Below are 288,358 nucleotides of genomic sequence, written 5' to 3'. Positions count from 1 at the left end.
TCGCTCAGCCTATCCAAGAGCACTTAATATTTTTCCAATTATTTAAATCTTTATTTTTGTGGCAAGTATTTTGTATTTTTGCTCATATAATTCCTTTGGTAGATATATTCCCAAATATTTTATACTATCGACAGTTATTTTGGATGGAATTTCTCTTTGTATCTCTTGCTGTTGGATTGTGTTGGTAATGTATAAAAATGCTGAGGATTTATGTGGATTTATTTTATATCCTGCAACTTTGCTAAAGTTATGAATTATTTCTAATAGCTTTTTACCAGAATCTTTGGGGTTTTCTAAGTATACCATCATATGATCTGCAAAGAGTGATATTTGATTTCCTCATTACCTACTCTAATTCATTTAATCTCTTTCTTGGCTCTTATTGCCAAGGCTAGAGTTTCTAGTACTATATTGAATAGTAATGGTGATGGTGGGAAACTTTGTTTCACTCCTGATCTTACTGGGAAAGGTTCCAGTTTATCGCCATTACATATGATGTTTACTGACGGTTTTAAATATGCTCCTGATTATTTTAGGGAATATTCCATTTATTCCTATACTCTCAAGTGTTTTTAGTAGGAATGGATGTTGGATTTTATCAAATGCTTTTTCTGCATCTATTGAGATGATCATATGGTTTTTGTTAATTTGGTTATTGATATAGTCGATTATGCTAATAGTTTTCCTAATATTGAACCAGCCCTGTATTCCTGGTATAAATCCCACTTGGTCATAGTGTATTATCCTGGGGATGATTTTCTGAAGTCTTTTTGCTAATATTTTATTTAAGATTTTAGCATCAATATTAATTAGGGAGATTGGTCTATAATTTTCTTTCTCTGTTTTCAACCTACCTGGTTTAGGTATCAGTACCATGTCTGTGTCACAAAAAGAATTTGGTAGGACTCCTTCATTCCCTATTTTTTCAAATAGTTTATATAGCATTGGAGTAAATTGTTCTTTAAATGTTTGGTAGAATAGTTTCACTTTAAAAAGAGTCTTGTCTTTTTTTTGACTTTCAAGTTCCAAATTGCCTCTGGGAGCTACCTCTCACCCTCGAGTAAAATTGTGAAGGTCAGAAGCTCCCATGGTAACTGAAGTAAAAAAACTGGAACTATGCTCAAAAAGTAATCAAACTGTACATACCCTTTGACCCAGCAGTGTTGCTACTGGGTTTGTATCCCAAAGAGATCTTAAAGAAGGGAAAGGGACCTGTATGTGCAAGAATGTTTGTGGCAGCCCTCTTTGTGGTGGCCCATCAATTGGAGAATGGCTGAATAAATGATGGTATATGAATATTATGGAATATTATTGTTCTGTAAGAAATGACCAACAGGATGATTTCAGAAAGGCCTGGAGAGACTTACATGAACTGATACTGAGTGAAATGAGCAGGACCAGGAGATCATTGTATACCTCAACAACAATACTATATGATGACTAATTCTGATGGATGTGGCCATTTTCAACAATGAGATGAACCAAATCAGTTCCAATAGAGCAGTAATGAACTGAACCAGCTATACCGCAAAAGAACTCTAGGAGATGATTATGAACCACTACATAGAATTCCCAATCCCTCTAATTTTGTCTGCCTGCATTTTGGATTTCCTTCATAGGCTGATGATACACTATTTCAAAGTCTGATTCTTTTTGTACAGCAAAACAACTGTTTGGACATGTATACATATATTGTATTTAATTTATACTCTAACATATTTAACATGTATTGGTCAGCCTGCCATCTGGGAGGGGGGGAAGGAGGGGAAAAATTAGAACAAAAGGTTTGGCAATTGTCAATGTTGTAAAATTACCCATGCATATATTTGGTAAATAAAAATTATTAAAATTTAAAAAAAAAATTTTTTTAAAAAGAATTTCTTCTCACTTTGAAAAGGCCTTGCAAATGCCTCCCAGAAAACCCATCATTCCTCCCAATCCAGCATCCCAAGAGCTTAAATATAAACTCTTCTAATTTGGGGTTATTTTAAAGCATGTTTTCATTTGAAGAGAAAATTACAGAAGTCTCAAGATGCCTATCTCATTTTGGCAACTTAAAAAAAAAAAGATTAAGTTCACAGCTGTCCTTATTGTAGACATGAGGTCAAGAAAATAAGTCAAATAAAACACATAACTCAAACACCACCATGACATTACCTCTGAGAGTTCACATCTAGATATGTCAAGAATGTCATCTGCACCAGCTTCTTTTGCCTAAGGAAAAAATCACCACACAATTTTTCAATGTTAGCTCATTTCTGACATTCTAACCTTAGAAAACTTGGAAAACTGGTCACAGAATCATAGAATTTTAGATCTAGAAAAGACTTTAGAAATCATCGCCCTAATGTGAAGAAAGCAAAGCAAGAAAGGGAAGATGTCAGTTGTCCAGGATCATACAGTTAAATATACAAGCCATTATAACAAGATAACATTCAAAAAGTGATGAAAAAAAAACCCTTATGAATTACATATTATAAAGTGATAAGAAATCAGGAGTTATATATTATAAATATCATAATATAAAATTATTATTATATTGCAAAATATTATAAAAAATACTTGTGATAAAGTTGACCCTAGCTGAACATAATCTACCTTTGCATCTCTACTACTTCACATCATACATAGTGGAGTCATTGATTAAAATATGAAAGGGACCTCAGAAACCAACAGAGCCTAAAATCCACATTTTAACAAAAGACAAAAATTTAATTCAAATCAACAAATTCTGTCAAGTGTCCACGATGAGTAAAGTCAGGGATAGCTCACGTTTATATGGTATATTACAAACACTTTTCTCACAGTAAACCCTGTGTAGTAAATTTTGCAAGTATTTTTGTTCCCATTTTGTTCCTCCAGATGAGGAAATGGAGGATCTAGGATGTAAAACTGACTTGCCCAATCACACAGCTAGTGTGGGAGCCAGTGGGAGCCAGACCTCCCAACTCCCAATCTAGTACTTTTATAATTATATCAAGCTGCCTTCTTATATCATACCATGATATCTTATATCAGGGGGTGGTTGTGAGGAAAATGCTTTAGAAACTTTCCCTAGCTTCTCTTTCTCCTCTTCAGACACCCAGAACAAAATCAATCCATTCCCAAGGCCTTCAATTTTTTTATCTAATTCTCTCAATACCCTTTGAAAATATTAAGGCTCTAAAAGGGGCACTCGTTCCTTCTTATCCTATTAGAATTTTAGCATTTCATCATCACATAGCTCTTTCCCATTGCTCAAGTAAATTTAGTTTTCTAGATTCTATGGATTCAGGTATTGATAATTCAAAGTTTCTACTCAGAAACAAGTACAGCCAGGAAAACATTGTCCGCAGTAACATCAGGATTGTATGATGATCAACTATGACAGACTTGGTTCTTAGCAATTCAGTGATCCAAGGCAATCCCAATAAACTTTGGATAGAAAATGCCATCCACATTCAAAAAAAGAACTATGGAGATTGAATGTAAATCAACATATGCTATGTTCACAATTTTTTCCTTTTTCTTTTACTTTTTTTTCTTTCATGGTTTTTCCCTTGATTCATGATTCAACATAATTCATAAGCAAATATGTTTTTAAAAATGAATCTACGGGGCAGCTAGGTGGCGCAGTGGATAGAGCACCAGCCCTGAAGTCAGGAGAGTTCAAATGTGGCCTCAGACACTTAACACTTCCTAGCGTGTGTGATCCTGGGCAAGTCACTTAACTCCAATTGTCTCAGCAAAAAAAAAAGAATGTACATATATAACAACATTATGATATTTTTATATGTAACTGGGGAAAATATTTTTTTTTTAAAAAGCTTCTACTCAGCTCTAGTCTTTTCATCAAAAAGTCTTCCACCCCATTAAAAGTCCAATTTTTCTCTAGGATTGTACAGGGTTTCCCCAAGTGATATCATTTCCTTTTGGAATAGTGCTTTGAGTGGAAATGACCAGAACTATAGTTCTTTAGTATTTTTAACTGCTTCTTTCAGGATGTTTGTACTATTTTTTTTGGAGGGGGGGAACATTGGAAGCTCTGAATTTTGGCTATAACATTACTGGGATTTTTTCTGTTCCCTTTCAGGAAGTCTAACAGATCTTTTTAAAAAAAAAATCCTGATTTTCAGGGATTCCAATGATTTCTAAGCCAATTATTTCCTCAAAAAGCTTTCATTTTTGAAAGTTGTTTTCAATATAAGTAATCTTACATTGTCTTCTATTTTTTCTAATTTTCTGCTGTCTCATAGAATCACTGATTTGTATTTGGTCTGCTTTGTATTTGGGACCTACTTCTCTCACCAATGGACTTTTGCTAAAGTCCATTTCTAAAGGTAAGATTTGCTCTTCTAACCTCCTTTTCTTTCCAATTATTTCCTCAAAAAGCTTTCATTTTTCCCCCCCTGAGGCTGGGGTTAAGTGACTTGCCCAGGGTCACACAGCTAGGAATTGCTAAGTGTCTGAGACCACATTTGAACTTGGGCCCTCCTGACCAAGGGCTGGTGCTCTATCCACTGCGCCCCCTAGCTGCCCCACTTCTATTTCATTTTGAAAATTCTTGCTTCATTTCTTCTAGGTGTTCATGCAGTCCTTTTGGAAACTGCTTTTTCCTTTGAGTCTCTGCTTGCAGTTGTTATGGATTTGCAATAATTTTAGTTACTTTCTTTGATTTATTCATCTCCCCAGCTCTAGCTGTTGAACTTAGTGTGCCAGGGTCAAGTTCCATTCCCTGGAGCACTTGTGGGTGGGGTGACCAATCCTGCTTGGTTTTGCTTGGATTCCCTAAGTTCTTGCATTAACCTGTACTCCTTCTGGGATTTAATCTACCTGTCTCTTTATGGTTTAGAGCCCTGAGCATTTAAAGTTCTTGCTCTGGAACCTCAGGATCAGAGCGTTAGGAACCTCATCTGCCACGGGCCTGTGATGGCCTGCTCTGACAAGCATGGCACCACATCAGTTGATACCATATTGGTCACCAGGGATTTTATGATCCCCACACTGAATCTTTCTGACCAATCTGGACCTTTATCAGGGGAATCAACTGCTCTTGCTGAATCCAAATACAGCCCATTGAAGTTTATAGGTATCCCACGTCTGGGTCACACTGGTGGTCGCAGTGCTCATTTTGTTAAAGGGGCTCCCTTTCCCAAAGCCTATAACTTCCCAAAGTTTCTGACGTTTTCTATAGTTCCAGAATGGAACAATTCTTCATCATCATATGGTCTAGTACAAATTTCAGTGTAGGTAAGTGGGAATGAGTTAAGCTATCTTAGGACAGAAGGCCCCATTTCATTTTAAAATAACTCAAATTACACAAAAGATTTTCTTTACATCAAGGTGAAATCTATTTTTCTGCAATTTCTACCCACACACAATTCCTAGTTCTGTCTTTCTGGAGTCATGTTAAATAAATCTAATCCTACTTTCATGTATCAAAGATTTCAAGCCAAAAGAGTTCTTAAAGATCATTTTTTCTAATCTCTTTGGAAGACCTGAGAGGTTAAAAAACTTGCCAAGCAAGGGTTTGATACAGGATCACAACTTAGTTCTTAGACTCTAATTTAATTATGTTTTTCACTTAGCCATATAACAGTCCTTTAAATAAACAGCCATCACACATCCCCCACCCCAACATGACTGCTTTCTACACTGATGCACATGTGGCGTACTTTGCAGATCTCTCACTACCCTCAGGACATAGTCAAAGCTTATCAACGTTCTTTCTAAATTAGATGCCTAGAACTGGACTCAATAACCAGTAGTGCGTTCCGTGGAACAATCACCTTCCTCATTCTGCACACTGTACTTCTAACTAGTGAGGGAGAGAACACACTTTCACACAGTATCTCCTCTGCGCCAGGCGCTGTGCAGAAATCTCCCATTTTGGAACTGCCTCTCCCGGTTTTATGAGGTGAGCACCATTATTATCCTCATTTTATGGTTGACAAAAGGAGGCAAAGAGAGGTTAAATTATTTGTTTAGGGTCAAACTAGCCAGTAAGTGTCTGAGGACAAATTTGAATTCTGGTCTTTCTAACGCCAAACCCAATTCTCCATCTACTGTGCTATCACTAATGCAGGGTTACAGCCACTTCCTTTTTTCTTTCAGGCTAAGCCGAGCAACTGTAATCCCTATTTCACCTACTTGAGACCGCTAACCCACCCTTCAAAGGAAGCATGACCACTTCTTTCTCTCTGGTCAGTCTCTCTAACTCTCTGCAAATGCCAGTCATGGCAAGGAGTAATAGATTTAAGCTCGAACAACAGAAAACGATGAGAGAATTCACACTCACCAGACACATCTGGTACTCGAAGCGTTTCCGAGCTTCCTCATTGGGTTTCCTTTTTCGGAAGAAGAGAGGCATTCTTCTCTTTGCACCAGAAGTAATCACTGGGTCTCTGAAATGATTAGAGGAATCAGTGACACAGAAGAAGCCATTTAGCCATTTCCGGCTCCTGGGAGCCATTCATTTATACCCGTTGTTTCATGGGATAGAACTGCCAAACAATAACTTCAAGGCTCCTGAAACACCACAGCAGGAGAAGATCCCCTTTTTTGTAGGCAGGCCAAGCATTCCACATTAGTCGTTCGGTTAGAAAATGATTCTAAAATCAAATGAACGGAATTTATTTAGTAATTACTATGTATGTGGCCTCTCAAGCTCATGTGCAAAGGGTTCACTGTCCTTTGCCGACGGCCAGTGGGATGCCTTTTACACAGCGTTCTCTGTGACAGTGACCAACACTAGAAAGGGCAAGAAACGTGACCAGACTGGCTGGCCAGGGTAGTTAATTATTAACCCCCCAAAAATAACTCGGGCAGACTTTTGTTCCGATTGTGAGGACTGTCAATAGGGGACCATCTTCACTGCAAAGATGGACCATTGAAGTTGGAGCTATGACAATGATGGGCTGGGCTAAACAGCTGCTCTGCGTGAAGTTCCCTGTGCCCCAGAGATGAAGAGCAGCCGCCCAAGCCCTCTAACAGACTGAATTAGATGATCTCGCGAGGTCCCTTTCGGCTCTGATGTTCATGTGTGATCTCTTAGCAAAGTGATGCCATCCGCCTCCTCCAACTAATTTTACAGATGGGGAAACTGAGGCAAGCAGGACTAAGCGACACAGAAGGACACACTGGCTGGCAGGAGGCTGACGCGGGCCTTCCTGATTCCAGACCAGCTCTATCCACTGCACTAAAATGTAGCCAGTCCCCCCCCCCCCCCCATCCGTGCCCGGACGGACTGAAAGCTCTGCTCTTAGGCACGGTTTAAACCTCCACCCCGCCACATTTCATCAGTCACCCCAGGTTCGTTAACACCTCCTGTGGGCCAGCCCCTGTCCTAAGCACCGGGGGACACAGGAGGGCAGGCAGTGGGCCGCGGGGCTCAGAACGGAGCGGGGAGACAGCAGCGCTGCGCAGGAACACCAGCCCCGCAGAGAGGGCAGGCGCCAGAGCTGGGCTGGAAAAGGCCTCCTGCGGAGGGGGCTGCCTCTGCATGAGCCCCCTGGAGCAGGGAGCGCGCTGCAGGCATGGGGACAGCCGGCGCCGCTGGCAGGGAGAGTGTCCGAGGAGGGACGTGGAAGATGGGGTTCGCTCTCAGCAGCGGGCCGGCCAGGATGCGGCTTCCTTGAGACGCTATGTCACAATGATGGATCCAGAATGTAGGCCCTCAGAGGAGGAACGGGCCGGGCCGTCTTACTATTCCCGGGGACTGGGGGGTGGGGGTGTAAGGGGGGGAGGGGACCTTGAGCCCACGTCTGTTAACCAGGTCAGGGAATAAAGAGAAACACTTCAGAACACCCCTCAGCGGGCTCGCAGCAGGTGGCAGCCGCGCCTAGGAACGGAGAGGGCACCGCTTGGGGAAGGAGGGGAAGGTCCGCCTTCCCGGACAGACACAGCCCCGCCAGGCCGGCCCACGAGAGCACTCTCGCGGGAGAGCCAGACTGACAGGCTGGCCGCGGGAGTAGGGAGGACCCCAGACGGGGAGGGGGAGAAACATTCCCTTAGCACAGGAAGTCGGTGCGGAACCCATTGTGGAGGGACTGGGGGTCCACGGTGGCAGAAGCGGAAGGCACCCGGGCTCGGAAGTGGGCAAGGACCGCCCCGCTAAAGCCCCCCGCCCAGCCAACCAAAAAGGAGGGAGGGGTGTAGCCGGAACCCCAGTCTTAGAATCTCGGGCATACAAGACAACAAGACTCCCAGATCGGAACAGGGACAAGATCTTGGGGAGCTGTGACTCCGGGGAATGGGGGGAAAGATCGGTCCCCGCATCCCCCCAACCCCGCGAGATGCAGCAACTACAGCTCACCGCGATCGCCGGCTTCCCAGCCACCAGCTCCCGCCCACAAGCAACATGGCCGCTGAAGCGTCGGTGGTAAAACTACAGAAGTTCTCGCGAGATTTAGATCTTGCTATATCCGGCGCTCCTCGGCACGCTTCCGGTCTCTTGGCTCCCAGCTCGTGGTGGTGAAGGTGCAACTTCTTTCGGTCGTCCCGAATCCGGGTTCATCCGACACCGGCAGCCACCCCGTAGCGTCCACGCCGAGCCTCCACCTTCGTCGCCGCCATGCCGCCCAAGTTTGATCCTAATGAAATTAAAGTCGGTGCGTCTCTGGGCCCGGGAGGGAAAGGGAGAAACGGGGCCTACTTCTCTCGCCAGGTCTGCCCCAGCCTCCCGCCGCGCGCGCGCCCGGCTCTCCTTGGCTTCCGGTCAGTTTCTACCCTTGAGCCCAGCGGGTTCCAAGCCCCTCAGCCTTCCCCATGTGGTGCTCCAAGTCCGTGGGACCCCTTCCTTCTTCCCCTCCCCCCGACCTGAGCTTCCCCTTGCTTGAGTAGCCAGCGCCAGGTCCGGGCCCCCTTCTATAGCCGCCTGTTGCCTTTTTAAAAATGGGGGTGGAGGAGAATGCTGGGGCGGGGCTCCCTCAAATGTTTGGGATGCTGGCCGACCCTTTTAACGGAAGGGCGTTCGAGTCCCGGCTTGTACGCTGGACTTCTGGCTGAGAGAAAATCCAGCTTAGGATATAAAACGCGGCGCCCGATGGAGCACTCCTTGGCTTTAAAGAGGGTGCTGTCTTAGCAGTCCGTGAGCTCTGTCACGGTTAGCATCCAACTTTAGTTACCCGAACTTTCTAAAGTCCAGACCGTCGGTAAGTAATAGAACTTGTTTGCTCATGGTAACCACAGCTAGTGCCAGACGCGAAGCCGATCGGGTCCTGTGGTCAACACGCTTTTTTACATCTTAATGCTTGTATTTGCCCTGCTAAGGGGCAGATGATAAGAGAGGAATCAGGTATATCATGCGCTTTCACCAGTTGGAAAATGGCTTAAATTTTTCTTTTTTCCCCTAGTATTTTTAAGATGCACTGGTGGTGAAGTTGGTGCCACATCAGCTCTGGCCCCCAAAATTGGTCCCTTGGGTTTGGTAAGTCGCCATAAGGATATTTTATATTATGTTGAGTACAAAAGTTTTTTATTAGCTTGATAGCAGATCACAGACTGCACCAAATTTTAGTGTAAGAATGATGGGGAATCTTTCTTGTTGGAAAATAACTTGAACCCAATAATCATAGAAAAGATAGACATGTTGGTTTCTCATATTAATGATTTTGTGATTTGTGGGATTAAAATTTAGAGGATTTTTTAGAAGTTATTAGGAAAATTTATAACAGCAAATTATTTGGCTTTTAAAGTCTTCAGTGATTGCTTGTGTCTGTTAATAGCTAACTTTACATAGAAAATTAGGGAAGCATTGCACAACCTGAAAAAAAATTTTATCTTAAACCCTGTCTAATAAAATACTATGTAGTTGGTTGTGGTTATAAGGCAGAATGGGTCTTCTCAATCTTCTCCATCCCAACCACCTCCGGAATAATTTATATTTCATAGAGAGAAAGAACCTGAGTGCTGGGACAATCTAATTTTTTCTTTTTTACTTTAGTCTCCCAAAAAGGTTGGTGATGACATTGCCAAGGCAACTGGTGACTGGAAAGGGCTGAGAATCACAGTGAAACTTACCATTCAGAACAGACAGGCCCAGGTAATTATTTTACTAGTAAAAACTTTAATGTATAGCAGGAAAAAGTTAATAAAGCACTTGGTTGTTTACCTCATATATTGGAGGGGCTTCTTCAGGTGAGTTACCAATTTTGGTAACTGAATGAGATGGGACAGTAACATATTGAAAAGAATCTGGGTTTAAGTACATCTAAGGCAAGTTGTTTAACCTCTATTTAATAGACTCCTCATAACCTTAAACCTGATGTTTAAGAGAGGTGTGGATTATAATTCCTTGATAGCAGTTTGATTATACAGGAAGCACTTGGTCTATCCACATTTGTCACACACTAAATTTATCCACACTAAATTCAGGCTTGCACAGAAGTGCTGTAGAGATTAATGACAGAGGGGGGCAGCTAGGTGGCACAGTGGATAGAGTACCAGCCCTGAATTCAGGAGTTCAAATTTGGTCTCTTAACACTTCCTAGCTGGGTGACCCTGGGCAAGTCACTTAATCCCAAGGGGGGGGGAGTCCTGAGATTAATGACAGACTAGTGACTAATGCTGAGAGGCAAAATGGGGGAAAATTGAATTTGTTTGTTTTTAGATTGAGGTTGTGCCTTCTGCCTCAGCCTTGATCATCAAAGCCTTGAAGGAACCTCCTCGAGACAGAAAGAAGCAGAAAAATAGTAAGTTCATTGTTATTGATGTTTCCAGAGTGTGGGATTTGGTTTTGCCTTCAGCCACCCGCCACTGCACCTGATTCCATTTTATGTTGGCTGGTGCAATCCAGTGGTGAGCTGAGAGAAAAACCCAGCTTAGGAAACAGGGTTATTCTATTTGTGGGTCACTCTGTGCCGAAAGCTTGGGAACAGTTGGTTAGTCCAAGGATTTGTGTACCTTTGCCAGGTATGAAGGCAGAATTAACTGACCTTTGTGTTTTGTGTAGTTAAACACAGTGGAAACATCAGTCTTGATGAGATCATCAACATTGCTCGACAGATGAGGCACCGATCCTTGGCAAGAGACCTTTCAGGTAAGAACCATGCAATTATTTGGGGAGGGGGCACTGTTGTATGCAAAGCATCATGGTAGGTAAAGTCCTGCTTTCAATTTCTGAGTAGGTATATGGCTGAGGGAAAAGCTCATGAGTATAGAGAGTCTTGCAGGGGAAGTGCTTGTGACTATTTGCCTTCAGCCACCCGCCACTGCACCTGATTCCATTTTATGTTGGCTGGTGCAATCCAGTGGTGAGCTGAGAGAAAAACCCAGCTTAGGAAACAGGGTTATTCTGCTTTGTGGGTCACTCTGTGCCGAAAGCTTGGGAACATGGAGCAACAAAGGAAACTCTGGGCTTCAGGCCACAGGTCAACTAGGTCAAGTATTGGGTATGCACTTACTGGAGTACATGGTCCAGTGTGGTTTATAAATGTCTAGAAACAAGCAATGATCTCAGTGTGTTTAGGGAGGAGGGTCTTTATTCAAAGTAGATTTGAAAACTAACAGGAATAGAGAAGCCGTTTTTAATTTTTTGTAATACATGATATATTATTGGCAGTTAATATTTTAAAGCAAAATGTGAGTTCAAACCTGTTTTCCATTTTTGTTCTAGGAACCATTAAAGAGATACTTGGAACTGCCCAGTCAGTGGGCTGCAACATTGATGGCAGGCATCCTCATGATGTCATTGATGACATCAATAGTGGTGCTGTAGAATGTCCAGCAGTAAGTATTAATTTAGCTTCTTAAAGATAGTTTAACGTTGCTGGGGAAGATTTTAAATTAAAACATGTTATTTCTCTTTCCACAGAGTTAAAAACTACAGTGGAGACTATTGAAATAAATTAACATTTGACAACAGACAGGCTCTTCGTTTTTTGGTCCAGAAAATTTTTGTGTCAGAAGCTATCACACATTCTTGGACATAACCGTTAATTTCTTTAATCTCTTGCTTTTCCATAACATTCAGCTACTTTGCAATTCATTTAGAGGAGGGAGGGTGCCTTAAGAGCAGATATGTGTGGGGTGTTTTAGGGGTGGGGATCTCCTCAATTTAACTTGGGAGGGGCAGGAGGACCCTTCAATTATTAGTGGTAGTAGCTTGGACTCAAGAATCAAAAAGTTGAAAAGATTCTAAAGGAAACAACCTTTGGTCTGAAATTTTTGCACAAATAGTATGGGTTTACACTAGTATATAACTACACATCAACAGTGCATAAAAGTTTGGTTTTCTGTTCCTTTGTGTTGAGTGAATATTGTTGCATACTGTTTTCGTAAGTGGGACAGCAGGGTATTCTGACTTAAAGCATAAAATTGCTTCCCATTATTTATCTTTTTAGAAAGGCATTTCTGAAGAAAATAGTGGATTTTGCTCTATCACTGTTACTTATATTGTAATATAGGGATTAGTAGTGGAACTTAGCTAATATTGCCATTTCAAAAGTGGCCACAAGGTGGTAGCATTTGTTCATAGATGCCCTTTGACTTTGCCAGGTGTGAAGGTTCCTAGTGTTTGCTGGAGAATTAAATACTCCAGTGGGGGGAGGCACTAATTCAGGATTATTCCATATACCTGACCCATGAAAAACAACATGAATTAGTACAGAAATGGTTGGGAAGTTAGAAACCAGTAGTGGGTTCTCATGTCTTGGGCTATCAAAGGGGGAGAGCTGGCTGATTTGTAATAACAGCAACTGAGTTTCCTATCACTAAAATATCAAGAGGGTGGGAAGCACTAAGGTCTTTTTATCAGGTCATGTGGGACTGCATGAGAAGCCTGAAGTTAGGCTAATAAGATTTGAATTTGATGCATGAACCTTAAGTCATTCAACTGTCATAAAATTGCCTCTAAAAGTTGATCTTGTTATTCTGCAGTATGGGACTAAAAAGGCCATATTGTCCATCCCTTCCTATAACTGAAAACTTAAGTAGATACCCCTTCCCTTGCCATTTTAACTGATGTTCAAACTTTGGGTCCCACTAGACAGGTTAGCTTTTTAAGTTCAAGGTGACAGTTGCAAGAGATAGAAGTATGGAGAAAATATTCTGAAATGACCATTGCAAAAAGCACTGAGGAAATGTACCGCCAAGTGTCAAAGGAAAATAACAGTACAGTTTAGGGCAGAGGGGAGTGGTTGTCTGAAAAACTTGAAGTGTTGAAGGCAGATGGTCAGTAAACTTTTAAGGGGTCTATTGTGTGCCAGGCACAACTAAATATATAAAAAGACCTAGCTTTCCAGAAGCTTACAACCTAAGGAGAGGGGGGTTCATCAAAATTAGATATATACATATCCTTACAAACAAATTATATATTGGAAATAATGGGGAGGCTCTAGAATTTAGGGGTTTGAGAGGGACTAAATGGTGTAGAACTTTAAAAGGTATTTGTATTAAAGCAGGAAAGCCAATTAGAAGGCTCTTACCTAAGATTATATTTAGAGCAGTTGTAATGGGCGGGGAAATAAGAGCCAAGAGTTGTGGGGAAGTCAGCCAATTGTCCATTTTTAACAGCAATAGGAAGGTGAGAAGGAAAAAGAAATGAATTGTGTACATGACAGTGTGGAATTGGAGATTTGACAGAATTGTTGGCAATAAGGATAGCAGTGGATACAGCACTGGCCCTGGGAATCAGAAGGATCTCAGTTACTGTGCCACCCTGGACCAAAAGAGAAGTACAGAAAATGGGGACATGGAAATGCAACGATAAGTAGAGCAGTCCTATAAACATAGTGTTTATTGAAAGTGCAGATGAAACTGTGAGTGGAGAAATGAATAAGAGCCACTAAGTTATATAGGAGAAAAATGGAGGAGTGTTAAACTATCCCAAACTAATGATTTTATCTGGCCTCCTAAATTAGAAATTCTTTTAAGAGGAAAAGATTATTCTAAGCTACATATTCAGAGGGCTAACCCTCCCCAAATGCCAGTTCTATAAACAGCAAATAAATCCATTTGTCCAGGCCCATAATAAATATTGGAGAACTTGTGCAGATTGATTGCTGCAACCACTGTAGCAAAAGATAATCGTCAATGTACCTTTTCGCTGGTGGTCTCTTTACCACCTGGAATGTTCTTCCTCATTTCCTTTCTTGGAATCCCTGGTGTCTTTCAAAATAGCTGAAGCACCACTGTCTACATAATCCTCACCCCCATAACTACCTTATACTTTTGTAAATGTTCTTTAGATCTATGTGTATAGATTATATAAATACCTATTGCTCTATTGTTTCCCCCATTAAAATGTAAGTCCCTTGAAGACTGGGGCTGTTTCACTTTTTATCTTCCTATCTCCTATAATAGATACAATGCCCAATGTTATTTGTTCATTTTCAATCATCTGAGTCTTCATGACCCATTTGAGGTTTTCTTGACAGACCATACTGAAGTGACTTACCATTTCGTTCTCCAGCTGATTGGGCTAAGTGACTTGCCTAGGTTGCACAGCTAGTGTCTGAGACTACATTTGTACCAAGGAAGATGGGTTGATGACTTCCAATAGGAAAATTCAACAATAAAGTGTAAAAGATTTAGCAGGAAAATTATCTATAGGAAAGCAGTGATCCTGACAAATTAGAAGGAATAACTATCAGATTATTTCTTTTGACAGGAGTTATTAAACTGGTTACTGGGGGAATGCTGCAGATATGGTTTGCCAAGATCTGAGCAAATCTTTTGATAATCTCATAATAGAAAAGCTGAGATGTGTGCTAGATGATAATACAATTATATAAGCTTGCAACATAGCATTTTCACTTTTGTTATTGTTTGCATTTTTTTTCTTTTTCATTTGATTTTTCTTCTGCAATATGATTCATGTGGGAATATGTATAGAAGAATTGCACATGTTTAATATTGGATTATTTGCCATCTAGGGGAGTGAGTGGGAGGAAGAAAGGGAGAAAAATTCGGAACACAAGGTTTTGCAAGGGTGAATGCCGAAAATTATCTATGCATATGTTTTGAAAATAAATTTAAATGAGATGATTCAAACCAGATCCAATTGTTCACTGATGAAGAGAGCCATCTACACCCAGAAAGAGGAGTGTGGGAACTGAATGTGGTTCACAATATAGTATTTTCACTCTTTTTGTCGTTTACTTGCATTTTATTTTGCTTCTCTTTTTTTTTACTGGTTTGATTTTATTTTTCTTATGTGGCACAATAATTGTATAAATATGTGTGTGTATATTGGATTTAACATTTCTACTATGTTTAACATATGTTGGACTATTTGCCATCTAGCTGAGGGTGTGGGGGAAAGGGAAAAATCAGGACACAAGCTTTTGCAAGGGCGAATGTTGAATTGTCCATGCATATGTTTTGAAAAATAAAAAGCTTTAATTTAAAAAAAAAAAAAAAAAAGAGGATACAAGAGTTTAAAAAAACAAACAAAACTGACACTGGATTCCAGACAACCCGAGTTCAAATCCAACTTCAGATAATTACTAGACATGGGGCCCTGGGATTGTCTCACCCCAAAATCCAGCTAATGTGATTTGGGGCTACATTAGGAAAGACATCATTTCTAGGAATAAGGAAGTGATAGTCTCACCAAACTGCCCTGGTCAGAAGACTTCCTTTGGTTATTGTACTTTGGTGTCTTTCCCCAAGTTTAGGAAAGCATCCAGGGCAGGGCAACCAGGATGACCTCATATGAGGGTCAGTTGAAGAAATTGGGAATAGTTAACCTGGAAAAGAGAATGGCTTAAGGGATATAATAACTGCATTTTTGACAACTTGATGTATGGAAACATTCCTATAGAAGACAACAAGGAGCAGAGGGCAGAAGCTGCAAAGAGCCAAAAACAGCATCTGCTTCCTTGGGAAGTGTGAGTTTTTAACTCATTTGTGATCTTCTACCAGAGATTAGATTACCAGAGAATACTTTTGTATTCCTTTGGGGGAAAACTGCTGAGATTCCTTCCAATTATATGAAAAATATGATCAAGTAGAAATGTGGGCAAGGAAATGCCAGTACAGAGATAAGGTGACATCCTGGATGACAAAGAATCTCTGAGCTACTGAAGAATGTCATACAAATAGAGATGTAATTGGCACGAATGTTGCTACCTCTGAATTCTTCCAACGTGAGAAATGACGATTTGGACTTCAAGTTTCTTGATGCCCCTAAGATATACATCACCTTGATGACCTTGGGCACCTCGGTAGGACCTTTCTCAAAGATGACCCAATGATGGGTATTGAGATTCCTTTAACCAGTATGGGAGAACTTGGAAAACTTTCATTGCTTCCATAGATAGCCAAGTAGTAGAGGATGTTCTTAAAGTCGTGAATAAAAAATTCTGCCATTGCTGTCCAGAATGAATAAGATTAGCTCTATGGCACTAAGTCTCTGTAGGCATGCAAGCTGGCCTACTCTAATGTATGGGATATAATGGTTTCCCTCATTCTGGGGAAACCAAAGACACTTTCATTGAAGACCTAGTGGCGAAACTTTTCATTGAACAGATCAAGATTGGCACCTCCTGCTTATGTGAATGCCTGGCCACATAGATTCTCAGAAAATGAGTCTTCAAGTTAAATTTACTGGAAGTATCCCAACTATGTGTCTATATGCTAAATCCTTCATGATTTTTACATGCAAAAAAAAAATAAGTATTCAATAATCAACTCAGTGGGGAAAGGAAGAAGGAAAATTAGGGAGAGCTTTTTTGAGCCTTTCCCTTTGAAAAAAAAGTTGTTTTTTTTTTTTAAATTTTCAAAACATGCATGAATAATTTTCAACATTCACCTTTGCAAAAACTTCTAACACAAGTGGAATTGTGTTCCAAATTTTTTTCCTCCCTTTCCCCCTCCCCTAGTAATCCAATATATCTTAAACATATGAAATTCTTTTATACATATTTCCACAATTATCAGGAACCTTACTCTTGATTCAAGTTTTCTCTCTTAGACCCAATGAGAGACAGTGGAGGGATTTCTCTCCACCCCTTTTCCAAGAGCATTGGTAACAAAAAATGCATATAGTAGTGAAAGACATATACTTACACAAATGAGATTAAAAATGTAATCTCTGTATCACCCTTTTCTGAGCTCCTCCTTCCACTTTTCTCTTTTTTGTTCCTGAGCAGAGGCTAACAATTCTGGTTTGTTTCTAAGACTAGTTTAACTTTGAGTTCAAGAGTGTCAATAGCCCAAAGGAAGTAGTCCTTTTAACAGTGTGCTTTCCCCCCCCCCCCTCCCCAGAGAAAAGGAGGATTATCTGTAGGAAAACAAAGCTTCCTATAACTCATAGACAAAGCCTATTTGCTAAATCCAATGACCTCAGCATCCTTCTCCTGATCACTTTTAAAGTTCTGCCCTAGGCCACAGGCTATTTTGGTCACATCAGCTTCCCAACAGTTTTAACCCCTTCTCTGAGCTGATCCAGAAGATCCCCTGAATCTTTGACCTAAGGTTTCTTTTTTACCACATTACAGATCTCAGTCACCATCAATTCCTGGCTCAAAATAGTGAATTCCTGACCCCTCTTGGCTTCCCTATGCCTGGTGATCCACTGTACCCAATCCTAATTACCTTTCTCTGCCATTTCTACCATCAATGGATCTTTTACCTCACACAACTCCAGATGATAGCCTGTATTGTAGAGACCTTATTTCAGTTTTTTGATAAATTTAATGGATTTGTGATCTCATCAGTGGGATCCAATAATAGACTGCAATCCCATCATGTTTTCTCATCCTGTGCAATTCTTGTATCCAGTCCCATAAAACCTCTATAAGATATCAACTCAATGTACTTGGTAGACTTTCCTTTAGATCTGCCATTAAATGGGTCACTATACATTGATTATCCTTCACTCTCAATAGGTGACTAATACAACTCCTCTGTTCAAACATCTCTGATATCTTGTACATCACTTTCTGTATATAAATTATTGTGGGTAGTTTGCTGCAGACAATATACAACTACACCATCTTTCTGTCACTTTTCAGGTCACACTTAGAGATTTGTCATGTTCCATAATTCATAGTCACATGGTATTCGTGAAAAAATTTAAATGTAAAAATATTGAATTTTTGGACAAAAAATGGAAACAACCAGAGAGTTTTAAAATAGGTGAATGGTTAAATATTAATGTAATGTAATAGAATACTAGAGTAAAACTAAGACTAATAAGTATGAGGATTATAGAGAAGTCTAGAAAGACTTTTGCAATATTTTAAAGCAAAGGGGAAAAAACCAGAAGCAGGACAAAAGATTCCACATTAATTATTAGAAGAAAAGTAAGTAAGAATGAATGAACAAATATAGGAACTTAATAGGAATGAGTGAAAAATTATGATGACGTGGGTTGTGCTCTCTTTAAGAAACTAATCCTTTCAGATTGATTTATTCCTTTCTGATTCCCAACCTCTCCTAGCTGATCAATTCAAGAAGCTAAGATCTTTGATTCACAAATCAAAAACACCCTTTTGAATTCCAATAGGAGAACCCCCACCGGATCTGAGCCAACTTGGGACACCACCCACAGGCCCCTTTAGCTAAATCTCTCATTATAAAAGAGCCAAACTGTAGCTCTCTTTGCAGAAGTTCCAAACATGGTGGCCTTATGTCTGGTATGCCAAGGATCTCTGTCCACTGGAACTCTATTTCCAGTGCCCCTTTATCTCTACCTTCACCTTTTACTAATTAGACTTTTTTTTTTTAATTTCCTTGAGGCTGGGGTTAAGTGGCTTGCCCAGGGTCACACAGCTAGGAAGTGTTAAATGTCTGAGACCAGATTTGAACTCAAGTCCTCCTGAATTCAAGGCTGGTGCTCTATCCACTGCGCCACCTAGCTGCCCCTTACTAATTAGACTTTAACTTTACTTCCAAATCCCAAAATAAACCTCCTTTATCAATCTAGGTTTTCAGGTCTGTAAATTTCTTTACAGGGGACTCTGTGCTGCCACTAGACCTCATTTAACTCTGTATCCTTGCGCCGAATCCAAAGGAGTTGTAGGGGAGCTCTGTTTGACTCCCTGTACCCCAAACCTGCCACTAGACCTCAATTAGAACTAATTTCATCTTAGACCTCATCATAGAGACTGAATATGGATTGAAACGGTATTTTTCTTTTCTGTTGTTCTTGATGTTTACTTACTTTTTGTTTTCTTGCTCATTTTTTTCCCTTTTTGATCTGATTTTTCTTATGCAGCATAATTGTGGAGATATGTATAGAAGAATTGCACATGTTTAACATACTGGATTACTTGTCTATGAGAGGGGGTGGGAGGAAGAAAGGGAGAAAAATTTGGAACACAAGGTTTTGCAAGGGTGAATGCTGAAAATTATCTATGCATATGTTTAAAAAATAAATGTAATTAAAAAAAAAAAAAAAGAAAGAAACCCTTTCCAATACTTCTTAATTCTAGCACCTTCTCTCTATTGATTATTTCCAATTCAACCTGTAAATATCTTGTTTTTACATAATTGTTTTCATGCTGTCTCCCTTTTTAGACTGTGAGCTTTAGAGAGATGTCCAGAGAGCAGAGGGAATGTCTTTTGACTTCTTTTGTATTCCCAGTATTTAGCACTGTAACTGGCACATAGGAGACAATTTAAAAATGTTTAGATATCTGAGAGATATCTGAAACATCATTATTTATTAAGTAATTTTTTCTTTTAGTTTCCATGGCAATGCCTACATCTTTTATTTATTGTCTTTATTATTTAGTACTTGTTTTAATGAGTTATGATCCATAAGTGTAGCTAATAGAATATCTGGCTTTTCATAGTTAGCTTTGTCTCTATCATGGCCCAGCAGGTAAACAATTTTTTTTTTCTTTTTCTTTTTTTTTTAATTTTTTTATTAAAGCTTTTTATTTACAAAACATGCATGGGTCATTTTTTAACACTGATCCTTGCAAAACTTTCTGTTTCAAATTTTCCCCTCCCCTAGATGGCAGGTAGTCTAATATCTGTTAAATATGTTAAGATACATGTTAAAAACAATATATAAATATATATTTATATAGTTATCTTTCTTCATAAGAAAAATTGGATCTAGAAAAACCCAGCAGGGAAACAGTTTTCACATAAATTCTATAAATACCAGAATTAAAATATAACAGGTAATAACTCCCCTCCCCCATTTTATTCTTTTGATAAGATAAATTCCTGAAGGGAAAAAAAGGTTTGGTTGATCATGGGCACAGTCGAAAATCTTATGTATTGTAGGTTTTTGTCAAGTTGAATAAAGCCTCTCTTCCATAGTCTGTCAGTTTATTTGCATGGGAACTCAGACCACTTTTCCATTTTATAGAGAACTTCTATTGATCCCTACAGAAACCATAGGGTGAGCATAAAACAAAGAAATATTTGTGTAAGAGGTACCCATGAATAAAATCAGTCTATGTATAAGTCAAAAGATTGGCTCTGAGCGAATATAAAAGTTATACTTTGGGTTTGTTTATTGAGACCACGTCTTATATTATTAGGTCTAGTTTTAGTAGTACTATTTAGCTTTGCAGTTCTTATCCACATGGTCAGACTTGTGCTTTGGGAAGATCCCTGTGACAGCTGAGGGGAGGAGGAACACATAAACACAATATTTCCAAGGACTTCCTCAAACCGGATTTGAATGTACGTTGTAAGTGGGAAATTTATTTAATAAAATAAATGAAGCTACAATAAAACATAGATGAGGTTACTATGATTTTCTAAGCCAATATTCTGCCCATAGGGATCCTCATGTAGTTTAGTGATTTCTATTTCTATCTGAGATTGATGCCAAGGACAAGAGTAAGGAGAGGTTTGTGGCAGGGAGACCAAGCAAGAGGCTATTGCAGTAGTGTGAGATGATAAAGCCTGCACTAGGGTGGTGGAAGCGTCAGAGGAGAAAAGGGGATTGAGAGAAATAATTCATTTTGGAGCCCCTACTCTATTCCAACCAGTATTTATCAATTTGATAGGACCATGTCAAAGTTCTGTATAAAAGGCCCCCAGAGCTGTGAGCTGCAGATTCTAAGCTCACTTGTTTAACTATAGAAAGTTAGCAGAAGGCCCTGTGCCCTTGTTTTGCCTTGTGACAGATGACAACTACATGGAAAGTCCCCCCAAACATTTTTTTTACCTCCAGATCAGTCACTTGTCCATTAGGTCACTGATTGTGGCTTGCACCATTTCCTCCTGCCCAAATTAAGGAGAAGCCTGTCCATCCTATGTGGAAATATTCCTCGCTTCACCAAGTTAAAACCTTGATGACGTTGTTTGCCTATCTGTATTTGATCTAGCTGTTCCAGAATCACTGGACATCCGGCCTTGGAAGGAGGTAGGCGTCTCAGACAGTGAGCAAGATCTGAGGCCGGCTCCATTACAGGGGACACAGCCACTGGCTCAGCCTCTGCTCAGTCTCATAGTGTGGGTGCAATTGTTGAGATGGAAGAATTCACAAACTCCGTTTGTCTCCAAGTTAAGGGGCAAAGGTGGATTATGCTGCTAATGGACGGCTAAATTCCAAAAGCATTTTGGCAAAGAGCCAGGAGCAAGATGATACATTTATAGGAAAAAGAGAGATGTGGTGCTTCATGTTACTGATGTGCTGGCAACCTTCTAATGCCAGAGGCCTCCAGTGGAAATTTCTCTGGTCTACACTAAACTACTCACTTGGGAAACAATGTCTCCAGTCCCTTGTGTAACCTATTTTCACTGGTCATAAGCTAGGAGAAACAATTAGGTCTGCCAGCCCTACCCACTTTGTGCCCAAGTAAATCCTGAAGGGGCTGTTTAACCCCCAAAAAAACTCATCCAGAAGTTGATGATGTGCACCTCATTATTGTCTCAGAAACTATTGTTATCTGACGCCCACATTGTTTGTGGAAGAGGCACTGCCTCGGGGCCTTAGGGTTAAGGTCAGGTGGTCTTAGGGTGATTGCTGCAGCCTCCCTGGGAGCTCTCCCACATTATTACCCCCAAATTCATTCAGGGCAAGGGGACAAAGATCCCATCTTCTGGGGCTGCAGCAGGCTGACAAGGGGTATAGAGCTGGCGCTGCCCAGTGGCAAGGGGAGACTTGAAGATGGAGGCAGCGGCATCCAGGGGGTGCTGAGCCTCAAAATCAGGTAGCCAGTTGAAGGTTCGCGGCCTGGAGTAAGTTCATCTTTCTCTGTCCAGTCCATTTCCAGCGTTTCCAGGAGTCCTGCAGAAGAATAGTTTCACGTCCTCTGTGAGTTCACAAGAATATCCAGGAAGGTCTAAGGAAGAAGAGGAACTTTTAATTCTGGAAACATGAGTCCAGCTGGGAAGCCCTTTGAGTTTAATTGTAGTCATGTAATGCCGGAGAAACTGAGCAAGATAGAGATTAGAGAGTATTCAATACAGAATTTATTAAATGGAGAGATGTACTGGGACCAATGGTTTCAGGGTTGATCCCAGGGCTGTCTTCTCAAAATATCCAGCCCTGAATATAGGGTACAGGATTTTTTTATAGAGTAATAAAAATAATGATATAATAGGAGGTACTGGAGAGGCTCCAGATATTCTAATAATGTCTAAAATGGATAAAGACCTTTATCCTAACATTAAAAGGGAATGGTTATAACCTGAGGCAGAGTAACTGAATAGAACAATTAGGGAAACTGGGTCAGGACATTAAAAGAGAACTGTGGCACTGCAGTCAGGATGACCCTACATGTCTTTTCCATGTTATACCCAGAGTTTCAGTACCTTGGGCCTTCCAAGATTTCAGGTACACTGTGTCCCCTGGATTTACCGGGAGGCTGTCTGAGTATGAGCATCTGTGGTTTTAGGGAAATGCTCATTTGGCTATGCAGAAAGAGCCTTCCCAACTGCACCAAGCTGTGTAGCAAACTCAGTGACCACATGCTGTTCTGGATCTAGGAATGCCAGAGCTTAAGAGGGGCCTCCCATACAGAAGTTTAAAGGAGCTCAACTTAAAGTTCTCCCCAGGTGCAATGAGGACTCTAAGCAGAGGGGAGATTCTTCACTCAATTCTCAAGAATCTCCTTTAGTAAGAAATTGCTTGAGGGTATAATTCATTTTCTCCACTTTTCTAGAAGATTGAAGAGGTCAGGCATCGAGATGATAAGGAATCTTAAACCTCAGCCACAACTTGGGTTATTTGAGAGATGAAGGCTGGGCCATTGTTGCTCTGTAAAGAGCTGGGCAGGCCAAAAGGACATATGGTTTCTTTTAGCAAAGATACCTCCTGAACTTTTTCAGTTTTATAAGGGAAAGTTCCTACCCAATAAATAAAACCAAAGTAGTTTGAAGCCCCTGCAAGGGGGCATATGTGTTAAATCTATCTGCCAGTCCTCTCCTGGGTATGTACCCCTTTTCTGGATGAGTTTTTTGGGGGAGTTTAACTGCCCCTTCAGGATTTACTCGGGCACAAACTGGGCAGGGCTGACAGACCTAATTGTTTCTCTTAGTTTATGACCAGTAAAAACAGATTTCACAACAGATTGGAGGCATTGTTTCCCAAGTAAGTAGTTTAGTCCACAACCAGAGAGAGATCCCAGACTTGCCTCTGGGATTAGAAGGTTGCCTAAGGGTGTTTGAAACCACCCAGAAGGGGAAAGGGCCCTTTTCTTTAGCAGAGGCTTGTTCCTGGGAGCTTTGAGGGAGTGTAGGAGTTGGGGAGTTAAAGGTGCTGTGGCCAGGAGCAAACAGACAGCAGCAGCAGGGGCTGCTGAATCTGCAAGCCTGTTTCCCTTAGCCTGAAGTGAATCCCTCTTCAGGTGTCTTTACAAAATAAAAGACAAACCTTTCTAGGTCCATGGAGAGCTTGTAGTAAGTGTAGAATTTCCCCTGCATATTTAATGGAGGGATGTTTGGCTGCAAAAGTCCTCTTTCTTTCCATAAAGCTCCAAGAGCATGCAAAACCTGTTATCAGTATAGCTGTTCACTCTCATCCCTTTCCCCAATTCTAAAACTCTGTTGGGGCCACGAGTTTGACCTTCTGAGCAGAGGTCCCCGGGTTGTGGCTTAGCCTCCAAGATGCTAGTGAGGCTCACCAAAGGGTAACCTGCCTTCCTTTCCTCATTTTTAAGAAAACTGGACCCATCAATAAACCATTCACCGTATAAGTAGTAGTGGAGAGAAATGTCCCTCAAGTCAGGTCAACTGGAATAGAGAGAATCTAAAGCCCCCTCACAGTTGTGAATACTGCCCAGTGCTGGCAGGGAGCAGGCCAAGGCTTTTAATACTCTAATAGCTAAACTGACCTCTGCCCCAGGCCCTAGGGGTCTTGAGTCAGTCCCTGGGACCCCATCCCAGAGCCCTGGCTTACTTCTCAAAGCAGCTTGACTTGGTGTCTTTGGGGTAGCCCTCCTGCCTTGGAGCCTTCTAATTAAGGAAGCCTTCACACTCAACCTAGGCCAGTCATTGGAGGTTCTAACTCCCCATTAGGTTCAGAGCATTTTGGAAGTCAAAGGTCACCAGCGGCCTGCTGATGGGAGGTTTATCAGGCTCTCCTGTTAGACAGTTTGACTCTCCATGTGTGCCACACTCTCCGCCTCCCACCCTGCTCCCTGCCTGCAGGCTCAGGGAGTGACATGATCTCCTGCTTCCTCTCCCCTGGGAGCAAACAGAAGTTAATTCATGGCCCAAATACTTAACAGACTGAGACAATATGAGCCTTAGACAAAGAAACTTGATAGCCTGGGAGTCCAGAAAGTTAAGGGTTATTATGGCAGCAGCCAGAGAAGCCTCCTGGGTTAGGCTACAGATCAGGGTGACATTAGCATACTGGATGAGGTAACAGTTGAGCAGCTCCTGTTTTACCTGCCACATCCAAAGTTATCCTGGGTTCAGGCATCATGAAGGATCCTGAGGCGACTGGAGGACAGGGCATTGGGAAGAAGTGACTCGACCCCTCTGTGGGCAGTCCCTTTTCCAGTGCCCCTCCTGTTTGCACTTAGGACACAGACCTGGAGTTTTCCTCTAAGGACAGTTGCACGACCAATGGAACGAACTCCCATGGTTCCCAAATACATCAGTGTCTAAAAATTGAACCTGTTCTCTGTTCCTAGCCCTAAGCCTGCGGTTTTGATTCTTTGTGCAGTTCAGTCCTTATTATCAAAAACTCCAAAGACTGTTTCCAACAGTTGTGTTGGGAGAGTCTGAGGACTCATGGCTAATTTCTGCAGCTTCCAAATGTCTGGGACAGACTGACTAATAAAATGTATGCTGAGGTCAGTGGTTCCCTCTGGAGAAGTGGAGTACAGGTTATAGTATTTCTTTAGAACCTCCACAATGTGCCCCTGAAAAAAGACAGTATTTTTCTTAGGTAACTTCCTTAAAATTTTAATAACTAATTCTTAATTCCCTTCTTCTTTCTCTCTTTCCCCCTCCTTCACCCCCCACCCCCAGCCCCAGTAATTCCATCTGGAGTCTGCAACTGGGACAGCAATAACCTCTGACCAGTACCTACCAGAGGGGGAGGACTCTGGGCTAAATCTCAGATTCTCTTTTTCTCTATAGTACAGCAAGAAAAGATAATGATATTAACATCTCAAGTAAGATCAAATTGGAGGGAGATAGCTTTAAAGCCTTCAATATATTTAGTGGGGTCCTCAGAATAATGACCAAGTTTTTCCTTAATTTGGAAAAAGTCTGAAATTGGAAAAGGCGCATACATCCTGAATGTTCCATCCTGATGGTCTGCTACTTCTCTCAATGGGAAGTGTTTAGGAGAGATGGCTGAATCAGGATCCTGAGGGAGAGAAAAAGAGGTCCTGTTCCTTGTATGGGAGGGAGTGAAGAATAGGGGCTGGGAGGTTTCAGAATCTGGCTCAAGAGATAAAGATCCAGGGCATCCATGGGAAAGGGATTGAGTTGAAGAAACATTGCTGGACATAAGATCCAGATCTTGATAAGGGGGTGGTCCTGGAAGAGATTATCACGTTTCTTGATAAGGACTGCATGAGGGGACAGTTGAGGAATCACATGTCTCTGGAGGATTGGAAAGGAGGGGATCATCTTGGAAGTCAATGTCTACTTTCAATTTCTCTCCAGTAAATTTTACCAGCAGCATCCAAGGGCTGTCTAAATTTAGGGGTTTGGGACAAAGCCATAAAGGTTTGGACATCTGGAAGTTCAGCTCACTTGCCTTCTCTGCAGCACAACAAATCAAGCTGCAGGCTAGTGCTATAGTTAAGGGACCCATTAATAGACCATTTTTCTTGGTCCTCTAAGGTATATTGAAGCTAGGCAGTTTCTTTTTTAAAGAAAATAAGTTTCATAACTTTAAATCTTTTGTCTTTATTTTTTAAGAGACAGCTTAAGGGAGAATTCTTAAGAATAGGGATAGAAGTGGACCATCCCATTATTGCCTATAGTATCTCATCTCCTCCAGCATCCCAGTGAGGGTGAAAAGGTGGCAGATGTCTCCTAATCAGAAGGGGACTATTCCAAGAACTGCAAGATTTCCAAGTTCAGGTGAACCCAGTGAAATTATATAAGTATTAGAATAAGAAAAAAGAAGAAAGAACAAGAGAGGAAGGATGTTGACAAACTAGGTGAAAAGGATGAATAATTAGACAAGAAAGGAATGAAATACAATTCTGATGAAATTAAGGAGTGTGGTGCTTCACAGCAGGAGCTATTAGGGCATTCCCCATCCCCTGACCTACTCCCCTCAATTAACCCTTCATGGGTGGAAGAAGGAGGAGGAGAAGGGGCAGTGACAAAATCAGCACTACCTATGAAGCAGCCTATGACAAGATTACAAAAGGCACTAGTTAAAGCAAAAAAAGAAGGACAGGATATATCTGATTTAAGAGAAGCATACCCTGTTATTCAAGAGTTTGACTCTTTGGGTCAACAAAAGAGAAGATACACTCCTTTTGATCCGGAAAAAATCAAGGATTTGAAAAAGGCTTGTACTCTTTATGGGGTTACATCATCTTATGTTAAGATGGTATTAGAGAATTTGGCTTATGAAATCTTAACCCCTAGTGATTGGAAATCTATAGCAAGGACATGTTTAGAACCTGGACAAAACTTGTGGCTTTTGGAGTATAGTGAACTATGTAGGATACAAGCCCAACAAAATAGGCAAACTGAAGTTAATATACAAGTCACCTTTGATCAACTAGCAGGTAAAGGTCAGTATGCAGACTTCACTTCAGTACAGACTAATTATCCTTTGATAACATAAGTAAATTGCTGCTGCTGCTATCAAAGCATGGGGCTCCATCCCAGGAAAAGAAGATAGAGGGGAAGCCTTCACAACTAGAGCAAGGTCCAAATGAACCTTTTGCTGATTTTGTGACTGCAGCAGACAGCTGTCCACAAGAACCATTGGAGAAAATGCAGTTACAGGAATTATGATAAGAGAATTGGCTAAAGAAAATGCCAATGAGGTTTGTAGAATTATATGGGGACTACACAAAGATGCTCCTTTAGAGGAGATCATAAGATGCTATGCTACAATGGGCACAAATGCCTTTTATACCCAGATTATGATGCAAAACATGGGAAGATGGGGTCCTTCTTGGCAAGGGACTTCCAGAGAGACTTGTCAATGCCTTCAATGTGATAAAATAGGGCATCTGAAAGCTCAATGTAGGCATAGAGGTACAATGAGAGGACAGGATGAGAGAACAAGACTCAAAACACCATTCAATAAGGGCTTCCACTGGGCCTCAGATGTAGATTGACCCAGGGAAATAAAAGGCGGGGGGCCCAGCTCCAAGACCTCAAACAAAAAACAGGTGGGGCATGATGGCAGCTGCGTTTACACCCAGAGAGTCTTTAGAAGTTCAGGACTCTGATATGATCAATTAGCAGAAAAGCAATCAGATAGCAGAAAGGATTACACTTGGGGAGAATACAGTCTTTTTAACCCGACAGAAGGGCAACTCCAATAAAATTGCTAGGTGATGTGGAAAGATCTAGAAAGTGGTGAATGGAAGGGACCAGATAGGTTAACTGCTTGGGAGAGAGGGTTTGCTTTTCTCTCTACAGATGAGAAGGAATTAGATGGGTGCCAACGAGCCATATTTGCCTTGCCCATCAGAGGGAGACAGTAAAATAGAAAAGCCTCAAAACAAAGGAGAAGACCTAAGAAACATCTGACACTAAAAGAGCATGGCTGATAATGAGACTGTTGCAGGACTTCAAAACCTGCATGAATCATTGGATTCCCTGACACATGAAGTAATGGATAATAGATTGGTTTTGGACTATTTCTAGGACTTATGGACGTGTATAATTCCTCGTGTTGATTCATGTTGTTTTTTATGTATGTGATACCTCCCATGTTGATGGATTTATGTATACCTGTTTCAAGTGAGACCCTTCAGAAACCCACTAATCTGGTTTGATTCCCCATTTCCCTTTGGTGTTTTCATCTCTCTTCCTGAGATATCAGGGAAGGCATAATCACCTCCTTGTTTGGTGTTTTCATTCCTTTTTCTGAAAAGTCAGGGAAGTGTGATCACCTCCTTTTTGAGATCGTCACCTCCCTGAGAAGTCAGGGAGGTTATGACCACCTATGTTCTAAAATAAAAGAAAGCAGGAGATGTTATGGGCCAGAACTCTGAACTTGAAACAAGGGTTCTTACAAGGTGGTAACTCAGTGGAATTGATAAGACAAATAGTTATCTAGTTTAGCATGGTGATTAATAGTTCTCTAGTTCATTACACGTACTTAGTACTTAATATAGTTCTACAAAATTGACACCTATCCTACAGGATGATGGTATAATTAGAATACTAGAGCATATAAGCTGGGACAGACTTAGCCAGGATCAGACAATGCAACAGCCTCTCAGTCTCTTTTATCATCCCCTCATAAGAGGAGATCCATTCTGGATTGGATCTCCAGCAGCCCTGTCAGGTGGCTCCCTTATATTCTAGCAGCTCTCCCATGGATTCCAACACATAGGAGCTAATGCATCATCAAGTGAAATAGTTTAGAGGGAGAAGAGAAGAGTTCCCAGAGATGCTCATAGTCAGCAGGTGTCATCCAAATGGAGAACCAGCAAAAGAGATGGAGGAATAATCAGATATGTTGGAGGAAAACCAGGAGAAAGTAGTTTCATGAAAACCTAGAGAAAAGAGATTATCCAATGTTAGGATTACTAAGTGAGAACTCGGGTTGTCTGGATGGTGACAAGGTGAGAATTCAGGTTTTCTGGACAATTACAAGGTGAGAACTCAGGTTGACTTGATAGAGGGGGTAAGCTCATTGGCTGGGGTGGTTCTTCCCAGAAGCCCTTGCATTATCCCACGCCCATTCTCTGGGAGGATAAAAAGAGACAGCACTGGGCGCAGAGAGCAGATCGGCCTGGAGAAGGATAAGAGCTGGAGGAGATTCAGAGCCAGGATTCAAGAAGAAAGACTCTGCATTGCATCAGGCTTGACGGGGCTCCCTGCAGGAAGGGAAGTCACTTCTTTGGACAAGAGTTAACAGCAACTGCCTGGAGACAACGGTTCGTTACAGGAAGAAGAATCTGTCAGAGAGATTTGAGTAGAAGACACAGCAGATCTCTTCCCAGAGAGTGATCCGGCAGCTTCTAGAGACGACAGCACGCTACAATTGGCGTCCACACGTGGGGCAAGGACTTTTGCTTATTCTGACAAGAGGAGCTAGACCAGACCTTTGCAATTTGGCGCCCGAACAGGGACAGACACAGTCTTGATTCCAGTGGAAAAGCTTCCGATCTAGATCTCAGTCTCTCTGACCCAGAACCGTGAGTAAGGAGGAAACTTTGTTAAAGATTAAGTGAGCATGCTAATAGATAAATAAGGAACTTAACTTGTTAAGGGCTAAACCAGGAATCTCTTATAGCTGAAATGGGGCAGATGTTAGCTATATTCAATCCCTGGACCTCAGCCGACTCAACCCCAGCCCCAGAAGCAACTTCAGCTCCACCCCCATTCAGGAGTGGTACTATAGAGAGTATAATCAAGATAATTGAGGAGCAGAGTTTACTTGTAACCTGGGTACAGATTGCTAAACTCTTGGCTGCATTAAGATGCACTTCCCCTTGGTTCTTAGAGGAAGAAAAGATAGATGTAGATAAATGGAAGCTAGTGGGATATGAAATGAAAGAATTTCAAGCAAAAAATTGGCCTCGTTCAATTTCTGCAGAAGTATTTTATATCTACAACATAGTTCAATTAGCCTTAAACTATCAAGCAAGTTGTAGGAGAAGGAAAAGTTCTAAAAATGAACAGAGGAGGAAGTGTGAGGAAAAAAGGAAAGATCAAGATCTTTCCCTAGAGCAAGAGGATTTAAATGAGGAATTATGGTATGATTCTCTTGAAGAAGCTTCAACCCTGCCTAGAGAACAGATTATTGACAGGCCCACATCAACCCCACCTTCAGAGAGGGAGGAAGAAAGAGGGGAAGAGGCAGAAACACAAACAGAATTGCCTGTGAAGAAGCCTAAGCCTATGACAAGATTAGAAAAAGCATTGGTTAAAGCTAAGAGAGAAGGACAGGATATAAGTGATTTTATACATGCATATCCTGTGATTGAAAATATTGACTCTGTAGGTAAAAAAAGGAGAAGATATGCACCTTTAGATTTGAATAAAATTAAGGATTTGAAAAAAGGTTGTACCCTTTATGGGGCTACATCAGCTTATGTCAAAATGTTACTAGATGGTTTGTCTTATGAAGTCCTAACCCCGAATGATTGGAAATCCATAGCAAGGACATGTCTGGAACCTGGAGAAAATTTATTATGGCTTGCGGAATTTCATGAATTATGTAAAATTCAAGTCAGATGCAATTTGGAAATAGGAGTTAACACACAATTCACTTTTGAGCACTTAGCTGGTGAAGGTCAGTATGGAGAGAATTCGGAACAGATTAATTATACCATGACAATATATGAACAAATTGCTAAGGCTGCAATAAAAGCTTGGGGTGTCCTCCCTGGACAGAAAGATCACAGAGAGGCTTTCACTAAAATACAGCAAGGTCCCAATGAACCTTTTGCAGATTTTGTGGGACGTTTGCAAACTGCTGTCAAAAGAACTATTGGAGAAAATTCAGCTACAGAAATAATGACCAGACATCTGGCTAAGGAAAATGCCAATGAGATTTGCAAAAGAATTATATGGGGATTAGACAAAGATGCTCCTTTAGAGGAGATCATAAGACGCTGTGCTACAGTGGGAACAAATGCTTTTTACACCCGGACAATGATGAATGTGGAAAGACAGGGTCCCTCCTGGCAAAGGACTTCTAGAGAAACTAGGCGATGTTTTCAATGTGGAAAAATTGGACATCTAAGAACTCAGTGTAGGTATGGAGATACAGTGAGAAGACAGGGTGAGAGAAGACCTAAAACCCCATGTCCAAAATGCAACAGAGGACTCCATTGGGCATCAGAGTGTAAACTAATTCAGGGAAATAGGATGAGGGGCCCAGATCCAGGGCCCCAGGCAAAAAAGACTTGGGGCATGATGGCAGCTGATGTTACACCTAAAGAGCCTTTAGAAGGTCAGGACTCTGATTTGATCAATCAGCAGAAAAGTAATCACATGGTAGAAAGGTATTACCTGATAAGTGAGCCAAAAGGCAATCAGATTGCAAAAATGGATTACACTTGGGGAGAATACAGGCCTTTTAAACCAACAGGGCTGTGTCCAGTGCAAACAATTCCAATGTAATTGCCAAATGATGAGAAGATATTTAGAAAGTGGTAAATAGAAGGTAATTAGATAGGTTAACTGCCTGGGAGAGAGGGTTTGCTTGTATTTCTTCAGCAGGAAAAGGAATCAGATGGGTGCCAACAAGTCATATTCGCCTTGTCCATCAGAGAAAGACAGAAAAAGAGAAAGGCCTCAAAATAAAGGAGAAGATCTAAGACACATCTGACACTGAAAGAGCATGGATAATAAGAAGACTGTTAAAGAACTTTAAAAACCAGCAGGAATCATTGGACTTCCTCACACAAGATGAGACTAATGGACAATGGACTTATGGACATTTATAAATTTTCAATTTATGATTATGTTATATACTTCTAGCATGTGTTACGTTACTATGTTACTATGTGCTTATGTAATTTATGTAATTATCTGTAATACTTCCCATATTGATGGATTTATGTTTCAAGGTCATTTATGTAATTATCTGTAATACTTCCCATATTGATGGATTTATGTTTCAAGGTCATGACTGTCCTATGTTCTAAATCAAAAGAAAGGGGGAGATGTTAGGATTACTAAGTGAGAACTCGGGTTGTCTGGATGGTGACAAGGTGAGAATTCAGGTTTTCTGGACAATTACAAGGTGAGAACTCAGGTTGACTTGATAGAGGGGGTAAGCTCATTGGCTGGGGTGGTTCTTCCCAGAAGCCCTTGCATTATCCCACGCCCATTCTCTGGGAGGATAAAAAGAGACAGCACTGGGCGCAGAGAGCAGATCGGCCTGGAGAAGGATAAGAGCTGGAGGAGATTCAGAGCCAGGATTCAAGAAGAAAGACTCTGCATTGCATCAGGCTTGACGGGGCTCCCTGCAGGAAGGGAAGTCACTTCTTTGGACAAGAGTTAACAGCAACTGCCTGGAGACAACGGTTCGTTACAGGAAGAAGAATCTGTCAGAGAGATTTGAGTAGAAGACACAGCAGATCTCTTCCCAGAGAGTGATCCGGCAGCTTCTAGAAATGACAGCTCGTTACAATCCAAGAAGGGGTTATCAAAAATGTTAAAGTCTACAGGAGGTGAATAAGGCTAAAGATTTAAAAAAGAAGGTCATTTGATAATTAAGATATTGTCAGTAACTTTAGAGAGAGCGGTTTCTATTGAATGATGAGGTCCGAAGCCAGACTGTAGAGAGTTAAGGGAATGAGGGGAAAGGAAATAGAGGCCTCTATTGTAGATAGAGTTCTATTGAAAGCTCAACAAGCTTAGCCACAAAGGCAGAAAAGATAAAGGGCAACAACTAGCAAATAGCAAAAAAAAAAAAAAAAAAAAAAAAGTAACTAGCAAAGATAAATGCATCAGAGGATGACATGAGCTTGTTTGTAAGCAGCAGAAAGGCAGACATAGGGAGGGAAAGAATGAAGACGGAAAAAGTAGGGATGATAGAGGAAGAAATATGTTATAATGAGCAAAAAGGAGTATTGGGCAGACCAATTTCCACAGAGTAGGCACACCACAGGAAGGCTGATCTTTCCCAAGCTCAGATCACTTTTGCTTCAAAGCAGGGGTGTGATGGAGGTGGCTCTATCCCACCTGGTCTGTAAGAGTTCATTATTAAATGTCAATCTACTAATCAGGACTTGATTTATTTTTTTGTTGATTACCTAGTCTTGAGAAAGTATTGCTATTGCAGATCAAATTTAAATTTAAAAGTATGTGTGTATAATTTTCCCCCAGAGAAGAGCCCAGTAATCAGCACACCCTTATATTTGATAAAGATATATATATATATATATATATGTACATATATATATGTGTGTATATATATATATATTTGTTGTTGTTGTTTTAATTTTTTCTTTTAAAAAAAATAGAAAAAAGAAAGACAGAAGAGGAAAACAAAACAGAACAGAACATTGTCATGTGTCCAGCAGAACATAGAATGAGGTGATACAATTCCATGATTGGTTAATTCCAGAAGTGGGAAATCTTGCTTTTTGCTCTGGGAAATGTCCATCAGTCGTAACCACTTTGTCAATCAGGCCTTTCATATGTCATTAGCTACAAGTCATCAGCTACCAACAGTTAACTGCAGGCCATCTCAGCAGGAGCTTTCCAAAGAACCTGTCTCAGGAACTGCCACATGTCACATGACCCAAGTTGGCCAACAGTATTCTAGGGTCCAGGAAATGTGTGGTTTTGAAGCAAAAGTCACTAGTGAGTGAGTCATAGGAGTGGAGATGAGAATGAATCTTATTATGAGCATTGTATTTGTCAGGAAAGTAAGGGTAGAACAGGAATCCCATTCTTCTTACAGTCTTATAATAGACCTAACAGTATGAATCTAGCTGATAAATCAAATACAATTAATATAATCACCAATACACTACAGATCAGCCATAACTCTTAAGTAACAATAGTAATTAATATAACTCAAATTACCCCATTCAGCTTAATTTCCTAATAAAATCACTGATACCCAACAAATCACAATTGGGGTATCAAAATTATCTTTATACAACATCTTTATTTCGATGGTTTATTACTGTTAGGTCTAAGATATACATATAAAATTATGGCCCTCTGTTTATAGACTTTCCTATTTATGGGGAGATTTGCTTTGTTTTGAGTGTGACTTTCTTGTTGGGGTGACATCCAAAGGAAAGTTTAAAATGTATTTGGTAGGCTGTAGAGAATTATTAAAAGATTGTGAGCAGTAGAGTGATGTGCAGATCTACATGTAAAAGAAAGATAATTTTGGCAGAATCTAAAGGGAGTGGAGGGGGAATGATGGGAGTGGAAAGACTTGTTAGGAGACTGTTGTGAAAGTTGAGTGTTTCTTACAGAACAATAATATTCTATAGCATCCATATACCATAATTTATTCAGCCATTCTCCAATTGATGGCATCCACTCAGTTATGAATAGCATGAGTCTCTGGAATTGTTCTGAATCATTTGAGTCAATGAATCCAGATGTAAAAGCTTTTGCTGTTGTTTATCTTTCATTTTTGAAAAGGGACAATAACATCACAAAGATGATATCTTGAATGTTGAATGAATTGGATTTAGATGAGGCAGAGTAGTACAAAGTTGTCAGCCTCAATCTCTTCTCCACAGGCATCAAAATCCAGGGGCAAGACAAAAATCAATGTTACTGGCAATGCCTCAGGATGTAGTAGATCATAGCATCAGTGGATGATGGCTTTTCTAAATTAAGATCTTCCCATGTCTCAGATGTCTGAAGCCACACCCATTCAATGACTCCAGATAAGAACTGGGACAAAAAATGGCCTAACTTGCTATTACAAATATATCTATGTAACTGGGAACTCTCAAAGTTACTAATCAGAAGAGAAAACAATTACTATTTTCACTCATTCTAGGCCAGTAAGACATCTTGACTTGAACTGATTCAACATGGGAAACCTCACCCGGCCCGGACACAGAAAGGATTGACAGATTGATAGCTCTTTCTCGATTCTGTGGCTTGGCAGATTAATTTCATTTCCTTTCTTTACAAAAATACCAAAAGCAACAACTAATATGGAAATATATTTTACATGCTCGCAATATATATATAAAACATATATCAAATTGCTATTGTCTTAAGTGTGTGTGGGGGAAAGAGAAAACTTGGAACTCCAGTTTTTAAGAAAATGAATATTAAAAGTTGTCTTTAAATGTAACTGGGGGAAAATAAAATTTTATTTAAAAAAAAATATCAAAAGCATTTGTAGATAGAAATGGAAAGAGAACAACAAATAAAAATGAAATATACAGATCTGTCAGTATTTCATTGCAGCATATAATATAATCACCATAATTGAACTCCATCATGTAATATGAAAGAGTGTCAACAATATTTAAGGTGAAGTTTAGAAAGGTAAAATACATGCAGAAAAAAATCAGTGCTGGAGGCATTTTTTTGTAAATACTGTTTTATTTTTTCCAATTACATGTAATTTTTTTCCAATTACATGTAAGATTTTGAATTTCAAATTTTGCTTCCTCAAGATAGCAAGCAATCTGATATAGATTATACATGTTTGGTTGTTGTCCTTTGGAGAGGACCCAAATGACATAATTATGTTAGAGTCGAGATACAGTGTGTCAGACTGTGGCTAATCAGACCAATATGATGACCTCGGAATGCTCTTCCAGGGATCAGACACAAATAGTCCCTATGAACATTTGGAATAGCTTCTCTAATCTTGTGTTTCTTTTGGCCTAATTCAATTGTGCTTTGCTCATAGAACACAGTACCTTCTCTGATGAGAGCACACCATGCTGGACAGTCCTGTGCCAGTGCCTCCCACGTCATGCAATTAATTCTAAAATTATTTTTAAAATATTTTTTATTAAACCTTTTTAATCTTCAACAGATATACATGGACAATTTTTCAATATTAATTGAAAAAAATTGAAAAAAATTTTCAATATTAACCTTTGCAAAACCCTGTGTTCCAAGTTCCTCTCCCTTCTCTACATGACTCCCCTAGATAGCAAGTAGTATGATATATGTTAAACATGGTAAAAACATATATTAAATCCAATATATGCATACATATTTATACAATTATCTTGCTGTACAAGAAAAACCAAATCAAAAAGGAAAAAAATAAAATACAAGCAAACAACAACAAAAAGAGTGAGAATGCTACGTTGTGATTCACACTCAGTCCCCACAGTCCTCCCTCTGGGTGTTGATGGCTCTCTTCATCACCAGGTCATTGGAATTGGTCTGTGATTCTAAAGTTCTTAAGCGATACTTTGAGAGTGTCCTTGTATCACTTTTTTCTGATCACCTGTGAGAGCTTGTCCTGTGTAAGTTCTCCATAAAATAATTTTATTGGCAAGTACAATCATATTAAACCTATTTCTGAGGTGAAAAATACTCAAGGATCAGTTTTCAATATATTTCAAAAAAGGGAGAGATTCTAAAATAATGGAGTTTTCTTGGCAGAGAAACTGGAGTGGTTAGCCATTTCCTCCCAGTTCATTTTACAAATAAGGGAACTGAGGCACACAGGGAAAAGTGACTTGCCCACAATCACAGAGCTAGTAAGTGTCTGAGGCTGGATTTGACTCCAGCTCTATCCAGTGGATTTGCTCTATCCATTGTGCACTTAAGTAACCTACTGCATTAATTCCCAGAATATGATTGGATCTTATCAGCAAAATCCTCAGACAGGCAGTGCTCTGCTGTGTCCTACCTGACCCGTTTGGGAAATAATCCCATCAGCTTTGCAGTTGCTCCTAGAAGTGATGTTGATCTAGCAAATATGACCCATTCACATTCTTAGAACTTTCTGGCCCATTAGAATATAGCTCGTGGAGACTAAGGACCATCTTTACTTTTATACTTATGTCAACACTGAGTGTACTTAATGCTTGTGATTTCTTCAGTTCTGGAAGAAGTCATCCAAAAGAGCTCACACAGCCTTTCACAAGGGAGAAACCAGCCAGTGAAGAGTGCTTATGATGACAGGTTGGATCGGAAGCCCACTAAGTTATTTGTCCTTTTTTTGAAGAGGACCAATGACATGACTCTTGACTTGCACATTTATTTGATTTTAGTGAGCAGAACTGTGCAAAGTCATCACCTTCACTTTCTCCTCCAGCTTCATGAGAATCCACTGGCAAGACAAAAGTCAAGAAGAATGGTGAGGCTGGGATGCAGCGGATCATCTTGGTGGCTGTGATCCAGTTCTGAGAGCTCCACAGTACCTGCTGCAGCCACCTTCATGGTGGGTGGAGCAAACTGTTCTCATCCATTCTGTCGAGGGGGGGGATGTCTTTATATGCTTGGGGTGGACTCCCCCTTAACTTACCAGTGCATTTGAGGCCTGCCGGTTACCCTCATCCTGGTTTAGCCAGTCTGCCAAGATGGTTTTAGTGGGGGGTGTGGTCCCTGCACATGCAATAACTTTTTGGAGCCACAGGTGAGAGTTGGATGACAGATAGACACCAAAGGCAGGATAAGTAGCCTTGAAAAAGGCTTATCAAGCTCTGATACCAAAGATGTTGGTCCTTGAATACCTCATAGATCCCATCAGTAAGTTTATGTTGGACTGGGGCCCTGAAGATGAATAATGAGCTTCCTAGAATTGAATGGGAGAAAGTCAAAACTAATAATCCGATGTACTATCATTTTAAAAAGACTAACAAACTTTTTTTTTTTTTTTAATTTTTTGGTTAGGCAATTGGGCTTAAGTGACTTGCTCTGGGTCACACAGCTAGGAAGTGTTAAGTATCTAAGGCCATTTTTTAATTCCTCCTGACTTCAGTGCCAGTATTCTATCCACTGTGCTCCTAAATACCAATAAACTTTTAATGAATCACAATTGTAAAGAGCAAATTGCAAAGCGCAATGGAAAGACACATAGCAAATTCAAATTTGCAACATACTGAAAATCATGCCTTGCACATAAGGAATGATGTAAAATATATCACAGCACATGTATGGCTATAAAAGAAGATGAATGAGTCACAAGGATTATAGATCTTAAGAAATATATATTAATTTTTTTTATTTGTAAACTTAATGACAATTAACCTGCTGTGAAGGAAATTATTATTTTCATATTTATCAATATGATATATGTAATGAATATGCTAATAATCTAGATTTTTCAGAGCTACCATTCTCCCAGCAACTTTGACTTGGGAGTCAGTCTTACAATGCAACTTGAAATGATCAATCAATTCTTGACAAGGCCCTTTCCTGTATATTTTAAGTGAGGTTAATAAAAAACTGCAGAACCTGTTCTGGTCATAAAACCCTAGTCCTGTCCCTGACCAAGTGACAACTCCCATGATTTGAAACAATCATTTAAGAACTGTTCCCACAGAATTGGACTTGTTTGCCTGCACTGGGTTTGTCATGGGCAATCACTTAAGCCCTAAAAATGATTGAATTTATAATTTACTTTTCTCTTTCCTTCTCATTTATGACTTGTGATTCTCACTCTGAAAGTGATTAACTAAATGGCTACCTGATCCCCAAAAACCTGTTTCTAGGCCAGCTTTGTGTGACCCCAGTCAATTCTGTTAACACTACTCTCCTTCTGGAATCAATGAAAAAATAAAAAAGAAAAGTGGACTAGTTGAACTAGACCTAAAGCTATATTAGAAAGCTGGTAGTCATCAAGACCATTTGGTACTAAGAGATACAGTAGTGGATGGGTGGAATAGGTTAGGTACACAAGACACAATAGTCAATGACTATAGTAATCTAGTGTTTGATAAATCCAAAGACTCCAGCTTCTGGGATAAGAACTCAGTATTTGACAAAAATTTTGGGGAAAATAGGAAAATAGTATGGCAGAAACTAGGCATTGACCAATATTTCAGACCCTATACCAAGATAAGTTTGGAATGGATTCATGATTTAAACATAAAAGGTAATACTATAAGCAAATTAGGAGAGCCTGTTAGGTCTGTGGAGAAGGGAGGAATTTATGACCAAGAGGAACTAGAGTACATTATGAAAACAAAATAGATAATTTTGATTAAATTAAATTAAAAACAGCTTGCAACACTTCTTGCTTTCTGATCAGTTCTGGGTCCTATTCACTGCCCATTTGTAGCATCTGTACCAAAATTTGTACAAAAAATTTGTAGCACAGGTACCAAAAGACCAACTCTATGGGTTGTTTGTTCAACTATCCTATCATTATCTAAACAACAGGTACTCATTATCTAATTGGTTTTTCCTGGAGAGATAGTTAGGCCTTTGGGAAATTGAATGGTTCTTTTAAGTATCATGAATTTCTTTCTGAAAATCCATCTTTTTAAGTCCAGTATTCTCACAAAAATGTTGTTATGATATAAACTGTGAAATACAAATAGTCTCTGAAGAATGAAGTTCAAATTTATCCAAAGAGCTATGGGGAGTAGCGCAGCACTTGACACATAATAGATATGTAATAGATCAATAAACCATGCATAATATCAATTTGTGGGTGAACCTGCTTTTGGGTAGGCCTCTTAGAAGGGACTTTTCATTCTGGAACAGGTATTCCCTCACTATTGTAGAGACAGAATTTGCCCTCACTGTATGGTGGCAAAAAAAAAAGGCATTTTAACCAGTTGAACCAGAAGTGAATGTATATACAAAAGGCTCTAATGAAAGAAATTTTCAGCCCCTTATTGCTCATATGACCCTGAGTGTATCTATTTTCCTATGCTGAGACACAGTCTCCTCTTCTGTAAAAATAAAAGGATGAGACTAGATCTCCTTTAAAGTTCTTTTCATCTCTAACCCTATAATTCTGTGATCCTGTGACTGGTATTCCTTGTCCATTTTGATTCTATGAGGCATCCAAATGTTATTCTTGGCATTTAGTGAAAGGGAGCCAAATAAATTAACAAAGAATATGTTAAATCTGTGTTCCTTTCCAACCTGTTAAAGTTGTTCTTTCAGTTTACTTTAGTTTTAATTTTGTTTTTACAATACAGTGATAGTCTGTGAATCACCATCATTATCACCATAGTAGTAGTCATTGTTATTGTTGCTGTCAGTTGTATTTATAAAGTCCTTTATGTACATTGGGGTTCATTGGGTAGCTAAGTGACAATGCTGGACCTGGAGTTCAAATCTGGCCTTAGACCACTTCATCTTGTTCACCTCACTTTCCTTATCAAATGAGCTGTGGAGGAAATAGCATCTTTGACAAGAAAATTCCAAATAGTCTTTTTTTTTTTTTTTTTTTTTTTTTTTTTTTTGCTGAGGTAATTAGGGTTAAGTGACCTGCCCTGCCCAGGGTTACACAGCTAAGTGTCTGAGGCCAGATTTCAACTCAGGTCCTCCTGACTTCAGGGCTGGTGCTCTATCTACTGCACGGCTTGGCTGCCTCACAAATAGAGTCTTGACTGAAAAACAATTAATTATTTACATTATCTCATCTAATTTTGATTCTGCTGACTTCCTGTGGCATCATTCTGAATCTTTGTCTTTCTTTGTATGACATTCACAAAGCATTAAAAGTCCCTGGGAACGGTTTCCTGTGTACTGGGTGTTCTTCTGTGTAAAGATTATGGAAAGGAATGGCCCAGAATCACAGTGGGAGAAGATGGCAGGCAGCAGGTTCAGATTTGCACTGGCGGAGGGAACATCACTCAATCTATCAACAAGTAGTATAAAAGACTGAATTCACTGAGCCATTGTATTAACAAAGTAGTCAAGATTATGAGCCGTCCTTGGAGAGATTTGTTGGAAGCTTTCCAGGAGCAGTGGATGGAGTAAAAAGAGGTGGCAATTAGGAAGGGAGAGTCCTTCCCGACTTTTAGTCCCAGCTCTGTTACTCCTCTCTGGAGCTCACTTAATCCTCCTTTTAACGGAAAGGTCCAGATTGGGTGATTCCCAATGTCCCTATCAGCGTGAATACTATAGGTTGCTTTGTGCAGCCACATATACTCAAGGAATTTTGGAATTTTTTTTTTTAGGATGGAGGAAGTGACAAGTTAGTTCCATGATCCCTTTGTGTTTTTCAACCTCTTTATCTACTCCTAATAATAATACTAATTAGTATCTTACAGCATTTTAAGATTTACATACTGCTTCCCCTATGTTGTTTTAATTTTCACAACAAATGTTTGAAGTATCATCCGACTTTCACAGATTAGGAAACTGAGGCTGAGAGCAGTTAAAGTGACTCGCTCCAGTGATCGTCAATGTCTATTAATGTCAGCGATTAGCCAAGGCAGAATACCTCCCCAAAAAGATTAGGATCCCCTTAGTCAGCGTCCAGTGTTTGGCAAAAGAATTCGCACACTCAGTTAAGTCTCCAAATTAAGGGGCAAAGATTTGTTATAAATGTGACTCCAATTGAAGTGAGCTAAAGTTCCAAGGGAATCTAGCAAAACAGTCAGAAACCAAGATCATTTTGTGGGAAAGAGAAACTAGCCACAGCTTTCGGACAGTCAGTATTAGACTACTGCCATGGGCCCAGCCTTGTTTCTGGCGCTTCCCAGCCACGGTGGCCTTAGGGCTTCTCTCGGGTCTGGCTACGCTCTTGCACCTCATCTACACTACCCACCACCCCAGTAGTTTGACACCGAGGGTCCTAAAAATGCCTTTTGCCGGAGGTTTCTTAATTTTCTGGAGTAACATGTTTTTTTGTTTGTTTTCCACCTTATTCGGATTCAGAATTAGAGGTTGTTTCCATCTCATCCTCCTGAAGGTGAGGAAAAAACAAGCTGCAGACTTGTTCCAGGGTGATTCTTGGCAAAGGAGCACACGGCTGCCCGGGTTAGAGAGGGTCGAGCGCTTTTTGAGAGTTATTTCGCTCCAACGGTTGCCAGCACGTGTTAGAAAGAGCGCAGGAAGCCCTTCATTTTTATCAGGGGGTGGGGACCTTCAGGAAAGGGGCCGAGGAAATTAATCTGAAAGTGACGAGACCCAGAAAACTTGGAGCCCATAGCCCGAGACTCCCGCTCTCTTCCTGTCCCCAGTCTTGCTCTCGTTGGCGTTTTCAGAAAGGGAGCAGACGCTCAGTGTTGCCAGGACAGCGCGGATGGAGAAGCAGGGACCAGCACCAAATGGGAAAAGTCCCGGTTCCAGTTTTCGCAACGAGTCCGGAAAATAGGACTGGGGAAGAGTCCGACGCGGTCTCTCTCCCAGGATTCCAGAGCCAGTGGAACCACAACTCCCAGGATTCCCCTCCCTTCGGACTGCCCTCCTCTAGGCTGGCGTGGAAATCCACTGGACCCGCCTGCCAGCCTTCCGAAGGGGAGGGTGACTCTGTGGAGCCCGCCCCTGAGCCTCGGCGGGTGGCCTGGGCGCTCGGGAGGTGGTTCGCTGCGGTTTCTGCCTAACCGCGGCTGCAGGGCGGGAGTCCGAGCAAAGACCCCGGCAGGATGCCTGTGAGTATGCCAGGGCTGCCTCTGTCCACAGGGCTGGCCCCTCGAAATGGAGAGCGAGCACTTGGCCGCTGGCCGGCGGGTGACGTTCTTGGGAGCTGGAAGGGACCCCAGAGCGTGGAATGGTAGAGCGGAGGATGTGGGAGCCTGAAGGGACCCTAGAATGGAGGGTGCTCCAAATCGGGACCTTCGGGATCACCGCGTGCAGCCCTTCTTAATTTTTCAGTTGGAGGAAAGAAATCCGGAGAGAAAGCGGCCGTCCAAAGTTGTTTTGCCAGCCGTACTCCTCTTACTTTCTGCTTCTCCGCAAAAAAGATCCAAGTGCCCTTGCCTCCAGTGAGCTAGGAGGGATTGCGAAGGACTCACTTTGGGAGGGAGGTCCGGAGGGGGACCCAGAAATAGGAGCAGGGCTCATAAAGATTTATGTCACTGGAACTGAGAGAGGAAGCCGGGCAGTCGGGGGATTTCCAGTCGCCCTGGTGCTCCCCGAGTATCCCAGGATGTCGTGTGTGCCTTGTTATCGGGGCATTTTCCAAGGGAGCTCAGAACAGATTTTGTCTGGGTTGTTTTGTTTTTGTTTGGTTTTTAAGGGGCAGGCAGGTAGAACTTCTGCTCAAAAAATCGGGCGAGATTTTGTTTCAGTTTAAAGGCACCACCCCGCCCCACGGGCCTGGCTGGTACAGTCAGCTGCCAGGCTGACAATTTCAGTTGTCATTCCAGTTATCAGTCTAACTCGAGGATACACTGTAGCTCAGCTTTGGAAAGACTGGGACCAAAGACCCCCCTCATTTCGAAGATAAGGAAGATTAACCGGTGTGTTCATCACCATTAAGACTTGGTTGGCTTCTTTTTTTTTTTTTAAGTTGAAATTACTTCCCCTAATACCCATTTTCACAGACTTTAAGAGCTAGAACGCGGAACTTCGGAACATAAAAGGAGAATGTTAGCTAGAAAAGAGAGAATTAAATGTATAAAGGTAGAATTTTTTTGTTTTTTTTTTCTTTTCTTTTTTAATTAATTTTGTAATTATAATTTTTTTGACAGTACATATGCATGGGTAATTTTTTTTTTAACATTATCGCTTGTAGAATTTTGTTTTTAAAAGATAGCGTGTTAGAGATGAAAAAAGATAGAAACGATTAGAATGTAAAAAACAGAATGCTGGAACAGAATAAGATCTTAGAACGTTGACTAGAGAAAATGCAATTCATCCTCCACCCCCCAAGAGAGAGGAAGGGACCTAAGGCACACAGCTAGGCAGGGGGAGAATCTGGATTGGGACATAGGCCCCCTCCTAAAGCATGTTTTTAAACACATGAGGAAACTTCTCTAAATACAAACTGCTAAAAACCAGACAAGTGTTGGGGGTGGGGAGGGAAGACTGGAAGAGAAATGCAACAGGTAGATCCCCTACCTCATCCCTGCTAGATTCCCTTCTAAATTCTTGAACTGCAGTTTTGCCTATGCTGGGACATTAATCAAGATAGCGTCCCACATTCTGAAATGCAGATAATCTAAATCTATTTAACAAACGCTAAACTCCTTCAAAAAGGAGAAAAACAAAGTCACCTCCTCCCCTTTTGCCTGTTTGCCCACAGAATAGCAAAAACTATACTGTCTTCCTTCCCCCCAGATCCTGGGTGGGTCTTTCTAAACTAGGCTGTGGTGGAGAAAGAAACAAGAGCATTGTAGGAAAGGGATCCCAGCTGTTTAGGTCCCGAGTGAGCAGGCTGGCCCAGTCCCAAGCCTGGCAGGAGGAAGTCTCCCTACCATGGCCATACATTCAGAGGCCTGGGGCAATTAATCACCCACCATTTACAAGGCAGCATTGCATGCCAAAGGCTTTATTAAATTGGGAGAGGGTGTGACAGGCATATCCTTGCCCAGCTGTGCGGAGTCTGCTAAAGGGGGGAAATAAACATCCCATTCCTAAGATCTCAAGGTTTTTCTTTCTAGAAAACAATGGAATGAAACAGCATTTATCAAAAACTTACTATGTGCTAAATGCTGATGATGCACATGCAAAATGAAGAAATTCCTTGCTTTTATGGAGCTCACATTCTAATTGGGGACAGAACACATAAAGAAGGATTGATGTTTGTAATGATCCCATAAGCCCCAATTTATAAATGAGAAAAATGAAGCTCAGAGAGATCACATGAACTTTTCAGGAGCAATATAATTAATAAGCACTGGAGCTGGGAACCAGTGTTCTAGTCCTTCTTTTGAAGGCTTGGCTTCCTGAAGTCTCCTTGAGTCTAAATAAATACCTGCCACCCCTTAACGGTGCAAGAGGGATGTATTTGCTTGAATTTTGATAGGATGGCAGAGCTGGAATAGACATTTAGGAACTATTTAGATCAATGTGCTCATTTTACAGGTGAGGAAGCTGAGGTCCAGAGTAGGGGGAAATTTGTCCAAGGAAACATTACTAAATCATGATGGGAGAAGGACTAGATCCTGGTCTCCTTATCTCTAGTCCAGAATTCTCTCTACCGTACCATACTGACTCTCAATCTTCATTTTTGTTGAAATAGTTTCAATTTGAGAAATTCCAACTCCCTTCCTATTTCATTTGTAAAATACCATGACATAATAATAAATCTCATGGGTCTATCTACTTAAGTATAAAAGGGATGGGTGGGGAGGCTGGCCCAAAACCTGGGGAACCAAATTAGGCTCTTCCACATGCCTAGAAAAACAAAAGCAATTTCCTGGAGAAGTGACCCAGGTGGCTAGGTCCTTTTTTTCTCAATAGCAGTTAAATGGAAGGACAGTAGGATAGAACCCTGGGCCTGCAGTCAGGAAGGCCTGAATTCAAATTCATCCTCAAACTCTGGCTCTGTGATCCTGGGCAAATCAGTTAACTGTATTTGCCTCAGTTTCCTCATCTGTCAGAGGTGCTGGAGAAGGACATGACAAATCCCTATCTTTGCCCAGGATCACACAGTTGGGTGGGATTAAAAGTGAATAGATAAGTGCATAGGTTGTTAGATGTAGAAATGAACAGAGATGCCAAATGTGCTGATGACAGAAGACAAAATATAAGCAGCTGGCCCCAAAAGGCAATATCTTGCAATGCTGTAAGCACCCTGGGCTACATGAGGCCCCAGGCAGAAGTTTTAGTTACTTCTTTCAGTGCAGAGTTTCAGTTCAGTCCTGTAATCTGATTCTGAACTTCTCCCATCTACTTGTCAGAAATCTATGAAATTGTTGAAATTTTTCATGGAATTGTGGAGTTGTAGAGTGGGAAGGATTTTATTTACTTATTTACAGGGCTCACCTTAGAGATAGGCAGAGTAGGTGATTTGATAGGCTTGCCTTGGTGGTGGGATTTCTTTAATTAGCTCTTCTTTCATTCATCTGTGATTCAAGTGAGAGAAATATGACTCCAAGGCCCTAGGTTCAAATCCCAGCTCTACATTTGTATGATTAAGGGCAAGTTGTGGGATTTCTCTGGTCCACATGTGTAAAATGAGGGACTTGAGGTAGATAGCTCTTTGTTTCTAATCTATGACTTTTTTGAGTGTATAAGATAGTCTGTTGTATGCCAGTCACATAGAACAAGGGTGTCCATAGAGGTACTGCCAACCAGGAGAGTTAGATCAGATTGCTAATCCTCTGACTGGTTTAGCAACAGAGGCCCCACACAAGTGGCAAAGACCAAATCCATGATTTAAAGGATGCCACAGATTAGAGAAAACACACAGGGAAACAATAACTGGCCAAAGGCCATTTTCTTCCTGTTCTGTTTTGTTTTTCTGTTCTGGGTGGGACTTGTGGTTCCTAGAGCTCACTGGGCAGTTCAGTTCTAACCTAATTTAACTTAGGAAAAAGGGTATGTCAGAGCCCTAAGAGACAGAATGTACCTGGTCAGCCTTCACACCTCAGGCCAAGGAAAAAATCCTAGAATATTAGAAATAGAGTTGAACTTTCTTGTTTTATAGAAGATGAGAAGACAGGGAAAGAGACTCCCCAAAGGAGACTAAAGGACTAAAATCCAGGCCTCCAGATTGACAACCAATTCCCTTTTCACTATAAGCTTCTCTCCATATGAATATAGATTAGCTGGGAGTAAAACACAGGAGGACTTCAGTTTCTCTATTAATATACAAAAGCTTCTGTGATTCTATGATACTAAAGATTGTGAGGGAAGGCAGGAAATGGAGAAGGCCACAAGGCTTTATTTGTAGAGCACAGATGGTGATTGCCCATGGAACTCCCACAATTCCATGACCCTCAACTGAAGAAATATTTGAAAAACTCAAGGTCTTTGACAAGATTTAAGATAGCAAGTCTGGCAGCTCTTCTTAATAACTGTCACAGCCTACTTGGCTGAACATCAAGGATCTGCCTTATTGTGGTAAATCCCTCCACCATATGCGGGTCACAGTGTACCTTAGTATCGGGGTGGGGAACAGCCTGCCTTATAGGGCCCCTGTATCCAGTGAGAAAAATCATTTGGTCTGGCCCTGCCAAGGCGATTGAAGGCAACGATGAGCTGAAAGCTAGGTCCAACAACCTACTACTTGAGTTCTATGAATTGACAATTTTGTATGGTCTGCAGACGATGTTATAAATATTCAAATTGTCTTTGGCAGAAAAAAAAAGGTTCTGTACCCCTCTCCCTTAGGAAATAACAGTTATTTTCAGTTCTGTTCAGCTCCAACACTCCCTTCACAGTAACATGCGACTTTTCTGATCATTAGAATCACTCTCCCCTTCTCCCCTCCTCCCCTGACTTTTTTCTTTATGAGAACAGGAAGTTTTCTATCCTATTGTCTCTTCTATATCTTGTAATGAACACCAGCTCCTGAGCTAGGGAGGAACAAGGTCTGCCCCAAAGAAATTCCCCAAGAAGATGGGATCATCTTGAAGAGAAAGGAGATCAGATGAGTCCATCCCAGTTTCTCTTGGGAGCACTGAATAAGGCTTGAAGAAACAAGGTTAAGGTTAACATCTCTGAAATTCCTACTCCCAGCTGGCTGGGGAGAAGACTAAGCTGGTGACAGAAGCATGATTATACCATCTTTTCCCATGATGGGAGGGAGTTCATGGCTTCTAGGGCTATTTTGCCAAACTACACAAGGACAGATTAGTGTGATGGATTTAGCTGAGGTCTCAGGGCCAAACATTTCCTAGGGTGGTAACTGGGACTAAGCCCCAAGCCACTGCATTTAGAAGACACAGGCAGCATTTGGGGTCATTAGGGACATAGAAACTATAGAATTTAGGAAGTTACTAAGAATAATTAGCATAAAAAACTTCCTGATGGTGGTTTGTCTCCTTAGCAGTTTCCTGTCCATATTCTAGGTTTTTAGTCCCCTATCTCTCAATTATCTTCTAGGGTATCTTTTCATGTTTGCCTCAGAGGCAGAAGTGCCTTCTTAAGATTCTTTTGTATAGTGAGATAGAGTGCCCAAACTCAAGTCATGAAGACTCCTCTTCCTGAGCTCAAATCCAGGCAAGTCACTTCTGTGAAAAGAGCTGTCGAAGGAAATAGCAACTCACTGCAGTACCTTTGCCAAAAAGCCCAAATGGGGAGAGGAGATCACAAAGAGTCAAATACAACTGAAAAAAATAACATAGAGGATTGATAGCCCAGAATCTCTTTTGGGAGACTGAGAGAGCTTTCTGAGATAATAAAATATATTATATCTTATATTATACAAATAGATATATTTCTGAGATATTATTCTATATATATGTATATAGAGTATATAGAACTCATTTTCTTTTCTCTCATACTCAATCTGCTTCTTCACTTCCACATTATTATTAGGGGTATCATTATCCTCCATATCCAAACAGTAGCCACAAGTCTTGTTGAATCTCCCTTTATCTGCATCTCCATTTCCATGGCTACCATCAGCCACACATCAGCCCATACCTGGACCATCATAATAACCTCTAAATTGATGTTCTTGCCTCCATTCTCCATCCTCTCCATTACCTAAGCAACTGTCAAGGTAGCATTGCTAAAGCACAGGCTGACCATATCGTCCTCAGTGGCTCCTGTTAGCCCTAGGACCAGATACACATTCTTCTGGCTGTTATTAAAAGGCCTTCACCATCTGAGCCCAACTTTCCAGGCTTGTTGCTTAAACCTCCCCTTCATGTGCTGTAGCTTTCAGCCAAACTGGCCCCCTTCCTGCCCCCTGTATCTGCTATCCTGTCTTCTGTCTCTGTACCTTTGCTCAGATTATCCCCCATACCTGCCATGCTCTCCATCTTCATCTCTTGAAATTTTTCCTTCTCTCTTAGAGCCAGGAAGTGGACCTTAGAACAAAGGTTGTTGGAGGTAGAAAGGGCTTTAGAAAAAAAGCATGCTAGCATGTTAAAACTGGAAAGAACCTTAAAATAAAGAATATTTAACTAGAAAAAAACCCTTTGAATTTAGAATAGCAGAGCCAGAAAGAAATTTAGGATTGTAGGTATTGGAGCTGAGAGGAACCTTAACCTAGACTTTACATATAAGCAAATTAAAGCCCAAAGTGGTGAAATGATCCATTCTGGGGTTAATAGCAGAGCTGGGACCAAAACACCCAACTCCTGACTCCAAACCTAGTGATCTTTTCATTGCATTGTGACACTTCCGGCAAGGTAAAGAATTCTTTAGAGGCAGATAATAACTCTCCATGTTTCTCTGCCATGACAAACACCCGTGGGACTTAGCTCTAGATAAGGTCAGCTCTTCTAACCCAGCTCAGAGAGAAAAAAAGTCTCTTTATAATTGTTAATTGTGGACTAACCCATAGGAAAGTCAGGCAGGAAATCCAAACAAAATGTCCTTTAGGGAGAGTGACCCTGGTGATCCTGTGTTCCAGAGAAGCAGATACTGTGGGTTGATCCTGACCCTGTGCCATTATTCCACTGGGTTGGGCAAATGGGTGTCAAGTTCACCCCTCAGACCTGAGTGTCTTTTTTTTTTTTTTTTTTTTTTTCCCTGAGGCTGGGGTTAAGTGACTTGCCCAGGGTCACACAGCTAGGAAGTGTTAAGTGTCTGAGACCAGATTTGAACTCGGGTCCTCCTGAATTCAAGGTTGGTGCTCCATCCACTGCGACACCTAGCTGCCCTGACCTGAGTGTCTTAAGAGTCCTAGTAATTCATGTTAGACGAGACCCCTAGAACAGAGGAGTCATACACACTTAGTGTGGCAGGAACCAGATTAAAATGTTAACTGGGAAATATTTCGTAAAATGAGCAAAAATATACTAACACATAGATAAAGCTAATACGTGGTTTTATAAGGCAATATGCTGGGGCAATAGGAGGTATCATGGATACAGCATACAGCTTTAGAGCTGGGAAGATCTGAGTTTAAATGTGATCTTAGCTGTGTGATTTCACCCCTATTTGCCTCAGTTCAATTTGCCTCTGTAAAATGGGCTACACACTGGAGAAGGAAATGGCAAATCAAATAGAGAGACCCACTGGATGGGGAAGACTGAACAACAAAGTCATTCCAACCTGGACCCTTCTGAGGTCCTGTCCCCCCGCCCCCATCTTTATTTGCCTTTGACTTGGTTGCCCTCCCGAGTCCTACTTTGTCCCGGGGCATTCCTCCAGAGGCTGTGGGAGGCTCTCCAGGAGTGCTGAGCTGGTCTCAGTTTTTTCTTCCATAAAATTAATGAATTGGAATCTTCAAGGACTCCCGGCTCCAGCCTCCTGTGACTCTGTCAGGCTGTGCTTGGTCACTCCAGGAGGAGCCTGGGCCTGAGGAAAGTGGTCCACATTAAGTGGCCTAAGCTCCAGACTTGTTTTGGAGAAGTGTTCCACCTGGGATTGGGTGGGACTTAATCCTTTGCTTGCTTCCTCTAAGCCAGTCTTGGCAGCTCCCTCTTAATCTCCAGAATCCCTGACATCAGCCCTTGATAGAGAAATGAAAGCCTTGGTGAAAAATGAGATCATCTTGCTTTGGACATTGCCATTATGGAAATTTGCTATGCTCGATTACTCATGTTTATAACCGGTGTTTTATTTTTCTTTTTTTTCCTCAACAAGTAGAAAAAGTGGCTTTTTGGCCGATTGCAAAAACAATTAAATCACTTTAAAAAGAGTAATTATTTTCTTGTCTTTCCCTATCAGAATTCAGTTTAGCCTCTATTTTGATTGTTGTGGAGATATTAGGAGTAGATAAAAACACTGGCTCTTTTTTTGCTATCTGGAATTCCCCCCACTCCAAATATTTAGCTAATGCCTTTGAGGAAAAAAAAACCCCACCAAACAACATTTAAACTCCTTAAAGGCATGAAATCCACTTTTCATCTTTGCTGAGTGGCTTGATAAATACTTGTGGGGGTGAAGAGGGGAGAATTCTTGGCATCTGGATCACAAGGCACTTGCCTAAGAAGGCTTGGAATTATCTAGTTTTGGAAATTATCTAGTTTAATCCCCTCCTTTTGTAGATGTGAAAACTGAGACCCAGAACAGAAAGTAAGGTCCCGAGTTGCCTAACTGGTTGAATTCATCAACATGCATTCATAAGAAATGGTATAATTTAGCTGAAGGATGATGGACCGGGACTCCAAGGATCCATCCCTAATAAATCCTACCCCCGATAGTTGAATGAATCGCTTACCTCTCTGAGCTTCAACTTTCTTCTTCATTTTTAAAAAAAAATTTTGAATAGTATTTTATTTTCCAGATATCTGTAAAGATAGTTTTCAGTATTCATTTTTGTAAGATTGTGTTCCAAATTATTTCCCTCTCTCCATCTTGAATTGTCTTGAATCACTGAATTGTTGAGAAGAGCCAGTTGATCTTCACATAATCTTGTTGCTTCGTACAACGTTCTCTTGGTTCTGCTAGCTTCATGTAATCAGCCTGCCTTTCCTTCCTCCCTCCCTCCCTCCCTCTCTCCCTCTGAGGCAATTGGGGTTGAGTGACTTGCCCAGGGTCACACAGCTAGGCAGTGTTAAGTGTCTGAGAGCAGATTTGAACTCGGGTCCTCCTGACTTCAGGGCTGGTGCTCTATCCACTGCGCCACCTAGCTGCCCTGCCTATCATTTCTTATAGAACAATAATATTCCCTTACCTTCATATACCATGACTTATTCAGCCATTCATTCTGCATTTGATCTGTATCCACTCAATTTCCAATTCCTTGTCACTACAAAAAGATGAGCCTCAACTTTCTAACCTGTAAAATGGAGGTGATAATTGTCAAATCTATTTCACCGGAGTAGTGAGGATTGAAAGAGATAATTAGGTTAAGAGTTTTGCAGACCTGAATGATAATAATCATTAGCATTTATACCGAGCTTTAATGTTTGCAAAGTGCTTTATAGCTATTATATAATTTGATCCTGTGAGGGAGGAGCTATTCCCATTTTATAGATGAGGAAATTGAAGCCTCTGTGGCAGTCCTCATCACCTGACACCTGGATTGTGGCAGAAGAGAGTCTGGGAGTTGTTTTTTCTGTCACAAGTCTTCCCACTCCGTCCATCCTTCATCTGCAATCATCAAAGTGATCTTCCTAAAGATCTGACTGTGTCACCTCCCAGACTCAGTAAACTGCAGTGACTCCTCACCATCTCCAGGATCAAAACCCTTTATCACCCGCCTCTGCTCCTTCCCGAACCATTGTTGCAGTCTTCTCACACCTCCCATCACCCTTTCCACTCGGCCCACCCTTCTCCTCTGCCCTCCAGTGATGAAGGCCTCCTCGTTGTGTCTGGAACAAGACCCCCCATCCTTCCACTCTGGGCATTCTCTGTCTAGGGGACCCCCCTGGCTCTTCCTCCTCATCTCCATCTAATGGCTCCCTTTTATCTCAGCTAATCTCCCTCATCCTACAGGTGAGCCACCTGAGGCTCAGGGAGGCTAAGTGTTTTTCTTCAAGTCACAAAGGTAATAAGTAGAAGAGCCTGGATGGGAGCCCAGGTTTCCTGACTCCCAATTCCCCTCTGGCTGCTGCAGAAACAGGAAATCTGCAGCCCTCAGGACCTGGCAGGGTACAGGGGCGGTTACGCCTGATTTATGAACAAGTGTATTTGTCAGAAATTGTTAGCACACTTCCCTTGGATCCAAGCAAGTTGATTTAACTTTTAACTAAATCTCAAGTGTTTCTTTTTTTAGGAGACTGCCCTTGATTCCTTTTTTCCTTTCTTTCAGATGCATTTCGTCTTCTCCAATGAGGTGGAGCTCCTCTTTGATTTCTGGAGGGTCCACAGTCCAGCCGGTAAAAGTGTAAAGCTCTCTCTTTTCTCTCTCTCCCTCCAGTTCTCCCCCCTTCCTCTATTCCTTCTTCCTCCACTTCTTTCTTCCTAGTCCTCCTCCTTGTTTCGTCCTTCTAGTCTTACCCTCTTCTTCCCTCATCTCCAGTCCTCCTTCTCCTCTCCTTCCAGTCCTCACCTCCAATCCTTTCTCCCACTTCTTCCCTTTTTCCTGTCTTCCCCTATTTCCCCCTTTCCAGCCCCTCCTTTAGTCCTTCCCCTTCTTCTCTCCCTCCAATCCTTCCCCTTCTTCCCTCCCTTCAGTTCTCCTCCCTTGTTCCCTCTCCTCTTCTTCTCTCTGTCCCCCTTTCTTCTCTCCTTTTCTCCCTCCAATCCTTCCCCTCCCTCTTTCCCTCTAGCCCTCCCTTCCCTCTGCTTTTCCTCTCTCCAGTTCTCCCCCTTGTTTCCCTCCCTATAGCCCTCTCCCGATGGGCTGAGGCACTTGAGAACCCCTGTGCTCACCCATGATGAACTATTTCAAGGTTATTCAGATGCAAATTGGAATTCGACCTACCCTGCTCCACACATGAGACACCTGATGGGTACCATCAGCATTAGGGCCCTCACCAGGGCCCAGCCCCGTTATCACTCCATTATAGAGTTGGGGAACCTGAGCTCCCAGCCCAGTTTGGACACTTCCTGTCTTTCGGGCTGTGGATAGGTCACTTGGGTTTTGGTTTCCTCCTCAGAAAAATGGGGCTCCAGTGGGGATCTTGAGGAGAGAGAGATCTGCCCACCTATCTAAGAGCTAGCTGTTATTATTCCCATTTTCCAGAACAGAAAACTGAGATTAAATGATTTGCCCAGGGTTGTACAATTAATGAGCGTCTAAGACAGGATTTGAACTTGGGTCTTCCTGACTCTAAGCCCAGTACTCTATCCTCTATCCTCCCTAAAATGTGACAAATTTTAGTTACTGGTCGTTTATGGGGTTTGTTATTGTTTCTGTCATATTCAAGTCTTCATGACCCCATTTGGTGTTTTCTTGGCAAAGGCCAGAGCACTTTGCCATTTCCTTCTTCTGTTCATTTTACAGGTGAGGAAACTGAGGCAAACAGGGTTAAGTGACTTTCCCAGGGTCGCATTGCTAGTGTCTGAGGCTGGATTTGAACTCAGGAAGAAGAGGCCCCCTGACTCCAGGCCCAGCACTCTATCTACTAAATTGCCAGGGCCACATCCAGGTTTTGCTATTTACTAGTTTAGGGAACTTGGCAAAGACGTTAAATTCTGAATCCCAATTTCCTAAAATGTTTTGATTAGATTTTTAGATGACCCCTAAATTCTCCTCCAGCTGGAGAGCTGACTTTCCTGTAGAGAAACCAGAGCTCCTGATCTGTCAGCAGCTGCTCCACTTTCAGGCTGGGCTTTTTTCGCGGTGTGCAAGTCAATCCTAGTTGTGAGAAGGCTTTAATTTTAATCTTAAACTGTTAACTCACTCATCTCTGTAAAATATCAATCATAGGCCCAGCCCTCCATCAGCGTTTTCAATTCTTTCATCAGCAAACCCAGGTGCTATTTTACATTCCCATTTTACAAGATTGAGGCTCACAGTTAGGAATAGACATAGCTAGTATCTGGCTCTCTTAAGGGTGGTTTCCCTTTATTTGAGCCCAGAGGGCTTAAATACTCCAATGAGTATTTGTTATATTCAAATTTTATTGTATATAAAATGGATATAGCAATTACAGGCTTTTAAAAAGTGGTGATGGAGAACTCTTAATTTTTTTTTAATTTTATTTTATTTAGAATTTTTTTTCACAGTATATATGCATGAGTAATTTTTTTTTTATAATATTATCCCTTGTATTCATTTTTCCAAATTATGCCCCCCTCTCTCCATTCCCTCCCCCCGATGACAGGCAATCCCATACATTTTACATGTGTTACAGTATAACCTAGATACAATATAAGTGTGTAAATACCATTTTCTTGTTGCACATTAAGTATTGGATTCCGAAGGTATAAGTAACCTGGGTAGATAGACAGTAGTGCTAACAATTTACATTCACTTCCCAGTGTTCCTTCTCTGGGTGTAGTTGTTTCTGTCCATCATTGATCAACTGGAAGTGAGTTGGCTCTTCTTTATGTTGAAGATTTCCACTTCCTCAGAATACCTCCTCATACAGTATTGAAGTGTACAGCGATCTGGTTCTGCTCATTTCACTCAGCATCGAACTCTTAATTTTTTATGGTCCTATTCCTGTTTGTAGCTTCTGGCGTTCGGCTTCTCTTGCTGTCCTTTTCTGTGCTTGCTGCAAGGTAGATGACCGAGGAGGGCATTCTGGGTGGGTAGAGGGACTGCTGTTCAAGGCTAATAAGAACAGTTCTGGGAAGTCAGGGCATAGTAGACTTGGAGTCAGGAAGAATCCTGCTTTAGTCAATTGCTAGCTGTGAGACAAACAAAAAACTTCTCTCCTTGCTTTCAGTTCCTCATTTATAAAAGGAGGTTGGACTTCAAAGTCATTGAGGACCCTTCCTGTTCAAAAACTCTGATCCTATGAGGGTCCTTGAGGGGAAGTGCAACTGAGGATCACAAGGTGGGCTGCCCTTTGTGCACTGTCCTGAATGTCTTAGAGCAACTAGGGTTTGGGTCTTTGGGCCTAACTAGGACAGGGTCATCAGGATAGACTCTTCCAGTACAGTGCAGAAAGGGGCACAGAACACAGAACAGCCTTCTCACTCAGAGTATCATTTTGGAAATTTTAAATTTATAATTAATTTAATAAAATAATTTTAATTTTCCAATTAATAGAAATGCACTTTTCTTTTCCATTCAATGCCCCCAATGAAAAAAAAAAAAAGGAAAAAAGAAAATCCCTAGAACTAAATATGCAAAGTCAGACAAACAAGGAAAACAGATTTCCACATTGATCTACCATCTGAATCCAGTGTAATCCACAGAGAAAAGGTCCACAGGGAAGAGAAGATGGTGAAAGTAAGAATAACTGCTTATGTGACTGACATCTATAACAACTTCCAGTGCATTTTTATATTCATCAAAGCAAGTGTGTGAGAGAGGCAGGGTGGAATTACTATCCCCATTTTATAGATGGAGAAATTGAAGCTCAGAGTTTAGTCCCACAGCACATCGCTAGTTAGTGGCAGGGCCGGGATTGATCCTAGGTTCCCTACCCCCCTCCTAGTACACTTCCCCCTTAAAAAAACAATCAACCACAACAACTATAGTTCATATAAACACAGAGAGATGCAAAAAATGAGAAGTCGTGGCCCAAGCCCAAGAGAATGAACAATGAAGAAGCAAATAAGATGCTCTTGGCTACCTTTAGTTTTGTTTTCCTCCTTTCTTCCTCTCTCCCCCTCTTTTGTGTAGTTATTATTAGTGTGTTTACAATCTGTCTGGCTATACTGCTTTTAGGTGACTTATTCTAGTTCATCAGGCTACCTTGGAAGGGCAGAGTCTTGTGGAAATCAAGAAATGTCTAGCATGACCGTAAGGGACAAAGGGCAATGAGTTGAAGGATCTAGAGTCATAAGTCTTGCTGTTACTCAATAGTTAACATGTCGGGTAACTATAAAATACATAATATAAATGTAATATAACAGTTACTGTGCAAGGTAACTAAAGCATATAAATGTAATATACACATATATATATGTGTGTGTGTGTATGTAAATAAGCAAGTACATGCAGGTTAAATATAATACATAATATAAATGTAATACACACACATATGTAAAATAGCTACCGTGCAGGAGAGCCAGAGCTGGAGCCAGGAGAACTAAGTTTAGGTTTCATCCCATCTCATGCATTCCCATCATAGGCCAATCTTAGAGGCACTATTTTCTCATCTGTAAAATGGGGGTCATAATACTTGTACCACTTACCTCCCTGGGGTATGTTCATGCAGTTGTCATTAATTGCTACATGACCTGGAGCAAGATCTTTCCCTGAGCCTCAGTTTCTCTCTGTGAAATGAAGGGTTTGCCTTGGATGATCTCCAGTCTAATGCTAGGGTCCTGGGAAGTTTGGACTCCAGGCAGGACGGTGTGTGTGGTGAGCACGGCTCAAGGTCAGAGGCAGTGGAAGAAGCAGAGTTCCTGAGACCAGCCTCTGGTAACAGGCATAGTCTCTGGAACCGTACGGCCCCTTGGGGAGCTCCCTGGGCTGGGCGGGGGTCTCGAGCTGGGTTTCCTTCTGCAGGCATGGCCGTTTCTGTGCTGGTGGTCCTCCTCCTGGCCGTGTTGTACGAAAGCATCAAAGTTGGCAAAGTGAAGTTGTTCCACTGGTCCCTGCTCCACACGCCCCCAAACCACAGCCAGCCCCTGACGGAATATACGGACCAGGAGTCTACAAACTCCGGGTCAGCTCAGAGCAACAGCGACCGAACGAGGTAACGGATAAGGGGGGGCCTGGAAACATGGGCTCAGGCACAGTGCTCTGAGGGAAGCACTTCACTTCAGCTCCAGAGCCGCCCTGGGCCTCGAGGACTGGAGCTCTCTTAGTCTACGCCTGACCTAGGTCCTCCTGTCTGATTGCCCTCCCCAAGCTGAGTCTGTTCCTCTCTCCCCACCCGCCCAAAACCGGCCTGAGCCTCCATGAGGCGATAGAATGCTCTTCTACTTCCCTCTTGCCTTTAGCAGGACTTGCTTTCCCACCGGGCAGCCATTAATGGTGCCCAGTATACCTCTGCCTTGAGCTTTGGAATGTCTCAGCATGCTGCTCGCATTTATGTGGCGCTTTGTTAGGTGCTTTTATATCCATGAATGAATAGTTGATCCATTTATCGTCATCCCCATTTTACAGATGAGGAAATGGAGAGCGACATGACTAGGCTAGAACCACACAGCTTGAACCCAGTCTTCTGCATAGAAATTGGCTGTTCTTCCTGCTAGAGCAGGCTGCCTTTTCCCTCATAGCCTAACTTTCCAGTCCGACCCCCCCTCCCTCACCCTTGGTACTCCTCTAACTCCGTTATTTTGCCTACCTAGGTGGTTCCTGAGTCACCTGGGTCAGTCTCTGATCCACGTTGTCCAGGTGGTCGTTGGCTACTTTGTGATGCTGGCTGTGATGTCCTACAACACCTGGATATTCCTTGGCGTGATCCTGGGCTCAGCCATCGGTTACTACTTGGCCTACCCCCTCCTCAGTGTGGGGTAGGGGGCAGGCTGGCCTCCGGGACCACTCAGCACCTTGGAGAGCACCCTCTCTTCTGTGCTTATTGGAGAACCCCCCCACACACACACACTCAGAAGCAGGCCCTTCTCGACAGCTGCTCCCCCCCTCAGCTCTCTTCCGTGGCCTCTGAGTGGAGGAACAGCGGGCCCGCGGGCTGACCTAACCTCCTCCCCAGGCTGGCCACTGCGGCCACCAGCAGGGCTCCTCGGGAGAAGGAAGACAGCAGATGTCCATCATGTAATCTGCTCTTGGATTTCCTGGCTTGGAAAGGCAGCGATTGGGGGAGGGGTAGTGCTCTACACCTGCTCTCCTTCTCTATATTGTGCCTTAGTTCCAATGGAACGAGCCATGCAGGGCTAATTGCTCTCCTCTTCCCCTTTCTGTGGGAATAGAGGCCATGTCAGCTTTTCAAACTCACCTCTGTGCCTTAGGAATGCTAGGAAATTGAGATTGGTGTGTGTGTGTGTGTGTGTGCGCACACGCATGTGCATGTGTATGTATGTACACGTGTATGTATCTGTGGGGGGGGGGGTATGTGTTTTGATCTGAGATTCATTTCCTCCACTTCTTTTCTTCCCAACCCCTAAGCCCCAGGTCACCTGCACTGGGCCTTATCAGCACAAATAAGGTTTTTTAATGGAATACTCTCCCATTCTGTTCACATTCAAAGCCTGGTGGTGTAGACTGAGTCTTGGTGGTGGAATACTTGAATAGTCGACCCTGATACTTAGGAGCTTGGTCACTTTCCCACTCAAACAGAATGGGTTGGACTAAATCCTTAAAGAGTTTTCTAGCTCCAAATCTCTGGTCCATTTCCTTCACTTTTCTGAGGGGACTCACTGAACCAATTAAGTTAAATAATGCTGAAGGAGACATTTTGAGGGCTGAGGGGCCTGGGGACCTTCCGAAGGACTGGGTCCCAAGTGCAGAAGGGACTGCCCTTCAAGGATGCCGTGAAAGGAATGACTCTGGGGTTCTTGGATTAACTTTAACAAGTGCACGTAGGCTGTCCGTGGCAGATGCAGGAATATTACCCAGTGCTCCTGACCCAGGGAGGGCCCCTTCCACTGGACAGCACTGCCTGCTCCCTGTTGGAAGACAGTGGAGTTGTGTAATTATTAGTCTGGACAGATATTGATGACCTCCCTTTCCATCATCTTATTCCAATCCTTTTCTAATTAAGAAAAATGTCAGTGCCATTTAATAATCTTCAAAATCTCATTTTTCTTGCCTCCTCTATCCCATGAGCTGTCAGAGAAAACACTGGATGTTCATTTAAAATATTCATTACCGTCCTAGTCTGCTGTTGGACAAAGATTAAATCAAACTTAAGCCATTTATTCCTTAAAGAATTTATGATCTAAATAAAAATATAATTTATATTTTGGCATCTTATTAGTACTTTTTTAAAAATGTTACTTTGATTATATCATTTTGGGGAAGAGTATGGCAAACAAAAAAAGACATAGCTATGGAAGAAGAGCAGAACAGGGATTGAAGGGATAGAAATAATGATTAGTGGAATTCATCCCAAGTAATGAAATTTATTTTGTTAAATGAATGGAGTTTTAGATGTTAAGCTAGTCTATCTACTTCAGATTTTGCCTGGGGGTCTCTATTTCCTTAGGGTCAGCAGAACAGAGATGAGTGTCCTTTAGGAGGAGAAATGAGTTCTGAGGAGATATCTCTAGAAGCTGCCATTACATCAGTCTTGTGATCTAGCTTCTTAATGCTACTAATCTATGGATTATAGAACAGAAATGAATCTTTTAACCCCCTGAGTTTCTCATGGTTCCCAAGAGGCAGGAAGCTGTATCAAGTTTACATATAGATAACCTTGTCAGAGTATTAGTACGATGGGATTTCAGGGATATCAATACAATTCATCTTCCCTATTCCCAAAATGCTTTGGTTTTCTGTTAAATCATTAACTAAGAATTTTAATAACAAAATATTTTAAGTCATTAAAATCAATGTTTTTGGCTTAAGGCTCTTATTCCAAAGCACCTGGGAGCAATCTCACTAAGATGTAAAGGAAAAATCCAAGGTCATCAATCAGTATCAACAGATGAGGAAACAAGCCCAAGAACATGGCCTTGCCCAAGTCCTGGGGTCATTGCCAGAATTGGGATTTGAATCCTGGTCTTGCTGCCAGAGCCAGGTTCTTAGCACCACTGCTAGCTATGATACCTCCGGAGGGGCAGTCAGATGGGCCCACGTGGAATAGGGAAGGAGGAGCCTGAGGGGGAGGAACAGGGTCTGTGGGATCCCTTTGATTCATCAATAAACACTCAATGGCTGGGGAAGAAGTGGAAATAGAATAATTTTGGAAGTCAAAAGTCAAGGTCTGAATTCCAGTTTTCCAGCTTAATCATGCAAACTTGGGCTAGAGGCTGTGACTATTGTACTTGGGACCTGCCAGGGTGAATATGCCAGGGAGTAGTGGCTACTGGAGAGGCAGCATCAACTCAGAATCTCTTGGGATTCCTTCATGCTTTTGCTACATATTCCCCACAAATGCTTCACAGCATTATTATGGGAGACTTCTGTTCTTCAGACTCTTTAGAGTGGGAAGATCCACAGATCTTTGAGGCAGCTTAAACAATTCCATGGGAAGAAAACTGAATTCTCACTGGCTACAAAGTAGATTTGAGGTTAACTGTTCTTTAGCCATCTCAAAGGGCTCATTCCAATTCTTATTATTATTCTACAATTGTAGAAATGGTTACGATCTGAAATCTCCAGTATATAAAACAATACACTGAGGTTTGTTTATACTGCAAATATTTTATTTCATTTATAATCATTTTGGTGTTTTTTATAAAGTTTCTCCCTAGCAACGTTGTTGATTTCTCATTTTACACTCTCAAAGGGCAGGGACTGAATCTCATTCATGCTGCAACCAGCACAGCACATAAAAAACCATTACTAAGACAAAGGTGAAGTTTAGAGGCAGAATGGGTGTGGGAAAGGATTCAACTCCTCAGGCTGTTATATGCAATACCATTTTTAATTGGTATAAGAAAAATAACAGCTTTTGGGAGATATGGAAATCAAAGTTTTCATTTTAATATCACTATGGGTCCATGCTAGTTGCATGATCCATGGACAATATCTCCAACAAGAAACTAGTTATCAATTCACTCCAGCTTCTGGCTCTGAACAAACGCCTTTGAGCTAGAGCCCAAGTTGATCCCAAATTAGTCAATGGTCCTGGGATGCAACAACCAAGAAGGGGGCTACTGGGACTCATTCAGTATCCATAGTCAGGGTCACTGGAATGGATCTGCACTGGAGAAGGAAGATCATAGTTGATGGCTTATGGGCAAAAAGTCAAAGTCAACCAAATTCTATTCTGTCATTTCCTTTTTTCCCCCCCACTAGGTAATGAGCTCTGGAAATATTTTTGCATATAACTGTTCGTGAGCTCCAGATGCCAAGATGACTTTGGCTTTATTCATTCAAAAGTCAAACATTTATTAATTTCTTGCTATATGCAAGGCACTATGCACAGTAAGGCCATGGGTTCAAGAGAACATGGAAATCTCTCCCTTTTCTTTGAAGACCTAGAGAGAACCAGCAAACCAGCAACAATCTAGGAGGAGTGAGTTGTCCTAAAAATACAAAATTGAGTAATCCCATGGATTTCTAGAGGAAAAAAGAAACAAAAATAACCAGTTTAAAATTAATTGGTTTGCAAAGAATTTAAGAAATGGCTCCTGACCTGTCCTACCTGCCAGTCCTTAATTCTTTCAGAGAGTCATTCACACTCCTCAGGTAAAACCATTAGAACCACCTCAGTTAAAACTATTACAACCAAAGGCGATTTCATCCCAGAGCATTTAGAGATTGAGTTCCATTGACTTTTATTTTATGTTTGTTAATCTCAAATATTCATTAATATATGATTTCAGACTTAAGGCAGAGAAAAAGACATCTGAGAGCCTAGGACTGAACTCCTAATGTAAGAAGGTGATCAGCTAGACAAAATCCATTACATGGAGGAAGGGAAGGAATCACTAACAAGCAGTTACCTATATTTTATCAATTGGAGGTCTCAAGGTCATTTATTAGTATGGTGAGGCTCACTGAATCAGGTCATCTCAAAGATCCTATTTGGCTCCAACAATTAGCAAGGAAGAGGCTTAAGTAACACAGGAATGAGTTCAGTAGAGCACATTAACAAAGCAGGGATAGGACAAGCTAACTGACAGGGGCTGGTTTTAGGGCTGGGCAAGAGAAGCAATCAAAGGTCCTCCAACAGAAGAAAAGCAGTTCTTCTGAGGTTTCATTTCTTTCTTTTCAATGCTGGCACTCCTGTACACCACCAGGCACTGCTACACACAGTGCCTACCAACGGTGGCTCTGGCCTTAGAGAAAGAACGAACTCACTAAAGCTCTGACAGGAGACCAGAATCCAATGGCTGGCAGTGGCAGCACTTTTGGTGAGACAGATTCCAAGGGTAAAGCCATATTCCTTTTCAACAGCAAATGATCAGTGCAGAGGGCTATGGGACTCTACGACTGAGAAATGCTTTCTTTCTGGTGCAGAACTCCGAATTTGGGTTTCAGGAGATACTCTGTAAGGTCTCAGCCCAAGAAGGAAAAAACCCAAACAAACTAGGAGTTGTCTTTAGCATCTCCTAGTAGAAGATGATGTCACGGGACCATTCCAAAGGAGCTGCTGGAGATCAGAGTTCCATTTGCTTTATTACTTGGAAAAGATGTGTATGGACAGTAAAATGCCAAAGGCTGCTTTCTGCACCAGCAGCACCAGACATCAGGGGGATGCCCCAAATGGAAGGATGCTGTCCCAATGCTTACTGGGATGGGCCAGAAATTTCAGCCCGGGAGAGGGTTAAGAAATTCTGGACCTTACCCTGTTGCCCACCCAGAACCAGGGTCAGCTGTGCAAAACAGTGCTCAGAAAGAAAAAGGCAGAGTAGGGCAGGCTGAAAGACCTCTATACTAGCTCTCAAATCTTCATCCCAGCCAGTCAAGGTCGTCATCATCATCATCATCCTCAAAAAGGGGCGCTGGGGGTGGGTGTCCCTTCATGCTCTGATAAGACAAAAAACAACCATAAATCTTGGATTCTATCTGTGAAATAGATAATTTCCCAAGAATCAAAGATTCAAAACCTTTTTTCCAAGTCAAGCTGGACAGTGAGTTGTTGATTGAGAAAGCCAGCATTTAGCCCCCCTCCCCCCCATCATGGTATGCTTGGCACTAAGGAGGCCAGCTCAAAACAGTAGTTCTTACCCTTACATGTATACATGTTTAATCAAACAGATCCAAATGGGTAAAGAGAAGAGAAACATTTCTTTTAATACAGAAAAAAGATCATTCTTGCTTAGCTACTTGGAATCTTGTTTTATTTATTTTATAGTTTTCCCTCTCATATAGTCAGTCACTTCAGCATTTTAGATACAGGGTAGTAGAGGTAAAAGGATAAGAGAAGGAGGAGAAGGAGGTGTCAAGAAATGAGTATAGACAGAGCAAAATGAAGAGAAACAATAAACAAATAGGAGAGAGTTTTATCTAGTTGGGAAGTAAGAAGCCATGAAAAAGACAGTCAGAAAAAGGCATGCAGAAAGAAATGGACTGTTTTGAAAAGTCATTTTAATTTAATGTGCTGTTACTCATAAGAATACTGCTAGAGTTCTGTCACCACAGTTTTTCTGAAAAATTGGGATAGAAAATACAGTCCCCTAACCACTCTCATCCTTCCAATCCAGCTTTTGCTTTTGGATACCACATAGTCAGGAACAAAGGACTGTATAGGGCATCACTCCTAATTTGGGATGTGTAATGGGCCTGGAACTGATCCCCCTGTGCGGAAGGGAGCCGCCCTAATGTCAGTCATTTCCAGGATGTGGTTCCGGGTCGACTAATAGAGCTACGTGTCAGTAGATGCGTGGAACTATGAGTTGCCTGGCCATATAAGGAGAAAAATGGCTAGACATTGCTAAAAGAGCTGGCCCCACCCACGAAGGGAGAAATGGGGAGGGTCCAAGAAGATTCTGTATAAAAGTAGGGAACAGCAACGGCTCGGGGAGACATTTTGGGAAGCAGACAATAAAGAACAGCTCTGCTACATGTTGGCTCTCTGTTTGCTTATTCCCCGCTCCTGTCTCCGGAGCAGGGCCGGAGACGTCCGAAGGCTGGTGATAGCGTGAGGCGCGCAGTAAGAAACTTTCAGTTTCCAGTGAAGCTGCAGGGAAGCAGACCCACAACAGGGATGCCCTGTATTACCAGCTCCACTCACTCTTACAGCCACTTATTCCTATGGGTGGTTAAGATGGGAGAGGTAGTAACAATGGATATTGGGAAAAACTTATCCCTCCTTTTGATGAGGTTGCTTTTGAATTTCTTACTCTAGATACCTGGGGGCACAGAGTTCTTGAGGTCCACACTGTAGGCTGACTTTTACAATACAATACAATTCAATACAATACAATACAATACAATCCCACTTCTGCCCTTGTAAGATGCTGCTGGTCCAAGTGATCACCACAATTTATCATTTAACTTCAGATGGCACTATGCCACAAGGAAAATTGTCTTGGAACAGGAGTCAGGAGCTGGGCAGACAATGGTCAAAAAAAAAAAAAAAAAAAAAAAAGGCACTGCAGGGCCAGCTCGGGGGCCTCTATATTTGCTTTTGATTGGATACTAACCAATCAAGGTCTTTATTGTCCTCATCCATCAAAAGCAGTTTGACCTTTACCTTGCTTTGTGACCTTGGGCACTTGAGCTAAAGTGGCTTCAATTTCTTTTTCCATGAAGTAGAGGAAATGGTCTACCTGGCACTGAAGGTTTCCTCCATTTCTAAAGTTTTGTGCCCTACAAGAACTAAGATTTTGAGGCATGTTATGTTACCAGGCTGTTGTAGATTCTTTGGTTAGCATTAATTTTTTGATGTGGTAAAAAGGGATGCCCATATGGACCCACACTTAACACCATATACCAAGATAAGATCAAAATGGGTCCATGATTTAGGCATAAAGAATGAGATCATAAATAGATTAGAGCAACAGAGGATAATCTACCTCTCAGACCTGTGGAGGAGGAAGGAATTTATGACCAAAGGAGAACTAGAGATCATTATTGATCACAAAATAGAAGATTTTGATTACATCAAATTAAAAAACTTTTATACAAACAAAACTAATGCAAACAAGATTAGAAGGGAAGTAACAAATTGGGAAAACATTTTTACAGTTAAAGGTTCTGATAAAGGCCTCATTTCCAAAAAATATAGAGAACTGACTCTAATTTATAAGAAATCAAACCATTCTCCAATTGATAAATGCTCAAAGGAACAGACAATTTTCAGAGGATGAAATTGAAACTATATCCACTCACATGAAAGAGTGTTCCAAATCACTATTGATCAGAGAAATGCAAATTAAGACAACTCTGAGATACCACTACACACCTGTCAGATTGGCTAAGATGACAGGAACAAATAACGATAAATGTTGGAGGGGCTGTGGGAAAACTGGGACACTCATGCATTGTTGGTGGAGTTGTGAAAGAATCCAGCCTTTCTGGAGAACAATCTGGAATTATGCCCAAAAAGTTATCAAACTCGGCATACCCTTTGATCCAGCAGTGCTACTACTGGGCTTATATCCCAAGGAAATACTAAAGAAGGTAAAGGGACCTGTATGTGTAAGAATGTTTGTGGCAGCCTTTTTTGTAGTTGCTATAAACTAGAAACTGAGTGGATGGCCATCAATTGGAGAATGGCTGAATAAATTGTGGTATATGAATGTTATGGAATATTATTGTTCTGTAAAAAAACGAACAGCAGGATGATTTCAGAGAGGTCTGGAGAGACCTATATGAACTGATGCTGAGTGAAATGAGCAGAACCAGGAGATCATTATACACTTCAACAACGATACTGTATGAAGATGCATTCTGATGGAAGTGGATATCTTCAACATAAAGAAGATCTAATTCACTTCTAGTTGATCAATGATGTACAGAAACAGCTACACCTAGAAAAGGAACACTGGGAATTGAATGTAAACTGTTTGCACTACTGTCTTTCTACCCAAGTTACTTATACCTTCGGAATCCAATTCTTATCATGCAACAAGAAAATTGGATTTACACACATATATTGTATGTAGGTTAAACTGTAACACATTTAATATGTATGGGATTGCCTGTCATCTAGGGGAGGGAGTAGAGAAAGAGAGGGGAAAATTTGGAAAAAATGAATACAAGGGATAATGTTGTTTAAAAAAATTACTCATGCATATGTATTGTCAAAAAATATATATAATTATAAAATTAAAAAAAAAAAAAAAAAGGATGCCCAAACACCTAACTGTATTTATTCTTTGGCTTTCCCCCTGAAAAAAATCTAATTTTGAGTTGAAAGGCTACCACACTCTATTAAGCAGCTGAAATAACAGATTTTTTACCAAGGCAGGGACTTAAGCACAGGAGTGAAGGATTCTGGAACAAAGATTCAGGACCTTGATGTTGTCATTGACATTGCTTCATGTGCCTGGAAAATTCACTTTGGCCTAAATTTTTCACTGATGCTGCAAGAAATGTGTCCTTGTACACTTATATAGGAGTGGTCTGTGGTTTCTATATATGTTTAGCCTCAATGATCTGTATTAGGGGTACTGGCTGGATGAAGGGTTAGAGTCTAGTTCCAGGTCAGATGTGTGATCTTGGAAAGCTCAAAATATCTCTCTAGAACTCTGTTTTCCCCTCTGTGAAAAAGGAGGCTGGGTTAGATGGTTTCTAAGATCTCTAATAGCTCTGACAACCTATGATTCTATTATTTGCAATCCTGTTCACAGTATACATATATTGTATTTAACATGTACTTTAACATATTTAACATGTATTGGTCAACTTGCCATCTGGGGGAGGGGGTGGGAAGAAGGTGGGAAAAAATTGGAACAAAAGTTTTTACAACTATCAATGCTGAAAAATTACCCATGCATATATCTTATAAATAAAAAGCTATAATAAAATAAATAAATAAATAAAAGTATGCAAGCACCCACCACCATATATGTAGGACTGCCTCATTTCATGCCCAAGATTTGTTTGACAGAGTCCAACTCAAAGAACCCAATAAGCAGGCTACCAAGACTCTGGATTGTTTTGACCTGAGTATTGTTTCTTAAGAATAGGTCATGAGGGTCTCTTGTAATGGTGACAGGATAAGCCCTAAATTTCCTTACCACTTCATCTTCATCTTCATCATCAGGCACTGGAACTGGCTTTGATGCTTTCAGTGTTGCCCCTTTAAATAAGCAATCTTCATCACCGTCTGTGAAACTGAAAGAAAACCAGGTTATCAGCAGCAAAAAGTACTGCTGCTTCTGACATGGCAGGAATTACTTTATTCCTGCTTGGCACCGGAAGTTTCAAGAATTGTTTTTGTTTGTGAGAAGCTAGATTTAGAGTTAAAAGAAGCCATAATCTCTCTCTAGGAATGATGAGCTCCTAAGTAATAAATTTACCGGTGCAGCTAGGTGGCACAGTGGATAGAGCACCAGCCTTGAATTCAGGAGGACCCGAGTTCAAATCTGGTCTCAGACACTTAACACTTCCTAGCTGTGAAGCCTTTCTCAATCTGTTAATTCTCAATCTTCCCTCCGCTGATTATCTCCAGTTTATGTAGCTTGTTTGTGCATATCTGTTTGCAAGTTATCTCTTCTGTTAGAATATAAGTTTTTCCTCCATTAATCCGAGATTAGGGGTAGCATGGTGTAGTGGCTAGAGTGTTGAATTTGGAGGCAGAAATAGACTCTGGATTCAAATCCTATGCAATTTTTTTCCTCTAAATTTGACACTATGCTGTGCTCCCCTTAAATCTTGTGTTGGTGAAGAGGGATGTGGCCTTTTTCTTGTCAGTTCTTTGGATTTATATCTGATGGGAAACTCACTGTGTTTCTTCAGCTATTGGGAACTTGACATAAGATAATTAGGCATGACTAAAAGCACATCAGTTTGAAAAAGAAACTGAATCTAAAATTCACGATGAGTTGAGTTCAAATGCTCTAAATTTCATTTAAGAAAACAAAATACTAAGGCATTTTAAAAAATCACTAGGAATTCAGTTACTTAAATCAAGAAAAAACAAAAGGCTGCCTCTTTCTAGCTAATGTTATGATTGGGATACTGTACCATCACTACCACAATTACTATTACTGGTCAAGTCACTTAATGCCAGCCTCAAAAAATAATAATAAATTTACCAATGCTGACAATCAATTCTACACTTGCCATTAAGGGAAGACAGCAACCAACCTGGCCTTTTGGTGCTCTTGCCTAAGTCTGGGGTTGGCTGTTGGTTCTGCAACATTCACAACTGTGCCCAGCTGCGTCTTGGTGGTTCTGGTTGTGGCAATGGGACAATCTTTCTCTTCTTCCTTGTGGAGGGGCTTGAGTTCTCCCCTTGAATGTTCAGGTTCCACTGACAATGGGTCCTTTTTCTTGTGCCTTACAGCCTGATGGGTGGTTGACTGCAAAGTTTTTTCATTCTCCTGTCTCTGGGTTTCTGGCTCTGCCAATCCAACACAAGCCTCTTCTGACAGGCTGCTTTTGTGACGTTTCATTTTGTTATCAACATGAGTTTCTTTATACTCAGGTTCCCAGACTGCAGTATTTCCCAGAACTGGTGGCATGGGTGGAATTGAAGTTGGGGGCCCTGGAATACCTCGAGATGGAACTCTAGATGAACTTCGGGGGAGAGGGTTCCCAGGCACATCTAGACTTTTCTCTACCTCTGAATTGTGCTTCCTGGGATAGATGTTCTCCATCCCATTCTGTGTCTCAAAGGCTTTAGGCAGTGGAGTCTCTGGCTTGTCTTTCTGATCCACTGGTTTGGCTGTGGGCTTGAGCTCCTCCCGATCCAGGGTTCTAAGACTTGGAGTTGGAATGCTTATGGCTAAGGGCTCCTTAGGTGGTTTCTGGAGCTGTTCTTCTTCCTCCTCACTGCTGCTCTCCTTTTCTGACTCCTGGGGAATCAGCAGAAGCAGTGTCTCCAGCTGTCAGGAAAGCCAAGGGTGTAGGACATTAGTATTGATACAAAAGCATCAGATAATTCATTTCCTAGTTCTTTATAATAGAGAGAAATTCTTGTCTCATCAGCTAGACTGGCCTCAATATGACTAATCAACCATGAGCAAATAAAAATGATGTGGGCTAGGGATAAATGATGCTGCTGCTGCCCCTGCGACTGCCACCACCACTAACACTGCTATTACCATCACTACCACAATTACTACTACTGGCATTTCCAAGTTGTGTCCCAAAGCAGAGATATGAGAAAATATCTTCTTTCCCTCATTTTAGAGGCTGAGGATGGTGGTGTGAATACTACAGATAAAATATCAGGCTTATTTGACTTTCTTCTCTCTCTCTTTTTTTTGATATAAAGGAAAGCTCTCTGATAGTGGAAGGAGTAACATCAGAAATATAAGGGATGTGTAAAAAAAAGGATATAAATAAAAATTTGTTTAAAAGCAATAATTGACATTTATTTAGCACTTTATCATGTGCAAAACATGTTTTGCAGATGATCTTATTTAAGCTTCACAAGAAACTTTGTGAAGTAGATAATAACTCCAAACATTTTCTCCATTTTGGAAATGAGAAAACAGAGGCTAAGGAAGGTTGTGTTTGAACAGTCACACAAGAAATGTCAGAAGCAGATATTCAAGTTTCCAAGTTGAGCACTCTACCCACAATCCCAAAATGCTTCTCAGAAGAGATGACTTGTAACAATTTCATAACTCTTTGGACCTGTTGTCCAAAAACAACAAACAAGATCCCAAATTGATGAACATACCTTGATCGTATTCATGACGATGCTCAGAATGGTCTTGCCATCATAGGATTGTTCCAACTCAAATTCTCCCCTTAGGGACTGGAACACTCGATTCATGATCTTCTTTATCTGAACATAGTATGGAAAGAACATGAAGGAAAATCAATTTGAGTGCTGATATCAGGTATCAGAGAAAATGATACCAAATGTTTTTAATATTTTTCATCCTAAGCCCAAAACATGAAGATTGTGGCTTTAATCAAGATATGGTAAACAGTGAGTATTGCTTGTCTTTCTAGGAGAAGATTCTCTCCTTGGACTAGATGTCTATATTTCTGCTAACAGACCTATCAAAGTTGTGCACCCACAGACTGAGGCTGATAGCACAGAAGCTGATTTTCATTACTACAAAGACTGACAATACCATCGTCCCATTTCTATCAATCTTCTGCAGTTGCTCCTGGTCCTGAGAATTTGCCATCCAATATTCCTTTCCAGGAATCAGACATAAGTACAGAGAATAGTGGAATAGTGTCTTCTGTGCAGCAAGTCACTTCCAAACTCCCAATTCAAGAAGGAAAAAGACTGAAGTCTTTAAAAGGCTGCCATCTGCATATCCTCACACTAAGCTGTCCCTGAGATCTTGGAATAACACTGTACTTAACATTCCAAGAAATAGCAGAAAGACTCAGGAAAATACAAACTCAGTCCAGACATTTCCTCTATAGTTGGGCTCTAACATAAAGTCAGAAGTCAGAAAGTAGTATGGGAGAATGAAAAAACAAAAGGCTGCCTCTTTCTAGCTAATGTTATGATTGGGATACTGTAGAAGGAAACAAAACAACTAAAATATGTAAAGGCAAAAGTAGGTTCAATGGAGAGAATAAGTTAGTTATGCTTCTGTGATAATAATGAAAAATTTTCTTGGAGCTGCTCAACGGCAACATGGACTGCCTCCCCACACCTCAAAAAAAAAAAAAGAAAAAAAGTTCTTCCCAGGAAACCTTTGAGCTGAGAGTTAGGGATACTATGCTGGTACAGCAGCCTATGCTGGGTGGGCAGCTGAGCTCTAATCTTTTTTAAAATTTTAATTAATTAATTTATTTTAATTATTATAGCTTTTTATTTACAAAACATATACATGGGTAACTTTTCAACATTGACCTTTGCAAAACCTTCTGTTCCAACTTTCCCCCTCCTTCCATTCACCCCCTCCCTTAGATGGCAGGTGGTCCAATACATGTCAAATGTGTTAAAGTATATGTTATATATATTTATACAGTTATTTTGCCGCACAAGAAAAATTAGATCTAGAAAGTAAAAAAAAACAAAACAAAACACAAAACCTGAGAAGGAAAACAAAAATGCAAGCCAACAATAACAGAAAGAGTGGAAATGCTATGTTGTGATCCACACTCATTTCCCACAGTTCTCTCTCTCTTTCTTCATTACTGAACAATTGAAACTGGTTTGGATCATCTTATTATTGAAGAGAGCCAGGCCTGTAGAAATCTAACACTACAGCAGGACTGCACAGATGTTGCCAATTCTTGTGCACTGTTTTTCCAGATGAAAATTTATCATATGGCAAAACTTTCTCCATTTCATAAAAAAGGCTAAACTTGAATAGTATTTGCCATAGGCCAAATGAGAACCAAAATTTTCCCTGAGAAGGGGACTAGGAGGATTGATAGTGATCACAGTGCTGGGACAAGTAGTCACAAGATACAGAGACTTCTTTAGGTACTATGTGTGATGCTCTGGGCACTGTTAGAATAGGGTTCTCTTATTATTTCTCCTTTCCTGACTCAGCACTCATAATTATTCAAGGCTGACAAGCACAGTAACACCTCCTTTTCTGATATGAGGGAATGCAGTGGAGATAAGTTTCTTTTAAATTAAAGTTACTCCCAGAAGAACCAACACTTCAAAAAATTATACCTATTTTTGTTAGAAATCCTACTAAAATGTATTACGCAATTTCTTACCTTCTTAAACAATATGCTAGAAATAATTTAATTTCTCCTACATGACTTAGTGCCCATAATTAGTACTTGTTTTATATTATATAATAGTTCTCTCAGAGACTTCTCTTAACAGTATAATGAGCTTATCTCTTCAGTAGATGGACAGAGAAGGAAATGTTTTGCTAATGGTGTCTGATTTTTCTATTGTTCCATCTTCTCTATGTGCTTATTTTGAGGCTCACTGATTTTTGCAGCACAACACTGAGACATGTCCCCACTGTTTTCAGCTTCCTTCTGTGGATGGTTTTGTAAGCTCCCTGAGGACAGGAACTGTCTTTTCATGTGGACCCCTGACACAGCACAGGCATGCATAGTACACAGCAGACTCAATATAAATGCTTATTAACTAGTGACTGTTGTCTTGTGTGCCTGATAACCAAACTTCCTAGAATTGTTGAAGAACCTGTAAATCAAGGCCTTTCCTATGAAGTACATGGGTTTCTAACAGTTACTTTTGCTACTCAGAGATCTGTTATAACTTGAAATATGTGTATATGCTACAAAGTTGTAGTTCCTGGGTATCTGTGGGATATTTTTTTAAAATTAGGTTAAGATCCCAACAGTTCAATGATAGCCTGCACACTGGGATAATCACTTGATGCATGATATTTTATGCTGAGGTCCACCTCCCTGAGCTGGCCGCTTACTTTCTCAGAAGTGTCTCGTGCTTCTGAGCCATGTTCACTTCCGGGTGTGTTCTGTTTCCGTAGCTCCTGAATCTTCTGCTCATAGTGGACCGTTAGACTCTCAATTCTGGATTGGAGAGCTATACACTACAAATAGAACAAGTTATGGAAAGCAGTATTAGAATGAGGACAAAACACACGAAGAATATGTAGCAGGGGCCAGAAGAAGCCTGCTTCTGCTTGGGCCTTTCATCATTCCACTAAAACTGTTCTCTCTAAAGTTACTAAGGATCTCTCAGCTGCCAAATCCAATGTTTTTTTCCTCAGTGTTCCTTCTCCTTGACACTCTGGTGCCCTTGACTCTGTTGATCACTCTCTCCTCTTTGACCCTGTCTTCTTTCTAAGTTTTTGGGATACCACTTTCTCCTCTTTCTCCTACCTATCTGACTGTTTGTTTCTTCTCTGTTTCCTTTGCTGGATCCTCCTCCAGAGCATTCCCCCTCTAACTACAAGTATCTCTCAGAGTTCTGTCCTGGGTTCCCTTCTCTTCTTCCATACTACTTCATTTGGTCATCAGCTTCCACAGATTTAATGGCTATTTCTATGCTGATGAATTCTCAAATTTATCTATCCTGTCCCAACCTGTCTTTATACCTGCCCTTCTTACCTCTTAAAATAGATGTTTAGTAAACACCTTAAACTACACATGTCCAAAACTGAACTCTTTATCTTTCCAACTAAATCCCACCTCCCATCCCCAGCCCCCTTCCTATTATCATAAAGGACAACACCATCCTTCCAATTCTTCATGTTCATAACCTGGGAATAATCCTCGACTGCTCATGATCCCTCACACTCCTCTCTCTCCTTCACCTCAGTATCTAAGCTGTTGTCCTCCACATTCTCTCCTCAGATACTCCCTCACTGATGCAGGCTCTCATCATCTCATACCTGGGGTATTGCAATAACCTACTGGTGGGTCTGTCTCAAGTTTTTCCCCACTCCAATCCATCTTCTTACCAAAGTCACCAAAGTGACCATATCATCCTGCCTCCACTCAAAAAACTTGAGCAGCTCTCTATCACCTCTAGAATCAAGAACAAAATTCTCTATTTAGTGTTCAAAACAATAATGTAGCTGTCTTCTTCCTTTCCAGTCTCCTTAGATTTTACTTCCTGACAGGCACTCCTCACTCACTGGTCTCCCCACTGTTCCACTAACATCTCTTTGGCTGTCCCCCATGTCTAGAACTATATGCCTACCATATGCCTTCCCAGACGTCCTTTAAGTCTCAATAAAAATCTCATCTTCTATAGGAAGCCTTTCTCAATCTGTTAATTCTCAATCTTCCCTCCGCTGATTATTTCCAGTTTATGTAGCTTGTTTGTGCATATCTGTTTGCAAGTTATCTCTTCTGTTAGAATATAAGTTTTTCCTCCACTAATCTGAGATTAGGGGTAGCATGGTGTAGTGGCTAGAGTGTTGAATTTGGAGGCAGAAATAGACTCTGGATTCAAATCCTATGTAATTTCTTGCCTCTAAATTTGACACTATGCTGTGCTTCCCTTAAATCTTGTGTTGGTTGAAGAGGGATGTGGCCTTTTTCCTGTCAGTTCTTTGGATTTATATCTGATGGGAAACTCACTGTGCTTCTTCAGCTATTGGGAACTTGACATAAGATAATTAGGCATGACTAAAAGCACATCAGTTTGAAAAAGAAACTGAATCTACAAATTCACGATGAGTTGAGTTCAAATGCTCTAAGTTTCATTTAAGAAAACAAAATACTAAGGCATTTTAAAAAATCACTAGGAAATCAGTTACTTAAAATTAAGTTTTGATAATTTTTAGTAACCACATTTTGATGGATTTGAATGATCAGTAAGGTTTCACAGAGGAATTTCTGTCCCTTAGGCAAGGGGGTGAATCAGTTCTTTCTCTACAGAAGCATTTTCATCTACAATAACTAATATCATTCCCCTCAGAACTAGGTACTGGAAAGAACACTGGCTGATCCATTTTTTGTCACAAAATGTTCTGAGTTAAGTCACTTACTTTTCTGGGCTTTGATTTTCTCATCTGTAAAATGAAGGGCCTGGGCTGGGCAATCTCTAAGCCTCCTCCTATCTCTAAAGTTCTCTTTTCCTATGTTCTCCCTAAGCTGGATGCTCCAGGCAATAATGGCTTAAAGAATGTGCTATTCTCACTGGTACTTACCTTCTTTTGCATCTGTTCTGCCAGCTCTTGGTATTGAACAAGCTTCTTCTTCTCCTCTCCACCTTGACCTTGCTGCAGCGCAGAGAGCTGAAACAAAACAGCATAGTAAAGATGAGCATGTTGAGGACCTGCCATTGCTCTCCCAAGAGTTCCAGATAACGTGTTCTCAGTCTGAGTTTTCCTGGTCCTCTGGGCACTACCTCACATTTCCCAAAATGTAACTGACAATCTTCCAACTTGATTTCTTCTTTCTTGGGAAAGTTAATGGAAAAAAGAAACCTTAAGATAAGCAGAAATGCCAAGGCTAGGCATCAGTAGCTACTATTCTACCAATAGCATCAATTCTTTCTTCTGTAACTTCAGAGTGCTGCTTAAGATATCATAAATCATAAATGGATGTGTCGAAGGACACAGCACCAGGAAGTGTTGGGGGCTAGATGTGGAGACAATCCTAGCACCTTCTCCATTGTGCCATTCTGCCTCTAATTTAGCCACATCAACCAGATAAAAGGCACTTGGGCAAAAGACCTCAGATATAACATCCCAAAGCACTATCACCATACTTTTTCAGAATACTGATGCTTATTGTCAATATCGCCAATAAGTCTAGAAAAGATAGATTTCTGGTCAGCTGGAGTGCTGGGGCAGTTCTGAGGCTAATGAATTTAAAAACAACCTTCCCTTCCCCCTCTTCTGCTGAATAAATATAAGATCCAAATAATCCAAAGAGGCTATTGGCCAGCCTTGTTGCTTTAGCATGGCTCACCTTTTCTTCCAGGTGAATGAGTTTCTGCTGAGTAGCATTTCTCTGCTCACACACTTCTTGGTATTGTTGCAAATGTTCATGCTTGGCAGAAGCCAGCAAATGCTCACACTTGGCTTCCCACTGGGATTTCAGCTCAGCTTGTATGAGAGACACCTGCCCAGAGAATTTATTTAAGATTCTAAAACTTATAAGAATCCTTAGGACATTGGAGAGGAAGATTTTCTAAGCCTAAATAATTTCTTCTTGTGAAAAAATCCGACCATTCTGGAGAACAATTTGGAACTATGCCCAAAAAGTTATCAAAATGTGCATACCCTTTGACCCAGCAGTACTACTACTGGGCTTATATCCCAAAGAAATACTGAGGAGGGGAAAGGGACCTGTATGTGCCAAAATGTTTGTGGCAGCTCTTTTTGTAGTGGCTAGAAACTGGAAGATGAATGGATGCCCATAAATTGGAGAATGGTTGGGTAAATTATGGTATATGAATGTTATGGAATATTATTGTTCTGTAAGAAATGACCAGTAAGAGGAATACAGAGAGGATTGGAGAGACTTGCATGAACTGATGCTGAGTGAAATGAGCAGAACCAGAAGATTGCTGTACACTTCAATGCTGTATGAAGATGTATTCTGATGGAAGTGGAAATCTTCAACATAAAGAAGATCCAACTCACTTCCAGTTGATCAATGATGGACAGAAACAACTACATCCAGAGAAGGAACACTGGGAAGCGAATGTAAATTGTTAGCACTACTGTCTATCTACCCAGGTTACTTATACCTTCGGAATCTAATACTTAATGTGCAACAAAAAAATGGTATTTACACACATATACTGTATCTAGGTTATAATGTAACACATGTAAAATGTATGGGATTGCCTGTCATCAAGGGGAGGGAGTAGAGGGAGGGAAGGGATAATGTGGAAAAATGAATACAAGGGATAATGTTATAAAAAAAAAAATTTACTCATGCATATATACTGTCAAAAAAAAGTTACAAATAAAATTTAAAAAAAATTTCTTCTTTTATAAGATAATATGTCAATATCTTCTAATATGTTTCTTCTTCCTCGGTGAGGCTGTTTCATCAATCTTTTTAAGTTCTGGGGCCCTTGTGCCTAAAATTAGGGCAGAGTCCATTAGTAATGCTACTTTTGAAAAGTAAGGTAAATCAGGACCGCTAGATGGCGCAGTGGATAGAGCACTAGCCTTGAATTCAGGAAGACCCGAGTTCAAATCTGATCTCAGACACTTAATACTTCCTAGCTGTGTGACCCTGGGCAAGTCACTTAAACCCAGCCAAAAAAAAAAAAAAAAAAAAAAGTAAGATAAAGCAAAAGACAATGATCTGAGCATGATCATTTATTAGTCAAGCTAGAAGTAATCAATAAATTGGGTCAAGGATCTCTCTCAATGATCAAAATTCTCCAAGGTATGACTTAATAAAGTTTATGATTGGTTACAAGACAGACAATATCACGAAAGTAGAGAAAATGTAATTTTAAAGCAAGCAAGCTAATATATGAGACTAGTGACCACTCCTCTCTAATAATTAAGCAATGTTCTTTGTTTTATGGGACCCTTCAGCAATTTGCGGTCTTGATGCCAGACCTGAGTTAGTAGATTTCCTGACACATAGAATAGTCTTCAAGTGAGATAAAACCCTCAAGGAAAAGCAAGGATGGACAATATACTTGTTGGGGATGATAACAAGTTAATTTATAACTTTTTTTTTTTTTTTTTTGCTAAGGCAATTGGGGTTAAGTGACTTGCCCAGGGTCACACAGCTAGGATGTGTTAAATGTCTGAGGACAGATTTGAACTCAGGTCCTCCTGACTTCAGGACTGGTGCTCTATCCACTGCACCACCTCCCTGCCTCTTAATTTATAACTTAGGAAAAGCTGACTCAAAGGATAGAGGACTGAGCAATTATACAAAATGGAACAGCAATAGAGAACATGATAAATTACAGAATAGAATCAATAATTAAATGACACAGAGTAATTTTAATTTCATCATTAGTTAATCCTCTGATATACTCATGGCTACTGAACATTTGAGGTGACGGGGGGGGCACCAACACCCAAGAAAGATGCACAACTGGACAGCAACAAATAGTTTTTTTCCCAGCTCAGAATTTGCTTTGTGCCTCCTCTCTGTTAGGGCCAACTTACCTCTCTGAATGCCTTTTGCCTAGACCTTTTGTAGTACTTGGCTGACCTTGTTTATTCCTCCTAGCCAAACATGTTGCTGCCTGCAGTATCTAATTGGCTGAGCTTGTGTTTTGGTTAAATTCATATTTTGGCTGCCTCCCTTTGTAACTTCCTACAAAATCTTTTCTCATCACCCTGCTCCCCATTCTTTTCCAGCACTGAAATATTCCTGGAAAGATGGATTTTATTCGATAGCTGTCCCCTTTGGCACCAGTAACTGAGGTCTCCAGGTAACACTCTTAAAAGTCTAAAATGGAATGTGGGAAACTCATTCTTATGTCTGAAGTTGTCACTTCTTCACACAGACTTATGGTCTGCTCTTTTGCCACTCCCACATTTCCCCTATACCTGTTCAGCAGCTGTTTGATCTGTAGACACCTGAGCCTGTTTTAGGAGTTGTCGAAGTTTTTCTAATTCTTCCTGGTGTGATTTTCGAATTTCAACTATCTCTTCCTCAGCTTGGCTTCGCTCTTGGGCAGATTTCTTCTTCCTTTCTGAAAGGGTCTTTGGAAGGAAAAAATTAATCCTAATTTTTAACAACTTAGTACAGGTTAAATAAGGGCAAATATATCCCTAGGAATTTGCTTAACTCTGAAAAACTTAAAATATTTTCTTATTTAGTTATCTTTTTCTTTATTTCCCCATTGAAATATACTCTAAGACCAGAGAGCTTTGTTTTCAGGGCAAGCTATCTTTTCCTAGTGTCAAATTGAATTTCCAAATCAAGAAGTGTCCTTCTTCACAGATCAAGAAGACAGCTCCCAAGCTTCTTCTAAAAGCTAGAATTGGTTGACTTGGCTGACTGGTTTATTATAAGAGTCTTAGGGAAGCAAGTCAAAGGATACAGACAGACAATTTTCAGATGAATAAAGTAAAGTCATTTATAGTTATATGAAAAAGTGTTCTAAAGCACTACTGATAAGAAAAATGCAAATTAAGACAACTCTGAAGTACCACTTCACAACCATCAGATTGGCTAAGATAACAAGAAATGATAATGACAAATGTTGGAGAGCATGTGGGAAAACTGGGACACTAACGCATTGTTGGTGGAATTATGATATGATCCAGCCCATTCTAGAGAACAATTTGAACCTTGCCCAAAGAATTATAAAACTGTGCATATCCTTTGATCCAGTAATCTCACTACTGGGTCTGTATCCCAAAGAGATCAATAAAAGAGGGAAAAAAAGACCTACATGTGCAAAAATGTTTTTAGTAGCTCTTTTTGTAGTGGCAAGGAATTGGAAATTAAGTTGTCCATTAATTAGGGAATGGATGAATAGGTTATGGTATATGAATGTAATGGAATATTATTATTCTATAAAAAATAAGTAAACTGATTTCAAAAAAGCCTGGAAGGACTTAGATGAACTAATGCTGACTAAAGTGAGCAAGACTAGGAGAACGTTGTACACAGTAATAGCAACATTGTGAGAAGATCAAAACTACAATAGCTTTCTCAGCAATACAGATTCAAGACAATTCTAATAGACTTGGAATGGAAAATGCCATCTATATCTAGAAAGAGAACTTTGGAGACTGAATGTGGATCAAAGCATAGTATTTTTTTATCTTTTTTGTTTATTTGGTTCCCCCCCCCTTTTTTTTTGCACAACATGACAAACATGGAGATATGCTTAAAAGGATTGTACATTTATAACTTATATCAAATTCCTTGCTGTCTTGGGAAAGGGGGAGGTTAGGGAAAGAGGGAGAAAAAATTTGGAACACAAACTTGCAAAAATGAATGTTGAAAACTATCTTTACATGTAATTGGAAAGAAAATAAAATTCTATTGGCAAAGCTATAGTATATTAAAAAAAAAAAAAAAAAGAATCTTGAGAAGGAACTTATGCAACAAAATTTACCTTTTCCAGAGATTCTTTCTTAGCCTGAAGGTCAATCAGCTCCTCCTCTAAAGTTGCCAACTTCAGTTCTAATTGCTTTCGGCTTTGCTTTTCAATTTTAAATTGGGACTGAGCTTGCTCTGATGTTTCCTGGAGTTCTGAAAAACAGAAGCAGGCAGTTGGTTCAAGTATGGATGAATGAAACTCATTTAATGGCTGGGCTGGGCTGAGCGTGTGGATAATTCTAAGCATCTTTAAGGTTTCAAAGTTTCGCTATACCATTCCGTTTATTTGGGATACAACTTTTTTTTTTCACTCAATAGTCTACAGAATACATAAGTTCTTTAGTTTTTATATAATGAATCAGATCAAGTAGGCCCCTGGTAGTGTTGACATTTTTATTGGTTTTTCATGTCAGTTCCCCTCATGCCCTTCAAAAATAGTAGTGTGGCATATACTTAATTAAAATAAATTAAATTCAAATAACTTCTTTCCCCTTTCAAAATTGTATAGATGATAGGGAATTCTATGAGACAATACAAAGACAGGCACTGAATTAAACCTCAATTCAATAGAATGGACAACAAATAAAATAATAAATTCATAGATGTGTTAATAAATGTTTATGAAATTGGACATAGGATACTTTGTTTCACATAGCAAACTTACATTCTGTTGACCTCTACTCTCCAACCCTCACACCAGTGAGAGTAGAATTGTTTCTTAACACATAACCAATTTATAATCACAGAATGTGTTTGGGGAAGGATTCTGTTGTTCACATGGTGGCAGAGAGTGGTAGCAGAGTAACTCTCTCAGAGAACTCGATACTATATTGCAGTTCTAAACATATCACTGATGAGAAAGAGCGAGCTGTGGAAATTTAATACATTTGCATCCTTGCATGAATAGTCCTTTTAGAGTAATGAATGTTGTCTTTTATGTTAAAAAAAAAAAAAAAAAAAAAAAAAAAAAAAGGTATTGGCCAAAATTTAAAAAAAAAAAAAAAAAGTGTCTCTTTTTCTCTCTCTTCCTTCTCCCTCCCCCTCCCTCCTCCTTTTCTCTCTCTCTCCCTTTCCCTTCCTCTTTTTCTCTCTTCCTCCCCTCCTCCTCCCTCTCTCCTTTTCTCTCTCTCCTTCCTTCCTTCTCCCCTTCCCCCCCCTCTCTTTTTCTCTCTCCTTCTCTTTCCCTTTCTCCTTCTATTCTCTAGGGAGTCTCATGAACAACAGTAGTTTCCGGGTAACTGGGGCTGGGTTTAGAGTGGTCAGAGTCAGTCCAGTCCATTTTACCATCAACAGACCTGTGATCTGTGTTTGCAGTTTGCTGATCTGAGCCTCCCGGAGGTCAGCATCCTTCTGACACTCTGTCAGCTGTATCTGCAGGTCTGTCTCCTTCTTCTGCTGAGAGGTCAGTTTCAGCTGCAGATTGGAGACTTGGGCAGTCACTGATGCCAACTCTTCTGTGACCTTAGCCTTGTTAACCAAGTAGGAGAATTAGGAGGAAGCATAAGCCACAACTAAGTTCTAGGCTAGTCACACTGCTCTCCTTTCCTAACATACAGAAAATGTGCAATGAATAGGTAACAGCTTCTCACTGAAACTGAAGTCAGGAACCCAGGATGATAGTGTTTGGCATCTACTACTTAACCTGACTTATTGAATGGGAAGGACATTAGCATATATGAAAAGTAGTCTGGAGTTCTCGGAATAAAGTTATTACACAGAAAGCTGGTCTATATACCCTATCCACAGACTTGATTTACTTCTGAGCTAGTTTTAAAGCATTATAAATTTAAAGCATTGTGCTTTAAATCAAATTCTAAACTTGTTAAAAGTGGCTGATCATTTCCTTATAAAACTGTCAATATACCTGAGTTATTAAATGAGAGAGATTCATTGGGGAAGAAAGTTTAATTGTATATGCATAATAGTAAAGAAGAAAAAAGATTTAGGAGAATTTTATTTTTGAAGGATTTGAGATTTAGTAAAAGTTACATTAAGCAAAAGGAAGACTTTGAAATCTGCATTAACTAATTCAGAAAAATAAACCTCTTTTCATTTCCTATGATTTACGAGAAATTAAAATTCAAGGGGCAGACAAAAGAAAAACTTTTAAGGCTTAATAGTACTAATGGGTCTTGGTGATTTCCAAAGGCACTTCATTCAAAAAGATATTGATCAATGAACCAGTGGCTAACTGCATACTAGATACTACATTCAATACTGGGGAAACAAAGATAAAAATTAAATAGTCCTGCTTTTACATTCTTTAGGGGGAAAGAAAAGAAAAGAATAGCACAACTGGCAGATGTGACTGTAATATGAGTATTAGATTATGAAGGCAACCACTAGGCATGGAGAACCATGAAGGCAGCCATCATACAAATCCATAGCATCATAGCAGTCATCAATGAGCACTAAAAGGTAAAGTTTGAGGCCTTTCTACAAAATCTGCTTCTTTCTGGAAGTTGACTCAATCTGTTTATTTATGACAAATTTTCTGCAAGTAACTAAGGATGCTCTAAGGTCAAATTATGAAACATAGAAAAAGCAACTTTCATATTGTATCAAGCAGGCTCTCCCAGGTTAACTTCTAAGAGATTCAGATTTGAGACTATTTAAAAACTGCTCAATATAACATATAATGCAATTAAAATTTTTTCTTATATGGCCTATGTCATCATACTAGGATTATCTGATTAAATATTTTGATATTGCTCTGAAAAGAAATATATTTTTGCTACGGTTGTCCTCAAGGCTTTCCTTTACTTCTGTACATCTCATGACCATTAGAAATGCCATGATGAGATTTGGATATTATGATTACAATATTCCAGGCACTGTAGAGCTTTGACCTGAACAGTACCAGGACCTAGAAAATAAAGAAACATCCAAATTCTAAAACATTTTAAACACATAATCTGTGTAGTGGTAGTTCTGAAGGGGAAGTTTTCCACTTTTATGAGACTTTGCAGTCCAGTGGCTAGTTACATCAAAGAGGTGCTGAGGCAACAGATATCTTTAATGGAGAAAAGAAACAATATATAACTGTAGCTCTTTGGTAACAAAACATGCAATTATCAGACTCTCTCGAATACATTCTTAACCTTTTTTCTTCTGTGTGCTTCATTCTCAATTACTTTGGGTTATTATACAATGGGTATCCCAGATATGTATGGCTTGTTAATTTTTCAAAGTATTCAATTCCCAACAGTGTTTATTCCCACAAATATCTTCTTGTACTTTTCAGGAATGAATAATATTAATAAATACAGGAGAATTTGAGGCCCATTTAAGACTGGACTAAAAAAAAAAAAAAACTTTCATGGGCAAAGAAGTAGATTTGGTTTACAGGTATTTGCTCTTGGCTATGAAAAGAAGACATTAATATAATTTCCCTTGAGGTTCTAAATCTTTTGCTCCTCCAAATTATTAGGTTGAAATTTAGCTTTACTCTCTATAAAGTATGCTTTTGGGAGATGGGGTAGCATAACACTAAATATATAAGCTTATGTACCATCATTTTATTATATTGGTGCTTAACTGAAAGCAATAAATATCCCTCCAAGAATTTATTCCTTTGAAATGTTTTATAAGTGCTTCTACAGATTTTTGAACTGTGTATATTGATTCCCAGATATTTTAGTATCCCGATACCTTATGCATTTTATAGTTTCTTTTAAATGGCAGTTACCTTTCAAATATTTCCTTTTAGATTTTACGACCATTATGTAGAAATGCTGATGATTCTGTGGATTTATTTTGTATACTGCTAATTTATTGAAGCTATCAATTATCTCAATTAGTTTCCAAAGAAAATTATGTTATCAGCAAAGTGGAATAGTTTTGTCTCCTCTTTGACTTTGCTTATGCCTTTAATTTCTTTTTCTTGTCTCATTGTTAGTGCTGACATTCCTAGCACCATGTCAAAAAATAACAGGAGAATTGATGCAAAGTCACTTAAGAACCAGGAGATCATTGAGCATAGTAACAGCAATGTTGTAATGATCAATTGTGAAAGACTTAGCTAGTCTGCTCAATCCAATGATTCAAGACAATTCCAAAGGACTCTTGATGAAAAAATGTTATCCAGCTCCAGAGAGAGAACTGATGAATATCGAATAAAAATTAAAGTATAATTTCCCCAATTTTTTTGCCTTTTAAAAAATATGGCTAATGTTTTTTTGTGATTTCACATATATAACTGATAAGAAAAAAAGTACTAGTGATTTTTTTTTTTTTAAATAGTGGAGAAAGAGGACATTCTTCCTTTATCCCTGGGTTGTTTGGGAAAGTGTCTAGTGTTTTTCCATGAAAAATAATGCTAGCTTTTGGTTTAAGGTGTATAGTAGTTACATTTAAAATGGCCCTTCTCTATGTTGCATAATCTGCATCCACCATATACTCATGTATTTTGAAGTATATATGTTTTTATTATGATTATGCTATATTCCTAGTACAGATTCAAAGTAGTGAAAAAATTTGTTTTATAATTTTTGTTATTGCTGTTTATTGTCTTTTTGTTGATATTTTATTCAAACTTTTGAATCAATATTTATTAGTGATTGTAGCTCTCCTTCTTTGCTTTCTCCTTCCTTGGCTTCAGGATTAGTGTTATTTATAGCTCATAAAAAGTGTTTATTAGAGTATTTTATTTCTAGATTTTTGAGAATGACTTATATAATACAAGTAATAATTATTCTTTAAATGTTTGATAGATTCAGCTGGAAATATATATATAAGGTTTCACCTGCTCTCCTGCCTTTGGAAGTTCTTTCACTGATAGTTTAATTTTATTATCTGAAATTGGATTATTAAAGATTTCTATTTTATGGGGGGACATACATATGAAAACAGATAATGCTCAATACAGATATACATACTTGAAAAAATTATGTACATACATACACAATCAATTATAAAATTCAGGAATAGTAATGATGTCTTAGGTTTCCTTATACAAAAATGAGGCAGGTAAGATTGAACCCAAGAAGAGAGAAACAGCATCTCTCTGCTGACATATGTAGTAACAGGTAAACTCTGCAGTTCTGGTTTGGGTTTCGTTCTCTAGGCCTCATAAAAAAAAAAAAAAAGTATTAAAAATGAAACTTCCATCTAAAATATTTCAAAACCAACCCTAAAGCAAAAACCTGGAGTTTAATTAATCAATGGGCTATAAAAGGAATATGTATATATATATATATATATATATATATGTATGTTTAGGTGAATACTTTCATTCAGGTCACAAGAAAAAAGGGTTACTACATAACCAATAGCATATACTAGGAAAATTTTCTAGAATTTGTTTTAGTTTCAAACTCTTTGCTTGTCAGATACCAAAACATCATTATAATAAAAATCAAATATCACCACCAACAATAACTCTGCTTGATTAATGAGTTAATTAATGCTTTAATGTATACTGTATTAGTATAGAAAGAACATTGAGTTGGGAGACAGAATACGTGGATCCTGGCTCTGCTGTTGGGAGTAAAACTGGGGACAAATCACTTAATCTCTCTAGCCCTATTTCCTTTTCTATAAAACAGGGATATTATCAGTTGCCCTTTCTACCTCACAGGATCACCAGAAGAAGCAAATGAGATAGTGATAAGGAAATACAAAGTAGTATGCAAGTATAAAGTATTATTATAATTAGCATTTGGAATATAACTGAAATGATCTATTTGTAATTTATGCTATTTTTGGTATATAATTCAAATTTATGCTAACCAGTACCAGAAGTTTTCTACTGTTTAAATATAGGAGGCAAATGATTATCAATAATGACAATGTAGTAATATTTCATTTACCCAGAATCACTGAGATGAGGTCAACTTATTTTCCAGTTAAGTGAAGTTTATTCTGTGTAGTGCTAAAACACCTTCTCTAGTTTCCAATTTGAATCAAACTGAACAAAAATCTTTCTAAAATGGAGTATATACTTCATTCCTCAATTGAGCAGAGTATACAGAACATAAAATTTAAACTTTTTAAAATGATTAGTTCTACCACGAGGGAAGTAGCAATAAGGGGAATTGGTAGTATAAAGAAAATCACACAACTGAGAAGATGGTATTAGCCCTAGCACAAAGGAATTGACTTGTTTGCTTCAAATGAATATTTGAAATTTGAAATAAAATTTTAACTAACTCTGCATCCACCTATGGTTTGAATACATGATGAAATATGAGCCAGGAGAAAGTCTTGATAAAGTTAACCAAACAACCAGGAAGACAGTATTATGTCCAGTATTATGCTTAGATACAATACACAGCTCAATATCTTGTTCTCTTCAAAGGAAAAGCAGTTGCCATACACAAAAGCTCTGGACCCTTGCTGACTCAAAGTCAGTAAAAAGCCTTATGTCCCAGATGGACAAGCAAACAAGATACCTGTAAGAGCAAGTCTGTGAGCACATGCGCAAGGAATAGAAAGAAAGAAAACACTAAACACCTACACCATGTCCAGATGGCCTCCCTTGGTCCCACCCCTCAACGAATTCTGCTTCTGACATCAGGTGCTGAGAGAAAAAGGAGCAAGAGGAAAAACTAAATGTTCTGAAAAACAAGCAGCAAAAGGATCCACATCATACCAAGAATGACAAGAGTCAGAAAGAAGGGTCAAATCAGGCTCAGGACCTAAGAAGTCACTTAGGAATCTGTAAAAGGAAGAATCTGTAAAATTCCCTAAAAGGTTCTGGCAATTCCAATAGGTTATGGCTATACAGAAATGCAAAATCAATCTTGTCAAAGTGAGTAGTTAGAACTATTTCTGGTTAAAATTAGAAAACTGTTTGAAGCAAAAGAACTTTAGTTTGCTCCTTACACAGGGAAAGTCACAAAGAGAATGAAAGGAAGCAAGTATAAGATAAGAAACCAGGAAGGGGATTGGGAATGAGGAGAAAATATTCAAAATCAGCTCTGTTTAAATGAGACTAGCAGGAATGAAGTGAGATCTAGGTAGCAAGTCTTTCATCATGCAAAGCCACGGCGAACAGACTCTTTAGCTTCATGAGTGAAACATGTTTTGTAGGGCTTGGCAAACCTGGGTCAAAGGGTAAGGAGGGGAAATATGGGTGGGGGAAAACGGGAACAGAATTAAGGACTAGAGAAGGGAGAGGAGAAAAGAGAAGGGAGAAATAGAAATATAACACAAGATATATGTGGGAGACAGATGACTGAGATATCATTCAATGTCATAAGGGGCCTATCCCTAAATCCAGAATGGGGACCTATCACATTTGGTGAGAAGATGGGGCTAGAACATGCCAGAATCCTTTTTATATAAATGCATATGGGGAAAAAGTCATGTTAATGGTAATAATTAAAGAATATAATAAAAACATTAGGAGTAACTTAAGAAAAAATCCTCAAACATGAAAGTATAAAGTAGTAAAATAAACTGCACAAGATTTAACCTTGTGTTTAACTATGCAATTACACATTGTCCTCAGTTAATTTCCCATCAAAATGAAATGATCAGAGACCATTTCTCTTCCTTATAATATAACCTCTACAGACCTAGCAGGTGAAAGGGCCAATAATTCTCAGCTAAAACTTTGCAACCCAAGTAGACTCCAATGTCACTGTTAATGACAGGAAAGCAAACAAGCCTAATTCTTAGAACCAGCGCTTCCCACCAAAACCCCGAAACCCAAACACTGAGAAACAAATGGCATTTTTTGACTCTGAAATGGTATCATTCAAACCTGAAATCAGAATTTCAGTCTAATGCAAAGGCAGCATGGTAGAACAAGAGGAGCACCAGGCTGGACATTGCTAGATTTGCCCTAACCCAATGTGACCAAGTCATTTAAGTAGGTCTCACTGGCAAAACTGGAAAATTAAGGCCTGACCTTTTCCCAGGGCAGTGCTGAGATAACAGCTATGAAGGTTCAAAATATCACACAAAAGGTCTTCAGAAACATCTTTAAAAATGCAAACTCATTAGAATTAAACCTTAAGCCCCAGAAAGATATGCTACCAAAAGTATTTGGGATTATGAGGATTATCAGATGAGGTTTACTATTGTTTTGTTTCTCAATATATAGCAAGAAAATTGTTCCACTAATTTGAGTTTTTAAGTCAATGTGTAAATATGCCAGTAGATGAAAATGTGGGTAATATACCCAGGAATTAGTCTGAATTAGGGACTCGGATCATGATCACTCTACTTGAAAAATTTGGATTCTTTTTTGTTAAAAGGGCTTAGCTGTATCCTGGCCCTTGAGGTTGCTGTTCCCGGTGCTAATGATTTTACCTTCTCCTGCTCAGCATGCAATACTCTTGCCTGCGTGTTTTCAGTGGCTATTTGAAGGGTGCTATTCCTCTTCTCCATCAGCAAGTTATTCTGCTCCACATACCTATGAAATATAGGATTAAGTCCAGCAAACTGCATGTACACAAAAATCAAACAGAGGGCAGAGTAATCCTAAACAAAGCCATATAATAAATAGGAGTTGTGAAGGTTTGAAATCCCCTTGGTATAGAAACTCCTCACTGCCTTAAGTAAGCTTGTTTGATATGGGCATTAAATAAATCATGTTTGTTTTTAGGGTCAGTTCATTGTGCTATTACCTCTGACTGCGTTCAATCAGATCAGTGATCTTGTCATTTTGTTCTTCAATCCGATTTTTCTTCTCAAGGACCTCCTGCTTCAACTTTTCATTTTCCTAAGTTTGAAATATAGACATATACAATTTAATTTTTTCACATATGAACAGCAGCTCTAAAAGAATTAACATATTTAAGTCAGCAGAAGGCAGTCTTATTTTGTCCAATTTTGAGGCAAGAAACAATCAATTCTCAGTCTTGCTATTCAGAACCCTCTGGAGAAAGGGTTTCCAGGATACTAGACCTCAGACTCCATTTCACCTTAAACAGATCATTTAATTTTTTCCAGGACGATTAAGAAAGGAAATCTAAGGAAGACATCCTATGCAATGCAGATGGAAAAAAGTGGGGAAAAAATGCAGTGGTAAGAAAACAAGTTTTAGTTTAAAAGGCAACTGGCAGAAGGTCAGGTGTATAAGACATCATTTCCAGTTAACAGCAACTGTTGGTATAATTCTTAGTTTGAAGCACAAATAGGGCTGACATCGATTCATGAGAACCAGCTCAAAGCAAACTCTCTTTTCCCTCAGCTACTGTGACACTCAATGGCTTGCCTTGCTTTTCACATTCAACTGTACACTATGGTTACTTGTACATTGGTCTTATCTCTTCTATGAGACTATAAGCTTCTTGAGAGTGGGAAACATATACTGTGTTCATCCCATGCACATGAACAGTTATGATTACTGTGTATTTCCATCCTGTTTATTCTACTCTCTCTTTTTCACCCTATCCCTCTTCAAAAGTCTTTTGCTTCAAACCACTGCCTCCCCCCACAATCCCCCAATTCACCATCCCTTTTATAAATACACTTGCCTTCTATTATCCTTCTCCCCTCTTCCTTCCCTGTGGTAAAATACATTTCTATACCCAGATGAACATGTATGTTGTTTTTTTCTTTAAGCCAATTCTGATGAGAGTAACGTTCAAGCATTACCAGTGACTTCCTCCCCTATCTTTCCCTTCAATGTAAAAATGTAAAAATGAAAATATTTCTTAATTTTTTTTATATTCCAACATGTTCATTTTTTAAATATTATACTATTATATTCAACTCACACCCATACCTTCTTATGTACACTCCTTCTAGCTGTCTTAAAAAAAAAAAAAAAAAAATTTAGGAGTTAACAAGTATCATCGTTCCCTTCAGGAATGTAAACAGTTTAACTTTACTGAATCCCTTATGATTTATGATTTCTCTTTTCTGTTTAAATTCTTCTCTAGTCTTGTGTCTGAATTTCAAATTTTCTATTCCAGCTCTAGTCTTTTTATCAGGAATGCTTGAAAGCCTTTTATTTCACTGACTAGTCATTTTTTCTCCTGAAGGCAGAAGGGGATTCTTGGTTGTAATCCTAGCTTGTTTGCCTTCTGGAATGTCATATTCTAAGCCTTCTAATTCTTTAATATAGAAACTGCTAAATCTTGTATTACATTAATTGTGTCTCCATAATATCTTAATTGTTTCTTTTTGTATGAATGCAATATTTTCTCCTTGACCTGAAAGCTCTGAAATCTGGCTTTAATATTCCTCCTTATTATTTTAAGGAATAGTCCATTTATTCCTATATTCTCAAGCGTTTTTAGTAGGAATGGATGTTGGATTTTATCAAATGCCTTTTCTGCATCTATTGAGATGATCATATGGTTTTTATTAATTTGATTATTAATATGGTCAATTATACTAATAGTTTTCCTAATATTAAACCAGCCCTGCATTCCTGGTATAAATCCCACTTGGTCATAGTGTATTATCCTGGGGATGATTTTCTGAAGTCTATTTGCTAATATCTTATTTAAGATTTTAGCATCAATATTCATTAAGGAAATTGGTCTATAGTTTTCTTTCTCAGTTTTCGATCTACCTGGTTTAGGTATCAGTACCATGTCTGTGTTATAGAAGGAATTTGGTAGGACTCCTTCAATCCCTATTTTTTCAAATAGTTTACATAGCATTGGAGTTAGTTGTTCTTTAAATGTTTGGTAGAATTCACCTGTAAATCCATCTGGTCCTGGGGACTTTTTCTTAGGAAGTTGGTTAATAGCTTGGTCTATTTCTTTTTCTGAGATGGGACTATTTAGACTACTTACTTCTTCCTCTGTTAATCTGGGCAAACTATATTTTTGAAGGTATTCTTCCATTTCATTTAAGTTATCGAATTTATCGGCATAAAGTTGAGCAAAGTAGCTCCTAACTATTGTTCTAATTTCCTCTTCATTAGTGGTGAGTTCACCCTTTTCATTTTCAAGACTATCAATTTGCTTTTTCTCTTTCCTTTTTTTAATCAGGTTTACTAAGGGTTTGTCTATTTTGTTGGTTTTTTCATAAAACCAACTCTTAGTTTTATTAATTCAATAGTTTTTTAACTTTCAATTTTATTAATCTCACCTTTTATTTTTTGAATTTCAAGTTTTGTGTTTGTCTGGGGGTTTTTAATTTGTTCCTTTTCTAGCAATTTTAGTTGTAAGCCCAATTCGTTGGCCCTCTCTTTCTCTATTTTATGCAAGTAGGCCTGTAGAGATATAAAACTTCCCCTTATTACTGTTTTGGCTGTATCCCACACATTTTGGTATGATGTCTCATTATTGTCATTTTCTTGGGTGAAGTTATTAATTATGTCTATGATTTGCTGTTTTACCCAATCATTCTTTAGTATAAGATTATTTAGTTTCCAATTATTTTTTGGTCTATTTTCCCCTGGCTTTTTATTAAATGTTATTTTGATTGCATTATGGTCTGAAAAGGATGCATTTACTATTTCTGCCTTACTGCATTTGATTTTGAGGTTTTTATGCCCTAGTATATGATCAATTTTTGTATAGGTTCCATGAACTGCTGAGAAGAAAGTATATTCCTTTCTGTCTCCATTTAGCTTTCGCCAAAGATCTATCATATCAAACTTTTCTAGTATTCTATTTACCTCTTTGACTTCTTTCTTATTTATTTTGTGGTTTGATTTATCTAATTCTGAGAGTGCAAGGTTGAGATCTCCTGCTATTATAGTTTTGCTATCTATTTCCTCTTGCAGCTCTCTTAATTTCTCTTTTAAGAATTTAGATGCTGCACCACTTGGTGCATACATGTTTAATATTGATACTGCTTCATTATTGATGCTTCCCTTTAGCAGGATATAATGCCCTTCCTTATCTCTTTTAATTAGATCAATTTTTGTTTTTGCTTGATCTGAGATGAGGATGGCTACTCCTGCTTTTTTGGTTTTGCCTGAAGCATAATAGATTCTGCTCCACCCTTTTACTTTTAGTTTGAATGTCTCACCCTGTTTCAGGTGTGTTTCCTGTAAACAACATATAGTAGGATTCTGACTTTTAATCCAGTCTGCTAACTGCTTCCTCTTTATGAGGCAGTTTGCCCCATTCACATTTATGGTTAGAAGGACTAATTCTATATTGCTTGCCATCCTATTAATCCCTGCTTATGCTTTTCCCCTTTCCTTCCCTTTTGTCCTCCTATCCAGTATTAAACTGGTGAACACCACTTGCTTTTCACAGCCCTCCCTTTTTAGGATCCCTCCCCCACCTTAAAGATCCTCCCCTTATTTTACCCCTTTTCCTCGAAATTACTGTATTCCCTTCCCCTTAGCTTACTCCTTCCCTTTCACTTTTCAATGAAGTGGAAGAAGTTTCACCATAAATCGAATATGTCTATTGATATACGCTATGTTTATCTCCCTCCTTTCTTTCTCTCAGATATAATAGGTTACCTTTGCCTCTTCATGAGATGTAGTACCACCACTTTACACTTTTTTATAATATAATCTCCTTTCCACCTCTAGTTTCTAAGACAAATTGTACATATGTTCTTTACATATTTTTTTGACAGAAGTATAGTTCTCAAGATTTCTATTTACCTTTTTAGAAATCTCTTGAGTTCTGTATTTGAAGATCAAACCTTTTATGTAGGTCTGGTTTTTTCATCAAAAATAGATGGAATTCATTTATTTCATTAAATGTCCATCTTCTTCCCTGGAAAACGATGCTCATTCTTGCTGGGTAAGTTATTCTTGGCTGCATACCAAGTTCCTTAGCCTTTCGGAATATCATGTTCCAGGCCCTGCGTTCTTTTAATGTGGACGCTGCTAGATCCTGGGTTATCCTTATTGTGGATCCTCCATATCTGAATTTCTTTTTTCTAGCAGCTTCCAATATCTTTTCCTTTGTCTGATGGTTCTTGAACTTGGCCACTATATTTCTTGGCGTTTTGATTTTAGGGTCCCTTTCAGTAGGTGATCGATGAATTTTTCCAATGTCTATTTTACCCTCTGTTTCCAGAATGTCTGGGCAGTTCTCTTTGATAATTTCCTCGAAAATGGTGTCCAAGCTCTTTTTTTCCTCCCATTTTTCAGGGAGTCCGATTATTCTCAAATTGTCTCTCCTGGATCTGTTTTCCAGGTCTGTTGTCTTTCTGGTAAGGTACTTGACAGTCTTTTCAATTGTTTCATTTCTCTGGTTTTGCTTGACTCCCTCTTGGTTTCTCCTTGAGTCATTCATTTCCACTTGTTCCAGTCTAATTTTCAATGATGTATTTTCTTCACTCACTTTTTTTATATCTCTTTGTAATTGTCCAATTGAGTTTTTATCTTCTATGGAATTTTTTTCCATTTTATCCACTTTATTTTTTAGAGAGCTGATTTCTTTTTCCAGCTCACTAATCCTGTTTTCCTTGGAGTTGTTTACCTTTTCCAGCTCACTAATCCTGTTTTCCTTGGAGTTGTTTACCTTTTCCAGCTCACTAATCTTGTTTCTCAATGATTTGATTTCTTTATCCACTCTGTCTTTGAATGCATGGGATGACTTCTCCAGGCTCTCTTGCCAAGCTTCCCTTTCCTTTTCCCATTTCTCTTCCAGCTCTCTTGTGAGAGCCTTTTTGATTTCCTCTATGAGGTTCTTTTGTATTGAGGAGCAGCTTATATCCCTCCCAGGGGATTCCTCTGAGGACAGTCTGTTTTTAGTCTCCTCAGCATTTGAAGTCTGCTCCCTCTTCACACAGAAGCTGTCAATGGTTAGAGCCCTTTTGAATTTTTTGTTCATTTTGTCAAAGCAGGAATCAAAGAAAACAAACTGACAAGAGACACAATTGGTCTGTTTTGTGGGGGATGGGGCTGGATGGTATTAATGGGCTTCCTCTACAGACTGGGGGTAGGGCAGCAGAGAGGCACTAACAGAACAGCAATGACTGTACTGATTCTGCGCTCTGAGGCTCAAGAACGCACTGAGTCAGTCCAGGTGGGGGTTGGGGGCGGCCAGGCTCTGAGAGATGCTGGCTTTCTGGGGTTTTAATCTTCACCTCCGGTGTTTACACCCTCTCTGCTGCTCCTGGCTTGCTGCCAAGACGGAGCATCCACACTGGGGCAAAAGCCCTTTCACAGAAACGGCAGAGATCACACCCCTCCCCCTCAGGTCTGAGCTGTGTGAGCTGCCTGTCTTGCTCTGGCTGTCTGCCCTCAGTCTGCGCCCAGTCTGATTGTCCCTCCCCCGAGCAAACACAGACCTTTTCTGGCGACTTTCAAGGATGTCTTCTCTTGGTGATAATTTGTGGATTTCTTTCTGGGTCAAGCATTAAGTCAGAGGCTTGTCATGAAGTAAGTTCTGAGAGAAAACGAGGAGCTCAAGCAGCTGTCTGCCTCCACGCCGCCATCTTGGCCGGAACTGGCTTTAATATTCCTGAGAATTTTTATTTTGGGATCTCTATCAAGGGTGATCAGTGCATTTTTTCCATTTCTATTTTACCTTATAGTTCTAGGATTTTAGGGCAATTTTTCTTAATAATTTTTAAAAATATGATGTTTAAGGTCTTTTTTCATCACATTCTACCATCCAATAACACTTACATTATCTCTCCTTAATCTATTTTCCAAGTCAGTTGTTTTTCTAATGAGGTATTTCACATTTTCTTCTATTTTTTTTTTCATTCTTTTGATTTTGTTCGATTGTGTATTGGTATCTTATAGAGTCATTAGCTTCTACTTACCCAATTCTAATTTGCAAAGATTATTTTGTTCAGTAAGCTTTTGTATTTCCTTTTTTATTTGGTCAATTTTTCTTTTTAAGTTGTTTTCTTCACCAAATTTTGTACCTCTTTCCATTTGGCCAATTTTGTTTTTTATTCTCTTCAGAGGATTATTGTTCCTTTTTAAATTACTTAGCCTATTGTTTTAGTTAAAATATTCAGTATTTTTTTTTGTGCCTCCTTTGCCAAGCTGCTGACTCTTTCTTGCATTACTTTAATTTCTTTTCTGCATTTTTCCTCTGCCTCTCTTACTTGATTTTTAATCTTTTTTGAGACTTTGCAAGTATCTACTTTTGTCTCACTATCTTCTTCTGAGCTTGTATTTTGATCTTCCCTGTTACCATAGTAATTTTCTATCTTGAAGTTCTTTTTCTGATGTTTGTTCATTTTTCCAGGCTTTTTTTTGACTTTTAACTTTACTTTAAAGTTGGTCTCTGCTCCTGGATAGAGGTGGCACTATTCCAAGCTTCAGGATTTTTTATGTTGTGTTCAGTTAATTCTAGAGGTCTATAAGTTTTCAATTCTTCCAAGGTGGTATAATCAAAGGAGATGTGTAATCAATGCTTTCCTTGCCTGTGTCTGTAAGTGACCACAAGTACTTTTTTCTACCTGGAATTACGACCAGGGTCCTTGTTCCTGCTAGTTCTCCTCCTTATCTTGGGGTTATGACCCAGAACCAAGTATGGCTAATGCAACAGAATCCTGCTCACAGTACCAGACAAAAGGTTTCCTGTAATCTTCTGACCAGTTTTTCTGAACCCCTTACTATCTCTGGGATAAAAGCTCCAGAAGCCAACGCAGTCACTATCATAGCCTCCACTGATTCAGTTGTCCCTAAGGCCTGCTGCTAGAGGCAGCCTGCCCTGGATGGTGCTCCATTTTTACCCCAATGAGAAAGATCTTTCCTGTCAACTTTTTAAGTTGTCATAGGCTAGAAAATTGCTTCACTGCATCTGTTTGTTTTGCCACTCCAGAATTTGTTTTGAAGTATTATTTTAATGTAGTTTATAGGGGAATTCAGAAAAGCTTAGACAAATCCTTGTCTTTACTAAGCCATCTTGGCTCTCCCCTCAGAGATCATGTATTATGTTTTATATTCCTCATGTACCAGATGAATGCTTGTCTGAAAAGTCATTGAATCCACCTCCAGTGATCAGAGAGAGAGGCACTTTTTGCTGTGATTATTGTGAGACTTTACTCTGACAAAATTAAATAATTCTGGGTAAATTGTTTCTTTAATTTTATACTTGCTGCCTATTTGTGTGTTGGAGATATACACAATTGATAAATTCTGAGGAAACAGCATCAGAAAGGAAGCACTACATAAAAGAAGCAAGATCATCCTTACCTGAAGGATCCTTTGAATATTACTCATAATCATACTTGTTTCCATGCTTGCTGATAATCCAGGAAGGAGCAAAGAATTGCTAGCACTACGCTTCTGTAATTCTTCCACCTTAAAAGAGGACATCAGAAGAGATTTTGTTAAGAAGGCCTCAAGCTAAAATGCTCCTCTAAAACTTGACAATCTAGATATTGAACTATTTTTACATGACAATAACAGAGCAAGCACTAAGTAAATATCTCCAAGTCAACCATAAATGTCACCACTAAATGCAGTATTATTTTTCTATGGAATTGGTTGTAGCTCAGGCCAGGGGGCACCACCTCCTTCTTTCTCCATGAACTCTTCTATGCCCTCTGCAGAGTAACTCACCTTGGCAGAAAGATGGTCCATTTTATCAGCCACCTTGTTTACTGCCATTCGGACTTCAGTATTGTGCTGTCGTGCTTCGGTCATGAGCAATGAAGCAATATCGGCTGAGCCTAAAACCAGATATATTCTAAAAATGAAACAGTTTTAAGCAGATCTGGAGTTTCTTTTGGAAATGTAGAAATAGAAAAGGAGCTGGGGAAAGAGCAATGATCTTATGATCATTAATGATATTAGTAATGGAGAAATATGTCTATGATGTGAAAAGCCAGAAGAGTACAGGTGCTGCCCATTTTAGGCTTTTGTGTCAAATTCCTTTCAAGAATAAAATTAAACTGTTTTCTCCTTTTCCCATCTTTCTGGAACCATGAGCTTCAAAATTCTCATCAAGAGATCCTGTGGGAGAGAGGACTAGGAGAACTGAGTATGGTTCAGCATTTTCACTCTTTTTGTTGTTTGTTTGCATTTTATTTTGCTTCTCGCTCTCTCTTTTTTAATTGGTTTGACTTAATTTTTCTTGTGTGACATAATAATTGTATAAATATATATGTATATATTGGATTTAGCATATATTTCTATCATGTTTAACATGTATTGGACTACTTGCCATCTTGGGGAGGGCATGAGGAAAATTAGAATACAAGCTTTTGCAAGAATCGTTGAAGAATTGTCCACACATATGTTTTGGAAAAAAAAAAAAAAAGCTTTAATGAAGGGAGAAAAAAAAAGAAAGAGAGAAACTCTGTGGGACAAGGACTACAAAGACTACAACAATGTAAATCAAGACAACACTAAAAGTCAATCAAATTCTGACAAAAGATAATGAACAATATTGGTAACAAATCGCTAAGCTTAAAAGACAAATTTTATTCTGTTAACAATAGTTACACAAAAAAGTGGAAACTCACATGTACTATCTGTTGCAATCAGATAGTGATTCTATCTGATATTCTATCTGATAGATAGGAGGCTGTATGTAACTGTATGGGGGGATGTATTTGTGTGTGTGAACTAAGTAGAATTTGAGTAGAATCTGTTGTATTGAAATAAAATGTATAAATTGACAAATGTCTGAATACAGATACTGTGGGATCATTTTATCCATTGCCATTAATTAGTGATAAACATTTTTTTTGCAATACTTATCAATTTTTATTTATTTCAGTCACTTATAAGTTTGATACATTGGTTCACATCAAAAAGTAGATTATCCACTTAGCAGTCTGTAGAATGAAATTGTAATATCAACTGTACCAACTAATATAGGAGTTGAAAAACATACATGAAAATAAAAAATGGATTTTCAACTCAAGCCATTCCCAAAAGTACCACCATAACAGAAATGTGTGTCTGAGTGCATAACTTACTGTAAGAATTCACAATACCATATGCTGACAGATGAGAGTATTTCAGAGTTGGCAGGAACCGAAATGACATTTAGTCCAACCCCCTCATTGTACACAAGGGGAAACTGAAGCTCAAAAAGTTTAGTGACTCCTCCATGTCACACAGCTAGACATGGCATGAAGTGGAATTAGAACCCTGCTTTTCTAGGTCCAGTCCATCAAATGCTCTATATGTTTCCTTTTCTAGGTCTTGCTCATCTCTTAATAGACCATCAAGCTTCCTTCCAAAAGAGGTTAAAAAAACAGTTAAGTGATAAACATTTTTAAAGTAACTACTAGATGTCAGGCACAGTATCAAGTTCCGGGAATATAAAGACCAAAAAAAAAAAAAAAAAGAGAGAGAGAGAAAGACAGTCCTTGTCCTCAAGGAGCTTACAGTCTAAGGGGAAGACAACATAAAAGAAAGATATGGGTTCTCATCTGGACTCAAAAACTTATGAGATGTGTCAAGTCACTGAACTTTTTTTAATCTTACCTTGAAAATGTGGAGTCTGAGAAAGTGGTCCTGGATACATGGGTCCTACAGGCTGTAGTTGGGAAGTGACTGGTGTAGCATTCTGGTGGTAGGAATAGGCCTGCATACCTGCATAGGGCTAAGAAAATTCAAGAGTTATAGCTGCAAAGATGACAGGAAAAGATAATGACAAATGTTGGAGGGGATGTGGGAAAATTGCAACACTGATACATTGTTGGTGGAATTGTGAACTGATCCAGCCATTCTGGAGAGCAATTTGGAACTATGCTCAAAAAGTTATCAAACTGCATATCTGTTGACCCAATAGTGTTTCTACTGGGCTTATATCCCAAAGAGATCTTAAAGGAGAGAAATGGACCCACATCTGCAAAAATGTTTGTGGAAGCCCTTTCTTTAGTGGCTAGAAACTGGAAATTGAATGGATGCCCATCAATTGGAGAATGGCTGAATAAGTTATAATATATGAATGTTATGGCATATTATTGTTCAGTAAGAAACAACTAGCAAGATGATTTCATAGAAGCTTAGAAAGATTTATATGAACTGATGCTGAGTGAAATGAGCAGAACCAGGAGATCACTGTACATGTTAACAAGAAGACATACAATGATCAATTCTGATAGACATGGCTCTCTTCAACAATGAGATGTTCTACTTGTTCAGTGTTGGAGAGAGCCATCTACAACCAGAGAGAAAACTGTGGGAACAGAGGGTAGAACGCAACATAGCATTCTCATGCTCTCTGTTGTTATTTGCTTGCATTGTGTTTTCTTTCTCAGGTTTTCTTTTTCTTCTTTCTTGATCAGATTTTTCTTGTGTAGCAAGATGACTGTATAAATATATATATATTGGATTTAACATGTATTTCAATATATTTAACATGTATTGGGCTACCTGCCATGTAGGGGAGGGGATGGGGAGGAGAGGGAAATTTGCAATAAAAGGTTATACAAAGGTCAATGTTGGAAAAATTACCCATATATATGCTTTGTAAATAAAAAGCTTTAATTTAAAAAAAAGTTATAGCTGCATTTTGAAAGTAACTAGTCACCTCTTTTCAATCGTGCTTTTCTCTGATTGACCAAGAAGATAAATCAATCATCAAGTATTGATTAAGTACTTTTTATGCTAAAAAAGAATGAAACAATTCTTGCTTACAATTAGCTGACATCTAACCAAGTACGGAAAAAACACAAAATATAATGTCCCAAAAGTCTTAGTTAAATTCTAATCAAATATAAAGTGAAGAAAAGCAAATACGTACAAAGTGTTAAATACAAAGTAGTCTGGGAAGGAGGGAGATAGTCTTAGGAGACTTAGAAAAAGTCTCATGCAGAAGATGGTTCTTGGGAAGCATCTTAAAAGGACAGAGGGCATCTATGATGTGGAGATGAGGAAGGTATGCATACCAGGCATGGGGAATGGCTATAATGTAAAGCCCCAAAGAAAGGAGATGAAGTGTTGTGAATGAGGAATACAGAGAAATTCCTAGGAGCAGAGTACAGGAGATGGAGTAATGAGATTGGAAAGAAAGGCTGGGGGTATATTAAATAAAATTATTTAAAAACTAAACAAAGGAACTTATAATTTATCCTAGAAGCAAACCAAAGCCACGATAAGTGGATGAATCAAGAAGTCACAAAGTCAGATTTGTGTTTAAGGAAAACTACTTTGGCAAGAGAGTCAGGTTTGACAGGAGTGTGGTAAGATTTGAGGCAGGGAGACCAAATAGGAAGATTCTGCAATAATCTGAATAGTACAGAAAGTAATAAGGGTTTAAATTAAGGTAGTAGCTGTGAAAGTAGAGAGAATGGATCAGAGAGCTAGACTGTGATGTGAGGTCATTACTGCTTTGAGTATATTTCAGAGCTGGATGAGATCATCAATATTTGAAGTTATATTAGCATGAAAGCTGGCAGCATGTCTACTTTGCTAAGTAGTTCTAAGTAGGAAAACTAATCCTGTTAAGAAAGAGAGAAAGATTTTTCAGCATCTTTCCTAGCTTTCCCATAATATATTTTAAAGTAAGCTGCAAATTTCTACTACCTGCCAGGCACAGTGACTTTTAAAAAAGATTAAGTTGTGTCTATAAGTATATTTGGGTAAAGTTAGAATTACTGACTAAAATCCCACATGAAATCTGTTAGATTTTTTTTAAAAATAGCATTTTCCTAAATACACGTAAAGATTAATTTTAATGTTAATTTTTGTAAAACTTTGTATTCTAAATTTTTTTCCTTCCCTCCTTTACCCCTCCCCTCAATACAGTAAGCAATCTGATATAGGTAAACTATGAGCAATCCTTTTAAACTTATTTCTATATTTGTAAAATGGCGTGTAAGAAAAATCAGACCGAAAGGGGGGGAAAACCCATGAGAATGAAAACAAACAAAAATGTGAAATATGCTTCAATCTATATTCACTCTCCATAGTTTTCTCTCTAGATAAAGAAATCTGTCAGTCTATAAAATGGCAGGTCTGCCTTTCCACACTTGCTCCTCTTTAAATCAAGAAGTTGACACAAAATGTCCATCAATTACAGAGCATCCCAGTCTCCTGTCCTAAGTTACTCTATGGACCATCTCAATGTTAGGCAATATTGAAAGAAACTGATGATATGCCCCTAAGTTGTTGGGCATTCTGAAGTTGTAAAGAGGAATGGGGATAACAATTCATAGAAACTCTCTTAAAGAGAGGTCCCTTTTAAGGGGCAGCTAGGTGGCGCAGTGGATAGAGCACCAGCCTTGAATTCAGGAGGACCAAATAGGATCTCAGACACTTAACACTTCCTAGCTGTGTGACCCTTGGCAAGTCACTTAACCCCAGCCTCAAAAAAAAAAAGAGCACAGAGCATGCCAAGTAGATCTTCCAAGTTGAGCCCCCCCAACCTGCTATCATTCTTCTAGTTTACACTGTGAGCTTTCACTCTTTGTTGGGCAAGAAAAAAATCCAAGAGTATTCACATATAATCTTTAAAAAGTGTTACAGAATAACCAACAAGGGTAAAGACAGATTTAACCAGAACAGAATATTATCAAAAGATTCCTTAAAAAAAAAAAAAAAATCCTACTGCATCCTTATCAATATTAATACCTGAAAGGACTGGGAATTTCCAGGCAGATTTGAGTGAGACTGGATAGTTGCAATTGGCATTAAGGCAGCAGAGGGCGCTTGGATCCCAGGGACTGATGGTTGAGATGCTAAAATAAAACAAAATTTTAATTTTTATCAAACTCTTTGATGCATAGATGGATACTACAGTTTGACTAATAGCCTGTGTACTATCATATTCCTCAGCCATTTCAAACTTTCTATATGCCCATACTCTCAAACCTTATAATTCTGCTGTAAGCCCTTACAAATGAGACAGGACAACATAGCTGGGTATTATATGTTAGGAACTCAGCCCTGAGATCTATGTCAACTATCTGAAGATAATTCAGCTGAGTGGAGATTTCTAGAACTGTGGAAGCTAAATAACTTATTAAGGTGTGAAGAGAAAGTAAATGGAACTATTGAATTTCTTTTTTTTTTAAAGTCATTCTCAAGGAATAAAACTAACATGATTACAAAGATTTTATTGATCCAATTCACACACTTCAGAGGTAAAGAAATTTCTTACTTGGTGACATCCTTGGCAGCGATGTTGGATGGGCTGGCTCAGGAGAGGGATGGATGGATGCAGTTCCACGTAGGGTATTTAAGTCCTAAAGCAGGTATATAAGTCTTAGTTATTCAGAAGGGGAGAGGGGACAAAAAAGTATTTATGCTACATGGGATTCTCCTACAAGTAGAATCATATGTTATACAGGGTATCCCCAAACCCTTAAGGTGTTATTTTAAGCTTGCTTAAAAGCAAGCCTTGTATTTACTCCTTAATAGATAGGTAACAGAAAGGAAGCTAGTGAAAAAGAAGTCCATAGGAGTTGGGCCCATGGATGTAAAGCACTTATGAGACTAGTTGAGAACTTCTATATGCAGACTATATCTAATCTTTAGTCATCACAAGCAAAATTTTAAAGATTCAAAATTGATGATCTTCATTCACACTAATTATTCATGTTTGCCCTATCTGATGAGAATGACCTTGTTCAAATCAGTAGTATGAGTTAACAGTGACTTGGAAACCAAAATGTGAATTAAAACCACACATAGAAAGGAATATTGTGTATCTCAAAGGAAGCAATGGTGCTGCTGCATTAGAGGTGATCTAGGCAGATCACAAGATAATCTTGAGTATTTTTACTCAAGTTTAGTTCTGTGTGTTTATTTTACAAAGGGACACTGAAAAGATGAAATATATATCTAGGGGAGGGTAACCAGGATGGTAAGGGGACAGAAGATCTACCTTATGATAGCTAGAAAGAAGAAGGATGTTTAGCCTAGAGAAGATGGGGAACAAAATAGCTATCTAAAGATTTGAAGGGTTGTATATAAAAGAGGAATTAAATTTTTATGTTATGATGGCTCTAGCAAATAGAACAAGGAGCAATGGATGAAGGGAAGCAGATTTCAGCTCCATATATCAATAATCTCCTAAAAATTTGAGTTATCCAAAAGCAGAATAAGATATTCTGAGAGGAAATTGGTTTACTGTCACCAGAGTCTTCCAGTAGAGGATGCTGTACAGTTAGTCAACAAGCATTTCTTAAGTGCTTTCTATATACCAGGAAGTATGCTAAATGCTAGGGACACAAAGAAAGGAAAAAAGTCTTAAGAAGCCAACATTCTGATGAAAAAAAAAATGTATATAATTAGGTTTATACAAGATATATTGAGTAAAAGGGAGACAATCTCAGAAGGAAGACACTACCTGCTGGGGAGGGGGAGGGTCAGGGAAGGTCTCTTGCAAAGAGTAGGATACAAAATCTTTTTTCCTTCCTTAACTCTTCCCTCTCTATATATTTAAAAAAATTTTGAACTTAAAATTTTTAAAAGATCCATTTTCATATATATATGGATGTGTCTATGATTCCTTCTAACTTCCTTCTGTTATTTGTGTGACCTAAGCAACCATCATTTGTCTCAGTTTTCTTAACTGTAAAAGAAATAATAATAGGGTTGTTGTAAGAATCAAATAACATATTTGTACCTAGCATGAAGTAAATGCTATATAAAAATTTTTATTTTCTTCCTTTCCTCTGTTTTTCCCCATGCATTTAAAAAAATAAATATTTAAAGAATTTTTTTGGCATCACTACTAACTTCCCTTGTTTCCCACCTTCATTAATTAAAAACCAAAAGAAAGAAAAAAAGAATAAGTAAGTGTAATTAAGCAAAATAAATCCACATGGTGACCATGTCCAAAAATGGATTATTTCTTTCTTTCTTTTTTTTTTTTAAACACCTTGAATCCATTATTCCGGTTAGGAGTGGAATAACATGCTTCACTGCAATATGGTTGTTTACTGCATTGATCAGAACTCTTGAATCTTTCATCAAAACTGCTGGAAAGTCTTTTATTCAATTAAGGTCCATTCCCCTCCTCATCCCCTTCACTCACTGCACTATTTCTAGTTCTGTGGGATGAATCATTCCTGGTTGTCAAGCTATCTCTTTTGGAATACTATATTCCAAGATTTTCTCTTATTTATTATAAAGTTGCTAGGTCTCAAATATTTGTAATAGTTTTTCTTCAATGTGGAAGCTCACAATCTTGGTTATGGTATTGATGGGACTTACCCTTTTGGGACTTCTTTAAGGAAGGGATACGAGGGTTCTTTCTATCTTCACTTTGTTGTATGGTTCTAATAAATCTAGACACAGTTTTCATTTGTGATTTCTTGACATATAATGTCCAAGCTTTTCTCCCCATAGTTATTAAATTCTTAAATTATTTCTCCTTGACTTGTTTTATGAGATTAGATGTTTGACATATGTCTATTTTTTTATATTTTTTGGTTTTCTTCTAATATTTCTTGCCATCATTGATTCTACAAACCCTTGAAATGAAACTCACTAAAAACTGAAATGAAATAGAACAAAACCCAACTCTTTTTTAACATAATCCTAATTGCCCAATGAGCATTATTTTTTTTTAAAAAAGCATAGCCTCTGATACTTTTCTTTTTCAGCAGTGAGGAAGAAAAGTACCAGAAGCCATGCTTTTTTAAGAAAAATAATAAACTAAATAAACTATTTTAAAAAATAAACTAAACTCTAGTTTAAGTTTGATCTTTAAAAATGTAAGAATTTGTTAGAGAAGAATGAAAGGAACTGCATTTGCCAAAGTGGAGAATCAATTATCTTCAGTGATACTACAAAAAGCTAGTGGAGGCTTAATTCACTCCTTAAACTGTTTCTTGACTAATGAAGCAATTACAGTCTTGTGTTATGTTCATCAGCAAAAATGCTAACCACATCTGAAAGAGATGCTTAATCCCCCTGTGCAAGACTTTGCCAATGATTCTGCACTGGGGCCAAAAAAAAAAAAAGGTCATGCTCCATTTGGCCTTGGGTTCCTAAAGCTTAAGCCCCTAGATTTATACCATCAACCTCTAATACTGAAGATATAAGAAGACATACCTCAATCTCAGAATCACTGGAGTCTAAGAGATGGGGAGGAACAATGGGTAGCATGGGCTGGCCCATTTTAGCCATCCTAGAGATCAGTTTAGCCTTGGTCACATCAGGATTCTAGAGAGAGGAGAAAAGTCACAAAATGCATCATTTTCATATGGTTTATTGCTACTATTTTCTCATGATGATTATAAATCATGGTGACATCTCATTCTCTTAAAGCTGACCAATTTCTCTACCACATTTCGAAATATGTAAACAGATCATTGGCTTACTCCGAAGATCCCTTAGTCTTAATTCCTTTCTTAGAAGTTATATAAAATCAGGATGATTCACCATCATAAGGGAATGGATGAAACCAAACCCACAGCACACCGAGATAGGAATTAAGGCATTTAGAAATCAGTCTCAGGAGAGGCTACATTAGAAAGCTGGTCTGAAGTGGAAGCAATTGAGATCTAGGAAGACAGCAGTAAAAGAATTATGTAGAACTTAAGTTAACTATTGTTTGGAAAACTAAAATTATGTTTTGTTTCCCCTTAAACATCTTACCTGGAAATGATATTATTTGGTTTATAATATTTTAAAATATGATCCTTATCAGGTTAGTATAGTTGTTACCTTCCTGAGCTTAGCCTTTTATTTTTAAATTTTTTTTTAATTATACCTTTTTATTTATAAGATATATGCACGGGTAATTTTTCAGCATTGACAAATGCAAAACCTTTTGTTCCAACTTTTCCCTTCCATCCCCCCACCCTTTTCCCCAGATGGCAGGTTGACCAACACATGTTAAATATGTTAAAGTATAAATTAAATACAATATATGTATACATGTCCAAACAATTATTTTGCTGTACAAAAAGAATCGGATTTGAAATATTGTACAATTAGCCAGTGAAGGAAATTGAAAATGCAGGTGGACAAAAATAGAGGGATTGGGAATTCTATGTAGTGGTTCATAGTCATCTCCCAGAGTTTTCGCTGGGTGTAGCTGGTTCATTACTGATCTATTAGTGGCCACATCCATTATAACTGATTATCATATAGTATTGTTGTTGAAGTGTATAATGATCTCCTGGTTCTGCTCATTTCACTCAGCATCACTTCAGGTAAGTCTCTCCAGGCCTCTCTGAAATCATCCTGCTGGTCATTTCTTACAGAACAATAATATTCCATAACATTCATATACCGCATTTAATCAGCCATTCTCCAATTGATGAGCATCCACTCAATTTCCAGTTTCTGGCCTCTACAAAGAGGGCTACTATGTACTTAGCCTTTTAAAGAAGAGTTAGAGACAATGAGATAAACCAAAACAATTCCAAAAGAGCAGTAATGAACACCAGCCTTTTGGGGTTCCTTCTGAACCTCAACATTTGATAGCCCACACAGGGAGAATCTGGCTTCCCCTGGTTTGATTCACTCCTTGTCAAGGTAAGCCTCCCCATTTTTTTCTCCCTCAATCCCATATCTGAGACATCCCAAACAACTGGAAAAAGTTTTGTCTGGATCACTGTGAGCTCCATGCTCAACAAATTTTCCTTGAATGAGGATACCTAGACTTGGAAATCTTGCCATTTTGGACAAAGTACCTAAGGGAATCTTTGCCACTTTTTCACTTTCTCTGGGACACCAATGAAGTGCTATAGGATGACTTTTGGCAAAGATGGGACAGTCCTCTTTCACATCATTTTGTCTGTGTCTTCATCTTGGTGCAGAATGTTTTTGTCACGTTTGTTCTGTGAGCTAGATTTTGTTAGCTGGAAAGATTTAAAATGCAAGCAGCAAGAAAAAAAAATTCTATGCTGTAGTTAGAATGCTGAGAAGATTTCTTAACATCCTTGACTTCCACCTTAAAAAAGGAAAAGCCTAACTTCTTCCTGTGGATCTCAGCTCTGGCCAAGCTGGGGGCTATAGAAATAAAGTTAATTAATTAAAATAAAAATAACATCTTAGCAGATTCTCAAAGTATTGAGAGCAATGATTAATAATTTTAGCAATTAGTCATTTTAAGATTGCAAGAAAAATTCCTGAAATATTGGGGATAATTCCAGGAATTTACACCATTCTGAAAGAAGAAAAAAAAAAAAAAAAAAACTAGGCAAACAGCAATATTTGCTAAGTCTTTCTTGACTCCTATTTTGTCCGAAGCTCCTTTCTGTTCCTTTGGAAAAGCATCCCAGAAGGTATTAAGGGACCCTCTCCACTCCACTCCCTGGAGTCCCAACTATATCTATTTCAGTTGTAGGGATTGCTAACAAGATCAATATAGCTCTAGTCCTTCTGTTTGCTAACCCCTCTTATCTTAGATAAGATTAAGAAAAGAGAATGCTAAGGAACTGTAGGGAAACTAAAATTCTGCTTCACCTGTAGAAATAGGGGAAGCAGCAATAGCCATTGAGATTCCACACCACCTTGTTCAAACACCTTCCCAACCCAGGAGGGGGGAATGGAGATGGAGTTGGGGTCCGGCTCCATGGTCAGCATTCCCTGAGCCCTGGCACCTAAAACTACCATCAAAGAGAGATCCTGGCACAGTCACCCCAGCCTTCAGCAGGTTCTGTCCAGCAACTGCCTGAGAGGAATTTTGGTTTCCCTGGCACCAACCAGCATGATGGTGTGAGGTGAGAAAGCTAATCAGTCTCTGCATTTGGTAAGCCCATCATTCTCTCAATTGTGGATATATATTAGCTATATAATTTATGGCAAATTAGCTCTGCCCAGTTTTCTGATTTGTAAAGAGAAATAGTAAGGATTGTTTTGAAGATCACATGATTGCAAAAACGCTTAACATAAAACAAATGCTACATGGATGTTAATTGCTTTATTGTCAGGGTTTTAAACTGCTATAATTGCTTAATATTTGATAACTTTATGGATTTTTAGATATGACCAACATACAATGTCAATGTTGAGATAATATAATGTAGGGAATTAGATATTTTCACCTTTGCTAGAAAATTAAGAGGGAAATTGTGTCAAGACTTTGAATAGAATCATAGAGCTGCTTGGCAATAACTAAAATTCATGGTCCAATTAACTCTCACCTCCCTATTGCACAAAGCAGAAAGGAAACAATCTTATCATCCCCTGAACCTTCCTCAAAGAAACAGCCTTGATCTTTCCTGAACATGGCTGGATTTTTGTTAGAATCTGGACCTAACTTTGATTCTTGCCAAACCCACAGATATGATTCTATTCAAGACCTTGACACAATTGTCCTCCAATGGGCCCCTGATTGGGCCAAGGCTTTTAAGACCCCCAAAACTAAACTGATCTCTGCCTTAGCCCTACCTAAAGGCTTTTACTTTACATGTTAATGGAAGAGGATGCCAAATCCTGAGGGCCTTGACTCAGTTCCTAGGACTCCATCCCAGATCCTTGTTTACTTTTCAAAGAAACTTGGTTTCTTTGGGGTAACCCTCCGACCTTAAAGCAATGGCTGCCTCATTCCTTCTAATGGAGGAAGTCTCTAAACTCAATCTAGGCCAACCATCGGAGATTCTAACCCCCTCACTAGGTTCAGAACCAGTTTTAGAATTGGGGAAAGGAATGAGAGTGAACATCTATACTGACTCCAAATATGTCTTTTATGTTTTGCAAGCTCATGGGTCTATATGGAAAGAAAGGGGACTTTTTAATAGCAAAAATAAATAAATAATTACCTCATTAAATATGCAAGGGAAATTCTACAATTACTGCAAGTTGTCCGTGGACTTAGAGAGATTTCTGTTGTTTTATAACAGACACCAGAAGGGGATTTACTTCAGGCTAAGGGAAATAGGCTAGCAGATTCAGCAGCCCCTGCTGCTACCTGTTTGCCCTTGGCCATGGCACCTTTAATTCCCCAGTTCCCTAACTCCTACATTCCCTCATAGCTCCAAGGAACAAGTCCTTGATAAAGAAGGGGATAAACCTTTCTCTTTCATGGTTTTAAACACCTTCAGGCCAGTTTCTAATCCCAGAAGTCAGTCAGTAGAAACTTCTCTTTCCTCTATACCAAACTACTCCCTTGGAAAACAATGCTCTCCAATCCCTTGTGAAACCATTTTCACATATGTCACAAGTTAGGAGAAACAAACAGATCTGTCAGGTCTGCCCAATTTGTGCCCAAGTAAATTCTGAAAGGGTTGTTATTTTTATTTTATTTTACATATGCCCTCTTGCAGGGGCTTCAAACTTCTTTCATTGTCACCTTTTTGTTCATATTTAGCCCCTGCATTTTTAACTTACTTGTGAGATTTGTTTCCTCCAGACTCTAAGTTATGAATTTCCAATTATTTGTTCAACCTCAATATCATCTGCTAAATGATTGTAACAGTCAGCATCCCTTGAATGTTGTTGCCATCTTCAAGTCTCATACCTCCCCTACTCAGTTTGAACCCCACTAGGCAAGGCCAGCTCTATACCCCTTATCAGTATGATACAGCTCCAGAAGATGAGATCTCCATCTCTTTGGCCCCAAATAAATTTGGGGTTCAAACTGCAGAAAAGGTGGGAAATGATAGGGTACAGCTTCTAGGGGGAAATATAGCAATAATTTTAAAGTCCCCAGACCTTAAGAGTGCTTCTGTGCTCTTTGGGACACCAACCTTTTGTGATTCCTTCTGAACCTCAACAAGGGAAATTCTTACTCTAAAGAAATTAAACTGAGTTGTCCTTTTGGAAATCTAAAACTTCTTTAAATACTGGAAGACAATTAATTTAAAGGGAAAATTTTCAAAATCTTTAAAAAGTGATAGAAAGAAGAAAAAGAGAAAATGAACAAATGCAATTGATGGGGTCCTGCATGATGGGTGTGATGGGCAGAGAGAAACTGAAGAATTGATAAAAATGATTCCCTGAGGCAGGCAGGAAGAAGGCTCCTTGGTCCTATCCTCTAGAGGTAATCCAGTCAGAAATACAATTTATGTAAGACCCTGAGGATAAATTCTCTCTATAAAACAATTTGTAGCCCATGTCATAGTAACAGGCTCTTTTGGGGAGTTTTTCTTTTTCCCCCTTTCTTCACCCCAAGTGGTAATCTCCCCTAATTCCATTATGTTTCTCAATCCCACTTTTCCTTACAACTAACTAACTCTTTTAGGATGCTAAATCCTTTTCTGGATTTAGTTTGCCAGATAGGGACATGCTCCAACCTCATGGAGTACTTCCTTTCTACTGGATAATTTTGAGTTCCACTGAGGAACTTGCCTTTCATATTCTCTTTAATCCTATTTTATACTTACCATTCTCAGTTTATCTATTGTATCCTTTCATTTTGTCTGTAACCTATTTTCCTAAATAAATCTACCTTTTGCAAAAGAGAATGGCCACATGACTAAATCCCAATTTTTGGTGTCTGCCATCATTTGGTGCCAAATCCCACATCATAGCTCACATTATAAATACTTTTAAGAATAACATGAAGTATCACATTTATAGCTAGCAATTTTTCCTTTTCTTAATTGAAGCATAAAATAATTAAATTCAACAGGACAATCTTCCCCCAACCTCCTCAGACACATTCTTTTCCAATCTTATTAATAACACATTGAAAATAATATCATGTTCAAAATCTATTTTGCTACCCTTATTTGTTTTCTCTAAATTTTTTTTCTTTTATTCACGATAGCAGTCATCCTCATTTTTATAAACATTACTAATACTTTCCAAAGATACCTAGATACTCCCATTCCCCCATAAAACTCTCATATACGATACACAAGACAAACTAACAGTTGGGCATCACAAATTCAGCCCATAAATTCAATGTGTGAATGTTATATTACATACATATATAAAAATAACATAAACAGATTTCACTGGGCAGAGCTTAGAGTGCTTAACGTAACTTACTGAAAGTTGTTCACTGATGGAGTTTGACTTGCTTCGAACAGCTGGCTCTCTGAAAGGAAACAACACATAGACTGTGAGAGACAAGAAGAATTCAAATTATACTTGGTTTCTTTATTTTCTCTTCTGCTCATCTGAGCAGTTTATATTTTTATAAACATTCATCCCATTTCAATTAGATTGTCAGATTCATTGGCATACAATTGGGCTATTTAGCTCCCTATTTCTTCTTGGGTGTTAAGTTTACCCTTTTCATTTCTGATACTAGTAATTTGGTTTTCTTCTTTCCCCTTTTTAATCACATAAACTAAAAGCTTATCTATCTATTTATTTATTTTTAATAAAACCAATCCTTAGCCTTATTTATTAGTTCAATAGCTTTCTTACTTTCAATTGTATTAATCTCTTGATTTTCAGACTTTTTAATTTGGCATTTAATTGGGAGTTTTAAAATGGTTCTTTTTCTAGTTTTTTTAAAGTTGCATTAATCTCTTCAGTTTATTCATGTAAGCATACATTTTCTCCCATTTATACTTTTTTTTTCTCTTTTCACCCTGTCCATCCTCATTAGTATTTTGCTTTGAACCACCCTCTTTGTCCATCTGTTCTCTCTTCTGTTCACTTTGTTCATTTTCCTTCCCCTTTCTCCTCTTTCCTAAAGGATAAGACAAATTTCCATATTCAATTGAGTTATGTATGTTATTTCCTCTTTAGCCAAATCTGATGACATTAACATTCAAACAATGCTCATTGCCCTTTCTTCTTTCCATCTAGTATAATAGGTCTTTCTTTTGTGCCTCTTCATGTGATGTAATTTAACCCAATTTGCCTTCCCTTTCCTCTTCACCCTTTCCTCCTTTTAATTTCCTTTTTATATCACCACATCAGTTAACTTATTCCTCTATGTATATCCTTATACGTATATCCTCTATGTATATCCTGTCTAATTGCTCTCAAGTCTCAAGAGTTACAAGAATCTTCTTCCTTTTAACCTTTGAATAACATTACTTTTTTTTTATTAATTAATAGTTTTTATTTACCAGATATATGCATGGGTAATTTTACAACATTGACAACTGCCAAACCTTTTGTTCTAATTCCACCCCCAAAGATGGCAGGTTGACCAATACATAACATTACTTTTTCCTTTCTTGTTTACCTTCATATACTTTTCTTGAGTCTTGTATGTGAAGATCACATTTTTTATTCAGCTCTAGTTTTTCATCAGAAATGATTGAAAGTACCCATTTTTTATTGAATGTCCATCTTTTCCTTTGAAACATTAAGCTCAATTTTGCTGAATAGTTGATTCCATACCCTCCAATCTTTTTAATGTATAAGTCTTGGGAAATCTTGACTTCGCTCTTTAATATTTCTTTCTGCCTGCTTGCAGTATTTTCTCCCTAACCTGATCATTCTAGAATTGAACTACAACATTCCTTCAAGTTTTCATTTTGGGGTTTCTTTTAGCAGGTGATTGGTGGATTCTTTCAATGACTATTTATTTTATCCTATGGTTCTAAGATATCAAAGCAGTTTTCCCTGATATTGTCTTGAAAGTTGATGTCCAATCTCTCTCTCTCTCTCTTTTTTTTTTTTTTTTTGATCATGACTTTCAGGTAGTCCAATAATTTTTACCCCTCAATAGTATTTTATTTTTCCAAATATACACAAAGAGTTTTCAATATTCATTTTTGTAAGATTTTGTGTTCCAAAATTTTCTCCTTCCTTACCTCTCTCCTCCTTAAGATAGCAAGAAATCCGATATTGGTTAATTAAATACATACAATCCTTTTAAACATTTTTCTATATTTTTCATGTTGGGCAAGAAAAATCAGAGAAAAATCCAAGAAAGAAAAAGCAAACACACAAACAAAAAAAGATGAAAATACTAGGTTTTCTGATCCATATTCAGTCTCCATAGTTCTCTTTCTTGATGAGGATGTGATCACCACATAGCTAAGAAGAGCTAAGTCCATCACAGTTGATCATTACGTCATCTTATTATTACTATGAACTATGCTCTCTTGGTTCTGCTCATTTCATTAAGCATCAGTTCATGTAAGTCTTTCCAGGCTTTTCTGAAAGCAGCCTGCTCATTTCTTACAGAACAATAATAATCCATTATATTCATATACTACAACTTATTCAGCCATTCCCCAATTGATGGGCATCCACACTAGTCCAATAACTCTTAAATTATCTCTCCTGGATCTAATTTCCAAGACAGTTGTTTATCCAATGAGGTATTTCAGAATCATTGATTTCCAGTTACTCAGTTCTACTTTTTAAATAATTGTTTTCTTCAATTAGCTTTTCCATTTGGCTAATTCTAACTTTGAAGTTGGTTTTTTTTTTCACTGATTTTCCCTCCATTTAGCCAATTATATTTGTCAAATCTATGTCAAGATTTTTTTTTGTTTCTTGCTCATTTTTTGGCCTATTTTGTGGCTTTTAAAGTTGAGCTCTATTCTTGGGATACAAGGGTACTGCCCCAGTTCTCTTGTGCTCAGGCCCAGGAGCCTGGTCACCAGTTTTGACCATTGAGACCTCAGATGCTATTGACTTGCTCACTATGCTAAGTCAATGACTGGAACTGCCTGGTTAACTGGGGCTGGCAATTTAGCTTCTGTACTGGGGCTAGAGGCTCTACCACTGCCCTGCTTTGCCACTGGCCTGATGAGTGAGAACCAAGGGACCTAGTTGTTATCTGTGCTGTGGGTAAGAGCCTTCCACTGGCTTGCCCAGACGTTGTTAGTGCTAGGCTGTGCTCTTCTTTTGCCCAAATGAGACACACCTTTTCTGAAGTCATAAATTATTTTAAGCAGGAAAATTGTTTCATTCTGTCTTTTTGCAGGTTCCATCACTTTAGAATCTGTTTAGAGGGTTGATTTAACATTGTTCCCAAGGGAATGTGGGGAGAGTTCAGACAGCTTCCTGGAATGTCTCCAACATCATCTTCTGAACCACTTTAATAGATAAAAGTTAGGTAAAGGAATTCTTATTCCTTAAAGTTTCTGAAGGTGACAGGTCAAGATGTCTGCTATTAAAGCTAAAAATTCTACAGAAAGGCGTGGAGAGACTTACATTAACTGATGCTGAGTGAAATGAGCAGAACCAGGAGATCACTATACACTTCAACAATACTGTTATGAAGATATATTTTGATTGAAGTGGATATCTTCAACATAAAGAAGATCCAATTCAGTTCCAGTTGATCACTGATGGACATGAAACAGCTACACACCCAGAGAAGGAACACTGGGAATTGAGTGTAAATGTTTGCACTGTTGTCTTTCTACCCAAGTTACTTAAACCTTCAGAATCCAATTATTACCGAGCAACAAGAAATTTGGTTTTACACACATATATTGTATCTAAGATATACTGTAACACATTTAATATGTATGGGAAAGGGAGGGGGTAGAGGGAGGGAGGGGAAAATATGGAAAAGTGAATACAAGGGATAATGTTATATTAAAAAAAAAAAAAAATTACCCATGCATATGTACTGTCAAAAAAAAGCTAAAAATTCTATTTTTAAAAAATGTTAATGACTTTTATATCACCTTCATTTCTTTTCTCTCGCTTTCCTATCTCTCCCAAAGAATCAACCATTACAACAGAGAATAATATAGAGGAAAGAAAGCAGTTCAGCAAAAATAACAAACAGAAGAACAGAGCCTGACAACAACAGAGGGCCTCACACTTGTAGTTCAACAGCAAAGAGGGGAAGGAGGTGAATTTTCATCTCTCACCTTCAGAGACAATATAGGCATTATAATTACTCAAAATTTAGTTTTGATTTTCCTTTGGTCTTTTCCATTTATTTTATGGAAGTCATTGCATATGTCATTTTTCTAGTTCTACCTAGTAACTTTGCGTCAATTCATATAAGTTTCCCATGAGTTTCTGAATTCTCCACATTCATAATATTACAATTCATTTATCAATTCTTCAAATGACAGATATCTACTTTGTTGCTAGTTCTCTGCTATTCCAGAAAATTCTACTATAAATATTTTGACATAAATGGGATAATTCTTCCTCTCTCTGACTTTGTCTTTGGGTCAAAGGGTACAGATATTTTATTCATTTTCTTTAGCATAATTAGAAATTGCTTTCCAAAATTGTTGAACCAATTCATAGCTTCCCCAGTGTATTACTCTGCTTGTCTTTCCATGAGCTCATAAGATCAACTATTCCCATCTTTTGACATCCTTGCAAATATAGTGGGTATAAGGTAAAACCTCAAATTATTTTGATTTATATTTCTTCTATTTGTGATTTGAAGCAATCTTTCATTTGGTTCTTTATAGTTGGCAATTCTTTTTTTTTTTTTTTAATAGTTGGCAATTCTTTACCAAACCAACAAAATTCATTTGGAGGAACAAAAGTCTAGAATTTCAAAGAAAATAATTTTTTGAAGTCTTTAAGACCTCAAATTATGCTATAAAGCAGGAATCACTGAATTAACAATTCAGTATAGGTTTAAAACCTGAAAAACTGATGAGTGGAGCAGAATAGTTAAGGAAAATTTCAGCAAAAAGTATTAATTTAATAAATAATCCAGTGTTTGACAAACATGAAAATATTCTTATTTGGGAAATAACTCCCTATTTAATGTTATTTAGTCATTTCAGTCATATCTGATTCTACATGGGCCCCTTTTTGAAAGATTTTCTTGGCAAAGATACTGAAGCAGTCTGTCATTTCCTTTTCCAACTCATTTTATAGAGGGAGAAGCTGAGGCAAAATAAGTATCTGAAGCTGGATTTGAACTCCGGTCTTCCTGATTCCAGGCTCAGCACTCTCTCTATACTTCTATGTAGTTGCCCTCCTTATTTAATACGGAGATATAAAAACTTCTAGGCAAAATGTAAACCAGTCTGGAAGAAATGATGCTTATAAAAGTTACACCACAGTTCATAAAAAATTCCAATTTAGCAGACAACTTTGATACAACAAAAATATTAAAAGAGAAGCAGATTATCATTAGGACATTCTTAGGTAAAGTATTTTTAACTGAATAAGAAATAAAGGCATTTATAAAAGATAATTAATTACATGAAACCGAAAAGTTTCTTCATAGACAAAATTAATGCATGTAGGATAAGAAATGAAGAGAAAAATCTTTGCTATGCAAATAAAAAGTACTCTTTTGATCAGAATTTCCATCACTAGACTTATACCCTGAGGTAGCCATTAATAAGAAGAAAAGACCTCATATGCACCAAAATACTTACAACAGAATTTTTTTTTTTTTTGCTGAGGCAATTGAGGTTGAGATTAAGTGACTTGCCCAGGGTCACAAAGCTAGGAAGTGTTGAGTATCTGAGACCATATTTGAACTCAGGTCTTCTTGACTTCAGGGCTGGTGTAGAATCTTTTATAATAGTTAAGAATTAGAAACGTAGTAGATGTCCATCAAGTGGAGAAAGACTAAACCAATTGTGACACATGAATGTAATGGAATTATAACTGTGCTATAAGAAATTATGAGTATGTTTAATACAGAGAAACATCAAAAGATCTACATGAACTGATCTAGAGTAAAGTAAGCAAAGGTAAGAAAAAACCCTGACAATGAGATAATGTACACATACACACAAAAATCAAAGGTGAAATTGGCAAAATTATAGAGATGAAGCATGACTTGAAAGAAGGCCCATAAGAGGACTTCCGGCCAAGATGGCAGCGTGGAGGCAGACAGCTGCTTGAGCTACTCGTTCTCTCTCAGAACTTACTTCATGACAAGCCTCTGACTTAATGCTTGACCCAGAAAGAAATCCACAAATAATCACCAAGAGAAGACATCCTTGAAGGTCGCCAGAAAAGGTCTGTGTTTGCTCGGGGGAGGGACAATCAGACTGGGCGCAGACTGAGGGCAGGCAGCCAGAGCAAGACAGGCAGCTCACACAGCTCAGACCTGAGGGGGAGGGGTGTGATCTCTGCTGTTTCTGTGAAAGGGCTTTTGCCCCAGTGTGGATGCTCCGTCTTGGCAGCAAGCCAGGAGCAGCAGAGAGGGTGTAAACACCGGAGGTGAAGATTAAAACCCCAGAAAGCCAGCATCTCTCAGAGCCTGGCCGCCCCCAACCCCCACCTGGACTGACTCAGTGCGTTCTTGAGCCTCAGAGCGCAGAATCAGTACAGTCATTGCTGTTCTGTTAGTGCCTCTCTGCTGCCCTACCCCCAGTCTGTAGAGGAAGCCCATTAATACCATCCAGCCCCATCCCCCACAAAACAGACCAATTGTGTCTCTTGTCAGTTTGTTTTCTTTGATTCCTGCTTTGACAAAATGAACAAAAAATTCAAAAGGGCTCTAACCATTGACAGCTTCTGTGTGGAGAGGGAGCAGACTTCAAATGCTGAGGAGACTAAAAACAGACTGTCCTCAGAGGAATCCCCTGGGAGGGATATAAGCTGCTCCTCAATACAAAAGAACCTCATAGAGGAAATCAAAAAGGCTCTCACAAGAGAGCTGGAAGAGAAATGGGAAAAGGAAAGGGAAGCTTGGCAAGAGAGCCTGGAGAAGTCATCCCATGCATTCAAAGACAGAGTGGATAAAGAAATCAAATCATTGAGAAACAAGATTAGTGAGCTGGAAAAGGTAAACAACTCCAAGGAAAACAGGATTAGTGAGCTGGAAAAGGTAAACAACTCCAAGGAAAACAGGATTAGTGAGCTGGAAAAAGAAATCAGCTCTCTAAAAAATAAAGTGGATAAAGTGGAAAAAAATTCCATAGAAGATAAAAACTCAATTGGACAATTACAAAGAGATATAAAAAAAGTGAGTGAAGAAAATACATCATTGAAAATTAGACTGGAACAAGTGGAAATGAATGACTCAAGGAGAAACCAAGAGGGAGTCAAGCAAAACCAGAGAAATGAAACAATTGAAAAGACTGTCAAGTACCTTACCAGAAAGACAACAGACCTGGAAAACAGATCCAGGAGAGACAATTTGAGAATAATCGGACTCCCTGAAAAATGGGAGGAAAAAAAGAGCTTGGACACCATTTTCGAGGAAATTATCAAAGAGAACTGCCCAGACATTCTGGAAACAGAGGGTAAAATAGACATTGAAAAAATTCATCGATCACCTACTGAAAGGGACCCTAAAATCAAAACGCCAAGAAATATAGTGGCCAAGTTCAAGAACCATCAGACAAAGGAAAAGATATTGGAAGCTGCTAGAAAAAAGAAATTCAGATATGGAGGATCCACAATAAGGATAACCCAGGATCTAGCAGCGTCCACATTAAAAGAACGCAGGGCCTGGAACATGATATTCCGAAAGGCTAAGGAACTTGGTATGCAGCCAAGAATAACTTACCCAGCAAGAATGAGCATCGTTTTCCAGGGAAGAAGATGGACATTTAACGAAATAAATGAATTCCATCTATTTTTGATGAAAAAACCAGACCTACAAAAAAGGTTTGATCTTCAAATACAGAACTCAAGAGATTTCTAAAAAGGTAAAAAGAAATCTTGAGAATTATACTTCTGTCAAAAAATTATGTAAAGAACATATGTACAATTTGTCTTAGAAACTAGAGGTGGAAAGGAGATTATATCATAAAAAAGTGTAAAGTGGTGGTACTACATCTCATGAAGAGGCAAAGGTAACCTATTATATCTGAGAGAAAGAAAGGAGGGAGATGGTCAAAGGATATGAACAGAACAATTCTCAGAGGGAGAAATTGAAACTATATCCACTCACATGAAAGAGTGTTCCAAATCACTACTGATCAGAGAAATGCAAATTAAGACCACTCTGAGATACTACTACACACCTGTCAGATTGGCTAAGATGACAGGAACAAATAATGATAAATGTTGGAGGGGATGTGGGGAAATTGGGACACTAATACATTGCTGGTGGAGTTGCGAAAGAATCCAGCCATTCTGGAGAGCAATCTGGAATTATGCCCAAAAAGTTATCAAACTGTGCATACCCTTTGACCCAGCAGCGCTACTACTGGGATTATATCCCAAAGAAATACTAAAGAGCGGAAAGAGTCATATATGTGCCAAAATGTTTGTGGCAGCTCTTTTTGTTGTAGCTAGAAACTGGAAGATGAATGGATGTCCATCAGTTGGAGAATGGTTGGGTAAATTGTGGTATATGAAGGTTATGGAATATTATTGCTCGGTAAGAAATGACCAGCAGGAGGAATATAGAGAGGCCTGGAGAGACTTAAATCAACTGATGCTGAGTGAAATGAGCAGAACCAGAAGATCACTGTACACTTCAACAACAATACTGTATGGGGATGTATTCTGATGGAAGTGGAAATCTTCAACATAAAGAAGATCCAACTCACTTCCAGTTGATCAATGATGGACAGGGGTAGCTGCACCCAGAGAAGAAACACTGGGAGGGGAATGAAAATTGTTAGCACTAATATCTGTCTGCCCAGGTTGCATGTACCTTCGGATTCTAATGTTTATTGTGCAACAAGAAAATGATATTCGCACACATGTATTGTACCTAGACTATATTGTAACACATGTAAAATGTATGGTATTGCCTGTCGTCGGGGGGAGGGAATAGAGGGAGGGGGGGTAATTTGGAAAAATGAATACAAGGGATAATATTATAAAATATATATATATATAATATAAAAAAAAAAAAACATGTCTAACAGAAAAAAAAAAAAAAAAAAAAAAAAAAGAATGTTATAATTAGATGAGCTACCAGAAGGAAACCTAGAATCTAATTACTAGAGAAATTTGAAAATAAGTATATTAAAAAATATATATGAACAAAAAAAAAAAAAAAAGAAATGACCAGCAGGAGGAATACAGAGAGGCCTGGAGAGACTTAAATCAACTGATGCTGAGTGAAATGAGCAGAACCAGAAGATCACTGTACACTTCAACAACAATACTGTATGAGGATGTATTCTGATGGAAGTGGAAATCTTCAACATAAAGAAGATCCAACTCACTTCCAGTTGATCAATGATGGACAGAGGTAGCTACACCCAGAGAAGAAACACTGGGAAGTGAATGTAAAATGTTAGCACTAATATCTGTCTGCCCAGGTTGCATGTACCTTCGGATTCTAATGTTTATTGTGCAACAAGAAAATGATATTCACACACATGTATTGTACCTAGACTATATTGTAACACATGTAAAATGTATGGGATTGCCTGTCATCGGGGGGAGGGAATAGAGGGAGGGGGGGTAATTTGGAAAAATGAATACAAAAAAAAAAAATTTAAAAAAAAAATGAATGATTGAATATTAAATCATTGTCTAATGGGGCAGGGGAATAGATGATACCTATTCTTGCAGCCATGACCAGTATATTTGTTTTGTTTGTCTTATTTGTAACTTTATTACTGATTTGTAACATTTTTTTAAGAAGAGTGGAAAGATTTTAGAAGAGAAGTAGTACTTGATGCTTTAAAAAAAGAAAAAAAAAACAAATTATCATTGAGGAGGAAAAAACACTAGAAGAGAAAAGAATGAGGTTCATCAAGAAATATAAACTACTACAGTTTTGAAAACAAAAGACTGTGTAAATTTAAAAATTTAAAAATAAAAGCTGTGTGAAATACAAAAAAAAAAAAAAAAAAAAAAAAAAAAAAAAAAAAGAAAGGAGGGAGATGAACATAGCGTGTATCAATAGACATATTCGATTTATGGTGAAACTTCTTCCACTTCATTGAAAAGTGAAAGGGAAGGAGTAAGCTAAGGGGAAGGGAATACAGTAATTTCAAGGAAAAAGGGTAAAATAAGGGGAGGACCTTAAGGTGGGGGAGGGATCCTAAAAAGGGAGGGCTGTGAAAAGCAAGTGGTGTTCACCAGTTTAATACTGGATAGGAGGGTAAAAGGGAAGGAAAGGGGAAAAGCATAAGCAGGGGTTAATAGGATGGCAAGCAATATAGAATTAGTCCTTCTAACCATAAATGTGAATGGGGCAAACTGCCTCATAAAGAGGAAGCAGTTAGCAGACTGGATTAAAAGTCAGAATCCTACTATATGTTGTTTACAGGAAACACACCTGAAACAGGGTGAGACATTCAAACTAAAAGTAAAAGGGTGGAGCAGAATCTATTATGCTTCAGGCAAAACCAAAAAAGCAGGAGTAGCCATCCTCATCTCAGATCAAGCAAAAACAAAAATTGATCTAATTAAAAGAGATAAGGAAGGGCATTATATCCTGCTAAAGGGCAGCATCAATAATGAAGCAGTATCAATATTAAACATATATGAACCAAGTGGTGCAGCATCTAAATTCTTAAAAGAGAAATTAAGAGAGCTGCAAGAGGAAATAGATAGCAAAACTATAATAGCAGGAGATCTCAACCTTGCACTCTCAGAATTAGATAAATCAAACCACAAAATAAATAAGAAAGAAGTCAAAGAGGTAAATAGAATACTAGAAAAGTTTGATATGATAGATCTTTGGTGAAAGCTAAATGGAGACAGAAAGGAATATACTTTCTTCTCAGCAGTTCATGGAACCTATACAAAAATTGATCACATACTAGGGCATAAAAACCTCAAAATCAAATGCAGTAAGGCAGAAATAGTAAATGCATCCTTTTCAGACCATAATGCAATCAAAATAACATTTAATAAAAAGCCAGGGGAAAATAGACCAAAAAATAATTGGAAACTAAATAATCTTATACTAAAGAATGATTGGGTAAAACAGCAAATCATAGACATAATTAATAACTTCAAGAAAATGACAATAATGAGACATCATACCAAAATGTGTGGGATACAGCCAAAGCAGTAATAAAGGGAAGTTTTATATCTCTACAGGCCTACTTGCATAAAATAGAGAAAGAGAGGGCCAACGAATTGGGCTTACAACTAAAATTGCTAGAAAAGGAACAAATAAAAACCCCCAGACAAACACAAAACTTGAAATTCAAAAAATAAAAGGTGAGATTAATAAAATTGAAAGTAAAAAAACTATTGAATTAATTAATAAAACTAAGAGTTGGTTTTATGAAAAAACCAACAAAATAGACAAACCCTTAGTAAACCTGATTAAAAAAAGGAAAGAGAAAAAGCAAATTGATAGTCTTGAAAATGAAAAGGGTGAACTCACCACTAATGAAGAGGAAATTAGAACAATAGTTAGGAGCCTACTTTGCTCAACTTTATGCCGATAAATTCGATAACTTAAAAGAAATGGAAGACTACCTTCAAAAATATAGCTTGCCCAGATTAACAGAGGAAAAAGTAAGCAGTCTAAATAGTCCCATCTCAGAAAAAGAAATAGACCAAGCTATTAACCAACTTCCTAAGAAAAAGTCCCCAGGACCAGATGGATTTACAGGTGAATTCTACCAAACATTTAAAGAACAACTAACTCCAATGCTATGTAAACTATTTCAAAAATAGGGATTGAAGGAGTCCTACCAAATTCCTTCTATGACACAGACATGGTACTGATACCTAAACCAGGTAGATCGAAAACTGAGAAAGAAAACTGTAGACCAATTTCCTTAATGAATATTGATGCTAAAATCTTAAATAAGATATTAGCAAATAGACTTCAGAAAATCATCCCCAGGATAATACACTATGACCAAGTGGGATTTATACCAGGAATGCAGGGCTGGTTTAATATTAGGAAAACTATTAGTATAATTGACCATATTAATAATCAAATTAATAAAAACCATGTGATCATCTCAATAGATGCAGAAAAAGCATTTGATAAAATCCAACATCCATTCCTACTAAAAACGCTTGAGAGTATAGGAATAAATGGACTATTCCTTAAAATAATAAGGAGCATATATTTAAAACCTTCAGTAAACATCATATGTAATGGTGATAAACTAGAACCTTTCCCTGTAAGATCAGGAGTGAAACAAGGTTGCCCACTATCACCATTACTATTCAATATAGTACTAGAAACTCTAGCCTCGGCAATAAGAGCCGAGAAAGAGATTCAAGGAATTAGAGTAGGAAATGAAGAAATCAAATTGTCACTTTTCGCAGATGACATGATGGTATACTTAGAGAACCCCAAAGACTCTGCTAAAAAGCTATTAGAAATAATTCAGAATTTTAGCAAAGTCGCAGGATACAAAATAAATCCACATAAATCCTCGGCATTTTTATACATTACCAACACAATCCAACAGCAAGAGATACAAAGAGAAATTCCATTCAAAATAACAGTCGATAGTATAAAATATTTGGGAATATATCTACCAAAGGAGAGTCAGGAATTAAATGAGCAAAATTACAAAACACTTTCCACAAAAATAAAGTCAGATTTAAATAATTGGTAAGACATTCAGTGTTCTCGGATAGGCCGAGCGAATATAATAAAGATGACAATACTCCCCAAACTAATCTATTTATTTAGTGCTATACCAATCAGACTCCCAAGAAACTATTTTAATGACCTAGAAAAAATAACAACAAAATTCATATGGAAGAATAAAAGGTCGAGAATTGCAAGGGAACTAATGAAAAAAAAGTCAGAGGAAGGTGGTCTAAGTGTACCTGATTTAAAGCTATATTATAAAGCAACAGTCACCAAAACCATTTGGTATTGGCTAAGAAATAGACTAGTTGATCAGTGGCATAGGTTAGGTTCACAGGGCAAGATAGTGAATAAAAATAGCAATCTAATCTTTGACAAACCCAAAGATCCCAAATTTTGGGATAAGAATTCATTATTTGACAAAAACTGCTGGGAAAACTGGAAATTAGTATGGCAGAAACTAGGCATGGACCCACATTTAACACCACATACTAAGATTAGATCAAAATGGGTCCAAGATTTAGGCATAAAGAACGAAATCATAAATAAATTGGAGGAACATGGGATGGTTTACCTCTCAGACTTGTGGAGGAGGAAGGAGTTTGTGTCCAAGGGAGAACTAGAGACCACTATTGATCACAAAATAGAACATTTTGATTACACCAAATTAAAAAGTTTCTGCACAAACAAAACTAATGCAAACAAGATTAGAAGGGAAGTAACAAATTGGGAAAAAATTTTTAAAGGTAAAGGTTCTGATAAAGGCCTCATCTCCAAAATATACAGAGAATTGACTTTAATTTATAAGAAATCAAGCCATTCTCCAATTGATAAATGGTCAAAGGATATGAACAGACAATTTTCAGATGATGAAATTAAAACTATTTCCACTCATATGAAAGAGTGTTCCAAATCACTATTGATCAGAGAAATGCAAATTAAGACAACTCTGAGGTATCATTACACACCTGTCAGATTGGCTAAGATGACAGGAACAAATAACGATGAATGTTAGAGGGGCTGTGGGAAAACTGGGACACTGATGCATTGTTGGTGGAGTTGTGAAAGAATCCAACCATTCTGGAGAGCAATCTGGAATTATGCCCAAAAAGTTATCAAAATGTGCATACCCTTTGACCCAGCCATACTACTACTGGGCTTATACCCCAAGGAACTACTAAAGAAGGGAAAGGGACCCGTATGTGCCAAAATGTTTGTGGCAGCCCTTTTCATAGTGGCTAGAAGCTGGAAGATGAATGGATGTCCATCAATTGGAGAATGGTTGGGTAAACTATGGTATATGAATGTTATGGAATATTATTGTTCTATAAGAAATGACCAACAGGAGAAATACAGAGAGGCTTGGAGAGACTTACATCAACTGATGCTGAGTGAAACGAGCAGAACCAGAAGATCATTATACACTTCAACAATGATACTGTACGAGGATGTATGCTGATGGAAGTGGATTTCGTCAACATAGAGAAGAGCTAATCCAATTCCAATTGATTAATGATGGACAGAACCAGCTACATCCAGAAAAGGAAAACTCAGAAATGAATGTAAACTGTTATTTTTACCTTCTGAATCCAATTCTTTCTGTGCAACAAAAAATTCGGTTCTACACACATATATTGTATCTAGAATATACTGTAATATATTTAACATATATAAGACTGCTTGCCATCTGGGGGAGGGGGTTGGGGGGAGGAAGGGAAAAAATCTGAATAGAAGTAAGTGCAAGGGATAATGTTGTAAAAAATTACCCATGCATATGTACTGTCAAAAAAATGTTATAATTATAAAATAAAATAAAAATTAAAAAAAAAAAAAGAAGGCCCATAAGAAAATACTTCCAAACCACTCCTTCATGGAAGTAGGCCGCCTATTATGCATATTTTAGAACTTCTTTTATGTAATAAACCATTGTGCTGATTTTTTTTCTTTTCTTTTTTGTCTTTAAAAATAGTGCTTGTTATATAGGATAGTTCTCTGGGAGAGGTTGGGAAAGGGATACTAGGGAAAAACTATGAAGATATGAAAAAGCAAAAGACATTAACAAAATCTTTTTAATAAAGAAAAACTACTTTTGTTACATTGTAAACACACACACACACACACACACACCCATGCAGTATGTATGTATGCATAATACAGGGACAGTACTAATATTAACATATAAGACCAAGCATTCGTCAATAGATAAGTGGTCAAAAGGTATGAACAAATAGTCCTCAAAAAACAAGTGACAAACTACTAACAACTATAGGAAAGATGGCTCCAAATCATTTAAAGAGAAATGCAAATCTATATACCTGCAGTTTTATCAAGTTGCTAAAGAGGACTAAAGATAAAGTTAATAGTGATGGGTTTGTGGAGAGATATACACACTACTATACATTTGTAAAAATATGGATGGATCTAGTTATTTTGAAAAGAAATTTGGAATTTTGCTACAGAAAGTGACTAAAATGTCCACACTTCCACAAATTCTACTAATGTTACCGATGGCAACATTCCAAAGTGCATGTGTGAGTATATGATAACATGCCTCTCTAAAGCTGGTAGGTAATTTCCTCCTAGATTATTATTATTATTTTTGATGTTGAAAGAGCTGGTTAAGTTCCAATTTCTTACCCAGGTTTAAAAGGCACTGTAGTAGGTGGCAGTAATACTGGTTCAGCACTAAAGTTATCAGCACCAGGTGTTGGAGAAGGAGTTGCAGAATCATGGGAATTAATGCTGTGCCCATCAGAGCCAGAATCTTTGGCAAATTTCACCTAAAGAAAGAATAATCAGTACGGGTAGAATAATTTGTCTTGATAGAACTGTCCTCTGGTCTTGAGCAAATCAATGTGGTTTAATTTATACCAGGAGCTATACTTGCTTAAATGTAATGGTAAAGAGAGGAGATGAAAAGCAGTTGGGTTGCAATGCTTGGCTTCAGAGATTTCCCCTAGTTCTCATGGTCTAGGGTTCTATGATATGCAAGGGTAAGTCTTCTAGAGAAGTAAGGTGGGAGCAGGAGACAGATGTGTCTCCTGGGGTTACACTGTGACAAGGAAGAGAAAAATCTTTAAGTTTCAGAGTTAGGAGGGAGAGAGAAAACAGTATTTCAGAATAGGGGAAGATGTCTCTGGAGAAACAAATAAAATATGTTTCTAAAAATAGATAAGAATTTAATATGTTGCAGTTCATTTTTTCAAATTCAAGGTTTCATTGTGTCTTGGAAGGCAGAAGTAGGAAGATTTAGCTGTTTGCTATTCAACAACTGTGGTTTATCATGAATTTATCATATTTAACATGAATTGTTTAATCAACCTCAACTAGGTTCCAGTTAATCCTTTAATTCCTCTCTAGTCAATCCCTATACTTCCCACAGAAGCTTTTTTCCATACTGCTCTCTTGGGCTCTCCATCTTTTGTCTCTCTCAGTTTAGAACTGCAATTATCTCTTGCTTCCTAAAAAAAGTTAAGGCTCCCTTTCTCCTATTCTTTTTATCTCCAAATTTTTTGACATATTCTCTTCCCTTCCTCAAATACCTGACAAAGAGGGGTCCCTTCTTGCCAAGGCCAACCCTTTTATACAGGCATTTAATCTTCCTTTTTTCTGTCTTCTTTGGCAGTCTGTACCTTCAATCATCCCGTTCTCTCTCTAGTCTTTAATTCAGTGATCCTCAATTTTTTTAAATAGGGGGCTAGTTCACTGTCCCTCAGACTGTTGGAGGGCTGGACTATAGTAAAAACAAAAACTCACACTCTGTCTCTGACCCTCAGCCCATTTGCCATAATCCAGTGGGTTGCATCTGGCCTGCGGGCTGTAGTTTGAGAACTCCTGCTTTAATTTCTCCTTACTGAAATCACTCTTCCCTCCTATCTTCAAACATGCCATGTTCCTCTTCCCTTTCCTCAAGCCATCACTCCTTATTTCTTCTCCCTTTTCTAAGTACACTCCTATTTTTTGTCCTCACTGGGCTCTCCTGGTTCTCCATCCTTTGTGTCCTTCCTAGTTTATTATTCCTTCATTCCCTGCACTCTTCTTCCTTTCCTAACATGATGTTCTGATGGATCAATTCAATCAGGTGTGAAACTCAACTAGAAATGGGTGCTTATGAGTCTACAGTGAAAATGTATTGCATTTTTATTTATTCTGTTACAAATTTCCTAACTACATTTTAAAGCAAGGAGCAGCTACTTTACACTACTTTCTGAACTCCAATCTCTGTCCTCTGGTGCTCTTTAAAGACCCCTGCCACCTTTGCTTCTATGCACACACTGCTAATGAGAGCTAGCTAAGCCCCATATTAATGTATGTTACATAGTCTCAAACTGCACTCTTCCTATGGTAAGGTTTTACACTTTCCTCAACAATCTGTTCTCTCACTCATCACAAGAGCTCTTCCAAATCTTTTCATCCCACCTCAAGCCTCTCAGAGCAACGTCTCATATTTCACAGAGAAAATGTAAGCTGTTTCATGAGAGCTTCTTCCTCTCTCCTCTTTTCATATCACTTAGATATCTTCTCCACTATCTTTGTCTCCACCAGTCTCCCTAGAAGGGTGACCCTTCCCCTAGATAAAGAAAATAGCTCTCCATGCACATATCTTTATCTTCCCAACTCTTCCAGTAGATTTCTCTTTCTAACATTCCCAAATATCTCTCTAATCAGTCTCTCCCTATCTACTGACTTCTTCCCAGCAGGCTATATCCTTTAAAAAACCTTCAATTTACCTTACTCTTCCTTCTACTTTTCATTCCATACTTCTTCCTTCCTTTTCGGTTAAATTGTTAGATAAAGCTAAATACAACTGACATCTAGACTTACTCTCTGCATTCTAGATTTTAAATCCTCTGTAACCTGGCTTCTAAACTCATCATCTGACTGTACCTTCTCTCTCCATAGCCACTAATGATTTTTTATTCACTATATTCTCTCCTAGTCTTTTCTCCTCATCTTTTTTGATCTCTGCAACTTCCGACACTGTTGATCACTCTCATGTCCTGACTACTCTCTCTTCTCTAGATTTTCATGACATTGCGCCGGTTTGACCATTCACTTTCAGTCTCCTTTTAGGTTATACTCACTAACCTGGGTTTAATCTGTGCAGATGATTTCCAACAATATAGATAGATAGATATAGATAAAATTACATATTTATTTACATACAATATATATTTAAAGTAAAGATAAATGTTTCTATCTTCACCCCTAATTTTTCTCCTGAGTTACATTCTCCCATTACCAACAGCCTCTTGTACATTTCCAATTGGTTGTCCAGAGACATTCTCAAACTCAATCTATTCAAAATTAAGTTTGTTATTATTCTCTCCAAATCTCTCTTCAGAATTTCCCTATTATTGCTGAAAAAACCAACATCTTCTCAGATGACCTAAGGCTTACAATTTCATCCTTGAATATTCTCTTGTGTTCATTCTACATAGCCAATCTGTTGCCAAGACTTATCATTTGTACTTTCAACTCCCTTATGTCACTTTCCTTCCACCCATGTGGCAATCATCCCAGTACTGGCTTCCATCATCTCACCTCAAGTGCATTTAACATCCTTCAATACCTTGTCTTTTTTTAGTATTCTTATATATTATTCTTCTCTACATATTTTGCAACCTGGTAAAGGTTGCCTTTTGCAGTCCTTCGTACCTGATCCTCCATCTCCATCTTTTTCTCTGGTTGAACCCCAGGACTGAAATGCTCCTCCCTCATGTTTACCTTATGGGCTTCCTGACTTCTTTTTAGACTCAACTTGAATCACACTGTAGGAATCTTTATTCTTCCTTCTGGTCATACTTTCCTTCTCACATCAATTTCTAGCTATTCTGAATATAAAGTTATTTGCAACTTTTTTCCTCCACTAAAATTTGAGCTCCCTGAAAACATTGACCATGTTTTTGCCTTTGTAACTTCAGTACTTAACATAATTCCTAGAAAACAGTGAGTGCTTAATAAAGTTTTGCTAACTGATACCTGATACTTTCTGTGCTTCCTCTCATCTTACTACTTCTCAATCCTTTGTAATCTGGATTCTACCTTTACCAATGACTGAAACTGCTCTCTTCAAAATTACCAATGATCTCTTAACTGACAAATTCGATGAATCTTTTCTCAGCTCTCATTGTTTTCAACCTGACTGCTGCATTGAACACTGTTGACAGCCCTCTCTTCCCTGATAATCTTTCCTCAAGGTTTTCCTAGCACTCCTCTCCTGGTCTTGTTTTATCTGATTGTTCTTTCTCATTTTCCTTTACTGACTCATTATCTATATCACATACAAACTGTGAGTGTTTTCCAAGGCTGTAGGAGACTTTGCTTATTCTTCCTCTACACGTGAAAGTTATCAGATCAGTTTTCTGAGATTTAATTACCATTTCTATGTAGATGACTCAATGATCTATATATCCAGGCCCAGTCTCTCCTTTGAGCTTCAGTTTGATAAATTACCTAATATTTCAAACTCCCAAAGACACTTCAAACTTACTATATCTAAAACAGAATTCCTTTTCTTTCCTCATAAACCCTTCCTTCTCCAATTTTTTTTTCCTATTGAAAGAATCAGCATCTTCTAGTCTCCTAGGTCCATAACCTTGGCAAGCCTTGTTTCCTCACTTACCCCATATATCCACTCAGTTGCCAAATTTTACTATTTATCAACATCTCCTTTGTCTGTCTTTTTCTGATTCACATAGCTATCACCATGATTCAGGCCTTCTTGGCTAGATTATTACTATTTCTATTTTGTCTCTTCAGTTCAAGTTTCTCCCTACTCCAGTCCATCCTACATACTCTCTTCCTTTATGATACATCTCAAGCACTATTACCTGTGAGAAATTTTTCCAGATATTTACTAACTGCTAGTGCTCTTCCTCTCAAACTACACTGAAAATATTTGTATTTATTCACTTTATTTGTATGCTGCATATATTTTTATATATCTTGTTACTTTGCCCATTGGAATGTAAGCTTACTAGAATGCAGTACTTACTAGCTGGGCAAGTCACTTAGCCCTGATTGGCCCTTTCTCCTCTACCTCACCTCTAATCAAAAAGAAAAAAATTAAATAAAAAAAATAAAACAATGTAAGTTTCTAGAGAAAAGGGATTATTTCATTCTTTGTATTTGTACCTCCATCACCTAGCATAGTGCTTGGCATTTAATAGTTGCTTAATAAATGCAAGTTGACTGATACATGTTGAAGGATCTCTCTATAACAGAGAAAAATGAAAGCCTATCGAGGCCACATCTAGTAGTGTTTCACTTACCCTTTTGACTTGCACCTCAAATATCAGGGTTGAATCTGATGGAATATGTCCACTTATACCTTCAGAGCCATAAGCAAAAGATGGAGGAATAATGAGAAGTCTTTTTCCTCCTTTCCTCATGCCAATCATTCCATCTTCCCAGCCCTTTAGAGATCAGAACACAAGATTCAAGATTAGTTGACATAAATTGTCTTAATAACAATTAGTCAGTAAATAACCAGTTATTAAGTGCCTAATGTGTGTTGAGCTCTGTGCTCTGGAGACAATTGTAAATTAAAAGGCAAAAGCCAGCCTCTGTCTTCAAGAAATCTATAGCCTAAAGGGCCAAACAACATACAAACAACTACATACAAAATAAATGGGAAATAATTCACCAAGGAAAGGACTAGAATTAAGACAGATCAGTAAAGGTTTCCTGAAGAAGATGGGATTTAAGATGGGACTTTAAAGAAATCAGAGACGCCAGAAGATGGAAATGAAAAGGAAATGTGTTAGAGGCATAGGAGACAGATGGTGAAAATTCCAGATATGGGGAAAAGAGTGTGTTGTTCCAGGAACAGTAAGGAGGCCAACAGCCCTGGATCAAAGAATACCCAGAGGAAGAAAGTAGTAAGGTGTAAAAAGACTGGAAAGGTGTATACGGTAAAGGAGAAAGAAGGTACCAATTAATTTGAACAACAAAAAAGAGAATTTTATAGTTGAATCTAGAGGTGACAGGAAGCCACTGGAATTTACTGAAGTTGGACCTTTAGAAAATTTACATTGGTTGCTGAATATGGGAGAGAATGAAGTAGTGAAAGAACTGTGGCAGGCAGATCTACCAGCAAGCTTGTGGAGCCAAAATGGCAGAGTAAAGTCAAGAAGCTATTCGAACTCTCCCGGTTTCTCTTGAAAATCACATGAAACCAAGCCTCTGAAGAGTCTGATGAATGAAACCACTCCCCAGCTCAAAATATCCTGAAAAGATCAATCTCATTGGGGTGAAAAGGGATTCTGAGAAAACTGATGAGAGGGTCTTAATCACAGCAAATCAAGAACTAAGATCCTCAGTCCTGGTTCTACAGTAGAGGAGCAGTTCACATGATCAATGGGGCAGCCTCCAGTCCTAACTCAGAAGGCAACTCTGGGAAACCAAGCTGTTTTCAGAACAGAGCAGGCAAAGCTACCTCCTGGAAACACAAGGGGCCCCTGTGCTCAAAGCCAAGGCTCAGAGCTGCAAAGGAAGCTGAGGACAGCACCCTCCTATACTCTAGGAACAGAGCTCCACCTTAAAAGTAAAAAAAGAAGGAATACCAAAAGAAAAGGAAAGAAAATGAGCAAGAAACAGAAAAGAATCTTGACTATAGAAAGCTACCATGGTGACAGGACGGATCAAAACACAGACTCAGACAAGGATAGAATGTCCACAGAAAAAATATCAAAGGGAGATATGAATTGGTCTCAAGCTCAAAGAGGCTTCTTAGAAGTGCTCATAAAAAAAACTTTTAAAAGGCAAATAAGAGAAGTAGAAGAAAAAAGTGAGAAAGGAAATGAGAGGTAGGCATAAGAGAGTCAACAGCTTGGAAAAGGAAGGAAAAAAATTCAACTTCTTAAACAGTAGAATAAACCTAATGGAAGAAAGAGACAAAAGCTAACTGAAGAAAATCATACATTAAAAACTAGAACAGGGCAAATGGAAGCTAATGATGCTGTGAGACAGCAAAAATCAATCAAATTAAAAAGAATGAAAAAATGGAAGAAAATGTGAAATACCTCATTGGAAGAACAGCCAACCTGGAAAATAGATCCAGAAGAGACAATATAATAATTATTGGCCTATCTGAAGGCCATGACCAAAAAAAGAGTCTAGATAGCATTCTATAAGAGATCATTAAGATTTATCAGCAAGGTCATGGAATAACCCAGGCAAGAGGAGATAAAGTGCCAGTGTGAAACAAGACAGTGGTCTTGTCAGTGTGAAAGGAGTGTATTCAAAAGACATTATAAAGGTGAAATGATAGGTCTTGGTAACAGATTGGATATGTGGGATGACAGATAGTCAGGAGTAGAGGATGACATCTAGCAGCAGAGTACCAAAGCCAAGAAGAAGAGACCTCCAAAAGCCATATAGGTCTTCACTGGGCCTAAGAGAGCAATTACCGAAAGCGGACTTTCCAGACTTTTTTTTCTTCCCTAATAGATCTGGTAAATCTAATGTGCACTGTTAAAAATAGGCCTTCCACAATTAGGATTCTCTGCCTATGGTAACCAGGTAGAAAAATAGAGAACAATGCTAAGGAATGCTAAGGTGACATCTATCTTACTTTGAAATATTTTTCTAGAGAGAGGACTTAGGTTCTTAGCTTTGTTTTGTCATTAATTATTGTGTGACTTTGGCCAAATCATCTGTCTATGTCTCAGTATTTCTATATGTGAAATGGAGGGGAAAGTAATGTCCTGCCAGCTTTTAAACTTATTTCAGTCTAATTCAATGCTTTACCTTAATGACTTTTCCTGATCCCAGCTTTAATCGAAGGAGTTTATCCTTGTTAACAGAAGAGTCAAATACCTAAATGTAAGAGAACAGAATCATTGACTAAGGACCCAAAGTATAAAAAATAATAAAGATAAGCAAAGTTTTAATGTAAGCTCAAACAATGATAGAAAAAAATAGTTCAAGGATTATGGAATATCCACAGTACAGTTTCATTTGGCTCTCAGAGGTGCTATTAAACTGAATACCTCTGCCAATATTATGCCAACATTTTAGAAAAACTGAAAAAGCAAAACAATTTTAGAAACACAAGTATACATCAATCAACAAAGATTTCTTAACATATGAAGTGCAAAGTGTGGAAGGCGAGCAAAGATAAAAACAAACAAAAAAATTCAAGGAGTATTCAATCTTGATGAGGTATTACATGAGATTGTAACTAATAATACAAAGCTGTAAAATCACATAGCCCAGAGAAGCCCTATAGCCAGTCTATGGAAAGAGAGCAACTTTAGCATTAAAATTTGTTATAAATTGAAATCAGTACACTAGTGTATATATATATATATATGTATATTTTTAAAATAGTTTTTATTTACTAGATATATGCATGGGTAATTTTACAACATTGACAATTGCCAAACCTTTTGTTCTAATTTTTCCCCTTCTCCCCACCCCCCAGATGGCAGGTTGACCAATACATGTTAAACATGTTAAAGTATAAATTAAATACAATATATATACATGTCCCAACAGTTGTTTTGCTGTACAAAAAGAATCAGACTTTGAAATAGTGTACCATTAGCCTGTGAAGGAAATCCAAAATTCAGGCGGACAAAAACAGAGATTGGGAATTCTATGTAGTGGTTCATAGTCATCTCCCAGAGTTCTTTTGCTGCGTGTAGCTGGTTCAGTTCATTACTGCTCTAAAAGGACTGATTTGGTTCATCTCATTGTTGAAAATGGCCACATGCATCAGAATTGATCATTATATAGTATTGTTGTTGAAGTATACAATGATCTCCTGACCCTGCTCATTTCACTCAGCATCAGTTCATGTAAGTCTCTCCAGGCCTTTCTGAAATCATGCTGTTGGTCATTTCTTACAGAATAATATTATTCCATAATATTCATACACCACAATTTATTCAGCCATTCTCAAATTGATGGGCATCCATGTAGCTTCCAGTTTCTGGCCACTACAGGGAGGGCTACACATTGTAAAATGTACAAACATTCTTACACATACAGGTCCCTTTCCCTTCTTTAAGATCTCTTTGGGATATAAGCCCAGTAGTAGCACTGCTGGATCAAAGGGTATGCACAATTTGATAACTTTCTGAGCACAGTTCCAAATTGCTCTCCAGAATGGCTATATTCACAATTCCACCAACAATGTATCAGCGTCCCAGTTTTCCCACATCCCCTCCAACACTCTGCATTATCTTTCCCTGTTATTCTAGTCAATCTGACAGGTGTGTAGTGGTATCTCAGAGTTTTCTTAATTTGCATTTCTCTGATTAATAATGACTTGGAGCATCTTTTCATATGGCTAGAAATAGTTTCAATTTCTTCATCTGAGAATTTTCTGTTCATATCCTTTGACCATTTATCAATTGGAGGATAGCTTGATTTCTTATAAATTAGAGTCAATTCTCTATATATTTTGGAAATGAGGCCTTTATTGGAACCTTTGACTGTAAAAATGCTTTCCCAATTTATTGTTTCCCTTCACATACTAGCAATCATTCCTATAGTAACCTTTCCAAACAACTCATGTGCTACAGAATAGATTAGAAGGATAACAATAAACTGTAAAAATGTTTTCCCAGTTTATTGTTTCCCTTCACACACTAGCAATCATCCCCATAATAACCTTTCCATACAACTCACGTGCTACAGAACAGAAGTGAAACAATAAACTGGGAAAACATTTTTACAGTCAAAGGTTACGATAAAAGCCTCATTTCCAAAATATATAGAGAAATGACTCTAATTTACACTAGTATATTGAAAGCTAAATCTGTACCATTTAACCATTCCACTTGATATCTATGAACAAAGTCACCTGAATATAACCATCTGTTTTTTCTAAACCCACCTTCCCCTTCTCATAACTTCATGATTGATTTTTACATTTTCAGTTGATGTCATAAAACTCTAACTCATGATTTTTCTAAAATATGCTACTACAGAAGGGTTTTGGACTACTGAGTTTTACTAACCCAACATATTAGGTCAAAATTAGCATTCATAAAACTAAGAACACTTTATTAGACACTAAGGGAGCCAGGAAAAGTGTCTGCTCTCCTTTCAGAAGCATTTATAATAAAAATGGAAGGGAGGAGACTGAGCAAAGGAGTCAATGACATTAAATAAATAGCCAGTTCCCCCGCCCCCTTTTCCCACTCCCCTCCCCTAGATGGTAAATAGTCTGATATATGTTAAACATAGTAGAAATATATGTTAAATCCAATATATGCATACATATTAATACAATTATCTTGCTGTACAAGAAAAAAATCAAATCAAATCAGGAAAGAAAATGATGAAGAAAATAAAATGCAAGCAAACAACAAAAAGAGTAAGAATGCTATGTTGTGAACCACAGTTAGTTCCGGAAGTCCTTTCTCTCTTTTGATCACAAGACCATTGGAACTGGTCTGAATCATCTAATTGTTGAAGAGAGCCAGGCAAGACTAGCAGCCATTCAGATCTTTCCAGCTTTCTATCTACTATACCACATTGTCATCATGAAACATACAAGCTTATTTGCAAGGAAAACAGTAGCAGTTGAGGGACCAGAAAATGCCTCTGTAGAAGGTGCTGAAGTGCACCTGAAAGAAAAATAGGGTTCCTAAGAAGAAAAGATAAAAACGGAGGACACTGTAGGGGAAAGGGCATAGTAAATGCAAAGGCTTAAACACCAGACAGTGTCCTGTGTAAAAAACTGTATGGAAGTCAATTGGGCTAGACTGCAGAGCTCAGGAAAGGGAGTGGTGGAAAGGCTTCCAGTTGCCTCTAAAAGCAAGAATTAGCTCTTAGGTTTGGTGTTTCTCAGGGATTAGTGAGTGACTAAGGCCTCATATATAGTAAGAGGCAGAGCCAGGATTTGAACCCAGGTTTTTTTGTTTTGTTTTGTTTTAAACTCTAATCCAACACTCTTTCTACAATACTTTACGATACACTTGAAAAGTTTTTTTTTTTTTTTAAATTTCTCAGATTTAAACTTTTTTTTTTATTAAGAAACTCTTTATTCTGTTCATTCTATATTTATTCACAATTACAATCACCTTAAAATACTGTTAAATTTATAATTTAATCCTCTTTTCAAAGCCTTAACTTGAATGCCAAATTAATTTGAGTTCAAAATTACTTTCTCACTTCCTCCAGGACATTTCTAACCAGATAAATGCAAAGTTCTTGGTTCAATTCATTTCAATTGTCTGAATGTTTCAGGGCCTGACTATGCTATTCATTTTGAATTCTTCAGGTTAGGAAACCTATAATACATATTTTCTCAGCCAATTACCTCTCTAACAAATGTGAATTTTTAATGAGACTGTAAAAGAACCATCCTTTTTTGTTTAGAAAATAATGTCAATAGGGCAGGTAGGTGGCGCAGTGGATAGAGCACCAGTTCTGAAATCAGGAAGACCCGAATTCAAATTTGGCCTCAGACATTTAACACTTCCTAGCTGTGTGACTCTGAGTAAGTCACTTAACCCAACTGCCTCAGAAAAAAAGCAAAAAAAAAAAAAAAAAAAAGAAAGAAAGAAAATACTGTCACAATACTCAAATTTGTGATCACTGTCTGATATTCTCCAAATGGCCTTTCCTGAAATTATTCCTGATTGTCAAAAAGGATGTGAAAGGAAGAAATGGAGAACAAGAGAAGACAACTGTTATAAAAAATTAAAAACAGTAAAACGATTTCTATTTGCAAATAGTTATCTGACTGTAAAACTCTCTCCTTTTCCTAGATTCATAAAATCTCTCATCCTTTTAGTCATGCTTGATGGTTTTCAGACTCCTCACCAACCTCACTACTTTCCCCTGTTTGCATTCTATTTGAAAATGCTCCTCTTAAGAGTGTGGCACCCAGAACTGGACACCATTCTTCAGATGAGGTCTGGTCAACACAGAATATAAGAGAATTATTATTGTTTTTTGGTTTTTTTTTTTCTTTTGAGAATTATTATTGTTAATGCTGCCTAAGGTTGACTTAGATGGCCTCTGAGATCTTTGAGCTCCAAAATTCTAAAATTTTATAAATCAATATAGTTGTATAAAATCAAAAATAATTGTATAAATAAATTGATATTCAATTGATAAATTATAAATGAATGGCTCAATCTTCTTCTCTTAAGTGGAATACAGATTAAGCACAGTAACATGAATATTTATTTATTGCCATTTTCCTTGTGTCCCCTCTAAGAGAGTTTGCTAGGTCTTTTTTTTTATTTCAGTATTTTATTAATACATGCTTAACAACAAATACAAAGATGAAGATAACGCACATATATTCTTATAATTTTGAAAACCAAGAATTTTATCATCTGCCATCAGCAACTAATAAAAAATTCTACTTACCTGGCCCAGTCCATGATTCTGGAAGAGCCATCCTGTGTAGGCCACCTCCAAAGAATCACCAACTTGAACACCTGGACCCTCTCCTATAGTTAGATCCTGGCTCATCACAATTTCCAAGGAAGATACACTATTACATTTGGCAATGCATATCTGCAAAAAGGAAATCACAGAAACCAAAAATGGGCACGTACAAGATATTAAATTAATGCTTACTTCCCCCCAACAGTTGTTTCTACCAAGAAAAATATTTTTTAAAACTAAGAATAATCAAAAAAGCAGCAAAAATCCAGTCACTGCTTAAAATAGAATAAAATCTGCCTTGAATCACCATCCCTACTGAAGGAACCTTTCCACAAGTATGTTCTTTTTACAATTTCTTTCCTTTTGCTTTCTTTTCCCCAATTACATGTAAACCCTTTCTCATAGAGTCATTATCTTTCATTTGCCTGGTTCTGGTTTTTAAAGTATGATTGTTTTTTCAATTAGTTTTTCTATCTCCTTTTCCATTTGATTAATTCTACTTTTCAAGTTGTTTTCTTCAGTGAATTTTTTTTTTTTTTTTGCATTTGGCCAATTGTGTGTTGAGCTAACTATATTTTTTAAAGTTGTTTTCTTCAGTCGATTTTGTACCACCTTTTCCAAGGTATCAATTCTTTCTTGCATACCTCTTGTTTCTTTTTTCTGCTTTTTCTTCAATCTCCCTTATTTGACTTTTACAATCCTTTATGAGCACTTCCAAGAAGGCTCTTTGAGCTTGAGACCAATTCATATCACTCTTTGTGGTTCGTATGTGGGTACTTTATCCTTTTTTGAATCGGTATTTTGGTCTTCCCTGTCACCATAGTAGCTTTCTACAGTTAAGTTTCTTTTCTGTTTCTTGATCATTTTCTTTTTTCCTATTTTTTTTTCTTTTAAGAGTGCAGAGTCCTGGAGTACAAGGGGGTGTTTCATGCTTTGGCATTTGTGTCTCAACTCTGAGAAAAGGAGCCCCTTGTATTTGGTTTCTTGCTCACAGTAGAGGATAGCCAGGACCTAGTCTTGCCTATTGTTGCCTAGTTTTCCAGGCTGAGGATCTACCTTCTGTGCTGGGACTGGAAACTGCCTCAATGGTCTACTATGCTACTGAGCTAGGCCAAGGGCCTTGGCTGCTGATCTGCTGTGTTTAATACCCTCTCACCGACTCTCTTAGACACCATCTGACCTGGGTTGAGCATCCTGACCTTTCTTGAAGTCCTTCTAATCTATCTTGACCTGTAGAATAGTTTCAATCCATCTCTTCATAATCTATGTCTTTTCAGACTTTGTTCAGAAACTTGATTTCATGTGGTTTTGAGCAGCTTCCTGGTCTCACCCTACCATTTTGGCCCCTTTCTACAGGTATTAGATGCCATGCTGGATTTGCAGTTATAAAATAATTCTAACCATAATAGGAGATCCATGGAAATGTGAGAAGGGAACAGGAGTCCTCTCACAAGTTAATCTAGTGTTTCTCAAGAGCAGTGGGCTGGGGAAACTTTTGCCTATATAATCAGAACTTAAATCCTTTCACTGGTATATAATTCTTTTTAAAAATTCAATTTCATTTTCTTTAATTCCAAATTCTCTCCCTTTCCTTCTCCTCTCCTTCCCTTTGAGAAGACAAGAAAAATAAAACCCATTAAAAATATGTATAGTTATACAAAACAAATATTCACATTAGCTGGGTTTTTTTTTAAAGGAAAAGAAATAACTAAAAGAAAGCATTCTCAGACATCAGCTCTCTTTCTGAAAGTGGATAGCATATTCATCAAGAGTCCTTCAATTTGAGGTAGAAGTCTTCCCAGAATTTGAAATCATCCCTTTCTTGTTTCTTATGGTAAAATAGTATTCCTTACAATCATATACCACAACTTGTTTAACCATTCCCCAATTGTTGGATGATCCTGACTTTCTAATTCTTTGCCACCATAAAAAAGAATTGCTATAAAATTTATATAAATACACACACACACACACATATATATAAATAGCTATATACGTACATATACACACACACACACATAGAGAGAGGTGTAGATCTAGTTAACAGTATCACTGGGCCTAAAGGTATATACAATTTAATAGTGTTTTGGGCTTTCTTTCTAAATTACTTTCCATAAACACTAGTTTCACAACTCCACTTACAATACACTATTATAAACAATACACCTATTTTTTCATATTACCTCAAGCATTTTCTCATTTTAGCCAATCTGTTGGGTATGAAGTGATAATCTTAAGAGTTGTTTTAATTTGCACTTCTACTTATTAGTAACTTAGAGCTTTTTTTTCATATGGTTATTAATAGCTGATTCTCTAAAAACTGTCTATTCATATCCTTCAGCCATTTATCAATTGAGCAATGGCTATTGTTTTTGTAATCATTGACAAGTTTAAAAGGACACATTTTCTAAAGTGATATTTGACACATCAGCTAAATGTATGCAAAACTGATCTCATTATCCTTTCTTCAAGCCTTCCCTTCTTCCCAACTACCCTATTACTATTGAGAAAACTGCTGTTCTTCCATCAGTCAGGTCCACCATTCACGTGTCATCCCTGAGTTCACATTTTCTTTCATCTTTTATACCTACCAGTTGCCAAATTTTACCTCCATAATATCCTTTGTATATGCCCCTATGTCTCCTCTGACACTACTCCCACCTGATGTAAGTCTCTTATCACCTCACACCTGGACCACTGCCATAGTCATGGGTTGTTCTTCCTGCCTCAAGTCTTTCCCCATGCCAGTCCATCCTCCACTAAACTGTGAAACTGAATTTAAGTGAGAATAGAACTATGTCAAACTCCCCATCCTCAGCTCATTCCTTCTCTCACCATTCTTTCTTATACTTTATATTCATAAACTCTTTGATCCAATGATAATGGTCAACTTGCTGTTCCTCAAGCAAGACTCCCAACACTGTAAATAATTGATTGAACTTTCAATCTACTTAGAAAAAACCTCAATTTAACATTATCTATGTTGTAATGTAACACTGGGAGAGTGCAGGGTACTCAAAGTTGCCAAAAGAACTTATTATCTTTACTCTAAACACACCCTTCTTCTTAACTTCCTCTTTCTTTTGAGAGTATAGCCATTCTTCCAATCACTTAAGTTTCAGAATCTTGAATTCATGCTCAACTAATACTTGGTGACCCAAGCCTTCATGTCCTTATCCATTCTTATGTCCAATCCATCCTCCACAGAGCTACCTACATGGAATTCCTAAAGCATAAATCTGATTATATAGCTCTTCTCCTCAAGAAGATGCAGTTATCTTTCACAGAATATGAATTCACAAATTTTATGCTCTAGCCAAAGTAGCCTCCCAGATGTTCACCCATAAGACCTTCCACCTCCTCCCTCTAGGTCTTTGTAGGGGCTGTGCCTCCATCTATAATACTATATTCAGGGCTTGCTTCTATCCACTGGAATCCTTAGAGCCCATTTAAGGCTTAGCTCAAGCAGTACCTCATATGCGCAGGCCCCTCAGATCCCCTTACTTGTTGGGTCGTCTCTCAACAATGGAACTATTTTGTATATCTTTTGTAATTAAATGCCTTTGTAAATGTGTCATATTTAGTCATGTTAATGCATGCTATTTTTTCACTAGTAAAATGTGAACTCCTGAGAGGCAGGGATAGTTTTCCTGTTTATAGTCATAGTGTCAGGCACATGGTCACTTATGTTCAATTGATGATTACTGAATTAAATTGCAAATAAACAGTTATTTAACTAAACAGTATTTCTTGTATCTATTTGTACCTCAAAAGTGTCCCAACTTGAGACAACTTTTAGAAATACAATATATTTAGATGGGGGGAGGGGAGATGTTATCTTTTTTTAAAAAAAGTTCATTTTTGAAGAGATGAGAAATTATATCTTCCTCCTTTCCTTGCAGAAGAAAGACAAATACAAAGAAATAAATCAATTTATAGATACCAATAACTTATAAACAGCAATGTACACTCTGGGCATACACACTACACAGACTCTCAGACTTGACAAATGTGTTCATTTTGTTGGAACTCCTTTATTCTCTTCTTTCTACTTTCTACAAGGAATGGCTTGCTGGAGGCAGGGGTCTATATTCAGAAAAGAAGGTAAATAAAAATAGATAATACAATTTTTAAAAATCACAAGTCATTTTTCTGAAATGTTACAAGTTAAAGTAATAAAATTAGTTTTTTCATATCTGACATTAAGAAAAATGTAGCAGCCTCTGATCTTTCTCATATTGCTCTGTGGAGCGAAGTAAACTAAGCATTCTAAATCTCTCCAGGTAAAAAAAGTTCTAGCTGGAAAACTACAATTTAAATTGATGTGTTTATTGCTTAAAACAGTTCTAGATTTCTTTTTGGGAATGACCTTTAAAAACAGTAAGGAGAAATCAGTCTCACTGCTTTATATTTATGCATCATTAAACATTTTCAACAAATTACCTGTTTATTGAAATCTACTGCAGCCTTTTCTGACTCAAACATCATGGACCAATTTTGTCTCTGGTCATCATAAAAGGTGCTATAGTTGTTAGGCTGTACCTATAGAAAAAAACAATATTTGAACCAATAAAGCATGTGAGATTGCTAAATTTTTATTGTTACTGAATCATTTTTCAGTCATGTCTCACCTTGATGATCCCATTTAGGATTTTCACTTGCCACTTCCTTCTTGAACTCATTTTATAGATAAGAAAATTAAAGCACACAGCATTAAGTGACTTACCTAGGGTTACACACTAGTAATAGTTGGGGACAGATGTAAATTCTGGAACATGAGTCTTCCCATCTCTAAGTACTCTTACTGTACCACCTAGCCACCCCTCACTTTCACTCAGAAGTTACATTTGACAAATCCCATTGTCTAATATTATTGTCAATACCTTGATCAAGATATCAAAGAAGGCATCCCTTTCTGAATTCTCAGTTTCGGTTTCTATTTCACAGACACTTTTTGAAAGATTCTAGTGGTTACAGGGAGGATGAAGGTAAGTAGTGGGATGCAGCAATGAAACATTATCTTAATTCTTTGTCTGTGCTTTCTTAGAAATTTATCCCAAGGTATATAGAATGATCAGCATACAATGTAGAGACACTCAATGTTTCTTACCGTCATTTCAAAGTTTGGATGAATCCTGGCAGAGGTAATTGGCTGTTGTTGACTTATATAAATGAGAATCCTGTACTGAAGTTCACCAAAAATGGAATATAAGAAAAAAAAAAAAAGAAGAGAAAGCAAAGTGAACAGAGAATCAACATTGGCAGATACTTATAACTAAAACTTATAAAGATCTCAGACTGCTTCCTAACTTTCCTAAGGAATTATCTCCTCCTTTTCCACTTTTCCTTGCAATTTTGTTCTCTACATATTGTTTCATATCGCTCTATACAACTAAACATATTCTAATTTATGTGTTATATTCGAATTTTAAAGTAATCCCACTAATGCAACAGAACTTATACAACTGAATTAATGCTTCCAAAAGTGAGATGGTGCCCTTAGGAAGAAAAAAAAAAGCTCCAACATGATAAGCATGCAAAAATAAAAAGGAACAATTTGCATAACCCATAGTCATGTGAAAAATATGATCAAAGGCATTATAACTTCGACTTTCAGTACATGATAACGTCTGTAGATGCTCACTTCTCTATTAAAGCTGATATTGAACAGTTCACTTTTTTTTTTTTTTTTTGGTGAGGCAACTGGGGTTAAGTGACTTGCCCAGGGTCACACACAGCATTAAGTGTCTGAGGCCAGATTTGAACTCAAGCAGTTCACTTCTTAAAATCAGAAATTTCTTGGGTGAAAAATCTATTCAAAGAGTACACATGAAATAAGGTACTGTTTATATCATTTCTCAATCTAAAAAAAAAAGGATGATGTAATTCTTGAAGGAAATTATATTGAATTCATATTAAATATGGCTACCCTGACACAATGGACCAAAACAATAAAAAATAAGTAACAAAAAATTTGGGAAGGTCTTCTGGGTTTCTGAGAAAAGAGCCAGGGCCACAATCTGATGAATGAGTTGGAAAAGTAGTATAGATTCCAGAGCATTTTCGAAGTTCATTTGGATATTACAAAAAAATAAATTTGGTTAAAAAAAAAGTGGTTCTGAAAGGTATTAAAGATGAATTTACAAAATGCTTCATATAAGAGCTTCCTTATTAGAATGAGGATAGAGTAGCCTAAAAGAATGACACTGAAGTCAAAAATACTTAATTGAAGATTTTGGATTTCTCCCTTCTGCCATTAGGACTTTGTGATCCTATAGGGCTTATTAAAATGCTCTCCATCTACAACATATTGCTGATGAAATAAGCAGAAAAAGAAATGTTCTTTCCAACTAGCTTACTTTTAAATTCTAAATTCTTCAGACTCAAATAAAAAAAGGGAAACACAAAATGCCTTAGTCACAAGAATGAACAGAAAATTATTATTTACTATGATCTAGACTCACAATCACCAAAAGAGTAAACAACCATCCTCATCACAAGGCCAACAAAGACACAAGGCAAGCTCAAATGACAACTGCCACCTCAGCAGTTTTAACTGAAAGACAATCTATTTCCTGAAAAGAAAGCTCCATGCCTAAGAACTTACATAATACATACTTGGCAGCAGAAAAGAAGATAAAGTTACAAATAGCATTACCACGACCATCCTGTCAGGCAGGGCATAGACTTTAATGTGAGTGTACACACATGCATGCATATGTGCACGCAGAATACATTGTATATTAGATACATAACACTCACAAATATGTGAGCAATAAACAAGTATATGTGTGTATATATATGTGTGTGTGTTTATATACACAAAAGCTTGAGTAGCTTTTGAAAGCTGTGAGTAGCTTAAATCTGCACTAAGACTTGGAACACATGCAGGTATACAGAGAATCAGGGCCCTTCTCACCTCTTTGGCAGTGTGGTTCCCCAGGACAGCAGCACCAAATTTTCCCTGCTTCACATATTGACCATTTGTGCTAAACAAATAGAAAAAATGCTTAATAAAATGCTACAAAATAAATAAGTAGATATGAGTAGCTCAACAATGACTGCAACAATGTAGATGTAAGACCATCAAAGGAAATCAAGCTTTTGACTAACTGGAAAAATCAGGCAAGGCCAGGAGCATAGTTAATGAAGCACAGGATCCCACTCCCATGCACAGCAGCTAGGCTAAGGACAACTAGAGAGAAATCTTGCATCCCTTATCATTTGTGGTAGTCATTGTATCAGGCTTTTTTTTCATTAGAGACAGTTCAATGTGTGTGAAATAACTGTGATGAAAAGAAAAGCATCAATAAAACTTCTTTTGAAAATAACAAAAATAACTTAGTAGGAGTAAGAACTACCCCTAAAGGAAATTAATTAGCCAATCATCAGAAAGGTGAGTAACTCACAAATGAATTTTTTTTTTAATCACCCAGAAGGTATAATGGTACATCCTCAGCATAAAGGAAGAGATGGGATAAGGGAGAAGAGAGAGAAGCTGGAGACTCTACACATTTATAGAGTCAGTCCCACGGAGAGATGAAGGCTACATTTTCGCAATGGCCATACATGGTCACAAGCAGTAGTGCTGAGTCCCTTGGCAGCAATGAAGGAGGAGTGGCAAAGGCATGACACTCAAACTCAGGGTAGGAGTCCAATTTTATTCAAGAACAGAAGGCATAAGTTAGGCAGGGTTCCCTAGAGAAGAAGGAAGTATTTTAAATGTTTTGGACCTTTACATTTTTTTTTTGGTCAGGTGAAACAAAGCCTCTCCTATATTTGATGGTTGACCAGCCTGAGTGCTTGTATAGGAGTTGAGAGGCCCTTTTCTTTTGCTGGGGAAACTTAGAACATGAATGAAACCCTCAAGTTCTCAGGGGAAATACTGGGTGAAGGCATAAGCCAAAAGAGGAAATTTTATGAAATGCCTAACAATGAACCTCGTCTACAGAAGCCAGAACTTCAGCTCTGAAGCATAGGTTATTATAAAATTATTAGGAACCTGGTGAACTCATAAAGAAATACACTATTCTCTTCTCAATGGACAGATGCACATAGCAGCGTGTTAGAGCCAGATGCAACAGGCTAACTATTATTACCTTTTCAGTATCAGTGATTATACCTTGGAAATCAGCAAGTTATAAATCAAGTAAACTTGATTTACTGTTTGTTAACTGGCTAGACTTAAGAAAGTGATGGAAAATATGTAAATAATACAGATTAAACTTAAAAGTACAATTATGTACTCATCACACACACACACACACACACACACATATCCTTTAAATGGACCTACTATCAGACATGGCCACTGAGCTTTGCTTAAATGTTTCTGTTATAAGAAAGGGTCCAATGTGGAGGAGGATAGAGATAGAAAGGGAAATGATTAATATAAATACAGAAGGCAGCAATATATATATTTGTTTGAGGCAGTTGGAGTTAAGTGACTTGCCCAGGGTCACACAGCTAGGAAGTGTTAAATGTCTAAGGCCAGATTTGAACTCAGGTCCTCCTGACTTCAGGGTTGGTGCTCTATCCACTGCACTGCCTAGTTGCCCCAATATATCTTTTTAAAATCATCTAACCCAACCCTCTCATTTTATAAGTGAAGAAACTGAGAAATACTGGATAAACAGAAGTATTTTCCTTCTTTCATAGCATATTCTATTAGCTACTTACAACCGATATGCATGGACTGCTGTTGCAGCTAAGACTGTGGAAGTTCCACCAGGAGCTGTAGTTGGAGGAGTTTTCTGTGCTGGCTGATTTGCTAGAAAGAAAGAAATTGGGACTTCATTCATTTCATACCTAGGACAAATATTCTGCACTTAAATCAACCTCAAACTTATATCTCACCTTCATATTTATATCCTCTTTTAGATTTTTCCAAGAATTTGTCTTATAATTTCATTTAATTTTTATAATCAGGTAATTACAGTGAGACAGGTTTTAGATGAACAATGTGCAGACAAGAATTGTTAGTAATTACCTGTCCAAGGTTCTATGTTCTTTTAAATTCTTTTGGTGACTACAATAGGGCACAAAACACTGAATTTTCTTTAATTTCCCTAAAGTATTCTCATTTGCTTTTGTTTCTGTTCTCTATTTTCCTTTCTCTTTTCTCCTTTCTCCTATAGTTATGTGACCATATGTATGTGTGTGTGTCTCCCCTCCAATTCTCCCCCCGCCAATTCTTAAGGTCAGTGGTCTGCCTTTATGACTTTGAGTTAGGAGGGACATACTGGAGGGATATCTTTTCCATCTTCTTTATTCTTACAATTTATCTTCCTTATATTTTGCAAGTTACATACATTTAAGTTAAATTCATTCCTTTTTTTGAGAAAACCCAGGTTAAGTGACTTGCCTAGGATCAAATGACTAGCAAGTAACTGATATGAACTTGGGATCCTTCTGATTCCAGGGCAGGTGCTCTATCCATTGTACCATGAAGCTACCCCAACACATTCCTTTTTAAAGACTGAACTGAATTGAATTCCACTGAATTGTCTTAGGAACATTCTGAAAATCACCTGGTAGAAAGATACTAGACACCTGGTAAAAAGATACCAAAGGTCCTTTCTGGAACTAAACTGTCAAGCATTCCAACGCTATTATAAGAGAGCACAACTCCACTGGGTTGGCTAAATTGGTCCAATGACAAATGAATCCTTGCCAAAAAGACTATTTTATGGAGAACTCATTCATGGCATGTGCCCACAAAGTGGCCATAAAAAGTGATTACAAGGACACTCCCAAAGTCTCTTAAAAACTTTAGACTTGATTTTATGACATGGGAGACACTGGTACGGGAATACACAGCATGGCATGATCTCATCAGAGAAGGTGCTAATGCTCTAAGTACAAAGCAAAATTGAATTACCTCAGAAGAAATGTGAGAGGTACAAAGTTAAGACAATCCACTCAAATGTTCATAGGGACTATTTCTGTCTGATCTGTGGCAAAGCATTCTGAGCTGGTATTGATTGGGTCTAATCAATCCCATTTGGACACTATAACTTGACTAACATTGTAATGTTATTTTGGTCCTCAAGGACAACAATAAAGAGTTAAGCCTATCTTCATACTGTGAACAGTTTTTAAAAACAATCAGATCTGAAGAGAGCCATCTGCATTCAGAAAGAGGACTATGGGGACTGAATGTGGATCACAACATAGTATTTTCACCTTTTTTTGTTGTTTGCTTGATTTTTTTTTTTCTTGATCTCATTTTTTCTTGTGCAGCATGATAAATGAGGAAATATGTTTAGAAAAATTGCACATATTTAACCTATATTGGATTACTTGCTTTCTAGGGGAGGGAAGTAGGAGAAGGGAGAGAAATTTGGAACACAAGGGTGAATGTCTTATCTTTGCATGTATTTTGAAAATAAAAGAGATATTATTGATCAACTCACAATTCAACAAAGTGATAAAAATCAGTGAGTTAATGGTCAATCTGATAAGGACAGAAAGGTATCTGAACCATTTCTAGGCGGAAGATGGAGGCAAGGGGTTAGGTGGACCTGCCTATAATTGTTGTATAATTGTTGAATGGCCAGAGGGCAGTGAGGGAACCTTTTAGGAGTTGAGGATCAGATTAGAAAACAGGATACCAAAGTTAAACTTCACTTACTTGGATATTTTGTCTAGGGTTGGTAGCAGCCTATGTATACAGAAAACTATTTTTCTGCTAACAGGGGCTTACAGATACTTTATAGTTAAAATATCATGATTGGTTTAAAAGGCTACTAGCAAAATTCATTTCTGTTTCTCACAGTCACAGTCAAGTCAGTGTTATCAGTAAAATATAATTCCCACTCCGCCTTTTTCCCTCTACAACAGGAAAAGAGAAAGGAAAATAAAAAAACCAAACATGTGCAATTCTTACAGATAAGACTTTTTCTTTCTTTTTTTTTCCTGAGGCAATTAGGATTAAGTGACTTGTCCTGAGCTAGGACAGGTTAAGTGTCTGAGGCCATATTTGAACTCAATTCCTCCAGACTTCAGGGCTGGTGCTCTATCCACTGTGCCACCTAGCTGCCCTCAGATAAGACTTTTTTAAAAAATAATTTTTATTGATAATATTTGTTTTTACCTCACCTACAGTTCCCATTGTTATTCCTTCTCTTATCCTGAGCCATAAAGAATAAAAAAGAGAAAATTAGTTTCACTAAACTAATATATCAAAAATATCTGAAATTGTATGTTCCTGATAAATTTTAACTCTTTAACCCAGTAGGTCTCTTCAAAGTGGCTGATGACTCCTCTCCCTGCTTATTGATATTCTTCTAAGTAGGGAAGGGACAAAAGTGCCTATAAGCTTCTTTTTCTCACAAACTTTAGAGTCAGGTCTTCCCTTTACTCTCTCAAGGCCTTCAATTCAAATATATAGCACACTGTTTACTTTCATTTTCACATGAAGAAAGGGAAGGTAAAATGGCAAAGAGTCTTCCAAATCCTTGCCAGGCCTGAGTCTGGACAATAGTGCTTTAGGTCAGGGCTGACAACTTGTACCAAATCAAAGGTGACACATACCAGAATTTAGGACAGACATCTCCAACCTGTACATTAGGATCTACAGAAATATTTTTTAAAAAAATAATAAGGTTTTTTTTTATTTTTCAATCTTTGCAAAGATAAATTTCAACATTCACCCTTGTAAAACCTATGTTCCAAATTTTTCTCCATTTTTTTCTACCTTCCCCTCCCCTAAAGAGCAAGTCATTCAACATAGGTTAAACATGATGTTCCAAAGCTGAGAGAAAAGGAAGAACAGCTTAGCTCACAAAGAAAGTGAGGAACCCTAACAAAGTAATAAAATAAAAGGTAGCATTGGCATAATGAAAGCAGAGTTGCCTCAGAGGCAAGAAGCCTTGGGTTCAAGTTCCATCTTTGATATATGATAGGCTTTGTCACTTTGGCTAAATCACTTAATTTCACATTGAACCAGACAGCTCTCTAAGATTATAAATTGGAGATCAGCTGCTATTCTGCTATGTGGAAGGATTCTTCACTGAGAATTTCTTATACTGATTAAATCACCCGTGAGTCAAAACAAAACAAAGCAACATGGCAGATCAGATTATGTAGTTCACACACCCACTTAGAGTGGAAAAACAGGGAGAAGCCTCTTGGTAGCTAACTAAAAGGTTGCTGACCTGTGTTTTGTACTCTCAGCTTCTGAGAAAGTTAACAGTAAACTTACCAGCTGCTGTTATTGCTTGGCCTTTCTTAGGCTGCTTTGGAGCTGTATACTGGAAGAATTCATTTCCATGGCCCACAACCACTTGATCCAGTCCAAAGAGAGAAGCCAATTTAGCTCTATCAAAAGAAAAGGAAGCATTCATGATACTTCACAATAATCTAAACACATTACATGCCTAAGACATTACAGAAACAACTCAAGTTCAAGCCTCCTCAAATACCATTTAACACACATCATGCCATCCAAGACTCACAAGAACACCCTTTCTCTAGCAGGCCTTAAAGGTTTTCAGCAGATGGCCTGTTCTTTCATGACTGTGAGCAAGTCACTTCCCCTGCACAGGCCTGTTTTCTCTGTTGTATAAGCTAAGGGCTGAGCTCAGTAATTTGTAAATATAGGATCCATTTATCTTTCTTGAATTTTCTAGAGAGTTTCATATTCATGATTCAAGTAAAATACACTTTAAAAAATGTTTTTCAAAAGTTAAACCATGCATTCAGATTTTTGGTTCAGAGAACATAGTCACTATAGCACTGTGATCCCTCTTTTAGCTGTCCATTCTTTGATTTCTGGTTTTACCTCCTGGCATATATAGGATAAAGGTAAATTTAAGGTACTTAAATTGAGGACCACCTAGATGTACATATCCATGAATTAGGAACATACATCTTTTTCAAATGATCTTGTTCCTTCAGATAAAAAAAATCCTTTCTTTTTTTTTTCCTCCTGAGGCTGGGGTTAAGTGACTTGCCCAGGGTCACACAGCTAGGAAGTGTTAAGTGTTTGAGACCACATTTGAACTAGGGTCCTCCTAAATTCAGGGCTGGTGCTCTATCCACTGCGCCACCTAGCCGCCCCTAAAACAAATCCTTTCTAAAGACAAATAGTGGGGCAGCTAGATGCAGTGGATGGGAGTGTATTGGCCTGAGAGTCAAGAGGACCTGAATTCAAATACAGCCTCAGATGCTTAACACTTACTAGTTGTGTGACCCTGGGCAAGTCACTTAACCCCAACTTCCTCCCAAAATAAACAAAAACCCCAAACAAAACAAAACAAAAGGACAAGTGATCAACCAGCCTCTTTTAGAAGATAGCCTATAAAAATGCAATACTTTCTCACCTGCATAGACTTCTATCTATTCACAAAACATTTTATACACATCTCAATCAATATTCACAAAAACCTGGAGCTAAGTGATATAATTTTCATCTTACAGATATAGAAAGTAAGGTTGGGAAAAACTGAATTGCTCAGAGTTGCAAAGAACAGCAAAAACAGGATTCTAACCCAAGCCTGATTCCAAGGCAATGCTCAACTCTGCACATCTGATTAGCCAAAACCTTTGAACATAACACAAGACATAATTGGTTATTATGATAACTACTTTGCCCATTCACATGTACCCAATACCCAGTTTACCCTGACCAGTTTCCATGTTTTCTCTTTTGCTCTGCCATTTATGGAAAAACCTTTTTCATAGCAGCCATCAGGTAACAACATTCCTTCTATAGTTGAAGCCTTTTGAAGCCTTTCTCCAGCCCCTCTTTTCCAATCAAGCCACAAATCTTTACTAATTATCCCTATGCACCGTGGTACCAGACAACAACCTTTCATCTCAAAGGGTTACCTTACAAATGGGGAAAACAGGAACATTTCTATGTTAATGCTTTTATGTATATACAGAATTCATTCAAAGTAAAAAGGGGGGTACTAACAACAGTTGGGGGAACAGGAAAGAGTTCACAGCAAAGGAGGTACTGGAACTTCACCTTAAAGGAAGAGAGTTGAGGAAATGGAAGTGGGAAGGAAAGCAGGGCATGTCCAGCATGAGAATCAATGGAAAGGGAGAGAGAGGAGATGGAGTGCATGAGGAAAAGAAAAAAAGGTTAATTTGGCTGACTTGTAAAATGAGGGAAGGGGAAAAATACATAACAAGGAAGGAAAAGTTAGGATTCAGCTATGAAGGGCTTTAAAAGCTAAGCTAAAAAGTTTATACTTTATCAAAAAAAAAAAACAATAACCACTGAAACTTATTAAGGAAGAGAGTGATGATGGAAAGATCTATAAAAAAGTAAAATCACAGCAAGAAGCCTTTCCAATTTAGGAGATATTCTACCAATTATCTTCTATAGGTGTACTGCATTATTGATATCTAGCCTACTTTCCTTTTTTTTTTAGCTAAATATTTATTCTATCATAAATTTTAAATTCTATGTGGGCAAGGAATTCTTCCTTTCTCTATAATGCATATTTGTTATAAAGAAAGGGATACAAAGGTTGATTGTGGACCAGTTTCGGTTGTGGGATGAACACATATCCCCAAGTAAAGAGAAGTTTTCCACCTGAATAAAGTACTTATCATTCATGGCTTTGAATAATTCAATATATGAAGCACCTCTTTGGTAGTTTCATATAGCATTAAAATTGTAAACTTATCTAGGGAGTATTGACATTTTTATTATATGGGCATATCTAGTCACAAACTTGAAAAAATTATTAAGTTGGGGTTTTTTAAGGAGTATTTTGTAGCTATATTGCCCTGTTAGATGATTCCCAGATGTTTTATGCATTTTGTAGGTATTTTGGATTATACTTTCTTATTACATCCTCCTTGATTTTCTTATTACTGTATAGAATGTGCTGGTGGTCTTTATCCTTGGACAAAGGATATTTTAGTACTGATGGCAACTCTGAGTTGGCAATTTTGGCTTTACTCTTTACCTCAACCTAATCCCTCCTACTTTCAATCTTAAAAATTATAATAGAAGAAATCAGCTTAAAGTGTTAAATAGGATTGAGACCCTACAATAATGAGGGTCAGCATTATAGTATATGTTCAAGAACAATAAAAATGCCTTTTTACCAATTCTACTTCAGATTACTTTGGTTCCTAGTTCCCCCTTCTTCCTGCCCCTAGGCAAACACTATGATAAACTTCCCCTTTCACCAAGCTCCGTCTGCTCACTTAAAGTTCTTATACTGTAATTTAACTATTTTCCTCAAGAAAAGTTATTCATATGTGCTAAGCTGTGCATTCTTTTTTATTGTTGTTTCTTTCCAGTGAATAAGTTATCAATATCTTGTATCTATCTAGTAATTATGGCCTATAAACTCAAAATACAATTTCAGTGTCATTCTTGTTAAAATGGATGGCATACACTACAGATGAACAGACTGAAGAATATAGTGAACTGAAAATTCTTGACAAGGCAAGGCTCAAGTGTGCTAACTATGTACTTTACACATTGTAGAAGAATGGGTAAATCTTTTAAAATTCCTGACTTATAGTAGGAGATCTGGCAAATCAGCAATTCCTGAAATCCCATTCCTGCCCCGCCCAGTCCAGCCCAGTTTAGTCAAGGTCAGTGCTAATCTGAGTACTTAACTATTCTCCTCCCATAACAATCAGACTGTAAACCCCAAGAGGTCAGAAGCCCTGAAGGTACATTTAGTAGAAAGGCTCCAGAGGCTTTAGTCAAAAGGAGTGGGTTTAAGAGCTAGCTTTAAGGTAACCCCTCTGAGTGTCAATGATAAAAAGGGCAAATAGCTACTGTTCTGCAAAATGTTTCATTTAAATGTGAACTATTATTTAATCTTTGTCTCTGCTCTAGCAACTAGATCACGATAGACATCCCACAAATATAAGGTTGGGTTAAATTACTGCTGTCTTTGGTAAAGAAACCAATTAAGTATACTTAAATTTATATAGTAATGATTATAGAACTTCACATTTTGTAGAATGCTTTAGAATATCTCATGTTATCTCTACAACCCAGCCATTATTATTCATATTTTACGAATTAGAAAACTAAACCCAGATTACACAGCAATACTGCTGAAGGATTTGAACTCTGGTCTTCCTGAATTCCATTATTCTAATCACTGTGCCACCTAGCTGTTCAGGGGAAGGGTAAGAGTCAAAGTAGAAAGTCTGGGGTACTGCTACTGGCCAGGAGTAGACATTAACCAACCAATAGCAAGCTGGTGGGGAAAAGATTTCTGATGATTCCTGTAACATCCTAGGGTACCCTTGTAATGCCGGGGAAACTGAGCAAGACAGAGATTAGACAGTATTCAATACAGAATTTATTAAATGGAGAGATTTACTGGGACCAAGGGATCCAAGGAGAGTATTGTCTCAAAGAATCCAGCACTGAATATCTGATACAGCATTCTTTTATGAGGTAACAATGACTTAATGGGAGGTACTGGAGAGGCTCCTGATATTCTAATGATGTCTAAAATAGATCAGACCTTTATCTCATCAAACATTAAGAGGGATTAGTTCTAAGACGTAAAACCTTTATCCCAACATTAAAAGGGAATGGTTATAACCTGAGGCAGAATAACTGAATAGGACAATTAGGGAAACTGGGTCTGGACATCTAAAGAGAACTGTGACACAACACCATCAGCTTAATGAAATTACAAAAGGGGAAAAACCAATTTCCAAAAGTTTCTGATTTAAAAGACATCTACAAAAGTTTGTGATTTCTGAAAGTTTACTTTTGTTCCACAGGGAGTATATAGAAACTAGAAGTAATTTAGGGGGACAAGAGGATAAAGAAAAGGAAATATTCTTTGTTTTCTGATTTTGGCGGGGTAATGATCTAACTATCCTACATGTTGAGAAATGAAGAAAAGCCTCAAAGCTTGTAACAGAGATTGTAATTTCACTACAGTAAAAAAGATCAGTAGGAAGAGATTTGAGGACAAAAATCTAAAGAAAAAAGCAGCTACTTTATTACATATAAGCAGATTCTACTGGGGAGAGAACACACACACACACACACACACACACACACACACACACACACACACACACACACACACAAAATACTGAACAATCTGTTAAGCCAGGGAGCTATAAAGATAAAAGGATACCATTACTGCCTTCAAGATGCTTACACATTTCAAGAAGTTGTGGAAAAGATTAATGATACATTTGATGATTAATGTCTATTGATTGATATATTATGGGGGGGATAGCCTTACAAGGCAAAGAAAAGGAGCTTATTATAAAGTTGTAAAAATGAGATTAGGCTGCTCCAAGAGCAGGAAGAGACTTAAGGAATTTTTGTCTGAAAGGAGGCCTCCACTTTCAAAGATATTCTGTTTCTCTATGATTTTCTAATAGGATTAACAATAGCTAGTATTTACATAGCATCTGCCTTACAATTATTATCAGTTAGATCCACCAGACAACCTAAGGAGGTGCTATTGTTATTCCCATTTTACTGTTGAGGAAACAGACAGTGTGGAAGCAGTTAGGTGGCGCAGCGGATAGAGCACCTGCCTTGAATTCAGGAGGACCTGAGTTCAAATCAGATCTCAGACACAGAATGCTTCCTAGCTGTGTGACCCTGGGCAAGTCATTTAACCCCAGCCTCAGGGAAAAAAAAAAATTCAGGTGTGACACTAGGCCCTCTATCCATTATAGCATCAAATGCCTCAAAGTGAAATGAACAGTCCCACTAATTTAACTATTGATTGATGCAACAAATAAGATTCTTAGGATCCATTATACACTTCAAACACTTCAACAACAGTACTGTGTGAGGACGTATTCTGAAGGAAGTGGATATCTTCAACATAAAGATCTAATCCAGTTCCAATTGATCAATGATGGACAGAATCAGCTACACCCAAAGAAGGAACACTGGGAAATGGATGTGGACTAATTGCATTTTTGTTTTTCTCCCCAGGTTATTTTTACCTTCCGAATCCAATACTTCCTTTGCAACAACAACAACAACAAATTCAGTTCTGCACATATATATTGTATCTAGAATATACTATAACATATTTAATATGTATGGGAATGCCTGTCATCTACAGGAGAGGGAGGAGGGAGGGAGGGGAAAAGTCGGAACAGAAGTGAGTGCAAGGGATAATGTGTTTTTTTTGTTTGTTTTGTTTTTTTGAGGCTGGGGTTAAGTGACTTGCCCAGGGTCACCCAGCTAGGCAGTATTAAGTGTCTGAGACCAGATTTGAACTCGGGTCCTCCTGAATTCAAGGCTGGTGCTCTATCCACTGCGCCACCTAGCTGCCCCCAAGGGATAATGTTGTAAAAAAAAATTACCCAAGCATATGTACAGTCAAAAAAAAATATTCTAATTATAAAATTAAAAAAAAAAAGATTCTTAGGATCCTAGAGACAGAGATGGAAGAAGCAGGATACCTTAAAGACCCAACTAGTCTATTGTTAGGATTACAAGGTTGTGTTAGGATTACAAACTGTTAGGATTACTCAGGTTGTCTAAACAATTCTCTGGCTCAGAATTCACACCTTTGGTTCAGGCCTTTGAAGGAAGAAGACCTTTGGACTTCTGAGGTGGAGTTTACATGTTTAAAGGAGTTTGCACCTTTAGAGGGAGCAAGTTCATTGGTTGAAGTGTTTCCCACAGGCCCCTGAGGAGGGCAGTAGAGCAAGGAGTGAGTCTGGCAGGGAGGTTGAGTTGAGTCGGCAGTCTGGAAGGATAACTTAGGACCTTCACATTTTGGCGCCCAACGTGGGGCAAAGATTTTTGCTTATCCTGACAAGGACTTAGTCTGAGCCCTTCAGAGGAGATAGCCTGGACTTTGACAGTCTATCCTTTTAATTTTACAGAAAATTGCCCAAGATCACATAGATAGCAGGTAATAATAACATAAGACATTCTGTATGTTAAGCAATTTACAATTATTAGGTCATTTGATCCTCACAACAACTCTGGAAGATGCTATTATCCCCATTTTACAGATGAGGACACTGAGGCAAACGCAGGCCAACTGACAGCCAGTAAGAAGACTTCAGACAGTGAGCTTTACGCTCCGCATCCTTGAGGCCAGATTCGGATGCCAGTCCACTACACCTTAGAAGAGTGAACTCTGACCCTCAGGTTTTCAGCTTGGAAGGGTGGGGGGGAGAATGACACTCGGAAGGGACGCCGAGGTTCCAGCATCCAGGAGTCGGGGGAGGGGGGCAGGACTTCAGCTTCCAGATACAGGATGAGAAACCCAAAGTGTAAAGAGGAAGTCTGGCCGAAAAGCCCGAGTCGGTCTCGGCTCCTGCATAACTCTCCCCAGGCTCCCAAGGTGGGTCTCAACTTTCTCTATGTACCAAGTGGGGCTGGGCCAAGCTGGGCTCGCAGGGGTCTCCGGCACTCCAGTTTCAGAAAAAAGGGCAGTGGAGGGCGGGACGACCGCGGGGGGAGGGGGGGAGTAAAGGAAACTTTGGGGAAGTTGCTGGGACCGGCTAGAGCAGCCCAACCGGACTTTGCAGTGGATAAGGAGGAGCAGGAAGGGTCAGGAAGACCCGAGGGGCTTCACCGAGAGGGCAGGATGTCGGGGTACTGTGGCAGGAAAGTGATGGGTATGTGCCTGAGAGGGGGAGGTGCGGGAGGGAGCCGGAAGTGGGGTAGCAGGGAAGGCCTCTCACTAAAAAGGGCCCAGCTCGCGGCAGTCCGAAGCCGCCTCCCCGGGCCAGGCACTCACCCGCCGCTGGGGGAGAGGAAGTCGGCGTCATCCTCATCGCCAACCCCGAACATTGCGCCTTGGCCGTCGCTTCTGGGGAGGAATGGGGACAGCCGCCGGTGTCGTAAAAATGCTGCGGCGTCCCCCGCCCTGCTTTCCGGCGGCTAGGACAGGAGAAGGGACGCCGCTAATTCTAAAGAGGAGACCCGGCAAAAGGAAAGGGGGGGAGGGAATAGGAAAGTGGGGCTGGAGGCCGGCAAGGGAAGCCACGTGAACTCGCGTGTCACGTGACGCGAATCGTGTCGGCCCAATAGCGGCCAAGGGGCGTGGAAGGTGGGAAGGAGGAGGGAGGAACGGCGTGATGATTGAATAGAACTACGAAGGGGGCGGGGGTAAAGGCGATAATACTGGGCGACAGCGACGGTGAACCCTGTAGTCGTGGACTTGTAGCGTCAGTGCTCCTTCGTAAGCTGTCAAGTGAGTGTGACTGAGTAAACTGAGGAGCCTGGGTCTCGCAAGGTAAGGTCGCATCCCTTCCTTCTCCCCGATCCTCCATGAGTCCGGAGATGGCTTTGGCGCCCGACGAGGCCCGCCGCTCCCGGTGCCCGTGGTCCCTTTTCTCCGCTCCTCTCCCCCCAAACGCCTCGTCTTTTCCCTACTCCAAGCGGGATTCGGCGCGGCCTGTCCCATTTCCACGCCATCGGGAGCAGAAAGCTAAGGACAGCCATTAGTGCTCGCCTAAGTTACTCTTGTGGGGGAGAGTGGGCCCGTCTCCAGCCCGAGGAAAAGGTTATTAGGAGACCTTTTAATTATAGCTTGGTAGGCTTAAAGCTGGGAAAGCTCTCGGAGGCTCGTCTGTGGAACCGTGGTCCCAGTGGGTATCCCGCTTGCCCAAGGTCACTTTTGTTTTGTTTTGTAGGGAAACTGAGTCCCGGAAACGAGTCCGGGCTCACCCGGTAATAGAGCAGTGTTTACATTTTGGGGCTCCGAGCAAGGAGCATGCACTTCGGTCTTCCAGGGGGGGAGTTGGGGATCCACCCCCTCACTCTTACTGGGGAAGCCTGAGGCAGTGTGAGAACCCCGAACTTGGAGTCTGCAGACTCAGCTCGAATACGTGTTAGTTTAGGCGAGTCCCTTCATTTGTAACGTTTACTAATCTACAGACTTGTTGCAGGCGTCACATAACTAATGGCACAGGACCCTTATTTTGTTAAGCATCAAACTTACTGCTCCTCATCTGCTCCCTAGAACCCCGGCTTCCTTCAAGCCTCAGCTCAAATCCCGCCTTTTTCTGAAGTTTAGCTACCACAGGATCCCTTCCCCAGAATATTTACCTTTTATTTGTTTTTAAATATACTTTCCGTATGTTATCCATTGAGGGATCTTTGACAGCAGGATCCCAGAATTGTTATTAACTGTAACGTTTAATGGGTCAGTTTCATATTTTCCCTAGTATAATGCTTAGCTGTTAGATCATACCTCTTGGCAATTAGATTTTAGACGACTTTGCACAAAAAGTGCTAAGATTTTAGACGTTAGTCTTTGCACACTATCTACAATGCTTTTGTAAAAATGTAAAAATTCTGATGCTTTCGTAGCACTTTTGCATCTTTTTCTCACTCAGAAACAGCCTTGTGAAGCCAAAAAGCTTACCCATTTTACTGATGAGAAAATAGAGGCCTTAAATTTAAATACCACGTGAATATCACACTGTCAGTAAGTGGTGGGTCTTGAGTTAATTGTGCTGACTACTGAGTCGGGGCTCTTTGGCCGCGTTGCTGATTTGGCAAATTTTAGGTTGTCTCCCTGTTTATTCCCTCTACAACCATTCACCCATTACTTAGTCTCACAAAAATAAATCTGCCTAATATGTGAAAATAACCAGGAATGAAAATGCATTGCACTGAAAATACAGATACAAAAAATGCTGCTATGAAAGGTTAAGCATTTATTAACCACTTGCTAAGTGCTAAGTACTGGGGAACAATGAACACTTCATGAATGTTGACTCAAGGAGTGTATCTGGGAAATCATAGGGATGGGGATTAAATTCATTTGATAATCATTTTATAAGCTCATTCCAGAAGCTGTAGTACTGTGAGTAGACTCCTGCCCGAAAACAATCAGGCTCAAACTGGCTCATTTCTATCCTTTAATTTTTTCTTTATTAAATCTTGGCTCTTAAATGTAGATTTGGCTGTTCCCATTTTATAGATTAGGATAAGAATAAGGTTTTCCCCTTAATACAGTTTATATAAGTGACTTCAGTCACTTTTTCAGTTTCAGTGATTTTGGCAGAATTCTTGGATTTAATCCCAATCTGTTGCAGCCTCTAGGTAAAGAATGTAAATTCCTATTTACAGGAAAAAGATACTTCCAGTCTATATGCTAATTCCCCCCTCCAAGTTATTATTCCAAAGCTAATTGCTGCATTTGTGTTTTCTCATCCTTGAATGAAGATTTTTCTACAGCTTTCTTTCTTGTCATCTCTATGTAGGGTAAGCCCATAAGTATAAGCCTACTTGTTTTTGGTCTAGGATGCCAAAATCTATGAGGAATAAATTTTGGCACCTTAGCTTTTAATGGGGTTGAGGATCAGAGAGCTGACCTGTTGAGACTACCTTCCTACTTTTAAGCACAAGCTAAAAATAAAGAATTGGAAGTTTTGAACAATTCCTAAATAGATTCCAGTCCTAAGTTAGATCATAGAGAGGATAGGACTAAACTTTAGAACAGCAGGTCCCATTATTCATATGCTTTAGGGGTTCTTTTTACACATTGTGTACTAAGTGGTACTTCTGGTACTAAGACTTAAAACATTTAGCGTGTAAACTTATCTTTTCAGACCTAAAAGAATGACATAGCAGGTGATACAGTAGAGGGGGCACTTTCATGTTCTAGGCCTGTAACAGACCTATATTCATTTATATGACTGGATTCATTTTAGAGATAATACTAACATTTCTTGATATGGTCAGGTGATAAGAACAGAATTTTGCTTTGTAATTTTCTATGTAGGGTCTACATATTCCTACAATACTATAATGTAGTATTTGGTTATAATGTTGCAGAAAACACTGGATACAGTACAGAAGTACATTCAACCAAAGGGGTAAATAGGTTAGGACAAAATGGGAATGGTGGATTAAGAGGGATGGATGGATAGATGGCTGTACAGGTATGTCTGTGTACATATGTATGTGTACAGGTTTCAATATAATAGAATCTAGGTCTAGTTGTTTCCTGTGATTGGTAATTAACCCAGGTTAAGGTTTCAAAAGTTACTAAAGTTTTACACACCTCCTGCATTCCCTTTCTACCTCTTCAAAAATAAAAACACTGAAAATAAGCATTCTGGGAAGTGTTTGGAGAGGAGGCACATTTTGCTGGTTTTTTTGATGACCAGAAGAAGCCAGGTTAAACACTCCCTTCTCCCCTCACTAGCAGACTGGAAAATGCTAGTTTTGCCCTGAACAAAGAAGTCTTTATTATTTCAAGTTTTTCTGAAGTAATTAGAGTAATTACTTTTTCAAATAATTTCTGACCAAGTACTAGTTACATAGTTGTCTTGTGCTTCAAGGATTCCTAAGGACTTCCTTTAGGAAAGGTCTCTTGGTGACTCTTTGCTCTTAGTGGAATAGATTTTAAGAATGGGCTATATTCTTTTGAGGACCCACCCTTAGGAATGCAAAACCAGCTGAGAAGGAAGAGGTTGCTAGGACCCACCCCCTACCCCTCCTTTCCCTTACACAATGGCATTTGGCTTTTGTATACAACCTGCTTTTGCTGGCATTGTGCAACACAGCATCATGAGATGGAGGCTTGCCTTGCAAAAGTAAATAATGGGAAACGATTTAAAGGACATAGAAAAACTGGAGATCTTTTCCTGGACAGCCAATCAATAAATGCTTATAGACATTTTGGACAGATTTGGGAGTTCCCTAAAGAAATACAAGTGGCACTACTACAAAACAAGAGATATTTAGTTTATTTTGATTGGGTTTACGATTTTGGAGCAGTGTAGAGCAACTGAGGAATTAACAAACTGCTCAAATACTAAGAAATCTGATGTTCATGAACATCAGAGAAGCCATCTGAAATTTACATGTCATTTCTGCATCTTTTCTTAACTTATAGGCAAGCTGTATTAAAGAACACTTAGTTCAGAGCAAGAAAGTCTTTATGTAACTAACTTCAAGTATTAGAGCTGGAAAGATCCTGAAAGATCAACTGTCTTAATTTAGATGAAGATTCAAAGACCTTGGAATCTCATTTCTAGTCATATTTTCTCAAATGTTATTGATGCTATATTTTATTCTCATTGTGTCCCTCCAGCCTCATAATGAACTGTTACCAAATTTTATATTATCTAGCTGACTATATAGTGTAGTAATATGTATATCTGGTGTCTTCTATTAGAATGGAAGCTGCAGCAAATGCTGGATAGGGCTGTAGAAGCCTCATTTAATGCCAGTGTAACATTTGGCATACAATAAGTCCTATAGATATTATTGATATTTCCTTCAGTGCTGTAGGATTTTTTTCTAATCCATCAAGCTCTTGGTCTTTATGAAATGCCTTGTGATTACAATAATAGGAGCATAGGTTTATAATTCCACAGCATGCAAAACCTTGTGACATTTTTGTTATTTTGGTATTAGGGATGTGCCAGAAGGGGTTTAAAAGTACAAATCTCTTCATTACAGGATGTGGGTTTGTAAAAAGAAAAGATATCTGGTGGCTGGAGGATCCCTATTGGACTTAGTCCTTTAGATTATTGCATAACCTTAAGTTTGTTTGTCATATCAAATTTGAATTGTCCCATTTTTGACCAGGCAAAATGTCTCTAAAGACTTTGAAAATGTAGCTGTATGTTTAATCTAAGATAAGGTGAGAGTGCAAGAGGGAAATAGGAGCTTCTAAATTCTTTGCCTACTGATCTGGGATGTGAAGGCCCAGAAACCTGTTTCAGAGCAAACAAAGGAATGGAAGGGAGGCTGTTAGCATAAATTGTTAGATCAGAAATCTGAGTTTTAAAGCTTTAATCTTATTTGATTCTCTTAACTACCTTTACTTAACCCTTAATATAGTTGCTGTTCCTTATCCCTATTTTAGAGATAGATGGGAGAAGGATTAAGTTGACTTGCTCAGGGTCACATAACATCACAAACATCCAGTTTACAAACCAGATAACATTGAGATTAAGACTTTGTAAACTGCTTAGAAAACAAAATTATTATAATAAGGACAAACTAGAGAAATACTGAATATAATCACAGAAAGTTAGCAACCTAGCATTCCGAGAGTTATAGTATAAGTTTATAGGACCCAATCATTTGACTAATTTAAAGCTAGAAGCTTTTGGATAATTTTGATAATTTTTAAAATTAAATTTGTTTAGAAAAGATTTTTAGTTCCAAAATCTCTGCCTCTTCAACTCATTAAAAGCAAACAACATGATAATACAGTGTATATGCAGCTAGGTGGAGTTAGACTCCAAGTTCAAATCCAGCCTCATATAACTTGATCTAGACAAGTAAAATGCCATGGAAGTGAAAATATGCTTCAATAGGCTTTTATAAGTGTTCTTAATGTACAGTATTCTGGTTCTGCTTAATTAACTTAATTAATAGATCCCCTTGATTTCTAATTTTTTATCAGCATAAAAAACTGCTCCAAATATTTTTGTGTATATATAGGTCCTTTTCTTTGACTTTGAAATACAGACCTAGTAGTCCTTTGGACATAATTCCAAATTGCTCTCCCTTTGAGCTTCTTTTTTGTCATTTTAGCCAATCTGATAGCTGTGAAGTGGTTTCTTAAATTTTTAATTCTTAATAAGTTACAGCATTTTTTCACCAGACTTTTTGAACCAAGAGAACATTGTACATAGTAACAATAAGATTATTAGCTCAAAGGTGATTCAAGGCAATGGATGTGAGGACAAGAGAAAGGTAAATGACTGCATGTATTCAGAAAAAGTACTATTAAAGAGACTAGAGGCATTCAGGATTTACTGTGTTCAATATTATGCCAACATTGTAGAAAATAGAACCCCATCGGTTAGAACCTGAAGCATAGAATTTGAGCTTAACTTTCAGTTTTCAGGGGAAAAAAGTTAGGTTTTCCCTCTTTGGGAAGGGAAAGTATTTGGAGGCTGGTATATTCCAGGCACTGCACTAGCTACTTTTTACAAGTAGTTTTTCATTTGATCCTCACAATCCATTTTACAATTGAAATCTGGCTAACAAAGGTTGATTTGCTTGTCCAGTTTCTCAAATCTAGTAAGTGTATTGTAAGAACAAGAGACAGGGCTGTTGGAACTAATTTCATGTTATTGTGAAGGGACTTTGGCAGTCTAGCTATGTTTTTGGCAAATTTTGTGTGGGAATCAGTTGGCCCAGTTCAGGATACACAGTTAGTTTCTTCCTGGTTTTAGCTCAGTTTCCTTAAGACTTAGATTGTATAAAATGCCTGGGAATAAAGCATAAATTATACTAGCATTCCGACCAAGAGTTCAGTCTAGAAACTCCTCCAATAACCACTTTCCTGTTCTAAAAATGTTCTTCCAGCTTCCAATCTTACTCCAACTTAGGTATAGTCTAACTTTGTTGGGAACTACCAGTCACTTATAGCCAAGGATCCCCGCCTTTTTTTCTTACCTTTAATCTGTTCTGTACTGAACTGGCATATTTCCCTGGTGCACCACTGGATTGATAATAACATGTAGGAAGATAAGTACTATAACATGTTCTTTGTATAGATTCTGTTATTTTTAGGTCCTGTAATTTTTTTCTTTCTATATAATGTAGGTGCATAAATTATGTAACCTGTAAGTAAGGCATATTAGGTAGGCTCTAATGAACTCAGTGGCATTGGGATTTTGGGATGTATTAGATTAATGTACCAATGAAAGGGTCTACTATTTGTCCAATATGCTATTAATACTGTAGGAAATAGGAAGATGTTTAAGCTTTGATTCCTCCTACCCAAGAAATTTCAACTAAGAACTCTTTTTTTTTTCCCTGAGGCTGGTGACTTGCCCAGGGTTACACAGCTAGGAAGGGTTAAGTGTCTGAGACCATATTTGAATTCGGGTCCTCCTGAATTCAAGGCTGGTGCTCTATCAACTGCGCCACCTAGACTGGTAGGAAGTGATTCAGTAAAGAGGCAGAAGGGAAATTTGCTACTTCAAAAGGTTTTGATTGTTCCTAGCCAGTTGCTCTGTCAAAAGTTCCAGGATCCACACTTATTGAATACTTATTCATACTTATTGAAGGTGTGAGGTACTTGAAGGAGGGCCTCTTTGAAAGGAATCAGTAAGTACTCACATTTCCCTGAGCCATCCTCAGAATTTGGTTTGCCTGGAACAAAAAGAGCCTGCTTTTATAACACTAAGACCTGTCTGACAAGTCACTGTCATTTGTATTGGGAAATCAAGACACAGTATTGTCAGATGTGTGTATTTTTCCTAGGATGTATTCATAACAACCATGTTCTGTATATACTGTGGATCTCCATATAACTTGGAGGTCACCCTACATTCTTGAAAGCTTTGCCCTTCCAAAACTATTTACTGATTTTACTTGTGCCAAAAATTCCCTAAGCAAAGAATTGATCATTTCACTCTACTAAATCCTAATTTTATAACCCTATTGGTTATAAAATACAAATTCTGGCTGCTTCAACTTCCGTGCTCCTTTTGACTCTGGATTAGTTATCTGAATTAGTTAACTCGATTAGTTTCTGGAAAGTTGGTTGCTAGTTGATCTCAGATGAGTCTATTTGTGGGAGACACAAATACATTGAAATCACCAGGGAGGTTAAGTGCCTCTTGAGTGGTAAAATACTATGTCCTATTTTTTCTTTCAGGTTTTTTGGAGGGGAGGGGTTGCCTTTTATCTTTTTCATCTAATTTCTGGATATTCTTCAACTGCCACTTCACCCTTAATATCCAGTGAGCCTTGTAACAAAGGAAAAAAGAGAACATTCCACACCCACTACTGCAACAAAAGCAAGGAAATATAATCCTTCATCTTTTCACTGAGGACAAGATCCTATAGCTCTATGAGGTACTTTAGCTTCTGGAAAACCTCCAAGCATGTCAATCAAGTATTATGTAATACTACTCATGATCTCAAAACCCTATTCTTCCCAACCTAGGGTAGAGGAAAGAAAGAGGTAGAAGAGATTGAAGTTTGCACAAGGAGTGCAAATGAATAATGAAATTAAGTTTTAGTAAACTCTCTGGAAAGCAGTAAAGAGGATGACAAGGAGACCTTGATTTCTTTGTGCTGCAAAAGAAATTCTTTGATTCTATATAGGGAGGTCCTTTGACTTGCCCACAAACACCCAATATATTAGTGGCAGAGTGAGGAAGATTTCCAGAAATCTTATCCATTAACATATTATGCCATTCTATAATATATATTATGCTGTTGTAGCAGTCCTTTTCAGTTGAGAGATTTGCTAGAGAAGCTTCTAAATGCTTACAGTCCTTTTCTTAGACAATGATTGTTAGTCCAAGGAGATTGTATAAAGAGATGAAATTTATTTTTGACCAGTTATGTGATCTCATGGGTAGGGAACAGTGTCATGTACCAACCTATGTACAGGTTCTTACTATTATGTCATACATTCATGTCATACAATCATGTCTCTCTTAAACCCAGGCCTTGTGACTCAGAAGCCTTGTAGCTCTCACCTTACTGCTCCCATTGTTATCATTTGCAACACCTCCATTCAGCCAATATATGGGATTTGGGTAAGGTTGTAGGGTTCAATGGACTTGGGAGCTGGAAAGGACTTCATAGACCAACTAGTCCGCTCATTTTATATTCACTTTGCTTTGAGCTATTTCTCTTAGCTTCTCATGCTGCCGCTCTTTTCTTCTAAGCTCAGGCCATGCCTAGGTCATTTTATTGGTCTCATAAATGAATGTTGCGTTTTTAATGGAGTTGTTTGAAGTAGTTTTGCACCTTATATATTGGGCATTGAGGCACTTCTGAGAAAAGCTTCTTTTTATGCAGAGTCTGATTTATGAGATTCAACTGCCCAGTCTAAGCTACTACATTTGTATCTCCTTTAGGTAAAGAGGCTTTTCAGAAGAATCTACTGTATAGATTCAGAATATTTATTTTATAGGTGGAAAGGAATTTCAAATAATTTTTGGAAATTGAGATCTTAGTTCCCAACTTAGGCTGGTTATAATTGGTAATGAAGACAGACTGCCAGAAGCTGGAAGTCTGGATAAATTGTTTCTAAATCAAAGATTTATTTTTGGCTGAAGCAGTTGGAGTTAAGTGACTTGCCCATGGTCACACAACTAGGACAAGTTAAGTATTCACATTTGAACTGGGTCCTCCTGACTTCAGGGCTGGTGCTTTGTCCACTGCCACCTAACTTTAAAGTAGCTTTTAGAAAGTATTATGATATTTTTATTATATATAATATGTAATATTTCTAAAATTATTATAATTTATAAAGAATTACATTTGAGCTTTTGGATCCTATCACTCACTACTGTTTGTAGTGGCAAAGAGCTAACTAACATCTTCTTTTATTCCCATCTGCTCCTTCCCTATATCATTATTTTCATATTGAATTGTCATTGAGACAAACAATTTCACAGATTTGACCACTTGGTGAGCTAATTCCTTAAATCTAAAAATATAAATTCGCTGACTTTTTTAAGTGACTTGCCCAGGGTCTGGTGCTCTATCCACTGTGCCACCTAGCTGCTCCGTTAGCAGACGAATCAACAGTTCAACCATGTCAAGCCTTAGCAATCATACCATCTAACCAAACCATAACTCATTCTTCAAAAAACACATAGTATAGATTATAAATTATTTACTGGGAGATTTGCAGCAAGGAGCAAATATTGTTTCCCCCATCCCAATCTAAAATAGTGGGCTCTAGTAGGAAATCACTTTCTGCCAAGAAAAAACCCAAATTGGGTCACAAACATTGAAAACTGAACACAGTTCGACCTTGGTTTTTTTTTTTTTTTTTTTTTTTTGGTTTTTGTTTTTGTTTTTGTTTTGTTTTTACTAGTAGCCATACTAGTAAATATTTCTCTATTCCTCTTAGGATCCTCCTTAGGATTTCTTCTTAGAGGAAAAGATTTTGACATTGTGGCTATGTGATGAAACAAAAGGTTTGCGTAGTTCTACCAGGGCTCTCTTAGCCAGGACTACTCAGCTTTACTTGTCATATGATATGAAACTCTTGACCTTGAGTTTCCCATCTTTCTGAAGCCTAGACTTATTTCTTTTGTTTGCTGGTTATGTGAATTTGAAAAGGAATATGACCCTAATCTTCTTAAGGGTAAAAACATTCCCTGCTCAGTGTATAGGAAGTTGTGGAAAGAATGGAGTCTCCAGAAGAATTGTCTGAGCCTACTGATTGCATCTTTTTGTCTGAACCAGAGAAAGAAGGCCCCTCTGCCAGGTGCTTCTCCACACCTGAGCTGTAAATACAGTCCCTGTAGGCTCTAGTTCCTTATGTACCATTGTGCAATAACAGGAAAATGCAGAATAGACTGGAATTTGGACTAAACCTGGAAGCCCTATGGAAGCACTATAAGGTTGCTTCAATGCTATGGACCATAATTTCCTGCCTGAGTCCTCAGATAAACTACAGGCAATAGTGCCAGTTCTGGTGTTGCAGGGTCCTCAGGTTTGTCAACATGATCTTGGATCTTTGTCCTTTTATGTGCTTGCAGTAATATTTAATTAGACATTATTGTTTTGGGGATATACTGGCATGGAAACACTGACAACTTTGTTCTTGGTTGTCTTGGATTAATTTTAATCTTGACCTTGATCAGAATTAATCTTGATGAGGAAAAGTGGGCTTTGAACCCAGGTTTCCAGGTTTTTAATTAAGTAGATACTTGGACTTATGATTATTTCTGTATATCTAGATTGGAAAATCATTTGAGTCATAGATCAAGCTTCTCATTTTTTAGATGTGGAGCATACAGTACTGTTTATTCCAAAACTGCTCTCTGGCTGGAAATGTACTACTCTGGGATTGGAAATAATCCCATTTGAGATGTTTTGTAGACAATGAAATTATATCAAAATCTGTCAGCATTGTTAGTGATTAGATCAGCAAAAGCAAGTTTGTTGGCATAACTGGCTTTTCTTGATCCTATTTGAGGTTTTCTTGGCAAAGATTCTGGAGTGCTTTGCTTTGCCATTTACTTTTAGTGGATTAAGGCAGAGTCCCACAGCTAGTGTCTGAAATCTTCCAGATCTTCAGGCCATCTGGCTGTCTCTAGAAGCAAACATAATAACTTAATTTATGCAGATAATTAAATTTGTGTCCATTGGAGACAGTGACTAAGGATTGAAATTGTGCTTCCTAGTTGCTGATGAGTTAAGGAGAAGCTGAGTATAAAATGCAAGTGTAGAAGAGGGAAATGGAAGCTAGAACTCAGCATAAATTTTCCTTAATGCTCACTGTAGTCCCACTTTTCCTGAATCTTTGGGGAAGAGGCAGATAATTGATGGTTGCTTTTTCCTTCAAGAGATTATCCATGAGTGAGACAGAACCAACCTTCACTTGGTAAATGAAATCCAAACCTTAGAACTTGTTATAGTAGATCCAGAAAAAAGATCCTACCAGTCAAGACAAACCCAGGAGTACAGTTGCAAAACATTCATGGAAATAAAGTCAAATCTAAGCAAATAAAAAGAATTGCTCATGGGTAGGCCTTTAGGGAAAAATGAACTGAATTAAGCTATTTTCCAATGCCATACTGAGAATTTTGGAGATTCCACAATATTCCTAAAATATTACAGAGCTAGGAAAAAATAACAAAATTCACCTGGAAAAACAAGGTCAAAAATCAAGAAGTTGGAAATGGTCTAAAACCATTATATTATGGAGTGAATCATCAACCATTTGATACTGGCTAAGAAATAGTGATTAGGTCAGTGGAATAATAAAAAATTAAATAAATGAATAAAATGGTGATAGTAATATAGATAAGTATAGTATAGACACATTTTTTAGGACAGATACTAGGAGGGCATTTAAATTTAATTTTAATGATCAAATTAAAATTCTTGGCATATTTGAGAAGGGGAAACCAAGAAAAAACAAAAGGCCAGCAAGAGAAATGGAAAGTATTAGTGAATCTCCTGAAATCATAGTAATGGCTCATTCATTTAGCATTACATTGTAAAGTGAGGATTCTGTAAAGACTGGATTCTGTCAAGATATCACCTTGATCCTTGGTATACCTGACTGAACTGGGCCTCAGGCAATCCTTGGGAAGGAAATAGTTAAAGCCAGCAGAGGAGGAAATTGAATAAACCAGAGACATGCAGCTTACAGCTCATGATTACCATGAGATTAAACTATTCCTTTTAGACTGCAGGTAAAGACAACAAATTTGCTGTGACTGTCTGGACTTTGATTTATTCTCTCCTTCACTCCCAGTTTTATTCTGGAAGAAACTTGGTGTTTCTGAGATCAATTCAGGTGAAAAGCTAAAAGTAGCTAACTACCTGTAAGTGTAAATTCTGTTGGAAAGGAGCCACTAGGGAGGGCTTCTTTGTATAGGGGAGAGGTTGTGTATGCTTCTGAGTGCTATCATGGAGAAAAGGAAGAACCTAGTGGGAAAAATATGGAAAAAAGTTCCTGTACTTTGCTAATATTACTTCCTCAAAGTTTTCTTTTTTGGAAAAGCATGGCCTGTGATCCTGTGATGTAGGAATGGTGTGAAGAATTAACTTAACAGCTAACTTTTCCACATTCCAGAGAAGGAAGGACAAGGATATTCCTCTAATCCAGCTTTCTAGAATGTAGCTTGTCCCAGAAGTTTTAATGCACTTTGAAGTTTTATTAGCTTACACCAAGTAATTCTCAGACAACCCTGTATTTGTAATCTGAATTCAGCAACGTTGGCATACTGAATGTATGATTTTGGTGTGAAAATCGGTTGCCTAATAACATGGTATCATTTTGTAGCTGCAACAAGTTGTTTCCTTTTTGAAAATGATAAGGTCACAATAGATGTATATAAAGGGAGAAAAGATAAGGTGATATAATTCATTTGGCCTAGTTTCCATAGTAGCAGTGTGAAAATTAGACTAGTTGACTGTTTTATGTCTAACAACAAATGCTGGAGAATAGAAAATTAGAAAACACTTTCTATTTTTGGGTCCATTTCTATGATTGGCTTCTTGAGTGAAGACCAGCCACAAATAGTAATGCCACATTAACATAGTAATACTAATGCCAGATTTCGAGTGTTATAGCATCTTGTAATTGACTACATATCATCTATAGTGGAACTGACATATCAGTTGTATGTTGGAGATATGTCACTTGATCATGAAATCATTCACAGAGAGAATGGAGAAGCCTCACTAAAATCCATTATGACAAGTCTTGCATTGCTAGTACCAGAGGAACATAAAGGGGATATATCCTTTAGCAACTTAGGAATTGGGACATTGTTGGGTCACCATGTATGAACTGGGTTGATGACTATTAGACAGGATACACAAGTTTCTACTTAATTCAATTTGGGAAAACCCAATCAATTCCAATAGCTTTTTGCTTTCTGTGCTGCACTCTACTACATTCAGATTATCCTGATGAGAAAAAGGTTTGTTGCTGTCCCAGGCAAGCTGAGTGATTCAGCTTGCCTAGGGCAGCAACAAACCTTTTCCCCCAGAACAAAATCACTTAAATCTGGAAGTCCAGGATGGAAGAGACTTATTCTGATTAAGTTTAGGTCTGCCAATTAGAATTAATATTTTTAATCACCTTCACTGGTTATTGGAACAAGCTTTAGAAGTTACCCAAATCCACTTGAACACTTTCAAGTTAATTTTTTTGAAACCCTTAAATGTTAATTCCTTTAGACATATTTCTACCTTGGATATTCTTTTACACTTTTTAAAAATCTGATTCATTAAACTACTAAATTATTAGACTCTTACAAATTTAGAAATTTTGAAGACATTTTGGTTTCCTAAATATTGAAGAGATTGTAGATTTATACTTTAATATAATAATATAATAAAGTATACTACACTATAGATTTATACTTTAATACTTTCTCTCATAGGATTCTGCTATTGATCTTCAACCTTTGCTAGGAAGATGAGCCACGCACACCATATGCATGGTATGAGCCATATGAATGACAATAGCACTATGCCTCCCCATCATGCATCCACTACAGCCTCTCATGGAGGTCATGGAGGTCATGGAGGAGGAGGAGGAGGAGAAAGCATGATGATGGTGAGTAAACATGAATCTTCCCACCAATATTAGAACTGAATGATTTGTATGATTTGTTGATCAACGGGCAAAAATGGCACAGGACAGTTTAGCTAAATCTCAGGTCTCCAAGTTTTCCCCCACGTCTAGAATTTCCTGCCCTTTTTTAACTCCAAAACTACACAAACATTCTATACAACCCCACTTGTCTGTGCTGCCTTCTAAATTTTTTTTTTTGCTGTATACTCTGCCATGATATAGGCAAGTATGCCATTAAAAAGGCTTACATGGCTGTACCAAGATTGAAGTAGAGAAAAGAATCCAACTTAATCCTTGTTCATGATTTCCTTTAAACCAGTGTTTAAAATTTCACTGTTACATCCTCACTTGGAGTTTTAGGTTTGATTCTAAATCTAACTTTGTCATTTATTCTGACAGCCCATGACCTTCTATTTTGGCTATAAGAATGTGGAATTGCTGTTTTCTGGATTGATGATCAATACACCTGGGGGTAAGTCCAAGCTTCATTCATCTCTTCATTGTTGCATAGGAATAGTTTCTGTGAAGGAGTAAGGAAATTTGTAAGAAGTCATCTTGGAATCCCAGTTACAAAACATTAGTCAACTATATTGCTTACAACCCTATAGTATTAGGGCATATATTATAACCCCACTGGGGAAAATACCCTATCCTTAAATCACACAAAAATCATTCTTCATATTGTACTGAATTAATTACCTTTTGCTCGTTGGGCATGCTCAGTACCTGTGTGAGGCTGATTTAAATGCTAGATGGGAATTTCCCTAATGTCTTTGGATACAAGGAAATAGAATTGGTTGGAAAGGATTTCATCAAGGCTTTATCCCTAATTTCATAATTGCCATTCTTCTGACACTCTTCTGAGTCTTTATCACTGGGCTTCTTCTTTTTTTTTTTTTTTTTTTTTTTACCTTGTCACCTGTGTAGCTTGCTATAGTACAAAATGACGAGCATTCTTTTTCTTTTTTAGAAATGGCTGGGGCATTTGTGGCTGTCTTTTTGTTAGCAATGTTTTATGAAGGCCTCAAGATAGCCCGGGAGAGTTTGCTCCGTAAGTCCCAGGTCAGCATTCGCTACAACTCCATGCCAGTCCCAGGGCCAAATGGAACCATCCTTATGGAAACGCACAAAACTGTTGGGTAAGGGTTTTGATTCAGTAACTTGTTTGATTCAGTAAAAAGTGGATGAATCTGAGAACCAAGTCAGTTCAGTAAGCAGTTGGACAGAAACAACTTGCTGCTTCAATGGTTGTCCTTAGGAGAATGGGCTATATAACATGGCCAGGCCAGTCTGCTAGTTCAGAGGAAGGAAGAATCATTTCACAAGCATGAAACATAACAGAATCATGAAGGGGCAACTTTTGCTAAATATAATACAGAAAGTATAGTGAAGGAGTAGCATCCTCCATTTAGGATTAAAATTCAAAATTATATACACAATAAAACTGCCTACTTACTGTAGGCTTTTATTACTTATATTACTTTACACTGAAATACAAAATTACCCAGGTAATTCTTTGGGGATCATTAGCTACGTGAATATTGTGAAAATTACACTTTGAGTATACACTTATAGCTCAGTCACCCTAATTAGTTGACTAGCCAACTATACTGTTTTGATAACAGACTGAATTATAGGAGGCAGCAACAATGGAGAAAGAGGGTAGAATGACATATACTGTAAGCACTTAGAAAGTGAACTTTAATTTTTGTACTTCTTTTTTTTTTACCAGGCAACAGATGCTGAGTTTCCCTCATCTTCTCCAGACCGTGTTGCATATCATACAGGTGGTCATCAGCTACTTCCTTATGCTTATCTTTATGACCTACAATGGATACCTCTGCATTGCAGTGGCAGCAGGTGCTGGAACAGGATACTTTCTCTTCAGTTGGAAGAAGGCAGTGGTAGTGGACATCACAGAGCACTGCCATTAATGTCAGACTCTAGGATGTGATGTGGCCTTATTTACCACAATGGGAAGTAACCGGAGACTGAGGGAGTTGATTTCCAAGTCCTCCCATTGTCCCTCCATGGCCCCTTGCCTTCCATCACTTTCATAGACAACAAATCAAGGAGGTTTGTTTACTAACCTCCAAGCTGGATGATGCCCTCCCCAAACTGTTGATTTCTGCTACTAGACTGAGATCCTCAGTTCTCCACTAATCAAGGTAGCCTTTTTTTTCTAATGATTTCTTGATTATATACTTCCCCTTTTTTAATTTTAATTTTTTAAAAAAAATTTTGAGTCATATGCAGAAGGGGTAATTCATACCCACCCCATAACACTATTTGTTGGACTGAGTGAGGCAATAGGGTGTGCCTTTACTGAGGTGTGAAGTGTTGCATGGCAATCTGAAAATCTGAAGAAGGATTTATGAGTTGAATAAAAGTGCGAAAGCATAAAAAATGTGTTCCCTTGAATAATAGCATTCTGGGTCAGAAGCTTCTGTTTACTTTTTTATTCTGATCTCACCAATCACAATTGACAATCAACTTAATAGGAAATATATTCAAATAAAACCATTGGCATCTTTTCATCTTGCTCCCTTAGTTGTTCATAGCTTTGTGAAATGAAAATTCTCATTCTTGTTCCCTAGTAGTTATTGGGATAGGGACCCTAGCACAGGAATCCTCACTTAAAAGAGAGGCATTTCTAAATAATTGCATTTCCCAGGTTACTCTGCTTAGCTCCACCTTAACTCCATTTCTTACTAGAGAAATCTCCCCTCCTCCAGCCTGTCAGTCTTGGCCCACGGGGCAATGTATGAAAATAATACAAGATCTATCTTTAGCTTTAGAATAAGGACTGATTTTGACCTTTAGTTCAGCCTCCATTTTTTTTTTTTTTTCATTTGAGGACTTAATTGCCTAAAAGAATTGCCATTGTGAAAGATTCCTTCCCCAATATTCTCAAAAGGGGTCATTCTTGCTGTTGAGCTTACTTTGCAAAAGTCCAAACTACCTCTATAAATCTTCCTGAGCTATTCTAATCCTGCCTTCCTTGGTGCTTGATACTCTCTATGCCCTAGGGTATAAGAGACAAAGTACAACTGCTGATGGGTTGTTGTTTTTTTTTTTTTTTTTAAAGTCTACACTCTTCCTAGAAAAGGTTACACCCATTTATGATTTGTAGGAACTCACTGGGCTTCATGACCCAGAGCAATGCTACCAGTGGAAAAAGCTTATTTCCCACCTCTGCTGCATGCCTGTTAGAGTCACTAAGCCTCCTTGCACCTTCTGAAAAATAAGGGGCTCAGACTAGATGACCCAAGGTCCCTTCTAGCTCTAAAACTATGATCCTATCCAGGTCTGTTCCGGAATACATTCTCTGAGGTTACTTGGTTCCCAAAATCTTATTAATAAAGAAACTTGGCACATTTCAACATAGTTATTTAAGAATAAATATTCCCTTTGTTTATGTCTTTATTCTCAGTTCTTCTCTACTTACTATCATAAATTATTCTTTTATGAGGCATTATTAGTGCTTAGCAGCAGTTTTTTTTGTCAAATCAGCTCCCTGAGAAGCCACTTAGAAGTGCCTATGGCTGGAGAGTACATTCCAGAATTCTCTACCTGACAGCCAGCACCATCAATGTTATTCATTGATAATCATCTCCTTGCACTTTTAAAGCCATGTGGGATTATTGAGGGTTTTGAGTTAAATGGAGTTAAGTTGGGGCTGAAAGCCAAAACTTGATGGTGCTTTCTAATTATATCATTTTCTTTCTGGGATTCAAATCAACTGAGCATGTGATAATTACCAAGGAGGACCTCCACAGTCCAATGCTATACATTTTACATGTCTATAATCTGACATTAATGTCAAGGAATAGTAAAACTATAATAATGGTGCTGAAAACCAGTTTCAGTCCTGTTGCTTTCTAGGAATTTTGACCTAGACAGGGAGATAAGGGACCACACCCATTAAAACAAATTGTATTTAAACTTGCCAGAGGGAAAAACATTCCCTAGCTTCACTTTCTTAGATTTTATGCTATTCAGGACATTTTATGTGTATGTTTTGTCTCTTGTCTGTGCCTGTATTTTGAAGGATTTAACAAGAAATGATTGTATTACTGGAATGTCTGTTTTTCCTTCCAAACTGAGAATTTGGGTTCTGGTGATATACAGCCTCATCCATCTTGTTTCAGTCCTTCCTCCTTAGTATTTTAAACCATTTGCTTCTCCTTGTACTTTCCCCTTTTAGGGCCCTCTCCCTGCCCTCCCCTCTCCTATAGAGCTCAAAATGTACTGCTGTGTGGGCTCTACAAGTACAGAAACCAGTCATCCACTAGTACACCAAATTTGCCTGTTGAGGTCATGCTTACAAACAATGAGTGGTTTTCTAGATATATGTGTATAAAATAGTTCTACATCTAATCTGGGGTTGAAAAACTGAATTACAGCTATACATGAATGCATAAATCCCCAGTGTTCTCAGAGTCCCAGATGTTTCCCCTCAGAACCTGATATAGTGCCTTGCACATGGTACTAGGAATCCAAATGTTATATGATAGATGCAGTGAGTGGCAACCATTGTGGAAAGGTAGGACACGGCCTGAGTTCTTTCCTCATCACTATAGGATCGCTAGATTTCCTTTCCACTGGAATGCCACTGTGGGGTTCCCTCTATGCTGGAGAGCCACACCAGCCTGCCTCTAGCTGCCAACGGATTCCCCATTGAATGTGTGGTCACCTGAAGATACAGCCACTTTCCCACCTCTAATTTTGACCCTGTCCTCCCTTATGCTTCCTTCAGTCAGATGTTTCAATAGAAGAGCACATTTCATTTTACAAAATGCCTTATTCAGTGTCTGCATTGATTTTCTTATTTTATTTTATTTTTTATTTTTTGTCCATTTTAGAGTGTAAGCTCCTTGAGGGCAGTTTTGCTGTTACACAGCTGTAGAGTGCCTAACAGTGCCATGTGCAAAAGAACAAAATAAATATTTTGATTCTGTTTGTGTGTTTTGGGCCACAGTATTTTCAAAGAGTAATTGGTCCCTTTAGAATCCATGTTTTGCTATTGACAGTTTCTGACTTAAGATCTATATGGCCTATCATACATGACCAAGTCCATGAATGGTGATAGTGCAATAAAATCAAATCAAAATGGCTCTTTGATAAAAACATCACTGCTCCCATCAATATGCTGTTGATTCTGAAGCTCGATCACATCAGTTTGAGCCCTGATATTACCCATGTTAATTTCACATTCAAGTGTTTTTGAGAAGATGATAGCTTTTGTCAAGGGGCTCTCCTTGAGGCAGTTTTCAGTCAGGCTGTACTTTTGAGTAGTACTCAAAACCTACCAAAGCAAAGAGTTCCCTGACCTGTGTTCCATTCGGTAGATTCCTATCTAAGGATATCTAAAGAGCATTACTCTTAGGCTCACATTTCCCAGAAATTCATTGTTATGTTATGACAGGGGGTACAAATTACACTTCCTTTCCTGTTGATTCAGTAATTTCTAAGTCAAAGGTGTCAAAATCAATGTATAACCTGAACCAGAATAAAGTGTAATTGAAATTTTAGTAGGTTTTTCTAAGTAGGTAACCTGGAGGGATCTTTGTTGTAGCAGCCACTAGCACCTGAGATTGCATGAAACCCAATTGGGAAAGCTATGAACCACTCACCCTTCTATATTTCCTTTTGCTACTAAAGATGCTAATTTTTTTCTGCACTTAAAGCTAATTGGGACAGCTCAAGGAAATCTTCATCCCACTCCCCACTTTGGCTTTACTTCAGTTCCAAGAGTCATCAGTTTGGTGCCCTGTAGTTTCCTGTTCTTGGTATAAGGAAATTATTTTAATGGTTTTCTCCAATGCTTAACAACATATCTTGATATTTGCATAGATTGTAGGATTGTTCCAGACTTTGTGAGCTTAGAGCTAAGCCTGTTCGAAGTACAGAAAAATGGGCAACAGTTTGTGCATAGACAATTGCTGTGAGAAACCACGGTGTTACTTTAAGTACAGCAGGCTCTTCCACAAGTACAAAAAGGGAGAAAAACCAGGATAGAATGGTAATTGGGATCTTAAGGAGAGAACTGCTTCCTTTTCCTAACCCAGAAACATACATAGATGGCAGATGGGGAGGGAGAGGACGGTCCAATTTTAACCAGCAAGGCTTGCACAGGACTCTAGTGCCTGGGTATCAGAATTGATCCACCAGATAGGTAGTGGGATAGGATAGTAAGTAGGAACAAATTAGCTATTATTTCACCACAAGTAAATGGGGAAACAGGCTGTAAAACGTACAGAAATGAGCTTAAATGTTCTAGCTCTGAAGTAATCTCTCATTCAATCAAGTTACCAGGGCAGGAAGCTCAGACCAAGGATAAACCTGTCAGTTTTGTACTTGTGCTGTCTTCCAAGTGACTGAGATCAACAGCTGTCTACTAGGCTCCAGTCAGAATCAATAAACAATTGTCACCTGAACACAAACTGAGCCAGGGACATACAAAACCAAAAAAATTTTTTTAAATAGCATTTAGTTTTTCTTATGTAAGGACTGCACATTTATCTTGTGCAAGACAAAGCGTAAAAAGATAAAAATATGATCCACATTCAGGCTCCATAGTTCTGTCTGGATGTGGATGGCATTTTCCATCCCACGTCTGTTGGAATTGCCCTAAACTACCACCACACTGATGGAGCCAAGTTATCACAGCTATTCACAAAATCACATAATCCTCACTACAATCAGCATCAGTTTAGGCTTTTCTGAAATCAACCTGTTCATTTTTTTTATAGAACAATATATCTCTACATTCATATACTATTTTATTCAGCCATTGCTCTCATCTGATGGCATCTTCAAATTTTAGTTCCATCCCCTTTTTGGGGGGAATATAGACCCGGTTGAGAAATTGCTGGATCAGACCCCCTGGGCCATAAAGTCAACCAGAATTCCTGGTTGAAATGAAGCATGCATTTTAAAACAAAGTGAGATCTTTAGGGGAAAGAATTGGTAAAAGAAGTAGACACCAGTATGGTTTTGTATGTGGATTTATTTCACTTAATTTGGGAAGTTTACTCACAAGACTGGTTCTTGGTGACAGAAGGGCAGTAATAAATCACCACCCTTGCGCCAGGTATAGAAACAGAAGGCATAGTGCCAAGTTTTCCCATGTGATAGAACTTTTGGCTGTTTACATTAAAGGTAATGTGTTAGATCACATTTGGGACAAGTAGATGACTATAAAGAAAAAAAGTATGGTAGGAACAGACATCACTTGCACTTCCAACTCAACCCTTCAAGACAAGATCAAAGAAAGATGTATGAGGAAAGAAAGGACAAGAATCTGTGATTGGATTTGGGCTAGAAAGGGGCAGAGAAAGTTTCATCAAGCAAAGATACCCAATATTAAGCATATTTACTCATTACCTTCTTAAAGATTGGGATTAGGGACAGAGGAAAAAAGTGCAATACAATAAGATAGAAATACATATTGTAAATGTGAATGAATGTAGATTCAAATGCAGATGTAAATGCTGAAGACCTCTATCAGGGTGGTGACAGTATCAAAGGAGAGAAGGGATCATATTTGAAAGAAATTACAATGGTGAAATGGATAGAGGACAACAGAGGATAGGTAAGACATAGTAAGGAATTAAACATGATATGTAGGTTTTAGGCTTGAGTGACTGAGAAGATGGTGGTACGTTTGACAGAAATGGGAACATTTGGAAGAGGGGAGAATTTTAGCAGAAAGATAATGAATTGTTTTGTGCATGTTGAGTTTAAGACACCCATAAGATATACAATTCAAGATGTCTAATAGACAATTAAAGATGTGAGCCTGAAGATCAGAGATTAGGGATGTATAAGTAGATTTGAAAATCACCAGTATAGAGATGAGAATTGAATCCATAAATCTGATAAGATCATCAACTAACATAGTAAAAAAAAAAAAAGGGTCCCAGATAGAAACTTGAGGGACACCCACAGTTAGAGCATGTGAGCTAGATGAAGATCAGCAAAGGAGACTGAACAGGGCTCAAATAGGAAGAGAATGAAGAAAGAATAGTGTCTTGAAAATCTAGAGAGAAAAGGGTATGAAAAGAGGGTGATAGACAGTATCAAAGGGGATAGATGATCACATTAAATTAAAAAGGTTTTACACAAACAAAACAAATGTAGCCAAAATCAGAAGGAAAGCTAGAAACTTGGAGGAGGGGAGAATTACAGCAAGTTTCTCTATTAAAAGGTCTTATTTTTTGAATATTTAGGAAACTGAGTCAAATTTATGCAAATGGGAACAATTCTCCAATTGATAAATAGTCAAATGATATGAATAAGTAGTTTCCAGAAGAAATAAACTTATCAATTATATGAAAAGATATACTAAATCACTAATAATTAGGGAAATGCAAATTAAAACAACTGAGATACCCATTAGATTAACTAAGATGGCAGAAAAGGGAAATAAGTATTGGAGAGAATGTGGGAAAACAGAACATAAATGTACCATTGAAGCTGATCCAACCATTCCAAAGAAAAATTTGAAACTATGCCCAAGGCATTGTAAAACTGCACACCCTCTAGTAATATCACTATTATGTTTATATTCCAAGGAGATGAAAGAAAAAGGATCCATATGTACAAAAATATTTATAGCAGTTCTTTTTGTGGTAGGAAAGAACTGAAAATTGAGAGAGTGCCCATCAATTGGGGAATGATTGAACAAGTTATGGCATATAATTGGAATGGAATATTGTTGTTCTGCAAGAAATAATAAAGGGAATAGTTTCAGAAAAAACTTAGGAAGACTTCTGATGAACTGATGTAAAATGGAATAGAATCAGGAGAACATTATACATAGTAACAGCAATATTGTAATAATAACCAACTATGAAAGATCTATCTACATTGATTAAAACAGTTATCTATGACAATTCTAAAGGACTCATGATGAAAAATATCTACTTCCAGATGGTCTCTGAGTACAATTTGAAGCATTTTTTTTTTTTTGTGCTTTTATTTTCTTGGTTCTCCCACAAACATACAAACATAGCTAATATGGAAATATGTTTTGCATGACTTCACATGTATAATTGATGAGAATTAGGTAAGGTGTATCTAAATGAAATTAGATCTAGTGGCAGGTTTGGGGTACAGGGAATCAAATAGAGCTCCTCTGCAACCCCTTTGGATTCGGCACAAGAATACAAAGTTAAATGAGGTCTAGTAGCAGCGCAGAGTCCCCTGTAAAGGAATTTATAGGCCCCAAAACCTAGATTGATAAAAGAGGTTTATTATGGGGTTTGGAAGTATAGTTTAGTTAGTAAAGTTGAAGGAAGAGATAAGAGAGTACTGGAGTTACAGGTTGGGTGGGCAGAAACCCTTGACATCATAAGGATGCCATATTTGGTGCTCTGCAAAGAGTGGACTCCAGGGTTCTCTTTTTTATAATTTAAAGGGGCTCCTGGATGGAGTCCCAGATTGGCCTCTGGCTTGAGATTCAGCCAGGGTTAGAATTTGAATAGAATTCAATGGGTTTTTAGATAAGGAGGAAGCTGTTTGTGGGGGTTGGGAAACCTGAGCAGATCATTAGAATGGGGGCTGGGACAGCCCAGAGCCCGGATATCTCCCATTGGAATTCATGGGGGCTGGGAATTAGGAAGGAATCTTAATCCACATCATGAGTAAGAATTGAAATTATGTAAACCATATGTCTTTTTTTTTTTTTTTTTTTAAGATAATTGGTAACTTTGGAAAATTTTTTGGCTGAATGAGAATAGAGTTAAGACTATAAGGAGTTAAGAAGAAGAGAATGAAAATAAAATAAGTAGACATAGCTGTTGTGGATGGTCTTTTCAAAGCCATTAAAATGTAGGAGAGGTATGAGACAATAGCAGAAAAAAAAGAGCAGATAGATGATCAGAATAAGAAAGGGCTTTTGTTTTGAGAATGGGGAAAACTTGGATATGTTTGTAGGTAGTAGCAAGGCAGCCAATAAGGAGAGATTAAAGATTAATGGAAGGATTGAAAAGACAGAGGGATAATTTGCTGGACCAAATAGGATGGAATGGGATGACTTAACCCAAGTAGAGGTTTCCCTTGGTATAGAGAAGAGCTACCTCATCATTTGGGAAGAGATGAAGAATGTCATAGTGACAGAAGGCATTTGAATACTGCAAATGATTTGCCATTTCCATTTCCAGCTCATTTTACAAATGAAGAAACAAGCTAGTAGGATTAAGTGGCTTGCCCAAGGTCACACAGTGTCTGAAGTTGAATTTGAACTCAGGTCCTCCTGATTCCAGGCCTGGTGCTTAATCCCTTATATCATCTAGCTGCCACATGTCATGTGGATGGTGTGAGATATGGAAGAGCTTTCAGCAAATAGCCTTATTTTTTTCTGTAAAACATAAGGCAATGGAGATTCTTACATGAATTAGTGCTAAATGAAATGAGCAGAAGCAGGATTTCATTATACACAGCAACAAGACTATACTATGAGTAGTTCTGATGGATGAGGCTCTCTTCAACAACAAGATGATTCAAACCAGTTCCAATTGTTCTGTGATGACTGTGGGAACTGAGTGTGGACTACAATATAACTTTTTCACTCTCTGTTGTTTGCTTGCATTTTATTTTGCTTCTTATTTTATTTTTCTGGTTTGATTTGATTTTTCTTGTGCAGCAAGATAATTGTATAAATATGTATGCATATATTGGATTTAACATATATTTCTACCATGTTTAAAATATACTGGACTACTTGTCAACTAGGTGAAGGAGTGGGGGAAGAGGAGGGAATTGGTATACATGGTTTTGCAAGGACTAATGTTGAAGAATTGATCATACTTCTCCCCCCTCACCGATGAGGCAATTGGGGTTAAGTGAAGTGTTAAATATTTTAGGGCAACTGAACTCAGGTCCATTTGAACTTCAGGGCTAGTGCTGTATCCACTGCGCTCCCTAGCTGCCTGTTTTAAAAAATAAAAAGATTTAATTTAAAAAAAAAAAACAATATAAGGCAATATTCTCAGCTTAGAGAGTAGTAGAGGGGAAAACCATGGGAGATTTGGAAAGAGATGAAAAGGTTTGAAAGGATCAGTGTGGAAAGTGGAATTGTGAATTAGGGTAATGCAAAAGGATTGTTTAGCAGCAGTGAGACCTGGCTCAAGTTATGTAACATAAACATGTACAGGCCCTGGTCAAGAAGGTGGAGTGATTTTTCTTCCACTTCACTCAGTAGTTGGTATATAGGAACAAAGGCAGTGGCTGAGGGGAGTTATTCAAGATGGAAGATTAGCAGAGTATGAATAATAAGGGGGAAAGGGGCTCAAAAGAAGAAGACAATAATTGAGTTGAACTGGTTCACTCTGGGTAAAGATGAAGAAAGTAGAGACTGACCTTCCAGATCACTTCTACTGATATGATACCTAGACATAGCTAGAAAATAATGGACTCTGCTAGTTTTCAGGTAGAATTCTTAGTTGCTCTGGCATGACTTTGTTTTAGAATAGACCTTTCAGTATATATAATTAATTTTGCAGTGAAAACCACTTTGGGCAGCTTTTTTAATTAGTGTAAGAGTGGGAGATTAGTGATAATTAAATAAGGGTTTATCAGAGGGAAGCTGACAGCAATATGTAGTTCTCTAGTTTTTATGGGATTGCGAATGGGCAGTAAAATTTTGTCTTTAATAACCTACAGAGAACTTGATTGTGTAATGATCTGGGAAGATAAAACAGCATTTGGGAGTAATTACTCATTCTGGAATTGGGAAATAATTGTTTTTGTGCAAAATGATTAACACTTTGATTAATTTATGAGGATCAGAGTTTTGGGTGAAGAGTTGAAATATTTAATTGTAATTTCAGTAAATACTTTGAAGAAGAGACTGCCAAGTTAAGAAAGTTGTTTTTAATTAGTCTGGCATAGACAAGATAGCAGTTTTGGTTGTTCTTGAATCATTTCAGTCATATCTGACTCTTCATAACCCCATTGAGGGTTTTCTTGGCAAAGATACTGGAGTGGTTTGCCATTTCCTTTTCCAATATATTTTACAAATGAGGAATTGAGGCAAACATTTAAGTGACTTGCCCAGGATCACACAGCTAGTATGTATTAGAGGCAGGATTTGAACTCATGAAGATGAGTCTTCCTGATTCCAGGGCCAGTGTTGCATCCTAGCTACACCTATTAAGAGTCACATATTATCAATTCTAAAAATATTTACTGACAGTGGCTCTATATTACCTCCAAGATCAAAAATAAGATCTTTTGTTTGGCTTTGAAAAACTTACGCTTTTACCTAAATTAATCTTTATGTTCAATGCCATCCTAATTAAATTACCAAAAAATTATTTTGCTGAGTTAAAAAAAAATTAATAACAATTCATTTGGAAGAACAAAAGTCAAGAAAATCAAAGGAACTAATGAAAAAATGTAAAGGAAGGAGGGTTAGCAATATTGGTTTATTATTAGAGAAACGCAAATTAAAAACAACCTTGAGACATCATTTTACATCTATCAGATTGGCTAAAACAAGAAGGGGAAAACGACAAATATTAGAGGGAATATGGAAAAATTGGGATAATAACTAATAGTGGATTAATACAATCATTTTGGAGAGCACTTTCTAATTATGCCCAAAGAATTATAAAACTGCTTGTACCCTTTGTTTACCCTAATTTATTTTAAAAGACAGAATACCAAAAAAAAAAAAAAAAAAAAAGAAATAAAAGACAACACTGTCATGTGCTCAGCAGAACATCAGGGAGGATTCAAAATATATAACAACAGATTACCAGTTCATGAAAGTATATTAATAAAAGAAATTATATTCCTAAGTGTCCATCTTTTCTTTACTTCCTTGTAAATTTTTCTTTTGTTCTCTGCTGCACATCTTTTTTATCCCCTTCTGATCCCCAAGCAGGCTATAGTTAAGAAAGGACATATTTATGTGTATATATGCAAGTATATACGTATACATACATCTTTCCTATCCTTTCTGACTCTGCTTTAATTCTGCTTAATTTGCCTTGCTATTACTTAACCTCCACCCACCCATAAATCCCTCCCTTGTCTTTTTCCCTCACCCTTTGCTTCTTTGTCTGCCCATCCCTCCCTTCTTTTTAGATTTTGGAGAATTCGATACCCTTCATGGTGCCTATACCCTTTGACTCTGGAATTTCCCAAGATTATCAGGGCAAAAAGAAAGAACCCATATGTTCACAAATATTTATAGCATTTTTCCTTATGGTAGGCAAATAACTAGATTTTGTAGGCTGTCAGTTGTGGAATAGCTAAACAAGTTGTGATATATGATTGTGTTGATATGATTCACTACTGTGCTATGAGAAATAATGAGCTCAATGATTTTAGAAAAACATGGAAAGAGTTGTATGAAAGTAATGAAGAACAAAACAAGTAAATCCAAGAGAACATTGTATAATTTATGTCTCATGGTGGCCATGAGGGGGAAGGAGAGATGAAAAAAAGATATAACTTTATTATATATTTAAAAGGAAAATAATAGAACACAATAGATTTGCAGGGAAATCTTTTTCCATTATGCTTTGGAAATGGTTATTATATTTCTTAAATTCAAAATTTAAAAATGTAATGGAGGGGAAAAATGCCAAAATTACTTTACTCCTTGTCACATGCTTTAGCCTATGCCTGGAATGCTCTCCCCTTTAGCTTCCCTGGCTTCCTTCAAGACTCAGCTCAAACAGGTAGTACCTGCCTTTTAAGAGATGACTTCCAATCAACTCTTCGTATCTTATATGTACTAAATTTTGTATATAATTTCTTTATTAAGATGTTAAGTTTTTGGAGACATAATGTTTTTGCCTTTCTTTGTATCCCCAACTCTTAGCACAGTAGTCTGGCACATATTAAGCCCCTAACAAATGCTTGTTGATTGAATGAGTGGCTAATATGGGGGTGATGGCCAGGGAGAGAACTGAATTAAAGGATTGGAGCTCATGGTGTAGATTAAGAGAAGGGTTTGGTTTTGGGAGGCTCAGAGAAAGGTGGAAGGCCAATCATCTATAATCAGACAAAGAAATTTGAGTTCATGAATTCAGGTGATTCATTTATGGATACTGGCAAAATCAAGGATATGTTCATCTTTCTCTGAAATAAGATAGAGGAGTAGATCATGGAAAATTAAATTGAGGACCTGAGAGTATCAACTAAAGGGGGTATCTATCAATCTTTATGCTGAAGTCCCATAGTAGAACAGGAGTTGGGAAGGAAAGAAAGATGGTGAACCAGGTATTAGACTCATTAAGGAAGACCTAAAAGTAACAATGGCAAATAAGGAGTATTATGTTTGGGGTTCGGGAAGAAGTTGGGGAGTAAGAAGGGGAAGAATGGGGAATGAATAATAGTACAGCCAATACTGGGAGCGAGGTCTCAATGAGAGCCAGAAAATAGAAAGAATTTTGTGTATATATATAAAATCATATTATATATATATACATATATAATATTATATATATATATTATATGTATAATATAAATATATAATTTAATTTATAATGTAATATAAAATTTATATATATATTAAGATGAAAATATTTGTTCCCTTGGAACAGGCATTCCAGAAGATACAGTGGAAGGGATGGGAAACTTTTAGTTGAGATTTGGTTGGGTATATCTATGTATGTATATAAGGAATCATCCTCTGGGCAATCAGGAAAAGTAGATGACAATCTACTAGGATTCAGAATCATGGAGATGGGGAGGGGGTAAGGTGTTAAATCATTTAAGTGAAAAGTTTATATATTTTCATTGTCAATAGTATTATGATCTCAATCCCTTCAGAGCACTGGGCAATTCAAATGAGGAAATAAGAACTTGGAGCAGAAATGGTAATGAATACTCTTCTTCTCCCAAGGCAGGACACCTGATTGGTGGATGGCTCCCTCTCCCTCATCTCAGAACAGGAGACTGGTGTGATGGAATGGCATTTCTTCCACATGAGGCTTGAGACTAAAAAGGAAATGCTCAAGATGCAATGGTAAGATGGCCACCTCTCCACATTCCACTCTCACAGAAGGCAGGAGTCTAGGTGGGAAATAGCAGGGGAGGAAGGTAATATATCCTCCTCTTCTTTCTCCAGAAGCTGGAGACACATGGGGCACCTATCTCTTCTCTTCCCACTTCCTCTGGAAGCTGAAGGTAGAGAAGTAGTAGCTGAAAGATACGGAATGAGATCTGATTTTAGACATGGCAAAACAGATATTTATTTTGCTTGTTTATTTCTTACAAGGGTTGGTTATGTTTTCCTTTGTTTTCCAGTTGAAGATTGGAAAAGGAAAATGAAAGAAAGAAGGGGAAGGTGTAAGGCAGTTTGAAAATGGGACCTGCCACAAACTTAGCCTCCCCAAGGGCATGGAGAAAGTTTCAGGAAATCCTGAGCCAAAGGAAAATCATCTGGACTTGTCCATAACTTTTGAAGAAAGTAAGAAAAGCACAAAGAAAACTACTTAGATACGAAAAGGATGACACTACCCTAGCCTGAAAGGGTACCTCCAGATACTATTATGCCTTCATCAAGTGTATTACCAAATGACAAAAACTTCATTTATTGTAGCTTCTAATGGAGAAATTTTTTTTTTTTATTTTCCAAAGCAACATCCACTTGGATTCTTGGGGCTAAAACATAAGTTCCCACTCATTGGTAATCGACTCAAACATTTTCATTTTCTAAAATTGTCTTTATTTTTGTTTTTACTTATTTATTTCTTGTCTTTATTTTAAAAAACAAAATACAATTTCTCTGTAGAGGAAGATGACAATATTCCAGAAGAGTTCAAATTTTTCTTGAATAAAGAAACTAAGCCTCACTAGGATCTCAAGAAGTCAAATTATTTTGATAATCTTTAAGCATTCAGTTCTGTAAATATTTTAACTTTTCCTTCACCTCATTGCTTTTTCAAAGGCTTGCAGAGGAAAATTTTTTCTATAAATTCTAAAACTCAAAGCTTCCAAACTGAGATGAACGATTATTGGGTTTGGGCTGAGGCTTATAACCAATTCGGTCATTGATCATTTGTTCTCGGGTCTTGTGGTCACTGCTCAGGCCAATAGCTCCTTCCCCATCACTGGCTCCCACTACATCCACCTCTTCTCTTTGTTTTTTACGGGTCTGAAAATAGAAAAAATTTAGAAATAATGCATGAATGAGTTAGTGTACTGTTCAGAATACTCATGATAAAGAAAAAGGAAGCTAAAACAATACCTTTGCAGCTGACCCTACCTGCAGTAAGATTCACACTGGAACAATATTACTTTTTTATTATATTAACAAAAGCCTTAATTCTTTCAATATTTTGATAAAGTCTGGTAAATAAATACCTTTTAAAAAAAACCTTTGCACTCACTCACAAAATGACTACCTTGAATTTACAAATTCTCTGCTTCACTTACTTTTTTTTTTACTTATCTTTTTAAAATGAGCAGACTAGTGAATAGAATAAGTATCTTAAACTTCTCTATCTTGATTATGAAAATTAATAAAACTGAAAATGATAATAGCTTCCTAAGAGGTAATGATGAAAACATATTAAATCTGAAACCTTTCATTAGATAGTTAAATTACTATATGATGATGTTTATTTAATACTTTAAGGTTTGTAAAGTATTTTACAAATATGATCTCATTTTGTATTCACAACTCTGGGAAATAAGTGTAATTACTATCCCCATTTTACAGAAAAGGAAACAGATAGAGGCTAAGTGACTGGTCCAGGTCATAAAGCAAGTCTCTGAAACCATATTTGAACTTTAATCTTCTTGAATCTACTTCCAGTATTCTATCCACCATGATATCTAACTGCCTCTATATTTCATTATTCTGCTATTGCTTACTCTGATCATTTAAAAATAGTAAATTCAAAATATTTTATCTGAGCAAATACTTTCCATAAGACACAAGTTTAAAAAAAAAAAAAACCAAAAACCCAATCTCTCCAGGTTTACTAGATCTCCAACCTATACCACTAATAAATAATATAATTAAATTTCTGCTCAAGGAGATTTTTAGGGCAGCTCTGTGGCATAATGGATAGAGTGATGGGCCTAAGTGTCAAAAAGACACAATTTTATAAGTTCAAATCCAGCCCCAGATATTTATTGGCTGTGTGATCCTAGGCAAGTCACTTGCCTGTTTGCTCCATTTCATCATCTGTAAAATGAGCTCCAACCAGTCTAGTGTCTTCAACAAGAAAACTTCAAATCAGGTCATAGAGTCAGACATGACTGAACAACAACAACAAAAGGCTTTTTGGGGGGAGGTTGGGGGAAAAACTAAAAATCAAGCTTCTGAAATCACTGTGTAAAACAGACCAGAGACTGCCTTAATTGGCTTCCTGACATGTGATCTACATATATCAGAAGGCAAATATATTCTTTTACAGGACACACATACACACAAGTGTTACTATATACATTGCTTCAAGCCATGAAAGAAAAGAAAATTGCTAAATGAAATAGTTATTCACTGTTGCTACGTGAATCTTTTTAGGCAGTATTCCTCTATCACTATCACCACCACTCCATGTACTTCCCAAAGTCAACTTTCGCTGTGCAAACATCTAATTTAGTGATTAGAGTCTGACTATGGATACATCAGCCCTAAGAAATAGTCATCTGAAAAGCCTAGGTATGCATGACACAGAACTGGGTTCTAGATCTCAAAATGTGGCAGTGCACCAACCTGAGTGACTTCTATAGCAAACCCAATGTTTTAAGCTAGCTGAATTTTCTTGTAATGTCCACCTGCCCTGCTGATTGGGTAAATCTTCATGTTAACTGTATTGGTGATACTAGTGACTCAACATTGGTTAGCTGATGCAGCAGAATCAAAGTTCAACATGCTGGCATTTCATAAGCCTCATTACAACCAAAGCTTCTGACTGTCCCCCCCACCCCCAAGACTTATTCTCTTTTTAAAAAATAGTTTTTTTATTTTTCAAAATACATGAAAAGATAGTTTTAAACATTCACCCTTACAAAGCCATGTTTTCCAAATCTTTCCTCTTCCCCTAAACAGCAACACAATACAGGTTAAATATGTGCAATTCTTCTGAACATATTTCTACATTTATCATGCTGCACAAGAAAAATCAGGTCAAAAGGGGAAAAATGAGAAAGCAAAAGAAAGCAAACAGCAAAAAAGGGTCAAAATATTATGCTGTGATTCATCTTCAATCTTTCCCTGGATGCAGATGGCTCTTTCCATCACAAGTCTATTGAAATTGCCTTAAATTACTCCTTTTTGGAAAGACCAAGTCCATCACAGCTTATCATCACATAATTTTAATGTTGCTGTGTACAATGCTCTCTTGATTCTATTCATTTCACTTAGCAGCAGATCATGTAAGTCTCTCCAAGCTTGTCTGAAATCAGCCTCCTAAGACTTAGTCTCCAAAAAACTTTGGAAATTGATTGGGTGGGTGGGAGGGTTGGGTTCAACCAGTGATTTCATTGGTATGTGAAGCTCCCAAAGAGGAAATCACCAGAGAAAACCAGAATTCTGGCTCCTAGGTTCTGGGAAACCTGAATTCCTGGCATGAAACCTGTAAAGCTCTATTTTCCCTAGCCCTGTGCCCAAACTCTGTGGTTCACTTCTAGTTCTTCAATTTGACATTTGTGGTTCTCTTTTTTAAAATGAGACTGTGTCCCAAACTGTGTTTTCTGGTCCTCATATGGACCCTTCACTTAAGATCTCTGACTTTGTTCTGAAATCATGGAGTCTGTAACATTCCTTTATACCCAACACACATCGCCAACAGCAGGCAAATCAGGGTGCATTCCCAACAAGGAGTCATACTGAAAGCCTTCATACAAATATGGAGTAAAGGATGATGACATGCCAGAGGCCCAGGTTTATTAAAATTAAAAATTATGATGCTGAAAGCATTCTACAGTCCTTTAGAGGAAAGGAAAGTGGGTTTACAAAACATTTTAATAATAGAGAAAATACAATTTTTAGAATAAATATATATAATTAATGAGATATAATAAAATTCAAGCTTTTTTTGTTCAATCTTGGTTAGTTTTGTTATTTTCAATTGTGTTTGACTCTTTATAACCTCATCTGGGATATTTTTTGGGAAAGACACTCAAGTAGTTTGCCATCTCTTTTTTGAGATGAGGAAACTGAGGCAAACAGGGTTATATGACTTGCCCAAGGTCACAAAACTAATGTCTGAGATTATATTTAAACTCAGGTCTTCCTGACTCCAGACTCAAACCACCATACCACTTGGCACCCCATCAAACTTTTAAAATACATAATAAAATCTATTCAAATTCACTACTGCATGCAAAATGATCCAGTTTCAGATTCATGTGTGGTTTGCCCTTCTTGCTACATAATATAAAATTTTTTATTGTTTCAAATTTATACATGTATCCTGTATAAAAGTGCTTATTTTTCTGTGAAGTGATTTTCAAGTCAAGGTTCTTTCAAGTAATGATGTGGACATCTACCCTAAAAACTCTTTTTAGGATTCTTCTCCCAACTGAAATAGTCTCCTAGATAGAATATTTAGACTAAGATAGCAAATCCCCCTAAAAAATCCCCCAAGGGGCCGCTAGGTGGCGCAGTGGACACAGCACAGCCCTGAGGTCAGGAGGACCTGAGTTCAAATGCGATCTCACTTAACACTTCTAGCTGTTTGACCCTGGACGAGTCACTTAACCCCAACTGCCTCAGCAAAAACAAACAAACAAACAAAAATAAAACAATCCGCAAGCTGTAGCAGCTTACCTCTAGATCCTTTCGGATACTCTCAAATTCTTCAATGTCATCTAGCTTCAGCTCCAGGCGAGTAGGTTTTCGACGGAGCATTCTGGTAATAGTTCAACACCTATAAGCCAAATCCACTGAGCTGTCAAAATTTAGGCAGAAGGAAGAAGCTCCACCATATTCTGGTGGTGATAGATGTGTCTGCAAACAAACATAAAAGCCACACAATGATACCATAAATATACACAAACCTACAGGAAGCATCAGATATTAATGATTCTGATATAAAATCAAGAGTTCTTTAATAAAGCATTGTCAGGGAAATGTACAAAGTTGACAGACTTTCCTTAATTCATAATGAATTACCATTTATGGAATAGATAGTAACAATCGGTTTAATGCCCTTCAAGTGGGTTTTTATGGATTTGTGATCACCTTTAAAAGCATAATTAAGATTTCATTTCAAAATGATTGCAAAAGTGCTTGGCTTCCTAATCCTAATGAAAGTTCTCTGACGCATACACATAGGATAACTCGACGCAAACCACTTTTTAAGTAACAAAAAATCAATAAACAATTGTATAGATTCGTACTAAGATATCTTTAGAAGATCACATGATCACAAATCAACAATCCTAGGGTCTTGTTTAGCTTCATGATCTCAATTTTAATGTGCCTTTTTTTTTTGACTTTTCATATCCTTAAAAAGTTTTAATGATTTTTTATGATGTCATTTCTGCATTTTTTTCTCTCCTCTCCTAACGGATTCCTATCAGCAATGTTAACTTCCCCAATGATCAGGATCGATTTAACAACCTTTCTGGATATGATACAGCGCCTCCTTTTCTTGCAGTAAAGAATAGTGATTGACCCAGGATGGACCGAGGTTCCTCAACAAGTGTGCACGCCAGCGCATGATCTACTGTGTGGAATTCTGTGCAGACTGCACGCTCTCCATTCCCGCTTTAATCCAGAGTTCGTGGCCAGGGCTCGGAGAGAGGGACCGAGCGGCTGGCTCCGCACAAGTACAGTGGTTTCAAAAGGGACAGCAATTTCTCAGGGGCTCCCATTCCCCGCCATGGATATTTATTTTTGCCGTCTCCTTACTGAGAGGGGGAGAAGAGGAGGAACGCTGGGAAAGGAAATGATGGCCAACGTGGGGGGTGTGGGGAGAGACCCAACCTCCAAGCCGGGTCCGCTCCCCAACCCTAAGTTTCTCCATCTGTAAAACGCGAGAGCTGACCTATTCCTCTCACGTCAGTGGGGTCCGACGGGGGAAAGGAGAGGGACACGGTCGAGGTCGGGGTCAACGTTTCCATGGCAGCAGAGGGGCAGGAGCCGCCCGGAGCCCGCCCGCCTGCCGCGGCTGCTCCTCCCTCCCTATCCCGTCCCTTCCCCTTCCGGCCCCCTCGGACTCCTCTCCCCGGTGTTAGGTGCTTGGCTCGAAGCAGTCTTCACGCCCTACCACCCACCTCCCCTCGCTGGCTTGGTTTGGTTTGGCCCAGTCCCAGGGTTACACCGGTTTCTCAGAGCCTTACTCGCGCCAGCCGCTCTTCTCCGCTTTTCCCTCTCCCTACCAACCTACAGCAGGCCCGACGCAAGGACTACGCTTCCCGGGATGCCTCTCAATGCCTTCCTCATTAGTCGCTACCGATCGCCCCTCCCAGAATGCTCTGCGCCTCGTCCTACCAGCCGGAAAGGATACTCCCCGGCTGTGACTACAGTTCCCAGGCGTGCTGGGCGCCTTCCCCGGGGTGGGGGACTTCGCGTAGTTCCGGTTGTGCGCTATTTCCGGTGCGTTTCGAAGTTTCCGCTCCCCTGAGCGTGCTTTGAACGCTCCGGCGCTGGAGTCGGTGGCGGTGGTGGTTTATTCCTCCGGTGATTGAGATTCCCGCCACGACATGGCTTCTTCTCGAGCTGCAGCCACGGTGAGCTCCGGCTTCGCTGTGCGGGATGAGTGGGAGCTCTCTGCCCACATGTTTGGGAGTCAGAAGTGGCTTCTGCGGCTTCCACACCGCCCGCGCTCAGGGGGAGCAGAGGCAGGGGGATGCCGCCCGAGCTGGGAGCTCTCCGGGGGACTCGGGCCACTGCCGGGGGCGTGAAGGTGGCGGGAGCTCTGAAAGGGGGCGTGGATCATAAAGTCCAGCGGGCTGGCTGTGGGAGATTGGGCGTCTCTCCCCAGCTCTCCTTAACCGGGGGTGAGCCTCCGGGTAATTCCTCCTCCTCGTCCTCCAGTAAAGAGGATCAGGTACCGCCTGGGAGTCTTCCACCTCTAACCTTCCTGTCCCGTCTTTGCGGTTTAGTCCCGGCCTTGTCCATTACTGACTGTGTGGTCAGATCCTCGTATCTAGAAGGAAAGTGACGAGAGGCAGGCGCTCGCTCAGGGTGTGGGAAGGACTTTCCGGGAGGGTGATTTCTCCATCACTCAGACACGAGAAGAACTTGCGTGCTTGAGGCACGGACTAAAAGACCAGACTCTTCGGCTCTAAGGCGCTGTGTGTGGGAAGGTGATAACCATAACCTTCTGTGAAGAAAAGTGAGACTGTGCACGTATAAATACTTTCCATTTACAGAGTTCTATGTAATTAAAGATTATGCATGAAAGGTGGAAAACCAGCCCCTGATTTAGAATTTCATTTAGTTTAACCAGAGGTAAATTCTCTCAAAACGTTTTCCTTTGAAAACATTTATTATCTAAATGAATCTAAGGAGACATTGAATTTGATTGCAAGCTTCGGTTTTTTTCTTCCTTTTTTGGGGGAGGAGGGGGAGAGGGCAATTGGAGAGAAGTGATTTGCACTAGAAAGTGTGTGACTGAAGCCCAGTTTGAATCTATCCACTAAGATATCTAGCTGCCCCCAGCTTAATAGATAGCATAAATGATAGCTCAGTCTGGAGCTCCAAGAGAGATTGCAGCTGCCTTCAGAGGTTTTACAACTCCATAAAATAAACAAAGCTCAAACTATCTTATTGTTCGGAAATTCATGAAAGATGGAGTTTGTTAATTTCATCCAACACATTTCTTCTCCTAAGAATGCTCTTAAATGACAGAGGTCTGAGTGGAGAAAGAGAGCTCCATCTGCTACCTGCTATAGAGCAATAGAATAAAGAATAGGATTTGCTTCCAGAATTAATACAACAGGCAGCCCAGAAGGTTGCTCCAGCTCTTAACTTTAGGTTAACTCTACTGTTTGATTTTACAGGCAACCAAAACCCCTAGCAGGACTCCTGAAGACACTGCCTCCCCTGTGGTGAAGAAGCCTCATATCTACTATGGCAGTTTGGAAGAGAAAGAGAAGGAGCGTCTTGCCAGAGGGGAATCAGGGATGTTGGGGAAAGAAGGAATTAAAGCTGGAATTGAGGCTGGAAATATTAACATAACATCTGGTAAGACTAATTTTGAGCCAGTCTTTTGTTTTGACTATTCTGTCTGGCCTGAAGTAAGGATTTTGTAAGTTGGGAGTCTTCTTCCTTTACTTTGAACCTTGATAAAAATACATTTTTGCATTGTCAATAATACTCTTTCTTTAAACTTCTCTTTACAAAAGTGGTTTATAAATTGTGTCTCTTAAGGCTAAATTTTACTTGCCTCCCTCATCCCCATATTTCTAGAACTTAACTGATCCCATAGAACTTTATATTCTTTGGGATTAATATTCTAAATTAGTTTTATTAAGTGCTTACAGTGTACCAGACACTATCCTACACAGACGACAAATACATATGTATATGTTTTTGTATATACACACATAAACATAATATACATACTTATATATTTCATAAACTTGAATGAATACAAATATATTCAAAGTAGTTAAAGACAAAATTGTTGAATAGAATGTCTTGTTTATGTGCCTATCTTGAATGTTAGAGTTTTCTAAGTAGAGTCATTCTTCTTAGCTTGCATCTTTTCCAGATGCTCTTTTCTCTCCTAAATTTTTTTGGTAGGCGTATTCCTATGGATTATGAGTATTTTTCCTAGAAAGTTGTTTATAGTAAATTCATATAATCTTATTTTGCTTCATTTGAACAAGTTTAACATTGTTACAACAGTATTGTTTTGGACCAGCGTGGTTATATTTATTCCTTTTTTTTTTTTTTTCTTTTTCTTTTCCTAAGTTTTTAGTTTATCCTTTCTCTTTATACTGCATCTAAACAACCGAGACACCACAACTTAGCCAAGAATCCTTAGTATTGGATTTTTTAGTCCCGTTTTAGACATGATGCTATCTAATCTTGTTTTGTTTTTTGCTTGTTTAAATCCAGGAAGTCCCAGATTCTTAGTGTAGTTTTAAGTTATCAAATGTTAAAACTTTTAAAATGCATTTTAAAATAACTTTTAGAATAACCCTTTATTTTGTTCTTTGGTTAGTTTAGTTGTATCCAACTCTTTGTAACCCCATTGGGGTTTTCTAGGCAAAGATACTAAAGTGGTTTGCCATTTCTTTCTCATTATTTTGCTGTTGAGGAAACTAAGGCAGTCAGAGTTAAGTGACTTACTTGACACAGCTAGTAAGTGTCTGCAGCTGGGTTTGAACTTAGGTCTTCCTAACTCCAGACCTGCAGTCTATTTGCTTTGCTGCCTAGCTGCCCCAATCTGCATTTAGATCTCTATAGTTTGTTATAATTGATTTCCTTTGTTTTGTCATATATTTAATTTTATGCATTTAAAAACATTCTGAGAGGAAGTATATAAAAAGAGAACCAGACACTTCTGGGGCGGTACTACGATAGCAGAGAGGACACACATTTCTTTCTGACCTTCTCCTCTAACCCTTATAGAGGAAGCTTGGAAAACTTCCTTTGCCCTAAAAGCAGACCTTAACTTTTTTTTAAAAAAATGACTAAAAAAGTAAAGAGAACTCTGACCATAGACAACTTTCATAGTGAAAGAGAAGAACATATTTCAAACCTTGAGGAGACTAAAAGCAGATCGTCTCCAGATGAATCCGCAAAAGGTGATATAACCTGGTCTCCATCACACAAAGCTCTCCTAAAAGACCTTAAAAAGGATCTTAAAAGAGAGCTAGAAGAAAAATGGGGAAAGGAAATTAAAACTTTACTAGAGGGTTTGGAAAAGGCATATCTCATTAAAAGATAGATTTGATAAAATGGAAAAAGAAAACAACTCCCAGAAAAACAGAATTTGTGAACCAGAAAAAGAAAATAACTCCTTAAAAACATTCTGGTAAGGGGGGGGGGGGGTCTATAGGTTTTCCCAGATTGCCTAAGGGATTTAGAATATCCTGTCTTAGCTTATTTAAATAATTCCAAGGAGACATTGAAATGATAGCAACCTAACTTATTTATAAATAGTTGAATACTCAGTCTGCAACCCTAAGAGAGATTTTATCTGTCAGAATATACGCAGAATTGTGAATTTCATTTTTGTGGGGAGTTTATCAGTCATGTATTAGTATTTCTGTATCTTTGCTTTGAACACAAGGTTATAACTTATACCTTTCTTTTTCTTTTTAAACAAAATATCTAAACAGTTAATTTACTAAATGTGTTAATTATTCTGGGCTCCTGAATCTGCCCTTTCCAAAGTTTTGGGTCTTGCTCTTTTGTTTAGTTGGGATCAAGTAGAACGAGAAAAGCACTGAGTCTTTACTCTCCTTTTAAAGCTGTGGAATTTTGAACTAGGTATTGAGTATGAATAGTAAATTACAGTTTTTTCTTTCTCATTTTTGGAGGATGAATTCCTGATCACTATATTCTATATTTCCTTTTCTTTATATAGGAGAGGTTTTTGAAATTGAAGAACATATCAGTGAAAGGCAAGCAGAAGTGTTGGCTGAGTTTGAGAGACGGAAGCGAGCCAGGCAAATCAATGTTTCCACGGATGACTCAGAAGTTAAGGCTTGCCTTCGAGCTTTGGGTGAACCGATCACACTCTTTGGTGAAGGCCCTGCTGAAAGGAGAGAGAGGTGATTATTTTGGAATGACTAACTTCCCCAAATATTGAAACTTTTCTCCTTTTTATAATCTAGTCACAAGAGTTGGGCTTATTAGTGAAGCTGAGACTTTGATCATTGGTTTGAGGCATCTTATTTCTCTACTATTTTACTTACCTTTTTTAGTGGTTTTGTTTTTTTTTTTTTTTGTTTTTTTTTTTTTTCCTGAGGCAATTGGGGCTAAGTGACTGGCCCATGGTCACACAATAGGAAGTGTTAAGTGGTTGAGACCACATTCGAACTCAGGTCCTCCTGACTTCAGGTTGGTACTCTATTCACTACACCACCTAACTGCTGAAGTGATTCTTAAGAGGTTCTTAAGCCATTTTGAAGAGGACTTTTAAAAATGCAGTGAAAAGGGTACTTGAATAATACTGTTGTTTTAAATCAATATTAGACTTTGGTGTTAGATTAATATTTGTATTTGAGGCTTAAAAAATTATCTGAGAAAGAATAGATATAGTAAAACCATTTTATGTATCACTTGAGAAGACAGTGATACCTTTTATCTTCCATATATAGCTGCCTAAAGCAAAGTAAACTAGCAATGCCATTGGTGGGTAAAGGATTGGGAAAATCATGTGTATGTTACAGAGATGAACAGATCTGGGGAAATTGGCTAGCTTCAGAGAGACCTCCCTGTCTTAAGGAGACATAGAGCTGCTGGATTCTGGGAAGATGTCATAGTAGGATTCAGAGCCTGCAGAAGAGATGGGGATGCCTGAGAAAAAGGATAGTGAAATAGAAATAAACGGACTTTTTTTTTTTTTTTTTTTTTTTGAGATTTTTGGGTGGGGAAAAACTATTGCAATTTTGACTTAGTTTTAATGGTTGTCTTTTATGAGGGACAGTTTGGGTTAGTGGGTAGAGGCAAGCCTTAAAATTAGGAAAACCTGAGTTAATGCCTTGCTTGTGTGAATATGAACAAAGTTATTATCTCAATATTCTAGAGAACTTTCTAAGAAAGAGTTATAGAAGAATTGCTAGATCAAATGAAATAGCACTAAGCACTTAAATTCTTTTTGACCTATGAAAAACTAATCTTTATCAGTGGAAGGATATTTCATAGTTAGAATTTCCTAAACTGATAAAATCAGAATTCTGGACCCCAAAATATAAATTCATTTTTTTATATACAATTTTTAAAAAATCTCATACCAACTAAATTTAAATCCTTACCTGCTTTTTACAGATTGAGAAATATTCTCTCTGTGGTTGGCACAGATGCCTTAAAAAAGACCAAAAAGGATGATGAAAAATCCAAAAAGTCCAAAGAGGAGGTAAGATATCTCTGCTACTATTAACCTGCAAGGTGGGGAAGGGATTTCTCTTCTATTATTTTTTTCAGTGTTTGTGCCATTAGAATTAGGCTGTCTACTGTATAGAAAGTGTGCTTTTGAGTATGTCTGTGTTTTTAGTTTGTCATTGACTAAGACACATGAAGTGTGGCCATTGCTGATCTTTCAATCTTGAGTGATGGTGAGAGAGGAAAATTCAGACTGAGACTTCTTTTCTTATTGTGTTCCTCAGTATCAACAAACTTGGTACCATGAAGGATCCAACAACCTGAAGACTGCTAGGCTATGGATTGCTAATTATTCACTACCCAGGTAAGGAGAGACCCTAGGATAAGGAGTGAGACCTGTCTTTTAGTGTTACCTCCCAAAGTGTAAGAATCAGCCTTAGAAGCAATGTTTAAATGAAATTGCAATACAGAAACTAATCTTGTTTAGTGCTGCCAATCAAAGTGTTGTTTTTAGATGGCTATTTAAAACTTGTTTGATGATGATGATAATGGTGATGGTATCCTATGTTACAGAGCAATGAAGCGCTTGGAAGAAGCCCGTCTCCATAAAGAGATTCCAGAGACATCTAGGACATCCCAGAAGCAGGAATTACATAAATCTCTTCGGGTAAGAGATATCCTTCAAACTATTGTCTTGAAGGCGTTTCCGGTCTACTTTATCTCCTATCCTAATCTTTTGTTGGGAAGAAAAGGAAAAGTAGGGGTGAGTAGTTCCCATGCTCAGCTTGCTACTTCCTAAGGAAGGGCCTGAGTTTTTAGGGCCACATGCTGTGCTCTGCTTAGCAGAGGCCTGTTTTTGCTTGGTTTACCAATCCCACCCTTCCAAGCCTGCAGCTGTATTACTATGACATTCCCCCAGCCTTCAAAGTGATGGCTAAGAGAACAGGTCTGTAGAAAGCACCCTGTTTAATGCCAAGAGGTACCTCAGATCTTTCTCAGCATGGACAAGACATCAATATAGATATCTGCTAGCCAGGATTATGCCAAAAAAAAAAAAAAAAAATTTAGCCTTGCTTGAGTCACAAGTTAGATTGAGGATGAGGTTGTCAGTTTGAATTGGGATTTGATTAGTGACCGCCATTTATTTTCTTTTCAGTCTTTGAATAACTTCTGCAGCCAGATCGGAGATGATCGTCCCATCTCCTATTGTCATTTTAGTCCCAATTCCAAACTCCTGGCCACAGCATGTTGGTAAGCTTAATTTGATAGGGATATTTTTATTTGGGATGGGCAGTTCATTAAAAAGCTATGTTAGTACTTAGATACTCTTCTCACATCCATTTCCTTATCTATTCTTGTCTATCCCCAAGTTTTTATGCTCTAAAGCTATACTATATTGTAGATTTTGATTTCTTTTTTGACTTGAATTAGATTACATTTGTCAGAAACAGGATGGAGCATAGCAGCTTGCTCTAAGCTCACAGTGCATAGAGGCCCCAAACAGATATGATCCAGGCAGTGAGGCCTTAGGAGTACATTTGAAATATTCCTGCTTGTTCTTTTTCCCTTTTATAAGGATAAACTGCCCTTGGTTCTAGCTGCATTATGCATAGATTAGGGGTGGGGGTTAGGAAGAGATTGTCCTTTTCTAATGTTATCAAGATACTTTTTCCTTCCTAGAGCAGCCCTGGCTGAGATGCTTTCCTTTATGTTTGATAGGAGCGGGCTGTGCAAACTCTGGTCTGTCCCTGATTGCAGCCTCCTGCATACCCTAAGAGGTAGGTTGGAATTTCTTCCTTAGAATATGTTCTCTTTCCAAGACTAAGTTTTACTTTCCATGTTCAGCAATGAGACACTTTGTAGTCTTTATTGATCCTCTTTTTGCTTCCTTTGTAGTCAATATCTTCAGTTAAATTTAATTTCAAAGATATTTACTAAGAATCTATTATGTTCATGGCACTATGCACCTTGGGAACATAAAGACAAAGTCAAAAAAGTGGTTTATTCTCTAGTATATTACATTTTATCAGATATATGTATAGAGTTAAGTAAATATTGCTACCTTGAGGAAAGAGAAAGCACCAATATTTGGAGGAACAGAAATGGCTTTTCCTAAGATGCCTTAAAAGAACTTAGAGATTTAAGAGGCAGAGGTGAAAGAGCAAGTACATCACAGGCTAAAGGGACAGCCAGTGCAGAGGTACTCAGAAAATAGACACACATTTTGGGAGACAGCAGATAGGCCAGTTTGTCTGGAACACACTGGGCTGGAGAGGAGTGAAATAAGCCAGGAAAAGTAGGTTGGAGGGCTATGCTATGAAGGACTTTAAATACTCTTTAGAAAGCAACTGGAGAGAAGAATCAAGAGTGACTCTGCAATGAAAATAGGGAGATACAGAGGGGGGGAGTGACAGAAGGGAATGAAGTCTGTTTGGGACATCATGAATTTGAGAAGCCTCTGGAAAATAATGCAAGATATTTCCAAACAGTAATAGCTAAAGGAATAGTGTTGGAAAGAGATCAAGGTTTGCCATGTTAATTAGATGTTATTTATAAGGAGGTGGGAATTGAACTCATGGGAGTGGATGAGAGCACCAGTGGAGAATGGGAAGAGGGAAAAGGGCCAAGGCCAAAATCTTACATGGAGGAGATACTCAGTAAATGTTTTTTTAGTTTGATTTTTTTTTTTTTTTTTTTTTGGTTGACTTCTTAGAAGGAAGTGGTGTTTTTTTACATGTCATTTCTTCCCTTTTGTTGGTTTTCCCATTTTCACCAAATCTCTCACATTCCAGTGTTCACAAACACTAAAGCTTCCATATATTTAAAAATTTTTTTGTATCTTTGCTGTCAGACTTTTCATTTCTGTTTATCTGCCTAAATCATTATTATTGTGTAAACCTCTGTTTAATATGTTTCAGTCACTGTGGTATGTTTTAGAAAAAAAAGTGCTAGCTATGATTTTTATCTTTTAGGCCACAACACTAATGTAGGAGCAATTGTTTTTCACCCCAAATCCACTGTTTCTTTGGATAAGAAAGATGTCAATCTGGCCTCTTGTGCTGCTGATGGCTCTGTGAAACTCTGGAGTCTAGAGAGGTAAGCTTTGTCTACCATCCTTCACATCCCTCCCAGCTCTAAGTGCTGTGAAATAAGGAAATAAATTTTGAGGGGGGACTCCCCACACAGAAAAGGATCAGCACAATCACCTGTCCTCTACTTTCCTATTGGAAGTTTCTCTAGGGTATTGAAAGTCATAATCTCTTGTCTAGTTCCATCTCCATTCTCAGTATGGCAGACAACAGAGTAGTAATGTCTTAGCCTAATAAGAACTATCCCTAAGTGCAGTGGGCTTTTTTGAGAGATAGTACAATTCCTTGGAGGAAGCAATTGCAACATTGGAGTAAATCCTGACCTGGTTATGCTTTTATTTTTGTTTATTTTGTAAATAGTATTTTGTTTTTCAAATACATGCAAACATAATTTTCAGCATTCATGTTTTCACAACCTTGTGTTCCAAATTTTTCTCCCTCTCTGGATTACTCACTGTCTTGGAGAAGAGGGAGGGGGAAGAGGAGAAAATTTTAGAATATAAGGTTTTGCAAAGGTAAATGTTGAAAACTATCTTTGCATTGTATGTATTTTGAAAAATAAAAAGCTATTGCTAAAAAAAAAAATAAAAATAAATGTGCAATTCTAATAAACATTTCCATATTTGTCATGCTGTGCACGCACACACACAAGTCAGAACCAAAGGGGGGAAAAAGGTAAAAAACACTATGCTTTGATCCATATTCAGCCTCCATAGTTCTCTCTTTGGATGCTGTTGACTTGTGATGTTTTTCCATTACATGTCTAATGGAATTCTGGCTATGCTTTGAGTACCTTAGACAAGACCTCACCCCTTTTGTAAAGAGCCTATCCTCCCCAGGACATCACTAACTCTTTCCTCTTTCCCCTACTTCCCCTTATTCTCCACCCAATCTTCTATCTCTTTGTTAGGGATACCTCTACTCTTATGGAGGGCATTACATTCTGCTGCCCTGCAGCTCCCTGAATTAATTAATCTTTGCCCCCTTCCTGGGTTTTTATTCCACTTTACCTCTGGAAGGAATCCTTATTCTCTCACTAACTACCTGTCCTTCATATTAGTTCTTTCCCTTTCCCTCAGAAATTACTTTGTTTGCATTTTACATTTATCTATGTACATGTTTTCTCCCAATAAAATGTTAGCATCTTTAGGGAAGGGACTGTTAAGTTTTGTCTATGTATTTGTAGTGTTGCCTGGTGCATAGAAATCAGAAGATAAATTCTTATTAAATTTGATTCCTTTTTGTTGCATAAGTACTTCTGATTGACTGAAGGAGGAGCTTTCAACTGAAGCTCTGATATTTAATCCCATAAGTATCCCAAGAAGAATGATAACTAGGATGTGAAAGGGAAGTAGAAGATTCTTTTGATTCATTCTTTATTTCCATTGAGGAATGTATGCCCAGCTTTCTTACTAAGTTCTGAGTTCCAGGTTTACTCCTAGGAGAATGCCTTTTTTAAAGAAAACAATAACCCAGTGAACTTTTGTAGTTTTGCATCAGATTAGGTGTCCATTGTGGTTAGTCGGCCCACTAATGATTTCTTTGGCAAGGCATTGATTTTTAGTGAGAGCTACAGAGGAGATAAGACAGGGTTTTTGTTCGGCTGTATTGCCAAAGTAGCAAAGCCTCCTCAGAGTCAAAGTCTTTTGGTGAGAGTGTATTTTCCACTATTAGTACTATCAAAATGGTTTTTTTTGTTGTCTTTTTAACTGGTATATTGTTGTCCAAAGTGATGCTGGTGTTGGCTGGCCAATATCTGAATACAATTGTGTGTGTAGACTTATCATGAGGTGTTTTTAAAAAATTATTATTATTATTATAGCTTTTTATTTACAAAACATATGCATGGGTAATTTTTTAGCATTGACTCTTGCAAAACCTTCTGTTCCAACTTTTCCCCTCCTTCCCTCCACTCCCTGCTCTAGATGGCAGGTAGTCTAATACAGTGTTAAATATGTTAAAACAGATGTTAAATCCAATATATGCATACATATTTATATAGTTATCTTGCTATGCAAGAAAAATTGGATCTAGAAAGAAAGAAAAAAAAAAAAAAACCTGAGAAGGGAAACAAAAATGCAAGCAAACAATACTAGTAAGAGTGGAAATGTTATGTTGTGGTCCACACTCATTTCCATAGTTCTTTCTCTGGGTGTAGCTGATTGTCTTCATTACTGAACAATGGGAACTGGTTTGAATCATCTCATTGTTGAAGAGAGCCACGTCCATCAGAATTGATCCTCATATAGTATTGTTATTGAAGTGTATAATGATCTCCTGGTCCTGCTTATTTCACTCAGCATCAGTTCATGTAAGTCTCTCTAGGCCTTTCTGAAATCATCCTGCTGGTCATTTCTTACAGAACAATAATATTCCTAACATTTATATACCACAATTTATTCAGCCATTCTCCAATTGATGGGCATCCATTCAGTTTCCAGTTTCTAGCCACTACAGAAAGGTAGCACAAACATTTTTGCACATGAGGATCCCTTTCCCTTCTCATGAGGTTTTTTTTTTAAGAGTTAATATCAGATTGCTTGCTGTTCTGGGGAGGGAGGAGAAGGGAAGAGAGACAGAAAATTTTGGAACACAAGGTTTTGTGAAGGTGAATGTTGAAAACTATTTTTGCATATATTTGGGGAAAAGATAAAATATCAAAAAAAATTTTTAAAGAGTTAATTGGGATCACAGTCTACCATGCTGACTTACCCACTGGTCTAGAGAGCTTTAATTGGCTTTGATAATGCTGCAGCAAATTTATTCCTCTGGAGATTTGATTAATCTTATGCATACACATTGACAAAGTTTCCTATTTTAATTGCTCTCTTTAGGGTGTATGTTTATTCCCTTTCACTAGTGTTTCAAGTCTTCTTTCTGTTGTTGCCAGGTAGCTAGATTTAATAGCAACCAAGATGAGACTAAACTCTGAGCTTTGGGGTTAATTGTTCTTTGTAGACTCGGAAAAAAAATCCCATTCATAATTTGTTTTCAGTTAATTTGGTTGGATCAGACCTTCCCTTCATCTCTTAGCATATATATTTTTCCCAGTGTCCCAACACTGGTGGTTACAGAGTAGCCACATTAGCTGAGATGTGATGATTATTCTGAAGGTTAAGCAAAAAGAACTAATATCAGGCTGAAGTACTTCTGATTATTTTCTAAACTCTAGGTAGCATAAGGACAGGGCATTGAGAACATCTTAGGAAATGTTTTGTTTTGTTTTCCTGACTAAAAGTGTGAATTCATGTACAGCTGAGTATAAATCATTCAATAAATATTCTGTGTGTGCGCGCCAAACAATGTGCTTAGTAATAAATATCATATTTCATTGGATTGTAAGTAAATTGTTTTGTTTTACAATGATAATGATTGTCTTTGCATTTTTTATCTCTGGGAAAGTTGTACATAAAATGGTTATGTTCTGAATTTTAGAGCTAAATGCAATTAGGTAAAAATCATTTAAGCATCTCCTATGTGAAAAATGCTGAAAATACAAAGACAAAATAATCCTTGACCTCAAATTCAAAGTGTTCAGTTTGGAATGGTCAAATGTTACAGTTCCTTGAGATATGATTACTAAAGGATGTGTGCTTTTCTTGAGGCAGCCATTCAAATGAGTTTTAGGTATCTTGAGTCATTGTTGCTATAAGAATGTTTAGTCTCAGGTCACTTGCATTTAGAACCAAGCAGCCTAGTATAATGGAGTGAGCTTTAGATTTAGAGCCAGGAGACATATTCTAAGCCAAGTATATCAGCTGTGCACATTGCGGTCTTGGGGGGAGTTCAGTCACCTCCTCTATCCGGGCTTCAATTTCATGTGTAAAATAAAAGGAAATGAACTAGGTAGTCGCTAAGTTTTCTCCTTTCCCAACATTTAAAGCTGTTCTGATTATCTACCCAGTGCTGACCCATTTGTTTTGGATCTAGATCAGCTTGGTCAATGTGAGAATAATGCTTTTTGGTCTAAAGTAGATGCTCTAATAAATATTGAATAAATAATTATGTTGTACCCTTCTGATTTGCTTGGATTCCTTGCAGTGATGAGCCTGTGGCAGATATTGAAGGCCATTCGGTTCGTGTAGCAAGAGTGATGTGGCATCCCTCAGGACGTTTTCTGGGCACCACCTGGTAAGACCTTTTGGTCTTGTTCTCAGACAAATCAATTATCTGTTTCACTTATCTGTCTATTCTATCAGAGTTCAGAGAAGAGATTCTTAACCTTTTTGTGGGGTAATGGACCTTTGCCCATCTGGTGAAACCTATGGACCTTTTCTCAATATTGTTTTATAATGCATAAATTAAAATACTTAGGGTTACAAAGAAAACCGGCTATGTTGAAATATAGTTGTCAAAAATGTTTTAAAACAAGTCCATAGGGTCTAGGTTAAGAACTCCTATTGTCAAAAAATCCCCTTCAGAGGATCTTCTTAGAGTGGAGTAGGACAGGGACATATAATCAAAATAATTAGAAGGGTCAAGAATCTAGTTATCTGTTTTTGGATTGCAAACTCTTAATAACTTTTCTTGAGAAATTTTAAGATGAGAATTGACTACTAATTTTTTGAAGACTGCTGTTTCTTCATCTTTCTCATCTTTCATTCTCTCTTTCTTTATTCTCCTTGACCAACATGTTGGGGACCCTGATCTTTAATAACCCTTTCAAGATTTCTCAGTTAATTTCAGAAGCAGTGGTAGCTTTATGACATGGGGGGCAAACAATTGAAACTGTTCAAGGCAGATAGTTTTGTGGTTATTGAAGTCCAAACTGTTACAGATACAGAAAGGCTACTTTATGTCTAGATATTTACATGAACTATTTTAGAAGTACAACTTTAGTTGTAGGTCCAGTATTAACCTTTTCATGATGCCTTACAAAGTAAGTTCTTAAATGTTAATCTTTTCCTTTTGATTTTTAGCTATGACCGTTCATGGCGCTTGTGGGACTTGGAGGCCCAGGAAGAGATTCTACACCAGGAGGGCCACAGCATGGGCGTGTATGACATTGCCTTCCATCAGGATGGTTCTTTGGCTGGCACTGGGTAAGATTCCTAAGCCTTAAACATGACCCTTCTAAGCTGCTAGTGGTAACTAAAAAGATGATATTCTATATTCCCTTTGTTTCATATAGAATTACATTTTAATATTTAGCAGTTGCCTACCCTTTTCTTAATTGTCCTGAGAGGAATTTGACTCCATCAGTCCATTCCTCTTTTTTTAAATTCAATTTTACTTTGGTTTTTGGTTCTAAATTTTTTTGCCTCCTATCCTGTTCTTCACACCAATTATTAATCCATTTGCCTCCCATACCTTTTAATCCTTTTTGCTTTTGTTAAAATTTAAGCCTGTTCTTATTTGGACCTATTTTTCCTGGAAAAAAATGATCAGCATCATTTAATTTTTCTTTTTATTGTTAGGATGTTAAGGTGGAAGCTGACATAAATGAATTATTCATTGTGAATCTGTTTTTCTTAATAGGGGACTGGATGCATTTGGTCGTGTATGGGACCTACGTACAGGTCGATGCATCATGTTCCTGGAGGGCCACCTGAAGGAGATTTATGGAATCAACTTTTCCCCAAATGGGTATACCAAACTCCTTGAGTTTTGAGGGTGAAATGGGGTATTAGTCAAAATTCACATAACCAGAAATGATGAAGTTTTGGGCTCTAACTTGGGTTCTCTCTTTCTGTACCCCAGCTACCATATTGCAACTGGCAGTGGCGACAACACATGCAAAGTGTGGGACCTGAGGCAGCGACGTTGCGTCTATACCATCCCTGCTCACCAGAACTTGGTGACTGGAGTCAAATTTGAACGTAAGCCTTTCTTTTTGGATCCTGCTGTCCAGAAAACAGAACAAAGACATATAGCTTTTTCCTTACCTTTGGAAGTTATTCTGCTGGCCAGGCTTCAGTCAGCTTACCCTAAAAAAGGGGGTAAAATATGCAGAGGAAGCAAATCACAGTTTCCCTCCCTCAATTTATAACCTTTCTTTCCCTTATTTTAAGTAGAATTGTGACAGATTGCTTTTGGTTACTAGGTTAGAACAAAGGCTCTCATTTGAATATTAAATATCTTTTCTTAACTAACAACAAAAATCCATAGTTATACCTCGGAGTTAATCTATTTCTCACATGGGTCCTGAGATTTCTGAACTGATACATAGCTCACTCCTTGAGCATGTTTATTATATGTAAATCAAAAAAATTTATTCTAGACAAATTATCCAGCTTTAATTTGATACTTTTATCTTGTTTTGTCCTTTAGTTGTCTCAAGTCACGACTCTTCCTTTGTTTCTCTCTAGCTATCCATGGGAACTTCTTGCTTACCGGTGCCTATGACAACACAGCCAAGATCTGGACACACCCTGGCTGGTCTCCACTGAAGACCCTGGCTGGCCACGAGGGGAAAGTGATGGGCCTGGACATTTCTTCGGATGGTCAGCTCATAGCAACCTGTTCCTATGATAGGACCTTCAAACTTTGGATGGCTGAATAGACTGCATCCATAGACATGAGTCTGTGACTCAGATGTCTGGTTCCAAGTGCTTTCTTTTTTGCCAATTTGGTCAGAAGAAGGGGATCAGTGTAGAGTGATCCACTTTGCCACTCACTGTGTGTGTAGGAAGACAGTTTTGCCTCACAGCAGGCAGGCCAAATGATCCTGGGCTATTTCACTCCCACTTTTAGGAGCCCTGCAATGGACCATGTTGGCATTATATAAATTTTTTTTTTTTTTTTTTTTTTACTTCTGCTATAGTGAATTTTTTCCCTTATGGTCATCATCTGTTTGTGTGCCCTTTCCCTTTCTCAACATCCCCTGGATTATGGTGCCTTTCTTCCCTTAATAGAAACTCCATCATGGCCCCTGAAGCCTGACCCACTAGGTCGTGGTCATGTGCTGTAGTTAGTCATGATCCTAAGAGCAAGTGGCTGGACTTCGCTTGGAAGCTGACAAGTGTAGATGTGTTTGTGAGTGTGCACTGCTTCACACTTCCATAGTATCATCAGAGAAACTATCCTTCCCCTGAGAATTAAAGAATGAACCAGGATATGAACAACTTCCCAGGAATCTTTGAGGCCAATTTCTATTGAATTAATATGGAGTGCTGAAGCAAGTTACAACTAAAAGTTTGGGAATTCTCTTTTCTGTGCTTCTTTTCATTTGGCTCCAATACTGGGCATTCCTTTTATGTTCCCCTCACTCTTATGTCAGGAGTGAATAGTAATAAAAAGATAACTGATGAGCCTTCTGTATTTTGTGTGCTGTGCTATATGTTGGTCACCAAAAGAATTTAACTAATTTCTTGAATGTAGTACTCAAATACTCAGAAGGGAACTGTCACTTAACCTTTTCTTTATATCTCATTCCAAGTGCTATTACAAAATATCACTTGATAATAATCCTTTTTTCACCAGTGACCTGAAAAGCTGCTCTTTTTATTGATTATAACAAACAACCTTTCCTGAGATGCTTTTTAAGATTTTTGTCTGTTACAGATAAGGCATAATGAAAGAAACAGGTGGAGAGTTCTGGGTGCATTGTCAGTAGGGCATCTCTTCTTTAATTTTCTTGTCAAGGTCATTAACCTTCAGTTGCTTTTTACTCTTTTGTGCCCCAACCTAATCACTAATACAAAATTATCTTAAAACTACCAGGAATTTGGGGAACAAAATTCTGTCTGTAGAAGTATTGGAAGAATTATACCTGATATTTCCTTCCCCTTCTGAACTCAAAACCCTTCCCCCCCCCACTAATTTCACTCCAGAAAGAATGTTTCTTTGTGACCTGCAGCCTGAGAATGTAATTTCTGAGTAAAATGTTCATTTTTAACCAAATTCCTTTATCCCTGTAACATAGTACCTGGCACACAGCAAATACTTAATACTTTTCCTATCAACCATAAAGCAATTTTGTCTATTTCAAGATGTTCCAAAAGTGTTTTATTTTTCTGCTTCCAATCCCCAGTGAGCATTAGGATCCTCAATGGGCTCTCAGCTTTGCTATTTGTAAATAGTTTACATATGCCAGCTACTTCGGGCTCTTCAAATGAAAAGTTTGTTCTTTAGGTAGTAAATGGGTAAGACAATCCTACTTTGTTCATGATAGACAATGACTTTTTTGGGAGGGAGACAGCATTATGAGGCTTGTGGTCATCATCATTTTGTGTTGTAGTAGAAAAGGCACAGGAAACTTGAAGCTCTGCCATTAACTAGCTGTGCAATGAGCCAGATCACATAACTTTTTTGACCATGCTTATGCTTTTGCTAAACTGATCAAAGAAAGCCTGCCTTTCTGCCTCTAAGGGATGTTGCGAAGATCAGATGAGAAATGATAGGAAGATTAATGTCCTCAAAGATGAAGACCTAAAGAGCCATACAAATTCAAGATTGTATTTACTTCCTTCAAACAAATGAAGCCCATGCTTTTCCTATGTTGTGGGAATTGTCCCAAGGGTTTAGGTTCTATTTTGACTGAAAAAGAGCTCCAGTTGATGTAACTAGTGAGAGGCATGATGCAGAGGAAAGGTTTCCTTTCAGGGATTCCCTGGGGTGTATTTTGCCTGTCTCTAGGCCTCTTGTTACTTTAAGCCATACCCCTGAGCTGCTAGAGCATGGTGAGCTCACTACCGAGTGTGCCTCTGCTGCAGACTAAGGGTGAAGACAGGTAAAGAAAAGAAGCCAACTGGGAGCTTGTTGACTATAGATTGGTGCAATGTTCTCCAGTGGCACAGGCTTGGAGTGACATAGGCTACCTTGAGGAGATAAACAAGGATTTGCCCAATTACGTGAAGGGAAAAACTTTTTTTTCTCTACTCAACCAAGAGGAAACCTGAAATTTGGTCTATAAGTCCAGTGTGCCTGGTTTACTGTTGAGGTCACAGAGGTGAGTTAAGGCAATGTGTTGAAGTAGAGAGAAGGATGGCTTGGAGTCAAGCCTTGGGCTTGAATGCTGACTTCTTTACCTGTGTGAACTCAGGCAAGTCACTTTACCTCTGGGGCTTCCCCATCAGTCCATTTAAGCTCTTCAAGTCTAGTTTTCTTCTTTATATAATCTAGAAATGTGAAGGTAGGCTGAGGCTGAGGGCACATATCTATCAATATACAGGAGAGGAGCAAGATCGATATTTTGGGATGTCAGCACCAGAGAGTGAAGGGAACTAAAGGCAAGAGCCTTTCTATGAAGTGCTAGGCTGAACAAACAGTACTATTAGAAAAGCTCAAATATCCTGATGGTTCGCTATTCAGATTGGGTCAAGCAAGCTTAGGCCCAGTGTTCTCAAGATCCTGGGCAGTCCAAGTGGACCAAGGAGCTAGTGAATTAGGTTCTGACTGGTAATGACAGCCTGGAATTGTCACAATTAACATACTTTCACTGGTTCAGAACTGGAGTCCTAATTTAGGAAGGTCAGAATTTCCATATGAGACCAGGAGCTTATGTGAAAACTACTTAACCTCTAAACTTTAGAGGATCTCTTACTCAAAGGACCTTGTTCTTCCTTAAGAACATTTAGTTCTCAAATCCCCTGACATCTTGCCAAGAAGGAAAAATTAAATGACTTGTTCCAGGAGCCCTGACGACCTCTCATTTATAAAATTCTTTAGAATCTTTATTCTAAAATTCTTTATTCTTTAGACTCCTATTTGGGGTTTATAAGGCAACATGCATCATATAACACATTTTTTCCCCTGAGGCAATTGGGGTTAAGTGACTTGCCCAGGGTCACACAGCTAGAAGATGTTAAGTGTCTGAGGTCGGATTTGAGCTCAGGTCTGACTGACTTCAGGGCTGGTGCTCCATTCATTTGATAGCAAATTTTCTCCTATATTAAACAATTGGGGAGGTGGTTTCAAGCAATAAGCTAATTAATTCTATTGCCTACAAACAAGGTCTGTTTAGGGCAATGAATGAGAAGAGGAAGAAAATTAGATAATTCCTCCTACATGCATCCTCATCTCGACACCTATTGGCTTCCCCAGTTTTGCTTTGGTCCCAATTAAAATCCCATCTTTTATGAGAAGCCTTTCCCAACCCTCTTAATTCTAGTGCCTTCTAATAATAATTTCTCATTTATTCTGTACATATTTGTTGTCTCCCACATTATATTGGAAACTCCTTGAGGGCAGGGACTGTCGACTCTTTTGTATTCCCAGTACTTAGCAAAGTGCCTGGTATATAGTAAGTGCTTAATAACTGTTTATTGCCTGATATATTTTTAGAAGTCTATCAGAACACAAATTGGAGCAACTAGGACTGAAGCTGGGAGGGGCTTAAGGGGAAGGTGACTTACTTTGGGGTCTGAAGCCAAGTTGTAGAGCATACAGGCTGCTGGGTGCCTCCATCTTTTACTACTAACGAGCTTCTCCATTATAGTCAGGGAAACCAGGATTGATTTGCCTTCTGAGGTAACTTTTGGACATACATTTTTCTCCATCCTTTCCCTCTCCCCGCCCCCCAGAAACAAAGAATTGGAATCCCATTTCAGCATCCTTGGAAAACTGGCACCCTGATCTCATTAGCCCGATGTCTCAGGTCTCCTTCGCGGTAAATAGATAATGGCCTTCCGAATTGTGGCTGAACCGAACGCTGCAGAAGGGCAGAAGTTCTGGGCTCAGCAGCTTCCCCATCCATCTGGAATGTGTGTGTGTGTGTGTTGGGCAGAGGGGTCGGGGGTTCTCCCCAGGAGTACCCAGTCTATGATAGTCTGGCCTTCCCAGAACGCCCTGTATTGATTGGCTTCGTGGCCCAAGTCTCATCCTGCACCCCAGAGGAACTGTTTAGTCCAGAAGATGGAGAAGATTAACAGCATGGCCACACTGAGGATGACGGCCATCAGGTAGGTAAAGATGCGGAACTGAGGGTTTCGGAAGCACTCGCGCAGGGACAAGTGGCTAGGGACGGGCACTGGGGCAGGGGGCGCCGCCCCCTCCTGGGCTGGGCCGGTCTGGTTCTCCGGCTCAACGTCCAAGTTGAGGGTGTAGACCCTGGGCTGGCGCAGGAAGTATCTGCTCTTGGGCTCATCCTTGAAGCTCAGATGCCGGCCCTCCAGGATGATGTGGTTGGGCTCCAAGCGCAGCAGGGTCAGGACCGCAGCGTCCGTGGGCAGCTCAGTCACCGGGCGGTCCGAAGCCAGGATTGTAGGGTGGCGGCAGAGGGGGCACAGCAGCCGGTGCCTCGAGGAGGACACCAAGCTCAGGTGGGCCAGGCATTCTATACAGAAGGAGTGGCGGCAATCTAGTAGCTTGGGGGTTCGGAAAGTGTTATTGAATGAGTTCCAGCAGACCGGGCACTCCGCCTCGGGCTCGTTCCCCGCTTTTTCAGCCATCTCTCAGACCGGACACATAATGGGCTGCTCCATCCAGGCAGAAGGCTGAGCCTGCACTCCTGGAAGAACATCCGCCACTTGCACTCTTTCTATCTCTCAGAAAAAAACTTGAAAGTGGAGAATCACAGCCCCCAGAAGGCCAAATTTTCCAATCCTGCCTCTGGGACTAGGAATGGGGAGGTCGTCGCCAGACCTTTTTGCATTTTCCCGAGTGGGAAAGGCGCAATTGCAAGTCGAGCGCCTGGATACTCTGCTTTAATGAGCTGCTTTGGGTAAACCGCTTCAGCCCTCTGCCCCCACATAGAGGTGATAGCTGTCCAAGGTCTAGGAGGACAAGCGGGGTTCTGTGCTCGTCCGTAGCGGCTCCCCGGAATAAGGACGCAGGGGCATGAGCTCTCTGTTCACTCCCAGTTTCTCTTACTTTGGGGTTATATGTCCGTTACTTACCTCTACTGGGTCCAAGTAGGCTCGGTACAGACTGCAGGAGTGGATTGTATTCCCTACCCTTGGGTGAGGAAAACACTGGGAAGATACTTGCTAACAAGCACAAATGGACGGTATCAGTATCTGGGAAATGTCCTTCTGTGGTCTGGAAGCTTCTCCAACTCTCCAAAATCTCCCTTATTTCCCCAATCAGAGCCTCGGAGCCCGCCAACTTCCTACCGTTCAGCGAGTCTTCGCTCCTTCCCCATCTTTCATCCTTTGTTCCTCAGAATCCCCGACCCCTCTTCACACGCCCTTTTTCTCCCATTCCCCAAGACGCTATTCTGCCCCATAGGAACCCCCACCTGAATGCTCCGAGTCCAGCTGGACTATGTAGATTGCCTCAAGAAGATCGTGTTTTCCTTCTTGCTTTTCCTTGCCTGCCTTAGATACCAGGTAGCCTCCCCAGTTAGTTGCTTTCTACTTGTAAAACCTGCCGCTGGTTTCCATGGAAGCAGCTTCCCCAGGTATCGAGAGCTGGGAGCTCCTCACGCAGCAGCAGCAGCCAAAGCTAGGGGAGTTGATTGGGAGATTATTGGGCCTTGCTGGTCCCCATAACTTTACAAAATCTGCCCCAAGCTATTGAATGGAGAAAGACAGAAACAGGAACAGGAAGGCTTCTTACAGAGGACAGTCAAAAAAAAAAAAAAAAAAATCAGTGCAGTCCCAGAACCTAACTAGGCACAAGAGGATGGACAAGTCAGCATTGATGTAGTGGAAATAACTCCCAAGCTCTCTGGAGTCTCAGGACCTGTATTCAAATTCTGACTCTGCCCAGCTCAGTGACCTGAGCGTCTTAGCCTCAGCTGCAGGGTGGGCTCTACCTGTGAACTTTTAGGGGTTGTGAGGGTTCAGTTCTGTGATTTCATCACTATGGGGAACTTCTAGGCAGAAAAACTCCCTCTACAACAGGAAGTCAAGAACTGTTCTGCAGTCTATAATTTCATTAGATTATATGATGAGTTAATAACAACAACAATAATAATAGCTAACATTTTTATAGCACCTACTATTCATTAAGCACTTTACAATTATCTCGTTTGCACCTCACAGCAACCCTGGGAGATAAGGTACTATTTTATTCTCATTTTACAGATGTGGAAATTGAGCACATCTGGTAAATGTGGAAGACCGGATTTAAATTCAGGTCTTCTTGACTCCAGGCCTCTATCTCTATGTGCTGGACCATCTAGCTGCCTGGTTTTATTATATGTTTTACACACACACACACACACACACACACACACACACACACACACACATATATATATATATATATATATATATATATATATGTTTATATATTAAAATAAGAACCTTAAATAGAGGTTCCCAATTTCTTATAAAATCCCCACTTTCTGTTCTCAATAAATATGAACATGTTCATTTTGTTTAGTGTTTGTTAAAATCAGATTTAAAAATACCAAAATTTATTATCTCGGGGAGTTGTTTGGGACACAAGTGAAGTAATGCAATGAATCACATAGACAATATCTATCAGAGAAAAGATGTGGATCCAAATTTTTTTGATTCCTAAGACCAGCCCTCTATCCTCTATGATCATTGCAGGCATTTATTTCCAAGATTTTTCAATAATGGACCAATCAACCCTGTAAATATTATCAAAAAAAAAAAAAAAAAGGAGGAGAAATAAGCTATGGACTCGGACACTTCCAATAAAATCCTCTTTTGATGTTTCATAGAGATCTGGAAGTGATCTTGGGTTCCAGCAGTTATAGAAGGACCCAGGGTGGTCACTATCAGTTCCTGATCATTAGAGAAGATACTTTCAGTGGAGCACAAGCTCAAAAAGCTCCTAGTAAGTCAGAGTGATTTATGGTACAAACACACAGTCTGCTATCCAAGGACCCCATCCCTATATTTGTTTGTTTTTTCCAAATAGGAATGTAAATGGTTTATTTCATTTTTTGGGTTATACGTGTACATTCATTTTTTTTTTTTTTTACATATTTCCTTATGAATCAGGTTGGGAGAGAAAAATCAGAACAAAAGGGAAAAGCTACAAGAGAAAAAACAAAACAAAACAAGAAAAAGATAAAGAAAGTGAACACTGCATGATTTGCCTTCAGGCTCCAAAATTCTCTCTTTAAATGGAAATGGCATTTTCTATTCAAAGTTTATTAGGGGGACATCTAAGTGGCAGCTAGGTGGCTCAGTGGATAGAACAACAGCCCTGAATTCAGGAGGACCCGAGTTCAAATTTGACCTCAGACACTTAACACTTCCTAGCTGTGTGACCCTGAGCAAGTCACTTAATCCCAATTGCCTTAGCCAAAAAAAAAAAAAAAAAAAGAAAAAAAAAAAAGAAAAAGTTTATTAGGATTGCCTTGGATGCCTGACCTTTGAGAAGAACCAAGTCTTGATGGATCATCGAACACTCTTGCTATTGTATACAATGTTCTCCCGATTCTGCTTGCTTTGCTCAGCATCAGTTTGTGTAAGTCTTTCCAGGTCTTTCCAAAATCAGCCTGTTCATCATTTTTTATAGAACAATAATATTCCATGACTTTCATATACCATAATTTATTCAGCCATTCCCCAACTGATGGGCATCTACTCGTTTTCCAATTCTTTGCCACCACAAAAAGGACTGCTACAAACATTTTTGTACATGTGAGTCCTTTTCCCTCTTTCATTATTTCTTTGGGATCCACACCCAGTAGTGACATTGCTGCATCAAAGGTTATGCACAATTTAATAGCCCTTTGTACATAGTTCCAAATTGCTCTCCAGAATGATTGCATCAGTTCACAATTCCACCAACAATGCATCAGTATCCCAGTTTTCCCACATCCCCTCCAACATTCATCATCATCTTTTCCTGTCATGTCAGCCAATCTGAGAGGTGTGAGGTGGTATCTCAGAGTTGTCTTAATTTGCATTTATCTAATCAATAGTAATTTTTTAAATTTTATAATTATAAAATTTTTTGACAGTATATATGCATGAGCAATTTTTTAAATAACATTATCCCTTGTATTCATTTTTCCAAATTATCCCCCCCCTCCCTCTACTCCCTCCCCTTGATGACAGGCAATCCCATACATTTTACATGTGTTACAGTATAACCTAGATACAATATATGTGTGAAAATCCAATTTTCTTGCTGCACGTTAAATATTAGATTCCGAAGGTATAAGTAACCTGGGTAGATAGACAGTAGTGCTAACAATTTATATTCACTTCCCAGTGTTCCTTCTCTGGGTGTAGTTGTTTCTGTCCATCATTGATCAACTGGAAATAAGTTGGATCTTCTTTATGTTGAAGATATCCACTTCCATCAGAATACATCTTCATACAGCATTGAAGTGTACAGCGATCTTTTGGTTCTATTCATTTCACTCAGCATCAGTTCATGTAAGTCTTTCCAAACCTTTCTGAATTCATTCTGCTGGTCATTTCTTACAGAGCAATAATATTCCATAACCTTCATATATCATAATTTACCCAACCATTCTCCAATTGATGGGCATCCATTCATCTTCCAGTTTCTAGCTACAACAAAAAGAGCTGCCACAAACATTTTGGCACATACAGGTCCCTTTCCCCTCTTTAGTATTTCTTTGGGATAAAAACCCAGTAGTAGTACTGCTGGATCAAAGGGTATGCACAGTTTGATAACTTTTGGGGCATAGTTCCAAATTGCTCTCCAGAATGGCTAGATTCTTTCACAACTCCACCAACAATGTATTAGTGTCCCAGTTTTCCCACATCCCCTCCAACATTCATCATTATTTGTTCCTGTCATCTTAGCCAATCTGACAGGTGTGTAGTGGTATCACAGCGTTGTCTTAATTTGCATTTCTCTGATCAGTAGTGATTTGGAACACTCTTTCATATGAGTGGAAATAGTTTTAATTTCATCATCTGAAAATTGTCTGTTCATATCCTTTGACCATTTATCAATTGGAGAATGGTTTGATTTCTTATAAATTAGGGTCAGTTCTCTATATATTTTGGAAATGAGACCTTTATCAGAACCTTTAACTGTAAAAATATTTTCCCAATTTGTTACTTCCCTTCTAATCTTGTTTGCATTAGTATTGTTTGTACAGAAACTTTTTAGTTTGATGTAATCAAAATCTTCTATTTTGTGATCAATAATGATCTCTAGTTCTCCTCTGGTCATAAATTCCTTCCTCCTCCACAGGTCTGAGAGGTAGACTATCCTCTGTTCCTCTAATCTATTTATGATCTCATTCTTTATGCCTAAATCATGGACCCATTTTGATCTTATCTTGGTATATGGTGTTAAGTGTGGATCCATATCTAATTCCTGCCACACTAATTTCCAGTTTTCCCAACAGTTTTTTTCAAATAATGAATTTTTATCCCTAATGTTGGTATTTTTGGGTTTATCAAACACTAGATTGCTATAGATGTACCCTTTTTTGTCCTTTGTACCTAATCTGTTCCACTGATCTACTGGTCTATTTCTTAGCCAATACCAAATGGTTCTGGTGACTGCTGCTTTAGCTTTAGATCAGGTACACCTAGACCACCTTCATCTGACTTTTTTTTCATTAGTTCCCTTGCAATTCTCGACCTTTTATTCTTCCATATGAATTTTGTTGTTATTTTTTCTAGGTCATTAAAATAGTTTCTTGGGAGTCTGATTGGTATAGCACTAAATAAATAGATTAGTTTGGAGAGCATTGTTATCTTTATTACATTCACTCGGCCTATCCAAGAGCACTGAATGTCTTTCCAAATATTTAAATCTGACTTTATTTTTGTGGCAAGTGTTTTGTAACTTTGCTCATATAATTCCTGACTTTTCTTTGGTAGATGGATTCCCAAATATTTTATACTCTCAATATTTGTTTGGAATGGAATTTCTCTTTGTATCTCTTGCTGTTGCATTTTGTTAGTGATATATAAAAATGCCGAGGATTTATGTGGATTTATTTTGTATCCTGCCACTTTGCTAAAATTCTGAATTATTTCTTTTTTTTAATTTAGAATTTTTTTCCACAGTATATATGCATGAGTAATTTTTAAAAAATAATATTATCCTTTGTATTCATTTTTCCAAATTATCCCCCCCCTCCACTCCCTCCCCCGATGACAGGCAATCCCATACATTTTACATGTGTTACAATATAACCTAGATACAATATATGTGTGTAAATACCATTTTCTTGTTGCACATTAAGTATTAGATTCCAAAGGTGTAAGTAACCTGGGTAGATAGACAGTAGTGCTAACAATTTACATTCACTTCCCAGTGTTCCTTCTCCGGGTGTAGTTGTTTCTGTCCATCATTGATCAACTGGAAGTGAGTTGGATCTTAAAATTCTGAATTATTTCTAATAGCTTTTTAGCAGAGTCTTTGGGGGTTCTCTAAGTATACCATCATGTCATCTGCAAAGAGTGATAGTTTGATTTCCTCATTTCCTACTCTAATTCCTTGAATCTCTTTCTGGGCTCTTATTGCCAAGGCTAGAGTTTCTAGTACTATATTTAATCAATAGTAATTTAGAGCATTTTCCCTATAACTATATATGATTTTAATTTCTTCATCTGAAAATTATTCATATCCTCAGCATCTCTATATTTAGAGAGGGTCATTGGTCTCTCTCTTGGACTCTCTCCAGATGCTACCTTCTTCCTCTCACTTGTCATATCACTACTCTGAGAAATCTTGGTCCTGGGGTCCTCCTTCCTTCTCTCCCTGGTGAGTCTCTCCCTGTTACCATTCACCCTTTGTAGGAAAGACCCCAGCCATATTTCACCGCACTCTCACTTCAACTCTCTCCAAACTCCTCCTCTGTCTCCTTACTTCTCACATTGTCTCCTTGAGGTATCCTTCATCAATTCTTGTGCCTTCTAACATCCCTATATAGGTTGTATCTTTTCATTAGTCTATGAGAGATTGCTGTCCTTGTATTTACATCTTCAGGGCTTAGCACAGTATCTGACCCATATAAGTGTTTAATAAATGCTTTAGGAGGATGTAGGGAGGAAGGGAAATAATTTTTTGGTTACAGTGACTATGAATTATCATCTATGAAGTTGCTGAGGGTTGGTCATCTGTATAACCAGAGAAAGGACATACTGTGCATATGAAATTAAAGATTTTTCAAACTTTTGCAGAATAGTCAAGTGTATTTAGAGTAGCTTTGTTATTGTAAAACCTGGAAATGACTGAAAAAAAGTATTCTAAGTTTGGTTCTACACTTCTAGCCCTGGTCTCTTTCCTAAGCTTGAGCCTTGTATCACCAAATGTCTACTGGATATTGGGTACTGGATGTCCCAAATGAATCTCAAACTCAATATGTCCATGTAACATATTATATATACATATATATATACATATATGTATATATAATATGTTAACATGACTCATGAGCAACATGGCTATTTATGATCTGAGATCTGGCCCACAATTGCAAAGAGGAGGAGAGCCCATGGAAGTACCACCAGAAACCTACATGGAGGAAAATACAGGATCTAGAAAATACAGGATTGATGCTAAAAGATCTTTCCTCTAGTTTCCAAGAAGAGTTCCAGGATAGAATTATATTTGTTGCCCCCTCAGATATCTCTAATCTAGGGGCACAAGTTGGGGGTCAGAATGAGAAACAGTTCCCCAATTCCCTACCCAAGAGGGGAGGGTAAACTCTTAGCTTTTCACCCTTTCCCACAAAAAGGTGGTTACACAAAAGACCATCATGAATACTGAATAATTAAAAAAATGCATTTATTCAAGCAAAAAAAGCAAACAAATTTAAGTTCTACAGATTAGAATATACCAAAGAATACACAAGAGTAAATAAGCTTTTCATTTGGGATTGAATTAAAATCTCAGTTCAAAGAAGGTATGATCTCATCAAGCAATGTCTATTCTCCAGAGGTGCAAGTGCTAGAACTCAAGGAACATTATGGAGGCTGGTTTTCCTACATGTGTGGCTAAAGAGGCTTTATCCAAAAGGTTTTGAACTTTATTCAAAAAATATTTGCCTATCCAAAGATATTTGCTTATCTCTACCAGTCTCCCCACAAGTACTTCTCCTGAGTGTTTTCTAGTAAATATACAAATATACAAAATAATGCTTGATGTTCTCTCAGCCAGTCAGAGATCACATTTCCCTCTTCACATAGAACTAAAATATGACCCTCAGACCTGAGGACTATCCCTCAAGAAAGCAGTCCCAACCAGGGCAGAAGTCTGGTTACATCTGAAACAGAACCCATCTTTTCCCAAAAATTGCAACTCCCTCTCTATTTCTGTTCAAGGTATCACCATTCATCCAGTCACCTAGCTTTCTAATCATAGTATTGTCCTTAATTCTTCACATTCAATGTTTCTAAAAATTTGCCAATTTTCCTTGATTTTATCTTTACAATGTTTTTCAAATCCATATCCTTTTTTCTACCCACATGGTTACCATTTAAAGCCTGACCCTCATCATCTCACCTGGACTATGGTAACAACATCCTAATTAGTATCCCTACTTTAAGACTTTCTCCCTTCTCCCCAGAGCTGCCAAAGTGATATTCCTCCAGCACAGCTCTACTTAAAGTTATCCCTCCCATGTCTTGGAGGTTTGGGATGTGGTGCCCACTGAGATCTGGAAAATCTTTTTTTTGTGGCACTCCCTTCATACCAGAGAATTCTGAATAATTATGGCATGAAAAGATAAAATATGTTATTATATATATACATATATTTTATGCATTTTTAATTTCTGAACTTTTTCTGTGTCATCTGCTGGGTTTTGTTTATTGTCTGGGACTTCTACAAAACCCCCCAAATTCCCATTTAATTTCTTATGCCAATCTATGATATGCTGAAAATTATATGAAGAAAGATGACATGTAGAAGGCTCAAGTGTTCATTCCTTGCTCAAGAAGTTTCAATGACTCCCTACTGCCTCTAACCTCAAATACAAACCCTTCTGTTTGCCATGTAAAGCTCTTCACATTTAAATTTTTAAATTTTTTATTCTTTATTATTCATTTTCACACATTCCATATTCAGCCAAACTCATCTCATCGTTCTTTGAAAACAATATTCCAGCTCCTGTCTCTTTTTTTTTGTACAGCCTCAAATGCCCTCACTTCCCCTCCTCATAAGGTTGAATTTTTTTGTTTTTGTTTTTTTAAGGCTTAGCTTGTGTCAATTTCTACATAAAGCTTTCCCTGACTCCACTTCTCCTAGCAATTAGTGACAATCCCTAACCCATCCCCCAAATTATTTTATACTTACTCTTGTAACTGCTCAGAGAGATAGGGACAGAGACTCAGAGATAAAAATGGGAGCAGAAGAGAAAGGAGGGGAATAAAAGAAAGAGAGAGAGAGAGAAGAGAGGGGGAAAGGAAGACAAGAGAGAGGAGAGAAAGTTATAGAGAGAAAGAGGTAAAAGAGAGAAGAGAGTAAAAGAGGACAGGAGAGAGAGAAAGACGGAAGAAGGAAAGACTGGAGAGGAGGAAAGGAGGCAAAGAAGAGCAAGAGCAAGAGAGGGATCAGGGATGGAGATAATGTTGCTGTCAACACTAACTTTTTCGAGAATTTCCCAAGGGGTGAATTCTGGGACTTTCTCCTCTGTATGCCTTCTCTGATTTTTGTTTGCTCTGAGCTTTGGTAAATGGGTTTATTTACTATTTGCTATCTGTGTTCCACTGCAGACCAGGCATTTGGTGGGAGGTAGTCAAGTCTTGGATATATAGTTTAAAGCATTCCTTTTCCATTAAGGAATAGGGATCAGAAGTTTGAATCTAGAAATTCTTTCCTTTAGACTAACAATATTTGAAGTGAGAGATAGATATAATTCTTTTCTATCAATAGTATTTTATTTTTCCAATCACATGTAAAGATGGTTTTCAACATTCATTTTTGTAAGATTTTGAGTTCCAAATTTTTTCTTTCTCCCTCCCTCCCTTTTTTCTCCCCTTCTCCGACAGCAAGCAATCTGATATAGGTTATATATATATATATATACAATCATTTAAAACATATTTCCATATTAATTATGTTTTGAAAGAAAAATCAGAACAAGAGGGGAAAACTACAAGAAAGAAAAAGAAAAAAAGACAAAAATAGTATGATTCAATTCATATTCAGTCTCCATAGTTCTCTTTCTGGATTGCTTCTCTATCCTAAGTCTATTGGAATTGTCTTGAATCATCACATTGATATGATGAGCTAAATCTCTCCTAGTTGATCATCATATGATCTTACTATAATTGTATAGTGTTCTGCTTCTGCCCACTTCACTCAGCATTAGTTCATGAAAATCTTTCAAGATTTTTTTGAAATCCTCTTATTCTTCCTTTCATAAAGTACAATAGTATTCTATTACATTCTTATATCATAACTTGTTCAGCCTTTTCCCAACTGATGGGCTTCCCCTCAATTTCCAATTCCTTGTCAACATAAAAAGAGGGATTTCTCTGGAAACAAACCTAATAGTGACACTGCTAGATCAAAGGGTATGCACAGTTTTACAGTCCTTTGAGCAGAGTTCCAGATTGCTCTCCAGAATGGCTGGATCAGTTCACAGCTCCCGGTTTTCCCACATCCCCTCCAACATTTATCATTATCTTTTCCTGTCATCTTAGCCAATCTGAGAAGTATGAAGTGATACCTCAGTTGTTTTTATTTGCATTTCTCTAATCAATAGTGATTTAGAACATTTTTATATGACTATAGATGGCTTTAATTTTTATCTGAAAATTGTCTATTCATATCCTTTGACCATTTAAGATATATATGATCCTAAGAACCCTTTCTCTGAAGAGAACAGAGTGGTCAGCTTTTGTCTCCCCTCCTCAAAGAAAAGTCTCCCTTGAAGAAAAGTGAGTGAAAGAGACACTAGACCTATCTATCCATGCCTAGGTGGGAGCCACAGCCAGATTAAACCCATGTGGATGTGTAATCTATGTGATCAAAGCACATTATCCCATCCCTTATACGTTGCTTACTTTTTGTATCTACTTAGATGTGTATATGTTGCTTTCCTTGATAGAATGTCAGATCCTCGAAGGCAGCAACTATTTTATTTTAGTCATGGTATCTTCAGCAAATAGCATAGTGACTGGCACATAATAGGTGCTTAATACATTATTGCTGATTGAATTAAGTTCAGCAAGCAATTATTGAACACCTGCAAGTTTTTTATTTTTCTGCTCTTTATTCCCCTTGTTTGTCCTTCTCCTCTGTAATGATACTTCCTGGACACAATCTCACTTTTACCTCTGTGAATGGGGCTGGGGATCTGATTCAAATGTTTCATGGACAAAAGAAAAAAAAAAGAGAGAGAGAGAGAAAGAGCTTGGAAAATTATAGAAAGACTTGGATATATGCAGGAAGAAACAGAACAGAGAAATAAGACAAACAAACATAATATGATAGGTAGATGTATATGAATGTGTATATATATATATATATATGTGTGTGTGTGTATGATAAATATTTTATCTATGTATATGTGTATGCATGTCTATGTGTTTGTATGTATGTGCATATAAGTACATGCCATTTATATATGCATATACACATATGTGTGCATGTGTGTGTGCATCCATTCTTAATTGTAGCTTTCTTAGATTGGAAATAGAAAAAAAAAAGAATAAAGTAAAAAGTACACAACAGAGAACAAAAGAAAGCCTACAAGCAAGCAAAGATGGGACAGCTCTGAATACAATGTATAGTATTTATTATATAGAGATCTTCTTGAAATGGAAGTTTATTGCTTTATATTCTGAATCCTCTCATGTTCTACTGTGCACATGAAATTTTTTTAAAATTTGTTTAAAAGAAAAGGAAAAGAGAGCTTGGCCCTCTCCAATTCAAAACTAGCTTGATTCTGTTCCTTAAATCTTGCAGGAGCTATGTGTAAATGACTCGAATAAGTGATTTCCTTTCTCTGAACCTCAGTTTATTTATCTTTGAAATGAGGTTAGACTATGAAAGCTATGAACCCTTCCCATTTAGAAAGCTGAGCTAGAAGGGTACTTATCTCTAGAAATTCAGAGTACCTAGGAAAGGAAGGCACCCTGAAACTCCTAATCATTCATCAATCCCACGGCGTGGGCCACTTTCTCTGGGCCCTTTACCAGTCACCTCAGCCCTCTATTTCTCTTCTTCATGGACTAAAAGCCTCCAATTGGTGAAGAGCCACAGAGACAAAATGGAGATGAAGATGCACGAAGAGAAGCTAGTCCAATTAGAGATGAGACCTTGACATCAATTGATGTGAGCTGTGATTCTGTCACTAACAAACTGTGTTTTGGCAAGTCTCTTTGGGCTTTAGTTTTCCCATTGAAAAATGAAGGATCCTGAGCAAACCAGGAACACATTGTATATAATATCAGCAAGAAGGTGTGGTGACCAACTCTGAAAGGCTTGGTTCTTCTCAGTGGTTCAGTGATCCCAAACAATCCCAGAAGACTTTGGATAGAAAATGTATCCAGAAAAGCAACTACGGAGATTGAATGTAAATCAATACATGCTATGTTCACTTCTTTATGTTTATTTTTTAATCTCTCCCATAGTTTTTCCCTTTTGCTCTGATTTTTCTTTCAACAGGATTCATAAAGTAATGTGTTAAAAATAAATTTAAAAAAAAAAAAAAAAAGGAAGATGAGGGAATTGGACTACACCTTGCCAAAGTTCTGGCACTTAATCCTTAATCCTTATATAGGAAACAGAAGGTACTGTGACAATTTTACTGTTGTAAGTATAAATACTAGTGATTAGGCAGGGGGAGGAGGGCAACTCCCATCAATTCCATATTGGCATTTCTGTAGATATAGCACTCTAAAGTTAATGTGTGCTATTCCCCTGGTGAATAAAACGACAACTGGCCTTTTAAAACTGCATTTACTCTATAGATTGAGGAGAAAATGAGAGATCTCGTGTTTGTTTTGAGGGTTCAAAATATGTCAGTAAAGGCAACTAATATTGTACACATACAAATTTACTTAAGGACAAGTTCATGAATAGTTTCATCTTGACTTAGTGTAGTTGATGTCCTGACTGGTAGTTTATCATTTCTTCAGAAATTTCTTTAGAAACATGCACAAGTACAATATATTGTCTGGGTTTTCATCTTCATTTATTTTTAACTCATTATTATTTAATACAAAAAACATACCACATGAAATAAATGTCTGATCTCTAAAACAAATACACTCAGGTTTCACAATAAAAAAGTGCCATCAGTACCTTGGATCTTGTATGTTTTCAATAAGTATGTGTTGCATGAATGGATCAAAATCTTTCATTTGATATAATTCATCAATCACGTTATGAACAGACTTAAAAATTCACATTGAACATGCCCATGTAAAGCAGGTAATACATTATTGTTAGTCACCAATCACAATACAAATATAGAAACAGTTATTTATTTAATTTTAAAATTACAAATCAAGATAAGTTCTTTTCCCTAAGTCATTATCAAGGGATTTAATATAACCTCTACATGAAGAACCAGAACATTTCTGTTCACTCACATTTTAAGCAAAAACATTTGCAGCACACTATCCTTAACATACAGTGGGTCAGGTTCTGCCAAGTGCCAAAACCTGAGAACAAACCATCTCTCTTTGGGAGCTAGGGATTATTTTTTAATGGAAACAGCAACTTAGAAAACTTTTCTTGGTAGAAAAGAGTTTGTGTTGTTTCCAAGAGAGGGATCTTTGGGCACTTGGACAGTCTGGCTCAGGATAGTTAGAGCTGACCGAAAGGGACTTGTGTATAGTAGATATCTAAAAAATCGCTCAGTGAATTGGACAAAATATGATGTAAGCAACTTACATCAGTCTTTAGCACACAGCTTAGCCAAACACTAGAAATGAGATCCTAATCAGTCATTGTAGTTTAACATTTTTTTCCAAGTAAAATTCATATAAATCATTTGAAGACAAAAGAGACTTTAGAAATCAATTAGTCCTATCTCCTTATTTTACAGAAGAGGAAACTGAGGCCCTGAGAGGTGAACTGATTTGTCCAAGGTCACCTAGTGAACAGCAAACTGAGCTCTAAACCTTAATCTCTGACACCAAATACAGGACTCCACTGACCCCACCACTATTCTGTCTCACTTCTGGGTCCTGCACAGACCAATGAAGCAGCAGCTGCTGCTTTGGTGCTTTGGTGCTAGAGCGAGAAATTGTTTGAGAAGGTAATTTTTTTTCTTTTTTAATTTGCTGAGGCAATTGGGGTTAAGTGACTTGCCCAGATCATACAGCTAGGAAGTGTAAAGTGCCTGAGGTCAGATTTGAACTCCAGTCCTCCTGACTTCAGGGCTACTCTAACCACTGAGTTTTTCTTGAGAACAAAATCAGCAAGTTTTCCTCCCTTTAATTCAGGTCTATCACAGCTGACCCTGATTTCCTGATTGTGCTTACTCTCTTTCTTCTCCCTACCTCCTCTCTCTCTCTCTCTGGAAATATGAGGATGTCAACTGCAAAATGGATGAGCGATTTCAGGAAGTCAAATGTCTTGAATGCATAGGTTTGGGCTCCAAAGGAGGCAGAAGGTCAATCAGGCAAAATGGCTGACACTTCCCTCCCTCTTCTTAGGTTCCTGGAGGCCCTTAATGACGATCCACCTCATATCTTGTTATCCTCCTATACAAGGTAGTACAGCTTTAAGGTAACCTCAGACAATAGGCTCTTTGAGAACAAAGCCAGGGCCAGAGATTTTTTAACCTCTCCTATTCTTAGCACTTACTGTGATAATACTTTATACTAAGAAGGCATCTCATGCAAGTTTGCTAAAATTGGTGGGATTATTTAAATAAGAGGCTTTGTAACATGAGACAGACTACAGAGAGGATTCAAAGAGAAATAACTTAAGTAGAAAATGATTTATGAGGAAAGGTTAAAGATATCAGAATTAATCTGGAGAAAAGAAAGTTTGATTGTTTTACAGAGGACAGTGTATTCCTCTATCTCTACTGAAAACAATCTAAGTTGCTTGAATTGTACAAAAAGAATGCTGGTGTGTTTTTAGGATGGCTGAAAGACAGGAGGGAGAGTAGTAGATGGAGAAAAAGAAAGTGGGAGAAAAAGGAGAGAAAACCAGACTTATCCCAGCAGGGACATGGCCAGGACTTATCTTCCCTGAGGACAAACTGAACAGACTCTTGATGGGGCTCCACCTTAATTCCTTTTTGTTCCTTCCTATTTGTTGTCCTATTTGTTCCTTCCTGGCTCTGTCTAAATCAGCCTTTGGCATCACATCCCACATCTGGCCCATCTTGGCTGTGTGATCCTGGGCAACTCACTTAACGTCTCCGCAGCTCTTTCTAAAGAAGATTAATTTCAGAGAAGGTGCTGACTGACATCAACGAGGGGAGGCTCTCCACCTGGTTCCCAAACATCTCTTGCCTATCAAAGTGGGCACATTTTAGATGGTGGAGTAATATGTTAAACTATTTAGAATTATTTAGATGAAGTTTGGCTTAAGAATTTCATAGTTTCATGTCTAAAACTAAAACTTTCATTTTAAAACTAAGCCAAATAATCTTGTTTTTGAAAGAATATATGTGTTTCAACTTTTGAGCTGTATCATTCTTAAATGTGTTCCTTATGTCTTCCTGGATGGCGTGGACCTAAGGGAAAGAAACCTTACACTGAGAGAGAGGAGGTTTCAGGATTTGTTTTTGCCCCAGATTCCTTTACAAAGGAAGGTAATGGGACATCAAAACTTGGCCACTTCCTGCATCTGCAGCCCTCTGCTGTTACTGATCCTGAGCAAGTGAATTCCAGAGTTGAAACTTGCACAAAGGAGGGAGGAGGTGTCACAGACGGCCAAGGAAACCAAAGGGCCAGATCCATCCAGAGGGAGAGTGAAAAGGCAGGCTGGAAAAAAGAACAGGACATGAGTTTCTATGAAATTACACCTTTCCTACAGTCAACAGTCTTGGAGAGCACTATGACAAGGCATTATGTGGCAGAAGCTGTTCTGGACCCTCTCTTTGATAGTCCTTCATCCACCACATCATGCTGTCTCTCATGAATGGTGTTGGACATAAACATAAGAATGTAATATACTGTACTATAGTAGAGTGCAATATATGTAATAGCTAACGTTTATAGCTTAAGATTTGCAATGCACTTTAAATGTTACCTCATTTAAAGTTCATAGAATTCACAATAATCCTATAAGATAGGTACATACAGCATCATTTTACTCAACACATATTTAATTCAATCAACATTTATTAAGCAGCTACTATCAGTCAAAATTTTGATGATTATTATCTACCAACCTCCAGAACATTCTCCTTCCTTCCTCAAGGAATTCAGTTCATAGCTCATTCTTTCTCTCTTCAACTCTTCCCTTTATGAATTTTCAAAATCCATGTTGATACCTACTCAAACTCTGTAATTAAGTTTCTCTATCTAGATTCCCAAAACCTACTTCTCTATCCCACTTCACACAGAGGTCAGACCCTTGATCCTGCCATCCCATCACAAATGCTCCATTTCCATGTTCATGAAATTCCTTTACCTACTACAATTATTCCCTTCATATGGAGACTTTCCCTGTCATGATTTCAATATATCACAAGTTGGCATAAAAAAATTAAGTGGGAATTTTGTGGAAGCTGCCAAAGATGACACAGAAAAAAGTTTAGAAACTTAGAAATGTATAAAATATATATGTAGCATTGTATAATATTAATGTGGTTTATCTTTTAATACCATAATAATTCAAACTTCTTTTCTGGTATGGAGAGGACCAAAAACTTTTACATGGATTTTTCAGATAGTGGCATGGAAAGTATAACTGTAATTCTAAGTTTTTATTATCCTACCTTCCCTGTGCCTTACAATTCCCCACCCTGCTTTTTGTCCCCTCTCTCTGTGACTTGTAATCCCTTTGTTTTTCTTCTAACCATAACACTTGTACTACTACTTGTACAGCTCTAGGCTATGCTCTTGTCCTTTGCTTTCTCATCCTCTTACCAGCTTTGCATTACTTCCACTATCTGCTATCTTTGCTCTTTCCCTCATGCTGAATGGAGCTGGAGAAAATCACAACAAATTTATCATTTCAACCTAGCCCTTATTGCAAAATGACCTCTTCACATCAGCTCTCCCAATTCTTTTTATCCCTCTTCAAACCTCCCATGATTTCCCTAACTCTTTCCCTCTCCAATGAGAACTTTGTATCATATTTCACTGAAAAAATTGGGGCCATTTACCAAGAGGTCCCTCTTCATCCCTGCTCATTTACTCACTCAAGAGGCTTTCTGCTACTACCTCCTTGATGCACCTTCCAGCCTAAAGCAGCTTCTCCTAGGCAAAGCTCACTCCTCTATATGCACAAAAGATCCCCATCCAACCTAACTTCTCCAGAAGTTCACCTGCTCTATCAGTCCCACTATCTCTCTTATCCACAGTCTCTCCTTATTGCCATTGCCAGGTTTTCATCACTTCAAACTTGTAGTACAGTAGCTTTTTGGCTCATCTCCTTGCCTCAAGGCCATCATCTACTCACTATCTGACTGATCTTTCTCAAACCTGTTTCATGGTTTCCTTGAAGTCTTAGCTAAAAATTTTATAAGGAGACTTTTCTGAGCTCTCTTTCCTCTGAAATTGCCTTCAATTTATCCTGTTATATCTGGTGTCCCATAGCTTTCTGCACATGGTCTCCGCCAATTAAATTCCTTGAGGATGGGAGCAGTTCTTGCTTTTCTTCCTATCCCCAGCACTCAACCCATCAACCCCAATATCTAGTAAATATTGATGGAGTTGGCTTGACTACTGGCGTAAGGGCTGTGGTTCTAGATGCTGAGGAAAGAAAGGAACAAAACAAAACAAAACATGGTACCTGTGCTGAAGAGACTTATATTCTACTTAGATATTAGGACACCTAGATGAACAAATACAAACTAATTTGATGTGAGAAAGAGCCCTGACAATTGGAGGAATCAAGAGAGATAAGGAGTTGTCCCTCAGTTGGGCCTTGAAGGAAACTAAGGAATCTAAGAGGCAGAGGAGAGAGGGAGGGTGATACAGGCACTGGGGCCAAACTGTGCAGATATTTTACAAAGAGAGAAACTCAGAAAGAATGAGAAGACTTGGGCTCTCGTCCTGGCTCCCAACGATTGTCATCTTACTTCATCGAAGCTCAATGTCCCCCTCTCATCTCTGAGGTTCCCTCTAGCTCTGATAGTTTGTGATTTGGAATTAAAAAAAGTAAATGAAATACTAAAACCATATTTACTAAGGAGATATAGCATAAATTGCCCATTGTGGGAAACTGTGGGCTTTTAATGACCTGTCTCTGAAAGAGATTGTGAAGTGAATCCCAATACATGTTACTCATGTAACAAAAAAAGGTTTCTGGTTCTCAAATGTCTTCTTCTTGGAGGCCTGTTACAATTTTCTGAGAGATGATAACTTAAAGTACATTTAATCCAATTTTCTGAATAAATCCAACAATTTTTACTATGGATTTACTCTGAATTATTACAAAATGAACTTAAAATGGACAAATCTACTCTTTCACTCATCATTTGCAGGTGTTAATCTTACCCTTACATAATTAAAAAACCTAATGTGTGCAGAGAAGCTTTTAAAATGTTATATATACAAAAGACTGTCCTTTTAGTCTGTGACTGGATTGTTGCTATTCACTGTGTTTCTGACTTACTACTATTCTGCCTCATGCCTTTAAATTTTTGCTCCAAGAGTCAAGCTGACTCCCACTTCTGTAAAACAAGTTTTCTCAATGATTTATGTATAAAAAATAGGATTTGAAGTTTTCTAATTATTTAGAGTTCCATCTAAATAACTGTATGTACTTGGCATACAGAACAGACTGTGCTAACTCCTATTAATCTGGATAACTATGTTCCCTGAAATGTTTTTTCTCTCTGGCTTCTTGGTTCTCTTGTGCACTGAAGTATTAATGACCTTTCAGAATCTAAAGTTGTTGTTGGGAAGGAGAGGCCATGATTAAGAGAACTTCTAGATCTGGGGTTCATATTTTAATCTTGCAAAAAATTCCTTATATTTACCAAGTTTTCATTAATTTTCCTGACTTATTTTGAGTATTACATTTTACATGTAAGTAGAAAATGTGATTTGATATGCATCAGATGTAAAAGCTATTTAAAATGTAAAGGCTCTCTAACTCAGTTAGTAACAATATCACTATAACTGCTTCCACTAAGGGATACAAAAAGAATGGTCCCAGAAATTAAGGGTGAGTGAGGCAGGCACACATCAAAGCCACTGCATACTTATTAAACCAATGTAAGGAGAATGCTTAAAAGAAGCACTCATTACTATAATGGTGCTTTTTGAGAAATAGATAGTAGGTCTCTCACCTCCAGTATATTGGTTCCAAATCTTCACCTTGTTATCATATGATGAGGTGGCAATTGATGGTACCAGAGATAACCCATTCGGCAGGAAGACACAGGATGTCACTGTCTGGAAATGTCCTTTGTACTCACATATTTTACCTCTAGTCTGTCTTAGGTCCCACAGCTGTAACATAATGACATAAGATGTTAAAATGGACCATCTTAAACATTTTCCTCTAGTCTCTTAACTGCCTAGTCACCCATCAATTATCATCCACTGAGTAATAGTTATTGAATACCTCCATGTGTAAGGTACTAACCATCCAGGAATATTGTAGAAAGACTGTGTTCTATAGGTTTAGTTGATGTGAGTCCTATAAACTCTTATTAAGAGAGACTGTTGCCAGACAGCCAGCCACAGCCTCGGGTGAGCTGGACGTGACCCCACTGCCCAGAACAGCCCTCAGCTGCTCTGCCCTGGGTCTCTTTGGGGTCTTATGTTACATAAGAGATCCTTGTTCTAAGTACAGGAGTTGAAGACACAGGCACATTGGCTTTGCCTTCTAGTTACCATGCAGATGATGTATAATGTCTAGAGGAAAAGAAGCAGAAGGCGCCACTCAGCTCCAAGATGCCCATACTGACAAGCTAGAGCACATTCAGAGCAGTGAGACCCATGTAGTCAAAGATTCAGCAGTCCTGTCCTCTGAGGACAACTTGGAACTAGGCATGTTGTGTGTATAGAAAGGACTTACAGAGAATGTTTTCAATGGCCAAAGGATATTCATGTGCCAGGAATAACCTGCTTTTTTCGAAAAAATCTCTTACCGTTGCTTCACAGCCTTCCCCTCCAAAGCCACTGCTACAGGAGACACAGTAATAACCATCTGGACTGACGTCACAGTAGGTCTGAATGTGTTGCTTTAGTGGAAATTTATGGGCCACTTGTAACTTCCGACTGTCCCAAATTCTGAAATGAATTGAATTAGAAATAAAGTGGATTAAACATACACAATATGCCTACTTTAGGTAATCCGCTAACACAAAATATTTAGTTCTTTGCTGCCCAAGACCAAAACAAAATGGAATGTCCTGTGCTAAGAGTCAATGCTCCCTGAGATGGGTCTGTCCACAAGCTTCCAAAGTTAGTTCAGTGGCTCTAACAAATGACAGTAGTTGCTGAATGTTCAAAGATTTAATTGGCAAGATTTTAAATAAAGTGACTTACTTTTTCCAGGTAATTTGTGGCTGGTGACCCAGATATAATCATATTGTGAGATGTATGTGACAAGGAAATTGTTCTAATAGAACTGGACATTATTCTAGAAATCAGATACAGAAGATTTACATGTATTCCTCAACTTGCACATGAGGTCAGTTTGTGGAATTATTTCCATTACATTTTCTTATATGGTTTCCAGCATTATATATGTGGAGTCTATGTTATAATCTAGAGTTCCTACCATTATCAGATAGATAATTCCTTAATTTCATTAATTATAATTCTGCTTTTGCTCCATACTTAAAAAGCAATGCCTTCCCCAACCCACTTCTTCCCCAATATATTTTTTTGTCAATAGTTTGCACCAAAAAGGAAAGGAGAAAGGAATAAGCATGTATTAAGTACCTACTATGTGCCAGGCACTATGCCAAGTGCCTTACAAATAAATATTATCACATTTGATCCTCACAACAACCCTGGAAAGTACTCGCTATTATCATCTCTTTTTACGGTTGAGGAAATTGAGGCAGATGTAAATTTAAGTGACTTGCCTCAAATGTCTGAGGCCAAATTTGAACTCAGGTCTTCCTGAGTCCAGGCCCAGGATTGCACCACCTAGCTGTCAGAAAAAGAAGAGACTAATAACTAAAAAGAAATCTTCAGTTGGGGATAAATATACAGTTACAGAAAACTATTAGGCAGCTAAGTAGAGAAATGAGGACGAGAGCCAGCAAAAACAGTTGGTGACGAGTTGGGGGAGACCAGTTCTGAACAAGCACCTCCATGCCCCCAAAAGGGGGCATGGTGGAGGCAACAGATTTAGTTAGGGCCCTTGGGGTCTCCTAAATAGGGCTGTGAAGAGGGTTACAGACAGTGGGGGGACTCTGAGTGAAGTATAAGACTCTTCAGCCCAGAGGGAACCTGCTTGGCTCCTCCTCTCCCCTAAGGGCTCTCGACCTTCCAGAGAAGTCAGGGGGCGGTGACAACTTGTGTTGTGATTGAAGCAGCAGTGATACCAGGTGGAAGAGTGATACCAGGTGGCAAACTACAGACAATATAGCATATACTGGCATGTGCCCAGGGTTCTTGTTACATAAGAGTATGAGGGTATAAAAGGGGGAAAGACTTTGTAGTAAAGGGACTCCATTTTTCCACCATCCTCAGGAGTCCTGCCTCATCACTTCTCTACTAGAAAGCAGGATATTTTAATAATCCCAGCATGGGGGCTCTTAGAAAGCAGGAGACAACCAAAAGTGTCGTCCCTCTCCTTTCTACACGGGGATTCCAAGGAGGCAGAAGGAATGCAACAGAGGAATGAAGCTAATGGTGAAGGAAAAGAATCAAGTTATATACGCATGTACCCAGATGCCCTAATCCAAAAGCTAACAAGGTGAGCTTTACAGATCCCTCTTCCAGCAAGCAGCAAGCCCACCTGATAGTTTTATCTTCTGAAGTCTGGAGAAAAAATGGTTCTCTAGGAATCCAGCACAGATGAGTAACCTAAAAAAAATTAATTTTTTTTTTTAACTTTGAAATAAATCCCACCAAACAAGGCCCTCTCTAATCTATCTATAGTTTCTAGCAAATCATTGTTCCACAGAGAACACTTGTGCCTCTTTTCAAACACTAAGATCTAGTAAATATGCTTCTAAGGGACTTTGTACAAATGCAAGCCTACATGTTTTATTTTTAAGCCAACATTAGTAATAAACTTGTATCAAGCATCTTCTATGGGATAACTATTCATTTGTTTCTGTCTCCTCCTCTCCTACAAAGTTAATTTTAGAATTTGAAAGAGACTCAAAGCAGCTTAAACATTTCAAGACACTGTCATTAAAATAAATTTTTCTGTTTACTACGTAAAAACAATCAAACAACAATGTAGACATTCCTATAATCTCTGATATTTATAGAATTGTTACACTTTTCTGCTACCTATCTGACAAGGTTCCTTCCCTGTTTTCAAATCTTTTCTTATCACGTTTTGGGAAAAAAACAGGAATTATACAAAAAAAAAAAAAAAAAAAAAAAAAAGATTACTGATCATAATCTGATGACTCTAACCTGTTGGCAAAATCACCATTTCCCTTCTGTCATTTGTTCTCTTTTCCACCTCACTCTCCAACCCCCCTACCCTGTCCTGGAAATATTTTCCTCTCCTTTTCTTGATTTGTTTCATATTTAGCCCATCTGATGACCTATGTTATCAAGGCAGTTCTTAATGTGAACAAACGGAATGCCTAAAGCCCATGCTCAGATCAGTGGAAGGAGGGTCTGGAAGACCGTCCATGGCCAAATGAACTGCATCTCTGAGGATTCAATACAGTGCCAATGGAAAGAAGGGAAGCCAGAATTCTATCCTTTGTTGTGTGGCCCCCTGCTGGTTTGGGTTAAAGATAGTTTTTAAAATAAACAGTTCTTCCTACAAGAGAGAGAACAAAGGACAAGTGGATTTTCTCTCACAACTTGGTCTCTATAATTAGAATATGATGAGTCTATCCATTTAAATAAAGGCAGGAACTTTGGATAGTCTTCTGAGTACAACAGATTCATAAAGTCATAAAGTCAGGAAGAATTAAATCTTTTAAAGACGATTAAATAAGATTGTATATAAAGTGTTTTGTAAACCTTAAAATGCCAAATTTACAAATGTCAGCTATCATTATTATGCAGAATCATGGAAACATAACTCTAAGAGCTGAAAGGAACCTTAGAAGACTTTTCTTTTCAATCCCTTCATTTGCTAAAGAAAGAAAATTAGGCCCAGAAAGATGAAATTATTTGATTAATATCACACAGCTGGCTAGTAGCAGAGCTAAGAGTAGGCTCCAGAGGTCTGACTTTCCAACCAGGACTAGAAATGAGAGAGTATGGCTCCATCTTAATATAGGATTTTTACAAGTTTGTGAGTTCTGATACAGCATTCAGGTCAACCATCTGTTATTATCATTATAAACCAATAAACATTTATTATGCACCTACTACTACTATTATGCACCCCAACACTACACTGCCTACTACAGACATCACTTCTTTACCAAGTTCTTACCAGATTTCTTGAAATGGTAGCTTTCTGAAGACATTTACCAGTCTTTACATCCCACATGCAGAGAGTATTGTCCCGAGAACCAGTACATATCTGTGAAGAATCTATAAATGGTTTTAAGAAGGGAGCCTATGAGATTATGATGTTAAATGGGATTTAGGAAAACATACTCAAGGAAAAGCTTTGCAGGTTAGAAAAAAGTTTGATGTAGGTTTCACCTGGATTCACAGCTAAGCCAGTAACAACCATGTCATGGCCTGGAAACTGTTGAATTGGTTGAGAATTTCCATTCAACTCCCATAGGATTGCTGTCTTGTCACGAGATGCACTGAAAAATTGGTTTGATCCAAAAACACAGGCTACCTGTTCAAAAAACAAAGCAAAAGATCCATAGTTTTATGTCTGAGCCTGAATTTCAAAAAAAGAGGCAAGACATGCACAATTCTCTAATTAAAAATAGCACAATAAGAACTTTTCTCACAAAAAATCCTACCCAATATTCTTCATTGTATGATGGAAGTGATTCCAGTTTTTGATGGCCATTTGAGAGAAACTAGCTCTAGCAGATTCTACAAAACTGGAAAAGCTTTTAATATAATCCCAATGACAGACTATACATGCTGTCTAAGGACTAACCTAAATATGGAAAAACTTATTACCAAAAAAATTTAGCCATTAGGTGATGATGCCACTAGGTTGCCATGCAACCCAGGAAAGAAAGAGAAATACATGAAAATCCTCACTCCTCTATTGGCCCTTCCATCTCTGGAAGGTGATGGTGAGGGTGTCAGAGTATTCCTAAGGGCAGAGGGTACTAAGGATTGTAATTTTTAGATCATCTATAAACATTAATATTATTGATAGTCCTCTTGGATTATAACCAGTAAACTATTGGAGGAAATAATACTAAAATATTTTGATGGATGTGTGGATCTCATAGATCCTCCTCCTTCCACTGATGAAGTTGGCAACTCATCCATCTTGTACAAGACTTGTTCATGTCTTCCCATATATAAGTTATCTAATCTGCTGGAGGTCTTCTTCTAAGTTATGTGTGGAAGGACTGTTGCTGTAAATGGTATTGATGTGGCTCAAGTAACTGTTCCCTGGAACTAAGAGAGAAACATCAGGATTGCCCTCTGATGTTGGATTCATGGTGTAAACAGAAATTAACAGAACCAGGACTAGAAATGAGAGAGTATGGCTCCATCTTAATATAGGATTTTTACGAGTTTGTGAGTTCTGATACAGCATTCAGGTCAACCATCTGTTATTATCGTTATAAACCAATAAACAATTATTTTGCACCTATTATATGCCAGGCACTATGTGAGGCTCTGGAGATACAAAGACAAAAAAGGACTTTACATTCTGTGAGAGGGAATGATATGGACATACAGAACACAACATCAACTATTTGCAAAGTAAAAAAACAAAACAATTGGGGGGGAAGCACTAACTGAGGGGAATCAGGAAAGATATTATGAAAGAGGTGTCACTGAAGTGGGAAGAAAGACAGGCATCTCCAAGGGAGAGATGGGCAAGGATTACCTCCCAGAAGTTGGAGACAGCCTGCCCAGAGGCATTGGGATGGAGTGTGCTGGAGGAGCAATGTGCAGGAGGCCAATTTGGCTGGAATGAAAAGGGAGGGGAAGGGGGAAAGGCACAAGAACAAAACTGAATCAAGGGGGATGTTGTTGTTTTTCTTCCTCTCATTTATCAGAATTGTTGATAAAATGCTGCCTTATATCTAATGTAAGCAAAGATACTAAGAGAATGAGAAAAAATCTTGGATTATATTATCATCTTTCCAAAAGTGTTGGGAAACACATCAGTAACATTCCATTAAGCCTACTTTTCTCATTTAAAAAAACTTGATATGGACCATCTATACATGTATCGTGTATTTTTGCTGAAAAAAAATGTGGAAACAGGAAAGATTTTACAGATAAATGTCAGCCAAATTTTCATAGTAATACAACTGAAAAGTACAGAGAAGACAAGAATCCACCGTGTTGTCTAAATGTTGATTATAAAAAAGCATTCAACATGAAGTAATAAAATCTTAAAAGTTTTCCTCTAACAAAGTGTTTCCCCTGACATAGTAACGCTACATAAGATTTCTGATAGATACAAATACAGAAATAACTTGACCAGCAATCCTCTGATTATCAGTATTATGCACAGCATAAAATAGAGACATATATTCCCATATTTATGGAAGATTTGATTACGTAAAAGCAAAAGGTAAAAGGGATAGTGAAACCTCCCAAATGTATCAATTGTTAGCTAAAATTGAGACTGACTGAATCAATTCCGGGACCCCACAGGGATTTAATGAGCTTTCATAATCATTGAAAGAGATGGACCAGGGAAGCTAGATGGTGCGGTGGATAGAGCACCAGCCTTGAAGTCAGTAGAACCTGAGTTCAAATCAAATCAAAGACACTTAACACTTCCAAGTTACTTAACCCCAATTGCCTGAGCAAAAGAGAGAGAGAGAGAAAGAGAGAGAGAGAGAGAGAGAGAGAGAGAGAGAGAGAGAGAGAGAGAGAGAGAGAGAGAGACTAATAATTCATACAAAACCCCCCAAGTGTACAAAGACTGCATGTTTCTTAGATTATGGCTGAAGTTGGATGAGTAGTCTATTAAGTTAGCTCATCAGGATACATATCTTGAATGGGCACTGCAGTTGGATAATGAGCTAGGCACAGAATTGAAGGGAAGGAGGGAGAAAGCTGAAGTGTATCTGGGAAACTGCAAAATGTTTTCAGTGATCTGAAGATATTCCTTGAAAGAAAATCCATCTTCTTTATGCCAATGCATTTCTTCTGATGCTCTATTATTGTAAATTATGTAAAGCCACAATTAAAATTGCAGGTGGAAAAAGATTAATATGATTGCAGCATATTGATAAGCATGTAATATGTCATTAAGGAAATGTTTTTTAATTAGAAAAGAAAGGATGTTGGTCATGAAGCTACAAAGAAAAATAACAGATAAACAACAGAGCTCATTAACAAAGATGAATAACACAATTGATATAGCAATGTCCATGAAATGTTTGGGGAAAAAATTCTAGAAGATCTTCAGTAATCAAGGTAAATCTTAAATGACTTTTTTGGGAGGAGGTTAAGAGGAGACATGAACAAGGATCATATAACACAGAGGACTTGATATGTGTGCCAATGGAATACCTACAATGATGAAATCTTGGATCCTTCAAATTCCTAAGGTATAAACCGGGAGCTTGTTAAAGATCACTAGGTGTCAGGGAGAGTTTCATTCATTATTTCCATACTGGCATTGCTCCCTTCATTAGTTTTATTTAACTTTTCTTGTCTATAAAATCTGTCTCTTATCTTATGCCTCTCTTGTATCCTTCACAACACATAATACAGTCTCTTGTATTCAATTTATACTCTGTTGATTATGTGAACAATGCAGTTTGGGTCAGGAAGAATTTCCTCTATACTTTGATTTGGGAAAGGGCTTGCTCTGTTCTCTCTTGTCCATCACTTAAGTAACTGGGAGTATAAACAAGTCAGATACTTTACACTTAAGCAAAAATAATGAGTAATATGTTCTTCTGTTTCTGGAGTAGGGACTCACACTATCAAGTTCTCAAGCATTTTTCCTTATGATTAAATAGTCAGTCAATAAATTGGGGGAAAAGAAAAAAGGAATAAGCATTTATTAAGTGCCAACTATATATTGAGCATTGTACTAAATGCTTTACAAACATCCTATTTAATCCTCACCACAGTTGGAGAGAGAGGGTAGATGCTATTATTATCTCCATAGGAAATTGAGGCAGACAGTTTAAATGACTTATCCAGGGTCACACAGCTAGTAAATTTCTAAGGTTCCATATGACCTCAGGTCTCCCTGACTCCAAGTTAAGCATTCTATCTACTATGCCATGTAGCTGCCAACAAATACCAATAAACATTTATTAAATGCTATGATATATATCAGGCACTGTTCTAGAGCATGGAAATATAAATAAAAATTAAATAGCCCCTGTTCTCAAGGAACTTATACTCAATAAGGGGAAACAACATAAATGGTTAAGATTTAGATACAGATATACATACATATGTAAAAAAAATATATATACATATATATATATAAACATTAATTTGGAGGAAGAAGTACTAGCAGTTGGAGGAATCAAGAAAGGTTTCTTGCAGAAAGTGGTACTTTTAGTTTAGAAGGAAGGTGGGTATTCTAAAAGGGGGAAGTAAAAAAGGCCTATGTACTTGGCAGGCATGGTGCAAGGGTGTAGAGATAAGAGATGGAAAGTCATGGGACAGAAACAGTAAAATGGCATTTTGACTGGGCTATAGAGTAAAGGAAAGTGATGTAGAATAAGATTGAAAAGGTTGGCTGCAGCCAGGTTGAGAAGAGCTTTAAATGACAAACAGAAGAGTTTATGATTAATTCTAAAAGTAATATGGAACCACTAATTATGTAATACTAACTAATCTTTTATCAATTCAGGGTTTTTTTCCCCAAAGGTTGGACAAACTCCCTATACAATGACAATTCATCACCACTCACCTGGGCTGTTTTAATAGCTAACTGGTCTCTGTGCTTCTGGTATCTCTTCTCTAATCCATTCTCCATACAGCTGCCAAATTGATATTCATAAAACATCTGACCACATATATCACTCTGCTATTTGAAAATCTTCATCTGGTTCCTTATTATTGCCTTTAGGATAAAATGCAAAAATCCTCAGGCTGGCGTTTAAAGCCCTTTATAGCCCTTTAGAGTATGGCTCCTGCCTATCTCTTCAGTCTTATTCACATCACTCCCCTTCACAAACTTTCCACTCCTGAAATGGGTCTGCCAGCTGTTTGTTCTGCTCAACATTTCATCTTCTGCCTCTTCTTTCATCCTGTCCTCTGCCAGGAGTTCTTCATATGGCTGGAATGTACCTTCTGTTTCCTTCCCTCCCTTTCTTGCTCCCTCCCTTCCTCTTCTCCTGTGCTTTCTTCCACACACACACAGCCCAGATCTGACTTTCTTTTCTGCCCCCCCTCAGTTGTTAGTACTCTCTCCATTCTAAAAATTACTTTGTTTCTTTGTATAAAGTTCACTTTTCTGTATACATAGGGTACTGCTCTCCTCCCCCAACCAGGAGAATATAAGCTTTAAACACTTTGAGAACAGAGATGCTTTTGGTTTTACCTTTGTATCTTTAGAGCCCAGATAGTTGCACATAATAGATATTTTAAAATACCTGTTGAATTAAGTATACCTTAGTGATTTCCCGTTCATGTCCTTTGAACTGTTTCATTGTATCTCCAGATCTCCAGTTGTAGGCCACAACCATCTGTGCAGAGAGTAGTTAGAACCATTTATCTTGACCACAATTTTTTTGATTCAAATTAATATTTAAAGTACTACATCTATAGATCACAGACCTCTGACCCCTGTCCTTACATCACTCCTCTTAGTATCAGTCACCCTCATCCTTCTACACTGTGAAGGGTTTCACTCTTTCCTTTGGTACATAGATTGTATCAGACCAAGTGATTCCTTTAATTCCTTGTCTGCTCATCACCTTCTAGAAGACTTTCTATTATCTCTTCTCCTCCACTGGGGCTAAACTCTAACCCAATAAAGTACACTCAAAAGGCAGTTTGCAGAGGTCAAGGTTTAATGCATTGGCCTTAAAAAAAATTACTGGATCATTTTGGTTTTATATCCTAGTCGATTACAAATATATCCTCTCATTCATTCTCCTATGAAATTGAATCTCCTTTGTAACAAATGAAAAGTTAAGCAAAAATAAACAATATAATGACCACGTTTAATGATGTATACAAATTCTGCATCCTGCAGCCCCTCACCTCTCTTGCCATGTAGAAAGGCATTTTATTATCAGTTCTCCAGAACTGAGTAGTATTACCAAATAATTGCTTCCTTTTATTGTTCTTTTCATTTATGTTACTGTAGGAGGTAGCCAGGTGGCACAACAGAGTGTCCAGCTTGGGGTCAGGAAGACATAAAACTTCTGACTTCAAATCTGACCTCAGATACTTATTAACTATATGAAGCTGGGCAAGTCACTTAACCCCAACTGTCTCCAAAAAGAAAGAAAATATTAAAAAACAACAACATAGGAAATAAAGCAATCACATGCAAAAATATGTGTTGTGGTAGGTCCCAAAAAAGGTATGAACATGCTCCCTAAAGAGGGAGAGGAGGCCACAGTACAGAACAGCTGAACAATCTAATCAGTGGTTAATCAGCTGATTATTCAATGGTTCCTAAATCTATAACACCAGGGCTGCAGCTAATTCTAACTCTAAACTTTTAAATCTAATTTTCATATTGTCAACTATATTTAATCAGATCTGTTCTCCCAAAGCCACTCTAATTATTCTGTTCACCCTTGTTACAAGTGGCACTGTCATTTTTACCTTATCTTTTCCTCCTGAAACACAAATGTTTGAATTCAGAGCAGTAACTGAGTTGACAGCATCAGTATGGGCTTGTTTGTATTCCTCCACCACCTTAGTGCAACCATTCTCTTCCACATATCCTTCAGTTCTGGTTAAAAAAAAAAAAAAAAAAAGAGAGAGAGAGAGAGAGAGAGAGAGATTTAAATCAAAGTGTGAAAATTTCAGGAGAGTCAAGGAAGAAGCTGCTGACTAGGAGGGAAAGGAATGATCTGAGGTGAAATAGGGATCTTAGGCCAGCATAAGTGGGAGGACCGAAGCACAGAAAGTGCTGGGGGCAATCAAACACTGAAAGACTGGCTTAGGAGCTGGGAGTTATTATCTCTCTGTAAATGCTCAGGTAAGCTGAACACATAAATAGGTCTTGTTAATACTCAAGCAGTTTTTTACAAAGATTTGCCTTGATGTAGAAACAGATACTAGCTATGTTAGACTTTCAAGACAAATCCAACCCAACAGGAACAAACAAACTTGTCCTTCAAGAGATGGTAATTCAGTCTCACTGGACACCCTCTCTAAACTGTTTTGTTTAATGAAAGTGGCTTGCAATGTGGCTCTATAATGGAAAACTTGGGGAATCCTGGGTTAAGGCAAGATCCTTGTACCTGTATTTGTAGGTGTTATGTTTGATTTTACTCTGGAGTTTGCCCATGGTTCAAAGCACTCAGTCAACACCTTCGCCAATGACGCCTGCCACTGCTGGCACATCTGAGCTGGCATTCCTGGGAATCTGTCACCCATATGGGTTACAACAACAACAATAACATCAATGTCATCATCAACAACAACAATTCTACCAGTGATAAAGAAGTAGGGGCAGATGGCTAGAAGCCTCAATAATAATAACAATTCTACCAGAGATAAAAAAGATACCAGATGGTCAGAAGCCTCATTACTAGACATCTGAGCAAGTAATTAAAAGACTGAGGAATTAAGGAGATTATGTGGAGATTAAAAACCTTAGGTGAGGTGGGTGAAGGAGGAATGAGGAGAGAGGCAAGTAAAGAAGTAGCCCATGTCTTATATCCCAAAGAGATATTAAAGAAGGAAAAGGGACCCGCATGTGCAAAAATGTTTGTGGCAGTCCTTTTTGTAGTGACTAGAAACTGGAAATTGAAGGGATGCTCATCAATTGGAGAATGGCTGAATAAATTGTAGTATATGAATGTTATGGAATATTATTGTTCTATAAGACATAACCAGCAGGATGAATACAAAGAGGCTTGGAGAGACATACATGAACTGGTGCTGAGTGAAATGAGCAGAATCCGGACAATATTATACACTTCAACAACAATACTACATAAGGATCAGTTCTGATGGACGTGGTTCTCTTCAACAATGAGAGAATCCAAATCAGTTCCAATTGATCTGTAGTGAACAGAACCAGCTACATACACCCAGAGAAAGAACACTGGGAAATGAGTATGGACTACAACATAACATTTCCACTCTGTTATTGTTTGCTTGCATTTTTGCTTTTTCTTCTTAGGTTATTTTTACCTTTTTTCTAAACCTGATCTTTCTTGTGCAACAAGGTAAATGTAAAAATATGTATACATAAAGTATTTAACATATACTTTAACATATTTAACATGTATGGGACTACCTGCCATCTAGGGGAGGGGGTGGAGGGAAGAAGGGGAAAAGTTTTTGCAAGGGTCAATGTTGAAAAATTACCCATGCATATGTTTTATATATAAAAAGGTATAATAAAAAAATGTAAAAAAAATAAAGAAGTAGCCCATGTAAATAGCCACTATCTGTTTTAGTATTTGTGTGTTTCTTAACCATTTGAAATGAAAAAAATTGGGCTATTATTAGGTTCCAATTTTTTTTGATAAGTCACCAAGTTTCTGACCATTTTGCCCCAAACCTATTTTACCTGTTTTTTGAGAGATTTTGGGTAATCTGGTGCTTTTTTTGTCCAATTAGAGTAAAACTCATTGTACCTGCTTTTAATGAGTTTATAATATAATGGGGAGACAATAAATACATATAAAAATATAGACAGAATAATTATAAAGTCAACAAATACAAATATATATACATACATACATATATATATACATATATACACATACATATATATACATATATACACATACATATATACATATATACACATACATACACATACATATATACATATATACACATACATATATACATATATACACATACATATATATATATATATATATATATATATATATATATATATATATATATATATATATATATATATATATATATATATACATATATATATAAAGTAGGTGATTACAAGGTAGTTTGTGAGGACAGGAAAAGGACAGGCTTCACGAAGAAGATGGTGCTTAAAGGAAGAAAGGACTCTATGAGGAGGAGGAAAGAAGAGAAAGTGTCCCAGGCATGTGGAACAGCCAATATAAAAACACAGAGATGAGAGATGGAAGTGTTATATGTGAGGAACAAAGAGTACAGTTTGGCTGGAGAGCAAAGTGCAGCAAGTGGAGTAAAGTCCAATGAAGCTAGAAAGATAGTTTAAGATCAGGTTGCATAGTGCTTTAAAAACTAAACCTAAGAATTTACATTTTATCCTAGAGATAATAGGTAGTCACTGGAACTGACTGACATGATCATTATCTGTATATAAGTTAAATTACTTTGGCAATTATGTAGAATGAATGGAGTAGTAAAAATCTTAAGGCAGGGAGACCAAAATAAAAGGCTGTTATAATAATCTAGATGAGAAAGAGATACAAACCTGAACTAATGTGGTACTTATATAAGTAGAGAGAAGGGATCAGTTGGGAAAGATGTTGTGAAGGTAGAAACAATAAGGTTTGGTGACTGATTATATATGGGTTGAAAGAGACTTAGGAATTAAGGAGATAATGTGGAGATTACAAACCTACGAGACTGGAAGGATGGTGATGTCTTCAACAGAAATAGGAAAGTTTGAAACAGAAAAGGTTTTGGGGTAAACAATGAGGAATACCATTATGGATATGCTAAGTTTGAGATCTCTTCAGGATATGTAGTAGGAAATGTCCAAAAAGCCGTTAATGATGCAGGCCTGAAGCTAGGTGAAAAACTGGGGCTAGAGAGAGAAATCTGGGAGTCATATACATAGTTGGTAGTTAAATTCATGAAAACTGATGAGACTAGTAAGAGACAGAACAGAGGGAAAAGAGAAAGAACAAATGTATGAGTAAAGATGCAGTAAAAATTAATTGCTTGATATTCATAAAATCATTGTACATCAAACATAGCAGTAAAACAACAACAAAAAAAAGTATTTAACTTTTTTTAGGTTTTTTTCTTTTGTTATTTTTTTGATACTTGCCTAACATACATTTGCTATAAAAATAGTTAACAGGGAAATAACTTGAGATGATGGCTAACTTTGTTTAACATTTATGAAAATTTCATGAACAATCTAAGCATAATTGTTAAGAACATGTATATGAAGATGATATAAGTAGAATAAAAGTTTTATGAATAGAAGTTTTTAAAAAGAGGGGGAAAAAGCATATGACAATCCTGGGGAACACTCAAAGATATGGATGTGGAATATGGATAATGAGTTGGCAAAGGAGACTGAGGACCAGAAGAGTTGCATCATGAAGACGCAGAGAAGAGAAAATATTCATGAGCAGAGAGTGGCCAAGAGTATTAAATGGGGCAGCTAGGTGGCGCAGTGGATAGAGCACCAGCCTTGAATTCAGGAGGACCCGAATTCAAATATGATCTCAGACACTTAACACTTCCTAGCTGTGTGACCCTGGGCAAGTCACTTAATCCCAGCCTCAGAAAAAGAAAAAAAAAAAAAAAAAAAACAAAAACAGTATTAAATGCAGGTGAAGGACCAACAAAAGACATGTAACAATTAAGAGAACATTGGAGATGACAGCTCTATTTGAAAGAAGTCAAAAGCCAAGTTGCAAAGGGTTGTTAGCTGAGTGAGAGGAGAGGAAGTGCCTTTTTTCAAGGTGCTTAGTTGAGAAATAGAAGAAAGACATGAGGATGAGAGTTTCAGGGGGATGGAAGGTTTAGTGAAGGCTTTGTTTTTTAAAGATAAGCAAATGCTGAGGTAGCCTATTTGAAGATAGAAAGAAGGGATAAATCTGTAGACAGGAAGTGACTGAAGATTTGAAAAGGAAAAGAGGGGGAACATGATTGAGCCTGTAAAATTCTAGAGAAGATGGGAGGAGATAAAACACACACACACACACACACACACACACACACACACACACACACACACACAGGATTCAGATTTCTAGAAAGCTAGAACTAAACACAGATAGGGAAATCACAAAGCTCTTCCTCTGTTATGGGGTTTAGTCTGCACACTTAAGAAGGAATTCATGGGGAGCAACAGCCCCAAGAAAAGAAACCCTGCCTTGGACATATCGACTTATTTCTTTTAGGAAAAACTGTTTCTAGAGATATACCTCAATTATAATTCTGCCTGTAGCAGATGTTACTTAAATGTTTGCTGAAGCAGACAAGATGCCTGGGCTCCTAATCTACCAATTTATTCCTTTTCTCAAGACTATGAAAAACATTAAAAGAAAAATAAAAAATGGTATTGTTTAGTACTATAATTACCTTTGGTGTTGTAATTACCCTGTTCTCAGGTTGAAATAATTTGATTGGGTTCTTAAGTCTTCAAACGATAACACTTTATTTGTAAAAAACATCTGCCGGCTGGTCAATGTGGGAATTTGTTTTGTTGACTGTATGGTTTGTAATGAATTTTGTCCTTATTTCTTTTTCTTTTGGCAGGGGGAGGGAGAAGGGCAGGAGAAAGACAATGCAGATCTGAAAATAAAATTTATTTAAAAAAAACTATTTGTAGGAATTTATAATAAAAAGATAAATTATTAAACAAAATAAATATATTAAACAAAAATTACTCACCTTGCATTGGCCCTGAAGTCAGGAGGATGTGAACTCAAATCTCATTTCAGCCACTTACCACTTACTAGTTGTGTGAACCCAGAAAAACACATAACTGCAATTGTCTGGGGAGGGGGAATGAAAAGTACTCACCTGAAATCCTGCCAGATCTGGGTGGCAAAAGGATGTATGCAAAGATTTCCAAAGCTTGTTCTGGGAGAAATGATTCTAAGAGCCACTTCCTTGTCACTGCAATTAGTAATAACAAATGTTCTCTCATTGGTCAAATAATTCCATAGCATAAGGAGTTATAAAGTAACCTTTCTTTTTTAAAGGAAGAATTTTCAGATTCTGAGATTAATTCAATTTTCTCCGACAATTGAAAAAATGTGCAAACTGCAAAAATTCTCAGGAACAAATGAAATGCACAGAAACATGAGAGGTAAATGGACATGTTTAAGGACAAGCTTAGTTCCGTCTCTTCATCAAACTTGTTCTTTTGGAGCCCCAGACTTTGTTGTGTGATAGCAATTTCCCCTATTTGCAACAATGTATGTTTTATCAGTGTTACTGAGTAACAATGTCAAGAGCTGCAAAGCGCCTCACATTTTACAAATGAGGGAATGAGGCACACGAAACGGAAGCGAGTATCCCGCGTCACACGGAGGGTGAGTGACAGGTGCCTGGAGATGCTTGGGTGACTGACAGAGAGGAGCGAGGGAACCCCGCCCCCTCCCCGCGGTCGGGACCGGGAAACCCACCCGGGAGGGAAAGGGCGGAGGTCATTGGCTCGGGGAGATTCAAGCTGGGCCCTGGGCTTAACGCCATCTAATCTTTCGGGATTGTGATCAGGGGCTGAAAGGGCTTTTGTGAGCCATGGGCTCCCATCTCTCACTCATAGATGAAAAAACCGAGGTTCGGATAAATGAAAGAGCACATAAGTGGCAGAGGCTGGATTAGAACCCAAATCCGCGGGGCCCAGTGCCGCGGCTCTCGCCCCGGGACATCCAGACAAGGAAGCGAGAGGCGAGGCCCGGGAACTCCGGGGGCCTCCCCTCCGCCGTGGGCTGCAGTCTGGTCTGGTGGGGGGAGGGGGCCTCGTGGAGCTCCTTGCCCTAGTCCTCGCCTGTCCAGGGAATCGATTTCTCCACGCGGCAGGGATCCGACCCCTCCCCCCGCCCCCCTACACGTTCCCCTTCACCGTCATACGCACTGTCAGGGATGGTGAAGAGAACTGTGGTCTGCAACTTCTAGTCTCCATGCGCGCTGGAATTCTTCTAGCTGTCCCTTAGCAACGAGGCGCCCGTCGCTAGGGCGCCCGTGTGTGTGCGAAATGAATCCGGGTGGCAGCGCGGGAGGGGTCTAAGAGAGTTCCGCCGAGAGAGAGGCCCTGCCCCTGGCCGGTGCTCCTCCCGGGGCGGGGCTTCCGCGCCCTGCCCTCGGGTCTGTGGGAGCTCTCTGCTTTCCCCTGGCGGCGTTCCCGGCTTGGCCCCGGCCTGAGGGACCCTTGAACTCTCGAACGTAGGGAACTTCGGGAAACCCACTCTAGGCCCGGTTAGATTTACCCCGACCTGGGGGGGCCGCTGTCCCTAACATCTGCGCCCAGAGCGGGGCTAGTTCTGCCGGGGATGTTCGAGAGCTGCGTGGCTTTGGGCAGGTCAGCTAGGCGGTGCTGTGGAGTGAATAGAACTCTGGGCCCGGGGTCAGCCAGACCCAAAGCCAAATGAGGCCTCAGACTCTTCCCCAGCTTGTGATCTCTGGGCAAGTCACTTAACTCTGCCTCAGTATCCTAATCTGTAAAATGGGTATGTAGTACCCATCCCATCCGGATTGTTGTGAGGCTCCAATGAGTAATCTTTGTCAAGTGATTAGGTCATCATGTAAAAGTTAGCTCCTATCAACTCACTCACATCTCCCAGCCCTCAGTTTTCTCCTCTGTATAATGAGCAGGTCGGACAGGAGGCCACATAGGATCCTATAATTCTTTTTTACTTAAAAGAATTCTTAATTCAGCAAACACCAAACGAAGTGAGCATCTTCGTCCACTGCAGAACAAGAGAGGTTACATGTGAAACTGAATATTGTTTAGATTTTGCTTTCCAAGTGTGCTATGAAAAAGTCAACATGTAGCTTGCTGTTCTGTGACTCCTTCCATTTGGCTCTCTGTTCTCCTCTCATCTGGGGAGGAGGGGGAATTGGAACTTATTCTACATCTCCTTTTCCCCCTACCTCCTGTCCTTTGGGAGAACACAAAGACAGAAAAAGGAAACCCTTGTAATCAATATGAAGAGTTAAGCAAAACAAATTTCAACACTGATCATGTTCAAAAAAGCTTGTTTCATTCTGAATTTTCAGTCAGTAAACATTTACCAGGTGGCTTGTATGTTAATCACATGCTACATACTGGGGATGTAAAGGGAAAAGACAATTCATGCTCTCCAAGAGTTCTCAATCCAATGACAGGATCTTCAGTCCATATCGTCTTTGATTCAGGGAGTCCAGGAGATGGAGGTGAGAAGAGGATTCTGAAATAAAGGACTTTGAGATAGATGGAATGCTTCATCATTAGACTCTAGAATCATGGTTAGTCTTATTTTTTGAAATAGTATTTTATTCATTTGTAATTACATGTTGTTGTTTGTCCTCTAAGAGGATCATGATATCAGAGAGATGATGCCATGACATGCAAACGAATTGGATTCAAGGGATGGAGGGCTGTGCAAAGTCACCTGCCTCACTTTCCCCCCTAGAACCATCTGGGTCCAGTGGCAAGGCATAGATCTAGACGACTGGAGGTAGCCCTGGACAATTTCTAAAACTTTTTTTTTTTTTAAATAAATCTTTGAGTTCCAAATTTTCTCCTTCTCTTCCTTTTCCTCCCTCCTTCCTAAGACTGCAAACAATTTGATATAGGTTCCACATGTGCAATCATGTAAAACACATTTCCATATTAGTCATGTTTGCTAAAGGAAAACATACACACACACACAAAAGAAAGTGAAAATAGAATGCATTTAGATGTCCTCTGTTTTTTCTCTGAATATAGATTGCATTTTCCATTATGAGTTTTTGAGAACTGTCACTTTATTTCTAAGAGTTAAATCTTCCATAGTTGATCACCAAATGTTGTTACTGTATATAATGTTCTCTTGGTTTTGAACACTTCACTTTGTTTCAGTTCATGTAAGTCTTTCCAAGTTTTTCTGAACTCTGCCTGTGCATCATTTCTTATAGCACAATAATATTCCATTACATTCATCTACCTTGTTCAGCCATTCCTCAATTGATGAACATTCCCTCAATTTCTAATTCTTTGTCACCATAAAAAGAGCTGCTACACTAGAAACTGGAAGTTGAATGGATGTCCATCAATTGGAGAATGGTTGGGTAAATTATGGTATATGAATGTTATGGAATATTATTGCTCTGTAAGAAATGACCAGCAGGAGGAATACAGAGAGGCTTGGAGAGACTTAAATCAACTGTTGCTGAGTGAAATGAACAGAACCAGAAGATCGCTGTACACTTCAATGCTGTATGAAGAGGTATTCTGATGGAAGTGGATATCTTCAACATAAAGAAGATACAACTCACTTCCAGTTGATCAATGATGGACAGAAACAACTACACCCAGAGAAGGAACACTGGGAAGTGAATGTAAATTGTTAGCACTACTGTCTGTCTACTCAGGTTACTTATACCTTCGGAATCTAATACTTAACGTGCAGCAAGAAAATTGGATTTTCATACATATATTGTATCTAGGTTATACTGTAACACATGTAAAATGTATGGGATTGCCTGTCATCAGGGGGAGGGAGAAAAAGGAGGGGGGGAATAATTTGGAAAAATGAATACAAGGGATAATATTATTAAAAAAAAGATAATTGTATAAATATGTTTACATATATTGAATATTGTATAGTGTAGCGCGCTGTCGTCTCCAGAAGCTGCTGATCGCTCTCTGGGAAGAGATCTGCTGTGTCTACTCAAATCTTTCAAACAGATTCTTCTTCCTGTAGTGAACCATTGTCTCCAGGCAGTTGCTGTTAACTTTTGTCCAGAGAAGTGACTTCCCTTCCTTCAGAGAGCCGACTTCCCTTCCTGCAGAGAGCTGCATCAAGCCAGATGTAGTGCAGAGTCTTCTCCTCTTCCTGGAGTGGTGTCCTCTTTTATCCTCCCAGAGAATGGGCGTGGGATAATGCAAGGGCTTCTGGGAAGAACCACTTCAACCAATGAGCTTGCTCCTTCTAGGATTCCTAAGGTGTGAACTCCCTTTACAGGTCTGAGCCAGAGAACTGTCAAGTCAACCTGAGTTCTCACCTTGTAATCCTAACATCTCCCCCTTTCTTTTGATTTAGAACATAGGATAGTCATGACCTTGAAACATAAATCCATCAATATGGGAGGTATTACACATAATTACATAAAATACATAAGCACATAGTAACATAGTAACATAATACATGCTAGAAGTATATAACAAATAACATAATCAAATAATCATAAATTGAAAATTTATAAATGTCCATAAGTCCATTGTCCATTAGTCTCATCTTGTGTGAGGAAGTCCAATGATTCCTGCTGGTTTTAAAGTTCTATAACAGTCTTTTTATTAGCCATGCTCTTTCAGTGTAAGATGTTTCTTAGATCTTCTCCTTTATTTTGAGGTCTTTCTCTTTTTCTGTCTCTCTCTGATGGACAAGGCGAATATTGACTCGTTGGCACCCATCTGATTCCTTCTCCTGCTGAAGAAATACAAGCAAACCCTCTCCCCCAGGCAGTTAACCTATCTGGTCCCTTCCATTCACCACTTTCTGGATCTCTCCACATCACCTGGCGATTATCTAAGGACAGTGGAGCTGCTCGCACTGGACACTGCCCTTCTGGTGGGTTATAAAACCTGTCTGCCGGAGCCAATGCATCTTTGTCAAAAATTAGAAAATTAATGGTATAGAGAACTAAATTTAGAAGTTCTCTAGGGTTACCTGTGGCTCCCCCTTTCTTTTGTTTTTGGAGGAGTGTCTTAATATCTCTGTTTCTTCTCTCTACTATTGCCTGACCTTGAGGATTAAAGGGTATGCCCATGGTATGTAAAATCTTATACTGTGCACAAAAGTGTGTAAAATGTTTGGATGTATATGCAGGTCCATTGTCTGTTTTTATTGCTTGTGGCACACCCATAATTGCAAATGCTTGTATAAAGAATTCAGTGACCACTCAGGCTGTCTCTTTTGCTGCTGGCATTGCAAATGTGAATCCTGAAAAGGTATCTACCACGACATGGATAAAAGATAGACAACCAAAAGATTTATAATGGGTCACATCCATTTGCCAGATTTCATTGGGTCTCAAACCACGAGGATTCTTCCCTGGAGGGAGTGTAGGAGCGTGGAAAGGAAGACAAGCTGTACAGCTTTTCACTATGCTCCTAGCTTCCTCTCTTGTGATTCCAAATTGTAAACGTAAAGCTCAAGCAGCCTGATGATATTTAGAATGAGATTCTTGTGCTTCCTGAAATAAAGGACTACTGGCTAACATGGTTAGAAGGCTATTTGCCTTTGAATTTCCATCAAAAATAAGACCTGGGGATCCACTATGTGAGTGGACATGCAAGATATAAATCTTGCCTGGATGTTTTCTCACTTGCTCTTGAAATTCCTTAAAGAGCTGATAAATATTGGAGGCTGCAAATTTTATTTGGGCTGTGGCGATTCTTTGTACTACACCTACTGAATAGGCTGAATCAGTAATTATATTTACGTCTCCTGGGTAATAAGTAAGAGCTAGCATGATAGCAAATAATTCATTCTGTTGAGTGGATTGAAAAGGAGTCCTGACTACTCTCTTTATGGTTAAATCATGAGAGGATACAGCACAAATATTTTCTTTGGAGGCGTCTGTAAAGATTGTTGGTCCTTTAAGAGGAACCTTAGAAACCTTTTCTTCAAAAATCCATCGCCAATTATGTAGTAGCCGGGTTATCTTTAATGGAGATCCATGTGCAAAATTTGGAGCGGTGGCCAATAAAATTTGCCATTCTGGGATGGCACAGCATACATTAATTTGTGCGTTAGTATAGAATGTGTATATTTTTTCAGGACTTATTCCAGATAATTGTGTTACTCTCTTAATAGACTTTAATAAAATCCTAGCCACAAGCACTGGGTAAGGTGTAAGGCTTTGTTCTGGGTTGTGCTGGGAGGTTCACCCACTCAATCACTCTGTCTCCTTGATGAAGGACTGCTGTGGGTGCCTCTTTTGTAGCAAAAACTGATATTTCCAAGGGTTTTTGAGTGACTCTTTCAACCACATTGGATAAAGCCAGTTCAACTTCTCTCAAAGCCTTTTGTGCTTCTTTTGTAAGCTGGCGTGGTGAATTTAAAGCACTGTCTCCCCTTAAAATGTCATATAGAGGTTGTAGTTGATTGGTAGTTAAGCATGGTAGTTAATGGACGCATCCATTGGATATCTCCTATTAATTTTTGAAAGTCATTTAAGGTGTTCAACTTCTCTGTTCTTAAAGAAAGCTTTTGTACTGTGAGTGTCTTAGGATATACTTCATATCCTAAATATTGAAAAGGAGCATGTCTTTGAATTTTTTCTGTAGCTATATGCAGTTTGAAGTACTTTAATGTTTCCATGGTCTTTTGTAGACATGCTTCTAACATTTGTTCCTCAGGTGCAGATCCCAAAATATCATCCATATAATGTAACAATATTACTTTTGGAAAGGCTTTTCTTATTGGAGCAAGAGCAGCAGCAACATACATTTGGCACATAGTAGGGCTGTTTTTCATTCCCTGTGGCAAAACTGTCCATTCATATCTTTTATAAGGGTCGGCCAAATTAACACTAGGCACTGAAAAAGCAAATCTTTTCATATCCTCCTTATCTAGAGGGATAGAATAGAAACAATCCTTAATGTCTATAACCCATAGAGGCCATTCTCTTGGCAACTGAGTAGGAGATGGAAGTCCAGGCTGAAGAGTTCCCATAGTTTCCATCTGTTCATTTACTCTTCTTAGATCAGTTAACATCCTCCATTTTCCAGATTTCTTTTTCACCACAAATACTGGGGAATCCCAAGGACTTAGAGAAGGCCGCAAGTGTCCTTGGTCAAGTTGTTCTTGTACTATGTCTAATAAGGCCTGAATTTTATCACTTCTTAAGGGCCACTGTTCTACCCACACTGGTGAATCAGTCTTCCACTGAATAGGAACTGGTGAAAGTGCAGGTAGGCCTTCAACAGCAGCCCTGCCTAAAAAGCCGAAGTGCTTATTTGTAATCCTATCTGCTGTAAAATGTCTCTTCCCCACAGATTGATGGGGATTTTTTCAACCGCAAAAGGAGTAAAAGCTCCTGTTTCTCCTTCAAATACCCATCTCAAAGGCCTAGCACTAACTTCTGCTGCTATTGATCCTCCCACCCCAGACATGTAGGTGTCTGCTTTAATCTTTGGCCAGTGACCGGGCCAATTGGCACCTCTAATAACTGTACGATCTGCACCCGTGTTTACCAATCCTTCAAATGGTATTCCGTTTATATAAATAGTAAGCATAGGTCGGTCAGCTGTCACAGCTGCTGTCCAATATATTCCTGGATTTTGTTCATTGGAGTCAGAATCTAGGCGACTATCACCAAATTGCTTATTAGGAGTACGTAACAATAAGCCTGATGCTACTACTTCTCCTGGTTGATAAATCACACGTTTTCTGCCTGTGTTAGTGACTGGGATATTAGATACACGTTCTCCAGTTTCCCACATCAGTGTATGGATGGACACTGTTTTGTAGGCACTCTCAGAAGGTGAAATGGTCAAGCCTACTGTGCCTGGAGGCAAAGGATCCATAGGCTCAACAGGAACAGATTTCACTTCTCCAGGGAGTATCTCAGTAGTCTCTACTGCACACAACTCTATTTTTCCTAATTTCAATCCCTTTCTTCCATCTGATTGCCTTTTGGCTGATTGATCATGTCTTAAAATTCTCTGGATGTAACCTCGGCTGCCATCATGCCCCACTTGGGGGGCTGAAGCTGGGCCCCACCTCTCATTTCCCTGGGTCAATCTACATTCGGAGGCCCAGTGGAGGCCCTTATGACATTTTGGACATGGAGTTTTAGGTCTTCTCTCACCCTGCCTTCTCACTGTATCTCCATATCTACACTGAGTTCTTAGATGCCCAATTTTTCCACATTGAAAACATCGCCGAGTTTCTCTAGAAGGCCCTTGCCAGGAGGGACCCTGTCTTTCCACGTTCATCATTGTTCGGGTGTAAAAAGCTTTTGTTCCCACTGTAGCACAGCATCTTATGATCTCCTCTAAAGGAGCATCTTTGTCTAATCCCCATATAATTCTTTTGCAAATCTCATTGGCATTTTCCTTAGCCAGATGTTTGGTCATTATTTCTGTAGCTGCATTTTCTCCAATAGTTCTTTTGACAGCAGTTTGCAAATGTCCCACAAAATCTGCAAAAGGTTCATTGGGACCTTGCTGTATTTTAGTGAAAGCCTCTCTGTGATCTTTCTGTCCAGGGAGGACACCCCAAGCTTTTATTGCAGCCTTAGCAATTTGCTCATATATTGTCATGGTATAATTAATCTGTTCCAAATTCTCTCCATACTGACCTTCACCAGCTAAGTGCTCAAAAGTGAATTGTGTGTTAACTCCTATTTCCAAATTGCATCTGACTTGAATTTTACATAATTCATGAAATTCTGCAAGCCATAATAAATTTTCTCCAGGTTCCAGGCATGTCCTTGCTATGGATTTCCAATCATTTGGGGTTAGGACTTCATAAGACAAACCATCTAGTAACATTTTAACATAAGCTGATGTAGCCCCATAAAGGGTACAACCTTTTTTTAAATCTTTAATTTTATTCAAATCTAAAGGTGCATATTTTCTCCTTTTATGGCCTACAGAGTCAATCTCTTCAATCACAGGATATGCATGTATAAAATCACTTATATCCTGTCCTTCTTTCTTAGCTTTAACCAATGCTTTTTCTAATCTTGTCATAGGCTTAGACTGCTTCACAGACAATTCTGTTTGTGTTTCTGCCTCTTCCTCTCCTCCTTCTTGCTCCACCTCTGAAGGATTAATTGAGGGAGGAGATGGGAGGTGCTCCTGTTGCTGTTGCTCAGGATTGTACTTAACTTCATTGTTATCTGATTCATCCTTTTCACCTAGTTTAGTTGACACTTCCCCATTTTGCTCCTTCATCTCTTCCTTTAGAATAACATTGTTTAAAGCCAATTGGATTACATTGTATATATGAATTGTATCTTTGGAAATTGAGTTTGGCCTGGAATTGTAGTGTTCACCTAATTGCTTTCCTACTAATTCCCATTCATCTGGATCCAATTCTTCCAGAGAAAAAGAAGGACATATGACCTTCACAGTTCTTAAAAGTTCAGTAATCTCCTCTAAAATTATAATCAAGCCTTGGCTTTTCATAACCTTGATGATGCTATCTAAACATTTTCCTTGAACAGAAGGTGTTTGCCCCATTTCATTATAAGAGATTGCTGGTTTAGCCCTTAACAAGTTAAGTTCCTTATTTATCTATTAACATGCTCACTTAATCTTTAACAAAGTTTCCTCGTTACTCATGGTTCTAGGTCAGAGAGACTGAGATCTGGATGGGAGGCTTTTTTACTGGAATCAGGACCGTGTCTGTCCCTGTTCGGGCGCCAAATTGTGAAGGTCTGGTCTAGCTCCTCTTGTGAGGATAAGCAAAAGTACTGGCCCCACGTGTGGACGCCAATTGTAGCGCGCTGTTGTCTCCAGAAGCTGCCGATCGCTCTCTGGGAAGAGATCTGCTGTGTCTACTCAAATCTTTCAAACAGATTCTTCTTCCTGTAGTGAAACATTGTCTCCAGGCAGTTGCTGTTAACTCTTGTCCAGAGAAGTGACTTCCCTTCCTTCAGAGAGCTGACTTCCCTTCCTGCAGAGAGCTGCATCAAGCCAGATGTAGTGCAGAGTCTTCTCCTCTTCCTGGAGTGGTGTCCTCTTTTATCCTCCCAGAGAATGGGCGTGGGATAATGCAAGGGCTTCTGGGAAGAACCACTTCAACCAATGAGCTTGCTCCTTCTAGGATTCCTAAGGTGTGAACTCCCTTTACAGGTCTGAGCCAGAGAACTGTCAAGTCAACCTGAGTTCTCACCTTGTAATTGTCCAGACAACCTGAGTTCTCACCTAGTAATCCTAACAGTATAGCATATATTGGATTGCTTACTATCTAGGAGAGAGGGTGGGGGGAGGAGGGGAAAATTTGGGACACAAGGCTATGCAACTGTCAATGTTAAAAAATAATGCATGCATATTTTTTGAAAATAAAAAGTTTAAAAAAAAAAGAAAAAGAAAAAGGTATTTCACATCTTGGAATAAATGAATAAAGAACAGCAAATAACAATAAAAAAAAAAGAGCTGCTACATATATTTTTGCACATGGAGGTCATTTCCCTTTTTAATAATCTTTTTGTGCTGCTGAATCAAAGGGTATGCACAGTTTGATTACCCTTTGAATATAGTTCCAAATTTGAGCTTATGATTCTTGAGTTCAGGGACATTTTTTTGTCTTTGTATCCAAGAAGTCTAGAAGATAGCTGTGAGAAGAGAAGGATACCAGGCAATGATAATGACAAATGCAAAGACACACACAGAAAAGGGTGATGGAGTATCTTGTGTGAAGCAAAGGGAGAAGACCTTTTAGATGACCGTGCACAAGGAAAAGGCCATTGAAATTGGAAAGCTAGGATGGGGTCAGATTGTGATGAACTTAACAAGCTTAACAGACACAGTTCTATTATACCCTAGAAGCAACATCGAATCACCGGAGTTGATTAAGAGAATGATATAGAGAGATGTATGCTTAAGAAAAACGACTTTGATATGAAAAGGTGCTCTAAATCACTACTGATCAGAGAAATGCAGATTAAGACAACTGTAGTGCAGTGTAGTTGTACTACACACTTCTCAGATTGGCTTGGATGACAGGAAAAGATAATGACGAATATTGGAAAGGATGTGGGAAAAGTGGGACACTAATACATTGTTGGTGGAGCTGTGAACTGATTCAACCATTCTGGAGAACCTAAAGGGGCTATCAAACTGTACATACTGATCTAGCAGTGTTTCTACTGGGCTTGTGTCCCAAAAAAATCATAAAGGAGAGAAAGGGATCCACATGTTTGTGGCAGCCCTTTTTGTAGTGGTTAGAAACTGGAAACTGAGTGGATGCCCATCAATTGGAGAATGACTGAATAAGTTATGGTATATGAATGTTATGTAATACTATTGTTCTATAAGAAATGATCAGCAGGCTGATTCCAGAAAGGTCTGGAGAGACTTACATAAACTGATGCTAAGTGAAGTGAGCACAACCAGGAGATCATGGTACATGGAAATAACAAGATTATATAATGATCAATTCTGATGGACTTGGCTCTTCTCAATTATCTTATGATGAAATATGATGAAAGAGCCATTTGCACCCAGAGAGAGAACTGTGGGAACTGAGTGTGGACCACTTTGTTGTTGTTTACTTGCATTTTGTTTTCTTTCTCTCTTTTTTTTTTTTTTTTTTTTTTTTTTTTTTTTTTTGGCTTTATGATCTGATATTTCTTGTGAAGCATGATAATTGTAGAAGGGAGGGAAAAATTTGGAACACAAGGGTGAATGTTGAAAATTATTCATGCATGTGTTTTGAGCCTTAATAAGAAAAATAAATAAATATTTTTTTTAAAAAAAGAAGCATGACTTTGGCAGCATTATGAAAGATGAATTAGAATGGGAAGAGACCTGCCTTCTGGTTTTCAAAAAAGCCAAGGAAAAAGAGACCAAATTGCCAATATTTGATGGATTATGGAGAAAACTAGGGTGTTCAGAAAAACATCTACTTCTTCTTCACTGACTGCACTAAAATCTTTGTGTGGATTGCAATAAAATGTGGCAAGTCCTCAAACAGATGGGAGTACCAGATCATTTTACTTGTCTCCTGAGGAACCTGTATGACAGCCAAGAAACAAGTTAGAACCAAACATGGAACAACCGATCAGTTTAAAGTTGAGAAAAGTGTAAAAAATGATGGCAGAAAGTGAGAGGAATTAAGAAGCCTCTTGATGATGGTGGCTTGGAGAGTATAAAAGTTGGCTTTACAAAAAACAAAAAAAAACCCCTAATAAACTAAGACCTTAGAGACTGAAAATTATACTGAGTTCTGGCAAAAAGAATGACAAGAATAATTTTTATTCTCAAGGAACTCACTTCTATTAGGAGGGTCAGCATGTAAATAATTAAGTATCTATAAGACAGAGTAGTAGATTTAAGGTGATCTCAGAGAGGAAGGCACTATAGGGTTTGAAATGAGTTGTAAAAACAGTAGGTATAGATAAGTGGTGTGGTGATAGAGTACTGGTCCTGGAGTCAGGAGGACCTGAGTTCAAATCTAGCCTCAATCACTTACTAGCTGTGTGACTCTGAGCAAGTTACTTAACCCCAATTGCCTCCAAAAATAAAATAAAAGCAGTCAGAGATGAGAAGGTTGAATATTCCATGACTAATACAAAGATGTGAAGATGGGAGATGGCTTCCTGTTAGAAGAACAGCAAAGCACACATGGAGGTGAGTACTGTGTAAAAAGGCCCAGAAAGGTAGGAAGAAAAAAAGTTATGAGCAGTTTCAGAGGTTAAACAAAGAGACTCTCCTTCAAAACTACATTGGTAATAAAAGAGAAATTCCCTCTTCTAGCCCACAGCAATTTGATTGAAATCTCCCAAGGTTTAGTTAAAAAAAAAAAAAAATCCCAGAGGGATAGCTAATTTATTTGCTCAGCTTACCTGATCTATATCCTTCTTTACTCTGAGAGATGTTCATTCTTCATAAAGGGATCATAGAATGCTAGTCTTGTTAACACATTAAAATCTTATCATTTGTGATGACATTTTTTGCTTATAGCATCTGAGCTGAGAGAAACAGAGTAATCATACCTCGCCTTATATTACCTATGCATTACTCCTATGGCTGTCTTTTCTTTCTCCCTCTCTAAAATCCTTCCTCAAAACCAGCTTTTCCCATTGGCCCTTTCCTGGATCCTTTGAGATCACTAAAAAACAAAAAACAAACCAAGAAATGATTCATGTAGTGCTATAAATTTGGACTAGAAGCCAGAAGACTTGGCTTCTAATCTTAGTCTTGTCTTATCCTATATGACCCTTTTAGATTTGATGGTGTTTCCTCATTTGTATAATGAGAAGGGTAAAAAAAATAAAAACAAACAATCTCTGCTCTCTTCTAACTGGATAGACTGGTACCATTTGTTTATATATTCATGCATTCAGTAAATATTTACTGAGTGTCTATTATGTGCAAAACTGTGTAAAATACAAAGTTCTCTGTATTATGATTTTAAAGGAAAGTTCGGATTCGCTCCTATAAATGACGCTACACACACACGAAATTGAAAAGTGAAAGGAAAGAAAAGTATTTTAATTAGATAGGGCAAGGTATAGACAATTTAGACTTACATAAAAAGCAAATAACAATAAGAATAGCTAATAATATAACAATCACTATTATAATGGATAGAGGAAGAGAATACATCACCAACTCAAGGGAACCCACAAGATCATCAAACGGCTGGGAGCCCCTCTTTTTCAGCCTTCTCAACTTGAGTTGTGTAAAGATTTTTCCGGGCGAAGCGTCCTCCCCACGGATGAGACTCAGTCATAATATGGGGCACTGACTTTTTATAGGTCTTTAGACAAAAAAGGATTTTTGCCAAAAAATTATATAAGGGTTTGGCACATACATCTGTGCAGGTGCGGGGTACGGGAGGGCTTCACTAATTGACTCGTTCCATATCGTCTGCATCTTGACAGTTCTTTATTTATTGTCTATGCCCAGGGAGGGAGCCACTCTTCTCTGGAGCATAAACATCTCTAGGAATGGCTAGTTCCTAGTATCTAGTGTCAAAAATATACAGAGTTCATGGAGCGGTCAAGTTCCCATAATTTGGAAGCTCAGGCCTGTTAGATTTGAGTGAGCTTATAATTCTAATATGAAATTTTAAATTTCTTATTCGCTCTCCAAGGAGCGAATAAGTAGACTGAAAAAAGTTCTTGTTTCCCTTCTTTCTCAAAGAATGACATCAGAGAGATGATGCCATGACATGCAAGTAAATTGAATGTAAGTGAGGGAGGGCTGTGCAAAGTCACCTGCCTTACTTTACCCTGTAGAACCATCTGGGTCCAGTGAAAAGATACAGATTAAGACCAATGGAGATGGCCAAGATGCAGTGGGAGGCTTTTTTAAGCAAACGTCTTTAACAATTCTCAGACTGAGATAAGACATATCCAATGAAAGACATAATGGGGACATTATTATTTTCTTCTTCAAATATTTCTATCTTTGAATTAGTTTGCATATTTTTGTGGTTTTTTAAAATTTATAATAGCAGTCATTTATTTTGTGGTAGCAAAGAACTGGAAAAATAGTGACTATAAATTGGGGAAATAGTAAACAAATTGTGATACATGAATATAATAGAATATACTGTAAGAAATAATGAATATATGGATTCAGAGAAGCATGGAAACACATCAATAGATGTAGAACGATATAAGCAGCAGAATCAAGAAAACACAATGTAAACAAAATAGCCACAAACACAAAAAGAATGTTGCAAAATTACAACGAAAATACCTGACCTTGAAGAAGCAATCTAACAAGAAACCTCTTCCTATTACTTTGAAGGGAGGAGAGGCAAGGAGGATCTTCCAGGAGTGTGGAACAATTGCATATTTCTTTGTACCCAGTATTTTTGGCTTTGGGTTACATCTTTAGTTTCTGAGGAAGGAAGGAAGGATGGAAGAAATGAAATAAGGAAAGAAGGAAGGAAGGAAGGAAGGAAGGAAGGAAGGAAGGAAGGAAGGAAGGAAGGAAGGAAGGAAGGAAGGAAGGAAGGAAGGAGGAAGGAAGGAACAAAGGAAGAGTAAAATAAAGAAGGGAAGTGGAAGGGAGGAAGAATGTATGTCCAACAAGTCTTTAGAGTTTCTCATTTCATACCCCTACATAATATTTTTTATTCTCCTTTATACCTATCAAGTATAAAGACTGATTTAATTTGGAGGTGGGAATAAGGAGGCTAAATCATTGTACAACTACTAGTACAAAAGTGTGGCGATAGAAGATGGAGTGTCCTATTAGAACAGAAGACAAGTCAGTGGAGTGACCTTCATTCTTTTCTCCCTGGGTTCTGTTTTACTGTCTACTTCAAATTTCTCTTTTTTTTTCAGAGAGTCATACTTTTTGTCTCTTTATGTCTATTCTTCTGGATCTCTCTGTCTCCTTAAATCAATTTGAGCTGGAAAAATGATTCATGGAGACTTTTTTTTTCTTGAATTTCCTGAACAGGATTCAGTGTGGTATGTTTTCTAGAATTTTGGGGCGGAGCTGGGGAAATGGAATTTCAATGAGATGTATTTTTTTCTGTTACTTTGTCACTCACACAGTCACCATCCTAATTCAGGCTCTTAATAACTCATCTATCCTCATGCCAATACAATGTTCATTTAGCTGACAAAGTGATTTTCCTAAAATGCAGGTCTGATCATGTCACATTTTACAGAAGTGTCCTGGAACCAATTCAAACTGACTCTCAACAGCTGATTGTTAAATTTTCAGTGTGAGCATTTATACCTTGAGATCCCCAAGCTATAAATCAGGGCTTGATTTATTGTCCATTGGTTGCCTAGAATTTAAAAAAAATGTTGGAGAAAATGTTCATATTTCAGATTAAGTTTAAAAGTATATTGGTAAGGTAATCATTGATCTCACATAAAGTTAAACTTGATTCAATCAAGAGAGAAATCTGTATTAGATGTCAGCCACATTAATATTGTTTTAGATACATGTCTATGTATGTGTAAATGCATGTGTGTGTGTAAGTATGTATGTGTGTATATAGAAATGTGTATGTGAATATAAATATATTTGTGTTTAACTGTAGCCTGCTTGGGGGAGGTAGGGGAATGAAGGGGGAAAAAAGGAGTAAAGTAAAGAGTTACAGCAGAGAGTAAAAGAATAACCTATAAAGAGGCAAAGAAAAGATGGAAGTCATGAATATATAATGTCTTCAATTAGTATATATGATTTCTTGAAATGAAAATTTATTGTTACATATTGAATCCTCTTTGATGTTCTATTGGGCACATGATAATTTTCCCCTCTTTTCCTCTCTTTTTCTATTTTGTTTTTTCTTATTTTGTATTTAGTTTTGAATAAATAAATATTTTTAAAATTCTTAGTGAGTACTTTTTGGAGTACCAGTTGTTAAACATTTTCTAGAACATCCCTGTCTCCTTTTCCCTGCTTAATAAAATCTAGTGCTTTTATTTTACGTTAGAATCAACATACCATTCTGCTTGATATTAAATTTCTTCATGGCTCTTTCCTGCTTTTCCAGTCTTTCTAAATATTGCTCCCTTCCAGTCATACTGGCCAACTTTGCTGTTTTGAATGGATAAAATCTAAGTTCAAATTAGGATTCAAACACTGCATGACCCTGGACTTAACCTTTCTTGCCTCAATTTTGTCAAATGTAAAGTAGGTATAATAATAGTACCTTATCTTCCCAGGATAGTTGTGAGGATCAAATGGAATAATATCTGTAAAATTTAGCACAGTGCCTGGTGCAAAGAAATAACAAAAAGAGGTCCCAAGACAGTGGGTGCTTGATATACAAAACGCACTTAATAAATGCTTTCCTCCTTTTTCTCCCATCTTTGTTTCCTTATGAAATTTCTCCTGTCTGGAATGAACCAGATGAGCAATGAATGAATTTTCCCCCCACCTTTGGGGGGAAAAGGATACCTATATCCATGAGAGCTCATAGGCCCATTGAAGTATTAAAGAAGTTAATTGTTCATTAGAAGAAGTTAGCTGTTAAATTTATCACAATTAGAAGAAAATACGGTCTCTAAAGTAAAGACAGTCTCTAAATAAGCCCACAGTACATCAAGGCTATCATTCCCTCATTATGGGGATATGTCGTTCAATTGTGTCTGACTCTGTGACTTCATGGACCATACTGTCCAAGGGGTTTTCTTGGTAAAGATACTGGAGTGTTTTTCCATTTCCTTCTATGGGACACTAGGCTCTAATTAATGCAGCTTTTGGAACAGACCATATACTGAGATGTTGTACAAGTAATTTATGTTACAATAAAAAACAATGAGTACTTAAAAGAAAATAGATATGACCAAGATTGGGAAAGGAAGCAAACCCACAGTTTGGCAATTGTCACTGGCACAAGACAGTTAAAAAACTAGTCAGAAGGTTTCCTGCTTCTACAGAAAATATGCATTAGGGTCTAAGGATTGGAGCACAATGACAAGGTGATAGGCTAGCCAGTTAGTTATTCCTTGAGGGTGAGAGAGGGAAGGGAAGGAAGGAGTGGGGAAAGGAGGAGGAACAGAGTGGACTGATTAGAGGAAGGCTGGGAGCTGAATTTAAAAAAAACTCCAAGAGAAATGTTTGCTGCTTAGAGCTTAGGGAATAAAAATAACCAAATTCTGATGAATTGCCATGGCTGCTTTGAAAAAAACAAAAAAACCCAAACCTGATTCTAAGATAAGACAAAGAAAAATGAAGGGATTTGTAATAGATTTGAAAGGCAGGACCAGAAACACTGAGGATCTTCTCCTTTCGGATTGTTTTAGATTTTTAAATTTTTTTGGATTAGATGAAAGAGGAAATTCTTTACCTCATTTGCTATCTAGCCTTAAACACTGAATGGGTATTGCCTCAGTCAAACTGAGATCTGTTGAAGACTTTAGCTTAAGAAGGCCCAGGTCTCCCACTGTATCCAGGACCATCTCCAGTTATTCTGATTTCTATCTGGCTACTGGACCCAGGCGGTTCTGGAAGGAAAAGTCAGGCAGCTCTCCTTGACTGTATTTCCCTGCATGTCAAGGCATCACCTCCCTGATGTCATTGTCCTCTTGGAGAACAGACAGATGTGTAGTGGAAAGAGTACTGGACTTGGAATCAGTCAAGACCTGCAATTGAACTTGATTTCAGCACTTACTAGATTATATGAACTTGGGCATATCCCCTCTTCTCCCTGAGCTTTGTTTTCCTCATTTGTAAAACAGAGGTGATAGTACTAGATATATCTACTCTTTTGGCTTGTTGGGTTTTTGTTTATTTGGTTTTGGAGATAATCAGGGTTAAGTGACTTGTCCAAGGTCACAATACAGTAAATGTCTAAGACCTCATTTGTTATTATTATTTTATTATTGTTATTTATCTTTTTTTCTTTTGTGAGGCACTTGGGGTTAAATGATATGCCTAGGGTCACACAGTTAGGAAGTATTAAGTATTTGAGGCTGAATTTGAACTCATGTTCTCCTGGCTCCAGGGTCTAGCTGTCCTCTACCTTGTTAGCTTGTGAAGGGGAAAATATTCTTCTCACCTTAAATCTTTATGTAAATATGAGTTATAATAATATAGATTAGATATCTTTATGGGATCAACTTTAGGCTGAGAGGATGCAGGATAAGTAAGGAAAGAAGCAAGTATTTATTAAAGAGTTATTATATACCAGGTATTTTAGAAATATGTCATTTTAGCCTCATGAAAATCTTGGGAGAAAGGTGTTTTTATTTTCCCTATTTTGCAGATGAGGAAATTGAGGTTAAATGACTTAAGATCACATAGTAAATGTCTTAGGCCTATTTTCAATTCAGATCCTTTTGTTGGAGTATAACAGATATGTTGAGGTAATAAGGAATAACTTTATGTTGTCTCTGAAAGAATTCAGGTTCAAATCATCTCCAAATCAAGCAAGAGCTTTTACTTGGGGTAAGAGGGATGCACCTTGAGGGCCTACTCCTTAAGAGAGTTTAACCAGAAGAGTTAGGCAAGAGTTTATACAGAGAAGGGAAAGTAAGAGGGAAAAAGGGAGAACTGGGTAGAACTGGAAAACTGGATGATCTCAGAGAAAATTATGGACAATCTCAGATAAAGTATGGATGGGAAAAGTCCCTGTGATTGGATTAAGAAAATGACCTTTTTGTTTTAAAGTGGTACATTATTGGGACTGGAGCAACAACTAAGATTCAATCATTTTGACTGAATAGGTCTAGTGCTCTATCCACTGTACTGTCTAATTCCCTCTGTAGGAGCTTTTGATGTGACTATGAATTGTAGGGGAAGAGGCATGCTGTGATATAACAGAAATATGGAATATGGAATGATTTTTTCATTTGGAAGGCCTAAATTATTTTACATATCTCTGCAAATACCTTTAATGTCTAGTTTAATAAAAGAGAATAGGATTGTCATATCTGCTGCTGTATTCAATCTGTTGTGATATGTTGCTGTGTGGTTGAAGAATATGAAGAAAATCAGGCTTCACACAATATGTAGTTGGAAAAGGAAGAAATAAGCAAATAAGCAAATATCTTATTACTATTATGAAAGTAGTTTAGACTTTGTGGACCCTTCGAAAGGATCTTGAGCCTCCGAGGAATCTCAGTGGCCATCCTGGTTGTTGAGAGAAAACTGGAGAAAAACTTTTGTTGGAAGAACAATCCAACATATGGCTATATAAGCTGGAAACTGACCCAATTTTGTTCTAGGGCATTGTGAGGCATTTTCCTTCCCCATTAGACTTAGATAGGACTTCCCTGTGGTTAAGACTTTCCCCTGCCTCGGAATCAATCTCCACCTTCTGGACTGAGGGGAGGAAAGAGTGAACAGCTCTGTAAGACGAGGAAGGAAAGGGAATGTGCTCTCTGGAGAAGAGGACCTCCAGGGTAGCTGTTAGGAATGGAAGACTCCAGCCAAGTTAGAAGGCAAAAGGGGAAGTAGAATGGTACCTTGCTCCATGTTATTATAAAGAGTTAGTTGCTCACCTAATTCAGGTGGAAGGTGAAGAGAGAGTAATTTGTAAAGAGTTTCTCTCCCCCCCCCCCCAATTTAATGGACGATTCAGTGATACATGTTTATGTATTAGTTTTTTTTACAATTTATTTTGACCCTTGGTCTATGGAGTTTTTTTGGCAAAGATACAGGAGTGACTTACCATTTCCTTCTCCAGTTCATTTTACAGGTGAGGAAACCGAGGCAAACCGGGTTTAGTGACTTGCTCAGGATCACACAGCTAGTAGGCTGCTGAGGTCAGATCTGAACTTGGGCATTCCTGACTCCCGTGCTCTGGCACTTGTGCCACCTAGTTGCCCCTCCGCATTTGTTTAGGGGCTCTGTTTAATGTGGTAGATGAAATAAAAGCGATACAATACCTGGTATCCAGAGTGTACTTTGAATATATTTTTTAAAGAGTGGAAAACTGTATCTCAATTCTTTTAAAGATTTGGGGAAATTTGGGGAAACCTAGACAGAAACATACTTAAGGTCAATTTTGGAATATTTCACAGGAAGAACCACGGAGAGTAGGAGTGGAGAGCAACGATGAGACACAATGACCCTTTGGGGGTCAGACCCCAACTGTCCCTAAGAGTTCCGGGACCTTGGGGAAGTGGGTGGAGGCGGGTTTCAGGAACAGGCACAGCAGGGGAATAGAAGTAACCCCAACTGGGTGTCAAGAGGTCTAGTTTTGATTCTACGAGAGACTGCCAACCTTTTGGGGTCCCTGCCCAACCTCAGCAGGCTTTAAATAGTACTAGAACCTTTCCCATTCTGGTCCTTGGGTTTCTTTGCAAAATCAGGAGATAGGACAAGATAAAGTCCTCACGAAATCGAACACTTAAAGAATTCTACAATTCTAGGGTAGAACCCCTGACCTGGAAGGATAAACGGGAGAAATTGCAGGGGTCAGGAAGTAGTTTTTGGCAGTCGGTCCGTAACAGTGGAGGGTGGGAGGGGGGGGCTTCGGGGCTAGGGCCTTTAGGCCACAACCGGGCGGAGGACAAGAAAGAGCTTTTCCCGTGGGAGGGTTTTTTCCCCGAGGGTGGGCGGCCGGGGCGGGGCTAGCCAGCTAGTCAGCCCCAAGTGTCACTCGGCTCGCCCGAATCCCGCAGCCCGGGGAGAATGGGGCGGTCCCGAGGCTGGGCCCTAGGACGGGGCGGGTCGTGGGCACAGGGCCCGGGTCCCGCCCTCCCTCCGCCCTCGCCACCTGAGACAGGTGGAGTCGCCGGAGTGGCTGCAGGAGTCATGTCCCAGAAGGAGCCGGACCTGGAGCCCGGGCCCCCGGCGGAGTCGGCGCCGCTTTGTCCGCTGCACTCCCAGGAGCTGAAATGGTTCTGCAGCGCCGAGCGGCGGCTCGTGTGCGGCGGCTGCAAGGAGCCGGGGGGCCCGTGCCGCGAGCACCACGTCCGGAGGGCCGAGGAGCGGGCTGAGGAGCTGCGGGTGAGCGCATCGGAGCGCGGTGGGAGGAATGGGGCAGTGCGTGGGAGAGTCCCGGGGGCTGGGCGCTCCGCAGCCCGCCTGGAAGCCGGGGACTTGGTCTCTTCGGAATGGGACTCTGGGAGGTGCTGCGGGAGCAGGTGTGCGAGGCTCGAAGAAGCATCGGGGCAGGTGTACAGGGGCGGAAGGTGCAGCACTGGCTTGGGAGGGCCGGGCCCCCCCCCCCAACTCCGGTTCCCTGTAGCTCCCGGGCCAGTGGGTGTCGGTCTGCTGCATATTCCGCCCCCGGCTGGGGAAGGGACATCTGTGAGTGGGGCGGGGAGATGCTGGGGGATGGGAGGGTGGGGAAAGGTACGGGCTGAGCCTAGGAGGCTGGAGCTGGGCAGATAGCCGAGAGAGTCAGGTAACTGGAGAGAGGGTAGGTGGGAACAGTGGAGGGAGCTGAGAAATGGGGGTGACGGAGGCAGAGCTTGGTTGGAGCTGCTGTTGGTCAGCCTGAGCTCAGGGAGGCAGCAGGGAAAGTTCTTCCAACTAATGCTGAGAAAGACCGGAGGCTGATACACCAGTAAACCCAAAGCAAAACTATTTCTCGCTTCCACATAGAGATAGAATTATCCTCTGTTGGAAAGGAATTCAAAAATCATCTTCCTTTGTCGTTCAGTTGTGTCTGACTCTTCATGACCCCCTTTGGGATTTCCTTGGCAAAAATAGTGGCGTGGTTTGCTATTTCCTTCGCCGTCTCATTTCACAGATGAGGAAACTGAGGCAGACAGAATTAAGTGACCAGAGTCACCCAGGAGGAAGTATCTGAGACTAGATCTGAACTCAGGAAGAGGGAATGTTCATGCCCCAGCACTCTATCCGCTGCCTTACCAGCTGCCCAGCTTTCTTTAAGTTCCAACTAAAATTTCACCTTCTGCGGAGAAACCTTTACTAACCCTCTTCATTCCAGCGTTTTTTCTCTTGTAATTTTGTCCTGTTTGTGTATAGCTTGCTTTGTATGTGTTGGTTTGCTGTTGTCCTGCCCGCTAGATTGTACACTTCTTGAGGGCAGGGACTATCTTTAGTTTTTGTATTCCTGATGATCCTTAGTAACATTCAATAACTATTTAATGAATTGCATTGAGACCAGTTCTTTAGTTTTAAACATAAGGAAAATGGGGTTCAGAGCTGAAGTGACTCACATTTGGCAAAGGTGGATTGAAACCTCAGGACAAGGTAGTGCAGAGCTTTCCTGTTGCCATTGGAGACTCATTTATCTTTGCTTGGCTGCTGTGGGTGTTGGTTTTAATTAGATTTCACTTGGATCAACTTGGTAGGACAGAATGTCATTGGTATTGGGCCCCTCCTACCCTATTAGGGATAATCGCCAACTTGGTTATGGTACCCACATGAGAAGTTTGAATGATCCAGGGGGGAAAGTAATTTTTTAATCCCCTCCTTTCCATTAGCTTTGTGATAGGACCACAACAGGTGTCCTCTGGGTCCAGGTGGTCTCTCTGGCTCCATCTCTCAGGCCTCAGAGTGCTGGAGCAGTAAGACTGCACCCAGAAAATAAACCCTTATTTTAAAAGTTTTTTCGTTCACTCTTCCCACTAGCTGCTATGGAAACTCAAAGAGGCAAGCCCAGAGTATATAGATGGCATCAAAAATTAGCCACTCACCCCCCAGCTCACTGTTCCCTTATCTCTAATGTCAGGGGATTTCCTTACAGTCTGACTAAGTGTTTTTCTTCTACACCCCTTAGTCCAGCCCTCCTGCATTGGGAGCAGTCTCTGGAGGCCAAGGTTAAGTTCTTGCTTAAACAACTAGAGATGCAGGATTGCATGGAATATGGAAGGGGCCTCTACCAAGGCCATCTAACCTGTGTTCTGAAGACCCCCAATGACTGGGAGGTCAGTTCTCTGGAGGCAGCCCATTCCCATTTGCACAGCAATACAGTCCTGAGGAGAGTGGCCAGGAGTCTCCAAAGTGGTTGTTATTGGAGTTGTTATTTGTAATAAATAGTAGGAGTTTTCTCTCTAGCTTCCTCCCTAGTCTGATTGATGCAAGTTCTCTTCTCTAAGGCCAAGCAAAACAAACCTGTTTCCTCTTCATGGCAGTCCTTCCAACCTTTAGTTAAAGATCATGGTCCCTGAAGCTACCCCCACCCTAAGGTACTGTATGTCAAGGACCTCTTTGGCAGTCTGTGAATCCCTCCTCAGAATAATCTTGTTAATGTGCAAAGGATCACAAAGGAAACCAACATTTGAAGAAAGTAAAGAAATTTTTTCCCATCTGACTTCATGGATTCTGGAACAGAATCATGTACCCGGGATCAGGAACTCCTATTCTAGAGATAAAGGAAGTATACTTCCTATATTTGCCTCCAAAGTCACAATTTGTCACTGCATTGGTTAGAATTTTGAAGACTTTCAGGTTTTTCATACTGGTGTGGTCATTATGCAATTTGTTCTTCTATTTTATTTGCGTCAGTTCATACAGGTTTTTCTAATTTTCTCTGAATTCTTGGCTCCATAATATAACATGATTGGATTTTACTCCTTTGGGATTAGTTGAATTAGGAAATGCCTACCCACTTCACTTTATGGTAACTAATTTGATCAATTGAATATGCTATTACTTGAGTTTTAAAGACAGAGAAAATACAAGTAAATCTGTAATCTAGGAGCTTACAGTTTAATAAAAGAGGAGAAAGAAAAGAGCTTCAGGAAAGATAAGTGTGATATAACCAATAAAAGGATCAATGGCTAGGGGAGGCTTAACAAATAGCCATTTTTAAAAACCTATTCTTGTCATTAATCACTTTATAGATTCTAAAGGGGAGGCCTAATTAAAATGAGTATGAGCAATTAGCATATTTGAATAGAGCACTTTGCCTTGAAACCAGGAAGACTCGTCTTCCTGAGTTCAAATGTGACTTCAGACACTTAATAGCTGTGTGACCATGAGTAAGTCACTTAGCCCAGTTTGCCTCAGTTTTTCATGTGTAAAATGAGCTGGAGGAGGAAATAGTAAGCTATTCCAATATCTTGGCCAAGAAAACTCCAAAATGGTGTCATGAAACAACATAACAAATCAAAATGGGAAAGGAAGGAGAAAGATCACTTTTAATTAAGGAGATTGAGGCAAATCTGTTAGTGTCTCTAGAGGAATTATATCTGAATTGGAGCTTGAAGGAAGAGGAAAAAAAGTAAAGATGAGAAGGAAATGCACTAATGAATATTGGTGGAACTAGGAATCTGGGAATCATTTAGTAGTCCAACTTCTCCATTGTTTAGGGCAGGGACTGAGGAATTATGGTCATTGTCTGAGTATGGGTTGGCTGGAGAGAGTATTTGTTTAAAAATAGAAATATAGGCAAGCTAGAGTGGCTGTTCTCAAGGAATTTACAATCTAACAGAGGAATACTATATGTCAAGAGAGCTGGGAAGGGGATTGAGAAGTAGGCCTTTGGAGTGGACGAGGTGGGGAAGTTTTGGAGGCTGGGCCTCTGCCATGTAAAGCAAAGGATGACCTAAGAGGCAAATGTCCAAGAGCTAAGTAAGTCTGGGTTACCATAAGGGGGGGTGGTGTGATAGCTGTACCTGAGGCAGCTGGGAAATGGCTTGGAGCCCTACCAGATCCCCCTCCCATGATAAGAAAAAAAAACCTTCGTTGATAAGGTCACCCAGCTTCAGTTCAAATGTTTCCAGTGGACAACAGGAATCTTTCTTTTTTAATTTTTTTTTAATTTTTTTATTTAGATTTTTTTTCGCAGTATATATGCATGAGTAATTTTTTTTTTATAATATCCCTTGTATTCATTTTTCCAAATTATCCCCCCCTCCACTCCCTCCCCCTGATGACAGGCAATCCCATACATTTTACATGTGTTACAATATAACCTAGATACAATATATGTGTGTAAATACCATTTTCTTGTTGCACATTAAGTATTAGATTTCAAAGGTATAAGTAACCTGGGTAGATAGACCGTAGTGCTAACAATTTACATTCACTTCCCAGTGTTCCTTCTCTGGGTGTAGTTATTTCTGTCCATCATTGATCAACTAGAAGTGAGTTGGATCTTCTTTATGTTGAAGATATCCACTTCCATCAGAATACATCTTCATACAGCATTGAAGTGTACAGCGATTTTCTGGTTCTGTTCATTTCACTCAGCATCAGTTGATCAACAGGAATCTTTCTTACCTTCTGCAATTGTTGAGCTAAAATCCTCTGGAGCCAGATGAATTTGTCTAATCCTGATTGTACTTGTTGTTAGCTCTTGGGATCTAGGATCTATTAAGATAAAAATCCTGACCAGTTTTTTATCATGTCCTGCTCCAGGCAATCCTTGGTCCTGACTTGGTCTTTCTGTTCCAAAAAAAAAGAAATAAATAAATTTATTTTGTGCATAATGCCTTTATTAAGCACCTTCTTGGGGGTAAGTGCTGGGAATACCAAGACAAAACAGAAATCTGCTCTTACCTTCAGGAAGTGTTTTTTTTTTTTTCCCTGTGGCTGGGGTTAAGTGACTTGCCCAGGATCACACAGCTAGGAAGTGTTAAGTGTCTGAGGCCAGATTTGAACTTGGGTCCTCCTGAATTCAGGGCTAATGCTCTATCCACTGAGCCACCTAGCTATCCCCCCCCCTTTTTTTTTTTTTTTTTTTGTAGTGGTTAATGTTGGATGGAGAGTCAAAGGACATAAAACAATGTATGTAAATGTATATGGGAGGGGCATTAACGATTCTTGTGGTTGTTCAGTCTTTTCCAGTTTGATATCTCTGTTTTCTTGGCTGAGGTACTGGACTAGTTTGCCGTTTCCTTCTCCAGCTCATTTTACTGAGGAGGAAACTGAGGCAAACAGTTAAGTGACCTGCTAGATTACAGGGCTAGGAAGTGTCTGAGGCTAGATTTGAACTTATGTTTTCCTTACTTCAGTCTCTGCACCCTATGCATTGCTCTATGTATCTGCCCTCAATTGGGGGTTCTGATCTGGAAAGGCTTCTAAGGGATGGCCCTTGGACTTAGACTTGAAGAATACTCAGGGATCCCTAGAGGTAGAAACAATTAAGGAGTGCCTTCCATACCAGGAGTGGACAGGTACCTGGACAAAGGTACCTGGGCAGGAAATGGAATGTTATATATGAAGAATAGCAAATAAGTAGGTTTGAAAGGAATCCAGTATGTGAGGGGGAGGGATGTGGAATTATCCTGCAAAGATTGGTTGGAGCTGGATTGTGAAAGGCTTTGGTGGTTCTGTTTCTTTTCCCCATGACTAGACTGTAAGCTTTTTCAGAGGAAATACTGTCTTTTACTTTGGAACCCACCACAGCACTCCTCACAGAAGATGCCAGGGATAGGTCTTGGTAAACCTGATTGGAAAGAAACCAAATTTTCTGTCTGAAGTCCTTCAGCATCTTCTAGTCTTCTCTCTTGCCCTCCCCAGGGCAGGGCCCTCAGGGGCTCAGGGCCCACTCCCATCAATCACCTTGGCTTGTCAGTAGTTGATAAAGGCTCTGGGCCTGGCTTCCTTCTTTGACTGGCTTTTCTGCACAGATTTCAGGTGGTGGATGTGCTGCAGATATTAAGGGATTAAAGAAGGGAGGGGATTCTGGCAGAGCTTGGTGGGAGGGAGAATTATGGACTGAGGTAAGAGCTGTCTCCTGTCTCCTCTGAGGAAGGGTTTAATAAAAAATGTTGTGGAAGCCTCTGCCCAGACCCCAGCTACTGACTCTTTTTTCAGAACAAGATAGTGGATCAATGTGAGAAGCTGCAGCTACAGAGCGCTGGTATCACCAAATACATGGCAGAAGTCTTGCCTCGGAAAAACCAAAATGCAGCGGTAACTTCCCTCTTGTTCCCCCATCCCTGGGATCCCTGGGCCCAGATCTTGCTTTCTCTAGCCATAAGAAGCCTGAGCCCCTGGGCTTCTTCACTTCTACTCACCTAACGTGGGTACTTGGCTCCTTCACTACTGAGCAGACCCAGATATCCCCGCCCAATCTGAGCCTTGGCTTTCTTTCCTATCTGTTTTAGGAAGCTAGCCTCTAGTTCCATTCAGAGGTCAAGAGTCAGTGGCTATAAAACACTGTTTTTAATTATCTTGATGACTGGGTGTCAGATTTTAAAATATGAATAACTAGAAATCACAGATAATTCCCCCAGACTCATGCATTTTGCTAATGCTTCTTCCCCACAGGCCCTCCCCCCCCCCCCCAATTACTTCCTCTTCTTTCATCTTATTCTCTTTGTTAAGGTTGCAATAAGTTATGCACTCTGAATTGTGTTCCCAGTAGTGGGAACAGATTGTCAGTGAGATAGCTGCCCTTTGCTCTTTCCCCTTCTGACTAAGGATAGGCATTAGGGCAGGAGAGGATAGAATCATGGGCTGGGAGCATGGGAAAAAACCTTAGAGCACAGAATGTTAGCACAGGAAGGGGATCTAGTATGGTCTAACACTTCTTTCTCCTCAAAGCCCCCCCATCAATGAGGAAATAGAGATTCAGGAGCGACTTGTCTGGGGTCACGCTGTGAGGTCATAGACAGAGTGTTTACCTAAGACAACCCTTGAGAAGCTTACACTCTAATGGAGGAAGACAGCATGTAAAGTAGAGGGGGGGGTGCCCATGAGCAAGTGAGAATGGGCCCGAGTCCTAGTTTCTTTGCTGACAGCCAGTCTTTCTGCCCCTGACTTGTTGGGAGGCCTTTGGGCTTTACGAAAGCTCTCCTTTTGTGCCCGTCCTCCTCAGACCATGGCCAGTGGGGCCCGTGAAGTGGTGATCCAGCGGTTGGGCCTGGTGCGCAACGTGTGTGAGAGCGAGGAACAGCGGCTGCTGGAGCAGGTGCACGCAGAGGAGGAGCGGGCCCATCAGAGCATCCTGACCCAGCGGTCCCACTGGACGGAGGCCTTGCAGAAGCTGGGCACCCTCCGCACCAAGCTTGTGGCCATGCTCACCGACCTCGATGACTACAGGCTGATTGTAAGCCGGGAGCGGCGTCTGTGGTCCCTGTCTCCTTCAGGGAGGGGGTGGGTGGGCAGAAGGGAGAGATGAGGGGCTGTATTCTAGGGCCTTGTGTAGACTAAATGCAGTGAATCGCATCATAAATACATATCTTAGTGTGCTCTTAAAATTATTATGATATCTGATATAAATGAATAAAAAGGCTTTAAGTACTGTGTGCCAAGTACTGTGCTATGTACAAGAGTAAGAATCAGGTATAAAGGCTCAGAAAAAAATCTAGAAAATTTTGGAGAAAGTGTTTTGTTTTTGTTTTAGCAATTTATCTACTCGACATCCCCTGATTTCCTTCCCTCTCCCCTCCCATTTTAAAACCATTCAGAAAATATTTTTCCTAGGTTTATTTTCTTGACCAGGCTTTTAAATCTTTATTTGGGACCACTGCAGGGGGCAACTGACATCTTTTTCCTGGAAGAGTGTAGATATGTATTCACCCTTTCCTTTGGAAGAAAGAACTCTCAGCTTTTACTTTTTTCCTACTGGAAGCTTCCTGTAGGAAGAGAAACAGACAGAAAGAAAGAAGGGATGAGTATAAGTGAAATTTGTTTAGACATGAGCCTTAGAGGAAAAAAGTATGGACTGAAGTATGGACTAAGGAAAGGGCAGCAGTGAAGATGACTGCTTAGATCATGACTTGAAGGTTTGGGAAATATCTCAGGTAGTTAGTGGACAGTAGTTGATGTAGTCATTCAGTTAACAAATATAAATGAGTCTTGTAAGTTGATAGTATTCTTTAGGTGATAATGGGGGACACAGACATCTGTTTCATTCAACAAATATTTTTTAAGGATCTGTTGTGGAAAACCATGCTGGATGGGCACTAGGGGGTAAAAAGTTAAAATCCAATCTCTATTCTCATGGAACTTACTGTCCGGCAAGAGGGATAAGATGCTAAGATGAATATGCTTGATAAATGCCTCGGAGGGATGTAAAATAATTCTTGGTGAGGTTTGAGAGAGAATACTATTGATAAAGGGAATTGGGGAAAGATTTTTGATTCAGTTATCATCTGAGTTGGGCTTGAAAGGGTAGGAGACATACAAAACACCATCTCTGCCCTGAAAAAGTTTAGTCTAGTTGGTGATAACTAGCTACAGGAAAAGATAATGAGTAATACAGGGCAATGCATATTAAGTAGTACAAGATGAGTACAGACAGTGATTCTTATAGGAGCTGAGAGATGGATGAGATCACTGGGCTGAGAGAAGGGGAGGTGGTGGGAAGAAAATGCCTGGAAAAAGTGGAACTGGAGGGATGGGTAGGAGTCAATATGTAGAGAGGAGTGAGAAAGTAATGGGGATGGGAGAGCAGACAAAGGCCTGAAAGTAGTAGAGATAAAGTGTATTTGAGGAATAGTGAATTTAGAGCACAGGTGTTTGCTTGGTTAGGGGAATAGTAAAATGGAAGGTCAGAAAAAGAGATTGGAGTCAGATTGTGAAAGGTCAAACTGAAGAATAAAATCTTATACTTTAGGTCATTGGAGGTACGTTTGACCACTATAGCCAGAAACAGGGACTCTGTAGTCCTCCTCCTAGGACCTCCTACTTCTGATGCCCTTGTCGAGATTCCTTCTGAGGTCTGAGTTCCATGACAATTGATAGGCAAATGATTCAGGCAAGAAGGATCACTCATTTCCTTTTTGCCCTAAACTAGCTTTAATGTATTTAGTTCATGATAAAATGTAGGTTTTTCAATGTCTAACTTGCTAAATGTTTTTTCTGTTACAGCAATCAGAGCGGGAGATTTTTGAGAGGTGAGTCAGTGATTTTTTTTCCCTGAGCCTGTGTAAACTTGGAGCCAGGTGGGTCAATGTGGGTCAGAGTAGAAAGAATGACCATTACAAGATCCAGCTTCTACCTTGTAATTACTTTGTATTAATACTGAGCAAGTCATTTATTTGACAGCCTTGGTTTTCTCCTCTATAAAATGGGTAAATGAACACTAAGGTCCCTTTCCAGTTCCTAATCTTATGAATATGAGATAAATGTCAGACTAAGCGATTTCTGTGTTTTCCAGTCTCAAACCCTGTGAGATTGCTTTTTCCTTCAGAGTACTGATTTTAGGACAGTAGTGCCTAATTTTGTTTTTACCTTAGTCATTCCCAGACAGGGAATTTCCTCCACTCCCAGTCCATGCCCAGTGAGCTCTCTTGTAACAAAGACAATCCAGAGGCCACATGTGATCATTCTATAGTCCCTCACCTGTTTTACAAGAAGGGAAGGTGAAAGGTATACCTCTTTCTCTTCTCTGGGGCCAAGATTGTCCTTGAGTCTCTGTCATACACTCAGTTCAAGATTCCCGATTGTTTGGGAGATACTTGTTTTTCAGTTTAAGGATTCTAGGCAAAATCCCAATAGAAGTTTGTGATTTATGATAATGATTCTGATCCCTGGGGCCCAGTGAAAGACTTGGGATAAGTATCTCTGTGTCCCTTACCCACAGCATTACCCCTGCCTCCTTTTGTTATTTCCCCCATGGGTAGTTGGAATGGGGCTGAGAGATTCAGGTACTTTTCCCACAATGGTGGGGAATATCAATATGAACCTGGGTTTCTTTTCTTTTTTTCATTTCTTTTATTTTTAGTACACATTTCTTTATGTGTCATGTTCAGAGAGAAAAATCAGAACAAAAGGGAAAATCATGGAAGAGAAAAAAAAAAGAAGCAAACATAGAATATATTGATTTACATTCAATTTCCAAAGTTCTTTTTCTGGATGCAAAGGGTATTTTCTATCCAAAGTTTATTGGGATTGCTTTGGACTAGATTTCTTTTGGTAACTTAATGTCTATTGGGTGAGAGTGTGGAAAAGCAGCAGCTTTCAGAAGTCTTCAAGTGACTTGCTGGAAACCTTCTCAAACTGAGAAGTGTCATCTGCTGTGGGCAGGTGGGAATGTCTCATTTTCTGACAGGTCTAGGCCATGACCTAAAATGGACATGTTCAGCTATCTATTATTTTTCTCCCCATCCAAGCAAAGGTTCACTAGACACCTGCTGTGTCTAGCATCCATCCCTCTCCTCTGATACCCCATTCATCTGGAGTGACAGCTTCTCTCCTGAAGGGTTGAGGTCTCTGAAAGGGATTTGAACACAGGATCTATCCCTGCCCCCATTCCCAACTAGAGGGCCCTGCCTGGGATGGGCAGCTAATTGGAGATGCAGCACTGTCATGAGGAGACACAGTTCCTCTCTTGTCTTTTATTACAAAGAGGCTTTGTTGGTCAGAGACTCAGCAGGAAAGCTAGCTTTGTAATTATCTAGGGCTCTTGTTGCTTTATTTCTCTTTTGGTGACTTCATTTTCCCATGTGTTATTCTCTTTTTGAAATCAATTTCTTCCAGGCTATTTGATCTATGGCCATTAAACCATGAGGCCCCTTCAAAAATAGGGTGACCTTAATTCAACAGACTTTTTACTAGACACCAGCTATGTGCAAGAAACTGTGTTCTAGTAATTTTGGGGATAGAAAGATATAAAATAAAATGAAATTATAATTTAATAGGAGAGGAGTTGGACATGCATAATTAGAATACAAATTTGAATGGAAATGTAAAGGAGGAATCCAAAGAAAGGCCTATCAGAAATTTGAGTTCAAACTTAGAAACATTATTGAATTTTTGGTGCATCCCTTCTTCCCCTCTCTTTTTTATAGATGAGAAAACTGACGCTCAAAGAGGGTAAATGGCTTGCTAAAGTTTTCTCATCTGGTTAGTGTTGGGATGGGATTAGAACAGGGAACTGTAAAAATTGAGGAAGAGCGCTGTCAGGATTGACTTTTTTAGTCAATAGTTCCAATTTGGCAGTGTGGTGTGGGGCAAGGAGCTATGAAGCAATTGAGAATTCACTTCATTGGGGAGTGCCCTTTGGACAAAAGAGTATGGGAAGGTCTGAGATAAATCTCCATCCTTTGCTTTCAAGTTCTTTTTCTCCCTCTCCCTTATTTACATACATTTTCAAATCTCCTAATCATACAATTCATTATTTCAGTTAGTCAAGAAATAACATGATCTGAATAAATTAACACATACACTAAGACAGAAAGTTCAAAAAAATCTTGTGTTTCTTCCATTAGGACTGAAGAAGCTGAGGGAATCTTGGATCCCCAGGAATCTGAGAAGTTAAATTTTAATCAGAAATGTGTGCGGAGCCCATTACTGACCCAGCTTTGGGCATCAGCTGTTCTCTGCTGTCTGTCAGGTCAGGATTTTGCCAAAGTCAAAAGCACTCAGAACCATGACTAGAAATCAATGTGTTTCATGGTTAATATATTAAGGGGGATTTTGTGGCTGACTTGCCAGGGGGCTTGACTTTCTGGGTTTGTAAACCTGTGTCTGGGGGAAGGCAAATATATTAAATCAATATGGTCTTTCCCATACAACCAAATTGTTCCCCATCTTTGATCATTGAACCCTCTCCTGACACTGTCTGAAGCTATCCATCCCTCTACCAACCCTTTCTTTCTGAAAGCCTTCAGTCTTAAAAAACTCATTGCAAAAAAATAGGATAAATTAATATACCTTAAGGAGTTATGCGTTGACAGATTTGATGTTATTTCTTCATGGAATATTAGCATTTTAATAGAGGATTGTCCTAAATCAGGTGAGATACTCTAGTGAGAAGAACCATGTATTGGGAAAAAAAACCTGAGCTCTCATCTTGGATTTCCCACTTGTTGGCTCTGTGCCTTCAGTTGAGCAACTTCACCTGTTAGCCTTGGTTTCTTTATTTGTAAAATGGATCAAACATTTATTAAACCCCATATTTGGCCCTAGGCACTATGCTAATCACTAAGGGTGCAAAGTCAAAAACAGAACAGACCTGCCCTCAAGGAGCTAACATTCTTATCAGAAGAGATAAACATAATATATGTATAAGTAAGAACTGTCCACTTCATGGGATTGTTGTTGGGATCAGGTGACAGTTATTATATGGTATCTTTGTTACTGAGTTTCTGAAAAACTGGAGGCTTGGATGAGAACTCTTGGTTGGGAGTTGGTTAGAGTTGGGGAACTCATAAAGGGTTTAGGACTGTTCCTGAAAAACTACTTTTCCAACAGGTACTGAGGACATTCGTGTGGATGAGAGGACCATCAGTCCCTTTCTCCAGCTATCAGAGGACAGAAAGACCCTTACCTTCAACCCCAAGAAGTCCAAGGCCTACACAGATGGCCCAGAACGCTTTGACCACTGGCCCAATGCCCTGGCCTCCACCTCCTTCCAGGGTGGACTCCATGCCTGGATGGTGAATGTAGAGAATAGCTGTGCTTACAAGGTGGGGGTCTCCTCGAGCCAGCTGCCTCGAAAGGGTTCTGGCAGCGATACGCGCCTGGGCTACAACGCTTTCTCCTGGGTCTTCTCCCGCTATGACCGGGAATTTCGGTTCCTGCACTGTGGCCAGCACCAGCCGTTAGCCTTATTGCGCTGTCCAGACCGTATTGGGGTCTTGTTGGACTTGGCAGCAGGTGAGCTCTTGTTCTATGAGCCCACCTCAGGTGCCCTCCTGTGCTCCCACCACACCCAGTTTGAGGGTCCCATCTTTCCTGTCTTTGCTGTGGCTGACCAGAACATCTCCATTGTTCAATGATGAGCTCCAGGTTCCCTCTCCCTCCCCACTCAACATCCTGGTATGGGGTTTCCCCATTGTGCATGCTCAGTAGCCATCACCTGAGGCACATAACGGTGGGGAGTTCTACCTCTCAGATATTGGTGGGTGTTGGTGAGGAGCCCTCACCCCTATGTGTCCCAGGTCTCTTTTCCTTATCCATTCTTTAAGTACCTGATATAGGAGGACAGGAAAGTGATAAAGGCAAGTAGAGGAAAGAAAATTGGACAGGGAGTCAAACACCTGGGGTCTGGTCTTGGCTCTCTCACCAACTTATTGTGAGATACCGAACAAGTTGTTTGATCTCTTTGGACATCAGTTTCCTCATTTGTGAGGTTAGATGAGCTGAGCGAGCATTTGCTCTCACATTCCATGTACAGAATTCCTTGGCAATTGCTGTTTCTGGTTCCCTCGGCTGCCAGATCTGTGTTCCTAACTCTTTTCTTCTGTTTGGCAACCCACTAGGGTCTATTCTCTTGCCTTCTGGGATACAGGGTACTCCTTGGACCGCTCCATGCTAGGCTCAATTAGGTAGGCTCTCTATCAGGTGCTAACTTTAGCTAGAGTTCTGGGCCAGTTTTGCCGAAAGTTGCTGGTAGCTGATGGCTTTTCCCTAACCCAGTCTGATAACTTCATCTCTACCTTGTTCTGACTTAACAGTACCTATTCTCTAAGGCTAGGGTTTGAGCACATGAATAAGGACCTTGAGAGGAGAGGATAGAAGCGGGGCAGGCTTCTGATGAGGTGCCTGGCTGTGGGAAACATTTAAATTATTAAAAGATTTTTTGGGGAAAAAAAAAAAAAGTTAAATGCTTTGTTTCGTTTGTCTCTGTCCTTTGCTGATAACTGACCCATGTGCTCACAAACCCCCTCCCCCTACTTCATGACCCCTCACTGGATCCTACCTCTGGGATCTGGTTGGACTTGTATGCTAGAAAACTCATGTCTTCTCCACCTATATATTCCTCTCAAAACTGGGAGAGGGAATAATGGGAAAAACATTGGGCTGGGACCCAGGAAGTTTGGGTTCTAGTTGTGCCATCAGTTAGACGTGTTGTTCATGAGCAAGTCACCTCATTCAATTCCTGGTCTGTTTCCCCATTCACAAGTAAAAGGAGGAAGGTCCTAGAGGTCCTAGCTGGGCCATTCTTTGGTTTCACCATGACAATTTTTACAAAATCTCAACTACTGACTGACCAATCTAACCTTCAACAATATGGAATTATATTTGGCAAAAGACTTGTCTTTTTTATGTTTTATAATGAAATATTTTATCTCTTGAGTTTGGGCAATGTATAGAGCACTAGGCCTGCAGTCAGGAAAACTCATCTACCTGAGTTCAAATCCAGCTTCAGATAAATGAACTGGAGAAGAAAATGGCAAAGCACTTCATATCCCTGCTAAGAAAATCCCAAATGGGATCATGAAAACTCAGATATGTCTGAAAAGACTGAACGAAAAATATATCTTTTTAAGTTGTATTTAATTTAGTATTTGTAAAGTTTACAAACCTCTCTGGCTTTGTGAGCTAAGAAGTATGGCACAACTATTCTCTCCTTTTTACAGATAAGAAAACCAAGGCTCAGAATTAAAAAGATTTGCCCACGAGCACATGGGTAATGTCAGAGTTGGTATCTGGACCCAGGTTTTCTGACTAGCAAGGCCAGTATTCTTTTTCCTGCCGCTCACTGCCTTTCCAATCATTTGAAATGGCTGTTAGGCTAGCCAAGACATAACAGGTTACAGTGAATGTTTGGCTTCAAAGACTGGGGAGCCCATGGCAGAAATGAGTTGGTAAGTCATGTCCTCAATAGCAAAGAAATTGAATCTCAGGAAAAGAATCCAGGAAGTTGATGTAGCCAAGCCAGAATAACAGGCTGCCCTTCCTTCTCCAAGGTGTCTGCCTCCCTTTTTGCCCCTCCTGCTGCCCTCAACTCTAGGGTTCATCCCCACCCCCAAACTCAAACCCTAGTGGCTCTTTTGTCTCAAATCAAGTCTAAACTCAACCAGGCTTTCATTCATTGTCACCTTCACCTGCCCCCCTCCTACTTGTTCTTTGGATCCTTATTCTATTCCTTTCTCCTCCCATACCCATGGTCTTCCTCCTCTCTACTCAGCCAAATCCCATACATCCTTGGGGCTTTCCCTGGCTGCTCAGGTCCACACAAAGCTCTCTCATAGAGCTGCTGCAGTGCTTCCAGCTTCTGGTCCTCATTTACAACTAATCTGGTAGTACTTTATATTGTAGTCTGTTGGATGCCCAGATTTTCCTAGCTGAATTAGAAGTGCCTGGAGTGAATGATGCCTTACCCTATAGCACCTAGACTCTGTGAAGGAGGTGATGAAACATGGAAATGTAGTGAAAATGACCTTGGATTAGTAGTCAGAAGACCTAGATTCAAATCTCAGTTCTAATACTAATGTGGCCTTGGGTAACCTTTCTGAATCTCAGCTTCCTCACCTGTAAAATGAGAATTGTATTAGGTGATCTGAGGTCACTTCTGTCTCTAGAGCTAGGATTTCCTCTTTAGGATGGGGTCAGACAAGATCAGGTAGAAATTATCTAATTTAGAGAGTCTTAACTGATGCAATTTCTAAGAAGAAACAAGGAGTCACAATGCTTAGCTATGGTCATTGACTTTATGGTAGCCTGCTATTGAAGCTGAGGGGAGAACAGCTCCCACTCTGGCCATGTGGGAAGAAGGGGTTAGTTTCCAACAGTAGGTGCTGCTACTTGAGATTTTCATTGACTTCTCCCACCTGGTAGGCTCAGCTTGCAGGGATTTTACTACCTTCCCCACCAATTTTCAGTGATTCGGAGCTGAGCCCTCCAGGTGGTTGAGGGCAACCAGAACGTGGGGAAGGGAAGGCAGGATGTGCTCCTTAGGGACATTTCTCGGAAAGGGGTCCTGGGACTTGGTGCCCACCAGCAGGAAGCTGTGCATGCCCACCTCCCTGGGGGCCTGGTAATCGTTCAGGTAATGGTCTCCGATGTGGGCAGCCTGGGTAGGGTCTACATCAGCAAGCCGTAGGGCCTGATAAAAGATCTGTGGGTCAGGTTTGGCCCTGCCAGCTGACTCAGATGTCAGAATAAAATCAAAGTGCTTCCGGAGACCACAGTGAGCCAGGATGTCCTCCAACCTGCGGTCGAAGTTGGAAATGACGCCTAGTTGCAGGCCCCGGTCTCGGCACTGCTGCAGCGTGGATTCCGCCCCTTCCAGCATCTGCCAGGTTTCGGCATTGCTGAAGTTCTGGTAGAGTTTGTTGGCGATGGGATTGAGGACGCTGGAGTTGTGTACTCCCGCCAGGTGGAACGTCTGCAAGACCACATCCAGCCACCATTGTCTCGAGGTGAAGCCTTTGCTTAGCCCATAGTTGGGGAACTTCTGATTCTGGGCCTTGTAGGCCTGATGGAAAGCTGATCCAAGGGCTGCTGCCTCCACCTGCAGCCCATGAGCACGAGCCTGGGCTGCGTATTCTTCCCCCACTGGATGGCGGAGTCGAAGCAAAGTGTCCTTCACATCCCAGGTCAGCAGCCGCAACCTGGGGGCCATTGGCCTAAGGGATGGAAGCCCAGGGAAAGTCAGATGTTGTCCACCTCTTCCTCCTCAGGCTTGGGGCCTAGGGGATCAAGGTTCAATAACTACCCCTCCCAATCCTGGTTCCTGTTTTCCTTTTAAACCAGCAAGCCAGATTTTCAGAGGGAAACCCTCAGGAAAAATTTCTTAATTCACATTCTCTCACTCGGATTTCCCAAAAGCTACTCTAAGAGCTGGGACTGTAACAACTGTCAGAAAGGTGTGTGGATCGTACAGGAGTAGTAATGGCTAGAAACATTACTGTAGCCCAAACAAGCCAGCAGGACTTCCCCAAGACATCTCGACTGCTGGGAGAACTGGACTCCCCTTGGGCTGTAAAAGCTTCTCCTGGTCCCAGGGCTGAAACATTACCGGCTGGTCCAACCTTACAAATGGCCCTCTGATAAATAAAAGCTCCCCAATTCCGGGGCCAGTTTTTGCCCGAGTGCTAACAAATCTTCCCAGAAGGGTCAGAGTTCGGCTCCCAGAGTTAGTTATTTAGGTGTCTGAGCCCCAGGTGTCAAATTTCTAAAGGGCTGCTGGGTAAGAAAGGAACGACTCGGGGCTAACGCTTTGGGAAGAAGTGCAGGCCAATAGTTTGGGGACAAAAAATTCAAATTTGGGAAGGCCTTGGAGGTGATCTAGTGTCATCGATTCTGTTCATAGACTAAAAACTGGGCGTTAAGGAGGAAGGGCCTTTCCCAAGATCCCCAGTGAACAAGGGCCCGGGCCAGAAGTCTGGGCTCCAGCATTGTTCCGCCTCTGGAGAGGGAGGGAGAGAGAAAGGTTATCGCGGGGTCCCATAGACTTTCTCCCGACCTCTACTCTGATCTCAAAGCTCCCGAGCTTCGGGGCGAAGGGGGGGTATCTGAGTGTACAATCCCCGGGGTAGCTGCGCTGGCAGTCCAAGGGCGGAGAGGGGGTCGGAGAAAGAGGGGTCGTCGGGCGCCAGGGTCCTAATCTCTCTCAGGCGGCCCCAAAGACCCCGTAGGTCAGGCAGAGCTGGGGGAAGGAAGGGTCAGGATGTGGGAGAGAGTGCAGGCCTGGGGATCGTGCGGTTCCCATGCACCCGCACATCCCGGGCACCGACTTAGGAAGAGAACCACCTTACCTAGAACTCTCCGGGAGGCAGGCGCACCGGCGGGACTAGCAGCGCGCAGGCGCGACTCCCGGGAGGCGGGGCGCCGCCTGAACTCCCCACCTCGGAGGAGGGCGTGAGCTGTGCTTCCACTCCCCCTTCTTTCTCTCAGAACGCCGCGCCCGTCTCGCGGGGTCGCTGGGCTACGAGTGTTCCCAGAATCCCTTACAGTGGGCTTACCCTCGAGGCCGACGGCTCCAGGATCCCTAGAGCGCTCTAAATCCAGCGCCCTTAATGTTCTGCTGGGAAAACTGAGGCTTGCGTAGTAAAGGCAGTCCGAGCTAGCTTCCAAACGCGGGGCCTGAGCCAGTCGTTCAGCCGAACTACAAGGATTTAGTGAATGGCCACCACGCGCCGGCTCTTCCATAAGGGTCAGAAGTACAAACATCCCCTGCTCGCCAGGAGATGGAGAGCACGCGTACGCGTACCGTGAGCCTGTCTCTATACTTACATAACATTGAATAGTTAACAATTGTACATACTGCTGGAGGGCAGGGAGGTCCGGGTTCTGGATGATGGGGGGCAGCTTCTAGGAGAGATGTAGCAGTGACCCTGAGGTCCCTGGCCCTGGGCGCGTCGTAGTTTTACAAACATTGCCGGCTGTCAGAAAACAAGAACAGTTTCTGAGACAATAATGAGGCACACAGATCTTCCTCACCTCCACACTTAGCGGAGGAGCGCCAGGAAGAACCGGCCCCTGACTTTCCATTTTATCTTCTCGCTCCTGTTCTTTGCGAAGTTCTTTCGGAACAGGCCGCTGTGATTGGAGAAACAATTATTGCAAACTTTGTCCCTAGACTTGGGGATGGGCCGGAGCCTGCAATTATGAGGCATCTGGTGAGACCGGTCCGGAGCCCCGGCCTTTTGGATTCTCCTTTGACTTACAACAGACAGTGTCACAGGGGCCCCGAAAGAATTTGGAAGACTGGATGAGTCAGGAGGCAATGTTTTACCATAACTGTAACACCAGCTAAAGCCCCAGACCCCGCTCATGAAACAAGTGCTCATTGTTTGAGTCCGGGTGTGAGAGAGCTGCCAGACCTGGATGAGAAACCAGACTTCTTAGTGCAATAGAGATCCCGGGCCCAACACGCACGTTCTCCGAGGCGGTGCCATACGCTCCCAACAGCTACATTCTGAAAGTGACTACAGCCTTCCAGAGGCTTGCAACATGCTGCGGTTTCTACTCCTGATGGGTTTCTGCTTCATCACTGCCAAGGCCAAGTTGTTATTACTCTAGGGCTGCACCACATCAACATGATATATAACACAGCTTTTCTATATATCTAATACATAGATACATCATATAGATATATCTAATATATAGATACATTCATATAGATATATTTAATATCTACATTCATAGAAATACATTTAACATATAGATACATTCACATAGATATATTTAATATATAGATACATTCACATAGATATATTTACTATATAGATACATTGATATAGATATATTTAATCTATAGATTCATTCACATAGATATATTTTAATATATACATTGATATAGATATATTTAATATATAGATACATTCACATAGATATATTTAAGACAGATAAAGTAGCTTGGGAAGTGCCTTAAAAGCACTCGAGGGATGAGGAGCCCTCATTTCAGGTTTCTTTCTCCTAGTCTTTCCTCCAGTTGTAAATCTGGGAGTTTTGCCTTTTGATCTGAGATCAGATTTGGGGTGGGAGCTCTGGGCTACAGGGATCCACCCCTCCCCTCTTTTATAACTTCAGCCTTGAGTCCCTTGTAGGGTGGGGGGGGGGGTTGGCCTTTCTGCTGTGAGTGGTGATAAAAGCTTCAAAGTCAGGAGACTTGGACCTTGGACCTATTACTTTATTTCTGGGTTTTGGTTTCCTCATCTATTAAAACAAAAAAAACAAAAAATAGAAAGGCCCTTTCTAACTAGTATTCTAGTCAATGATTGTTAAGCTTCAGCAGATATTGAGCTGTCCCTCCTCCCCCAGTCTTTTGGAAATTCTACAACTGGGACAAAGGTAGCTAAGTAATTGGACACTGAACTCTGTCCTATTATAAACTAAAGAGATTTCACTTGGTTACGGTCTACACACCTTTTTATTTATTTATTTATTTATTTATTTTTAATAGCTTTTTATTTACCAGATATGTGCATGGGCAATTTTTCAGCATTGACAATTGCAAAACGTTCTGTTCTAACTTTTCCCCTCCTTCCCCCCATCCCCTCCCCCAGATGGCAGGTTGACAAATACATGTTAAATATGTTAAAGTATAAGTTAAATACAATATATGTATACATGTCCTTACAGTTGTTTTGCTTACACCACCTTTTAATTGCTGAAAACTTAGTGGTGTCCAGCGTACTTGTAAGTATGAAAAACATTCAAATATTTTTATTGATTTTTTTTATATTACTTGATTTCCTCCCTTGTTTAGAGAACCATTCCAAATAACATTTTAAAAAGAGTATTAAAATTACTTCAGTAGAATCTATCAACCAAGTCTGACATTGTATACAGTTGTTGCTGTTGTTTTCTTTCATGCTCTAAGAGGACCATGACATCAGGAAAGTGATGGATGTAGGTAAATTGCATTTAAGTGAGGGAGGCTGTGCAAGGTCACCTGCCTCACTTTCCCCTTTAACTTATAATTTCTGTTGTATTTCCATAGAACACTGAGACTAAAAGCCATCAGTTAGAATATGATATAGGTGTCGGGACCACTGAAGAAATATTTCACATGTAACCTTAGCTCTACACTCTCCAAGTAATTCTTTCTAGATCCTTGATTTTTAACAAGCACAAGGTTGGTGATCATATTGTATAAAAAAGAAACTGCTTCTAAAGACAGTTCCTACCCAGGTCCCCAGATTTCCAGAACTCTGAAACTCATATATTTGTCTCTAAGACTTGCATGTTTATCTCTGTATGGCCTTTTGGTCATTTACACTCAAAGAAGAAATAAAATAAAAGCAGAATCAAGGCCCAAGACTCTGGCCCTGACTCTTCAAAAAAAAGGGGGATTTTGTTTTTTTGAACTACCTTTCAGCAAAGCCATGTCTCATCTAATTGCAAAACAGAAGCAAAGACTGTCTTCCCTCCTGATAGGACATTGAAAAACATTATATAGGAAACCCTTGAGGGGTCTCCTCTGTCTCATGTCCTAGAAAGTGCTAAGTAGCTAGTCTGCCTTTCTCCAGTCAATCAGTTCTCAGCAAAGAAATACCCTTATTGTAATAAGCACCCTTTCCAGAAAAATAGCTGCAAAGTCAGACTCCTTTCCACTCTAGTCAACTTTTATATTTTGTCTTCTGTAAACATTTCCATTCATCTTCTGTGACTGACATATGCTTAGGTTCTTCTGATTCTATCTTTGGAAACACAATCTCCTCATTTCCCAATGCCACAAATCAGGCCTCCACAGACAGTAGGAGGAAACTTTTGTGGAAACTTGA

General features: G+C 38.9%; 11 protein-coding genes, 1 long non-coding RNA gene and 2 other non-coding genes across 33 annotated transcripts in view; 8 read left to right on the top strand and 6 right to left on the bottom strand.

Moving 5' to 3' along the window:
- The window catches only part of LRSAM1 (leucine rich repeat and sterile alpha motif containing 1), a 38,870-nt gene extending 30,484 nt beyond the window's left edge, over positions 1-8,386 (bottom strand). For 2 of the 8 annotated variants that reach the window (XM_074293681.1, XM_074293684.1), the window contains exons 1-3: positions 7,286-7,304; positions 6,278-6,383; positions 2,158-2,214 (exon numbers count right to left, since the gene is read on the bottom strand). In XM_074293681.1, coding sequence (XP_074149782.1) covers positions 2,158-2,214; positions 6,278-6,349 — 129 coding nt within the window. In that variant the 5' untranslated portion in view covers positions 6,350-6,383; positions 7,286-7,304. Of the gene's footprint in view, positions 1-2,157; positions 2,215-6,277; positions 6,582-7,285; positions 7,647-8,293 lie in introns of those variants that run through there. The other 6 variants (XM_074293683.1, XM_074293685.1, XM_074293688.1 and 3 more) reach the window with 6 other exon arrangements.
- RPL12 (ribosomal protein L12) lies at positions 7,805-11,841 on the top strand. The gene is made up of 7 exons (XM_074293694.1): positions 7,805-8,588; positions 9,333-9,406; positions 9,923-10,021; positions 10,589-10,670; positions 10,931-11,017; positions 11,594-11,706; positions 11,792-11,841. The coding sequence occupies exons 1-7, from the start codon at positions 8,552-8,554 to the stop codon at positions 11,795-11,797; spliced, it is 498 nt and encodes a 165-aa protein (XP_074149795.1). The 5' UTR covers positions 7,805-8,551; the 3' UTR covers positions 11,798-11,841.
- Positions 10,728-10,858, top strand: LOC141559244 (small nucleolar RNA SNORA65). The gene has a single exon (XR_012487309.1). It is a non-coding gene; the product is annotated as a small nucleolar RNA SNORA65 (small nucleolar RNA).
- LOC141559245 (small nucleolar RNA SNORA65) lies at positions 11,183-11,314 on the top strand. Its single transcript, XR_012487310.1, has one exon. It is a non-coding gene; the product is annotated as a small nucleolar RNA SNORA65 (small nucleolar RNA).
- Positions 11,842-42,283: 30,442 nt separating the features above from the next.
- SLC31A2 (solute carrier family 31 member 2) lies at positions 42,284-59,157 on the top strand. Of its 4 annotated transcripts, none has more exons than XM_074293677.1 (4): positions 42,284-42,422; positions 52,538-52,604; positions 56,801-56,990; positions 57,589-59,157. In XM_074293677.1, exons 1-4 carry the CDS (start codon positions 42,417-42,419, stop codon positions 57,755-57,757), a joined length of 432 nt encoding a protein of 143 aa, XP_074149778.1. In that variant the 5' UTR covers positions 42,284-42,416; the 3' UTR covers positions 57,758-59,157. The 4 variants fall into 4 exon arrangements, with proteins under 4 accessions (XP_074149778.1, XP_074149779.1, XP_074149776.1 ...); XM_074293678.1 differs by having other exon boundaries at positions 42,323-42,422; positions 52,538-52,612; XM_074293675.1 differs by lacking the exon at positions 42,284-42,422 and adding an exon at positions 52,310-52,453.
- A 1,614-nt stretch (positions 59,158-60,771) lies between these two features.
- Positions 60,772-156,372, bottom strand: FKBP15 (FKBP prolyl isomerase family member 15). Of its 2 annotated transcripts, none has more exons than XM_074293673.1 (29): positions 156,189-156,372; positions 148,712-148,827; positions 145,186-145,276; positions 143,426-143,495; positions 141,617-141,691; positions 140,950-141,048; positions 136,486-136,635; positions 131,899-131,967; positions 129,420-129,563; positions 124,783-124,925; positions 109,893-109,941; positions 104,058-104,168; positions 101,155-101,239; positions 100,626-100,732; positions 97,533-97,650; positions 95,655-95,764; positions 95,286-95,393; positions 87,877-87,971; positions 87,560-87,662; positions 80,596-80,767; positions 79,317-79,453; positions 77,794-77,949; positions 75,227-75,379; positions 74,461-74,547; positions 72,265-72,390; positions 69,612-69,719; positions 68,069-68,808; positions 66,997-67,093; positions 60,772-62,836 (listed from the first exon to the last, which is right to left on the bottom strand). In XM_074293673.1, the coding sequence occupies exons 1-29, from the start codon at positions 156,239-156,241 to the stop codon at positions 62,759-62,761; spliced, it is 3,750 nt and encodes a 1,249-aa protein (XP_074149774.1). In that variant the 5' UTR covers positions 156,242-156,372; the 3' UTR covers positions 60,772-62,758. The 2 variants fall into 2 exon arrangements, with proteins under 2 accessions (XP_074149774.1, XP_074149775.1); XM_074293674.1 differs by lacking the exon at positions 60,772-62,836 and adding an exon at positions 65,674-65,784.
- Positions 156,320-175,413, top strand: SLC31A1 (solute carrier family 31 member 1). Its single transcript, XM_074293680.1, has 5 exons — positions 156,320-156,686; positions 170,260-170,435; positions 170,853-170,925; positions 171,424-171,592; positions 172,186-175,413. The coding sequence occupies exons 2-5, from the start codon at positions 170,295-170,297 to the stop codon at positions 172,385-172,387; spliced, it is 585 nt and encodes a 194-aa protein (XP_074149781.1). The 5' UTR covers positions 156,320-156,686; positions 170,260-170,294; the 3' UTR covers positions 172,388-175,413.
- Positions 175,414-185,317: 9,904 nt separating this feature from the next.
- On the top strand, positions 185,318-186,271 carry LOC141557673 (uncharacterized). The gene is made up of 2 exons (XR_012486860.1): positions 185,318-185,442; positions 185,724-186,271. It is a non-coding gene; the product is annotated as an uncharacterized LOC141557673 (long non-coding RNA).
- CDC26 (cell division cycle 26) lies at positions 186,122-191,961 on the bottom strand. Of its 5 annotated transcripts, none has more exons than XM_074293668.1 (3): positions 191,761-191,961; positions 190,201-190,380; positions 186,122-186,573 (listed from the first exon to the last, which is right to left on the bottom strand). In XM_074293668.1, the coding sequence occupies exons 2-3, from the start codon at positions 190,279-190,281 to the stop codon at positions 186,397-186,399; spliced, it is 258 nt and encodes an 85-aa protein (XP_074149769.1). In that variant the 5' UTR covers positions 190,282-190,380; positions 191,761-191,961; the 3' UTR covers positions 186,122-186,396. The 5 variants fall into 5 exon arrangements, with proteins under 5 accessions (XP_074149769.1, XP_074149772.1, XP_074149770.1 ...); XM_074293671.1 differs by having other exon boundaries at positions 191,765-191,959; XM_074293669.1 differs by having other exon boundaries at positions 191,718-191,844.
- A 4-nt stretch (positions 191,962-191,965) lies between these two features.
- On the top strand, positions 191,966-207,727 carry PRPF4 (pre-mRNA splicing tri-snRNP complex factor PRPF4). The gene is made up of 14 exons (XM_074293661.1): positions 191,966-192,107; positions 193,383-193,566; positions 195,923-196,109; positions 197,329-197,416; positions 197,667-197,746; positions 197,956-198,049; positions 198,539-198,633; positions 199,102-199,160; positions 200,355-200,478; positions 204,513-204,602; positions 205,391-205,513; positions 205,950-206,057; positions 206,172-206,290; positions 206,780-207,727. Exons 1-14 carry the CDS (start codon positions 192,081-192,083, stop codon positions 206,971-206,973), a joined length of 1,572 nt encoding a protein of 523 aa, XP_074149762.1. The 5' UTR covers positions 191,966-192,080; the 3' UTR covers positions 206,974-207,727.
- A 3,405-nt stretch (positions 207,728-211,132) lies between these two features.
- RNF183 (ring finger protein 183) lies at positions 211,133-211,810 on the bottom strand. The gene has a single exon (XM_074293667.1). It carries the CDS (start codon positions 211,799-211,801, stop codon positions 211,229-211,231), a length of 573 nt encoding a protein of 190 aa, XP_074149768.1. The 5' UTR covers positions 211,802-211,810; the 3' UTR covers positions 211,133-211,228.
- A 15,094-nt stretch (positions 211,811-226,904) lies between these two features.
- WDR31 (WD repeat domain 31) lies at positions 226,905-247,566 on the bottom strand. 4 transcript variants are annotated; one of them, XM_074293666.1, is made up of 13 exons: positions 247,428-247,566; positions 246,368-246,463; positions 245,924-246,136; positions 241,930-242,054; positions 241,286-241,415; positions 240,118-240,192; positions 239,415-239,567; positions 235,070-235,214; positions 234,855-234,955; positions 233,238-233,305; positions 231,412-231,553; positions 230,605-230,767; positions 226,905-227,122 (listed from the first exon to the last, which is right to left on the bottom strand). In XM_074293666.1, exons 7-13 carry the CDS (start codon positions 239,508-239,510, stop codon positions 226,962-226,964), a joined length of 876 nt encoding a protein of 291 aa, XP_074149767.1. In that variant the 5' UTR covers positions 239,511-239,567; positions 240,118-240,192; positions 241,286-241,415; positions 241,930-242,054; positions 245,924-246,136; positions 246,368-246,463; positions 247,428-247,566; the 3' UTR covers positions 226,905-226,961. The 4 variants fall into 4 exon arrangements, with proteins under 4 accessions (XP_074149767.1, XP_074149763.1, XP_074149765.1 ...); XM_074293662.1 differs by lacking the exon at positions 239,415-239,567; XM_074293664.1 differs by lacking the exons at positions 239,415-239,567; positions 245,924-246,136.
- A 19,737-nt stretch (positions 247,567-267,303) lies between these two features.
- On the top strand, positions 267,304-280,999 carry BSPRY (B-box and SPRY domain containing). Of its 2 annotated transcripts, XM_074293658.1 has the most exons (6): positions 267,312-267,590; positions 273,321-273,419; positions 274,327-274,557; positions 276,324-276,349; positions 278,666-278,790; positions 279,651-280,999. In XM_074293658.1, exons 1-6 carry the CDS (start codon positions 267,396-267,398, stop codon positions 280,175-280,177), a joined length of 1,203 nt encoding a protein of 400 aa, XP_074149759.1. In that variant the 5' UTR covers positions 267,312-267,395; the 3' UTR covers positions 280,178-280,999. The 2 variants fall into 2 exon arrangements, with proteins under 2 accessions (XP_074149760.1, XP_074149759.1); XM_074293659.1 differs by lacking the exon at positions 276,324-276,349 and having other exon boundaries at positions 267,304-267,590; positions 274,327-274,577.
- A 1,817-nt stretch (positions 281,000-282,816) lies between these two features.
- Positions 282,817-284,973, bottom strand: HDHD3 (haloacid dehalogenase like hydrolase domain containing 3). The gene is made up of 2 exons (XM_074293660.1): positions 284,885-284,973; positions 282,817-283,753 (listed from the first exon to the last, which is right to left on the bottom strand). The coding sequence occupies exon 2, from the start codon at positions 283,747-283,749 to the stop codon at positions 283,003-283,005; it is 747 nt and encodes a 248-aa protein (XP_074149761.1). The 5' UTR covers positions 283,750-283,753; positions 284,885-284,973; the 3' UTR covers positions 282,817-283,002.
- Between the last annotated feature and the right edge of the window lie 3,385 nt (positions 284,974-288,358).

The sequence above is a fragment of the Sminthopsis crassicaudata genome, chromosome 2 (genome assembly GCF_048593235.1).
Source record: "Sminthopsis crassicaudata isolate SCR6 chromosome 2, ASM4859323v1, whole genome shotgun sequence".
Classification (NCBI taxonomy): Eukaryota; Metazoa; Chordata; class Mammalia; order Dasyuromorphia; family Dasyuridae; genus Sminthopsis; species Sminthopsis crassicaudata.
This window is presented reverse-complemented; position numbering and strand designations above follow the sequence as displayed.

Excerpts from the sequence above, each read along its gene's own strand:
- PRPF4 (XM_074293661.1), top strand. The coding sequence starts at position 192,081 with ATGGCTTCTTCTCGAGCTGCAGCCACG. Across the intron at positions 197,417-197,666 it reads CCAAAAAGTCCAAAGAGGAG|TATCAACAAACTTGGTACCA; the intron begins GTAAGATATCTC and ends TGTGTTCCTCAG. Across the intron at positions 198,050-198,538 it reads AATTACATAAATCTCTTCGG|TCTTTGAATAACTTCTGCAG; the intron begins GTAAGAGATATC and ends TTTTCTTTTCAG.
- BSPRY (XM_074293658.1), top strand. The coding sequence starts at position 267,396 with ATGTCCCAGAAGGAGCCGGACCTGGAGCCCGGGCCCCCGGCGGAGTCG. Across the intron at positions 267,591-273,320 it reads AGCGGGCTGAGGAGCTGCGG|AACAAGATAGTGGATCAATG; the intron begins GTGAGCGCATCG and ends CTCTTTTTTCAG. Across the intron at positions 276,350-278,665 it reads GAGCGGGAGATTTTTGAGAG|GACTGAAGAAGCTGAGGGAA; the intron begins GTGAGTCAGTGA and ends TTCTTCCATTAG.
- SLC31A2 (XM_074293675.1), top strand. The coding sequence starts at position 52,403 with ATGAACAAGTGTATTTGTCAGAAATTGTTAGCACACTTCCCTTGGATC. Across the intron at positions 52,454-52,537 it reads CACACTTCCCTTGGATCCAA|ATGCATTTCGTCTTCTCCAA; the intron begins GCAAGTTGATTT and ends CCTTTCTTTCAG. Across the intron at positions 52,605-56,800 it reads GAGGGTCCACAGTCCAGCCG|GCATGGCCGTTTCTGTGCTG; the intron begins GTAAAAGTGTAA and ends TTCCTTCTGCAG.
- SLC31A1 (XM_074293680.1), top strand. The coding sequence starts at position 170,295 with ATGAGCCACGCACACCATATGCATGGTATGAGCCATATGAATGACAAT. Across the intron at positions 170,436-170,852 it reads GAGGAGAAAGCATGATGATG|CCCATGACCTTCTATTTTGG; the intron begins GTGAGTAAACAT and ends TTATTCTGACAG. Across the intron at positions 171,593-172,185 it reads GAAACGCACAAAACTGTTGG|GCAACAGATGCTGAGTTTCC; the intron begins GTAAGGGTTTTG and ends TTTTTTTACCAG.
- CDC26 (XM_074293668.1), bottom strand. The coding sequence starts at position 190,281 with ATGCTCCGTCGAAAACCTACTCGCCTGGAGCTGAAGCTAGATGACATT. Across the intron at positions 186,574-190,200 it reads GTATCCGAAAGGATCTAGAG|ACCCGTAAAAAACAAAGAGA; the intron begins GTAAGCTGCTAC and ends TTCTATTTTCAG.
- RPL12 (XM_074293694.1), top strand. The coding sequence starts at position 8,552 with ATGCCGCCCAAGTTTGATCCTAATGAAATTAAAGTCG. Across the intron at positions 10,671-10,930 it reads CAGAAAGAAGCAGAAAAATA|TTAAACACAGTGGAAACATC; the intron begins GTAAGTTCATTG and ends TGTTTTGTGTAG. Across the intron at positions 11,018-11,593 it reads CTTGGCAAGAGACCTTTCAG|GAACCATTAAAGAGATACTT; the intron begins GTAAGAACCATG and ends TTTTTGTTCTAG.
- WDR31 (XM_074293662.1), bottom strand. The coding sequence starts at position 241,976 with ATGGGCAAACTCCAGAGTAAAATCAAACATAACACCTACAAATACAG. Across the intron at positions 241,416-241,929 it reads CATAACACCTACAAATACAG|AACTGAAGGATATGTGGAAG; the intron begins GTACAAGGATCT and ends TTTTTTAACCAG. Across the intron at positions 235,215-240,117 it reads ATGAACGGGAAATCACTAAG|GTAGCCTGTGTTTTTGGATC; the intron begins GTATACTTAATT and ends TTTTTTGAACAG.
- RNF183 (XM_074293667.1), bottom strand. The coding sequence starts at position 211,801 with ATGGCTGAAAAAGCGGGGAACGAGCCCGAGGCGGAGTGCCCGGTCTGC.
- HDHD3 (XM_074293660.1), bottom strand. The coding sequence starts at position 283,749 with ATGGCCCCCAGGTTGCGGCTGCTGACCTGGGATGTGAAGGACACTTTG.
- FKBP15 (XM_074293673.1), bottom strand. The coding sequence starts at position 156,241 with ATGTTCGGGGTTGGCGATGAGGATGACGCCGACTTCCTCTCCCCCAGC. Across the intron at positions 145,277-148,711 it reads CCAAGCAATAACAGCAGCTG|CAAATCAGCCAGCACAGAAA; the intron begins GTAAGTTTACTG and ends CTTTCTTTCTAG. Across the intron at positions 141,049-141,616 it reads ATCCAAACTTTGAAATGACG|GTACAGCCTAACAACTATAG; the intron begins GTAAGAAACATT and ends TTTTTTCTATAG.